This window comes from Eschrichtius robustus, chromosome 1 (genome assembly GCF_028021215.1).
Source record: "Eschrichtius robustus isolate mEscRob2 chromosome 1, mEscRob2.pri, whole genome shotgun sequence".
NCBI classification, from domain to species: Eukaryota; Metazoa; Chordata; class Mammalia; order Artiodactyla; family Eschrichtiidae; genus Eschrichtius; species Eschrichtius robustus.
In genome coordinates this window covers 119,331,740-119,620,097 of record NC_090824.1, presented here as the reverse complement: position 1 = coordinate 119,620,097, position 288,358 = coordinate 119,331,740, and the positions used below count along the sequence as shown (strand labels likewise).

At 42.4% G+C, this 288,358-nt stretch overlaps 2 protein-coding genes, 1 long non-coding RNA gene and 1 other non-coding gene across 10 annotated transcripts; 1 reads left to right on the top strand and 3 right to left on the bottom strand.

Moving 5' to 3' along the window:
• Positions 1-158,755: 158,755 nt before the first annotated feature.
• On the bottom strand, positions 158,756-166,900 carry POLR2M (RNA polymerase II subunit M). The gene is made up of 4 exons (XM_068552407.1): positions 166,706-166,900; positions 164,326-164,973; positions 161,706-161,910; positions 158,756-159,939 (listed from the first exon to the last, which is right to left on the bottom strand). Exons 1-4 carry the CDS (start codon positions 166,816-166,818, stop codon positions 159,793-159,795), a joined length of 1,113 nt encoding a protein of 370 aa, XP_068408508.1. The 5' UTR covers positions 166,819-166,900; the 3' UTR covers positions 158,756-159,792.
• A 21,410-nt stretch (positions 166,901-188,310) lies between these two features.
• On the bottom strand, positions 188,311-188,417 carry LOC137754476 (U6 spliceosomal RNA). Its single transcript, XR_011071859.1, has one exon. It is a non-coding gene; the product is annotated as a U6 spliceosomal RNA (small nuclear RNA).
• Positions 188,418-189,640: 1,223 nt separating this feature from the next.
• Positions 189,641-287,644, bottom strand: MYZAP (myocardial zonula adherens protein). 6 transcript variants are annotated; one of them, XR_011075116.1, is made up of 14 exons: positions 287,481-287,644; positions 276,659-276,745; positions 264,672-264,827; positions 261,311-261,403; positions 255,756-255,869; positions 252,026-252,178; positions 248,434-248,559; positions 246,968-247,096; positions 242,753-242,832; positions 241,197-241,302; positions 219,733-219,816; positions 207,036-207,136; positions 205,079-205,258; positions 203,927-204,104 (listed from the first exon to the last, which is right to left on the bottom strand). XR_011075116.1 is itself a non-coding variant. In XM_068552353.1 (13 exons), the coding sequence occupies exons 1-13, from the start codon at positions 287,553-287,555 to the stop codon at positions 189,784-189,786; spliced, it is 1,401 nt and encodes a 466-aa protein (XP_068408454.1). In that variant the 5' UTR covers positions 287,556-287,644; the 3' UTR covers positions 189,641-189,783. The 6 variants fall into 6 exon arrangements, 5 of the variants coding, with proteins under 5 accessions (XP_068408454.1, XP_068408486.1, XP_068408463.1 ...); XM_068552353.1 differs by lacking the exons at positions 203,927-204,104; positions 205,079-205,258 and adding an exon at positions 189,641-189,880; XM_068552385.1 differs by lacking the exons at positions 203,927-204,104; positions 205,079-205,258; positions 287,481-287,644 and adding exons at positions 189,641-189,880; positions 287,055-287,085.
• On the top strand, positions 235,976-240,163 carry LOC137770048 (uncharacterized). 2 transcript variants are annotated; one of them, XR_011075120.1, is made up of 5 exons: positions 235,976-236,070; positions 236,456-236,619; positions 237,358-237,411; positions 238,984-239,093; positions 239,673-240,163. It is a non-coding gene; the product is annotated as an uncharacterized lncRNA (long non-coding RNA). The 2 variants fall into 2 exon arrangements; XR_011075121.1 differs by lacking the exon at positions 238,984-239,093.
• Positions 287,645-288,358: the final 714 nt, after the last annotated feature.

Genomic DNA, 288,358 nt, shown 5'->3' with positions numbered 1-288,358 from the left:
AAAACATTTATTAAGAAAAAAAAATTTTTTTAAGTAAAAAAAACCAGAAAAACAAAAACAAAAAAATGGACGGACCGAACCCTAGGACAAATGGTGAAAGCAAAGCTATACAGACAAAATCTCACCCAGAAGCATACACATATACACTCACAAAAAAGGAAAAGGGGAAAAATTAATATATATCCTGCTCCCAAATTTGGGATGATTCATTGTCTATTCAGGTATTCAACAGGTGCAACAGATGCAGGCACATCAAGTTGTTTGTGGAGCTTTAATCCGCTGCTTCTGAGGCTGCTGGGAGAGATTTCCCTTTCTCTTCTTTGTTCGTACAGCTCCTGGGGTTCAGCTTTGTATTTAGACCCGCCTCTGCGTTTAGGTCACCTGAGGGCGTCTGTTCTTCGCTCACACAGGACGGGGTTAAAGGAGCAGCTGCTTCGGGGGCTCTGGCTCACTCAGGCAGGGGGGAGGGAAGGATACGGATGCGGGGCGAGCCTGCAGCGGCAGAGGCCGGCGTGACGTTGCAGCAGCCCGAGGCGCGCCGTGCGTTCTCCCGGGGAAGTTGTCCCCGGATCACGGGAGCCTGGCCATGGCAGGCTGCACCGGCTCCCGGGAGGGGCAGTGTGGAGAGTGACCTGTGCTCGCACACAGGCTTCTTGGTGGCGGCAGCAGCAGCCTTAGCGTCTCCTGCCCGTCTCTGGGGTCCGCGCCGATAACCGCGGCTCGCGCCTGTCTCTGGGGTCCGCGCTGTTAGCCGCGGCTCGTGCCCTTCTCTGGGGTCCGCGCTGATAGCCGCAGCTCGCGCCCGTCTCTGGAGTTCGTTTAGGCGGTGCTCTGAATCCCCTCTCCTTGCGCACCGCGAAACAAAGAGGCAAGATAAAGCCTCTTGCCTCTTCGGCAGCTCCAGACTTTTTCCCGGACTCCCTCCCGGCTAGCTGTGGTGCGCTAACCCCTTCAGGCTGTGTTCACGGCGTCAACCCCAAGTCCTCTCCCTGGTATCCGTCCAAAGCCCGAGCCTCAGCTCCCAGCCCCCGCCCATCCCGGCGTGTGAGCAGACAAGCCTCTCGGGCTGGTGAGTGCTGCTCGGCACCGATCCTCTGTGCGGGAATCTCTCTGCTTTGCCCTCCGCACCCCTGTGGCTGCACTCTCCTCCGTGGCTCCGAAGCTTACCCCCTCTGCCACCCGCAGTCTCCGCCCACGAAGGGGCTTCCTAGTGTGTGGAAACCTTTCCCCCTTCACAGCTCCCTCCCACTGGTGCAGGTCCCGTCCCTATTCTTTTGTCTCTGTTATTTCTTTTTTCTTTTGCCCTACCCAAGTACATGGGGAGTTTCTTGCCTTTTGGGAGGTCTGACATCTTCTGCCAGCGTTCAGTGGGTGTTCTGTAGGAGCAGTTCCACGTGTAGATGTATTTCTAATGTACCTGTGGGAAGGAAGGTGATCTCCGCGTCTTACTCTTCTGCCATCTTGCCCCCAAGTCCTCACTTCCATTTCTTAACATGGATTTCTCACTTCAGTGATTACGAACTAAAAAAAAAAAAAAAAAGACAAAACTTACATTCATTGATTTACTAATAAAAAAAAAAATCACCATATAATTTGTCACCCAAATGGGGACCGTTTTGATAGAAAGAGAACACCTTTAATAATTATACAAGGACAACAGAAGTTAAGTGGGTTTGTCCTGGGTAATCAGAACATATCCATGGGATATCAGAATCATTAGAACTTCCAAATTATATATAGCCAGCTTTCAGGAGGAAGAAGAGCTCCCCATAGAAAGAAATTGTATATTGAATTTAACTCAACTAAGTTTTAGTTGATTTAGGACCTCAAGATCATTTTAAAAAGTCATTTCAGAAATCGCTGAAAAGACCTTTTGCTAATATTCACAATTCTTCCTTTTCTGAGAATCCTGAACAAGTATTCAGACTTCAGGTGTTTTAGAGGCGTGGGCTAATGTTTACAGGACTGGTCCCCTGGGCCCAGGGCCCTCTGAACATGAACAGTATCCTCATTCTGGGCCTAAATTTGCTGCCACCCACAACCACATAGGTACTAACCCAAGGAGGTGAATTACTAGGACCCAGGCACTTTCCATCAATAGGAAGAATGTGGGTGCTTCCTCTTTCAAGACCATCTTGACCTCAGTGTGTTCACCACTGAGATTGATTTTCTCTCTCTCTGACTTTCAACCTCCTAGACCAACTGAGCAAAGCCTGACTCAAGATGGGAACCTTTGCAGGGATATACAACCTCATCCTGATCAAAGATGTCTTCCACCTGTTGTCATTATAATGTCATTCAACTAGTAAAATAGCTCTGCTTATGTACAGAGTCTAATTGGGAATGCCTACTCCATCATGATGCCATTGTGATTGGACCTGGCCACTTCTAAGCCTGGCCTAGGCTGTCTTGGACCTATAGTTATGGCATTTCCTTTTAGGCTAAAGCAGAGAAAGATGGTTTGAGAGCTCAGAGGCAGAGACATCCACATGAAATAAGGCAGAGTATTAATAATATTACATTGACAAGTTGCAAGACAATTAAGGTTATCCACTGATTCCTGGATTTCACTGGACACTATTAATTACTCATTCCCCACATCTTTGCTGTGACATTTCCACATAGTTGAGATCCTCTGAAAGGAAAGGAGACAGATTCACCTGGTATGGCTTCAACATTTCAACCATTGAAATTCTCTTCAAATCTTTGCATATTCCAGCCTACCTGGATCTCACCTATCCAGAAAATCATCTAAAGCAGTGCTCTTCAAAGTGTTGTGGTCCACCTACATCAAAATTTCTTGGGCTACTTGTTTTAAAAAAGAGCAATTTCCAGGATCCTACTGAATCAGAATCTTTGGCACTGGTGCTCAGCAGTACATTTCACACAAGCTCTTTAAATGATTCTTACATACATTAACGTTGAGCAACCACTAATCTAGAACTAGAGCCGTGGTCCTCAACCTTGGCTGCACGTTAGAGTCACTGGGAAAACTTCGAAACTCCCAAATGCCCGAGGCCACTCCCCAGCCCAATCAAATCAAAATGTCTGGGGGGGATGTCCACCTTTTGAAAGTTTCCCAGGTGATTCCAATGTACAACCAAGACTGAGAACCACTCCAGTAGATCCATCATTCTCAGAAGATGGCAAGGCTCCCCTGTCAAAGGGGATCATACCTAGGAATTTAACTGCATTTGAGACCAACCATCCTGTATGACTGTGGCAACTGAGGGTTGTCTAGGCCAGTGTTACTCAACACTGCAGACCGCTGTCAGTTCATGAACTGTTTCATTACTGGCCCTCAAGGAGCTTGTACAGTCATGTAAAACAATTATATTACTAAATTTTTTTGTAGCAAGAATTTCCTTATGGAGTAAACAGTGCATTGATAAGTATTGTAATGCAAGCTTCTTACCTCATCGTGGACAAGTAACCAATAGTTTGTGGACAGACACTTTGAACAGTGTTGGTCCAGCCCAGGTACCCAGGCATGAAGGTACCATCTCAAGGGTCCCATGACAATGCAGTCCAGCCGCTGACTCCTGGAGCAGCTGAGATGAACCTGGTAACTCAACCCCACCAGGGAAAGTGGGCTGCATTCTCAGAATGCTGATGCACTGTCCAGAAGGACAGTGTGCTGAGCACAAAGAAAGGCTCAGCTGAGATCTTTCAGGAAGCCCAAACACAAGGCGACAGCCTTGCTGAAAATGTTCTAACCCAAACTTGTGAACCAGGTACCTCCTCATCACCCAGAATAGACAGCAGAGAGTGGGCAAAATGCCTGACCAAGGGCCAGAAGACCCCATGGGTGGTTTCAAGGCCTCAGAGCACAGAAAGAAAGCCCGAGTCATGGCTCTTTCAGGTGCAAGGGACAGAATATCAACCTAATCCTACTTAATACAGAAAGAAAATTTATTAGCTTATGTCAGGCTCTTCCCACTTAGTGGCAAATCTGGTCACCAGCAGCATCAGGCTGACACTCTCCCAACCTAGCAATGGCAACAGGGTAACAGCCATGCCTCCTATAGTTCCAGCAAAAGTACTAGAACTAACCCTTATTGAGCCCAACTGGGTCATGTTTGCATCTCTAAATCAATCATTGTGACTTCTATTGGACATATCTAAGTCACGTGGCCATCACTGGATATGGGAGGTGTGGTAAGTCTCACCTGAACCACATGGATTGGGAGTGAATGAGAGGTGAATCCATCAAAGAAAAATTGATGAGCTCCTAGCAATAGAAGGGGGAATGGATGCTGGGCAGGTAAAGAAAACAGGTTTCCCCTATAAAAGCTCAGAATCACCAGCTGTGTATGCTACAAAGAGGCCTGAGCCCACGTTCTAGCACCAACATGCCTCCACCCCAGCCAGCCTCACCAGTTTGTAGAGATGTGGAGACACTCAGGTCAGTGACCTACCCAAGGAATTACGGCACACACTTCTGTCCCCCATTTGCTTTGGGGATGTCATCAAAATAGACTTTTTTAGGGATTTATGCTTCTTGTTGCTTCTCTTATTCCAAGCACGATAATCTATTTTCATTTATTCACTCATCCATTCATGAATTCATCAGACAAACATTAAACTGAGTGCTGATGGTGCTGATGGTTGAAGATGCACAGATAAATAAGGCATATACTACCCTCTTCCAATACTTGCTGCCGTAGTAATTCCCCATGGATGCAATTTCATTTTCTGAGTTCCTTTCTCCTCCAAGTCCTGGAGCAGAAACCCAGGGGGGGGAAACAGAAAGCTGCATAGGGTGTCTCCATAATAAGAATGTGAAAAATTCTGTCACTAGATTCTCTTCAGCCAAAAATAAGATAATCTGCCTCTATTTTTTTAAAGAAAATCCCTCCCCACAGGCTTTCCAGGGAAATCTAACCTGGATCTGGATAGGATGATTCCTTCTCAGGACTACTTAGCCAAGCATGACTTTATAACTGCTTCCTAAAAGAAATTTCAAAAATTGCATGAAAAAGGTCCACATTCTTAGACAAAACGTGGCATTTTAAATTGTAGACCCCTGCAAGATCTGAGAACAAAGATTCTATTTACAGCCTCCTCCAAATTTCTGTATTTGACTTGAGATGCCACAAATCTAGCAGTGGAATCACTTAAGGAGCAGAGATTGGAGACCGTAACGTGGGGGGTGGCCCCACCTCTACCTCTGCCATGGAGGGAAGCAGGAGCGGGGGGATGGAAAGTGAGGCTGTGCTGGCTGCTGCAGAAGCTGGGGGAGACACTGCTAGGACCAGAAACCCCCGCTCCTTTCTGTTTACGAATTTGTCTGCAGGTAGAGAACCGCACTGGAAAAGGGGTCCCTGGGAATCCTGGGGGAGTGAGTGCCTCCAGTCCCATGGTGATCTCGCTGAAATCACTTTGATCAAAGCCAGTGCCCCAAGTGCTTTTCACTTTCAGAGAGTCCCATTGTGTGTTAAGTCCTAAAATGCCCTTATTACCAGCCTCCAGCGTAAACTTCCTTAGTGCGAGCCATGTGGCAGGTACATGTCTGCATCCACCCTAGCATCTCACACCAAGTTTGCCCTAAGTTAGGTACCCAGGAATTGCGGGTGAGATAAATGAGTGAATGCATGAATTTAGTTTAGCATATGGTAGTTCACAAAGCAATGTGAGTTATACTTCACAGCTTGCCTGCTCACTTTGGCTGTATATTTGGGGGTTCTTCTTGTCACATCTGCCTACCCTACAAACTTCTCAAAAAGCAAGAATGTGATGCCAGAAGGCTAGGACGCAACCTGGGGTGAGATGTGCTGTAACTCACAGATGGCAGCACTGATTCAATCAGAATGTGCACAAGGCGAGAAGTGGAAACCCCAGCGTGGGGCACTTGGCACTACTAAGGAGGAGCCCCCTCAATTAGGTGGATACCAGTTACAGGCAGCTGAGGAAGAAACATTCCCTGGACTCTAGAGAGGGTGGTTTTGTAAAGGCTGTATATGGGGGGGTGGGAGGGCGGAGAAGGGTGTGCAGATGTGAGGGAAAACCAGAGAGAGAATTACTGTAAAAAAAAAAAAAAAATCTTTAAGTAACAAAATCAGCAGCTGGACCAGATTAGCTGTTCCCTTCTCTTTCCTATTTTTGGACTTGGGAAGAAAATGTGCAAAATAATTCCTGTTTTGGAGAAAAGTAGAGAAGGAGGCCAGTTTGGGGGTTGGGGAGGGAGCACAGGCTATGGGGCTGTGGACCAGGTCAGAGAAGCAGAGGGAACTGAGGGGCTGCACAGATTGGTGACTCTACTGCTTCTGGGGGCATGGGGACACCAACGCTGCTCTCTCTTCCTCCCCAGGGAACGTGGGAGACTAGGTCTCTGCTCAGTGATGGAGCAAAACCTTTGGGACAAATGCCAAATGTGTGGTTTTCACAGGATGACTGCTGAGGCCAGGCATAGACCTGATGGCCAGAAAGACACCTCAGGGCCACAGCAGAGGGGCAGGGACAGGAGGCAGACTCATGGGTCTTTCTGCTGTTCCTAGTCTCCTTTCCCTGCCGTTAAGTGCACAATGTTTTCCTGCATTGATCTTGACTCTTGTTAAAATCTCTCAGTTTCCTGAGTGAGAGACTCAGTATAAGTGACTTGTAAGAAGAGCATGGGCTCTCCCTGCCAGGGATACACCTCTAATGGCAACGTTTCAGATGTCTATGATGGGACAAATGGGGGAAGCATTTTGGGGGTGACAGAACCTTGAGATTCTCCTACACTTCTGGTGGGAGTTTGAATTGGTAAGAACACTTTGGAATCTGTTGATAGTATCGACTGAAACACATACCCTACAACCCAGCAAGTCCACTCCTGCCAAAGAGGAGTAAGTATGTATATGCTCACCAAAAGACACATACCAAAATATTCAGAGCAGCATTCTTTTTTTTTTTTTGTTAAAATTTATTTATTTATTTATTTGTGGCTGTGTTGGGTCTTCGTTTCTGTGCGAGGGCTTTCTCTAGTTGCGGCAAGTGGGGGCCACTCTTCATCGCGGTGCGCGGGCCTCTCACTATCGCGGCCTCTCTTGTTGCGGAGCACAGGCTCCAGACGCGCAGGCTCAGTGGTTGTGGCTCACGGGCCCAGCTGCTTCACGGCATGTGGGATCTTCCCTAGACCAGGGCTCGAACCCGTGTCCCCTGCATTGGCAGGCAGATTCTCAACCACTGCGCCACCAGGGAAGCCCCATGTCTGGCTTCTTTTATTTACCATAATGTTTTCAAGGTTCATCATGCCATAGCATTTATCACTACTTCATTCCCTTATATGGCCGCATAAGATTCCATCATATGAATACACCAGATTTTCTTTATCCATTCAGCATTTGATGGGTACTTGGTTTGTTTCCAGTTTTGGCTATTGTGACTAATAGTGCTATGAACATAACTGTTGGTAAACAGTTGGTGTCCTGAGATCCCTGAGTGCATCCTGCTGCCTGATCCATGTGCCCTGTTCCCTGAGATCCACCCCTATAATCACAGAACTGAAGGGTTAATGTCAGGCAAGGCAGGGGCCTCTCAGTTCTCCACTACAAGGCTGTGGTCGGTATGTGTTCTCAATGGAGGAGTCCACGCACTACTGGTTGGTAAGTATTTTAAATATCAGCCTTGGGTCTTTCCATGTAAGATTTCCTTTGAACAAAGGGTTCACCAGTGTCAAAAATTTAGCAAACCATCAATAATACAATTCTTTCATGTTAGATTTGAGGAAACTGAGATCCAGAAGGGTTAAATCATTTATTTAAAATCACATACATAATTTGTTCAAAATCACACATCTAGTGTGTGACAGACTCAAGGCTGGAAGTGATTTCTTCACCCTCAGGCTAACATTCTGCCCACTCCACTAAGAAAGACTGTCAGCAAAATCCAAGTTTCTTTTTTCTGATTTATGCCAAAAGTTGGGCACATTAGGTTCCAAGGGGATTTATTTCCCAGAAAGATAGAACATAAAAAAAGACTAGAAATATTAATAAGTTGTATTAGTGCCAGAAATAGGTAAAGTTTTAAAAAAATAAACCAAACATCTCAGCTCCTCTGTCACATAGTGCTGGCCATCCTTATCCTAAAGAAAGCCCCACAGCTGCATTCTGGGCTGGCCTGTCACATCCTGTGAGAGCCCAGAAAGTCCATCTGAAACAAATGATTTCTGCAGTGTCTTTTATGAGTTGGGCTATGGTCTCTCTCCACATCTGTGCACCTCGCTACCGCATCTGCTGAGTTGGAGCCACGGTCTGTGGTCTTGAATATAAGATCCTCTTTGGGCTGCTGCATCTGCTGAAGATTTTGTTTTTATTGTGCTTTTTCATGCGGATGGCCCAGCGCCAGCCATACCCAAGGAAGTGCTGAGGAGCAGAAAGTAGGCAGGGATGCTCTGGGAAAACTGGAGGTGAAAGCTGAGAGTCCTGACGGGACGTGGCCGGTGCAGAGCATTTCCTCTGCTCTCTCTGCCATTTGCCTTCCTCCCCCTTTCCGTGGACATTCTCTTTCCTGGGGTCTCTACCTTCTCCCAGCTGCTGTATTGCCCTGAAAAACGTGAATTAATTCAACCCAAGTGCCAAACTGCTCCCTCCCACAGCAGGTGGGGCCTCGGAGCTCTAAGCAGGCAGCTGGAGCCACAGCCCCAAAGCGCCAGGCAGGAGGGTTGCTTCTCTAGCATCACACCTCAATCGCAAGTTTCTGCGAAGGAAGGAGTTTGGGCAGGCGTGGGTAAAGCCTGAAATTGTGTTTGAGGCAAATAACACAAATCTGCAACAATTCCTTTCTGAACACAGAGAAGCAGCCTTGAAGGAACTAAGAATTTGGTTAAATAAAATACAGATCTTGCAAGAGGGAAGAGATATGGGGACATATGTATATGTATAACCGATTCACTTTGTTATAAAGCAGAAAGTAACACACCATTGTAAAGCAATTATACTCTAATAAAGATGTTAAAAAAAATAAAATACAGATCTTCCATTCAATGGAATATTATATAACCAATAGGGATTGCATATTTGAAGAATTTTAATGATGTAGGAAAATACGTACAATATAATATCAGGTGAAAAAAGCCAGAATTGTGTAGATACTATGAGCTCTAGTGTGTAAAAATAATATGTGTATAATGAAAATTATATATATGTGTATTATATATATATCACTCATTACATATGTAATATATATGACATGTATAAGATGAGTGTTTTATATATATACACTCATACATACATACATACATACATACATGCTTGGGGAAAAAAAACTAGAAGGAAAAATACCAAAATGTTAACGCTGAGGTTCTTACTGAGTTATAAGATTATGGCTAATTTTTTGTCCTTATGCCTTTATATTTCCAACTATTCTATAATGAACATTAATTTCTTTAATTAGAAAGTTATTTTAAAACAATGAAGTTAGAACCAACAGAATATTAGAGCAAAGTCACAGTAGAAACATGAATCTAATCTCTTCGTATTCCAAGAAGAGAAAACAGGAACCATGCTAAAGGACTTGGCCTGAGTTTGTTTTGTAACTTAAGCTGCGTCCTGGCTTTTGAGTCATTGTTTGTCCACCAAGTTGCTGCTTGAATGCCATTTTCTTATAATGTTCTTAATGATTTTTAAATTCTTAGGTTTACATAGGAATCTCTTGCAAGGGCTTTCTCATAGTTATTTCATCTGATTACCATAGCACATCTATGATGTTAAGTATTCCGGGTTGAATTGTGTCCCCCATCCTCAAAAATCAAATGCTGACGTCCTAGCCCCCAGTTATCTCAGAATATGACTTAATTTGGGGATAAGATCTTTACAGAGGTAGTCAAGTTGAAGCAAAGTCATCAAGGTGGGCCCTAATCCAATATGACTGGTGTCTTTATAAAAACAGGAAATGTAAACACAGAGACACATATAGAGGGGAGACAGTGTAAAGAGACACAGAGAGAAGACTACCATCTACAAGCCAAGGAGAGGGGACTGAAACAGATCCTTCCCAACACAGCCCTCAGAAATAAACCAACCCTGCCAACACACTGATTTTGGACTTCTGGCCTCCAGAACTATGAGACAATAAATTACTGTCACTTAAGCCACCTGCTTTGTGCTATTTTATTACAGCGGCCCTAGCAAACTACTACATTGAATAAGGCCAACTTCAGTCTCCTCATTTTTACTGTGGGGGACTTTGAGACTCACAGATGCTACATGACTCAAAGCCACAAAGTGAGTTTGCGACAGAGCTGGGACCAGACCCAGATTTCTACCTCCTCATCTGGGGCTTTTTCTACCTTGCCAAGATGCCCTTTTCTGGTTCTTAATTTTTTTTTAATTAAAATTTTTATTTTGAGATAATTATAGATGCATATACAGTTGTAAGAAATAATACAGACAGATCCCATCTACCCTTTACCTAATTTCCCCCAATGGTAATGCCTTACAAAACTATAGTACAGTATTTCAACAAGGATACAGTCAAGATACAGGCATTTCCATCATCACAAGGATCCTTCATGTGTCCTTTTATAGCTGTAGTCACTTTGCTTCCACCCCCACCTTCTCCTTAACTCCTGACAACCACTAATCTGTTCTCCATTTCTATAATTTGGTTATTTCAAGTATGTTATATGAACAGAATCATACAATATGTAACCTTTGAGGACTGGCTTTCTTCACTCATCATAATTCTTTGGTGATTCATCCAAGTCTTTATGTGTATCAATAGTTCATTCCTTTTTATTGCCAAGTAGTATTCTTGGTGTAGATATACCACTCTGTTTAACCATTCACCCATTGAAGGACATCTGTGTTGTTTCCATTTCCTGGCTATTAGAAATAAAGCTGTTATGAACATTTGTATACATGTTTTTGTGTGAACATATGTTTTCATTTCTATGGGGTAAATGCCAAACAGTGCAATAGTCAGATTGTATGATAGTTGCAAGGTTAGTTTGTTTTTCTTTAAGAAACTGCCAAACTCTTTTACAGAGTGGGTATACCATTCTACATTTCTACCATTAATATACGAGTGATCCAGTTTCTCCATATCCTCTCCAGCATTTTGGTGCTGTCACTATTTTTTTTAATATAAATTTTCTTTACTCTAGTACAGATTATTTCAGTACAGATACTTAGAGTCCTCTTTAACTTGCCTTTACAGAGCAAAATGCTGAATTGATGATCTTGTGATGTTTTAAATCTTTTTTTTAATTGAAGTATAGTTGATTCACAGTATTGTGTTAGTTTCAGGTGTACAGCACAGCGATTCATATATATATATATATATAAAATATTATATGTTATATATTTTATTTTTAAAATATTTTATTTATTTACTTATTTGGCTGCCCCGGGTCTTAGTTGCAGCACGTGGGATCTTCGTTGCGCATGTGGGATCTTTCAGTTGCAGCATGTGGGCTCTTAGTCACAGCATGCGGGATCTAGTTCCCTGACCAGGGATTGAACCCGGGCCCCCTGCATTGGGAGCACGGATCCTTAACCACTGGACCACCAGGGAAGTCCCCATATTATATATTTTATATATATTCTTTTTCAGATTCTTTTCCCATATAGGTTATTACAAAATATTGAGTATAGTTCTCTGTGCTATACAGTAGGTCCTTGTTGGCTGTCTATTTTATATATAGTAGTGTGTATATGTTAATCCCAAACTCCTAATTTAACCCTGTCCCCACCTCCCTTTCCCCTTTGGTAACCATACATTTGTTTCCTATGTCTGAGTTCCCTTTCTGTTTTGGAAATAAGTTCATTTGTATCTTTTTTTGTTTTTAGATTCCACATATAAGCAATATCATATGATATTGATTTTTGCTATTCTGATGGGTGTGTAGTGATATCTGATTATCGCGATTTGCACTTCCCAAGTGGTCAGTGATGTTGAAAATCTTTTTATGTGCTTATTTGCCATCGGTATATCCTCTGTGAAATGTCTTATAATATCTTTTGCCCATTTTCTAAATGGATTATTTGTTTTTTACTGTTGATTTTTGAGAGTTCCTTACGTATTCTAGATTCTGTTCTTTTATGAGACATGTGGTTTGCAAATATTTCTCTCACTCTGTAGATTGTCTGTTCATCCTCTTTTGGTCCTTCAGAGAGCAAAAGTTTTAAATTTTGATGAAGTTCAATTTATCAATTTTTCCTGTTATAGATGATGCTTTTTGTGTCAAGTCTAAGAATTCCTTGCCTAGCTCTAGATGCCAAAGATGGTCTGCTATGTTCTTTTCTAAAAGTTTTATAGTTTTACATTTTATATCTAAGTCCAAGTTCATGATCCATTTTGAGTTTGTATAAGTTATGAAGTTTAGGTTGAGGATTTTTCCCCTCATGGATGTCCAAATGCTCTAACACTTTTTGTTGAAAAGACTATCCTTATTCCATTGAATTGCCTTTGTACCATAGTTGGCATATTTGTTTGTGTCTCTTTCTGGGCCTTATGTTCTGTTTCATTGATCTTTGTGTCTATCCCTCTACCAATACCACATCTTAATTATTATAACTATATAAGTCTTAATATTGGGTAGGTTGATTCCACTTTATTTTTCTTTTTCAGAATTATTGTAGCAATTCTATATTCCTCGAAATTTCTTGTAAATTTTATTTTATTTTTTTATTGAAGTATAGTTGATTTACAATGTTGTGTTAGTTTCAGGTGTAAAGCAAAATGATTCAGCCATACATACATATATATCTATTATTTTCAAATTCTTTTCCCTTATAGGTCATTACAAAATATCGAGTATAGTTCCCTGTGCCGTACAGTAGGTCCTTGTTGGTTATCTATTTTATATGTAGTAGTGTGTATATGGTAATCCCAAACTCCTAATTTATCCTTCCCTCCCTTTCCCCTTTAGTAACCATAAGTTTGTTTTCTATGTCTTTGGGTCTATATCTGTTTTGTATATAAGTTCATTTGTACCTTTTTTTTTTAGATTCCACATATAAGCAATATCACATGATATTTGTCTTTCTTTGTCTGGCATACTTCACTTTGTATGATAATGTCTGGGTCCATCCATGTTGCTGCAAATGGCATTATTTCATTCTTTTTTATGGCTGAGTTAATATTCCATTGTATAAATATACCACATCTTCTTTATCCATTCATCTGTTGATGAACATTTAAATTTTAGAATAATATCATCGGGACTTCCCAAGTGGCACAGTGGTTAAGACTCTGCGCTCCCAATGCAGGGGGCCTGGGTTTGATCCCTGGCCAGGGAACTAGATCCCACATGCATGCCGCAACCAAGAGTTCGCATGCCACAACTAAGGAGCCTGCATGCCACAACTAAGGAGCCGGCTAGCCACAACTAAGGAGCTCGCCCACCACAACTAAGACCCAGCACAACCAAATGAATACATAAATAAATATTTTTTAAAAGAGAATAATATCATCTGTATCTACAAAAAAATCTTCCTGACATTTTGATAGGAACTACATTAAGCCTGAATATCAATTTAGGGAGAATTGACATCTTTACTACATTTAGCCTTCTAATCCAGGAACATGGTGTTGTCCCTCCATTTATTTAGATATTCTTTGATATATTTCATTTTTCACTTTTCCAGTGAGTTTTTACTTATTAGTTAAGTCATGATTCAGAATCCCAGGGTAGAGATCACAGTGTAGCCAGGTCTCACTTCACTACCCTGGGAGAAGGACAGAGAACAGGGGAGAGGGAAGTGGAGACAGTTCCAATCATTGCAGGAAATGTGCTCTGTGGTCATCTTCTGCCCTGTGGTCATCCCAGGCTGACACCCAGGATATGAGATAGAGGGACTTACATACATGGCAGTGCCATTTACATGTTGGAGGCTTCACCCGTTTTAGTGGTCACTACCTTCTCGTAGTGGTGGAAGTGCAGTGGTTCTGCCAGCAGTTCCTGGTCTGGTTCTGGTTGTTTGACAGTGTGAGATCTGACTCTCATTTTTCTCAACGTATTGACTTTCGTGCCCAGTGTAGCCAATCTCCCAACCATTGTAGCAGCCTCCTTTGCCTGCTGCCTCCGTGTACCCTGCTGCATCTTTAGCCACTGAGCATGACACTACCTTCATGCTGCACACCCTCCTCTTGCTTCTCAGATGCTGGTCTTGACAGTGTTTCTATGAAGGGAAGGACAGAGGATGGGGAAAGGAAGGAAAGGATGGAAAGGTCCTGTTATGCTCTTAGACATGAGAGATCTATTAACAGAAAAAAGCAAACAACAAAATTACAAAGTCAGCTTACTGACTTTCTTAGCAGCTTTCTCTGTAAACTTAGAGGAATGATTTGTCCAGAAGATGTAGCTTCCCTCCCAATTCACACCCTTCTTTTCCAAAATAAAAGTGCTGTCTCTGTGACAGCTAAGTAAGGACTGGTGGTTGAATTTTTGATGTGATTTTTGAGGGAGGAGCCCTTTCCAGGTGGAGTTGACAGCAGACTAAGGCAGGGTGTCGTGTCAGACATAGGAGCAGAAACACTGGGGCTGCAAAACTTAGCCCTGAGAAACACCCTGGAAATATCCAGCCTAGCCATTGCCAACTTCCTGCCCTTGGCAACACACAACAAGGAGGGATGACATTTACTTGCTTGACACATGGGGTGTTCCCAAATGTTTTACAGGCTGCTACATGGACAAGATAGGCTATGAGTTATACGCAAATCCCAGCATGCAATTCTGCCTTTTCTCTTCCAGAGGAAGACACTTGTAAGGGTATCATGTAATGAAGCTAATACTAGTGACCTGGACTAATCCTACATTGTATACATAAGAAACTGAGTCCTAGAGAGCTTAAACAATTTGCCTAAGAGCTCACAGACAGAACTCCAGATTGTTCTCTTTCGTTCCTCTTTCTAACATTGGTCCAGAAAGCTCCAAATCAGAAATTCTAAAGATGCCAGCTGGATCTTAAGTTCACAGCACAATTGGGCTTTCATATAGGTCTATACTGCTTCTGAAACTGTCAGGGAGAGCATCTGCATGTCTATCCTTCAGAGCTTTGTGTAGTCACTTTTATTCCAGGATTCAAATTTTTGGTTGTATATGGATTTAATCAGAAACACCTTATGAAAAGTTTGGTTTCCAAATTAGACCTTAACATGTTAAAGAGTCATGAAAAAAAATATGGCGCATTCTCTGAAAATGATTTTCTCTTTGGAATTTCCAGATTCCTCTTAGATGTTCCTTGGGACATCCATCAAATCCTGCGTTTATACATGCAAAGCACTTCAAAGAGGATCTTTTTTTTTCTTTCTGCCATACCACGTGGCATGTGGGATTTAGTTCCCTGACCAGGGATCAAACCCGCACCCCCTGTATTGGAAGCATGGAGTCTTAACCACTGGACCGCCAGGGAAGTCCCCAAAGAGGATCTTATACATAGCATACATGCACATATTAATTGCCCATGAAGTTAGCAGTTATTAGGCGGGCAGTATGGTATGCTGGTTATGAATATGAGTTCTTGAGCCAGACTTTTGGGTTTTTACTTCTTGCTTATTGGTCCCACTTAAATTCTGATCTCACTATTGAGTTGTGGGGACTTGGATAATTACTTAACCTCTCTGTGCCTTGGTTTCCTCCTTTGTAAAATGTCATACAGTAAGGGTATAATAAGTATTAGGTTTCACTATTATACTAGGTATTCATGTTTTCCCTCCCCACCCAGATTGAAGGCTCTCCGGGCAGGTGCCACAGATGAGGGAAGGCTCTTGTAGCCTACAGTGGGTACATTTCACACGGCACCTACTCAATCAATATTTCTGGAATGACAGCGTGTGCCATGGAAGCCAACCTGAACTGAGGGGCAGGGCTGCCTCCAAAAAAAAACTGGTCTGCAAACCCAACCTTCTACCCTGAGAACTATGATGCTCAAAGCCACATCTGAAATCTGGGGGTGGGGGGCTCTGTGAGCGTTTCCCAAACACTGTGAACTCATTTCAAAAAGAAGTAACCAAATACATCATTGTCTGAGGGAGGCCCCCATTCCATCCAGGGGAGAAAGGAGGATAAGTTCTCCTAGAATGGCTTGTAGTGGGGATTCATCTGCCACAGCCTAGTTTCTTACAGAGTCTGAGGAGGCTGCTGCCACCTGCAGCTCTGTCCCACCTCCCCTTACCTGTGGGCTAATGCATGAGGAGGCTGGAAACGGAAGAAGCCAGCAACATTTCCCCAACAGATCACTCGTTCACTCCTAGCACTTGGTATGCTCACCTTGGGATGCCTATTTGGTCCCACAAAAAGCAGGGGTAATGAAGAAGAGAGCCTCCCTCATTCTCCCTACATACCCTCCCCCACTATATGCTTTCTAGTCTCTCCCTCCCTCCCTCTGGAGGTGAATATAACAAGAGTACAGAGAGTAAATAGAGAAAGTCAGAGGATGTGCCTCTGGGGGAGGCTCTTGTTTTGGTGGCTTCCAAGCAAGTGGCCTTCGGACTTTTGGTCACAGGGCCCTCAGCTGCAAACCCCGCATTTTAGTAAAGGGCTATTTACACAACCAGTCCATGGGCTGGGCTGAGTCACGAGCTGCTTATTACCTATGCATGAGGAGGTAGGTTCAAAAATTGAGAGTATGTATTTAGAAACTTTAATAGCATTTCACATTGTAATTTTATTCTTGTTGAATCTAGTAATAAGAAATTAGGACTTATAGCTGACACATTGTGGAAATTGACTGGGAAGAGGCACAAGAGAAATTTCTGGGATGATGTACATGTTCTGTATCTTGATATTGTTTCGTGTTACACAGTTATATGCATGTCTTAAGACTCTTTGAATGGTACATTTAAGATAAGCACATTTTACTATATGTAAATTTTACCTCAAAAAAACCCCACAAACAAATATTAAAACCTAGTTCATGATATGCATACTGAACTATCTAGGGGTAAAGGTTACTAATGTCTGCAACTTACTTTGAACGTATCAAAACAGAGTTTGTATTAATGAATGGACAGAGGAATAAATAGATAAGTGAAAAAACAAATATAACAAAATGTCAGTGGTAGGATCTAGGTGGTGGGTACACGTGGGTTCACTGTGCAATTCTTTCGGCTTTTCTGTATGTTTTCAAATCTCCGCAATGTTGGGGAAATATTAAGCCTTGCATTTTGTATGCCTTTATTGGGTTTTTTCTTTTATAATCAATTTTTATTGCATCTTACAAAAGTACCAAAAGGGAAGAAATCAGAGGGGAAATTTTAAAAATCTTTAAACTAATGAAAATGGAAAAACAATGTTTAAAAACTTATGGGATGCCATAAAAGCAGTTCTAAGAGGGAAGTTTATTAGGAATAAACTCCTACATTAAGAAAAAAGAAAGATTGAAATTAACTAAATTTATACCTCAAGAAACTAGAAGAAAAAGGACAAACTAAGCCCAAAGTTAGTAGAGGAAAAGAAATAACAAAGAACAGAAATAAATGAAACAGAGACTAGAAAAACAATGGGAAACAACAAAACCAAGAGTTAGTTTTTTGAAAAGATAAACAAAATTGACAAAGCAATCCTAAGAAGAACAAGGCTGGAAGCATCACACTTCCTGATTTCAAACTATACTACAAAGCTATAGTAATCAAAACAGTATGGTACTGGCATAAAAACAGATACATAGGCCAATGGAATAAAATAGAAATAAACCCACGCATATACAGTCAACTAATTTTTGACAAGGGTGCCAAGAACATACGATGGGTAAAGGATAGTGTCTTCAATAAATGGTGTTGGGAAAACTGGATACCCATATGCAAAAAATGAAACTGGACCCCCTTTCATATACCACTCATAAAAATTAACTCAAAATGGATTAAAGTCTTAACTATATGTCATAGAAGAAAACATAGGAAAAAAAGCTCCTTGACACTGTCATGGAAATGATTCATGACACCAAAACAAAGGCAAAAAAAGCAAAACAAACAAGTGGGACTACATCAAACTAAAAAGTTTTGCACAGCAAAGGAAACAACAAAATGGAATGAGAGAAAATGTTTGCAAATCATATGTCTGACAAGGAGTTAATATCTAAAATATATAAGAATTCACAAAACTCAGTAGCAAACAAACAAACAAACAAAAACAACCCAATTTAAAAAATGGGCAGAAGACCTGAATAGACATTTTTCTAAATTAGACATACAGATGACCAACAGGTACATGGAAAGATGCTCAACATCACTAATAATTAGGGAAATGCAAATCAAAACCACAATGAGATATCACCTCACACTTGTTAGGGTGGCTATTATCAAGAAGACAAGAGATGAACGTTAGCAAGAATGTGAAGAGAACACTTATACACTGTTGGTGGGAATGTATATTGATACAGCCATTATGGAAAACAGTATGGAGGTTTTTTTCAAAAATTAAAAATAGAACAACCCTATGTTTCAGCAATGCCACTTCTGGGAATATATCCAAAGAAAGGAAAAATCAGTGTATTGAAGAGATATCTGCACTCCCATGTTCATTGCAGCATTAGTCACAATAACCAAGATATGGAAACAACCCAAGTGTCCATCAGTGGATGAATGGATAAAGAAAATGTATACACACACACATACACACACACACACACACACACACACAGGAATATTATTCAGAAAGAAGAAAATCCTGCCATTTGTGACAACTCGTATGAACCTGGAGGGCATTATGATAAGTAAAATAAGTCAGGCATAGAAAGACAAATACTGTATGGTATGACTTACATGTGGAATCTAAAATAAAATAAAATTTAAAAAGGACTCATAGAAACAGTGAGTAGAATGGTGGTTGCCAGGGGCTAGAGGGTGGAAGAAAGCGGGAGATATTGGTCAAATGGTACAAACTTTTAGTTATAAATTGAATAAGTTCTGAGGGGCTAATGTACAGCATGGTGACTATAGTTAATCATGCTGTATTGTATGCTTGCTAAGAGAGTAGATCTTAAGCATTCTTACAAAAAAAAAGGTAACTATGTGAGGTTATGAATGTGTTAACTTGTAATCATTTCACAATATATACATATATTAAATCATCACATTGTACACTTTAAATATATACAATTTTACTTATCAGTTATACCTCGATTTAAAAAAAAAAAAGCCAACCAATTAGAATGGTTCCGGTCCCAACAGAGGGGCTGGTTGCTCCCACCCAATATTGGTAATAGCAGTTAATGTTGACTGAGCACTCACCGTATGCCCATGCCTTTGCTCAGCCCTTGACATGAATTATCTCATTCCTCTCTATGGGGCTGTAAGCTGAGCACTGTTATGACCCCCACTTTATGTATAAGCTCACTGAGGCTCCGCGAGGTGAAGTGATTTGCTCAGTGTCACATAGCTAATAAACAGTGGCATCTGGGTCCACAGCCCCTGCTGTTAAACATGATCCTGAAACCGTGGATAAACATTAGTTAAATCCATTTCACCTGTAACCTGCCTTCACCAATCAAGCCCATTTCAACTGTTGCTACAAAAGACTTGCATGTCCTCCAAGGGCATGTAGCCTAAGCAATGTTTGCCCGAGTGGTTTTCCAGAAACATGGAGTCAGCTGTGTCTAGTTTGAGCTGAGCCTGGTAAGACAGGATAGGACCACCAGCCCTCCAACTGGGCAGGCGCCAGTGTCTGCTCAGTGACCTTTTGATGTCAGTGGGCCAAAAACTGTGCCCTCAGATCATGCTGTGTGCCTCCACATGTGAACGAGGCCTGTAGCTTAGTTACACCTGCACAAAACTACAGTTACCACCATCTTTTCCCAATCACCTTTACCCACACTGCCCATGCCTCAGATCGCCCTGCTTCTTAACCCCATAAATACCCCCCAGCCCCTAGCCTTCTGGGAGGTGGTTGTGAGATGTGTTCTCCCTGTCCCCTCGCTTAGGCTGTCTTGCGAAAAATCTCTTTCTTTGCTGCAAACCTTGGTGTCTCAGCATTTTGGCTTGCTGAGCGTCGGGCAAAACTAACCTGGTTAGATTAAATCCTATCTTGAAGGTCAGTTGAAGTCTGTAGGATATCATTTTCATCACCTTTTCTAACTGAAGGTCAGTACTTTGGTCTCACTGGGAAGAGAAAAAAAAGGCGGGAAGGTCCTACGTCTTTACTTTCTGTTCTGAGAAAACTTTGAAATGTTCTGACATCCTTTTGTCAAGTTCACAAAAGTTTTCCTAGTTTCTTCCAAAATGTTCACTCTTTCAGGCAGCAGTAGTCTCTTGATTAACACTAGCTGTAGGGATATGTAGGAGATTAGATGTGAAAACTCTGATAGTACTCGTACTTCTCGGCTTTCTTCTACCTAAACTAGTTGGGGTCGTTCAAAATTAACTCCAAGGCTCTACTTTTCAAGATTGGCAGCTCTTAAGTAACTTTAGAAAAGTAATTTCACCAAAAAAGTGAGAAACTCTGTGGGCTTTCCATTACAAAACTACATGCAAGGACCTCATTGGTTATAGTAATAGAAACTCGGGAAGCAGGCATTGAAGGAAGATAAATATTCTCTTTCTCACAGACACACAAAACAATTTTCTTTTCAAACGCTAAGTAATCTAGGTGACATGGGTACCAAATTTCTGCTCCTGAAGAAAGGGATAAATGGAACATTTTTGTCTGAGAAATGACCACAAGGATCAAATTCCCTAGATAACTCCTCCTCTTCTATCTCTTTTGCCCCGAATGCTTTGCCTTTTGAAATGGAAAGTGTGAGTTGAGAAAAGGTCCATTCGAACCAGCCACCCATTGTGATGAAAGACCTCTCTGGGGTCCTCGGGCTACCCCCAAGTGAGGCTCACAGGGGCCAGAACCTTGGCTCAGTTTCCCAGTATGTAAACTGCTTTCTCAGAGTTCTGGAGGTGGTGGGGCTCCAGCAGATGAACCCATTACTAACTAAACACAAGAGGCTTGGAGAGAAACCCAGAGGCCAGTTGATTGCTTTCTACAGGAGAATGGTCTAGTGAGTTACCTGTAACTGGTCCTCGGCTCAGGGTATTCCTTCCTAGTAGGTTAGCCCACTTAGGAGCACAAGTCGTGTATTAGAGGGTTGCTTGGTAAAGAGGGGAGAGTAGCAAAGTGCAGTGTCTTCAGACCTCTTTCCTTGGTTTTGGAACTGTTTGTTCTGATAACAACCTACCCTGGAACGGCCGTTATTAGACCCATGTGCCTCCACTTACCTCCCACATCTGTGTAGACTTTATTACCTGATCTCAACACTCCTTCCCAGTGAGCCCAGACCTGGTCTCAGAATCCTACTCTAAACAGCCAACAAAGTTGTCGTTTTATGGGGCTAACAATTAATGGGACTGCTGCATTAGACAACCCCAGGAGCCCTACACACGTTAGTTTCTGTGCTGTGCTACGTGGCACCATTGTAAAAACCCCTTCTTCCCCACCTAAGTTCTGAACCAATTAAGAAATAAGACACAGGAGACAGGTAAACCCCAATCAAAATGCTATCTTCTAATCAAGATTTTTTGGAAGGTGAGGCTTTTGATTTGTGGGCAAAGCCCTGCTCCCATTCCATCTCTGGATTGGATACTCACCTAATCACAAGCAGCACTGGAAAACCACAGGCCTTCCCCACAGAAAATTCTCGCCCACTGGGCTTACAGCCTGCCAATGGGACAGATCAGAATGCACCCTTGTTGCAGACAGCAGATTTGATGGCAGAAACTGAGAAAGGGCTGAGTCATTCTTTTCCTGATTGACCTGTCAGATAAACCTCTCTTCTCCCTGAACCAAGAACCAGGAGTACTTCTCCAGTGCAGTGGTCCTCACACTTCAGAGTGTGCATCAGAATCACCTGAAGGGCTTGTTGAAACAGATTGCTACACCCGTGCCCCCAGTATCTGAATAAGTAGGAAAGGGGTGGGGCTGAACTTTGCATTTCTAGAAAGTTCTCAGATGCTGCTGCCTCTGGTTTGGGGGCCACGCTTTGAGATCCACTACTGTAATGGAAGCTCCTGTTTGAAATTTTCTTGTACTCGACCATCAACAGTTGAGGGTTAGCTCATAAAACAGTACGTAATTATAAGACCCGGTTTACAAATTAGATTGCCTGACAGCAGATGAAACCAACTTTTAAAAAGTTTCTAAACTGTAGGTTTTCCAAAGGCCTTTATGAAGCTCATGCACACCCAATTCTTTAGGAGGATCGCACAGCGTGCAGCATTTCTCAAAGTTATGTGATCATAGAATACCCCTTTAAATTTCTCTCTTCCAGGGAGGGGAGGGGGAGCAGAGCACACCCAAGCGGCGTATGTTCCACTGACCACACTTTGGGAAGCATTGGACTGGACGAGAACTTCTTCAGTTGCATTTCAGACCACAAGACTTTCTCATGCTTCCGCAATTCTTGGATGCAATCAGCACAGGTTTAATTCTGAGTCCCAAATGCTGAGATTAGCACTGGGAAACAAAGATGAATGATCTGGACTTGAGGAGCTTACACTGTGAGGGGGGAGGGAGCCAGATGGTGTTGATGAGCACTGTACCCCCATAGCAGTTGCACGAGCTCTGGGAACAGAAGGAAAAGCACACTCGGCTGGGCAAGGAGTGGGTGAAGAAGAGCATGAGGAATTCAGATACTTCCTGTAGGAATAACACCTGAACAGTCTAAGTGCTTGGGTAGCAACCTGACCCACATATTCTAGGCTGAGGGAACAGCATGCCCAAAACTTAACAGGAAGAGAGAGCTTGTGAGGCTGGAGCACTGGTGCTGTGGGATGGTGAGCAAGGTGGCTGGAGGGGTGTAAGCAAGGTCCACATGGTAGTGGTCAGAACTGCTATGTGGCACCTCAGCATAGTCACTGGGTATTTTATAAGGTGGATCACTCCCATAGGGACTCCCCTCATCCCATTCGCGTTGGCTTTTAGATGGTTTAGCCCCAGAAGTTAAATTCTCTATGATGGGTCAGCAGGCTGCAAAGAGCTGTGTACCGAAGATACCTTTCCTCCTCCTCCTGCTTTTCCCCAGCCTCCAGGGGATGGGCAGGCAGGGATGATTGTCATGGTCTCTGTGGTCCCTGCTGCATAGAACTAGCTGGAAATGAAGATTCCTCTACATGAAGTAGTGGAATGGTGGGATGGTGCCCATGGGTGTGATAGACCAGAACACAGGGCATACCCACCCCCTTCCCAGCATGTCCTTTGGGCTGCGCTATGTTGTAGCCAGACATCACGTGACAGCACCTGTGTGTGAGAGGACAGCATTATGGCTCATGCCTAGACACTAGCCAGATGCTGACATGGGCCTGCTCTTTGTCTCCTCACTGGCTGGCTGAAGACAAGGGGAAAAGGACAGTGAGAAGAAGTTTACAGAACCTGTGGGTTCCCTTTATAGCCTTGACCTCAAAGAGTATCTGATGGGTATGTTTTCACACGTTTTTTTGTTTGTTTGTTTTCCCAACTAGACTTGGGAATTCTATTTCACAGCACATTTTGCTCATTTTTATTTTTCAAGCCAGATTTAGCAATTACATTTCACAGTACATCAGAGATGTAAGCAGCTCTATTGAACTGCACGCAATTAGCCAGCTCTCTCAGGTTCAAATAATGCAGCTCTCCTTGGAATTCTGTTAGTCCCAGTGGATAGGAAGGGGAGTCTTTTTCTTACTCCTGCATTGTTACTTGAATAAAAATGACACATCCCAAGGTTTGATTCTGGCATCAGTTTGAAAGCTGATCTAACAACAACTTTTGTGAAATACTTGATAGGTTTTACCTTTCTAGAATCAACTGACCAAATGGGGTTCCTGAAAGCTTGAAATCGGCATCTCTTTCTTTCATATTGTCCATTCAGCACTTTAGGAATAGAAAAAGGAGGGGAAGTACCAGGAGAGACAAGATGAAGTCCCTCACTTTAAATACCCGACACAGCTTTATTACTTCCCATGGTTGTCTCCATAATAACCCTCAGAGACCAGAAGCTTTTAGGGATTCACATTGTGTCATACATCATCCCAAAGGCCATTTTGGTCTCCCAGATGATTGCAGAAAAATGAGTGTATTGATCAGTCTCTTCCCTGTTTTCAAATCCGTGTAGATGAAAATGAGAAAATGCATTTTTCTAGTTAGGAGTAGATTTATGGTGATATCTCTCTTCCACCAAAGGAAGGGTAATAGTACAAAGACCAGGGATCACGTGGTTAGAGATGGTTATATGACTCCTCAATGGCTCTCAGAGGGTTTATGGTGGCCAGCTTCCCAGACTGTTGCATATCTCAGTCCACATCTGGTGGTAAGACGTTTATTGAGTGTCTGGATTTCGTATTTATAAAGCTTCCATTACCTGTTTTTAACTAGGTGTTAACTTGATAAAGAACTTCAGTGATAGTTAGGATTGTCTTTTTCTCACTTTTATGAACTGCTAAAAATGTTTGCAAGAGTCAAAACGTGGAAGATGTGTTCTTTCCTTCCTTTCTTTCCTCTTTAAATTATGGGGCCATATTTTTGGGATAGCGTCTTGTATTTTTTTTCAACTGTAATGAAATATTTTAACCTTTTAAAATCTGTTAGCAGAAAGAGCAAAGGGCTAGCAATGACAAAACAGACCAACACTTCCTTGCTGTACAAATTAAATCCAAGTTCCAGCTCTGTCTGAAACAATTTCTTTTTAAAACATACAATTTAAGCTCTTTGAGACTGGTTCTTTATTTGAAAAGTGAGGATAATAAGTCTGCTGTACCTGCCTCACACAATTGAGGATCCAGTGGGATGATTTATGTGAATGCCTCTTGTAAAATGTTGGTTATATCATGGTCTCAACAACCCAGGCGAGTATTAGCTATAAATTACTCCCTTTAGGTTCATTCCTGCAATAGGATAGTCACATCCTAATTCTATCTGATCACATATGTTCCCCTATTGGTCAATATGTCTAACAAATTGCTTGTCTCTCCACTATCTCCATTCATATATTCAACTCTTGTCTGGGCTATGAAATACCAGTTACTCAGTTTTACCGCTAGAGGGAGCAAAGCCTTTTCGTTTCCTTTTTCTCAAGTCGAGAGTTAATTCTGAGTCAGACAGCACTCTCATATTATGGTACCTACTGAACCAATAAGTAAGTAAGTAGAATCACAAGTAAATTGATGGTCTGTGGTCTGTGTCTCTTCACAAAATATCTAAGAAAATAATCTCTTAACTAATTACAACTAAAAGAAATTTTTATATCTGTATGTGGGTGTATATATACACATAGAACTATGTAGAAGTAATGACACCCCAATAGCAACAAGCACACCTAGCACCCAGATCTTGGTTTCTAAATACCATTCTCCAATAAAAGAAGGCAAGACTCCTTGCAGAATTGGTTGATTCTGGGGCTAGGGCAGAAAAATACAACATGAGCTTAAATTTTTCGATACCATACAGGGTGAACACAGTTCAGAAAATTATGACTGCATACCTAAACACTTGAGTCAACTTGAAGAAACTCCTAATAGGCAAAACTGGGCCCATCTGGACAAAATACCACAATGTAATCATGAATCCAAGTGATATAAACAATTGAATGGATAAGGGATAAGAAACATCTCTTATTACAGTATAATTCCAAATAATAAAAGAAGGAATAATGGAAATACAACATCACCATTAGGAGAACACCACAGTAGTTATTACTGGCAAGAACCATCAATAATTGCTCAAATCAGTGGGTGAAAGCTTGATAAGAAACAGGATATATGCACAGTCTCAAAGTAACACCCTATATAACACTAATCATAAAGGGAAAAGCTGTAGGTTTATAATGGAGAAACCTGGATACCACCTTTACCAAGTGATCAAAGTTAATCTTACCAGTTACAGGACATGTCTTTACCTCCTGGTATGATGCACTGAGAAGAACCCAATATCACTTCTGTGCTATCTTTGCCAATATACATAATCTCAGCCTAAATCCTGAGGAATCATAAGACTAATCCAGACTGAAGGACATTGTAAGAAATGACTGGCTAGTAGTCATCAAACTGATGTGAAAGACTGAAAAAAACTGTTAGACATCGGAGGAGATGAAGACATGACAACAAACTGCAATGTCAGATCCTGGATTAGACCAGAAAGGAAAAGACATCAGTGGGAAAACTGAAATACAAATGAGGTCTCAGGATTACTTAATAGTTTTGTATTAAACAGTAACTACTAACTGTTAGTAACTACTAGTAACTAGTAGTAATTTCCATGTTTTCATCATTGTATTGTGGTTATATAAGATGTCAATATTAGAGAAAGCTGAGTGAAGGGTGTAAGTGAACTCTTATTTCAAAACAAAAAGCTTAAAAACCAAATTGAAATTAAGAGCCAGGAGATACTTAAACAGTACTTTCCATATGCTCAGCACTAAGTGCTTTACATATATTATCTCAATATAACCCTTGTCATAACTATGTGAGAAAGGTGCTATATTATCTCTTTTTTTAGATGAGGAAATTGAGGCCAAAAAAAGTTTGTCAATTGCCCAAAGTCACATACCTCTATCATAAACAATAGCAACAACCATGTACTGAGCACCTATTATGCAATTTTGTGTATACAATATTCCATTTTTAATGGTAAAGATAAAATTGAGTCTCAGAGACTTAATGACATGTCAAGAACATACAGCTAGTAAGTAGCAGAGCCAAGATTTAAATGCAGGTCTGTGCTCATTAATGCAACAAATATTTACTAAGCACTGCTGTGTGCCAGGTAGTGTGTTGGGTGGTGGAAATGCAGAGACCAAGGCAGACGAAGGACCTGTCCTCAGGGAGCCCCCAAGCCTCTGTGCTTCCCACAATTTTAATAATGCAGCTATCGTCTTACAGCTCAGATCTGACCCACAGCGTCTTAGTACTTAGCCTCCACCCATCCATACACGCTTTGTCACTGGCCTGGCTTTCTAATATTAGGGTTACCCACACGAAACAGCAGCCCCACAGTTTATTCCATAAAATGCAGCTTGACGGCAGCCACGCAGCACTTCCAAGTGAGGACTCCTGCTTGCAGAACCACAAATGGAAGCTGTTCTAGCTGGATCAAAGCCCTTTATTCCTATTTCAAATAACTGACTTTGTCACCAGGTGCCTGGCTCCTCCCTCCAGCCCACTGCCTCCCATGGACTCTGTACACGTAAAGATTCAAGATGGCTTTCCTGAGCCTTGGGGCTTGCTTGGGATTGGCAAATCAGAAAGTGAGAGGAACAAAATCTGGCCATCTGGTGAGAGTCTATTTCTAACCATTCTTTCTGCCTTCTCCCCATCTATGATAAAAATTCCTTCCTGAACACTGAGTTCTGTGAGCAACAAAAGCCACCAGCCTATTTAGGCTTTTCTGAGATTGCTTATTCTAAAACCTCTGGACATGAGTGGATGCAACTCTTGGAACAGTCATTGATATATAATGTTACCCTACAACAGAGATCACACAATCTATAGGTGTTACTTAGCAATGAAGCATTAGGCACAGGAATATCCAGTCAGAAGTGGGGAAGCCCAGTCCATGAATTACAGATCCCTTTATCTTTCCCTTCTTTAGCCCCTCTAGATTCTGTAAGTTTCCACATGTTACCATCCAAGTGCAGCTCTGGATAGTAGAGTCACCTCTGAAGATCATGGGCTTTAGCAAGCCTTGTGTTGTGTGAGGGCCCATTCTTTGGCCCAGCCTCCAAAGGTACACTACACTGTAGCATTAATGTTTCTCCTTTAAACTTCTTTTCTTCAAGTTCTAATAGCCAGGTCATTCTCTTGGATCCCTGCGTCCGAGCCCTACACTGCACTCAGGGACCTGATTGCCTGACTTGAGCACCTACCTAGGACTTCCGGGGCTAAAAGTTTTATCTGCCTCTTCCTCCTTGGGTCTTGCTCATTGACCCTTGGCTCCTTGCTGCCTGACGGTATGTTCTGTCTGTCCTTTGCCCTGCTGCCTACTGTTAGACATAGTTGATACAGGTGCTCCATCTACCTGGCTCTACAACTTGCTGGGGACTACCCAAGTCAGTTATCCTGATACTGGCCATCCTGATATTGGCCATCTCCTATCTCCAATAGATACTTACTCATAGATTTCAAGCTTAAATGACTGAGAATAATGATGGTGTTATGAACAGTTAAAGTCAGGAGAAAAAAAGGTGAGGATATGTGTTGGAAATGGTACAACTGTTAAAAGCAAAACAGAGGGCAATCAGGAATGGAGTTTTAAGTGTGAAGCTTTTTATTGAAGCTGTGAGAGTAAATGAATCCAAGAGACCGCAGTTCAAACCAAGTATTCAGTCGTTCCACAGACAACATGTAAATCATGGCCTGTAGAGACCAATCTAGGCTTGATGATCAGGTTTGCCCGTCAGCTGGTTTGCATCAGTACAGATTACTGGGTACCCATTCTGAGGGGGTGGGCGTCTGTACTGGCTGGTCTATGCCCTTGCCACAGCGATTAAGTAGTTGAGATAATACCGCTGGGTTTATCAAATAGAATGTAGTGGTAGTATTATACCAAAGAGATACTGAATTAACACTAAAGCCATCTTTCAAAATCTGCTAATAGTGGATTGATGTTCTGTGGCCCACAAACACTTCCAGAAGTAAGAGTGAGAAGTAGAATTACCAGTTGTATAGAACAGCATGTCTCTAAGTTAAAAATAGAATGACTGGCTGGGCCCTGAAATTCCTACAAGTGAGATGGCCTTAAAATGTACTCTTAAATCATGTGTAAATCTTGAATGCTTCATCTGATGTTATTTTGACTGGGATACCAGAAATGGGTACTTTTTAAATAAAATTAGAAATTCCCATTTGATGAAAACTGTTTAGAAATATGACTCTTCAATTAACCTGACACTTCTGAAGGCCAAGATGGCTGTGAACATGTTGTTATTGGGCCAGAATATTACTTGAGTTCAGTCTCACAAAAACCTGTTGGGTTTTTTTTTCCTATTTTTTAAAGTTTGTAAGAAAGAACTTCTTAAAAACTTTAAAAAGGAAAAAAAAAAAACCAGCCTTTTTGATTTCCAGATATCCAGCTAGAAAGAAGATTGTAGTTTCCTCCTCTTATAAAACAAATGTTGGACTAGGTCCAAATTTCCTAGTCTAATTTCTTTTTTTAATTAGCAATGGTTGAATATCACCAAATGCCATTTCACCATGTATTGAGAGCATCAGTTGTTGCTGCTTTAAAACTATCAATGGAATGGTAATTTTGGATCAGCCTTGCTAATTTTGGAGAGTTCTTAACATTTCCAGGATAAAGCCTACTCGGTTATGATGTATTTTTCTTAACATTCAATTAGGTTGTATTTGCCAGAAACTTAATTTTTGAAAATGGTTTATATGTTACATTGTTTATGGGTCTATTTTGATACTACAATAGGGGCGCAATATGAGTTGGAAGTGCTGCCGAACACAAGCTTGTGTGCCTGACGCACAGTGAGGCCAAACAGACCTAAACGTTGTAGTTTGCAGCAGAGAAAGGCTTATTACAAGGCCAAGCAAGAACAGGTAGCTCATGCTCAAAAGACCTGAACTGCCAGATGGTTCTTGGAAGAGTTGTTTTTAAAAGGCAGAATCTGGGGTGAAGCCTGCAGGGTGTGGGACTCCTGACTGGATGGTGCTCCAGGAATCCTGCGCTCAGCCTGAAGTTACCATCCTCCACCTGCACAGGGGCCTTCGTTCCTGTAGAAGAACTCAGAGATACTGTGTATAATCCTCGAGGAGGAGCTAGAACTATGTTTCATCACTGTACTATTATTTCTTGACTGCTTTTCCTTTGTTTCTGCATTCCCTCACTTCCCGAATTGGTAAAATCTGCCCTTTGGAACTCAGGAAAGGTCTAAGAGGCAGAAGCCTTTCTCTACAAATAAGAAACAGGGGACACAGAAAGAAAAGGGGGACGCAGAAAGGCTCTTGGGACCCCAGGGGGGCCCCACAGAGTTCTGTTCAGTTTCAGAAGCTGTATTTGTGTGTGTGTGTGTGTGTGTGTGTGTGTGTTTTAATGCCATGGAACAGTTAAATGACCTGACAAGTAAACACTCTTTAAAGGCTTCACAGAAATCACTCTTAAGGCTAAGTCTGAACACTGAGGGTAATATACTTAACACTGCTTCGATACCTTCTCAAACCAGTTTCAGTAATTTTTCTCATGGACGATCACTTTTTCCAGACCTCAAATATTGGAATAGAAATTATACAGGATATCACGTCTTTTAAAACAATCCCCTTCACCTCCCCACTAGCACTTACGAGTCTTTGTTGCCATTTCTGCTCTTCAACACTTTGCAGGATGTATTTTCTGACTTACTCAAAAGACCCAGCCTTGTTTACATTTACTGCAATCTTCAATCTAATTTCAGTTTGGTATCTTATTTAACCCAATAGTTATCTAGAGTTTTAAAATTCAAGTGTTATTTTTTTCCCTTTATTTTTTAAATTTCTAGTTTTGCTGCACTGTCGTCAATATGACCATATATTGTGTGTGTTTGGGGGCGTGTACTCCTGATCTTGAGATTTTTAAATTTCTTTTTTCATAGTTTTACTCTTTCTTTCCTTATTTAACTTCTTGATTTTTCTTTAAAAACTTTATCTACTTAAAGTGTTGAAGGTTTTCTCTTGAATCCTTGGCATTCTGACATCATCTCAGAATTTTTGTACTCTGTTCCAGGAGACATTCTTGACCTTATCTTTCAAATTATTCTTTCTTCAGCCACATCCACATTAGGCTTTTAACTTAATTTACTTTTGGTAGCTTTTTTTTTTTTTTTTTTAGTTTCTGAGTAATTTTATGGTTCCTCTCTGTTATTTATGGCTATGATGCATTTGCACATATCCTGAAGATAATTAAGTTCTGTTCCCTTTGATCTATCCTGTTCTTGTCTTACTGCTACTTGAGGCTAACATCATCACCTCCCTCCTCCAGAAACACAAATTCCAGTTCAACAATATGGAGCATTTCCTTAAGTTTGGGGAAACAGAAGGGAGTTATGTTACAAACTGAATAGGGGAGTTTTCTAAAAATCCTTAAGAATATTTTACCCCTAGTGGATACCTATTCTGTGCTCCATACACACACAGAATACACAGACACACACTTTTCCAGTCATCCTGGGCTTGGCTTTACTGCTTGTCTTTATCCTCTGCTTATAGGGCCCACACTAAGAACCATACCTTCTCTCCAAGCTGAGCTCATACATGAATATACTTGCTTAAAGAACTGTTTTCTCTACTTAGCCCAGCCAACCCCTCTGAACAGTAGGGGAGGGGGTTTGTTAGAGTGAAGACAGGGCATGAAGACTTTGTTACTGGCAGCCCTCTATCTCCTTAATTATACCACCCCTGGTACTGATCTGTGGAACTGTTCTTTCTGTGTTTGTGTTTGTCCAGGCTTGGAAAAAGCCACCCTTACGTGTACAGGAGCTTTCTCCTGTAACTGTTTTAGGATACTGACTTTCTTTTCCCCACTGCCATTAACATTATTCCACCTTCACTATTGTCTAGAAATCTAGTGTCTGGTGATACTCATTTCCATCTTCCAGCACTATTTATACTTTCTTTCTTTCTTTCTTTCTTTTCTTTTCTTTTTTTTTGTTTTGTTTTGTTACTGAACCCAGATTTGGCTGCTTGCCGCTTGAAAGCCAATACTAGAGACAAGTGTTTGTTGGAAAGGAAAGGTTGCTTTGTACAGGAGGCTAGCAACCTGGGGAGAAGGTGAACTCATGTCCAAGAACCAACTCCAAAGATTGTGCTCAACCATGAAAGTTTTTAAAGGAAGAATCATTTGGGGAGGGGGGGTCAGAGTCTTTATCTTCCACTGTGTGCAGACTTTCTTCTGATTGGTTGGTGGTGAGGTAACAGGGTGGTGTTCCAGGAATCCTGGGCTCAGCCTGAAGTTACCATCTTCAACCTGGATGGGAGCTTTAGTTCCTTCGGAAGAACTCAAAGATTGTTATGTATATCGCTTGAGGAGGAACTAGGACTTGCCCCTTGCTGCACTATTGTTTCTTGACAGCCCCTCCTTTGTTTCTGCACTCCCTGCATTCCCTCCCTTCCCTGATATTCAACTGTTTGAATGTGCCCTTTGGAACTCCGGGAAGGTCAGGCCTGTTTCCTACAAATGAGAAACAGGACATGAAATGAAGCCTATTTCCTACAAATAAGAAATGGGACACAGAAAGGATTTGTACCTGGGAGGGCCCCACAGGGTCCTGCTCAGCTTCAATCCCCCTTTTCTTTGATACTCCTCAGTCCTGAGGGGACAGAGACAGGACAAGAAAGGGAATAAAGTTTTGGATATAGAGGTTAATCATAAGCTCAGCAGGGGGACTCAATTTTACCTAGAGGGTTCAAGTCTCTTGCACATTCAGAACTGATGTCAAGAAAAGAGATTTCCCTTCATCATTTAACGTTACTTGACTCATTTCCGTAGGGTTCTGCACCCAGCTCCAATGTGTGGAGAGAAGGTTTTCTCCCATCACCAACAATTTTGACACTGATGGATGTCCTACAATTTAACTCGATTCTGACACTATTTCCCTGGAAATAGCATCAGATTCCACAGGTTGTTTCAGTCCTAGAAGACTGTACACACCCCATGCCTCCACCCCCCACCCCCACCAACACGCACTTCAGACATGCTGCCTGCAAGCCCAGATTATCACCCAAAGCTTGTGGTTTGGATTGCCATGCCATCATTTGCCAAAACCTCAATTATTTTACATGAACCTTGACAAAGAAAGGCTAGGAAATGGAAAAGACTAGAGACATTTGGCCTGAAAATAGAATAGAAAAGGTGGACAGCTAAATTCATTGGTGTGACATCTTCCAAAATGAAGTCTATGCATTGTTTCAACCATATACTTTGTTGAAATCCAATCAAACTTGTAATTATTAAGGGAAATGCAATTCTAGGCACATAGGATGGGTCATGGCAACTTCAATAGGACCAAATTAAGCTCCCTACATGACATAAGAAAGAATGTTGTCATAATTGGAATAGAACAAATGTAGGCTCCATTTCATTTGTACACATGCAGAACTGGGCAACTGTTATTCCAGAAATAAGGGCACAAGATAATGACCCCAAATGAAATGGAAGATCCAGCACTAGAAGAAAATTCTACTCTGGAGGAAACAATGGGATGATGACAGCTGTACACATATGGAGAAGTCCAGGCATGATTCCTTTGTTTCCTTCCAGCTGGGGAAGGATTGAATATAGGAAGCCTTAATGCAGAAATTTAGTTTCTCTGCCCAAACATGAAGGCAACTTTTTCCCAATGTTTCCAACACAAGTTTTCAAAGAATGCAGGCATTTTAATATCATTATTTATCTTTAGTATTTTGAATTGCCCAAATGTGGGGAATAGGAGGGATAGAAACATGACACAGGGAGTAAGAATCCATAGCTACACCAATCCCACTTCACTTCAGAAAGCATCCAAGAGTGCATAGTGACTGGTATTCTAACAACCAGTGACTTAAAATCCATCTTGGCTTTTATGATGGCAGTTCATTCAATCACGATTTATTGAACACCTGCTGTGTACTAAGCACTGTGCTGACTTCGAGGGCTACACTGATCAAGACAGGCCAGGGATCTGCCCTTGGCTTCTATTAACAAATGCAACTTTTTAAAAAATCAGCATTCATTGCTTTAGAGTAGACACAGGCAAGAGAGACCCTAGGCCAGGCCCTGTTACTTTAGGTGGCCTGGCTCTGGCTCCACTCCAGTCTCGCCCCTGCACACAGGGCAAGGAGACGACAAGCCCCATCTAGGTATCATTCTAGGTACCTGGCACCCTGAATGGCCTGCTCAAATGATGAAATCCTAGGCTCAGAGTGGCCACAGGACAGCTATCTGCTGAGGTGTCTGGACAAAATCTGAATGTGTGGGTTGGAATATGTGCATCCATGTCTTTCTGTGGTAGAAGCAGCCCACCTCTCCCTGTACTACCTTGTTCTAGCAAAGAACCCCAGCAGCCTGAGAACTGTAAATTCCAGCCTGGCCTGCCACGTTGTTACAGAGTTAGATGTGTCCAGGTAGGAGGATAGAACATATTTTAACAGTTTGTTGGTTTGATTGATAACTTTTAAATATTTAGACACCTGGTGTGTGAGTCCTGCAAACGTGAGGGGTGGGTTAGACCTTCAAAGCAGTGATGGGTGAGGCTGAGAAGTGACACAGCCAACCATTCTTCTCACCCCTGGGGGTTCCCCATGCCCCATCAAAGGGCTGCATGGATTCGATGTACTTCAAAGAATGCTTGTTCTCCACACAGTCTACTCCCCACCCTGGTCACCATTTGCAGAGCATAGCTACAGCATTCAACCACAGACTTCCAGTGTCCCGTAGAGAACTGGCTACAGCTGTTGGGCATTTTCCTTGCATTAAGTGGTTAAGTGTGTTAGGTAGAGTTCAGAGGCAACCCCCAGCCAGGACAAGGCATTCCTTCCCCACCCATTGCTAAGTGTTGCATTAAATGTTGCTGTACCTTATTGAGCTGGTGTTCTCCTTTTCCATGAGACACAACATTGTACTTAGAACCTTAGTGGCCCTAGGAAGGGACAGTACAGTGGTGTTAGACCTGAGACTAAAATGAGCATACTTTATCCCAGTGGTAGGGGCTTGGGCCCCACGCCTGGAGATAAATTTTGGCCACTTACTAGCCATGTAACTTTGGACAAATTAGCCCCCTCTGAGTTTCCATTTTCCATTTGAAGATGGGAAACAGGTGACTGAATGGGAAGACATGTAAAGAAAAATCAGGAGACTGGCTCATGGTAGATGCTCAGAGGTTGGGTAGACTTGCCTTTACTCACTATCACCCCACCTCTGTGTGTCCTCATGCTTATCTCTGTTCCTACCTGGCTGCACCCAATGCAGTGGGCCCTCCTCCTCACCCCACTGCACCACACACCCCGCAAACACACGCACACATCTATGGGCCAGGCAATAGTCAGTCACGAGGGCTACTGGCAATATCAGAGGTTTCAGCTCACCTGTCAACCAGCATTCTGAACCCGTTTGCTCATCAGCCTTCAATATCTGAGTGAAACCCACTTGAGTAGAAAAGTGCTGCAGTGTTGAGGGCCTGCTATAGCTGGAACAACAAACATAAATGTAGATGAAACTGAACTTTCCCTGAAAGTTTCCACCCCAACAAAGAAGGTAACAGACGTGAATGCGCTGCATAGCCCAGGGGTGCAGACCACAGGCTCTGGACTCAAGACTGGCTGGGGCTTGACTCTGCCACTTGCTTGGTGTGTGCATTTGAGCAGCTTAATGTATCTGAACGTTAATTTCTTCCTCTGTAAAATGAGACAAAATCAGAGATTTAAATGACCTCTTATAAGCTGTTAGCTCAGTTTCTGGTGGCTAGTGAATACATGAAGCTGGCTGTTTTTTATCATAGTGGTAGTAATATTATTGATAATGATATTGATAAAATTGCACTATCCGTATGGTAAGAGCATGAACAAAATGCCACCTAATTGTGGAGGCTTAATCTGCCTACGGAGGAAAGTAAAGTTAGAAGACGGCCCTTGAGCTGGGCCTGGAAGGACAAGAATGACTTTGCCAGGTGGCCGGGAAGAAGGAAAGGGCATTGCAGACAGAGGAGGTCCAATGCTGTGATGTTGGAAGGGATTTTCTCTTTGGCCCAGTATTCTCTGAGTGTCGTAGATGAGGGCAGAGAGGCAGATTTGGAAGGACCCAAGTGTTGGCAGTGCCATGCTAAGTAGAATAAATTACCCTGTAATTCGATGCTTGCTACTATTTGCTCTAATAGAGGCCAGCAATGATACAGACTGAGGGAAGGCCAAAGTTTCTTATGTTGAACACAAACACTGAGGCAGATTGTGGAAAGCACTTTGTCATAATCAATATTAATGTTGCCTGGTGGCCCACAAGGGACTAACCCCTAAGAAAACAAGCTGTCTTTAGAGCTCAGTTAGGGCTACAGAGAAGCCAAGGAATTCAACGGTTAATCCTGACTTGGAGGACCTCCTCGTTTGCGAGACAATACATCTCTCAATTCTTTAAAAAAAAAAAAAGAATTCAAAAGGCCTCAGCGAATTATCAAGAGATTCAGTATATATAAGCACAAATGTGTAATGTGCAAGAACTTCTCAAAAAAAAATTGGAAGAATTTTCCCAAAAAGGTATTTGGCTAGGGAGGGGAGGGGGTTGGATTTTTCTTTTTGTATTTTGCAGCTGCAGCAGAACAACCTTTTTTTTTTAAAAAAAAAAAAACAAAAAACAAAAAACACTGTGGCCAGCCAACTTCCTTTCCAAACATTTGGTCCTGAGTAGCTCCTGCAAAGAATAGTCAAGTGTAATAGACATGTAGGAATGTAGTGATCCATTTGCTTTATTTCTCCAAAATTATTGCTGATTGCAGGTTTGGGGGAGGGGATGCATGGGAGAAATTGGCTGCTTCATTTCACTGGGTCTCGTTGGACCTAGGAATGTATTTCCACGACATTGTACCTGTATCTGCTGAGCAGTTCATCCAGGTCCTTCCTCTTGCCCTGAAGGTTTGATGGTTGAAGGAAATACTCGAAGGATATTTCTGCTCTTTCATAACAACAATAATGATACATCATGGGCAGCAGGCCAGGAGATCCTCACCTAGAATGAAAACACAGATTAGCCAGAGGTGGTCCTGGAATCACCATTATTTTTAATCAGGTTTTATGAGTGATTCAGAAATTAACCAGTCATATGCTGATAAAGTAATAAAGTAAGATTTATATGTATTGACATAGAAGGATGTTCAGGATATATGTGAAAAAAGTGTGGAAAACATGTATAGTGTGATCCTGATTTTATGATTCACAAGGGAAACAACAAACTGTATGTTTGCATAGGCAGGAGAAGATGTCTGGGATGATATATAGTCTATTATGTACCAGCCTCTTCACTGTGGTTATGCTTCCGGGGTATGAATGAGAAAGAGGAGCAAGGAAAGGGGGCATTTGTTTTTATACTTTTTACACTAAAATGTATTTCTTGTGTTTAAAAATAAAAGACAAATAGTACTATAGAGTAAAAAATTGTTTAAAGAGATTTCATGATATTTTCATTCACTTTTGGGAAATTCACTATGAAATATCTCTAAGTATCAAACATGCAACTCATGGTATTATCCTCCAGTACAGATAGTCATTTACCGTGTTTAGTTAAAATGATTGTTCAGGAAACAAGGAGGAAGAGACCTGAGGTATTTCAGACTGTACTTCTCAGTTCCTTTCATGCTTTGCAGGATTTGTTTTTCTGAGGCCATGATCTCCACATAGAGCGTTTTTTAGTGGATCTGCTTGCTCCCAGGGTCAGGTGCTTCAAGCCCACTGGTAACTTGCGTCAAGTGATTATTGCTCTTCCCCGGGTACTAAACAGCTCAGCATCACAGATGGCACTGGGCTGGAGAGTTTGCGGTTGGTCTCTATAAATCTAGAACTAGACACCTTTCATGAAGCAGCTCACAGGTCTGGTATGATTCAAATCATGACATCACCAGGCCCTCAGGACAGTCAACTAGAAACGTTTTGGTTCTTCGTTTGCATCCTACTCTTGCTAGTTGAAACAAACAAACAAATGAATTGGAAAGACACAGGAAAAAATTAAATTGAGCTACCGGACTTTGAAATGGAAGAAATTGGAGCTGCCCTGGGGACCCTGGGGATCTAGGGACTCTATAACAAGGACTGTGTCTTCAGGAATAAATTGGCTTAGTCATTTACCCTCCTTGTGTTGTTCCTTCTGAGATAAAGACTCTGAGAGGCCATGCTTAGGGCTCTAAGGGAAAGGTCACTCCTCGAGGAAAATCAAGGTGCTCCCCACAGATGGAAAAGAGAATGGACGTCAGATAGGCAAAAGTAACACATGTCTCCTATAGGGACACATAAGGTCAGTTAAGGATGCATTCCCCTGTATGGGAAAGAAGGCATTCTTGAAAGACTCGTCACCCTGCCAGATGTCAGTTTCCTTCTTACCACCTGGATCGTCAGTTTCTTCAGATAAGGCATCCTTCAGGATTTGATGCAATGGTTAGGGTATCCCCAGGAGTAACGACATTCTTCCCCTTCAATCAAGAGATATTTTACACCCGCCTTTCTCCACAGTGCACTATTAACATTTTGGACGGGATACCTCCTTTTTTGTGGGGGCTGTCCTATGAGTTGTGGGAGGTTTAGCAGAATCCCTAGCTTCCACTCTCTAGATGCCAGTAGCACGGCCCTCAGCACCAGTCTTGACAATCAAAAATACCTCTGGGCATTGTCAGATGTCCCCTAGGGGCAAAATTGACTCTTGTTGAGAATCCTTGCTTTACCAAGATAAATGCACTGTCACACAGTGCCAGCCCTGAGGACTTCCAGGTCCTGCAAGATGCTGCAGTGAGCCCTGACTGTGCTCCTTCTGGACACTTCTCATGCCCAGACATTGACATATGCCCTCTTTAAGCCTAGAGAGTATGTCAGCTGAAGCACTAAGCAATCCTACCACAAAAAGAAGCCCACCTCTGTAGAAAGGGCTGGTGGCCCAGCAACAGTTCGTAGCCATGCCGTTGTGCAACAAAGAAATCAGAACCACTGGGATCGTCCTTGAACACAAGAGAAAGGAAATGACATAGTGCAGTCAAGGGCTTCAGAGAAACAAAGGTATTGAGACAGTTACAGTGTCTTCAGACTCAGGATTTGTTGTGAGAAGCGTTTTACAACTTTGCATCAAGCACGTTGCCCTTGTTTGGAGTCGTGGATGAAATATTTAAAAACTTCTCTTCCTCAAAACCAAGGCAAAATTTCCTTCTGCCAAAATAATAAATCCTTTCTATTTTGAAAAGTCTCTGGTACTTGGGCCTCAGTAAACGTTTTGAGTTAATGGGGCAAAACCAAGCAAAGCATTTGATGGCCGCACACCACTTTTTGTTTATTTATACCCACCAGTTGTCAAGGAATATTCCCAACAAGGTGTGAAGTAGAAAGCCCTGCCCAACTCCTCCCTTGCATGTGCCTTTTTGACACCGTAAATAAATACACATGTGGCTCTACCCTCTCTGGGACTGGGAGTTAGATCAGGGCCAGGCCAAATTTCATTTAACTACCTTACACACAGCTCACCAGAACATAACTCTGCTCCTGTGGGCTGCCATGAGTCCCTTTTCACAGGCTCACCTCCAAAGGTCTGATAAGACTGGTTGAAGGTAGAGCTTAATCCTCTAATTCCAGAAAGGATGTTTTCAGTTAGATTTTTATTTTACCCTCACTGTATCATTTCCGTACAGTCCGAAATAGACAAAAGGAATTTATTTAAGGCGGAAAACTTTTAAATCCTATTGATACTTACATAAAGCGTGGTTTTCTAGCATCTCACCAGGCATGGGGACGTTCTTAGCACTGTTTACAGGGAGGGCAGCATTGAGAGTCACAATGACTCTGGGCATAGCTCGTAAATTGATTGACAGCCTTAAGCTTCCAAAGTAAATTTCTGAAACCGAAGTAATTTTTTCGCAGACATGTGAAACTTCAGAATTCCAAAGGGAGAAGTACGTCTTATTTTTAAAATAAACTTTTAAGTTTGAAAACAAAACCAGACAAGCAGTGCAGAAAGAACAGCTCTAAATTGAATTTCAAAGTGTGTCTTTGTCTGGAGCCCCTCTCCTGACTCCCAGCCACAGCCTTTATTCTGGTCCTCATCTGCACTGTTAGAATGACTTAAGGGCCGGTGCCTTCCCAACTTCACAGTGTTGCCTTCCCAACTTCACAATATTACCTTCTCTGTTCCACTTTAAAAGTTGCTGCCAGCATCCTTTCCCTAAAGCCCACTCTAGATAATGTCACTTTTCCACTCAAAACCTCCATCCTCATCACTGCATACAAAATAAAGTCCAAACTGCTGGCTATGGCCTTCAAGGCTCTCTAGAATCTGGTCCAGTTTATTTCTCTAGGTTTTTCTGCTTATGCCTTATGTTCAAGACAAACAAGATTCATCAACTTCCCCTAAACCAGAAATCTACTCTTCTACTTCCATGCGTCTGTCAGGGCTGGCTTCCTGGGTGTGTGACCTGTGCAGTCACACATTGACCCACACTCAGAAGGACCTTGAGCTTGGTTTAATGATCTGCTGTTGCCATGTTTAAACTCTTAAATATCTTCTTTTGAGTTGTATCTATTGGGTGAAGTCCAGTGGGTGGATGGAGCATGCAGACAAGCAGAGGAGATACCTTAATGTGCACATCTGCACCTGTTGATTTCTTAACTATTTGCATACAGAATGGTGCCCTCCCCTCCCAGTATGGAAATCTGGCCCCACAGTGAGTGCAGAGTGAGAGTTCCGTGCAGAGTGGTAAACGTGCTACCCTATGACTGATTAAGCAGTGTGCTGATAGCCCCAATAACCAAAACTTGCTTCAAACACAGAAGACAAACAGTGTTCTAAAAAACACAGATGATTGAGGAATCCTATCATATTCTTGTTCCCTAGATTAGCCAACTGCTTATGCTGAAAATGATGACACAGAGGAAAAGGAAAGATAGGGCAGCCCATAATTCCTTTTCCTTCCAAGCCTTCCTCACTCATCAGGAAGCTGAAGTGGAGAGAGTGTTAGTAGAAAGTGCGGTTGTCAATAAGTAAAATAAAACCAGCTACGTACGTTTTGTGCGGTGTTTTCATTGTTCGGGTAAGAGCGAAATACATACCCACGTGCAAGCCACAAAATTAGAGAATTCTTATTTTGATGCTTCCGCATATGAGTTAATGCTCTGATACCTATATTTTAAACTGGCACTGCACAATATAAAGACAAACCATAGAATTCATGCTAATTGAAAATTTTAATTTCCTTTACTTAGAACAACACTAAATAGCAAATAAAAGACACTGTGCCAAGTTGAAGCTGTGGAAGAAACGAAGAGGTTTTATATTTTGAGTATCTTAAATGGCACCTTCCTGCTTTTTCAATAAGAGACCCACATTTTCATTTTGCACTGGACCCTGCAAAAAATTATGTAGCCAACCGTAGCCTTTACTCAAGCTTTATTCTTCTCTAGAAACCCCTTCCCTTCTCCCTTTCTTCTCCGCAAAAGGGACTGCTCAGTCTCCACCTGTCAAAATCCAACCCTGATTCTTCAACATTCCACTCAATGCCTCATCTATGGAGCTGTCCCTGATCTTCCCAGAAATGATTGTTTCCACAGCATTGCACAACTGTGAGTTACTTAGCAGAGTAATTTGTGTGTGTGTGTATGTATGTATGAGATATATATATAATGTATATATTCCCCTAATAGGTGTCAGTTAAGCTTTCTCAAAGGCAAGGATAGTTATGTTCTTCTTTGCTTCCCTTATGGCTCTTTGCACATCTTGTCCTAAATCAGTCCTCAATAAGTGTTTGCGAGGGGAATGACATGGTCAAAGCTGCTTTTGCTGCCCACAGGTCATATGCATAGAGGCAGAGTGGTCCAAGAAGTTTTTGTCTCAATTTATTGTAGCCCCACAATTAGTGGGCATCTCTCTAACTACTCTCAGGTTGCTTCAGTAAGATCTAAATCTGGTTTTGTTTTTCAGTTCTAGGGGAAACTTCTGTCAGGTAACTCCATGATGTGAAGGTTCTATTTCCACAAAAATTCAAGGTGGTCTACTGCTATGAACTGAGCTGTGTCCCCCCTCCCCAAATTCATATTGAAACACTACCCCCGTCCTATGCATTTAGAGTAAGGAAGTAATTAAGGTAAATGATGACGTAAGGGTGGAGTCTTGACCCAGTAGGATTGGTGTCCTTGTAAGAGGAGACACCAGAGAGCCCTCTCTCTCTCTCTCCCCTCCCCCTTGTGAAAGACAGCAAGAGGGTGGCCATATGTGAGCCAGGAAGAGCTCTCACCAGGAACGAAATCGGCTGGCACCTTGATCTTGGACTTTCCAGCCTGCACAACTGTGAGAAAATAAATTTCTGTTTAAGCCACCCAGTCTATGGTATTTCGTTGTGGCAGCCCAAGCAGACTAATACTTCTTCCACTCTTCTCACTGCTGATTGGCATGGAAAAAGCTTTATCCCAGGTAAAAACAGCTATGGCAGGAAATTTTTTCAGGACGTATGGGAGGACAGGGAACTTCATTCTGTTATTGCATAGATAATTGCAGTACTAAATTAGAAATAGCCATAGCTAGAGTGATGTTGCCCAAAGTGTAAGTCATAGGCCACCTACAAAAACACACTAAAGCAGAGTTTCTGGAACTAAAGCCCTCACACGTGCACTTTGAACAAACACTGAAACGTGAAAAGCTGAGTCAAAGCCATACAAAGAAATGCAGCTGAAGACTCTGGGTAGAAAGGCTGAGGTCTTGACTGCCTTCTAATTAAGACACTTTAATACTAGGGGCAATTGAAATGAAAAACTTAGCAGGGTTTAGATGAGCAAATCATGAGGAAATTATCCCTAAAGAAAGAAGAATAGAACCAGAACGAGGAAAAACAGCCTCCCAGTCACTTCTTTTTTTTTTTTTTTTTTTTTTTGGCCATGCCTCGAGGCATGCGGGATCTTAGTTCCCTGACCAGGGATCGAACCCTCACCCCTGGAGTAGAAGCACAGATTCTTAACCACTGGACCACCAGGGAAGTCCCCCAGTCACTTCTTGATAAGGTCTCACTAATAATCTAACATGAAGGAGCCAAGATGATGTCAGAATCATACTGTAGTCAGGGCTGTGTATGCTGGTCAATATGAAGCTTAAGTGACCGAGTCAGTTGTACATAATGCAGGCAACAGTGTGACTTCATATATTCTCATTTTATCTTTTAACTTACTAAGTCCAGACATAAAAGTTCCACTAACAAAGTTTTAGGGTTTTTTGTTGTTTCTTGTGTTATGCACTGGGTAGCCTTAGCTTTCCACTGTGATCTTAACTCTGGACCCTGCGATGAACAGGTCAAATGCATCTTGCCTTATTCCTTCCAGTGTGTACTACAGGGAACTCTGCAATGCACCTCACTCCTGATCCAGGCCAGGCACCATGCTAGGACTGGGCAAACAAAGGCAAATTTAGATACCGTCCCTGCCCAGGGGGTAGGAGGAGAAGGAAAGAAAGGAAAGAAGGGGAACTGGCACACCTAGGGACAAGGATACCCACTTGATGCCCAGTGTAAGATATACAGGCTACAGTGACCCTCAAACATGGAGCACTCATATCCATCTGTCACTGTTCAGTTAAAACACACATGCGCTGAGAAGCAACCACATACAAGGCAAGGGCCTGGGGAAAGAGATGCATTTGGGTACTAACCCTCATCTCTGCAGTCTAGCTCAGAGAAAACCAACCAATTGAAAAACTTCTGGGAGAGCAACTCCTAAACTGGACATAATAGCAATCTCACCATATACAATTACCCAAATTTGAATATCCTTATAGATTTTGGGGGGAAGACAACAAAAATTTCACTGTTGGAAATTACAAAATCTTCATCTACTTTAAACTGAATTATGTTTATATGCCCTGTGATTTAATTAAACCTATTTGGAAAGTATGGACTTAAATGGAACAGGAATTTCCTAAACCACTGTTTTATCCAATAGATGGTTTGCCTGAAGGTGGAGTGTGAAAGGAGATAAACCTAATAGTTTTTAGTTTTTTGGTTGAATTGGGTGACCTGTATTGTGTTTAAGAGGTGTGTCTCTTCTTTTTTTACCTTCGGAAGCTTTTAAGATAACAGACACTTCTAACTTTTAATCTGAATCTAACTTCTGTCCCTAAGACTCCGCCTTCCTTTGTCAAGTTTATTTGAGCAAAGGGTTCAGCATTTAAGGTATACCTATAGTCAATTCTTTTTAAGTGGGCAGTAGTAACATTAAGTTTTCTAAGCTTGGGCTTTTATTTCTTTAGTAACTTTTTTAACCATAGCATTACATAAACAATATGTTTCAATTCTACATAGCTTTTATACATATCAGACATTGGGAAAGACTGCCAAATCTAAGGGAGGCAAATTAGCATGGTTAAGGGCATGAGGTGTGAAAAATGGCATGAATTCAAATTTTGACTTTGTCGCTATTCTCTGAATGTCCTTACTTTACCTCTTTGTGCCTCACTTTCTGCGTTGGTAAAATGTGTATATTAATAACTGCCTCTAGGAGTTCTGTAAATTAAGTCAGAAGATACAAGTAAACTATAGGGAAGTAATTTATATAAAGCACAGTAGCCTGTAATATGCCATCCATTATTTGATTAGTATTATCACCTGTGTTTCCACAATCCTTCCATATTCCTTATAACTCTGAAAGTCTGAGTCTACTGTATTTGCTCATCATCTTGTGCAGTCACTTTGGAAATATAAGTAATCCTCATGTAGTATCCACTTCCTATGGGAGGTGGGGTGGAGGGAGCAGACTGGGAAAAAATGAACAACCCCAAGTCTAAGATGTTGATCAGGTCCACGGACTGGAAGTGGAAGCATCATATTTCTTGGGACTGTAAGATACACAGCTGTCTGAAAACATGAGCCCTACGGAGAAAAGCGAAAGAATTCACATTGCAGCAAGGAAAGGAGTTCTTAAAATAAGAATCTAAATGAAGCTAGAATATTGCCAGATACAATCTCTGGAGGCATCTGTTGAACACTGCCTAATGGGAAATGGCTTAGTCATTTTTTTCCACAATTACTTATGCAATATTTCTATTGTGAATTGATAACTGCCACAAGGGCAACTCACACTAAACAACTGAGTAGCCTGATATTTTTACTTTCCAGGGATTCCTCACTACTTAGGCCATGAACCTCTTTGGAAGCATGGTGAAGCCCATGAACTCCATCTCAGAATAATGTTCTTAAATATATAAAATAAAATATGTAGCATGACAAAGGAAATCAACAATATTGGAGTAGAGTTACTAAAATATTTTTTCATTCTGGAAAGACAAATTTCTGAGAGTATTGCATGGGTAGCCTTCATGCAATGAAAAAAAAAAAAAATCTAGCGGCAGACCTAGAAACTGTAATCCTCAAGGATTAATGAGCATAAATGAAATTTAGAAATATTTGTAACAACCAGAACATGGTATGAAAATAGCTATGATTTCAATTAGTGATAAACTCAGAGGTACTGCTTCTGCTTCTGTGGCAGTTTACCCATATTAATAATGAAAGGAAATGGTAGCTTCCATGAAAAAGTTAAGGAAAATAAGGATTTTTTTTTTTTCTCTCATGTGAGGCCACAGACCCCAGGTCAAGAAGATTTGATTTGGACAAACTGAATCAGAGGGAAGTCAGAGCCTTTCCCCATGTGCTTTCCCATTATGATCTTCTGCATCCTCACTGAGGACAGAGCTTCTCATTAATATCCTTCATGATTTCCCCCAATTTCCTTTGAGCTTTGAGGAAAAAGCTCGTCTCAACAACATCTTTCTGAAGCCAGCCTGAAGGACAAGGAGGCCTCCTAGCAATGGCCACGATTGCTCTAAAGCCAGTATCTAATCTGTTTCTTCTGCTTTTTCTGATGTGGACAAATGGTGTAGGTCTGGTTCTACAGATCTCCTTGAAGCCCTGTTCTCTGCTCTTGCCACTGGTGTTTAGCATTTGAGAGCAGAGTTGTGAGGAACAAGGTGCTTATCTCTCTTGTTCCTGTGTGGGAATCTCAGCAGCCACACTTCCTGGGGACTCCTTGTGGAGGGGAGATGTTAGACCCATCTGCCGTCAACCCAGGAAGCTTGAGGATGCTCAGTGCTGGCTCTTCAGGGACCAGATCCTCTCTGTTTGATGCTCCAGACCCCCTCCCACTTCAGTAGACCATGGTGCTGGCTTTGGTGTTTGCTTAAATATCTTTATCTTTTTTTTTTTTTTTTTTTTTTTGTGGCCGCCCACGGCAAATATCTTTATCTTAAAGAGACAACTTTGAAGGGAGACTAAGCATGGTCATGGAGCATGATTGAGGTATCTGTAAAGACTTTACCTTTTGGTGGGTGACCTTCTCTAAGCACCATATTGCTTGCCCTGTCACCTTAGGACTCACCTTCTCCTAACCTTCACCAGGCGCTCAGGGTCCCACTGGCAGCAGCTAGTGAATCCTGACCAGAGGTTGCACATATGCCCAGAACTTTCCCTTACCTAACCAAAACCTACCCACTGCCTGCTGTCCAGTTTTTTCAGGGCTCTGCTTTCGACTTCCCAAGGTGAGCTACTTGCATGGTACAAGTTGAGGTGTCCGTTGATGGTAGATGGTCAGTCATTGGGGCACGAGTGTCCTGCTCACACTGTGTAGGTGGAGAAAATGATCCATTTTGGTTGCTTTATTTAAAGAAGGCACACTAGTGGTGACATTTAAGGGTAAACCAGTGAGATTGTGGAAAAGAGAACAAAGGAAAAAAGTCTGGCCTATAACTTAAAGATAACCATATAATTTATAGTCCCAATCAGAACAACTCTGAGAGTGAAAGGTGGCTCTATTAATAATTACTCCAGAACAATAGGCATAAACCATGGTGTTTGATGATCCTACACTTAGAAGGTGGTGAGTATGCAAATTATTGTGTGTCATGTGAGATTTTTCTGGGGAAGATGGTTCATAATTATCATCATGCTTAAAGAGGTCTGTGACACAAAGGTTAACAGCCAGTAGTGTGTACACATTTAGAGGCAGGTGGCATAGTGGAGTCTGAAGTGAGATGAAGTCTTCATTCCAGAATTTAAGACTGTAACATCAAACAAGTTCTTTGCCTCTTAAGGCTGCTGTTCTACTCATTTAAGAAAATGAGGATAATACCTTCTTGACAGGTGTATACAAAAGAAGGTCCCTGTCACCAATTGGTTAAGTGTACAGATAATTACGTATAAATATCACGTTCCCCTTGATCCCTGTAACACTTTTTCCCTCTGACTTCTGTGCATTGGTAAAGACAATGTTATATCAAGATTAAATTACAAAAAAAATTCACTCAATTTCACCACCCTAACACATTCTTACCCTCCTTCCTAGTTTCTATTTTATTTATTTATTTTTGGCTGTGTTGGGTCTTCATTTCTGTGCGAGGGCTTTCTCCAGTTGCGGCGAGTGGGGGCCACTCACTATCGCGGCCTCTCTTGTTGCGGAGCACAGGCTCCAGACGCGCAGGCTCAGTAGTTGTGGCTCACGGGCCCAGTCGCTCCGCGGCATGTGGGATCTTCCCAGACCGGGGCTCGAACCCGTGTCCCCTGCGTTGGCAGGCGGATTCTCAACCACTGCACCACCAGGGAAGCCCTCTATTTTCTAATGCCATAAGTCTACATACAAGTTTGCCTTCTGTATATATTTCCCACTCGAGATAGCTATCTACATTTTTCTTTTCATAGCATTACAAGAGTCTATCAGGTCATACCATGATGGATCTTGCTCTTGACTGTATATTCCAATTTAATATTTTACTATTTTAAGTAAAATTGCAGTAGATAACTTTACCTTTCTTTTCCCTATTGAATAATTTCTTTTCCCTGTTGATTAATTTCCTTAGAATCATTCCAGTATGAAATTCAATTTTTCAAAGAATGTGAGCATTATTACCACTCTTGTGTAGAACCAAACTGCTTTTGTATAGCTGTTTGGATTAATTTACACTAACCTGGCCCTTTGAGACTGTAATTACACTCTAACCTGTTCAACGTTGAAAATTATTTTGTTTTTAATTTAAATTTAGTCATGAAATTGGTGCCTTGACTTGGTGTAGTTTGAATTTGTTTTATTACTAGCAAAGTTGAATATGAACAACTTTTAATATGTACAATGTTAACTTCCTTTTATGTAAATTATTTTGTCCTTTTCCCATCAATCTGTTGATTCTGATGCCTTTATAAGTAGGGGTTTTTTCACAGCATTAGTGATTGGTCTTTTTTCTTTTTATTCTTGATTATAAAACTAACATTTGTTTATAAAATCAAATATTTGTGTTAAAAACCGTTAAAAATTAGAAAAACTACACAAAGCACCACTACTTGAGTTTTAACATGTTTTTGTCTCTTGTTTTTTTAAGTTATGTGTTAAATATTTTTGTCTGATTACAAAAGTAATGTGTATGCTGCACACCATTCCACCATGTGGATGTATCATGATTATTTCTCCAGGGCTGGACATTTAGGTTGGTCCCAGTTTATTACAAATAATGTCTTTCAGACTATTCTTGGTTGTAAATCCTCTCCTATATGCAGAGGATAGAGTATTGGATGTAGGATTATGTGTCAGAGAAAAGAAATATCTTAAGATTCTGGGTATATATTGCCAATTTGCCTTCCAGAAGGATAAGATCAACCCATCAGGATTTAGCTGGCTGTCTCACAAAACCCTCCCCTGCAATGAGTATAATTTTTTCTTAATCTTGCCAACTCCATAAGTAAATGGTACCTCATTGTTGGAATCTGTATTTCTTGGGTTGTTAGTGAAGCTAAAAATATTTTCATTATCTATATGCATTTTTAAGAGTGTTTCTCTTGATTTTCATTTTGAGACTTTAAGAGGTCTTTATGAATTAAGGATGTTAATTCTTTGTCATTTGCTGCAAATGTTTTCTTCCAGTTTGTCCTTTTAGTTTTATTTCTTCCTGCATACTGATTTTTGAATTTGTATGTAATAAATTATTTCTAAGCCTTTGGATTTTTTTTCCCCCATTACTTTTGGGCTTAAAAATCTTCCAATCATATCAATAATATTTACCTATATTTTCTTCTGATCTTCTGACTTTATTTTTATTATTTTTATTTTTTTAAATAAATTTATTTATTTATTTATTTTTGGCTGCATTGGGTCTCCGTTGCTGTGTGCGGGCTTTCTCTAGTTGCGGCAAGTGGGGGCTACTCTTTGTTGCGGTACACGGGCTTCTTATTGCGGTAGCTTCTCTTGTTGTGGAGCATGGGCTCTATGCATGTGGGCTTCAGTAGTTGTGGCTCTCAGGCTCAGTAGTTGTGGCTTGCGGGCTCTAGAGCACAGGCTCAGTAGTTGTGGCATACGGGCTTAGTTGCTCCGCGGCATGTGGGATCTTCCTGGACCAGGGCTCGAACCCGTGTCCCCTGCATTGGCAGGTGGATTCTTAACCACTGTGCCACCAGGGAAGTCCCCCTGACTTTATTTTTTAATATTAAATTCCTTAATTTATTGAGCATTTATTTTGGAGAGGAGTAGAAAAATTCAACAGTAAATTTTTCTTGAGTAGCTCATCAATTCTCATGACACCACTTATTTAATCATATTTCCTTCTCCACTGATTTGTCATACTGTATTCAGCATATATAAACTCCCAGATATTCTAGGGTCTCTTTCTGAACTGTGTTCTCTTCCATTAATCTTTTTATGCTTGGACCAGAATTAAACCATTTACAAATCCACTTTAACACCTAGTAGGCAGATATTCTCTTATTTTTCAAAATTTTTTAGCTTTTTAAAAACACATTTACTCGAATTTTAAAATTAAGATTCCATTTGTTAATTCCTCTCTCCCTAATCCTCCTGGAAACTTCATTATACCTATTAATTAATCTGGGAACACATTATGTCTCTCAATTTCTTCAAGACTGCTTTTATTGTCTCCCAGTGCAATGTTATAATTTATTCTGCACATTTTTCTTGCTAAAACAATTCTCAGGTATCTTCCATGTTTGCTGCTATTATAAGTGGGATCCTTTTTTCTATTTCTGGGATAGAAAAGCTATTTATTTTTGTATATTTCTCAATGCAGCCTATTTACTGGGCTTGCTTATAAAAAGCAGTTATTGCCAAACTTGTCTGCAAGTTAGAATCACCTGGGGGTCTTTAAAAATTCCAGAGCCCAGGCCACACCCCAGACCAATTAAACCCCATTCTGTATGGTGACGCTTGAGCTTTGGGAGCTTGTGACATTCCCCAGTTGATTCCAGTTTGTATATAAATCTTGGAACCCACCACTCTAAATGGTTTTCTGCTGATTCTCTTGTGTTTTGAAGGGTATCATCTTACTGGCGAATAACAATAGTTGTATCTTATTTACTATCACTACATCTCTTTTTATTTAATATTCTATTGTATTACCCACAACTTTTAAAACAAAGTTAAATAATAAAAAGCAAGCATCCACATGATTTCTTTAATGGGAATAACTAACATCTTACCACTAGACACAATGTTATGAATGTTGCATAGAGAAAATTTATTTTTGTCAAGAAGAATCCTCTATGTATTACACTCTTAAGACGGTTTTTAAGGCTCCACCTTTATGTTACTAGGCAGAAGCTCTTAGATTGTCTGTGGGGAGTTTTCAGTTGTTACCTTTCAAATTTATTTCTTGTCTTCAAAACTTAGAGCAATTGAATATTCTTTTATTTACAACTTTTTATTTTGAAGTTTAGCTCTTTAGCCAGTCAATGATAACAAGATGAATATTCAGATCATGAACCTAAGGACATGGTTTGATCACCCTATGACTTATGTTGCTGTAGTGATTAGATATGCTGTTAACCTACCACACTGCACAATCACCGATCTTGTAGGCAGCTGCCTGGGTGTCATGAAGGTGAAAAAGAAGTCCTCAGATGTGTGTAGTATCCTTAGATCCTCACCAGTCTCTACTGAGGTGCCCCTCTTCTGCCTGGTCTCTGCTGATCTTGCAGATATTGGCCGGTGAGGGCCGTGGCTGGTCTCGTTGGCTTGGTCAGAGTCTGGTGACCCCACAGCCATCAACCTCGGAGCCTATAGACCCTGAGTTGCATGTGCTTCCTTCAACTCTGCTGCGGTCATCAGGCTCCTCCCCACAGGGGTCCCTGGCAGGATCCCTGGCTCTCAATTCCACTCCCTTCCTTCCAGATTCTTCCCTAAGAGAGATTCTAGCATCTCTCAGAGGGTGCTGGGCCAGGGTACCCTCCCCTTTGTTGGTAAAGGAACCACCTGTAGGTGGCTGCCCCCAGAGGCCTAAACAAGAGTTCTCAGTGTCCCCTCACACCACCCAATCCCTGCTTTTCTTTTCCCAGCCTTCGAAGACCCAAAGAGGGGAGGTTGGAGCACGTGTCTCTAACCTTCCACACTATCAAACTGTCTCCCTTCTTTGCTCTTTCTTCTTCCTTCCACACCCTTGAGTTGGAAACGTAAGCTTTTACTTACCCTCTGTCATATCCTGTCAAAGAACATCAGCCCCACGGCCCAGCTGTCATTCTGTGGGAGAATTCTGAGAACAGTCATTCAGACTGTTCCTTCTGTGTTCCTTCTTATACCAAAAGGAAAGAAAAAAACTTTGAAGCATTTCTATGTCCAGGTATGTAAGTCATATATCCACCTTCCGGTTTGGGAGGTGGAACGCCCCCAGGGGAATAGGATCCAAAAGGGAAATTCCTTAGTAGTTCCAAAAATATTTTTCATATCTCTAATATAATACTCCTTAGTCCTTTTGGAATTGATACTCTTCATCATTTTAGGGAAATAGATTTCTAATCATGTTTAAACTGTCTTTGAATTTTGAATTTAAGCAACCGGGGAGCATGTTTTAAAATTAATATGCCAAATTAATACATTTTCTTATGTGGAATCTTCCTATGTTCTTGAGATAACTAGATTGTGGTATATTAATATCTTAATGTATTAGTAAATTCTATTTGCTATTTTGTTAATTCCAAAAAGGTTAGTCTTTTAGTTTATCTTTACATTTAACATCACTAGGGCCTTCTATTATTTTCCTTCTGGATGTTCGTTCCTTTCCTAAGTTGAGTGCTCTCTCCATGTCTTAAATATCATTTTCATTATTATAATTTTCTAAAATGAATAGTATGAAATAATACAGTCTTACCTGTTGCTAACCAGATTACAGTCCAAGGCTTGAATTCAAATTGAAAAGTAGTGGACAATGTGGGAGAGTATCCCCAGGGAATGGGAAGAATTGGCAAGTAGGTTGATGCATGTTTAGAGCTTACTAGTCCCAAGATGAGCAGAGGGAGTGAGGGGCAGCACGTAAAGTAATATTTATTGTTAATTCTTTAGCTTCTTCAGTTGGCACATCTTTTTCCTGATGACATATGATATGGAACATCTTTTCATATGCTTATTTGTCATCTGTACATCTTCTTTGAAGTGTCAAGGTCTCTGGCTGCTTCTCTGATCGAGTCATTTGTTTTCTTATTGTTGAGTTTTAAGAGTTCTTTGTATATTTTGGAAAACAGTCCCTTATCAGATAAGTCTTTTGCAATTATTAGTTGGTATATCTTTTCAGGTTTCTTTTAGGAAAACTTTGGAGCCCAAATTCAATGAAAATGTTTGGTTACTGTTCTGTTAATCAAGCATGAGTCTACTGTTCTATAGCCATAGAAAAATCCTTCATTAGTTAAAATCTGGTTTATCTTTACAAGTAACTTCAGTCCTATTGTAAGATACATATATGTTGAGAGAGAAGATGGAAAAGAGTGAGAGCAAGGTGGTCTAGTAAAAAGTACCCTGAACTTGGGTCCAAAGACCCAGCTCTATCACTGGCTAGCTGTGTGATCTTGAGCAGTTTCCTTCGTAGCCGTAGATTTGTTTCCTCCCTAGCAAATAAGGTCAGACTTCTATGATTCTTACTGAATCCTCCAGCTCAAAGGTTGTTTGACTCCAGGACCTCCCTTGCTCTCTTGATCTGGTGCAGTATCTACATTGGTCAGATCTGCAGGACCTTGCCTGGTACCCCTCTCACTGATGGATCACACTCTCCTTGTGTGTGAGACGTTTTCACTTGGTCTCCTAGTAAAGCTGCAAGGAGAACAACTGGCTGTTGGAGACTGTTGCTGGTCGTATCCGGCCTGAGAGGAGGAGGTTCTGAGGGAATCATTATCTGCCTGGGAATATTGCAGGCACTCTCATATAAAACAGTTTACACTCTTTTTAAGGGACACCAGGAAATAAAGTGAATGCCTACAAACTATAGGAAGTCTGATTTTGGCTAAATATAATATCGTGGCTATCAGACAAATGGGCTTGAATCCCAGTGTTGTTACTAACCGCTGTATGACCAAAAACGAGATACTTCACCTTTTCTGTATATCAGATTTCTGTAAAATAGAAGTAGTAATAGCTATCACATAGGGTTTTTTATTTGTAAAACACTGAGCATATTAGTTGGCTTGAAGAATTCAGTAATAGTTGCAGCTTCTCAAAGTTGCTGAAAGATGGAAGAGGATGTAGTGAGCCCCCTTTGTCTGGGCATGGTACACAGGAGCTGGGTAGAAAGATGTGTGTGTTGGGGAAGGGGCAGGGTGGGAGAAGAGCAGAGGAGATTCACATACTAGATGGAGTCTTGACTCTGTGCGTTAAGGTGCCTTCCAACACCGTGGCTTATCTTAAAGGCAATGATCGAGCCATACCTCGAAACCCACATCCTGGCTCTCACTCTAACTAGATGTGGGGCCATGGACAAGTTACCTGACCTCAGTAACTAGTATCCTTATCCCTTCGGGTGGGTAGTACAGTTTTACCATGCACAGCTCAGAACGTTGATTGTAAATCAAATAAAACATAGTACAAAAGCATTTTCTAAGCTCTCATCCCTATATAACTCTAAGGGATTATACTTATAATATCTATTCCGTAAACAACGAATTTACTTTTTCTCTTTCCCACCAGGAAGTTATATTGTGAGCCAATCCTGGACATAAGCCAGAAATCCAATTTAGATTATCATTTGGTATTCCCAAAGACCCTGAGTTTTTCAAATGCTGTTTTCCTTTTTGCTCTGGGTACAGGCAACTTCTAGCAGCTGTTCAGGACTGTGTGTTTGATCATGGGAACACATGCTGGGGGTGAGGGTGGGGTCAGAATAGGTAAAGATCCAGGAACTGATACTTGGGCTGAGTCTCGAAGGATGAAAAAGGTATTAGCCAGGGAGACAAAGGAACATGAAGACCTCCATGCAACACAATGTGGGTAAGGACACAAAGGGGAGAATGGGGGTGGTGGAGAGGTAGGGAACAGTTCCAGCTGACTAGAGGGTCGCGTGTATCTGAAGGTCAGTGGTGGACACACACTCAGTGGGAAGGCAGGAACTGTAAATGGAGGGTTGTGCCATCAGGGACAAATTCATACTTTATCCTAAGGGCAAAAAAACATATATAGGATTTCTTTAACAATACATTTAAAGTGTTCTAAAGGAATGCTTGTTTTCTATGGACAATATGAAAAAAATAGAGAAATGAAAAGAAGGGGGAAAAAAACCCATCCAGTATTCTACTACCAAAGAAAACTCCTGTTAACGTTCTGCCCCATTGAAGGGTTCTGATCAAGGTCATACAGAGAATGTCTGGTTTGCTTCTGGTAGCGGTGTGGAAAATAGACTGAAAAGGAATTGAACATAAAGCAATTTTTGGCAACACTTTTTTTGTTCTGAAAGTTTGAGGAACTGCTGATTATCAGCAGAATTCATGGTTTAACCCTCCTGTTTCTCTAAGACATCAGTCCCTTTAACTCCTACAAAACTGTTCCACCTCAATCTCACCAATTAATCACAACCATCAAGCCATGCCTCAGCAACAATCTGAGCCTCTGGGCCTGCATTCCCAAATATCATTCCCATCCCTCCCAAAGCAGCTGAACCAACATCTTTTGAGGCGACCAAATGGTGGACACATCACTGGCACACCCAGTGTCTGCACTTGGATTGCAGCAACCTTCTCCTGACAGATTTCCTAAGAGTATGCACATAGGGACCTTCATTCACACGAAGGGCTGCAGGGTGACCAGCCTACTGCCCATTTAGGAGAACTTCTGGAGGAATGGTACAAAGGGCATTCTTGACCCTCCTCTATGATCCAAACCACTGAGGGGCTGCAAAGTGGGGCCAGTTCAAGTCCTGGATAAAGAGATATTCAGTCTTCCAGAGTGACCTGGGAATACAGGTTACCTTCACATAGGAAGAAATGGTGTTTTATGCTCCCTACCTTACAAGGTTTTAATGAAGATTCAGTGAACTTAGTACTTTGGAAAGATGTAAAATGCCATGAATATGGAGAAAATTGACTCCTTTTGGCCCAGCACCAACATGGCTATTAAAATGTAATTTATACCCTATGAGTAACCCAGATATAGGAACACCGGACATGGATATATAATAGATTTGATGGACTTATATGTGGGTATATATATATATGTGTGTGTGTGTGTGTGTGTGTGTGTATATATGTACTTATGTATGTACTTATATACGTATTTATATGTAAAATCCTAACCTGGGGTAACCAAAATCACTCTTCTAGCTCCAAGCATGCCTGTTCTTTTACCTTGTTAAACTAATACAGCCTATCCCCACCCACCTTACACACTCTGTTGTTGATCTCAGCTCTCTGGGTGGTATTTCCTTGGGGGGAAAAAAGTGATAGAAGAAGCCCCTTGAATTAAGACTCGAGATAAACATCAACAGAGAGGCTGGAGTGACTTTATCCAAACATAGGACTCTTTGGGGCTCTGAGGCAGGCCATTTGGTGGCTGGCATATGCAACATCCATTCTAAATCCCATGAGTGACCTTATTAGAGAGGGGGTGGGGTTGGAGGAGGTATGTTACCTGCATCAACCTCAAAACAAAATATTTGATCAGTTTCTAGTTATCTGATAGTCCCAGTTTTTTTGACTCTACCAAACAACTCATTTTCTCTAGATGGAGAAATGCTTTTAGATTCAGTTTGTGATATGTACCATTTTTAGTGTACTCACAATTTAGACCAAATATCTGTGTGGATAAGGGTAGGGATGAGTGTGGAGAGAACATGCTGAATTTCCTGATGAATTGATTTCAACTAGTATTATATGCCTAGGCCAGTGCCAGATACCAGAGCTACCAAAATAGATGATACATCTGGTATACATAGTCTAGCTATGCTTGTTGCATTATTGAGATGGTTTTTGGAGTGTGAGTTTATTGAACTCTACTTGCTACCCAGTCCCTTTCACTGGCAAAATTCTGCCCAGGCTCAGCCCATCTCAGCAATGAAGTTTCTCTTGCATGCCAAGATAGCTAGCTACCTCTTAGAATTCAGCTTGTAAGTCCTACCTACTTCTGGGTGCTATACTCGAAGTCTCTTAGGAAATTTTAGTTGTTTTTTTTTTTTTCAACTTGTCTTAAATTTTTCAGGAATTAATATGAGGCAGGTCAAGAAGAAAAACTGAAGAGACTTGTCAGGGATGACACTGCTTAATAAGAGACACGGGAGTTGGGACTTAGATCCAGGTCTTCCAAGCCCAGTCTCCATCATCTTGGCAAATAGCAGTCAATTGCAGGACACCAGTTCTGACTGGATGACCACAGATTTAAGACACTTGAAATTAATTCAGTAACTGGTCTGAGACCCTGGTGCATTCTTTGTTGTCCTGGGTCTCACCTTATCCTGAAGGAATGTTGCTGTGATGGGGACAATTTGAGAAGAAAGGCTGGCCGGAGCTCATGCATTACAGTCAAAACCATTTGTTTTGTTAACCTCATGTGAACATTACAAATGTGTGATGAAGCAGAGGCCACATCCTTCTGTAGATTAGCAATTTCTTGAGTCAACATGGCCCCTTTACCTTGACCTTCAAAGAAAACACTTCAAAGGAAAAAGTCAAGGTCCTCTTCAGATGGTGGGAACTCTGAGGTGGCTCTTGCTTTGAACTCAAAGGGCTTGGGTGTCAATGCCAACTGGTTTGATTTGACTGTATGTGAGCATCTGTGTGGGTGGGTGGGGGGGTCTCTCTCTCTCTCTCTAAATATGTTATGTGTTGTTGGTGTTCTTCTTTCAAATTCTTTAAATGGAAAGGCCTGTGGAACAACACGATACGGGAATGTTTCCCACAGATGGGTTTAAGGAAATGAACTTGTGTTTTTTGTTTTTTTGGTTTTTTGTTTTTAACATCTTTACTGGAGTATAATTGCTTTACAATGGTGTGTTAGTTTCTGCTTTATAACAAAGTGAATCAGCTATACATACACATATATCCCCATATCTCCTCCCTCTTGCGTCTCCCTCCCACCCTCCCTATCCCACCCCTCTAGGTGGTCACAAAGCACTGAGCTGATCTCCCTGTGCTATGCAGTTGCTTCCCACTAGCTATCTATTTTACATTTGGTAGCGTATATATGTCCATGCCACTCTCTCACTTCGTCCCAGCTTACCCTTCCCCCTCCCCATGTCCTCAAGTCCATTCTCTATGTCTGTGTCTTTATTCCTGTCCTGCCCCTAGGTTTATTAGAACCCTTTTTTTTTTTTTTTTTTGAACTTATGTTTTTATAGAGAGTGACCACGTGTTCTCAGAGGACCATGTTTTAAACAAGAGCAGCCAGGGATAGAGTCTAATCCCTGGTATTTTAAAAATCTGGGTTTGGGGACACAAACAGCTCCGTTTTCCTATCTTCAAATCAGCAGGCTCTAATGCAGCCAACACCAGCCAGAGTACCCGAATCCCCCCTTCTACGATCACTAGAGTTCTCATGGTTTCACAGTCTCCATCTGGAGCTATAGTTGTGCATCCCAGTCCTGCCAGTGTACTAGAAAGTTCGTTAAAAAGTTAAACGTACAATGTAAACATAGCTGTTTTTATCGTATTAAATAAGCTATGAGATAGGAGAGAGGCAATTAGGCCCAATTATAGCATATCTAGTTACAGTTGAGGGCCCTTCCCCGTGGAAAGCAAGGCCTTGTGGAAAATAACAAACTTACACTTGGATTTCTCTCTGCTCTTATTTAATTAAAGTTAGGGAATGGAGTGGTCGCTACAACCTTGAGTTCAACACAGTTTTATCAGCTGGTGAGAAAACCTTTTCTCATCAGCGAAAGTGAGTGGAAGAAAAGCTTAGCACAGATGAGAAGGGAAAGTGCTTGGTTTTGCACAGCTATTGCTTTAACTATCGCTGCTTTCAACAAACGTGATGAGAGCCCCCTCTCCTTGTTCTCCTTTGACAACATCTGATATTTTCTCTTGCTCATTCTTCCAGATACCTTTTAGAATCATTTAGGCAAATTCTAAGACTTCCTTGTTGGCATTGCATTAAATTTGTAAATTATTTTGGGAAGAACCGACAGCTTCGTGGCATATATGCATCCTACTCAGGAGTGCGATGTATTTCCTTCCTAGAATATCTGCACTAATCAATACTTCTACCAGTAATGTAGGAGAGTGCCATTTCCTCCACATTCCCATCTACCAGTAGTTCAGTGGAATTATTGAATCGATTTGTTCAACAGTTAGTCAATTACTACTACTAATAAATGGATGTATTCAAAATAATCACAACTGTAGAGTTTTGCAGTTTCTTCATACACACCACACACATCTCATATGCATTCTGGGAAATATTCTAGGAAGGTAACTTAGCAGGTGAGTCAATTTTGAAACTCCTTTCTAGGAATTTGACACCTAAATTAAACTTCAAGGCTGTGAAAGAGGGTTTAGGGACAAGGATGTTAATTGCCTCCTATTAATAACAGCCAAAAAAAATGGAAACCTCCAAGGTGTCCAACAGCAGAGGCTGAACTATGACATATACTCTTGGTTGAATACTATGCAGCTATTCAAATTCATGTGTAACAGAGGAATGACAAAGGACATTGTTCATAGTAAATGTTGAAAGAAAACAAGTTTCAAAATAGTGTAATTGTGTGATCCTAATTCAGTAAGGAGAGAGTATATGTACACAAAAATGCTGGAGTTTGTCTCAGAACAGGGGTTTATGGGAAGTTTTCATTTTCATTGTAACTTTCTAGGCTTTTTTTCTTAAATTTTTCAAACAAAGAACAAATATTCTTTTTGTCAAAAGGAGAAAACTTTCATACGTCCTATAAAGTATTCCTAAGTGACTTGTATTTTTGGTTGCTAGTAGGTAGAAGTGAGGAATCCATACTTTGAATCTGATTTTTTAACAGAAATACGTTGATTTGAAATATATACTCAATAAATACCATTCTGCTCCTACTTTTGTAATAGTTTTATTAAGAGGCATCACTTATTCTTGAATGCCCTTTTTAGTCTGTCACGATGATCTTGTTTTCCTTGTTAAACCTGTTGTACTCTATTATATCAGATTTCCTTATAATGACCTATCCATGCATTGCTGGAACAAAAGCTCTGTGTGGTCTTAGTGTTACTAGTAGGGTAATCATGGACAAGTTACACTCTCTGTACCTGTTTCTTCATCTGTTTAAAAAAAAAAAAAAAAAGGCACCTCACAGGGTGTCAGGCTGATTCCTGAATCAGTGTATGTGAAGCACTCAGACCAGTTACTGGCGCATAGAAAGATCTCTATAAGGATGAGCTGTTGTTTTTATTTTTATTATTATTATCATATTAGTCTTTTCTTGTATTTCATTTAAGACCTATATTCCTAAAAGAACTTGGCCTGTAGTTTTTCTTTCTTTCTTGTCGTAACGCTATGTTGATCAGTTTTTGGTACCAAGGTTATGTTTGCTTTGTATAATGAACTGGGTAGCTGCCCATCTTTTGCAACATTCTGGAACAATTTACATCACTTGCATTTACTTCAAAAAAGGAAGTACAACCAGTCAATTACACAAAATGGTTAGCATGCCAAGTTATAGAACATGATACAGCTAATCATACTAGCATTCCCAGGTATATTACAACGTGAGCCCAATAAATGTGAGTCATTTAATTATACCATTTTCAATTTAATTCCATAGACATTTATGAGATATATTGTTCAGTAAGAAAAAGAACTTACAGAACAGCACGTGAAACATGACCCAGTTTTCTTTTACAATTATTTTATATGTACACACATACAAGCATGTGTGCACATTCACTTGGGTGAGTGTGTGTTTGTGTGTGTGCTCTCCAAAAGCTACATGGTAATTTCTAAGGAGGGCTAGTAATTAAGGTAACTTTTAAAATTGTTTTCTTCCTTTTTTTCTCACCTGTTTGTTAATAATGAATATGTTACCGATGTAATCAAAAACCAAAGACGTTTTAAAGCTCTATGCAAATTTATAGTTATCTACTCAGTACAGACCTTGTGAGGATGGAAAAGATCTATGTGACCCAGTCCCCTCTCTCAGGAAGTCTGTAATCCAGATCTAGATGAAGTGGAAACAGACAAGTATGACATGATTGTACAAAGAGACAAGCCAAGGGCTGGTGGAAGGGTGACCAACCTTCCCAGTTTGCCTGGGACTGAGGGTTTTCCTGGATGCAAGACTTGTCAGTGCTAAAACCCAGGTAGTGCCTGGCAAACTGGGTAGTCACCCTTGTTGGGGGAGCCTATAGCAGAGCAGTGCTGACCAAATGTCCACGTGCTTCCCTGTATTTCCCAGACTCCCCTGTAGGTCATTTGGAACCTAACGATTAAGCTCTCCCCAGGGGGAATGTGAGTGGAAGTGATGGGTTGCTTCCATCCTGAGACAGTTAAGTGTGGGTGTGTATTCTCCAGATCTTTCTCCTCCTCACCATTGGAAGCTGACAGTTCTGAGATGGAGAGTTGACAGATGGAATCAGCTGGAATCCCTGAGTCACTGTTGGAGAAGAGCTGCTTGACTTACGTCAGACTGTGACATGAGTGTGCGATAACTGGGTTGAGCCCCTGAGTTTCAGGGTTTATTGGTTAAGGCAGCAGAGCATGGTGATATACTGACTAAAACAGAGCACAAAGGTGAGAGATTAGAGAAGACCTGATAGGAGAAGATGTTTATACAAAGCATGGAAACTTGGTAAAATTTCCACATGAAGAAGTGAATGGTGGGCAAGGGGCAGTCCATGTGAAAGCAAGGGCAGCTAGGCAGGGGAGAACAGGGAGTAGTGCAAGTACAAGAAGTGGTCCTGTGTTGGGAGATGAGTCTGGGAAGGTTAGTTGTGCCATTTGAGAAAGGCCTTGAACTCTTCCTTTAAAGTTTATGCTTTATTCCAGAGACAACAGACAGTAACTGGACATTCTAAGCAATAATGTATCACAGTCAGAACAATGTAAGGAAAAGGTTAGATAGGAGATGCTGAAATGGGGTCAGACGTAGGACCACTTCAGAGGTGATGACAATCATCAGTAAGTCCAGGCAGTAATTCAAGCAGGAAGAGGTGAGAGCCTGAACTAGAGCAAAGGTCATAGGTACATAGCGATATTTGGGAAGCAGAAGTTACTAGACTTGGCTGCTCCAAATTGGAATATCTCATAAATTGAATTGTAAGTTGAAGGTGATGCTGAGGTTTCCACCTCTGTGCTCTAGAGGATGCTGCTGTTCATAGAAGCAGGGAAGCAAGGACGAGAAGCAAGGGTAGGAGAGAAAACAACAGAGGTGATTTGGGAAGGAAGAGAAGAGCGTGAAGGATTCTGAGAAAGAAGTCATAGAAGTGGAGGAGAACCAGGAGAGCACAATATTCCAGAAATAAAAGGGAGGGGACAGTTACAAGAAAGGAGAAACTGGACCAGTGTTACAGCCTGCAGACAGGGTGAGTAGACCAAGAACTGAGAAGGGACTATTGGCTGTTATATCAATATTTAGCAAGTTATTTAGAAGAACATCTCACAAGGTGGCTAACACAGAAAGCAAATAAAGGAGTTTGGGGTGTGGGTCACGGGAGTGTAATGAATGATAGGAGCTCAAGAGTTTAAGGTAGAAGCAGCTGGCTAGACTGCTTTTAATTCAACAACTTTTTTTCTTTAATTTTAAAAAAATTTTTGTTATTTATTTTTGGCTGTGTTGGGTCTTCGTTGCTGCCCGCGGGCTTTCTCTAGTTGCGGCGAGCGGGGACTACTCTTCACTGCTGTGCGCGGGCTTCTCATTGCGGTGAACCCGTGTCCCCTGCATTGGCAGGCGGATTCTTAACCACTGCGCCACCAGGGAAGTCCCTCAACAGCTATTTTTAAGCTCAGTATTTGTCAGGTCCAGTATCTGAGGAATATACTGATGACCAAGATGTACTCTGCTCCCTCAAAGAGCCTATAATCCAGTGAGGGATAACACAGAATAAGTAGGCAGTTTCAATACTGTGAGGTAAATGCTAAGACAGGGTTACAAGGTGCTCTGAGAGTACATGAATTGGCTCTATTTTGGTTTCTGGGAGTCAGGGAAGATTTCCTGGAGGAAGTTCTATAAAAGCTGAGGCGGCCAGGGTGTGAGACAGAAAGTAGGGAGTTGGTCAGGCAATGACGTAGGGTGGAGGGGTGCAGGGAGAGACAGTATTTCAGGCCTTGGACACAGCAGGTTCAGAGGCTCAGAAGAGACAGACTGACACTTGCAGGGAGCTACCAGTGGTTTGGCCTGGCAGGAGTTTAGAGGTAAGAAATGCAGAGGTGACGATGGATGAGTCTTAAGGGTCAAATCATTAAGGGTCCTTTAAAGAAAGGAGAAGGGTAGATGGCAGGGCCCACTGAGAGGGCACCAGTTTGGGGGAGGAGGTACTAAATTAGAGCATGGTGAGCTGAATAAGAAGAGGCAGGGCTTCCCTGGTGGCGCAGTGGTTGAGAATCTGCCTGCCAATGCAGGGGACACGGGTTCGAGCCCTGGTCTGGGAAGATCCCACATGCCGCGGAGCAACTGGGCCCGTGAGCCACAACTACTGAGCCTGCGCGTCTGGAGCCTGTGCTCCGCAACAAGAGAGGCCGCGATAGTGAGAGGCCCGCGCACCGCGATGAAGAGTGGTCCCCGCTTGCCACAACTAGAGAAAGCCCTCGCACAGAAACGAAGACCCAACACAGCCAAAAATAAATAAATAAATTTAAAAAAAAAAAGAAGAGGCAGTGGGAAGGAGTAGATGGAAGGAGATGAACATGGGGGTTGGTCAGAGGGGTACGGATTGGCCTTCATTCCTGGCACAGAAAGAAGGGAGAAGCAGGTAGGTACAGGAGGATGCCAAGGTGGTGGAAGCTGAGGACGCCTGGCTTTCATCCCCCAATAAGATAGGAAGCATACAGTTACCTGAGGTTAAGAGATCACTCTGCATATGGTTGACAGTGCATGAAAGCTGAAAAAACTTTGAAATAGCAACTGCAGGGTCTGTGATAGGGAGTCAACTGGGATGTGTTAAAGGGTTGCTGCAGTTTTAAACCTCAGCTTGGTAAAAGGCTAGAGATAAGTGGCACTAGAGGAAAACCTTAGACTAGGAGGGATGGACTGCTCTGTTTAGTGAGACTTTCCATCCCTTTGCTGACCTATGGCTTCTACAAAAGGATGCCTAACTGGATACATTGCCCGTGAACATGAGCCTTATTAAAGCTTTTCTATTCTTCCCTACATCAGTGGCTTTTTCCTCCTCTTTCACAAGATGTGTACTGATTTTTTTTTTTTTTTTTGCCTGAGAATGAAAAAATTAGATTGACCTAAATATTACTTGACTGTAGTTTATTTTATCCAGAAACACTGGCATGGTTTATAATTAACCCTTGTGCTCTGAATAAAAATTACAAATACAGGACTCTAACATTACCTTAGCTAATTTTGCCTGCTTTGCTCAATATGCACTTTTTTTTTTTTTTTACAATTATTTGTATATGCAAATAAACACTTTGTGAAATTAATGTGCATGTTCACTTCACCTCTTTTGTTTTATTTTGTTTTTTCTTTTTGTTCTCATTGTTACATTCTCAATCAGTAAGGAGACTGGGAATAAATGAATCCAAAGAAAAAAATTTTTTTAATAAAAAACAAATAAAGGGTTGCTGCGAAGTAACAAGGGCCCAAACATTTCCTTGGGCCTTTATCAGCTAGAGGAAATGATCTGTTCTTTTCTTTAAATATTTATTAATGTAAATACTCTTGCTCTCAAGATACCCCTCCCCACTGCTTGGGAAAGGAGAATCTGGTGTCCACTAGTGGTTTTCTCTGTGCTTCAGGAACTGACACTAAACCTGGGAAGTGTCTCATTTCTTGCTTGGAGCCCCCAGTGACCAGAGCTGGGAGCTCAAAGAATACCCAGGTTCTAGCTTCTGTCTGAGGAGACTTGCAAATCTGGGGCACAGACCAAGCCAGGCCTTTCTGCAAGGGGGAGTCAGGCAGCCTGCCAGGTGTGCTCTGCACTTTCAGATGACTCCTAACCTCCATAAGAGTCACTCCTGGGGTCAAGAGAGTGCCTAAAGGAAAACATTTTTTTAAAAATGTGCCACTCGTGGGTGAGCAGGGCCCCACATCAAAAGTGACAAGTCATGTTGATAGGATGGGATGAGAGGTCATGTTCGCTCTGTGGTCTTCCTCTCAAGAACATATAACCCCAGTCTGATCATGAAGAAGAACATGAGACAAATCCCAGTAGATGGGCATCTTGCAAAATACCTGACTGATCCTCTTCAAAACTGTCAAGGGCAACGAAGACAAGGAAACTGAGAAATTGTCACAGCCAAGAGGGGCTTGAAGAGATAGGACAAGTAATTATAATGTGGTATCTCGGATGGGATCCTGCAACAAAAAAAAAAAGGATGTTCAAAACTAAGATTTGAAGAAGCTGTGGACTTCGGTTCATAATGATGCATCAGTATTGGCTCTTTGATTGTAGCAAATGGACCATTCATACATATGATGTTAATACTAGGGGAAACTGAGTGTGAGGTGTATGGGAACTCTCTATTCTGTCTTTGCCATTTTCCTGCAAATATAAAACTTTTAAAATTTAAAATTTTATTCTTAAAAAGTACCATCAATAATAATACCTTTGTATGGTGACCGAAAAAAGTAGACCAGGAGGAAGGAGAGCCCATCAATGCCGCAGCATTTGTGGTCACATCAGTTCAGCATTCTCAGGGTTCGTTCATTCTCAGAAATATCTAAGACATGAGTTAATGTGGGACCTTGAGTATTCTTTTAAGAGAATAGCAGCTTTTAAGTAAACAGCAGCTCAGTGCAGCTTGTTTGGTTGCACTTAAATCCCCTTTTGTCTGGTGATAGCTCCATTTCTGTCCATATTCTTAAAATAAGCTAACTAGGTCAGGAATGGAGAACACTCCAGGCCTGACCACACCCTCCCCTCTCCTGTGGGCCACATGGTCTTTCTCTGGTCCCGTTCCCTCTGCTGTGCTCCTCCCTCTGTGCACTGGCTTACTCAGCTCTCTTCTGACCAGCTTGAATGTGGCCTCCATCTGGCCTGGCCTCTCCTCCCACCACAGGACAGTCTCCCAGCTGTCACGCCTGACACTGTCCGGCCTCTGTGCTTCCTAGCTCTGGAAGATTCCTGCAAGAGCAACACTCTTACTTGATTCTTTTGTTTTGGAAAAGGTTTATTTGCACTAAAAGTACAATGAATAATACAACATATGTATTTCCCCACACAGGGTTAACACGAATTGGCATGTTATCATATTTGCATCCTAACTTTTTCCCTACGTGTATGTCTTATCAAAATTACACAACATATGCTTAAACTCTCTTTTGAAAAGTAAAATATTACAGATAAAATTCTTTTGGGCCAGCCAAATCCTACTTCTTCTCTCCCTCTCCAGAACCAATCACTATCACTCACCATCAGTTCTGATGTAAAGTGTTTAGTTCTCTCTCTCTCACATACACCCATAAATAATACATGGTATTCTGTGCATGTGTGTTTTCATTTACATAAGTATTATCACATGGGATGACTTTCCTTTTTGATTCGACATCATGATTTTGATATATATCCATATTAAAACATACAAACCTAGTTCAACCCTTTTAACCACTGCATATATTCCAGCCAGTAAATAAATAGAATAAAAGTAAATAAAAACACATTTCATTTATCCATCTCCTATTGATAAAAGTGTAGGTAGTTTCCAATTTTTCAACTCTGCCATGAAATCGCTCATCCATGTCACCTTTTATACTTGAAGGAGAGTTTTCTGTTGGGTAACTAAAAGTACTTCCAAGTTCAGTCTCTGTGTGTTGGAGAGATGATTTGATGAGCCCAGCTGCTTTTTTTCACATCAGATCTGTTGGGGATCATGGAGAAGGCCTCCTAATAAAGAGCACTTCTCTTCCCAACTCAAGTTCTGAATAAGCTGAAAGTAAAATGCAAGACCAATAGACTACCTTTATTGCTGGTAACGTCCAGGTTGGAGGATGAAGCAGTGGCGAGCCATGTGGGTCTGCGAAGGAAACTCCATGCATGGGCAGACTACCATCCATCACAGAGAGCTAGGAACTGGGCCGGGCTCCGCTCACCTCTGTTCTTCCAGCCACCCAAGGGCCAACTTTGGAGGAACAGCAGAATGCATGGCCCTCTGGAGGCAGCCTACTCTCAAGAGCATCAGAGAAGTCACTCCCTGGGGCACCAGAAAGCCAGGAGAGCATTTCTAGAACAACATGAGTCTACAGCAAGTAGACATTTTTTCTTTTTTTTTTTAGTCATAGCACGCAGGATCTTTTAGTTGCAGCATGCGGGATCTAGTTCCCTGACCAGGGATCGAACCTGGGCCCCCTCCATTGGAAGCACGGAGTCCTAACCACTGGACCACCAGGGAAGTCCCACAAGTAGCCTTCTTAATGATATGCTACTAACTTGTTGTTTTTAGGGACAAACTATAATAATGTGCAATGAAAACTTGTTTCATTGAAGCTATAATAGAAATGACTTACTCAGGTGTGGGCAAAGGTGAGATTCACCCAAACTCCAGAGCCCCTTCTTCACTTCCCACTCCAGAAACAAGGTAGAAAAGGTGAATATATGATTCTATATGGTGACATTTTAAGAATGAGCACTATGTCCACTTGGAGAATAATAACAACGTCAATTTTATTGAGCATCTACTATGTGTCAGGCATTATACTAAGTGCTTTATATAAAACAATCCCATTAGGAAAGTATTATTCGCCCCATTTTGCAGATGAGGAGACTGAAACTCGGGTTAAGTAACTTTCCCAAGAAACAGGAGTAGTGGGCAAGGGGCACCCACAAAGGAAAACGAAGGATAAGGAAGGGAACTAAAGTAGCAGAACCTGGACACAGTGCCCAGGAGGAACACCGGGACTGAGCTGAGAGAGGTGCCCACACCAGTGGTCCTAGGGGCCCAGCCATACCCTTAGTTCTATCATTTTGCCCTATCTGAACTTCAGTCTGTTACAAGTCTGTTTTTTCCGAGTGCTTCGGTTAACATTCTGAATCCTTCCTGGGTACTGATTTCACACTTCATTTGGACAAGCAAGAAAGAGATTCTGTTGTTGTGAGGAAACTGAAGCAAAGTTTATTTGGTGATTTTTCCCTTGCACAGGGCTCTGGATAGTGGTTTTGAAAATGGATTCTGGTTTTAGAAACTAATCAGTTCCAGACAAATTCAAGAAACCATTTGGGGTCATTCAATAATTATTTAAAGATTAGCACTTAATTTTTTAAATTATAAAAGTAACAATACATGCTTATTGTGGGAATTTTAGAAAATGAAGAAATGTATGAGGAGAAAATAACACTTATTCCTAAGGCCACAGCCAAGAGAGACAATCCCTGCTAAAATCCTAGTGTTTCTTTCCTCTGTGTATGTGTGCGTATGTGTTTTAATGACATCATACTGAATATACATCTTGAATCTTTTTCACTTAAAAATACATCATGAACACTGAACAAATATGAGTCACTGCCTTTTCTTTAATTATTCTAAGTGTTTACTGCACGCTTTACATGCATTATCTCATTTAATTAAACACAAACCCCAAGAATAGTTTCTATCATTATTCTAATTTCATAGATGGAGAAACTGGGGCTCAGAGGCCTTGTAAGGTCATTTGACTTCTAAGCGATCCTTGTTACTGAGTTTTATTTTTTATATGTTTACTAGCCATCTACATCTCTTCTCCTATTTTTCAGTTAACTTCATCTTTTTCACATCGACATTAGGGACTTATTAAGGGTATTAATGTTTTGGCTTTCAAGTAGAAATATTTTCTTCCTTTTGCCACTTGGCCTTTATAATTTTTTCTAATCTCAACATAGAGAAGTTACTAATTTAAGTACTCAAACTATCAATTTTCCTTTATGGTTTCTTTCTTTTTATGCTTAAAAAGGTCTTTCCCACCAAAATATCAAACAAACTATATTTACTCTAGTTTTTTAAGGGTTTCATTATATATATATATATATATATATATATATATATATATATATATATATATATATATATATATACTTAAATGTAGTACATCTGGAATTTATTTTATTGTGTAGTGTGGGGTAGATATATAATCAATAATTGTCCTAGCTCTGTTAATTGACTATAATTTCCTCACTGATTTGAAATGCCATACTTAACACATTATAAATTCTGACGTATGCTGTGGTCTGTTTCTGGATTTCCCCATCTGGTACTATGGCAAACTTTGCAAAGTGCTCACCAAACTCTTTTTTTTAAAATTACTTCTGGGTAGACAACTAGACTACATTTCCCATGGTCCCTTGCAGTTAGTAGTTACCATATGACTGATAGAAGGTGAGGGAAGAGAGATGTGTGGCACCTCCAGAATGGCCTATAAAAATAAAACCTCATGAGAGCAATTCTCCAAGATCTTTTCCCTTCTCGGCTGCCTAGAATTGAAAGGGTCCCCAAGACAACCCTGGAAGCCCTGTGGTGAGAAGGAGGATCTACAAGGTAGAAGGAGCCTGGGCCTCTGAATCTCGCTCTTTGGAAGATAGCTGCTGGCCCATCTGAAATGCCCATTTTTGACTTTATGTGAATGAGAAATGAACTCCTATTATATATCTGGGATTATATATTTGAGGGTTCACTTATCTGGTAGCCATTTTTTTTTTTTTTTTTTTTTTTTTTTTTTGCAATTCTTGAACATTAAGAATCACTTTGGTTCCCCCCTCAAATTGCAGTTCTTATTGAAATTGCATTAAACTTATAATATGGGAAGAAAAATGATTTATATGCTATTCAATCTGCCAATTCAAGACCATACTGTGTTCTACAATTAGTTACATATTCTTTTATGATCTTCATTAAAACTGGGTGATTTTCTTCATATACAGCCTGCCTATTATATATGTTTAAACATGTTATTTTTGTGGGATTTTTTCTTTTATATTATACAACTTATTATTCTTGATATATTACATAACTATGTCTGGTATATTTTAATATCTGGCCACCATAATGATTTCTTAATTGATTTTGGAGGGTACTCAAGACTTTTTCTATTAAGGTCTAGATAAGCCATATTGTCTCTGTCAAAACTATTCAACTCTGCTGCTATAGTTCACAGGCAACCACTAGACAACATGTAAATGAGAGGGCATGGTTATATTCCAATAAAACTTTATTTACGAAAGCAGTCCAGGCTAGATTTGGCCTTTGGTCCATAATTCGCCCACTCCGGTCTAAATAAATCACATTATTTGCAAATAACAATACTTATTTTTTTTTTTCTGTTTTAAGACTTACAGTATTGAGACTTACCTGGTGGTCCAGTGGTTAAGACTCCACACTTCCCATTGCAGGGGACATGCGTTCGACCCCTGGTCGGGAAACTAAGATCCCACATGCCACGTGGTGCAGCCAAAAACAAAAAAATTAAATTAAAATAAAAAGACTTACAGTATTACCTAGAACTTTGATAATGTTATGGATATTAAAATGGTTGTGTTAGTATCATATCTATTTTAATGAGATTGTCTCTAGTGTTTCATCAATAGCATGGCTATTGATTTGGAAGAGAGGGGTGTGTGTGTATGTGTGTGTCTATAATTTTAAAGTTGTATTCCATATCATTCTATACCAAGTTTATCGCAAGTTTTAAACAGAAAGGATATTCAGTCTTACGCCTTTTGATCATATTGAGATAGTAATGTGACTTTAGTCATTGACCTATTACTGTATAATTTCCATTCCTAGATTTCCCTGTTGCAAATCATCCATGAATTCCTGGGTAACATAATAAACATTCTGTATATTATTCTTGTAATACTATTAGGTAGGATTTTTGCATATTTAATAATATGGGAAATTGGGCTATAAATTTTTTAATCTTTGTCAAATTTTTACTTTAGAATTATGATTTTTAAATGAATTTTCAAGTGTTTTCATATTCACATTTCTCAGCAAGAATTTGAGTTTGTTTTTTTTTTTTATCCTTAGAAATTTGACAAATTGTCAGTCTGGTATACTTTGGGGAGGTAATTACTTAGCAGCATTTTTCCATTTCTTCTACAATCTTTGATGTATCTAGGTTTCCTACGTATGAGCCGGGTGAATATTTTGAAGGAGTTGTCAGCATGTAAATATCAAGCTAAAAGAGTAAAATAACAAGTATTTTAGAAGATGCTAGAAGTATGGGAAGCTTTTTATAAAAGGAAGATATTAGAAGCTAGTATCTTCTTGAAAATAGTTATGTTTCTTTAATTTTAATTGTCTCAACTTGGGCTACCATAGTCCCACTTATGTTGAATGGCCCTAAATAATTCCTATCCATCAACGGCCAGTTTCCATAAATATACCTCAATAGCCATAGTGGTTGAGGTGAATTATTATAAAACCAAATCTGTTTGTTGGGCAACAGACCAACCAAAGAGAGGAAAAAATATGGAGTGTAAATAGAAAATAAAATTAATAAACTTAAATGATGATAATAAAGCATTGAAGGCTGCAAGTCCTTTGACCATCTGCTTAAGTTACTATATAACCATGGTACCCAGATTTTTCTCCTCCAAGTCTGTATTATGCTGTTTGTTTGACCAAACCTTTCTTCATTGACACCACAGTGCTAGCCTGATTTAGCCCAACCTCTTTGACTGATTAATCAAAATTCCAAAATTTTTTACTTCAAATTCTTAGGATTATAATTTGTTCTTGACTCTTTGACAGAGAACTTGCAGAGACTGGGAATGAAAGTAAGGGCAAAATTAATCATATATCCGGGTTTACTGGGGACAGTCTCAACTTATGCTGTGGTCCTGGTGTAATTAATAGTAGTACCTCATTGTACTCTCAAAGTGCCCTTTTATAAACAAATTGTCTTATTACATCTGACCATATAATGCAGTGAGAATAATAAACCTATTCTAAATTAGAGGCTGAGAATAAGTTAACAGGTCTGGTATGTAAGATGAAGAGGGGAGATGCCACAGGGATGGCAGAGTCTTTGAGATCCATGAGCTGATCAGGTACTAATGCTTCCATTCACCACAGAGATGCCAGAGAAGGAAGCACTGTGATAGAGTGAGTGAATGACTCCACCAAGCCTGTGCTTAAAGATGTGTGAGGAAAGGGAAATGGGTGTAAGGGGCTGGGGGTGCAGGTGAGAGGGCACAGGATGGGGAGGTGGAAGGATGGGAAGAAGTGACGGGATGAGGAGAGGAGACAGCAGAGCAGGGAAACAGAGAAATGGGAACTGAAAAGCATCAAATGGAAAATTCTTCCTAAAAGTTGAGTTCACATTTATTATTTTCATGAGGGAAAAACTAAAAAACATCACAATGGAGAGGCTAGACACTTCAGAAAACAGATGCTGACAAAGACTCTCTTTGACCAAACTTGAATCAAGCTCCTGAGTCCTCTTTCAGACTAGGCTCCGACCTTGGGCTCTGTCCTTGGCCTGCTTATTCCATAGCAAGAATCTTGCTAAAGTTAGTTTAGTATAAATCTCCCACTCTTGGTCTGATGATCTTCAATATCTGTCCAAATTCCTCATCCCCCACTTCAATATCTTTATCGCCCTCATCTGCCTTCAGCAAAAATCTTGTTAGGTCAGTTTAGCAAAGAACTAGCCTATATCTTAGCAATTTTTTATCCACTGACTCTTCAACCCTGCTCCTTGGCTCTAAATCCCCACTTTCCCTTGTTGTGTTCCGAGTTGAGCCCCATCTTTCTCCCTACTGCACAACCCCATTGTAGTAGCCCCCATTGAATAAAGTCTTCCTTACTGTCTTTAACAAGTGTCATGAATAATTTTTTCTTGAATAATGCCTACCCTAAAATGTAAGCTCTGTGGTAAGGAAAACTATACAAGAAAGATGAGGAAGTGAGAAAAGCACCATCAAATCTTTGGGCTCCAATCCCACTGCCGCTGGATAGGAAGGTAGCCTTCAGTGGTGAGCCGAGTCCAAGCTTCCTCCTCTAAGCACGAGTTTACATACTGTGTCCTGCCCTGAGCTTTCCTCGCTGTCCAAGCAGGGAATTTCTACATCCAAGTTCCTCTCCCACCAACCACTTAAGTGTTATGTGGTGCTCTATCTCTTCAGCTTCCTGAAAGAGTAGGATGAGAATAAGGCTTGTACTTCTCTGATTCTCCCGACTCATCTGGGAAGAAGCCACCTCACTACTTTGTATCCTGGGACTTTGACCAGTGGCTAAATGCAGAGAACCTAAACGGAATCTGAAACTGGTAGAAAGCCAAAATAAGACAGTAAAATCTGGGACTAAACTATAGAATTCAAGATACTTGATCAAATTGAAATTGTATTTTCTTTGCAATGAGCATAAAGATTTTTATAGATATATTCACCACCACATTGTTTAAGGTTTAGAAAAGATGGAAACAACCTAAATGTGTAACAAATGGATGGAAAAGTCATGTGATCAAATATTATGCAGTCATTAAAAATCAGGATTTAGCACAGATGTAGAGAACAAACATATGGACACCAAGGGGGGGAAGCGGGCGGAGGTGGTGGTGGTGGTGGTGGGATGAATTGGGAGATTGGGATTGACATATACACACTAATATGTATAAAATAGATAACTAATAAGAACCTGCTGTATAAAAATAAATAAAATTCAAAAATTCAAAAAAAATCAGGATTTAGAAAATGTATATGGACAAGGGAACTAAACACAATATATTAACTGCAAAAAATCAGATTACAAAATGGTGTGTACAGAATGATTCCAGTTTTGCAAAAATATTGATGCATATATATACATGCATGCATTTTTTTAAAAAAGAGAACTAGGATACATGCCAAAATGATCACAACAGAATACTGGCTGAGTTTATCTGTTTTCCTACATTTTGAATGTTTACCCAAAAAAGCAAGTGGATGATACTTGAGCATTAAGAAAAGTGTCTTCTTAATTCATTGGGACAAGGAATTTCTGAGAGATACCATTAAATTTAGTTCTCTGGTCTTTAAAAGACACACAGGTTCTTGACATTCGAGGAATTTTCTGTGTAAGCTGGTGCAGGTCCAGTAGAAGGCAATAAATAATGTGGCCCATCATCTCTAACCTTGATGCTAGATTCCTATAAATTTATGCCACTCACCAACCTGGGCACATTGCAACAGGAAGATGAGGAGAAAGGAATCACTCAAGGTACTAAATTGCTGGTAGAGATGTTGAAAGAGGGTTGCCACTAAAGCCACAACCAAGCCCCAGTGCTCTTTGGCCACAGCTCCCAAAGTATTTCTGAAGGCATCAACAGGACCCAATTTTATTAGGCATTTGCTCTGAGGGCAGTTTCATAAGCACTCAAACATATTAGTCTAAGCCAGTGTTTACTAACCTGGATACTTCAGAGATATGAAGTCATATGGAAACCATATCTTATACACTGACTGCATGAATATATCACACCAATTTGTACTGTTTTTCAAATGCATGTAAATACTGCTATGGTGAAAAATACAAACACATTTTTCAATGGTAATGAATTCATAGTTTTTTGTTAAGTATTTCTCAATGAATAGATTCTAAATGTAAATGTCCAGGGACTAGCATTTGGGGTTCTTTGTGCTAAAATATATTGAGAAACCACCTCAACCACTTGTATGTTTAACTCAAGCTCCAAGTTCTTCAGAAAGTTTTCTTTAACTACTCCAGGGGACAGTGGTCATCCCTTCTCTGAAATTCTTTTTATTGCACATTAGTCTATCCTGTTACTGTTTCAACTGGGGTCTTTTTCTCTCCTCAAGTAGACTGGAAGCTGGATGAGGGCAGGGCGCATGTTTTCTGCTTCTTTGTCCCCTCCAAGACATTCAGGCCAATGGGGACTCAATAAGTAGTGATCATAGCTGTTTCTCTAGGCTCCGTTCAGTCACACTATTTCAGAAGCTCCTCAGCTAACAGAAAGTTTCCATTCTAAAGGGCTAGTCCCAAGGCAATTTTTCTAAGTCCAGAATTAGTGCATTCTCTTTATTTGTACGGGAACTTTGTGCATTTACAAGCAACTTTAAATTCTATCTGATGTGTTGGGCAAAAGGGCCCTACTTTCGCTCTGGCTCAAGACTTTGCTCTTTTCCATGAAAGGAGATACGTTTGTAAGTAGAGAACTCTCTGTATACTGCAGGCCTTGGCCAGATTGTAGGCAAATGCCCTTATCTGCATGTTGCTTTATGTCTAATTCCAGATTGTGCTTTCATTATTTCTCTTAGAACTTTCTCTTGCCATCTGCTCTCTGGAAATTATTTTTCTCATTGTTCATAAATTCCAAGTTTGTTTACTCTAGAATACAGGAGAAGCAAAAATAGAATGTTAGGCTGTGAGGGGCAGCGTCTGCCTGAGCTGAGTTTTTTCTGGGGAGTGATAAATGATGCTGAGTTCCCCGTGGGTTAGAGGGCACACAACTTCAAATAACTACAACATCCGATAACAAAGTTTTTCTCCATCATTTGCAATCCAAACACGAAGAACACAGCCCTGCGGACCCCTCATCCTTCATGTTCAATTGTAAATCCTGATTAAATAGCTTGCAGGTGTCAGGATTAAAGTATATGCAGTGGGAGCCTAAACAGAGGACCAGCTGGGTTCCTCATTTGCCAGTTGCAGTTTCTTCTTTGTTTTGAAACTGTTGACAGTACAACTAAAAATGTTCCTTAGGGCCCAGGCTGAGTTAAATAACAAGCAGGATGAGTAAGAGAACAGCTGTAGATATTTTTCTGTGTTTAACATACCTGCCTTGTTGATTTATAGGAAGACCCCCATATAATGTACATTTTGTAATCCAAAACATTTAACCTTTGGAGCCAAGTCTGTGATAGAGACATCAGAAACAGGAAAGGTCTTGATGGGCCTTGTGTTCCCAACTTTTTCCCCCTCGAAGGAAAAGTGAAATGATGGAAAAACTTGATTTTATTATTCCAATGACCGCAGTGATACTGTCTCGGCCTCATTCGATACTCATAGCTAATCAGTGGGCAAGCGACGCCATGGAAAGCAGAAAGGCCTGCCCAGAGTAATGCAACTTGGGAATTCCTCTCTCTGCATGAGCTGGATCAAGAGAGCCAGCTCTACACTAATCATCCATCCTGACTTCAGGAAGGGATGTGAATGAGAGCCTCAGTGGACCTGCCAAACCGCAGAGCAGGGCTTTGGGCCACTCCTGAGTTCCTTCTTTTGTGCAATAGCATTGATAGGCATCATGAGTTTGCAGACAGTGTGGAGTCCTTAAAATGTGTCTGTGCTTGTGCTTAGCTAGACTATGGCATTAGGAAACCTCAATGCAGCAGCAGAATTAAACAAGTTTGAAGGGTAAAATCTAAATTTTTTATGCCATTACTGTCAATTGTGTGCTAAGAACCTATTGCATTCATGGTACTGGAGTGGGCACCAACCTGAAATTGCATGTTTAAAATAGTGCCTATGACTTCCTGACCCAACACCCATTCCACCCCTAAGTATTCGTTAGGGCCGATTATGGTCATTCCATTCCCCTTGCTAGGGATTTGTTTGGGAATGGGCATGACCCAATCCTGGCCAATAACACGTGAGGGGAAGTCTGCCAGCTGTTGAGGTATAAACATATGGACACAAGAAAAACAGTATCTTTCTTTTCCTTTGAATACTGCCTTCCTTTAAATATTCCGGTTGAGGGGAGCCAGCATAAGAGCAAAGCCAACACGTAGAGGTTGGTGATGCTAAGACGCCCAGAGAACTGGGCTCCTCACTGACATCACTGAGCTGCAGAATCAATCCTGGAATTCACCCTACTTCTGAATTCTAGTTCTGTGTGATAGCAAATTCCCTAATTGTTTAAGCCAGTATTACATTGTTTCTGTTAATCAAAAGCATTCTAAGTAATAACTTCTGTTTAGACATGCTACCCTCTAAAAATAATAAAGTGTACATGTCAATGGAGGGGGGACAAAAATATTAGAATAAGATTGAAAACCTGATTTTACCTAACTACAATAACAAAACCTACTTTATTTTTTCATATGTAGAACAACTGATTGGATATACTTGCATTCAAGACATGCTTTTAATTAATTGGCTCTCTAGTGGCATCCCAGTTGTCTCAGAACTGATGGGATGGATAGTGGTCCCTTGTTAGTCCACGCACAGCCCAAGCACAGCTTGGATGGGAAGAGCCACCGAGACCAGAACTGACTGGGGGAATTAGGAAAGTCAACATCTGCAAGGATCCTTTAGGAGTCAGGATGTTGGTTTCTGCTGGGTGAGAGTCTAGTGCAAAGAGAAAGAGTGGAGAACTCACTTCGCACTCAAGGGACAGCCCCCTTGGATACCCAGCCAGACCACCTTGTTGGCGGTATTATAAGGTGCTAAAGAACTGGGACTCCTAATAAACTGTGATACTGGGGAGGTGGGGCTTGTACTTCCAGTAAAGTGCTTTATTGGTACTATAAGCTCTTAACCATTCAATTACTAGTAGCACCTTCTGCTAGGCACTATGAGATACAAACTAAGAAAGCCTAAAGATGGCCTGCAAGGGTCCTAAAACTTCCAAAAGACACAGGCACAGGCCTGTCAATGTGGTGTATTGAACCCTTCAGAGTTCACCAATCTAATGTTTAAGTCCACTCTGCATTGAGCCTTTCCAATCGATCTCCTGGCATCACACTGTCTCTTTGGAAATGTCTGAAGAATGTGAAAAGAGAGCTAATAGTCACTGCCAGGACTTATGCTTAGTAAGCACTTTTAGACATGATCTGATTTAATACAGCAGTCCTATAAGGTAGGTTATTATTATTCCCACTTTTCAGATGAGGAATTCGCTCAAACTCACAAAGATAAAAAGGCATATTTGCAACTCACACCAGGACTGTTGAAGCCAAATATGCCATTAACCACTTCTCCCTACTGCCAAGACCCCATAGAACATTCACTTCATGTTTTTTTTTAATCATTTTACTGTTTATTACCATAGTCAACATTTGAATTGGCAGAACTGTTCCCATGACAGACAAGACAGAGACCTGTCATTCAAGGAAGAATAGGTGAAGGTTTTCATAAAGCTTGAGGAGAGAAGTCCCACAGTAACTAACACAAGGATGGCTGCAGCAATCTCAGACAATGGTGTGCAAGTAGGTAGGAACAAAGGGTGTTCCAGCAGTAGCTGGCCTACGTGTGTTGGCCTGAGACCACTGCTGTTTCCTAAGGGGAATTTCTTAATATGTTAGTAAGCAGATCACTTGCAACAGACATGTAAGTGGAGTAGGGTGACACTTTGCAGAATAAATTCTATAAGTTTCTGGGCAGGTTCTACAAGTCTCATTGGTGATAAATGGTTGATGAATTATGATTCTGCAAACGTAATACCATAAATGGACATCCAGGGAATTTTACAACTTGTGAAATTCTTAGGCCAAAAATTAAATAGCCACACAAACCAAACCTACACACCGTGAATTAAAATGGTGCCATGTTAGGCCTTCTGAAAGAATCAGCAGGAAAGATTATTCAGACAGAAGATCCTCATCCTTCTCTTCAGCCAGAAGATTAGCAGGCTCCAGCTGCTCTCTGTTGCTCCAAGTCCTTCTCAGACTTTTCCTTGAGAATCTTTTTCTTCTCCTGACGCTTGGAAGGTAGCACTGTTGGCTCATTTTGATAAAAGCCTAAGCATGGCTGCCAGACCCTGCCCCAGACTTGGACCCACCTCGAGTGCCTCACTCAGAACATTCTCACTCTAGTCCTCTGGAATTCCCAGAAGCTTTTAAGGGGTGGGTGAAAATTGTTTTTATTTACTTGGGCACATTATTCAAATGTAAGTGGTACAGTTGAAAGAGCAAGATTTGAATGCATGACAGACCTCTCGTAATCATTATAAGACCCTGTGCTAACTACCTAACTTTTCTGTCTCAATTACCCCTGCAGCAAAAAGGGCATATACTACCTGACCCTTAGGAGCATAGGGATGGGGGGAGGGGTGCTGGTGATGCCTCAAGTGATGTGCGTAAAACACTCATGTATGCACGAAACAGGAACTCAGTATTACTTTTTCTCGTCTTCTATACTGACTATGGCCCCATCGATTGGGCTAGCTATGAAATAGCTTAGAAACACAAAAGAATTTCCTTTCAATGATTATTGAAAAGCAGCAAAGCAATTCTTATGTGAGCAGTTATTACTATTGTAGCTGCCTATCATTTGTCTGTCTACCTCAGTAGGCTATAACCTTCTTGAGGGCAAGACCTGTGTCTTGTTCATGATGCAATTCCAGCCCCTAGCACATTATAACTACTGGGCTAAACATGGGAGTGCTGCAGCAAAAAGAAGTAAAGCAGTGCTGTTACGAACAGAAGATTTGCACATACCTCACTCAGAACAAAACCGCTAAACGTCTTGTCTTGGAACATAAGTTTTGTGAAAGAAGCTTGAATATTTCCTTTATGATTGAGGATGTTGCTAATGAGTGGGAATCTCAATATCTTTATTGTATAGAATGAGAGTCAAAGGGTGGAGTTACTATATTGTAGGTAAAACTCAGATAATAAATACTTGCTAAGTGATTTTATTATGATTTGCCTCTTTTTTCTAAAAATTGAGGGCAAGGAAATAAATCCAAAGAATTGATGCCCATGTTACGTTGAGATACAGTTGGGAGCCCTTTTCTGGCGGGTTGGTTGGTCATCATAAAAATGGCATTGCTTTCAAGGCAATGATTACGATATTTTCACCCTGCCTGACATCCACCTCAATTTCCATGTTCACGTTCTCTTATTTCCTACAACTGTCAGTTCTAATACCTAATGATACTGTTATTATCATTCATAGGTAGATAGCACTTTACAGATGAAAATGCATGTGTCACCTTGAATCCTCATAACAAACCTGTGTGGTAAATATTATTATCCACATTTTACCAGTGAGGAAACTGAGGCTCCAGGTCTCAGAGCAAGGAAACAAGCTTAGCCCCCCTCCCTTCCCTCGTCCGTTCATTAAGCATGCAATTTATTTAGTCCCAGCTGAATGACAGTTATGTTATTGAGGACCAGGGACACATTGTCATATTAAACAGAGTCCCAGCCCAATTGACTCCAAATTGGGGACTCATTCCATTGAACCAAAGGAGCCTCCTGTTCTGGATAAGCCTTTTTTAACCTCATTACTTTGCTTCTTACCACACCTTCTGGACAGGAGGCCCTCACCTGGATCACAGTGGAGCCTACTTCAGAAAACCCTGCCTTTAGGCCATGTGCCTTTCTTTCATCCAGTACTGACCACAGAGTTCCCACCAGGAAAATACAACACTCTGTCTGAAGAGAGCTATTCCCACTTCAGCAGTGGTCCCTGTAAGGCCCAGTCAGAATCAAGTAAGCTCACTCCTATGGGGTCCTTGGTGAGCTGCCCAGACTTGCCAACCCCAAAGGCAATGCTGCTCTGAGGAGGAGAATGTTATGCCTGAACCAGCATCCAAGGCCATTAGCTCATTTAATTCTCCAAACAACTGGAGAAGTAAGTGATACCATCCCATTTTGCAGATAAGGAAATTGAGGCTCAAAGAGGTAACCAACACACACCCAAGGTTATATCGTTATCTAAGACTAAGCTGGGACTGAATTTAGATCTAATGTGACTCCAAAGCTCAAACTCCCAACCCAGGTTAAATGATACTGTCATCTGAAGAAAGATGGAAATCAGGAAATCCATTGAATGTAAGGAATACATGAAGACATTTCCAAGGCTGCCCCTTGGACCCTACCACTCCTGAGAAGGTAATTTCATGTCCTTGAACTGCAAAGGAAACTAAGGCAGGGAGGACACTTAATTTGGCCAGTCCCCCAGCCAGATGGTGATAGATCCAGGGCTAACGCAAGGTCGCTTGCCTCTTGGCTAAGTTACCATACAACCTTGGCTCACCTGAGCCTGAGAGAATTGGACCATCAGCCAAAACACATTCACAGGAAAATTTTAATTTCCTTGGTGGAATATGTACTTCTTTGAATCAACTACCTAGACAGGGTTCCACCTATCTCATCAGACCTCCCCAGTCCTCAGTGTCATCTGGCCTGAGATTCTCCTCATTTCCAACAGGCCTCTGGAGCCTCCAGGAGCCGTGAGAGTCCCTATCTCAGTGCCCTGGGTGACAAAGACTGTATCCCAGGTGCCCAGACGGAGGTCACGGGAAGCCCCAGGTCCACAGAGCTCAGCTCTCCTGTCTGACCGGCATTCCCAGAATCACTTTACAGCAGGGGCCAAAGATCAAAAATTTTATGGGCACTTGGGGAATTATTCCTCTCCAGCCCATCTGCCCTTTCATCTGCACACCCACTGCCCCAGAATAGCAAACAGCTCCTAGCTCCTGAACTGTTTCTCGAAAGACTTCACAGCAGGAAAACAGAGGCTAGAAATATTTCAAAAGCTTGGCCACAGCTGTCTGCAGGAGCCCATTTGAAAGCATTCGAGCAGAAAATCTCCTTCCTTTAAAGCTCCAGTCGCTGGTTTTGCTTGGCTGGGAGAACAGCAGCATCACCTTCACCCTTAGGGCCCCCCGCCCACCTGGGTCTATCCAAGGGGATTTCGAAGCACCCTTACTTAATGGCAGAAATCACATTAAGGGACAGAAGCTTCTAGAACTTCATGACCAAGCACGCCTGTGGTCTGCAAGGGGTTCCCACCACCGCCCTGAGAGAGGATTGCTGCTGTGGAGCACCAGGCTTCACTCTCACCCGGACGTGTCCAGGTGCCCCACTGCTCTGGCTGTTTCTGGGCTGACAATGAATTTGCAAACTCCCAAGGAAAACCAGTGCAGAAGCATCCTCTATAGCGTAGGGGCTTGATTCCTTTATGGGGAGTCCTCCTAAGAAGAATAAAGTCAGAGCAATACTTTAGACCTAGGCTTGTGGGGTCCCTCCCCTGGTGCACCCTGGCCCTTGTCTGGCCATTCTTCTCCCCATAAAGTGAGGAGTATGCAAGCTGTAGGGACTTACCCAGCCAGAGTTCACACCTCCGTTTCTAGACTATGCCCTGGCGATCGAGACCCTAAAAGTCTCTGAGCCTGTTTCCAGGCCTTTGAGGGCCTCATCCCTGGGTCCGTCCTCTGAGGCCAGGCAATCCCAGCAACTTGTGCACCCGAGATGCAAGGGCCAGCCAAGGGCAGAAACTGATGGGCAATGTGGACGCCGCTGGGATGCGTGGGCCTTAAAGTGCGAAGCAGAGCCAGGATGGGGAAGGAAGCAAGCAGGCTGAGAACCAGCCTTTCCTGTGCCATCTCATCCCCGTGCAGAATGTGGAGAAGTCACAGAGGCATATTTGTTAAAGTAGAAGGATAACATATTTCATAAAAACAGCTTTTTAGCATACTTTGTAACTTTTGAATATTCAGACATTTGGTATATGGGATTTCTTTCTACTATTGCATCCAGAATCACAAATGTTGAGGATGAGTCTGAGTCAGAATTCATCTCAGAGTAAATAAGGATCAAGTGCGTTCATGTCTTCATTCATTCAGCCATAACTTACTCAGCTGCTGGCATGTGCTAAGCATCGTGCTGGGGACTGGGTATGCCATGGGAACTAGACAGTTACAGTCTAGCTAGAAGGAGAAAAAGCAGCTGTCCAATGAGGAAAGCCACAGAGCAGTGAAATGATAGCCGAGAGGCAAAGCTAGGAAGGAGACAGTAGTAGGGAGGATTGGTTTCTCTGTGCGTGGTTAGAACCTGACTCAATGTTCAGATCAATTTTTTTTAATGCAAAACATCTTTATTTGCTTTGGATTGCCCTTCTTCCATTAAGGTTAACTTTTTTAAAGTTAATTTTTACTGGAGTATGGTTGATTTACAATGTTGTGTTAGTTTCTGCCGTACAGCAAAGTGAATCAGTTATACATATACATACATCTACTCTTTTTTAGATTCTACTCCCATATAGATCATTACAGAGTATTGAGTAGAGTTCCCTGTGCTATACAGTTAGGTCCTTATTAGTTATCTATTTTATATGTAGTAGTGTGTATATGTCAATCCCAATCTCCCAGTTTATCCCTTCCTGCCCCTTCCCCTTTGGTAACCAGATTTCTTTTCTACATCTGTGATTCTATTTCTGTTTTGTAAATAGGTTCATTTGTAACATTTTTTTAGATTCCACATATAAGCAATATCATATGATATTTGTCTTTCTCTGACTTATTCAGTATGACAATTTCTTGGTCCATCCATGTCACTGCAAATGGCATTATTTCATTCTTTTTTATGGCTGAGTAATATTCCATTGTATATATATACCACATCTGCTGTATCCATTCCTCTGTCAATGGACATATAGTTTGCTTCCATGTCCTGGCTATTGTAAATAGTACTGCAGTAAACGTTGGGGTACATGTATCTTTTCGAATTATGGCTTTGTTCAGATCAATTTTAACTAATAACCCTTAGAGGCCTATGACTAATAATTAAATCTAATTAATTCTACAAACTTGTCTGTTTAGCCTGGCACAGTACTAAGCTTTGGGAGACCAGAGACACAGGCCCTCTTCAATGATCTCAAGTCTAGAGAGACACACAGATATGTATACAACTAACTCGGGGTCAAGACAGAGGGAAACGGTAGCAGTACAAGAAAGGGTTGTAGGAACACAGAGGGAGGCATGATTAATTTCTTCTAGGCATTCAGGAATGGCTTTATATCAGAAATAACATTTCAAGTGAGGTTTTTAGGATGAAATAGAATTTACAAAGAGCACAGAAACATGGAGAGACATTCCTGGTTGAGGGAAGAGCTTGAGCAAAGGCACTGAGGCCAGCCATTGCATGGAGTGCTAGGGAACTAGTTAGCCTGCACGGTGAATACGTTAAAATGTTGGCAGCAGGCTGCAAAGGCAAGCTGGGACCAGATTTTGGCAGGCCTTGCCTGGCAGGCTAAGGAGACTGATGGTTCTGGAGAAGTGGAGAAACGTGTTAGGATAATCATTCTGGAGAGGAAGCAAGGAGACCAGAAGAAGGCTATTTCAGTCATTTAGGCTAGAGGATCTTAGGTAGTAAAACAAGGTAATGCTGGTAATAAAGATTTAGACCTAGTAGTTCTGAGTTTTGATCGAAATTGCAAAGGCAGCCATCTGTCTCCATCTCCTTCCTCTTGTCCACTTTCTGATAATTGAGGATCATTGGTTGCAAGCAACAGATGCCAATGCTGGCTAACCTATGCAGAACTGGTATTTATCTGGTGGCTATGCAGCAGCTCACAGAATCTAGGGGAAGGCTGAAGAGGCAGGTGCCATGGCAGCTCTGAGGCCCCAGGTGGCAGCCACTGTAGGAGTTTCTCTGCAGAACGTGGACAAATCTACTCCAACTATGTTTCCCCCAGTATATTTTGTCACTCTTCTCATGATGGAAATTTCAGGGAGAGCACATATGATGAACTAGATTGGGTGGTTCTCCTGCCAGTCTGCCAGGGTAGGGGAGGTCACTCTGATTAACAATCTAAGGAAACTCCCCAGTCAGGAACCACTGTTCCCAAAGAAGTGGGTAGGCCCTACTTGAGGGTGGGAACTCAAGCTGTCTTTCTCACTATGTATCCCCAGTGCCTAAAAGGGTGCCTGGCACCTAGCATGTGTATGATTAATATCTCCTGATGACAGAAGGTCATGGAGCAAAAGTGACAGATGTCCACACCACCTTACCAGGCTCCTCCTGCCCACTACTGACTTCTCTGCCCTCCCTGGGTGTCAGGGGAGTGTCAGGACACTGAGCACACCCTCCTGTTTGGGGAACTGGCCAACCCACCCTTCAGTCCTCAATACAACTGATGTCCTTGTGCCAATTCTTCAGCTGTCCCCGGGTGTACTCCCTGGAATTTCTAAACACTGATGATGATTTCCTGTTGGATGGGATGTTTGGGATTTGGGCTTTGTTTTTCTTTTAAATACCATTCCTATTCAAAATGTGAGTTCCTTTTTTCTGGAAGTTATTTTTCATCATCTTTTCTCTCCCCAAGTTCTTGCACCATGGGCCTTCCTGCCTTCCTGTGGTTGGCCCTATAAAAATTATGTTCCTAAAGAGTTACTGGGGAGGTGGGGGGAGGGGGCGATGATTACTTGTTGGCTGGGGGTTTTTTTGCATTTTTTTTTCCCATCCAGGGCACTTTGCAAGGCATCTACAATGACTATGTTCCCTCCAACATGAAGTGCCTTCGTAGAGGCCAAGGCCAAGGCCACTGTTAAATTGGGGTCTGTCCCTGACTTCAGGACTTGACTCCAAAGGACATAGGGAAGCTGCTGGTTTCCAAGGGAGAGGCAGCTCCTTTGCTCCAGGCAGTAGATTTAAGCCCACTTGTAAAATAAAAAGAAGGGGAAGGAGGGGAAGGGAAAGGAGGGGAAGGGGAGAGAAGGGGAGAAGGGAAGAAAAGGTTGCCTGTTTGGCAAGAAGTTGCTACTTTTTTAATCAAACTGTCCCAGCTCTGTTTATGGCTTAACATCAATATTAAGTCATCATAAAACTGAAGGTTTATGGTCCCTAAAAGAAACATTGAAAAATGTATGCATCCTATAACTCCTAGAACATGTTGTCTAGATTTTTTCCATATGGGTAGTAGGAATTTTTGTGGAGGTGATAGGCCATGCTGTGTCGATGTGCGAAGCAGCTAAGGGGGAACTGTCCCCAGCTTCCTCTGACGTTTGGGATACTGGGGGCCTCCGTAGTGGCGCCACCTTCCCCCACGTGGTCCTAAAACTCTTTACAAGTTCCCGTGGCTTCCAGAATAAAATCCAATCCAATCCAGTATGAAATGGCCATCAAGGTTCCCCTTGAGCTGGCCACTGCTCCCCTCTCCACACGCCCCCTCACCCATACACCACCTTCCCTTGCCAAGCTCTGTGCGACAGGAGGCCACCTGCCTGGTGCCTTCTCCATTTGCTCTACACCTGTCACCTCTCTCTTTAGGTCACAACTAAAACATCAAAGATCTGCGCAGTTCCCCCAGTGACTGCCGAATATCACCCTGTTTGTTTCCCTCACTGGGCTTCACGCAACCTGCACCTCCACATCTATGCGCTTGTTTTCATGTTTATTCCCTGCCTCCCAGGTGGAACAGGAGCACTACCAGCCACCTGCCCCACCTGTTTCCCACTGCATCTCAGTGCTTTGCACAATGCCTGGCAATTACCAGCAGCTCAGGGGATGTTTGTCAACCAGGAGAGCTTACTGAGGCGAGCAGGTTGTCTTGCTCGCCTAGGCGAGAGAACCACTAGGCAAGAGAAACAAGGCGTCTGGGGAGAAAACTAAAGCTGCCAACAGGGCTCCCCTCCCAGGCATGCTGCTGAGTATGGTGTCAACAAGAGCTTCGAGAGCCCTCCCTTGAGGCTTCCAAGGAAGGTAATGGGGAGAGCTTGGCTCAGCCCTGCATATCCATGTGTTAACTCTATGCCCTGGACATGTCATTGAAACCCCTGAGCCTCGCTTTCTTCCTCTGTAACAGAGGCACAATAATAACACCCTGCCGATTTTGCAGCACTGTTGTAAGGTTTGAATGAGACCAAGTATGTGAAAATAAGTTGTCTTTGTGAAGAGCTGTAGGATGGAAGGGACTGTGGTTAGGAGTGGAGGGGCCAACCCCCTGCTTTACATCAGCAGCTGTATCCTCGAAGACTTCTTCCCATGTGCGCAGTGAAATACAGAACTTTAGAGCAGAAGACACAGTTGCAGTCATCTCAAGATGACTTTTTAGCTTTCTAAAAAAATTTTAATTGTGGTAAAATATAACATAAAATTTACCATCTTAACCATCTTTAAGTGTACAGTTCAGTGGTATTTACATTCACAGTGTTGTGCAAACATCATCATCATACATCTCCAAAACTCTTTTCAACTTGCAAAACTGAAACTCAATATCCATTAAATAATAACTCCCCATTCCCTCACCACCACCCCAGCCCCTGGAAACCACCATTCTACTTTTTGTCTCTATGAATCTGACTACTCTTGTGTCCTTCATACAAGTGGAATCATACAGTATTTGTCTTCTTGTGACTAGCTTATTTTACTTAGCACAGTGTCCTCAGGTTCATCAATGTTGTAGCATGTGTCAGAATTTCCTTTAACGTTGAATAATATTCCATTGTATGTATATACCACAATTTGTTTATCCACTCATCTATCAATGGATACTTGGGTTGTTTCTACCTTTGGGCTATCATGAATAATGTTGCTATGAACATGGGTGTACAGATATCTTTTCAAGAACCTGCTTCTAATTCTTTTGGGTATATACCCACAAGTGATTTGCTGGGTCATATGGTAATCTGTGTTTAGTTTTTTGAGGCCACCATCCTGTTTTCAAAAGTAGCAGCAACATTGTACATTCACACCAACATTACACAAGCATTCCAGTTTCTCCACATCCTCACCAACACTGGTTTTTTTTAATAGTAGCCATTCTATTTTTTTTTTTAACATCTTTATTGGAGTATAATTGCTTTACAATGGTGTGTTAGTTTCTGCTTTATAACAAAGTGAATCAGTTATACATATACATATGTTCCCATATCTCTTCCCTCTTGCATCTCCCTCTCTCCCACCCTCCCTATCCCACCCCTCTAGGTGGTCACAAAGCACAGAGCTGATCTCCCTGTGTTATGCGGTTGCTTCCCACTAGCTATCTATTTTACGTTTGGTAGTGTATATATGTCCATGCCACTCTCTCACTTTGTCACAGCTTACCCTTCCCCCTCCCCATATCCTCAAGTCCATTCTCTAGTAGGTCTGTGTCTTTATTCTCGTCTTGCCACTAGGTTCTTCATGACTTTTTTTTTTCCTTAGATTCCATATATATGTGTTAGCATACGGTATTTGTTTTTCTCTTTCTGACTTACTTCACTCTGTATGACAGACTCTAACTCCATCCACCTCAGTACAAATAACTCCATTTTGTTTCTTTTTATGGCTGAGTAATATTCCATTGTATATATGTGCCACATCTTCTTTACCCATTCATCTGATGATGGACACTTAGGTTGCTTCCATGTCCTGGCTATTGTAAATAGAGCTGCAATAAACATTTTGGTAGATGACTCTTTTTGAATTATGGTTTTCTCAGGGTATATGCCCAGTAGTGGGATTGCTGGGTCGTATGATAGTTCTATTTTTAGTTTTTTAAGGGACCTCCATACTGTTCTCCATAGTGGCTGTATCAATTTACATTCCCACCAACAGTGCAAGAGTGTTCCCTTTTCTCCACACCCTCTCCAGCATTTATTGTTTCTAGACTTTTTGGTGATGGCCATTCTGACCGGTGTGAGGTGATACCTCATTGTAGTTTTGATTTGCATTTCTCTAATGATTAATGATGTTGAGCATTCTTTCATGTGTTTGTTGGCAATCTGTATATCTTCTTTGGAGAAATGTCTATTTAGGTCATTCTAATGGGTGTGAGGTTGTAGGTATCTCATTACGGTCTTGATTTGCATTTCTCTAATGATCAGTGATGTTGAGCATCTTTTCATGTGCTTATGAGCCATTTGTATATCTTCTTTGGAGAAATGTCTGTTGAAGTCCTTTGCCCATTTTTAAATTAGATTTTGGAGGGTTTTGTTGTTGAGTTGTAGGAGTTCTTTATATATTCTGGATCTTAATTCCTTATCAGATACATGGTTTGCAAATATTTTTTTTCCTATTCCATGGGTTGCCTTTTCACTGTTAGCTGTCTTCTGACGCACAGAACTTTTTTTCAAGTTCAATTTATCTATTTTTTTCTTTTGTTGCTTATGTTTTTGGTGTTATATCCAAGAAATCATTGCCAAATCCAATTTTATGAAGTTTTTCCTGTTTATTCTAAGAGTTTTATAGTTTCATCTCTTATATTTTTGATCCATTCCACGTTAATTTTTGTATATGGTGTAAGGTAAGTGTCCAGCTTCATTCCTTCATGTGTGGTGAAGGTGATTTTTGACAGAACAGAAAACTGAGTTCAGAATGGGCAGGAGTCTGCCAGAGGGAAGGCAGCTGGATAGGGACAGAGCTGAAGTTAAAACCCAAGGCTCCTGTGTCTTAGTCCAACATCCTCTCTACTCTTCTAGGAAATAGACACCCTGGGAGTAAGTGACCCTGGGCTTTCCTGTGTGTCTAACTAGAAAAAAACTGGGGACACAAAATGTGATATTGGAGTTGGCGGGTTTTCCTTTAGGTGGGATCAGCTAACCCTCAGTCCAGACCACTGTGTCAAGAGTATGTGATGGGCTTGTTCCTTTACATAAGAGGGTCATTCTTCAGGACACCTTTGATCATCAGAGGTGAACAGCAGCCAAAGAAAAGATATCGCAAAAAAACTGGCTCCGTGATCAGTGACATGGTGATTTGGTGGAACATAAATTTTAGTCACTGATATGAGGGGAAAAAATGCTAGTGGCTTTCCATGTGCATACCCTTTGTGCCTAGTGGCCAGCAAACTGGAGAAAACTTGTGTTTTGAAGCATTATCTTGAAGAAGGAAATGAAGATGTGGGGGCTTTGGTAAACCTTTTGGGCTAAGGCAAGGATTGGCAAACCACAGCCCACAGGCTAAGTAAAGTATTATTAAAACACAGCCAGGCTCGTTTGATGTGTTGTCTATGGCTGCTTTCACACCTCATCAGAGTTGAGTAATCATGACAGAGACATATGGCCCACAGAGCCTATATTATTTACTATCTGGCCCTCTACCAAAATTTTAAAAAAAGGTTGCTGACCCCTAGACTAGGGTAACAAGGGAAAGTTGAACAGGCACAACAGCAGAAGCCCCTTGCCCACAGGGCAGCCCCACCCTCAGGGACCTCGTGGCCCTCATGGCTGGCTGGAGTGTGACCATTAGCCACATCAGGAGATGGACTAGTGGCAACGTGAGGAAAGTTCTAGCTGTTCTGTACTCTCATAGTGCCTCCCCAGGCCCAGCCCAGAGAGGATCTGGTAGTTGTGAGGTAGCTGAGCACAGAGAGAGTAAGAGCCCCACAGGAGCCAGGTCCCAGCCCTGCCACGTTCATTGGCCATACTCTTGAGACACCCACAAAGGCTTCTGGTCTAAAGGCAGAGTGGCAGCTTGGAAGTCAAGGTCCAATCGCATGAGATAGGGCTTGATGTGGTGCTCACACTGCTGTCATTTATGTTCAGCTTTCTTACGCATGCTGTTAATAACTCGTCACTCTCAAAGAGGATATTAATTAGTTTACACTTCAGTGCGGGTGTGGGCAATTCTCAAACTTCTTGGCCTGGTTGATAGAAAGTGCCAGAAAGACAAGGGTTGAAATAAATCTCAGCTCTGTCACCATGAGCTGTACTTGGAAAAGTGACCCAGTATCTCTCTCACTTCTATTTCCTCATCCATAAACAGGATAAACCAGAGCTGATACAATAATTCAGTAAGAGGATGGGCATGAAACTGCCAGAACATTCCACGAATGCCAGTTTCCTTTCCTTAGTCCATTCAGCACCACCCACCAACAGCAGCTTCTCCTCTAGAGCAGGGGACCCCAACCCCCGGGCCACGGACTGGTAGTGGTCCATGACTTGTTAGGAACTGGGCCACACAGCAGGAGGTGAGCAGCAGGCGAGCAATTGAAGCTTCATCTGTATTTACAGCCGCTCCCCATGGCTCGCATTATCGCCTGAGCTCCGCCTCCTGTCAGATCAGTGGTGGTGGTGAGTTGTATTATTATCTCATTGTATGTTACAGTGTAATAATAATAGAAATAAAGTGCACAATAAATGTAATGCACTTGAATCATCCCGAAACCATCCCCCCCCCACCCCCCACCCTCGGTCCGTGGAAAAATTGTCTTCCACGAAACCAGTCCCTGGTGCCAAAAAGGTTGGGGACTGCTGCTCTAGAGGCCAACCCTCTCAAGTCTCTGGGGTCTCCTGCGGTCCACACCCCTCACTCTCTATGGCTGCTCCAGGATGAACTAAAGGCTCCAACAGACTCCACACATGAATAAACAATTGTGCTACAGTGTAACGGATTTTCAAGATACAACTACAGTCATTTTGCTATTGGGGGAAACGTCTGTTCTTTAGAACAGTAGTCCCCAGCCTTTTTGGCACCAGGGACCGGTTTCGTGGAAGACAGTTTTTCCATGGGGGGCGTTGGTTCAGGCGGTAATGCGAGAGATGGGGAGCAGCAGATGAAACTTCTCTCGCTCACCCACCGCTCACCTCCTGCTGTGCGGCCCAGTTCCTAACAGGCCTCTGACCGTTACTTGTCCACGGCCTAGGGGTTGGGGACCCCTGCTTTAGAAGCTTCTGTGGATTTAGCCCGATGGAGAGACACAGTTCCAGGAAGTATGCCCTAGTTTTAGACCATCCCACTCCTCAGAATCGCTGGACATAAGAGCAGTTCAAACACTAATTAGGGCCTCTCCAGTGCTAACTCAAACTCATAGTCTGGTCTCAAAACTGACTGTTTCCTCAGGGCCTCACAGGGATGCTGCAGCTCCCAGCTTCTGTTTCCTGCCCCTTCCTTCATCAGCCACAGCCATTGCTATAAGCCCAGACTCTGAGGCCTCCAGATGACTTCGTGGGAATGTTTATCACAGTGTTGTTTGTTATAGCAAAATATTGTTGGACATTTAGACATAGAGGGGTTGGGTAAATCAGTTACACCACAATGCAGCCATTAAAATTTACAGTAGACCAGAATTTATTGAAAAGATATTTGCAATTACATTTAAGTGAAAATAGCACGTTTCAAAATCATATGAACAAAACATGGGGATTTATTCAGTTTTTATATTACAAATATTTATTCATATATGTGTATTTGCACAGGAAAAGTATAAAAACGTAAGAAGTCAATAGTAGATTCCTCTGCTTATAATGTACATGGATTTTACTGTTTTATGTATTAAGTATATGTTTCAGAATCTTTATAATAGGAAAAATTAAATAATGCTATGTATGAAGTAAAAATGTTTTATATGAAGTTAAAAAAAAAGACTAGGAGGTCCCCTTCTCCAACATGGACATCTAAATAAATACAGAGGGAAAAATGGACCCTGTTCACCAGGGCTCTGCCTTATTTGTCACACTAACAGGGTGACAACAAAAGAACTGGATGACGAACTCCAGATCTTGGCTCATTCTTTTCACTGTGTTCAAAGACTGAGTTTATAGCCTTTTACACTATGAGATGTACAAGCTAGAAGGCCCTGCAGAGACCTTATAACACTCGTGTTCTGAGGGCTGGAGTGGCGTGCTGAGTTCTCCCACCAGCCTGGGACCCTTCTTCTCACACTTGGCTACATCTCCTATCCTGGTGCTCCAACCTTTAGCTTTGGAGGACTCTGTCTTTGGCTCAACCCCTCCTCACCCTCAGCTCCTCCGTGGTCAGCACGTAGCCATACACACCCCGGGGTGACAAATACATGGGTGGATTCTGAAACAAAGGGGACCTTTTGTTACCAATGAGAAAGGAACCCTGATCGGGATGTAGGAGATTCAAGTTGTCATCTGTGGTCTGAGTTCTGCCTGGTGACCAGGTGCCTCCATGAACCCAGCTTGTTCATAACCAACTGATGAAAGCCATTCAACTGATAAGACCATGGTGGAGGATCCCACCAAATAAAATTGCTGTGCTTCAGAAAAGCCACATTATGATGGTTCGGTATGTTCACTGTGGTTATCTAATGGATTTCATGCTCAAAAAGACCCAACATACTGACTTTCACCACAAACAAGCCAGATGCTGAAGACTAACGCCATGAGAGTAGAGCTCAATGAACTTTAAGTGTAAAAAATATAACTTAAGGAAAGAAAAGCCCTCATCAATACAAATTTCATGGTATCATCAATCTGTAAACATCCTAAGAGCAATTTGTCCCTTGGTGAAGGCTGTATGATTATTTTTTTTATATGAACTGCCCTCCTCGGAGCAACTTGAGTAGTTTTCTGGTTCTGTGTTCCGACCCTCATCATTCTGTATGTTGTATTGTAGTGATATAGTGCAAAAATGTACACAAGACCTGGTGCCCCCCCCTCAAGTGAGGTAGTGGAAGTGAGAAGAACAATCATGATGTAGACATCTAAGAGTAAGAACAGGTTGCTGTGGAAGCTCGTAGTCACGAACTAAACCAGAATTGGGGGTCCAGGAAGGCTTCCTGGAGAGTGTGACATCTAAGTGGGGTTCTAAATATAGTTTAGACTGAGCCCCACAATGAAGAGAATTTAGAGTTTTCAAAATTCAGATAGTTCATTATTCAAAAGGAGGCTTCGTAAAAGCTGAAAGTTTGGGATAAATTCTAGAAGCAGAAAATAGCATAAATTATAGCCTGCAGAGCCCAGCTACACTGAGTGCTATATTTCATGGGCTTTTCACCACAACTGCTTTCATTTCAGATCCCTATTGACTTAAGCCCAGCCTCACCTTTGAGATCAGTGTGGACTAGAATAATGTGGGAACATTTTCTCTTACATAAACAAGAAAATTTGCAGCTCAGGTGGTGGTACCCAAACTCAGTTCCTGGCATACCCCCAAGAATGAGCTGTCTTGCCTGGATATGAGGAAAGGCCCCCGGGGGGCTCCACATGCCCCTTGATGAATGGTACATGAGGGGGTGCAACAGAGGCAGCCTGCCCTGCCACGTGAAAGTGCCGGGCAGAAGCTAACAGTCTGGTCTCCCCACCTGCCTGGAGCTGGCACCTCTGACCTGCCCTCCTCTGTCACTTCTGAGCCCCAGTGCGGAAAGTGTGTCAGCCAGAGCCCATCCATCACGGAGCATTTGTCCAAAATCAAAGCCCCACTGCCCTTCATTAACACTGCTTGGGACATTCCCAGATTATCAGGAATTTGTTAGCCAGTCAGAGCAAGGCAATGGGCAGACTCCTGGGGAGAGGATACGTCAATCCAGGACAGATGCCATTTTGATGAACCTGGGAAGATGAGACCCAACTGCCAGGTCTTCAGGAGAGCACTCCCCTCCCCTACCACTACTCAAGGACCCATTTCAGAAGAAAGCAAAGGGGCAAAAGAAGCCAAGAAGTGGAATTCTTCCTCACAACCTAAGATGCTCTTGACAGCTCTGAGTGACCACCTCTTCACCAATCCCTTCAACAGCTCAGAGGTGGCAAATGAATTTCCAGGGAGGGCAACCTGGGCTGGAGCCCAGCATTCTAGCAACCAAACTGACCTTCAGTTTCCTCCATTTCAAAATGAAAGCTATCATACCTTTTTTGTTACAAAGGTTGTCACAAAGACTAAGTCAGATAAGGTAGTTAAGGCCACCTGGCACAGCGTCTGGCACATACAGTAATTATTATTACTCTCATAAAATTATAAGTTACTGTGGAATTCTGCCAATAAATTATTGACTAGTAAGATTATAGATTTTCTAAGTCATAGTTTGACTTTTCTGTTCTTTAAATGTTCCTTTGATGGAAACAGGAATCTTGCTATTTAGAAGCTCAGGTACACAGTTGAATCAGGAACATATGCATTTGCCCAGATCCATGTTTTTGTTTTATTTTTCTTAAAGCCCCCCCCAAACAAACAAAATAACAACAATGATAACAAACCTCTCTTCTTGAGCTACTATTGAGTCCTGCCTCAAAAATAAAATGTTAAAAATTTGAAAAAGAGACGTTTATTTTCCTTTTAGGCCACAGAGCACCCTGCTAGCATCATTGCAAGAGCTCACATTTGTAGTAACTGAAATGACAGATGCTGTCAGTGAAACTGAAGAGGCCTCGGGAGTATCGTTGTGGTTTGGCTAAATGATGATCAGATGAAATATTGTTGGTTAAGTCTTACCGAGGATGTCTTCACATTAGAGCTGTTTGCAAAAAAAAGCGACGTGAAGTCAGCATGGGCTTGCTGTTTTTCTCGTGCATGTTTTTCATTTTGATATTATATCATGAACAGCTGTAAGGATAATGTTAATCGTCCCTTCTGGAAACATTCATCACAAGGGTTTATTTATTATTTGGTTTAAGTATTTAAAAGTTAAAGCATTTCCAAGCTGTCACTATTGAAATATTTCTAATATTGCAAAAGGGCAATTATTTCAGAGAGCCTGCTCTTAAGATTTCCACTTAGGAGAGAAAATAATAACCAGTGTTCTATGGGTTTAGTTAATGCGACTGAAAGGTGCATTGGGAATGTTCTTTTTTCACTGAGAACCAAAAATTTTGCCGTGTAAATGTGGAGCTGTAAATTCTAAGAAGGTATGGATGAGTGAGTTGGGGGGGTATTGATATGATAGAAGCCTGGAAGGCTCTGTACCACCAAAAGAATAATATAGTCATGTAGGACTTCACAAAGTGTTTTCTGTTTTTATCTCAGCCTCACAATTGTCCTTCAGACTAGGCATTTGTAACACTTCATGGATGAAGAAACTGAGACAGAGTTTTTATGGCTTACATAAGATCAGCCAGTGTGGCTTTTTGTTTTATAATTGAAGTGCCAGACACTGCTGTGCTAGGCAGAGCTTCCACCAAGCCAGAATGGATGAATTAGGATGGAGGAGGAAAGCCCAGGATTCTTGGTTCGGGAAGCCAAGAGCAGCTACACTGTAGCACTCTCACCACTCGGCCAAGAAGCTTTGTGTAGGGCGTAGTTTGTACAGCCACACAAGAAGACCCTGGTCCTAGGTCTTGGGGACACAAGGACCAAAAAGGGCACAGTCCTGACCTTCAGAAGCTGATAATCACTCAGCTAACATAGGTCATTAAAAAAAGAACCTCGCATCTTTGGATACCATGCATTCTCTCTTACTCTCGCCCTTCTTTCTGATTATGTTCTGAAATATGAGTTTCTCATTTACAGCTCAGTGAAACCCAACTAGACTGAATGCACAGCAAGGTCTTGTTGCTACTGCCCAGCCTCCTCTTGGTATTAAGTGCCAAGTGTTGCCTTTGTCAGTTGGAAATGCAATATAAAAACCCACTCCACTTTTCTTGGATCCAAAGGAAGCCTCATCAAATTTTCTTTAACTATGACATGTGGAAAACACCAAAAAACAATCTGCCCATCCCATATGGACTTGAAAAGAAATTCATTAATGCAATTCTTAAGAGAAACATATGGCAAAACAGCTAATTGTGAAATTTGTCAATACAGTGCAATACTTTTTAAAAATGAATTATTATTTTTTTAAAGAACCACTTGAATGGACTTTGCAGTTGTATCTTTCGAAATGAGATCCCTGGATGTTGAGAGCTTAGGATTTCCCTGGAAACAAAATTATAAGGAAATGTAAGAATGCTGAAGGAATTCAAAGCATGACTTTGTGGAAACTGGGTTGGGACCATCTCAAAGGAACAACAAAGGATGTTCTGTTCCCCCAGTGACTGCTTTTCCCAGTGGATTCCTTTGAGGTTCAAATGAGTTGTCCTTGGCAGGGCTCCACTGAATGTGCCATTTTCACCCCTCCTTGATCCCAGTGATGGTGTTATTTGCTCCCCTGCAGCCTGGAAAGGCTCCTCAAATGGTACCCCTGTTCTTTGACGTGGGGCAGGGTCAGAGGCTCAAGAGTGGAGCTCAAAATGGAAGGTTAACTTTCATGAGATAGGGTGGCCAGTGATGCTGGGTTACCAAATTCAAGAAACCCCAATTAGAAGGTTTTCCCATGCTCCTTCTGCCTGAAGCACCTCCTCCTCATCTGCCCTGGGAAGCCTGGTCTGCCTCGCATGTGGCCATAAAGTGCACTGAATTGATGGACGTGGGTGGCCTTAGTTTAAGTGATTATCAAGTCTGACACAAGCCTAGAGGTGTGTTCACATGTGTACTAATTGGTTGGTCATTGGCTCCAGTTGGCCCATGGACCAGATGGAAGACGGACAGGTGTGAATAAAAGACTTGGGGCTTTAGAGTCAACCTGGCTCCCTCCCAGAGTAGAGGCCTTGGACAAGATAGCCAGTTCTCTGGAGCCTCAGTTTCCCCTCTGCAGAAGAGAGCTGATAATACCTGCCTTTAAAACAAAAAAAGTAGCAGCAATAAAACCTGCCCTGAGGGGTTCTCACAAGGTTTGAAAGAGATGTTGACTGTCATGTCCCAGCCACTTAGAGTTCAACAATGAGTATTTAGGGTTGTCACCATCTTGCCTCTTGCTCTGAGATTTTTGGGGGCACTTTTTCTAGGATCTAGAGCTGGTTCCAATTCAGAAACAAAGGACTTCCTGTCTACCACTTCATTCTCACCACTGTGGGCTGCTTCTCAAGAGGAGGCTTCTGGAAGGCAGGGGTCTGAAGTGTGACAGCCATAGGGAAGGACACCATTCCGGGTACAGGAGAGTAGACAATCTTGGCCTTCCTCTTTTCTCCGAGGCTCCTCCTGGATCTGAACAGTGTTCCTCCCAGAGTCCCCCTCTCCCCCACTTTTTTTTGATCATCACAACTGGAAACAGATTTGTTTGTTGGTTTGGTTTGTTTTCCTGAAAAGAGAGTGTTTAGGGTTGCAGCAGCTGGAAAGTTCTGTGAGGGACTTGCCTGGACAGAGCTGGACAAGTTGCGGAACTGAGCACCCCTACAAGCCATGAGAGGACTCCATTCTCCCTTTGATCTGTTTTCACGCCACTTCTCATAGGTTTCCACCTGGGTCTGAACTCTCTTATATGATTCTCCGTTCTCTCTCTCTCTCCTTCACACTTCTTCACGCTTTACTGCCTTGATCCTTTGCCCACTTCTCTTCCTCACAGCTCTTTTCCCTTTTTGACTTTGCCTGAGTGTTTCCTAGGCTCGGTGTAGTCTAGGGCCTCAGCTTTGCCTCCAGCCATGCCTTTGCCCTGCCCACACCCCCTTATTCTAGGACACAATAAAAATTCCAGTCCCCTCAGGCTTAGGGCAGTGGGGGTCGTGCAGTCCTGAGATCCAGAGAAATTAGGGGGGCCCTTTGAGGTCCAAGAAAGTGCCAATGGCTTGGCTTAAAACAGGCCTGTCTCCTGGCTCCCCCTCCGTGGTCCCAGCACCATCAATTAGAAGCAATGCTGAGCTAAATACCACTGCTCACAGGGCAAACCTTCGTAACTGGAAATCATTACCTTTTTACTTTTTTTTTTTTTTTTTAATAAATCATGGTCTAAATAACCAAATAATGAATCTCTCACTAAGCAGCATAATCAATCTTCATAACCCACGGAAATACGCTCTGGAAAGATTGCATTTTACTGCTGTTGAAAACCTCGGTTTCATCAAATAAAGGAACAAATTGCCATTCAGGAAATTATTCTTGGGCTAAAATATGCAATCAACACTTAGTTTCCCACCTGCACAGTCCTAGAATGCACGTGGGGTAATGACATTTGACATGGGGCTTGTTACACTCCTGACCCAGGAGAAGGGTTTTCATATTTTCAATTTGCAATGTCTGGCAAGATTCCCAAAGTAATTTTCAATTAAAGTCCCTGGTACTTGTCAAACATGAAGACATTGCCCAAAAGATGGAATGATTTCATTAGGAGGAGACATACTCATTTCGCCAAGTGTTTCAGCTGAGTGTGCAAATACTAGGCTCTTTTCTTGTCCAAACACTAAAACTGAACAAAACAAAGTCATTTTCTGTCTTTTGTCCTCTACATGGACACAAATTTAAGGGGAGGGGATTGTCCAGCCATAACCTGTCAGTGTTATTCCTTCCATCTTTGGTGAGATCTTCTCCTCTCCCCAATTTTAGCCATGTTTGTTCATTCCCTTAGCTGACTTGACTTCCCCAGAAGGTTAGGGCAGGTATTTGACCCAAGCTCGGCCAATTAGAATTCAGAATGCTTCATACTGGACTTAAGAGAGAAGCTATTTTCTCTATCACGTTGCTGTTAATTCTGGTCCAGAGCTTCCCTGACAGAAAACCCATGGGCGAGAATAAAGCCCTTGTGCAGAGAAACCCAAAGACCAGAGTCTGGAGTAGAGCTCTGAACACACTTGAATCCATGTTTCCAGCTGCTTGGAAAACCAGCTCTTGCCTTGCACTGTCCACAGCAGATTGTGTGAACCAATACTTGATTATTATTTTACTTAAGTTTGTGCAAATAAAATTTCTGTACTTGCTACCACAAGAGTCCTGACTAACACATAAGTGATGCCGATATAAGGATGTGTTGGCAGAATAAGAATGTAATAACGTAAACATTTCCTAAGCATTGTCCTTAAATAAATAGTTTTTGATTGAATCAATAATAATATATTGTGCCTCTACCATGGGCCAGATCCTTGAGGTACAGAGATGACTAAAATATGGTTACAGACCTCAAGGGGCTCGAGGACTGGGAATGAATGCAGAACATGAACAAGCCCATTGTCATAACAGAGGGTTCATAAGATCATGTAAAATGCTGAGAGTGGTTAGCTGCAAGTAAGGCATGCAGGAGGGCTTCATGGTGGAGACAGCACTTTTCCAAGTCTTGAGGGGTGAATGCAATTGCAATAGGTAGAGGAAAGTGTAAAGGTGCTGCAGGCAGAGGGAACGTGGGCTAACTATGAGGCCCAGACACATATGGTATTTCTCAGGAGCACATAATAGTTCAGTGTGGATACAGCTCTGGCACCTGGAGGGGAGGAGAAAGGTGATAAGAAATGAACCTGAGGAGGTAAATTGGGAGCAAATGATAAAAGTCATAATTTCATCCCTTGGCAAGGAGACGCAGGACTGTAAGCAAAGCAGCAGGGTGCTTAAACAACCAGGTAAACCAGGTGTTTTCGAATTTAGAATTTTAAGAGCAGTCTAGCAAATGAATGGATTATAGAGGGGAATGACAAGAAACAAGGGGGCTCTTGAAATCCAGTGGAGCATTGACAAAGGTATGGAGCAGGGCTGTGGATGTGGGAATGAATGTGAGAAAATAAATTTGAAAAAGACTTCTGAGGCATAATCACCAGAATGTCATGACAAAGAGCAGGGAGGCAAGGAGGGACAAGCCAGGAGTACCTCAAAGTTCTAGCTTGAATGGCTGGGTAGACAGTGTTGCTGTGAACTGGAATGAGAAACAGGAGGCGGGGTGAAATCTGAGTGGACGATGAGGAGCTGAGAAATTGAGTCTCATCTCAGCTTTTCCATCAGCCACGTGTCCGATCTCGGATACAATGCTTAGGTCACTTCAGTTTTCTCAACTATAAACTGAAAAGCCTGGAAAACTTCACTGCAGGTTCCTTCCTACCTTGAATAGTGTGTGATTTAAAAGACATAATGTGAATAAGACAGGTCTGACAAAGCCTAAATGTCAAAAACATGAAATTAAGCAGGATGTGACTGAGAACCCTGAATGAGCTGCAAACCAGGGGTGAACATTCCCCTTGATCCTGCTGCACGGAGAGGAACTATCCTGGAGAAAAGGGCATGTGAGTTTAGAGAGAGTATGGTACAGTCTTCCTAGGAGCATACTTCTCAGAAGTCATTCTCTGCTTTCCTTATAGCTTGAAGGTCCGTACAGACCCACTCTTCTATGTGTACTTGGTCTATGACCAAGATGGTATTGCAGAGCACTAGGGAAAGAAGACAGTATTCAAAAAGGATGGTGAGACAATTGATGACCCATGTGGGGCTACATGGAATTAAATCCATACCTCATGCCAAACACAAAATTCCAGAAGAACTAAGGACCTAAATGTGAAAGGCAAAACTTGTGGAATCAGATATAGGAGAGCATCTTTATAACCTTCCAACAGTAATGGACTTGGGAAAAAAATTATTTTGAAATAATTTAGACTTACAGAAGAGTTTCAAAAATGTTACAGAGAGTCCCATTATATTCTTTTTTTTTTAAACATCTTTATTGGAGTATAATTGCTTTACAACGGTGTGTTAGTTTCTGCTTTATAACAAAGTGAATCAGTTATACATATACATATGTTCCCATATCTCTTCCCTCTTGCATCTCCCTCCCTCCCACCCTACCTATCCCACCCCTCTAGGTGGTCACAAAGCACAGAGCTGATCTCCCTGTGCTATGCGGTTGCTTCCCACTAGCTATCTATTTTACGTTTGGTAGTGTATATATGTCCATGCCACTCTCTCACCCTGTCACATTCTTACCCCTCCCCCTCCCCATATCCTCAAGTCCATTCTCTAGTAGGTCTGTGTCTTTATTCCCGTCTTGCCACTAGGTTCTTCATGACCTTTTTTTTTTTTCCTTAGATTCCATATATATGTGTTAGCATACTGTATTTGTTTCTCTCTTTCTGACTTACTTCACCCTGTATGACAGATTCTAACTCCATCCACCTCACTACAAATAACTCCATTTTGTTTCTTTTTATGGCTGAGTAATATTCCATTGTATATATGTGCCACATCTTCTTTATCCATTCATCCGATGATGGACACTTAGGTTGCTTCCATGTCCTGGCTATTGTAAATAGAGCTGCAATGAACATTTTGGAACATGACTCTTTTTGAATTATGGTTTTCTCAGGGTATATGCCCAATATTGGGATTGCTGGGTCGTATGATAGTTCTATTTTTAGTTTTTTAAGGAACCTCCATACTGTTCTCCATAGTGGCTGTATCAATTTACATTCCCACCAACAGTGCAAGAGTGTTCCCTTTTCTCCACACCCTCTCCAGCATTTATTGTTTCTAGACTTTTTGATGATGGCCATTCTGACCGGTGTGAGGTGATATCTCATTGTAGTTTTGATTTGCATTTCTCTAATGATTAATGATATTGAACATTCTTTCATGTGTTTGTTGGCAATCTGTATATCTTCTTTGGAGAAATGTCTATTTAGGTCTTCTGCCCATTTTTGGATTGGGTTGTTTGTTTTTTTGTTATTGAGCTGCATGAGCTGCTTGTAAATCTTGGAGATCAATCCTTTGTCAGTTGCTTCATTTGCAAATATTTTCTCCCATTCTGAGGGTTGTCTTTTGGTCTTGTTTATGGTTTCCTTTGCTCTGCAAAAGCTTTTAAGTTTCATTAGGTCCCATTTGTTTATTTTTGTTTTTATTTCCATTTCTCTAGGAGCTGGGTCAAAAAGGATCTTGCTGTGATTTATGTCATAGAGTGTTCTGCCTATGTTTTCCTCTAAGAGTTTGATAGTGTCTGGCCTTACATTTGGGTCTTTAATCCATTTTGAGTTTATTTTTGTGTATGGTGTTAGGGAGTGTTCTAATTTCATACTTTTACATGTACCTGTCCAGTTTTCCCAGCACCACTTATTGAAGAGGCTGTCTTTTCTCCATTGTATATGCTTGCCTCCTTTATCAAAGATAAGGTGACCATATGTGCGTGGGTTTATCTCTGGGCTTTCTATCCTGTTCCATTGATCTATGTTTCTGTTTTTGTGCCAGTACCAAACTGTCTTTATTACTGTAGCTTTGTAGTATAGTCTGAAGTCAGGGAGCCTGATTCCTCCCCCATTATATTCTTCACTCAGCTTCCTTTAAAGTTAATATCTTACTTGACCATAATACGTTACCAGAACTAACACTGGTATAGTACTACCTACTAAACTCTTTGAATTAAAGGCTTTTTTAAAAGACACAAACTACATATAAAAGATAAATTCAACCATATTAAAATTAAGAATTTCCATTGATCAAAGAATACAATAAAGGAAGGTAAAAGAAGAAACAAATTGAGAGTCAATATTTGCAACACATATAGCCAATGAAGGATTTGAATAAGAACATAAGAAGGGTTAGAACTCCTACAAATTAATAAGAAGGCAAACAATCTAAAGGAAGAATGGATAGAAGAAATGAATAGGCATTTCACAGAAGAAGAGATACATATGGATGGCCAATAAACATATAAAATATTTCTCAACCTAATTAGTAGTCAAGAAAATGCAAATTCAGACCTCAAGACCAAAAATAGCAAGTTCTGAAGAAGATATGTATCTAAATTCATGGCTGGTGGCTGGTGGGAATGTAAATGGTACCACCACTTTAGTAGTCTATGTGACATCCTCCAGTAAATTTGGCCAATTCCATTCCAGGGTCTTACCACTAAAAGTGTAGTCCGTGGACGCACAGCATTGGCATCACTGTGAGGCCCCCCCTCAGACTAACTAAACCAGAATTTGCATTTTAACAAGATCACCAGGTGAGCCATATGCCTATTAAAGTTTGAGAAGCCCAGATCTAGAGAAACTCTTGCTCATATATACATAGCAGATGTGTAAAAGAATGTTAGGAGCACTGTTCACTATACCAAAAAAGTCAAACCACACAAATGTCCATCAGCAGTTAAATGGATAAACAAATTGCATACAGTTAAACAATGAAATATTATCCAGCACTGAAAATGAGTGAACTCCTCTTACGTGCCATAAGGATGAACCTCAGCGAAAAAAAGCAAGTCCTAAAAGATTATATCCAGTATGCTACTACTTTAAACAGACCAAACACAAGCAAAACCGAATAATGTATTGTTCAGGAATTCATACATCCTTGAGGAATCTTTTTTTTTCCAAAAGGGAAGACAATTGTAAATAAAACTCAGGTTATTGCTGACTCTGGTGGCAAAGCATAGGGATGAACAGAAGTGGTGTGCACCAGGTATGGGCAATAATCTAGTTCTTGGGTTGGTGGTAGGCAAGCTTATAGGTATTCCTTTTATTATGCTTTTTAACATACGTATTATTTACATAATATTACTTAATTTGAAAATCAGTTTTTAAAAAAACCTCCCAATGCCCCAGCATTCACAGCAGCCAATTATTGATTTGGGCCTTAAAGAGTCTGAGTCCATTGTAAAGGGACAATGCAAAGAGGAACAAGCAGAGATGAAAGAAAGAGTCAAGTAGTGGTAATAGCAATTAAGGCAGTGACCTCACAGGCTTGGGAGCCCAGGGAACCCCCACAAGGCCAGGGGAAGAGGTCAGCTGATATAGCAAAAGCCAGTGTGATGCTCAAAATCATGACCTTCCATGGGATTTACCAGATGACTCAAAAGCCAGTTTCCAAAGGCTAACCCATAGTCTCTGAGGGCAAGCGACAACTTCCCAATCCTAATTGAGGAGGGAGTGATATTTAAACAGGGATATATAAAATATATCTACCTATATAGAAATGCATAAGTAATTAGTAATGTATATGTATTTACTGGAGTTAAGTAATAAATCCAGCCATTATTGAACAGCTAATATGTGAAATGGGTGACCCAAAGCAACCTTCCAAATATCAGCACGCTGGCACCTGGCTCGTGCCAGAGCTGATCCACCAGGCCCTGTTCTCCAATAGTAACAGGACGAAGGACTCACCTGATCACACACACCATAAGCTAAGGCTTATGTAGAGCAGTGGTTCTCAAACTTGGCTGCACGTTGGAATCGCTGTGGGAGTTTTAAAAAATGCAGCCGCCTGGGTTCCACCCACAGAGATTCTGATTTAATTGACGTGGGATGCAGCTGCTATACTGGGAGCTTTGAAAGCTCCCCAGATGATTCTCATGTGTGGCAATTGGAAAAAAAAAATTTTAATAGTGCAGCTTCCCTTTCAGAAGTGCCTGTGTGGGATCACCCAGTTAACAGGCTATAACACCTGGGGCAAAAATAAGAGCATGTAGGTCCCTAGGGATGTGGGCCACAACCCAAACATTTTGCATTAAGGTACACAAACGCGTAGTATAGAATGACATTAGGTGTGCTAGTTCATGATAGAGGACATGAGGATATAATGCAATTGTTAGGGTGTCCCCAGGAATAATGACATCTCTTCTCTTTTGATCAGTAGCTGTTTTAATACCAGGGTTTCTCAACAGTGGCACTACTGATATTCTGGACCACATAATTCTTGGTTGTGGGTACTGTTTCTGTGCATGGTAGGATGTTTAGCAGTGTCCCTGGCTTCTACCCACTAGATAACTGTAGCATCTTCCTGCTTCTGACAAACAAAAACGTCTCCAGACATTGACAAATGATCCCTAATGGACAAACCTGTTGCCTAAGCAGGCATCCACCCGGTAGCAGGATGCCTGTCTCCTCTTGCAGGCAGAGCTCATCTTTCGATGGGACTTTTTTTGCAGCCCCTCACATTTTGTTTCAGGGCCCAGGAGAGCAGGGGAAGGGGGTGCAAACACAGCATCCCACTAAGCTGGTGAGCACGGTTATGGTTCCAAAGAACCCTCTTCCTTCTCTAGCTCTGACTGATGGTGGGGAGAAGAGAGGCTACTTTATGGTGATAGGCTGGCCCTGAAGGGCAGTTTAAAACCAGTTCTTGGGACTTCCCTGCTGGCGCAGTGGTTAAGAATCCACCTGCCAATGCAGGGGACATAGGTTCAAGCCCTGGTCCGGCAAGATCGACATGCCGCGGAGCAACTAAGCCCGTGCGCTACAACTACTGAGCCCGTGCTCTAGAGCCCGCGAGCCACAACTACTGAAGCCCATGCACCTAGAGCCCATGTTCCACAGCAAGAGAAGCCACCGCAATGAGAAGCCTGCGCACCACAATGAAGAGTAGCCCCTGCTCACCGCAACTAGAGAAAACCCACGCGCAGCAACAAAGACCCAACGCAGCCAAAAATAAAAATAAATAAACAAATAAATAAATTTTTTAAAATAAAATAAAACCAGTTCTTAAGGTTCCTTCCAAATGGGAGTGGTCACATCTCTCCGCCCCACTTTGGGGCCCTGCTAACTGTTTCTAGAGAAACAGGGAAAGTGCCTCCCCACATCCTGTTACCAAGGTAATTTTTTAAGCTGTGCTCAAGGACCTCGCACCAGGCACATCTGAGCAGAGGCTCTGCACAAGTTGGCCTGATAGATTAACCTGTCTCGGAAGGAGCCCGTATGCCTCTAATTGTTGTAAAATAAACATGGGGCTCTGAGCTTGGGGGAGGCTGGGTTTTGTCAGGATCCAGGCTGATCTTGCCCATGTCGCCTTCACCTCTGAATAATGAGCAAGAGGCCCAGAATATGAAACTTTGCCTTTAACAATCATCATCATCATCATCACAGTAAAATTTGAATTTGAAAACCTTTTCCAAGTTCAATAGCACAACAATTTATTGAATGTGTTGGCCAGGGACAGCACAGAAGCCAGGACCCCTGGCCTCTAACAGCTTCCAGTGGCACACACGTGTTCAGATCAAGCAATACCCATCAGTTCTCAGGCATGCTTCTGGTTGAGGGGAGGTGTGAAGGGAGAGCTCAGTGGAACTCTCAGTGGAGGTGCAGCAGCCAAGGCGGAGGGAGAGCTGAGTGGGCCAGAGTATCTGGGGAAGGACTGTCAGTGGAAGATGAGTGAGGGCTGGAAGGGAGGGAGGAGGGCAAAGAAGGCACTTTGGGGAAGGCTGGGGGAGCTCCGGGTCTCAGACCTCAATTGTTCCCCAAAATGTCCATTGTAGGTTGTTGGCTTTGTTTTTTATTGATCCAAGATCCCATTAAGGAGCACACATTGTATTTGGTTCTCACATCCCTTAATTATTTCATGTAGAACAGCCTCTCCATCTGGTAAGCTTTTTAAAGAGGATTTAAATTCATCAGTAGGAAGCTTGACCCATTGGATAAATAAGGTGAAAAGATGACTAGTGACAAGATAGCTATTCAAATAAGCTGGAAAAACTGTTGAAATATTTAAAAGCCTCTAAATTGTAAATCAGCAACCACCTTGGAGAAGAGTCTTTAGAAACTGTAGAACAAAGAAAGAACTTAGAAATCATCTAGTCTAACTTTTTAATTTTTTTTATATAAATTTATTTATTTAGTTAGTTAGTTAGTTAGTTAGTTAGTTATGGCTGCATTGGGTCTTTGTTGCTGCGCACCAGCTTTCTCTAGTTGCGGTGAGCGGGGGCTACTCTTTGTTGCAGTGTGCAGGCTTCTCATTACGGTGGCTTCTCTTATTGTGGAGCACGGGCTCTAGGCACGCAGGCTTCAGTAGTTGTGGCACACAGGCTCAGTAGTTGTGGCTCACGAGCTCTAGAGCGCAGGCTCAGTTGCTGTGGCACACGGGCTTAGTTGCTCTGTGGCATGTGGGATCTTCCCAGACCAGGGCTCGAACCTGTGTCCCCTGCATTGGCAGGTGGATTCTTAACCACTGTGCCACCAGGGAAGTCCCTAGTCTAACTTTTTAATTTTACAGAAGTGTTGCCTTAAGGACTTTTGGGAACAAGATGGAAATCTATCAGTCATTTTACAAATGAAAAAACTAAGGCTCGTGAATACAACATGACTTGCATATTATAACTTGCCTTTAAAAAAAGACAACAGAGCCTAGGTTAAAACCTGGGTCTCCTTGGTCAGCCTTGGGTTTCTGGATTGCCAGGACTCCTCTCACCTTCTAGAGCCTCACCTTCTAGAGGCACCAGGTTGGGAATGAAGGTCCTAAGACCACGAAGCCTTCACTGCATGGTCAAGATGGCTGCACCAACTAAGAAGAAACTCCCTCCCTTCAGGGCAAGTGCTGGGGTGCACGACAGCTGAGGAGGCTGCTGCAGCTGCCTGAAGTTTCCCATGAGGACGGAGGGAAGAGCCAGAAAAGCTGTCTGCGGCATCCCACATACCAGGCCACATTCAAATGACCTGCAGTTTCCGTTGGCAGTCTTCACTATTTCACATCTCGGATAATTGCCTTTGGACAGAGATTTACATGGACTTTTTTCATTGCCCAGAAAGGCAATCATGTTCCAGGGAAAGAGGAGCTCCGGTCAGCTGCAGACCATACAATCCTCTTTTGGCCTCACAGAAAAGGACGTTTCTCAGAAAAAGCCATCAGTGTGGGAGAGGGGGGGCGGGTGGCGGGAACACAGCCACAGCAATATTACAAAGCAGCCTCCTATGCTGTCTTTAGTCCCTTCTTTCCTATATGGGCTTTACTTCCCAGGTGCCCCCCCACTCCTCCCCAGGATATCCAGAGCCCCTCTTCTTCCCACTGCTTCTCCAAGGTAGTGTCAAAGCTCCAAAACATTTGTTCTCTTCTCCCATCAAACTCCCATTTGCTCAATTTTCTCCTCTCTCTATTGTTTCAGAGAGGGGTGTTATGAACTAATTCAGGTGAAAATGACTGGTAGGGTGATTTGCATTCTTGAAGTAAACCCTTAGAGAAAGGTCTTTGCACCTAAAAGCATTTGAGAGTGGATCTAGTGCCAAGCCTTTGAGACTGCCTTCTGTGATGTCCTGGGTTCTGCAGAGGTACTCAGGACTGACACTAGGCTGAGTGCTCCCAAGAAGGCAGGAAATTCGCCTTGCTTCCATCAGAGTACCTCTGCTTCTATCTGTGTTACGTACTGAGGTTCCACCCACAATTTCTGTTCAGAGCATTTTGCTTCTCAAAAAAAAGTTTAAAAACCAGTGATCAGTGCTACAACCTGAATGAACCCTGAAAACATCATGCAAAGTGAAAGAAGCCAGACACAGTGGACCATATATCCTATAATTCCATTTATCTGAAATAAATAGAATAGGCAATTTCATAGACACAGAGGGTAAATCACTGCAAGGATGAAGAGACCTACTTAATACCTGCACACCTGAAAGGAGCAGAGCCCAAAGTCAAAAGTGGACCTTTAATCAAACCCTAGACTTCATGGTAGAATTGCAAGCAGGTCTGGAAGATTTCCTGTGTCCTTCAGATCACATGAGAGAACCAACAGCCTCTATTGCCTACGTAGAAGGCTGGCCTTAAACAAAAAGAACAACCACTTCTCCCCATGTCCCTCTCTCTTGTAATTTACCCATGTAGTGGAAAGACACTGCTATAATGAGAAAGAGCACAGAATCTAGACAGAAGGCCAGGAGGAGAGCAGAGGGTCGTGTGGGCTTTTGCCCGGAGGGAAGAACAAGTGAGGGCCTGTGCTCCACTCACCAAGCCTTGGCCAGACTGCAGAACTGTATCTACACTGACTCTCACCAGCCCTGGTTCTGGCATCTGTGTACTGCATAACCATGAGCTAACGACTTCATCTCAAAGCTGGGGTCCTTCCCTACAAAATGTGGTTGATAAAAATGCCTTCAGAGAACTGAATGAGTTAACAGATAGATTTCAACGCAGGCATTATTTTTCCTTGCATGTGAAGATGCTTTAACAGGGCCTCAGTGTCCAAGGGCTATGTTCTCTTTGTGTACCGACCACCTATCAGGTAGAGATTCGGGATTGCATGATAGAAATGGCCTAGATCCGCGGCTAAAGAGAGTGGACTGGGAGGGGAAAGTGGTCAGAAGAACATGATTTGCTACAAGATAGAAAAGTTATATTTTTCAACACAGAATCAAACAAAATCTCTTTTCCTCATCTTTCTGCCTTAACTTTTTAGGGCTGTAGCCAAAGGACTGAGGCAAAAGAAAAAGTCTGACAAGCCAAATTCCACAAGCGCGAGACTTCCCTGGTGGTCCAGTGGCTAAGACTCCGTGCTCCGGTGCAGGGGGCCCAGGTTCGATCCGTGGTCAGGGAACTAGATCCCACATGCTGCAACTAAAAAAATAAATAAATAAAAGATCCCGCATGCCACAACTAAAGAACCCGCATGCATGTGGCGACAAAGATCCCGCGTGCTGCAACTAAGACCTGGCGCAGCCAAATAAATAAATAAACATGAAAAAAAAAATCCACAAGTTCATCTGAGGGAGGCTCTGGAAAGACAGGAAGACATGTTGGACAAAGAAAATAGTAGAAGAAAGGCCCAGAGGTGGCAAACTCTGGGGGTGCTGCCTAGTTGGGCAGAGAAAAGAGGGGCCGGATCTTGAGTTGGCTGATAATAGTGGAAAGACATCTGCACAGAGATGAGTTTGACTTTCCTCAGGGCCGCTCCAGGACCTGTGCTCTGAATCATCCTCCCAGATAGAACAGGGACTCACAGAGAAGCCGGAGCTTCTACAAAATTCTGACCTGAAATCCTCAGAACTTTGCCCTGAGGGGAAGGACAGGAACCTCCCTCCAAACCCACATGGTTCTCATCTACAATTCTAGAGATCAGTTGATGGGAGCATTTCTCTTATAGTGAGGTATCTATTAAGAATCCACTAATTTTAAGGCATTTTCCCTAAGGAAATGACTTCACTCAAAGGGAACACCGAGAAATCAGTGCTCAGGAATGGCCCACATGTCCAAGACATCATATAAAAAAAGAATTTAGCATATCTTATTAGCAAATGCTTTATACTGATTATATGTTGAAATGATAAAGTTTTGAATATATTAGGATAATAAAAAATTTTTTATTTCACCTGATCTTTTGGGGACTTTTTAAATGTGGCTACTAGAAAATTTAACATTACAAATGTGATTCACGACAGCCAAAAGGTGGAAGCAACCCAAATGTCCACGGATAGATGAATGGATAAACAAAACCTGGTGTATAGGTACAATGGAATGTCATACAGCCTTTAAAAAGAAGGAAATATTGACACACTACAACATGGATGAATCTTGAAGACGTTATGCTAGGTTAAATAGGCCAGTCCCAAAAGAATAAATATTGTATGATTCCACTTACATGAAGCACCCAGGGTAGTCAAATTCATAAAGACAGCACAATGTTGGTTGCCAGGTACTGGGGGAGTGGGGAGGGGGAGTTATTTTGTAATGGGTATATAGTTTCAGTTTGGAAAGATAAAAGAAAGTTCTGGAGATGGATGGTGGTGATGGTTGCACAACAATGTGAATGTACTTAATGTCGCTGAACTATACACTTCAAAATGGTTGAAATGGCAAGTTTTATGTTACGTATATCTTACCACAAAGTAAAACAATAAGAGGAACATAAAAAGAATACAATTAACTGAAAGAACGTTTAGTGAGTTCCAAAAATAAAGAAAATCTTCATTTTATTAGATCTTTAGTTTCCAAGTCAATTAAAATGTTATTTCACTGCTTCTTAAAATTCAGCTCAAGAATCGCTCTACACTTAAGGGAATCTCTCACTGATATAAAGCAGAGTTTTCTAGATTGTCCAAGTGGGAATCCCAAGGTTTGCCCTCAGCGGCACTGGTGAGGTAGGGGATCCTGGCTGTGACTGAGTGAGTGGAGATTCCCCGTCTGAGGCTGGGGAAGGAGCAGGAGGGTTCTGCTGTTGATTGCAGGGGGTACCAAGAGAGGTGAGAACAAGGAAGGTTGTCACATGGGGCCCATTCCGTACCAGGGCTCTTGGGACTCCAGAGGGAAAAAGGAGTTGGGGATTCTAGAAGGAAGAAGAAGCTGTTGTCAAGAGGAACTGTGTGAGATTTAGCAAAAGCAGGGCCACTTTGAGGCCCAGGTGAAAATGCAGCATGGAGCAGGGGAAAGTTCTCTTCTCGCTCAGCTTGGGCGCGCAAACCCCTGTAGGGCGGCTGGGGAGCAGAACCTCTCTGGGTGCAGAAGCTGGCATTGCCAACAGCAGCAGAGACTGAGGGGCAGCAGAGGGAGGACCAGGGCAAGTGCCATTTGGTGACTACAGACAGCTGGCGAGTTTGTGGCCCATGGGGGCTTTCTCTTTGTTAAGTCACAGAAATATTTGGAGAAGCTTTGTACAAGGCTGGAGGCCTCCTGTGAGCATGTGGGGGAGCGGGAACAGGAACTCAGAGTTATTGACGTGAATGTGACAATTTTTACCCAGTCTGGTGAGGCCTGGGAGAGAGGTTGTATTACATGTAAGCTCCAAGGGTGCCCCAGTTTCACTCTAGGGGGAAAAAAATACCCCGTAAAGGCCAGAGAATAGTTTGGTAAAATAAAGTTCCCTGAACAAACAAAAATCCAAAGGCAGGATGATTTAATTCAGTTTGAAAGGACTATAATGAATAATAAGGAGGAAATCCACTGTCCAGAGGGGATTCTCCTAAGAAAAGCCTTCAAAGCAAGAAGCTGGGAGCACTTTTCCCCGGAAGAGACGAAGGTGGACTCGAACATTTTCTAAAGTAGTTAGAGTGCAGGTGACCTGCACCCCTGACCATAGGCAATAGGACCAAAGACACCCATCTCATCTAGCACTAGGGCAGCCGATCCCACCAAACCCATGAGCTGTGGCCCAACTTGAAAAATTATCAGGAGCAACCATATTGCAAATAATGGAAATACAGAACAGGCACTCAGCTGGGGAGTAAAAGCAAAAATACATACTGGGAGTTGTAAGATTATAAAACAGAAGGAACTCCCTCTATCCCTCTCCCCATATTCTCCTCACTCTTTTGTCCAGGAGGAGATACAAACCTGATTGAACCAGACCCCAAGACACTGATTGGATTGTGTTTCCCAGGGACCTCATCCCTCTGTGTCAGGAGGGCATTATACCTGACTCAGCCCTTCTTGTCTTCCTCCCAAGCGAAGTTAACCAGGGGCTTCTCCCAGCATGGGGAGAAGTCTTTTTTTTTTTTTTTTTAAAGAGATTTATTTATTTTATTGATTGATTGATTGCCATGTTGGGTCTTCGTTTCTGTGCTAGGGCTTTCTCTAGTTGCGGCAAGCGGGGGCCACTCTTCATCGCGGTGCACGGGCCTCTCACTATCGCGGCCTCTCTTGTTGCGGAGCACAGGCTCCAGACGTGCAGGCTCAGTAGTTGTGGCCCACGGGCCCAGTTGCTCCGCGGCATGTGGGATCTTCCCAGACCAGGGCTCGAACCCATGTCCCCTGCATTAGCAGGCAGACTCTCAACCACTGCGCCACCAGGGAAGCCCAGGGAGAAGTCTTATGTTTAATCTTTTCCTCCTCTTCTGCTTGGGGCATTACTGCTCTTTTGATCTCCAATCTATGGTCCTAATAATGTACAGAAAATTAGTGTATGCAAGTACTTAATTATAAAAAGCAATAAATCAAGATAAGGTTTGAGGCCACTACTGTTTTGGGGTATTAATATCCCCTTTGTGATTATCATTATGGTCCTTAACATACATAAACTCAAATTCCCGAAATGGAATGTTTACTTCATGAGATGTTTCCAAATGAAAGAGAACAGCAAGATGGTCAGAAGGAATTCAGACACTCTGTTCCTTCGAGAGAAGGATAAGAGTCAAGACTTCTGTGTATCATCGATACCCACTGATGCCTATTATTGATATGTTGACCCTGCAAACTCTCAAAGGCCTTCTGAATCATTAAAGAAAGCTTGGAATGTGACTAGCTTATTTGTTTAGTGTTAAGTATATTTCTTTGTATTTGAATTCTTTGTGAATTCGTAATCTGGCTGTGGTAACTGGGTTTTTTAATGATGGAATCTTCACTCCATGAGCCAACCAAGCCAGATAAACTTTGATTTTGACCCAGACCACCTGAGCTTTCATGTCCAGCAGCAAAGTCCTCCCTGTGCTTGAATTCCTCCGGCCCTATCACGCCATCCAAGGGTGGGTCCTCCTAACAGCCTTCATCAACATGTAGATTAAATGAGAGCAAACCAGTTCCATGGATAGTGTGGATGTAAACCAGAGCCCTTTGGGAAAATCAGGACAACAGCACATGGGGTTCTCCAAGTGGGGTTCAAGGCCCAGCTGCAGTGGACCTGTTACCTGTGCACAGCCAGTGCCCACCACATACGCGGGAGGAGAACAAGAGTCTACCCGCCCCTTGTAGGAGTCCGTTATTTTACTTTTTAAACGTTTCCATTTAAAATAATTTGACTTCCAAAAGTTTGCAAACATAGTACAAAGAATTTCCATATACCCTTCATCCACATTCCCCAAATGTTAATATCTTACCTAACCACAGTACAATGATCAAATCAGAAAAGTAACGTTGCCGCAAGACTTACTATCTACACTACAGACCTCATTCAAATTTCATCAGTTATCCCACTAATTGCCTTTTTCTGGTCCAGGATCTAATCCCGGGTCACACGTCGCATTCAGCTGTCACGTTTCCTTAGTCTGGTGGAGCCCATGTTTGTCTCCTCAGTTTCTTGCTCTGTGGCCTCAAGGAAAGTGGACATTCCATCTGCCCAGGGCATCAACAGCAGGAGGAGGTCTGTCTCAGTGCTGAGCAGGGCAAGTGCTGAAGCGAGAGAGACCTCATATCCAGTGGGTGGTCAGGATACCCTTCCCTGCAGACATCAAAGAGAGGGTCAATTTCCACTAACCACTCCCACCGCTACACCATACGGCAGTAAAATCCCAGTAAGGGACTCTGTATAGAGTGTGCCAAATCTGGGGAAAATCGTTAGGATTTTCATTCTCCTGCCTTTCAGAGTCCTTACAGAATATATTACATTTTTTGTCAAATAAATTGGATTTTCTACAGAGAAATTGCTCATCCTTTAGCAATTCTTTTTAACCAGTAAAGATTGCTTTTTCTCCATGCTTTCCTCAATCATAATCAGAATATGGTGGTGTCAAAAAGTTATACTTGCTCTCCCCACTCATACACACACACATAATCTTCTGAATGCATATTAATAAGTTTTAGTTTTTGTTAAAAGGCAACATGGCAGAGTATTTAAACACCACATTCTGGAACCAGCCTTTCTGAGTTGAAAACCCAGCTCTGCCCCTTACTAGCTCTGTGACTTTGTGCCTCAGTTCTCATCAAATGGGGACAGTAATAGTGTAGATCAAATAGTCAATTAGAAGGAATACATGTTTGCAAAGCATTTAAAACAGTTTCTGGGATATAGTTAACCCTATATGGGTGTTCGTTAAACACATGTTTTTTAAAACAGAGGCCAATGAGACTACTTCAACAAATTAGCACCCTTTGTAGTAACATGCTGTTGGATATAAATCTTCCTAAAATGTAAATGGATCACATCATTTACATCATTAAGGCTCTTTGGTTGTTGGCAGTGGTCTAAACTGGCAGTTCCCACATGGCATCCATTGTACAGATGTGTGTTATGTGCACGTGTGTTCTGCATGCACATTTTTTCATTTGTTTTGGGGCCAACATTAAAAATGAGAGATTTCACAGAAAGTGAATTTCTGACATTTCTCAAAAATTCAGTCTTACCCACATAGAGGTTCTGTTCCCCCAGAACAACAACCTCAAGTGGAGCTCAAGAGAGGCAGATCCCCTTTATGGAGGGACTGGATGGTGCAGTCAGCCACAGTCCCCACCACTCCCTATAGTCTCCCTGACACTGAAGTGACAGTGACTTGCCATATATGATCCCATGTACACTATTGTTTTTCATAGAGTGAAGAAATAGTTCTCTTTACCTCTGTCAAGAGTAGAACAGATAGAGAGTTTAAAGGGGCCACATGTAAAGAAAAACATGAGAATGCATAGTTCTTTTTAGTGACAAAATTTTTTCCTACATATATTATAAGCAAATTATGTCAGATTTGAAAGAGTATAATCAAAGATGCCATTTCTTATACTGGACAACTTCACTCTCTTGCTTCATTCATTGTGGCCTGGTCAGAGTAGGTATTCAAATTTGTGGCCCCTGATCCACAGAGTAAAATACCAATATTTGGCATAGGATTTCAGGCCTTTCATGACCTCATCCCTGTGGCCCCTTTCCAGTTTACCTCCCCCCACACACATATCCTATATTCAGCAATTTTGAACTGTTTTTGGTAATGTGACTCCATGCCTTTTATTTTTCACTGATGTGTTATAAAAGGAATATCTAGCTACAAAATAGAAATTTTTATCCTGGTGCTCAACCTTAAATCACCGGTATTCATCAGCGTTACACATTCCAAAATACCCATGAAAAAAAGAGACAATAACATTTGGTTTAATCACATAACCAAAGTCATTTTGATGATAAATCAAAGCTAGATCATCAAGAACAAAAAGTATCTACAAATCTTCAAGTATAATTCATCCTGACTACAATACAGTAAAAACACGCATAAGGAGTGCAAATACAATCCCATGTGCCACACAGCAATTTGATAAACTGACACAGACTATTATGAATTGGAAAATATATGTGACAGTATATATTTTGAATAGTATCAGTAACATGCTGACATTTCCTCCTGGAGGATCAGACTGTGTATATATTACCAGAATCATCTTAACCCAAACAAAATTGATCCTGGTTTAGCAAAGATCTTTCCTTGGTGGAGAGTTCAGATAAGTGGAGAGGGTGCTGAAAAGAATTTTTTATTTAATGATATCTGTGGGAACAAGAGATGATTACTAATGCTGTTATCCACATGTCGGGTCCTTCAGGCAATGGAAGAGGCCCCGGATGAAGGAGGGGAGGGACAGAGGAGCGGTTTTTCACCTAGCCCCTGGCAGCTTGGTGGTTTAACAAAATAGCAGAGGATGAAATGAACAAAGCTTTGATAGGTCCTTGAAAGACCTGAGACCTGGGAAAACTTCATTCAAATTCATGCAAGTATTGATGGACATATATCATTTTTAAGTTCTTCTTTTTTTTCGAATGAGAAAACTGAGTCCCTGAGAGTTTGACTTGCCTGAAAACCAACAGCTAATAAGAGCTCTGATATTTGAACCCCAGGGGCCCTGATAACTAACCCACAATTGCTTCCTCTATTACCCGGCAGTGAAAGGGGACATTCAAAACTTCAGTGTTTTACTAATTTTTTCTCATATCTTAAAACCTATTTCAATGCTTAAAGTCTCTGCTTCCTTCATCCTTGGATGACAAATGATACAGATGTAACGTACATCTCACATATGTAAACAATTGCCACCATTTATTGGGCAGCTCCTACTGTATATATGATATCTCGTTTAATTCTCACAATACTATGAGGTAAATAGTACTATCCTCACTTTACAAGTAAGAAAACAGGTTTAGGGTGGTAAAATAACCTGTCTATGGGACATCATAAGTGGTGAAGCCTTCATTTCTCAGGTTCTCTGGCTCCAAAACCTATGCTCCTCACATGACACTAAACTGCCTCTCCAGGTCAGAGCAAGATAATTATGACTCTTCACTGGCATGTACAGGCCAGGTGCTGGGCCAGATGCTTTACTCAGGTTCTCAGGCAATCATTACCACAGTGCTATGAGGCACACATTATTGCCTGTTCATGTATAGGGGACAGACCTCCTGAGAGAGGCTGACTTGTCAAACTCCAGAGTCTATATTTGAACAAGGGTCTGTGAGGGTCCAAAGCCAGGCTTCACCCTAGAAGGGCTCCCAGCCTTTGTGGGACATTCCAAATGTAGCAAGCAGGTCATCTAGACGAGTGGTTCTCTTTCAAACTTGACTACATTTAGAACCAGCTGCATTTAAAATTGCATTGCCGGGCTTCCCTGGTGGCGCAGTGGTTGAGAATCTGCCTGCCAATGCAGGGGACACGGGTTCGAGCCCTGGTCTGGGAAGATCCCACATGCCGCCGAGCGACTAAGCCCGTGAGCCACAATTGCTGAGCCTGCGCGCCTGGAGCCTGTGCTCCGCAACGGGAGAGGCCACGATAGTGAGAGGCCCGCGCACTGCGATGAAGAGTGGCCCCCACTTGCCGCAACTAGAGAAAGCCCCCGCACAGAAACGAAGACCCAACACAGCCATAAATAAATAAATAAATAAATAAAATTAAAAAAAAAAAAATTGCATTGCCCATATTGTTTACTGGGTACAGAATTTCTGTTTGGGATGATGAAAAAGTTGTGGAAATTGATAATGGTTACACAACAATGTAAATATACTTAGTGCCACTGAATTGTACAATTAAAAATGGTTAAAATGGTAAATTTACATACAGCTTACCACAATAAAAAAAGAAAATCTGTGTCCCAGGCCCTAATTCCTAGAATCACAGAGGTTGACTGCTAGATAACAGGATTTTTTGAAAGCTTTCCATTTGATTCCAGTGTCCAACCAACATCCAGCACTGTGACTTAGAACAGTATCCCTCAAACTTAAATGTGCCTGTGAGTCCCCTGGGGAATTTATAAAATGTAGCCTAGATTCAGTAGGTCAGAGGTGGGACTTATAATTCTGCATTTGTAACCAGCTCGCAGGTGATGCTGCTGCTGGTCCGTGGACCACACTTTGAGTAGCAAGGCTTCAACCTGGCTGCACAGTTCATCACCTGGAGACCATTTATTTCCCCAGGTGTGCTGTGGAACTCCACTTCCCTGGGAAGCTGATAGTTTCACGTGATTTTAAAAAAATTCTATGGATAAATAAATTGGGGGAGAAACTGGGTTAAACAGAGCCAAGTGAGCACCTTCTAGGATGCTTCAGTACTCCACGCATCTTGTGAATCTCCCAGAAGGAGATGGATGGTGCTCAGCATCTCCCAGTCACGTCTGACCCAGGAACACTGTGCAGAACAGAGCAGAGCCGAGGTGGGTGGTGGCCGCTCTGTGGTTCCGTGCGCTGGGAGGAGCTGTCAGCACTGCTGAGAGCTGCAGGAGGATGCCCTGAAATTAGCTTCTGAGGCAGATAGACACACCTTGGGACAGGGACCGGGAGGTTGGCCTCACGCTGACAGCCATGCAGGAGGCCGAGGGAAGCCAAGGCGTCCCCCTGCCCTGGTGAGTGAACGCCTCTGGGCCCAGCCCTCATTTTCACCCACCTTGAGGTCTGTGGCTTTAAACGTGCCTCTTGTACTGGAAGGGCCTCAGCTTCATCTGCACGAGGAGGAGGATGGACACTGCTCTGCGCTGTCCCTTTGCAGCGCTAACATCGAAGTGTGGGAGTGTCCAACAGCAGGGCCGTCAGATAGCAAAATCACAATGCGGGGGTCAGGTCATGTCGGTGCATTGGGAAGACTTAGTAGGTTTAGAACAGTGGGTTAATTTTAAACTGATCTAAAGTCTTCAAAGAAAATATTTTAGTGCAGAGGTGGACGATGAAACTGAGGTGTCAATCTCTTGCTTTTCCCTCTGCCTCACTCCCAACCCCAAACCAAGTCCCGTTGGTCCTGCCTGGAATCCAGCTCTAGCATTCCTGCCCCAGTTCTGACCACCATTGTCTCTGGCCTGGAAAACTCCACCTGCTCCAGCCACTTCCCCAAAGCCGAGCTATCCTCATCCTGTCCAGAGTCCCCTTTCCAAAAGGCAAGTCTGACCAAGTCTCTCCCAGGCTTAAACTCGCCAGCAGGCCCCGTGCCCTCAGGAAAAACTTGATCTTGGCCTGACTACAGGGCACAGCCTCAGTTCCTGGATGCTGGGCTCCATCTCCACTCAGTGTCGTGCAGGTCGCCACATGGCCTGCCCTCTCACCACCTGGATGACACTGCTGGTCCTTCCACTCAGCCTGCCCTTGCCTTCCCCACTACCTTACCTGGGTAACTCTGCTCAGCCTCTAGATCTCAGCCTAGTCATCCTTTTCTTCCAAGTCCTTCCTGACCTTCCCCCTCCATCTGCATCCCTGAGCTCTAGTTAGGGACCAGCCATGCTCCCACACAGTGGTGGCAGTCACTACCCTGTACTGCAGCCGCCAACACTCAACTCTTTCTCCCACTGGACTCGGAGATAGTAACTGAATCTCGTTCACAACTAAATCTCGAGCCCTGACCCCCCGTGCCTGGAACAGAAAGGGTACTCAACGAAAGCTTACCGAATTGTTCGAATTCTGAGTTCCAAGACCCTGAGGAGGCATGATAAAGGATCTTACCTGAGGCTGGTTGGCTGCCTTCACTGGCTACTCGTCCGTCAACATCCGCCAGTGAGTTCCATAAGGAAAAGGAAGGGAAACTATGGTATCCAGGGCTTGGACAAGGCATCAGAGGGCCTGTGTTCTACCCACAGCCAATTTCATCGTACATCCGATTGTACCACTTCCGTGCTCAAACACTGTCAGGGACAAAGCTCCCCAAATGATAAAGTCCATCCTCCTTCCCCTAGATCAGATCCCCACCCCCACCAATTTGGCACCTATACATTTTTGTAAACTTTGCCCACTCTTCCCTTCATATACCCCACAGTCCAGCTAAAGAAATACCTCTGTTTTCTCCGTACACATCCCAACAAATTCCTGGCCTCTGAGCCTTCCACTTCAATGCCTTCCCTTTCCCCCAGCTCACTCTGCAAAAGTCTAACCTTTTTTATTCCTCGTCCCTGTGTTACCTCCACACATGATCCTCTGGGATTCCCCCAGGCAGAAGGAGCGGCTCCTCCCTGCTTGCCTCTCTCCCATGTGTCCCTTTCCATCTGCCTTATCGTTTTCTGTATATTTGTCCTGTCTCCTACTAGACCCTTGGTGGGAAAATGGTTTATCTGCTTCACAGCATGGAGCCTTGCACATGGCAGGCTCTAAGATATATATTGAATTAACTAATTAATTAGGTGAGCAAGCTAAATGGTAAGAGTATAGACTGTGAGAAGGGAGTAAATTACATAACGACCACAACTACAATCATGCCTTCTATTTGTGGAGACTTCATACCTTACACAGCGCCTTGACCAATATTAAGCCAGGCAAGTCTCATGAGTATGTTTAGGGCCAGCAGGGTAAATTCTCTTCTCCCTAATTTACAGGCTTGGAATAATTCTCTAGGGGGCTCAGTGGCTTGCCCAAGGTCCCACAGCTGGCCAGGGTACGACTGGGATTGGAATCAGGTCTTCTAAATTCAAATCTCACCCTGTTCCATTAAACCATGTTGCATAAATAATGACATTTTGGTCCACTCCTACCTTTTTAGTAAAAAAAAAAAAAAAAAAAAAAAATCTGCAAGTATGCTTTTCGCAGTTCCTGATCCAAGCTAGCAGGAGGGCTCAAGGGAATGAGGAGGCCTTCACTGCAGGGTCTCTTGGTCCAAGGAAGCCCAAGCACCGTGGGCTGACTAAGCCTTTCTTTCCTGCCGTTGGCACTGCCAGCTCTGGCCCTGGGCCCAGAAGCATGCCAGCTGGGTAACTGTCCAACTCTGGACAGGATTATCCCTCTGTCTCCCACTTCCCTCAAAGCCTGCTTAAGACAGGTTTTTGCACTGTCTGTTTTCCATTCCACTTACAAAAAAAAAAAAAAAAAGTTCTGTTTTTGCTTAATTTTAATCCTGGACATGAAGAAACACAGTTTGTTTTTGGTTTCTAACCAAAAAAGCTGTAGGAGTTTAAATCAGCTGAAACTTACTAGTAACCTAGCATTTCCTTCAATCGGTAATCCACTCTGCCCTGGCTTGTGTGCTGAGGCCCACAGGTCCAGCTCTCCTTCCAAGGCCCTTGTGAATTCCATTCAGACCCACCCGTCCCCACTCTCCTTCTCCTAGGAAGCCTACTTCCTTCTGAAGCTGGTGGAGTGAGGCAACACTGCCCATCTGGGAACCCACTGGGCCTTTGAGAAGCCCCAGGGGCCCTCTTTGGTATAAATGAACCCAGAAGTGCGTCCATCCCCGGGCCAGGGCCAGGGTAAGGCAAGTGAGGCATCCTCCTCGGGCAGAATTTAAGGGGGCACCAAAACAAAGTCAGTCATCAAAACATATAATACTTAAATGCAACATCAAAAAATCAAAATTAATGAAAAAATCCATGATATTTGAATAAAATATCAAACTTTGAAACAAAACAGGAAAAGAAGTCCTGATTTTCCTCTTGCCTCAGGCTCCAATATGGCTCCGCACGGCACTGATACTGTTTTTGTCTTTATTTAAAGGTTTAATATTTTGTTCAGTGTGAATCATTTGCATTAACTTAGTTCTTGAAATATTAAAATATTATTTATGTTGATTACTGTGGTTTTGGGTGCCCCCCTAAATCTTGTGCACAAGGCTAATGCCCCACTTGCCTCACCCTAATCCCAGCCCTAGGCCTTCCTATACAAGAGTAAAGTGACTCATGTTAGAAACGAGGCCACATCCCAGGTCAAGGCTCTGACAGTTACAGAAAACCTGCAAAGCCACCTCTTCCCACAGCTTACCCAGGAGCCCCTTCTATAGCATTTCTGACCATGGTCATTTGGTCTCAAGGTCAATGGTTCTAAACCTTGGCTGCACATTAGAATCACCTGGGAAGTTTTTTTAAAATCCTAATGCTCACTTAAACCAGAATCTCTGGGAATGGAACCTAGCATTAGCCAGATGACCAAACATCTCAATTTGCCCAGAACAAAAGGGTTCCCTGGGGCTTCCCTGGTGGCGCAGTGGTTGAGAATCTGCCTGCTAATGCAGGGGACACGGGTTCGAGCCCTGGTCTGGGAAGATCCCACATGCCGCGGAGCAACTAGGCCCGTGAGCCACAACTACTGAGCCTGCGCGTCTGGAGCCTGTGCTCCGCAACAAGAGAGGCCACGATAGTGAGAGGCCCGTGCACCGCAATGAAGAGTGGCCCCCGCTTGCCGCAACTAGAGAAAGCCCTCGCACAGAAACGAAGACCCAACACAGCCAAAAATAAAAAAAAATAAATAAATTAATTAATTAAAGTTATAAAAAAAAAAAAAAAAAAGGGGTTCCCTGGGACCTGAGACTTAGAATGCTGGGACAGTCCCTGGAAAACTGGGACAGTTGGTCACCCTAGTTATTTCCTTCTCAGATGATCCCAATGTGCTGGATGATTGAGAACCACTGAACAAATACTCCTAATGACAAGTAGCTCACTACCTAAAGACAGTCACTGTGAGTTCTCAAACCTTGGGCATGATCTATTCCCACCAACCAAAACGTAGACTGTGATAGGAATGGCAGGAAACCACTGCAGACTGAAGCCTCAGGAGAAAGCTGTGAGGAGCAGAAGGAAGGGAAACATAAAATCCAAGAACCAACCTAGTGTGAAGTCAAGTTTGGCAGCAAAATTACATACTGTGAGGGAGAAAAGGGTATGTAAGTAATAGAGACATTCCCACATCTTTGCAGTACTGATCTAGCTCATGTCACACCTGGGGGTGGGTCAGGCAAGAATGCAGAAGGGAGAGGGAAGGAGAGTCAGTTTATAGATTAAATGTCACGAGCAAAACCCTGGGTCAATATCCACATCCAAATATTACTTGGCCACAAACTCCAATCATCCCCTTTTTTCTGAAAACTCTGTCTTATTCTTCGACCTCATTGTCGTTTTCTGTGGTCTCAATCAGAGGGTTAATTGAATACAATGAGAGATATATTCAAGGAGACAGCAGTAAATTAAGTCAGGGGAAAACATTCCCACGGTTTTGATTTACTTCACAGGCAGAAGCAAAATATTGGACATGTTCTATTATTTCACTCTTGCCTGGAGGGTAAATGCAAGATAAACTTGCAGAAAATTCTAGAAAGGTTGCTATAATCCCTACCCATCTCTGGGATGACGTTTGCATTAGAGGGAATAAAAGGTTGCCTTTAAAATGCAAATGTGCCCTTGGTAAACCTCTCAAGAATCTACTGTGAGGCCAGTAGATCTCACCTTTTTGATTCTGGGACTTCTGAAAGGAATTGCAAAGGTGAGCATTGGTTTCTATTTTTTAATCGGGCGAGCGTTGGTTTTTATTTCTTAATGTTTTGAAAACCAACCTGCTTCCACTGTGGCACAGGGATGTTTGCTGTACTGCTGACATCTACTGAGGGACCGTGAAATAGCATTGCTCCAAGTAAAGGAAATTCAAGCTCCTCTTGAGAAAGCTCTGTCTCCAACAGGTAATGTCATCTGTAGCACGTCAGGGGCCTTTGAGCAAGCACTCATCGATTTCCATGGAAGGTCAGAATCCTGGAACGCTTACCCAGGCAGCTTGTAAAAAGAGAACGGAGCTGCAGCCATTGTGGGGATAGTGGTTCTCAGGGGTCTCTGCAAAGGGAAAGGAACCAACCTGTCTAAGTGCTGAACACACACAGGTGCTGATACCAATTTTCACTGTTAGTCCTCATAACAGCCCTTCCAGGTTAGTATTCTTAACCCCATTGTTACGGATGTGAAAACTAAAATTCAAAAACAGTGCGTGGCTTATCTAAAACTACACAGCTACCCAGTGGCAGAACAGAAATGGACACTGGCTCCATCCCTTTGCCCTGGTCTGTTCTTCCTGTCCCTTAAGAGGTCCACTGTAGATCTAAACCAGACCCTAAAACTCCCAACCGTAGGAAATATTTTTGTTCCGCTTCATTCCCAGGAGATCTCTATGGATCTATGGAAGAAAGTGAGACAATAACCTAGCTACTTAAACTCTGTGGTGAAATCATTATAGGCCTCCCCTCCAAATTATTATTTTGTTAATGACAAAGATATGCCGCTAAAAAATGACCTATACACAATAACCTTTGAGACAGTCTGAGTCAGATGGCAATTATATTTGGAATATTAAGGGGTTGTAGGGGCCCATTTCCCCTTTACTCTCACTTCCTTCCCCCATGTGACATTTTTAGAGTCGCTTTTATTCGTTTTATCATTCACCATATACCTTACCCCACCTCTGAGTACACTCTTTGGAAATAAGCTTATCCCTCTGCAGGTGGATCCCAAACAATCAAGCACATCTTTCCACACTTAGAGGCATCTGTTTGTAAACATTAGAAGCTGTCAGTCTAAATGCAAAACCGTTCTTGATATCTCGCATCCTGTTCAATTTTCTGTGGCGTGATTGCTGAAATAAAAGGGGGAGGGGGTAAAGGGTTGGAAGATTTTACTACTTTATTAAAAATCATGGTATTGGGGGATTTTGTTGGTTGGCCTGCCAGTGGGACAGAGAGCAGCTGGGGTAAAAATACTTGTTTCTATAAATTGTGTTGGCAAGTTTTCTTCTGAAAAGTTGGGTTTCAAAAGACTATAGAGAGTAGATAGAGGGCTCAGTAAGGAGTTATTTTTTCATTTATTGGCATTAACTATTTTGGGAGTAACAGGTAATGCGTGTACATCATCTGTGTTTCAAAAGATCCAAAGGCTCCGCAGTGAAAAGCAAGTCCTGCTCTGGGCCTAACCATCCGTCTTCCTGAATGCGATCTTGCCAAGCTTTTGTATATCCTTCGAGATATATTCTATACTTACACAGATACAGATATTCTTAATTTTGTCACCATATATAGCATGCTATGCACACTGTTTTCCACCTCGCTCTTTTCTCTGAACAATACGTCTTGGAGATCCTTCCATCAATATGTAGAATTTAAACAAATGGGGCAGCCCACTGTGACTCTGAGAGCACCCGGTAACTTTATAAGTCTTTACAACTTGATTGCCAAAATGAATGTTCATCCTGGGGATTAAAAGATCTTTTTCTCTTTTGAGGCACCACTAACCTTTGGCTGGAATGCTCTGGGATTTTTCTCATCCAAAGTTTCTAATTCTATCTTAATTTATTAGACTGGACAATGCATTTCTATTTAATTTTCTTCTTCAGTGAACTTAAGAGAACACCTGTGAATCAACCACTCAGTAATGAAGTTTAGTTCAAAGTAGAATTGTATGAGGTTTTTTTCAATGTTATAAAAGCCTATGGCATTCTCTTGGGGTAAAGCAGGTGCTATGGAAAGAGGACTGAGAAGGGGTACGTGGGTGGCCATTCTGCAAATGTCCACACATCACTATATCCCTAAGGTTCTTAATGTCCAGGTTTTAGTTCCTCTCCACTAGTCTATGGGGTCCATGTTAGAAAGTTTTACTAACACTTTACAAATTTAAAAGAAAAAGAAAAATACATGAAATACATGTAAATGGAAATCAGCATTTCCAATCAGGGAAGCTGAGTCTCTATTCCATCCTCTGGTGATTCGTAAGTGGGGACGCTCAGCCCTGGACCCATGATCTAGTACTGCTCTTAACGCTAACTTGCTGTGACCTTAACCAGGTCCCAGAATGTCCAGGTCTGAGATGCTGATGGCTGCCAGGTCACCTTGCCTCAATCCACCACACGTCCTCAGCCCGAGTTCTTCCACGGAAATGGCACCACCACCCTACATCTTCATCAACCTAAATTTTACTTTCATGAGCACATTTTTTTTTCCTTAAAGCTGCTGACGGTGACAGTGGGCATCACTCTGCATATGACCAGGTCGTTTTTGCCCATTTGCAAACAGGCCTGGCCAAGTCTAGGGAGCAACTTGTCTTCCAAGCTCGGCATGAGCCGGCCTACTGGAAAATGGACTCTCGGGAAATAGACCTCAGCTTTTAAGTCCATTACAATCCAGAAAGGGTTGAAGGTCCCTTCAAAATACAATTCACCGCTCTATTCACAAAGTCCTTCAATTGCTTTGGTTCCAAGCACACTAATTGGGGGAGGCAAATCCTGACCTCTGACCTTAACCTGCCAATGTTCCTATGTAACAGCACCCAATGTGCTGGTTGTGGAGATTTGAAGTGAGCAGCAACCCTGCCCGGGGGGCCTCTGGGTTAAAAGCACACACAGTGTTTCTACCAAAGTCAGATGTCCTTGGAAGGATGTCAAAATATATTGCATAATCCCCAAAATACTCCCCCAAAGATGCACCCAAGGAAAGTTTCAGACAGGCCTGTGTTCCATGAAGATCAGGGCAGCTCAGATTAATATCAACATTTCATAGAGTCTAATAACAAAATGCTTTACACACACACACAAAAAAAATGTTGTCTATCAAAAGTACATGAAACAAAGACTTGCGAATATTGAGACCAGATGTCGGAAATACTGGAGAAGGCATTTACTTTCGGCATACCCAGTGAGATATAGAAAAACGTATGCAGTATCAAGCTTTCACTGAGTTTTTTCTCAAATAGTGACCAGTAACAAAGCAATCTGTGCTTAAAAATTTAATCCCCAACGGGAGGTTTTTTTTTTTTTTTCAGTCCTTGTCAGGAAGCCCTTTTAACATTAAGCTGTAATAGCTCAATAAATAAACAAAGCCAGCTTTCATTGTCCAGTGTTCCAAATGTCAGGTGCTAGGGGAGGGCAAATAGTTCACCTTCTCTCAAGTACCCATAGATTTAAATTATAATTAATCCCCTGGTGACAGCCCCAAGGGTGGTGGAAATGTAAGCAGGGCAGTCCCCGGAGAGGTGTTTCTGTCTCCCTTAAAGAAAGATTCCATTAAGAGAGGGTAACCAGGGTTTAGCGCTTGGGACTTAACTCTGGGGAGTCTATTGCCTTCCCCGCTAACCCTCTAGGAGGGCAGAGGGGAGAAGGGGTCTGGGGCAGAGGGATCCTCACAAATGCCAAAGCAATACTGGGCAAAGCGGCTCAGCCCACAGAGAAGCTCTGGGACCACTGACACCACCACGCCCTGAAGCCACCCCAGCCCAACCCAGAGAGATGACAGGCCAAAGCAAAGGCCTGTCAGTAGGGGAGCTTGGAGCCCTAAGTTTCCAATTTCCTGGCTGTTGTCAGTTTGTGTAGTGGACTCCATATTATCTACACTTAAGAGACTTTTAATTTCCTTTCTTAATAATAAAAATCTATGGTGGTTATAAAATGTGAACTTATCGACCCCTGGGACTAGGGCTGAGAGCAGCGTGAACGGACCGCAGGTTAGGGAGGAAGAAGGGGATGAGAAGAACCTCTGACTTCCTTTTGCCCAGATGTCTTCAGCCCCCCGGGCCCCTCCCTCCCTTGCTCTGGCTGATCTCAGGAACGGAGCTGTCAGGGGAGGAGCAGTGCTCCCCTTAGCACCCCAGGCCGCTTCAACACTCGCTGAGGCTGACTCGAGACCAGACAAGAAGGAAATAGTCTGTTCCTGGGAAGAAGATCCTGGGAGGCTTGCTGAGCAGTTTGTCCAGCGGACTGGCTCTCATCTGGAGCAGGGTTGCCAAACTGTAGCCCGCTGCCAAATCGGGCCCAGCCCCTGCTCTTATAAAGAAAGTTTTATCTGAGCACAGCCACCTATTGGCTCTGGCTGCTTTCTCAGGACAACAGCCAGCAGAGCTGAGGGTTTGAGGGTTAAGCTGTAGGCACATGGCCCGCAATGCCTAAAATAGGTGGTATTTGATGCTGTACCAGAAAGGGTTGTCAGCCCCTGATCCGAGAGGGTGCAAATGGCAGCTAGGAGGTTGTCCCCCAATCCATGCAGGGGGTGACTGTGTTTTCATGTTAAATGCTGCCCATTTTAACCGCTTGTTTGAGGGAAAGGTAGTATATTTAGGGGGAGTCTACAAAGAACTGTTTTTAAGGGCCTTTCCTATATCTGTGATCCAAGCCCAGGTGACAGAAGTCCCTAGAAGCTGGGGACATTACCTGCAGCTTCAGGGAACCGAGCTGGGTCTCGTAGATGGGCAGGAGCGGCATAACCAGAGAAGCCTGGTGTCTCAGGTAGGGGTGTCATCATGGGAAACAGAGACCAAGTCCCCAAGGTCCATGAGGAGGCCTCTGCAGAGCAAAGGGCCCTTATGACTTGGAAGCAGTAGAAAGGAATAATAATAGCAGCTACCACTCAGAGCTTGCTATAATTTTTGCCTGTATAAACTCATTCTCTCCTTATAACTCTATAAGGTAAGTATTATTATTATCCCTATTTTACAGATGAGGAAACTGAGACATGGGAAGCTTAAGCAGTTTGCCAGAGGTCCACAGCGATTAACTGGCAGAGCTGAAATTCCAGTCCAGTGAGCATGACTCTAGAGCCCACACACCAATCAGTGTGTCAAAATCAGGCTACAGGGAAAGGATGGGGCCCCAGGGTGGATTTCTTTTTCTTGAGAATTGGCATAAACTGGTCACATTCGTAGATTGGGGAAATTAGCTGGTGATGGAGAGAAATTCACAATTAAGGAGACAGAGAGAAGGCAGTTACAGTACTCTAGGTGTGAATGATGTGGGATTGAACCAAGAGGATGGCAGTAGGGATGGGGAGGAAAGTCAAGGCCAGCCAAGACTGAGAGGCTCCTCACCAAGAAACAGCAGTTGAATATTTCCGTGCAGAGCATCCTGCACACCTCTCTCTTCTAGTGATTGCCTGGAACGGTTGATGCATCTCTCCCTTCCGTAGACTGAGTGCCTTAAGATCTCTCGGTGACTTTTATTCATCCCTCTACCTCGAGCTTAAGCGTGCTGCCTGACACACAACAGGCATTTAACAGACTTTTGATAACTGACTCCAAAGTTTGTAGTCAGGAACTCTAGAAAGTCTGGCAGGAGCTCCGACTGAAATGGGCACATGGTGAGGCACCTGCACATCTTGAATGGGGTGAGCAGGTGGAAAGGCGCGCTTGGGACACACTGAGGCTGGGGGGCTTCAGGGTGTGAGTGGAGATGTCCTGTCAGCAATTGGAAATGCAGTCTGGGGCACAGGAAAGGGTCATGGCTGGAAAGGTTGACTTGCACGTCATCTGCAGAGAGGTGCTAATGAAAGCATGAGAATGGATGAGCCGGTAGAGAAGGGCATGGCGAAGAGAAGGGCAGGGACTGAAAGCAGCCATTGTTGGAGGGCGAGTGGAAGGAGAGGCACCCACGGAGGAGCAGCCCTGGAGGTAAGAGGAGAAGAGCAAGGTCAGGTTGTGGGGCGTCCCTTTCTTTGGGAGCTGACAGACATACTTGTCAGCTGGCACAGGAACTCCCCCAGCCAGCGGGGCCCCAAGCTTCCCACCCTGAGATCTTTCTGCAAAAAAAAAGTATCCCTTAGAGAATAACAAAAATGTCCACACGTGGACAAACTCTGGTAGCCTCGTTGTAATTTCACGGGGCTAAGCCATTTCCCCTTGCCTGGGGATGCCTGCAAGCCCTCCATCGATTCCTTACCTTAAGGCTTGGGTTCCAGTTCAAAAAGGTCACCTCCCAGGAAGAACACTTTCAGTTGGTCACTCCTGGGGGTGAATGAAAGCTATGCAAGTAGGTTTTGATACCATGCCCAGGGGCAAGTGACAGGTCACTGGGCTTGCGAAGGCACACCTCGAAGAAGAGGTAAAACAAGCAACAGAGCAGACAGATGTTGCACATCTCATCATTTTTCCAAAGCACCATCATGCCATGGTTTTCCAGCCCTTTCTTATTGTTTATTTATTGACTGGTCAACATGGTGGCAACAAACAAGCAACCTAGCAGTAATAATTCAAAATGCCAGATCAACAGCCTACATGTGGTTAAGCCTTTTTACCTCATCTGTGTCATGGGGAATGCGGCCTTGGGCAGAGGCAAGATTGTACACACACCCCCAGCGCCTTCAGTGTGCACTGCTCAGTGCTAGGAGTTATAGGAAGATAAACTGCTGGACAAGTGCTTGCAGAGCTGAGCCTTCAGATGGAGAGGCAAGACCTTTGAAGTGTTGCCAGAGAATCAGGGAGGTGAGGTCGTGGAGATCATGGCAGAGACAGCACTATTCAAGCCAGGCCCTGGAGGCTGCAGGGGTCTTTGGCAGGGGGACACGGACCTCTGGCTGGTGGTGCAAGGGTGGAGAGCAGTCTGGGGTGAGTGAGAGGGAGAGGACAGGTGACTGCAGGGGGCTGGCTGGTCCCCAACTGTGGAAGGAGTTGAATGTCAGACAAAGAGATAAAGCTTTGAATGGAACAGAGCTTGAGCACCAGAAATGGCAAGAAGTGCCTGGGCCCCCAGCAGAAGCCACGTGGAACAGAAAAGCAAGAATGTGAAACAGAATTCAGCCCCAGCTCTGCACCTGGCAAACTCTGGGATCTGGCCATGCTCCTTAGCCTTGGTAAGCCTCGGTTTCCTCATCTATAAAATCAGGATAATTATAGCACTGATTTCAAAAGTTGATAAGAAGAGTGAGATAATATATATCAAGTGCTTAGCATAGTACTTCTCACATACTGAAAGTTCTATCAATGTTATGTGAAGTTTTGAAACTACTGTTTGTTAGTAGGAATATTAGGGAGATGGAGCTTCCCTAGGAACTGAGCCCGTTGGGCCCTACCTGAAGGTTACAGACTGACAGACCATATTAAGAATCTGTCAGACAAAGACAATTCTTGCTATGCCCTTTGTACCGTGCAGCTGGGCTGATCCACTTGGTAAGTGGCTCTGTACAGTCAAGGACCATAGCCTGAGTGTAATGGGGACCCACAGCAGAGAGGCGTCATGTAGGAATAGGGAGAAATGGTCCAAACTTCCGGCAGGTGGGGGCGGCGTGGAGCTAGGCAGGGAGTGAGCATCATGGGAAGGGCAGTGCATGTAGCCGGTAGAATAGAAGGGAAACTTCTGGACACCTTCAAGGCTGTGATCTGTTAGCTACTCTGTATCCTGCCTAACTGGAAGCTCCTTGAGGACAGGAACCAGCTCTGCTCACTCCCTGCGGCATCCCCAGGCTACGCGCCCAGCCAGAGCTCCGGGAACCTTCAGGAGAGGGCTTTGGTGAATGTCACCACCATCTCCCCGCCTTTCCAGCTCTGGCTGCCAAGGATGGCTCAGGCCTCCTTCGTGGTCACATACTCTGGCCACAAGCAGCCTTATATGGTGTCATTAAGTCAAGATCCAGGGGTCTCCATACTCTGGCCTAAGGCATGTGGATGTGGAGATGCAGGGGAAAGTGTTGAGGCACTATCACACCTGGTCACTTCCACCCAAATGTTGTTAATCACACTAAGAAGAAGAGCCAATATTTCCTGTGCCCCTAATAGTGCTGATCACTGCACTCAGTGCTTTGTATGCATCATATTATTTCATCTTCACAAAACCCATCTTACAAGTTAGAAGACTGAGACACAGAAAGACTGAGTAACTTGCCCAAGGTCCTCCAGCCAGCCAGTACCCATCTGGGACTTCTGATCTAGGAGCCCATGCTCTCTGGGGGCAAGACCCTGGGCCCATGGGAAGCGGGTCAGCGAGGGGCACTGCTGGGACAGACAGGCAGGCCCTGGGTGGGTGACCTTTGCGGCATCTGTGCTTTACCCGAGAAGGCAGGGGACACGGGGACACAGTGAGTAGTAACCCCAGGGCCTCCCTGCTCGCATTGCTTCCTCACAGTTTTGCTCCAGTCCTGTTCTGGAAGTTGGCACCTCTCGGAGAGGTTTGGGGACTGTAGGGGGCAAACAAAGGGTCTTGCAGGTCCACCTCCTTTCACTGGAGTTTTTCTCAGTATTAGAAAAACTTAGGGCTACCATTTAAACGTTAAATGCCCAAGGGCAATTTTCAAGCTTTAAAATACTGTATTTGGCCTTTAGTGGCAGAGTTCTAAAAATGGAACTTAAAATGCATTCTGTCCACAGAGGAGCTGGGAGCACCCAGGCCAGGGATGACAAAAAAACAACCATTTGTAAAACTCTACCCCTATTATTCTAACCTGCATCTCCCCCTCTTTTCCCTTTGGCTGTCAGCAATGCATGTAAGAGAACTGGGGGACAAGTTTGACATTCTGTTGACTAGAGTTATCTGTTCTATCTCTACTCCCTGTGAATATGGGAATATCATGATTGAAGGGTTAATCTCAGAGGAAAAATAGCCACCCTGGTGACAGTTAATATGAAAATCTACAGTTAAGGCCATTTCCAAAATTTCCTATGATTCAGGATGGAAAAGAAAATGGTTCAAGTACACTTGATGTCCATCTATGTGACGCTTTCTTTTTCCCCCTTAAGACGAGAATATATTTCAGGCTTCAACTTTAACATCAAAAACACTACAGAGTCCTCTCCTGGACTACATTTGGCCTTTGCTTCTGCCTGTCAGATTCCCCCCCTCACACCCCACCTCCCTGCACTTCACATATAATTCCTGGTGTTATAGGAAATGACATCAATATGGAGGTAAACATACATATGCTTTCAATATGTCATCGATCCATGTTACATTTGGGGAGCATTTAGCAGGAAGAACAACAAAATTGGAACCTTGAATTCTGGAGAAATTTAAACTGTGGAAACATTGCAACTTGGGGCTCACTAAGCCACATACATGAACCATCCATAAACTGACCTTCAGAGTAGAGCTCGGGGGTCTGCAAGTCAAAATGAGGGGTTGAGGACACTGATCACAGCACTTCTACCCAGACACGAAGGAAACACGACAAGAAGTACAGGCGCGTGCATCTCTGCCACAAAGAACCCGAGGTTCCCTCTCGCTACTGCAATTCTTAGAGAAGTAGGCTCTTTTTTTCCTCATTAGACTTGATAGTAGGAAAATGAGGATCTGAGTGAAAAACGCATCAGTTTATATTTTACTTAGTGGTTCCTTCAAAGACAGTAGAAGGGAGAGACCCTGAGAGTATTTCAATTTTGCAAAATGCCCAAAGAAATTGTACAAACATTTTTTTTCCCTTTGTTTCTGGCTGGAATTCTATCAACTCTGTGAGTGAACGTGGATTATCACAGACTAACTAGGGAAGTTGGTGGTTAATATCTTTGGGCTGATAATTAAGCTAGTCCCCACCAAGGAGATAAAGTTTGTTTCTGATGAAATCTTTGAAATCGTGGGGTCTCTGAGGGAAAATAACAGAGCTATTTCTGATCAAAAGATTGGGAACCACTGGGTGAGCCAGCGTCAATCTGGCCAGGGTCCAGCCCCTAATGTGGAGTAAATAAGGATTTTTCACACCTTTCAGATGAACGTTTGTTTTAATGATTTTTCAAGTATATTCCATTTCCCTGAAACCTTGCTCAAAGGTTGTGCATAGCATGGCTTATTGTTTTGCAACCTGGATGCTGGAAAGAATCACAGAAGTAGATTTGGAAGTAAAAGATATTTAAGTGAATTGCCTTTTGTTTTGACAGATGTTTTATACAGTACTTTGTCTGTTAAGAACAAGATGTTCCAATAAATATTGGATAAGTGGGAGAGAAAATTTACTACAAGGCCATAAATCAGTTGGCAAGAGGTCATAAACTGCAAGATTGGTGCGCAAAGCATTTATTAGATTATCAGAATCTAAGATTGATCTGTAGCTTTATCTACTTTCCCCTATCCATCATTTTTATGGGACATGAAAAAGAGTTATAAAGGACAAATTGCATTTAAAAAATTATAATACAGGTTTTAGACAAAGCATTGCCAGATTATGGAACTAGATTAAAATAAGTGATAAATCAAGAAAGGTCTCCAAAATAGAAATATTTTTGTCACTTGGTAGGAGATAAGTGCCAGTTTAGTAGGGAATGAAATATTAAGATAAGATAAATCATGGAAGTTTTAACATACAGAGGGGTCTAGAGATTGTCTCATCTGATCCCCATCACCTTACAAACAAAGAAATAAGGATCCACGAGGTTAAGTGACTTCTGCGATAACACAGCTGGTTAGTAGCCTCAAAGACCTTATTTCTGCTAAAGATAATGCAGAAAGTTTTGTGATTGATTTTTTCTTTTTGGAAGAATGTCTTTTATTAACAGTATATAAATTTAAGTTAGGATACTTAACACACCATGAACTCCTTGAGGACAGGAACTGATTCTCATTTTTACTACATATTTCCTAAATATTTGCCTGTAGACCTCAAAGTTTGGGGGACTCTTCTGCATACCTAGACTGTGTGTTTTGCTCTCACAGTGTGCTGGTGGCCCCACAGACCCAACCATAGGCCTGGTCCCAGCCTCCACACGTAGTGGATGAGGCAAGGGAGACACACATCTAGCAGCTGGGGTTGGGAAACGCGCTCTGTTACTTGGGTGATCCGAGGCCTGCTTTCTTTTGGGGCCAGGCAGTAAGTGCTCCTTCCTTCCCCAAGAGGTAGGGCCAGACTAGGGGGGAGGCAAGTGAGGCTGAGGCACTGTGGTGTACGGTTTAAGGAGGCATTCACTCTCAGGGTCTTGCCAGTTCAGGGGCAGTACTTGCAAGACCCTGAGAGTGAGTGCCTCCTTACACTGTATGCCCTAGAGCCTGGCTCTCAGGGAAGAGGAGATTTGCCAAAGCAAAGACAGCTGGAAGCCTGAAGGAGGAGGGGGCAAGGAGGACTGCAACTGCCCAGCTTCCTAAGTGCCTCTGTGCCCGCTACCACACCCAGGAGACATAAGTGCTGAGGGGACTGGAATGTGAACAAGACAAGGGCTCCGGCCTGAAGATGGTTTCAAGGACAAATCGAGGAAACAGACGTGCAACGTCTCACAACACACAGAATGAACTCATAAATTCATCTGTTCGTTGGTCTCAAACAAAATGCTGTGGAGACACAGAGGAAAAAGTGAGGAAGATAAACTGGAAGAAGTCATTGAGAAATATGAGTGTGGTATTTATAAAAAGAGGACGAGATGAGATGGGCGCGTCAGACTCTATCCAGCCGCTGAGTTCTACTATGGCAGGTGAGGTGGGGAGGGGTGGGCTGGTAATGCCAAGGGGAGCCTGGGGGACACAGAAGGCTTGAAGGCTGCCTGCTTCCAGACAGAAGGTTCTACCAACACTGAGTGTCCTGTAAACTGGAGCTCTAAATATAGGGTTGCCAGACGAAACGCAGGATCTTCCATTGAATTTGAATTTCAAAGAATCAACAAATAACTTATTAGTATAGGTATGCCACAAACATGAAACATTAGGCTAAAAAATTTTGTTGTTTATCTGGAATTCAAATTTAACTGGGTGTCCTGGGTTTTTTTATTTGCTAAACCTGGCAACCCTATCTGAATGGAGCTGGTGACAAAGTGAACGGGGTGGAAGGGATGGAGGGTAATGAAGGAACGGACCTGAGGAGCTTTATAGGGAGGTCCAGACTGTCCCACTGCAGGGAAATCCTCTGCTCTAAAAGGAAAGTGGTAGAAAGAATCCTGGAGCTGGAGGAGAATTCAGAACAGTGGTTCTCAATCCAGGACGCACATTAGAATGTCCCGGGAGAGCTCTTAAAAACCATCAGTGCCTGAGTCCATCCTCAGAGACTCTGATTTAATTGGTTTCAGTGTGGCCTAGGTATTAACATTTTTTAAAGCTCCCTGGGTGGTTCTAATGTCAAACAGGGTTGAGAACCACTGCTTTGGAGACTACTATGTCCTGTCCTCTGAGGCAGAGGGTCAGACAGAGCTGGCTTTAAGATCCAACTCTATCACTTCCTGGCTGTGACCTAAACTACGCCTGTTTCACCCTGTGTAAGGCAGGGATAATAACTGTTTGTACATTGTAAGGTTATTGTATAGACTGCTGCAGACTTCCAGTTAAACATTGCAGATTGAGTGCATGCATTTAAATCCATTCTATTCTGAAGCCCGACTGAAATGGTAGCAGAACAGTAAAAACTATACCAACCCACACAGCCACTCACCTACTAGAGTAGGGAAAGCTGGTTTGTAACTCTCTGCAGATGGGGAGAAACCAATAAAAAGCAAGCCAAGGGGGGCTTCCCTGGTGGCACAGTGGTTGAGAATCTGCCTGCCAATGCAGGGGACACGGGTTCGAGCCCTGGTCTGGGAAGATCCCACATGCTGCGGAGCAACTGGGCCCGTGCGCCACAACTACTGAGCCTGCGCGTCTGGAGCCTGTGTTCCACAACAAGAGAGGCTGCGATAGTGAGAGGCCCGCGCACCGTGATGAAGAGTGGCCCCCGCTCGCCGCAACTAGAGAAACCCCTTGCACAGAAACGAAGACCCAACACAGCCAAAAATAAATAAGTAAATAAATAAATAAAGTAAAATTTAAAAACAGCAAGCCAAGGGACTTCCTTGGTGGCACAGTGGTTAAGAATCCGCCTGCCAATGTAGGGGACTCGGGTTTGAGCCCTGGTCCGGGAAGACCCCACATGCTGTGGAGCAACTAAGCCCGTGCACCACAACTACTGAGCCTGCACTCTAGAGCCACATGCCACAACTACTGAGCCCACGCATCTAGAGCCTGTGCTCCACAGCAAGAGAAGCCACCACAATGAGAAGCTCGCACACCACAACGAAGAGTAGCCCCCACTCGCCGCAACTAGAGAAAGCCCGCAGACAGCAAAGAAGACCCAACGTGGCCAAAAATAAATAATAAATAAATAAATAAATTTAAGGGGGAAAAAAAAAAAGGCAAGCCAATTTACACCACCAAACCCCAGAAAGTTTCAGAAATGGAGGTAGCAGGATTCTCTGCAAGTCAGTCTGAGAGCTGGGCTAAAAACCAGAGGACTCAATAATGGTATGCAGAGCGGGTAGACAGACCCCCAGACCCCTTCCTCCAACCCTTGCATGTGGTGGTCACCCCTCTAGAGAGAGAAGCCAGAGAGGGATAGACTCAAAGACACTCTGTGCACACTGAAGGACACTCGTGGATGCACAGTGAAAGTGGGGGGAGGCAATTAATTAAAAATAAGGGGATAGAGTGAAAGATGGCAGCTTGAGCAGTGAGAGTCCAGTACTCTCCCCTGAATACTGGCAGCCAGGGGCACACCCCAAAGGCAGGAGACTTTCTAAAGAACTTGGCCAGCACGAGAGAATGATAGACAAGTGCTGACATTTAGAGATCTCTCAAAGCAAGGCTGGGTGTCCCCATCACTCTAGACCCACACGCAGATCCTCCCCTCAGCTTTTTAGTAACTCACTAGAAAGCCAAGATAGAAGAGATCAGAAGAGAGTCTCTAACATGATAAATCAAAAGCCAAATAGGGGGGAAAATAGACACTTGAAAGAAACATAATTCAAAGAGCAGAATAAAACAAAAAAGAAAACTGTAATGAATATGAATAAGAACGTAACAATTCTCCAAGAGATCCAATATCTGACTAATAGTTCTACAATGCAGATTTCCTAGAAACCAAGACATACTTTTCTGTATTGAACAAATCCAACCAGTAGCAACCCTTCCCACACCTCCACAAAAAAAAAACAAAGGGGGGGGGGGGATGTCCAAGCTCATCATTATGGAATTTCAATATCCTAGGGATTTTAAGTAGCCTAAATGTTGAGAGAAGAAGAGAGAGAGAGCAAGAGCGAAAAGTCATATACAAAGGATTTGGGATCAGAATGAAACTAAAAAGCAGTAGAGTCATTAATGCCTTCAAAACCTAAGAGAAAATAATTTCCTGCTTAGAATTCTATACCCAGCCAAACTATGAGTCAAGAGTGTGCTTTGTGACCACCTAGAGGGATGGGATAGGGAGGGTGGGAGGGAGACGCAGGAGGGAGGGGATATGGGGATATATGTATATGTATAGCTGATTCATTTTGTTATACAGCAGCAACTAACACAACAATGTAAAGCAATTATACTCCAATAAAGATGCTAAAAAAAAAAAAAAAGAGTGAGAGTAGACTAAAACCATCACACTCGCAAGGTATCAAAGCCTGCCTTTCTGCTGCTTCCATATTGGATGGAATATGAGTTATCAAAGCTTGAGAAAAAAACAGGAAAGACAAAGACATGGGATCCAGAAAACAGATTACATACAAGAGTGAGTTAAAGGGAATTCCAGGACGAGAGAGAAGGGAAGGCTCAGGATGACAGGTTGTGGCAGACCAAGAGACAAGTCAGTCCACAGTGGAGCAGGACAGGGGGCTCTAGCAGGGAAGGCTCCAAGTGAAAGCGAACTGAAGTTTATTTGATTTGTTTGCCAATATAGAGAGGAGCTTATAATGCTTCTGTTGGAAAGTTTGAGACTTCCTTTTCTAGGCACAACTAGGAAGTCAAGCAAACAAAGTGAGTATGGATTCCAAAGCAAGTTCAAGTCATATAACAAAGGGCATGGAATCTTAGAATACTTTGGAAGTATTGTCAATAGAAAATACTGTTTACAGTCATTAAAATGTAAACACTGAATATTTAATCAAAAATTGGGAGGATGAGAGGAGCAAAATGTGAGAGCGTGGATGGGTATAGGAGCTAAACCACACCTTTAATCAGTAGATAGTGTGTATTTTAAAAATTAAACAATAACATCATAAGTATCCTATTTAGAAATCTGGAGAGAAATAACTGAGAAGCAACTAAAGTAGCAGCTTTAGGAATGAGACAGGGTTGGGAAGGGGATTGCTGTTTTTCATTATAGACCTTGTAGTTCTATTTGACTTTTTATATTATACACATGTATTTAATGTAGCTCCTCATACATTACTTTGTATTGAGTAAGAGCTCAATGAACGTGGGTTGCTATTATCACATCCTAGACTTAAAACTGGACAATGGAGATACCGTGGCCTGCCTAAAACTTTCTCCTCCCAAAATAACCAGAAGCAAAACTAGGACCTCTTTATTGAAAGCATTTTTTTAAATAGATCTTTATTGGAGTATAATTGCTTCACAATACTGTGTTAGTTTCTGTTGTACAACAAAGTGAATCAGCCATATGCATACATGTATCCCCATATCCCCTCCCTCTTGAGCCTCCCTCCCACCCTCCCTATCCCACCCCTTTAGGTCATCTCAAAGCACTGAGCTGATCTCCCTGTGCTATGCTGCTGCTTCCCACTAGCTAACTATTTTACATTTGGTAGTGTATATATGTCGCTGCTACTCTCACTTTGCCCCAGCTTCCCCCTCCCCCTCCCTGTGTCAAGTCCATGCTCTATGTCTACGTGGTTCATCAGTACCATTTTTTTTTTAGACTCCATATATATGCGTTAGCGTACAGTATTATTTTTTCTCTTTCTGACTTACTTCACTCTGTATGACAGACTCTAGGTCCATCCACCTCACTACAAATAACTCAGTTTCGTTTCTTTTTATGGCTGAGTAATATTCCATTGTATATGTGTGCCACATCTTCTTTATCCATTCATCTGTCAATGGACATTTAGATTGCTTAAAAGGCACCCTCTGTGCCAGACTCGGGGACGAGCTAGTCCCAGTCTATGAGTTTGCAGTCTGGTCGGGTTGGGAAGGAACAAGTATATACATAACAACTTCACAAATACACCCTGGTAAGTGCCATGTAACAAGCTTCCAATAGCCATGAAGCCAGGCTCTAACCAAGATGACCCTCTCCATGTCACACTCTTCATGCCAGAGTGGGTCGTAAGTATTGAGGGCTATCCACCGCAGATGCTAAATTTTAATACATGAGAGTTTAGGCTCTGGAGGTAATATATGCACTTCATCACATTTCTCTTTTTTATTTTCAACTTTTAGAGGAAAGCCTGTATTCATATTATAAAATGTACCACAGCAATCAATAGGACTATACCAGTAGCTTTGGTCATGGACTCCTTAGCTATTTTTACTTCAGTCAATTTTTTCATCAAGTTCGGTTCTCTTGAAGCATTCCAGCATGCTTCTGGTACCTTCGTGACTAACTCATGACCAAACAACTCCAAAGAATCAAGGAGCTTTGGTCAAGAGACCTAGGTCGTCCCTCTTCCCCTTTTGCTACCACTGGCGTCTTCTCTGGAGCTGGCCATGCTGCACAAGTCCACAGAACAGCAGTGTTGAGGGCCATAAAAGAGTCTTTCCTGAAAATAAAATAATAAAAAAATCGAGCTCAGCTGGATTCTGATTTAATAGTATCTGGCAAGCTAACTATATTATTTTTGAACACACAGACATAAATTTGATATGAATAATAAAACTGAAGTATAACATGGACAAAGGAAATATAAAATTCACCTAATCTTCAAAAGAAATTCTATACTTGAATAATTAACCATGCTCTATTTATAAAACTAGAATAATTGAAAACAGGATTTTCAGTTGATTCATATAGCCTCTGAAATATTTATTATTGCAAGTCAAAAAGATCTGTCTGGGGTTTGTCACTGAACATGTCTAAACTCAGTGTCCAGATGTTTATTTAAGTTGCTCCCACAGAGTTCTAATGTCAATAACAGGGGTTATCAGAGATCATCGCTGTGTATCTTCCTTGACTAATATTCTCATTTCTTCTGCATCTTTGATGTTTTCTTTCATTAAAATTCCTGGCCCATATCCACAAAAATCTGCTGGGCTTGCATTAAAAATTAGTCGGCTGTCTTGACATATGATGATACCCCATGTCTCCACAAAGATAATATTTATCAGCAGCTATCATTTTGGCATTACAATCAGCAGCACAGAGTCAATTTCAGAGAATAAAAAAGAATACAGAATCCAGATTTTAGAATGCCTAACTTGCAGATTCCAACTTCCTGCCTATTCTTTTTTTCCTAATGTTAGATAAGGCAAAATTAGAACAAGCAATGGGATTTCTCACCATGAACCATGTGCATTCCGTTCCTCTCCTTCGGTCTCTCATACCCTGTCTTTTGAAAACCTAAAGTAAGATGACTTTAAAATAAAGGAAAACAGACTCTCTGTCAAAACTCACTTCCTACAGTTTCTGCAGAAAAAGACACCTGGGAGAACATTTTAAAGACATATGATGGCCTTTCCCTTCATGTGAAAGTGGCAAAAGACAAAATGAGTGTATTTTTGAGCTGATCAGATGGGGATTTTGTTTTTCATCAGCTGTACAAAAGAAACAACTTCTAGAAGTTCCTCCTTCCCAAAACTAACCGAATTTTACCCAAATTGTTAAAGCACCTAGAACCCAAAGAAAGGAGGCATGAGTAAACGAAGTCTATGTGAGCATTCCAAAAATATCTTGTGCACCTGAAGCCTCGTTCAAGCCTCTGGTAGGATCCAATGGACAGCTAAGACCAGCATGAGGTTAACACTACTTACCCACGGCTGTTAACTGTATTAATTTAAAAGAATTAAATCTGATTTGAACTCCAATACAACATGGAGAAAATATTTGGCACTGGTGTGAAAAATCACTAATGATATTAAACAGTGCCCTCAGGAAGGTAGGAAATCACTCCTGAGAACTGCAGACAGATTAATTAGAAGGTCTTATCTGTGGAAAAATCGCCATTTACACTGTTTATTTGATTAAATCATGAGATTCATGAACTCATGTAATACAGCCAGAGAGGTAACTTCCTAGCACAAAGTAGGCGCTCAATAAATGTCTATTGGCTTTTCAATGAACAACTAGTCTAACATTTCTGTATTAATAGGTATTACATAAAATTGGATCTCCAGGTAAACACATTTGGGAAATGCTGAGTTAAATAAGGTGAAACAGGCTTTTTACTCTAGGACCTATCAAAAACTTTAATATGCTAAGGTGATTTTGAATTCCCATGGGATAGTGAGCGAGGAGGGAGAGATTATGCTGCATTTCCCAAACTCATTTGATCAGCAAATTGCCTTTTTCTGAGGATTTCTGTTTTAAGAGACACATTTTTAAAAGACTACCCAGGTGCAATGATTTCATTATAGAAACTGGACAATTCAAATCCCTAGCAGTTGTGACTTGACCAAGCACTCAATTTATTAATAGCAAAGCAGGAACTCTCTCCCCTCCCACTCTCACCTCCCCATCTCCGCTATCCCTGCCACCCAATATATCTTGATATGAGAGCCTAGGACTCTTCCTCAGAGCTCTTTTATTGCTCTCCTGCTAATACATTTATTTTTGCTTTAATTGGAGCCCAAAGAGAACACCCTTATAAACCCAACAGTTGAGATAAAGCAGCATTACCTGGTGATGTACTACAATAATTTAAGCAAGATGTGGTCTCTTTTGAGTGGACGAGCATAAAGGGAGCAGTTAACACTTTTTCTGGAGGGAGGGTGAGTAGACTTCATGCTTCCATAGCACCCTTCCATCACACTTCCCACATAGGAATTGTTAGTATTCCCCACTAGACTGTGAATTACAAGAGGGCAAAAAATTAGTCCTATAGTCTGTCAGTGCCTAGTAGGTAATAGGTGTTAGTAAACATCAGCTGAATAAATGAAGGAAGGAAGGAATGACCAATGGGACAAACCAACTAGCTATTGTCTTAAAGAACTTCTCAGCTCTTTGAAGGAAAGAATGGCAAAACATCCCTCTGCCCACCAGCACCAGAAGACACCAAGAGAAAACTGTCTATTTCCAAAGAAGATCAAGGCAAGAACAAAGGGGCTGCCAGAGGAGGCCAGGCAGGATGGTCTCCAAGGGGCCTCTTGGAGTGCAGTTTACCTCTGTGATTTCACAAAAAGAGTTACCAAAACAGTGTGGTCAGTAACCACTTAGATCAAAGTTAGCAAACTAGTTTTGTGTCTTGTGTTGCCCATGCTTTTAAAGTATAGCATTTAGTTGAGGAACGGGGGCACATAAAAGGGACGTGTATCTGATGTACCCAAAGTGAATAGTAACAATAATCTGTGGCAAGTTACCTTGTTGGGAAGCTAACTTGGCCTGAAAATCTGGAAATGGGTAAGGACTGTACTTGGAAGCTTTCTCAGTGCATAATTCAGGCCGAGCCCTCTAGCGGTAGAAGTCCACAGTATTGTTCTTAAAAAGGGCCCTCTGAGTGAGGAGGGTTGCTTATGGAAATTTCTGGATGGCCAGTGTCTCTTCCGAGTCCTAGATTGTGTCAATGTGAATTTTATCTCAGACTTTTAAATGAAGGAAAAAAGTCCTCTTAACACAAATAATTTGCACAATGCTTCTGTATGCAAATTCTTCTGGAAAGAAATGCATGGGTCCAATCTCAGGAGCTCTTCCATTTGGGCACGGGACATGCCAAGCCAAAATTCTTGAAAAATAGATGTGGTTAAGAGCATTTAAGCAATCTGCATATCATCTGTGCTATTCTCAATTAAGGGGCCAATATTAGGGTAGAAAGTTTTATCTTTCTTCTTAAAAATCAGTATAGTGCAAAGGGAGCAAGCAGTAACACACAGAGACACACACCCCTGAACTCAACCCAGGTATGTGTTTCTGGGATGCAGAGAGGGGGCAGTTCCATGGGAAGGAATGTGGCAGGACCCCCTGATGAAAAAGCCCATCTGGGACTTGAGAAATCTGGATTCAATTCTTGGCTCCATCTCTAGCTCACCACATAATTAAGAGGGCAAATCGGCTAATCTCTCTGTCCTTCACTTTGTCCTCTTTAAAACGATAGTGTCTGGCCTCTCCCCACATCTCAGGAATGCCTTGTCAGCAGATGCTGGGAGTGGGGCCTGTGGAGCCAATTAGCTGTAGGCAGCAGGGACCTGTACCCAGCCCCAGCTGCCCCTCCTGCCCCAGCCTGTCTAGCAAATTAATGTCTTTGGTCACACGGAGTCTGCCTGTGAGAGTGTGAATGAATTTCAGACCACTCAGAGCTCTTCCCTTCAGATGACAAGGCAAAATAACATTTCTTTTGTGAAGCACGGATTTTGTTTCACTGCATAAAAATACTATCTGTGTCATGAAAAGAAGACTGGATTAGGCACATGCAGAGAGGGGACCTATTCCAGACGGAGGGGTGTTCTAGGTTCTGATTTGACAGCTATACGACCTTGAACACACCCCCTATAATAATAGTTAACTTGTTTCCTGGGTGCTTACAATATGCTGGGCAACATACAAGTATAAACTCATGAATACGCGTGCTTGGCATATATACAGTAAATGCTCGGTAAATGTTAGCTGCTAGTACTGTCATCTAATTTTGTATCCCAGCAACCTTATGAGATAGGTCTTATTGTTATTCCTATTACATAGATGGGAAGACTGAAGGACAGAGGAGCAGCTGCTATAATGCATTGTCCAGATAGCTTTTCAGGAATGAAGAAAATATTCCCTGGGCTGCCGGGAGTGCTTTCAGACAAGGGCCTCTAAGGGGACTGCGCCTGCTGCAGCAGAGTGGCTCACCCAGGGCCAGGCTTGCTTCCAGCCCACACCCAGTGACTGATCGTACATGGTAAAAAGCTCTGGCCTCCCGTATTCGTTACCTAGGGCTGCCGTAACAAATTACTACAAACTAGGTGACTTAAAACAGTGGAAGTTTATTCTCTCACAGTTCTGGAGGCAGGAATCCTGAAATCAAGGTGGTGTCAGCAGGTTGGTTCCTGCTGCAGGCTCTGAGGGAGTCTGCTCCAGGTCTCTCTCCTAGCTTCTGCTGGCTGCAGGCAATCTGCGGCGTTCCTTGGCTTGTAGATGCATCACTCCAATTTCTGCCTCTGTTTTCACCTGGCCTTCTCCCCTGTATGTCTGAGTGCTGAATCTCCCCCTCTTTTCTCTTATGAGGATGCTGGCCATTGGATTTAGGGCTCACCCTAAATGCAGGATGACCTCATCTCAAGATTCTTAATTGCATTTGTAAATCAGGTCACAGGTCCCGAGGGATAGAACTTGGATATATCTTTTTGTGGCCACTACTCAACCCTCTAGATCCCGGATAGGGAAACTGCTCTGCAGGGCCAGCCAAGCTCCCAGCTCCCTGGGAGGTCACCTGAGGCCTTTGGTGAGATCTCAGCACCTGCCAGCTTCTCCCACGCCTGACCCTGCATCCTTCTCTTCCCTTCCACAGATACTTCTTTCAGGAGGCTCCCTAATCGATGTCCTGCACACTAACCTCCATCTCAGCATCTGCAGCAATAGTGTTCATTTCAAAGTCTCCCCAGACTTCAACCTGTGACTCATATTTTTTTTTAAATGCTTTTGAACTCAAATCCAGCTCTGCATTATCCCATGAATTCCTCTGGCCAGATATTAACCACCTTCGCACAGTTTCCCAGACGTTCTGAATTCTCTTGCCTCTTGGCCTTTGCTATTGCTGCATCTGACTGTCTCCCCAGCCCACCAGTCCACACCCCACCCATGGGTCAAAGCCTAGTTCAAATGCCCTCCTTCAGAGTCTTTCTGGCCCCCATGCCTGAAAGGTCCTTGGTCTTCCTTAGTCACTTAGCCCTGTATACTTTGGATAAGAATTATTTATGCATGTGTCAGCTCTACAAGATCCGTGAGGGCAGGATTTGTGTCCATTTTGAGGCTGCTACCTGTCAAGCCTGCCCCTGCCCACCCTCTATTGTTATTCCCACGGTTCTGTCACTGGTCCTTTCTCTTCCTGCTCTGTGCTCTCCCTGGGCATCGAATCTATGGTCTCCAACCACCTTCTCTATATGGAGGGGCCTCATCCTTGGTCTCCAGTCCCAACCTATCTCTCGAGGGTTAGGCCTGCTTTTCCAGCGGCCCACTAGGCATGTCTGTAAGGATCCCCACAGGTACAAGTCCAAAGTTGAATGCTTATGCTATCATCCCTGGTCTCTTCCTGGAAACCAATTCCTCCATCCTGGCTCCCACCCTTAGGAACCACGATGTACTAGAACAACCTCCATCACTGAAGGGAAGTCTAGTTCTTTCTCTTTGGATGCTGCTACCTCTGTGATGTGTGAAATTAGGATCACTTCTGGGGACAAAGAGCCAAGTCGTGCCCCATGGGTGGGCTCCAGGTGGGCAGCCTGGCTCTTCTGTTCTCTTCTACGAAGCAGTGACTCCACGGGCGGGGTGTGGAGCACAGCGCTCCTCAGAGGGACCGGCTGGATGCAGGGAGAACAACAGCTAACGCCGCAAACTTAGGACTATCTCATCTTCACCACAGGCCTGTGATGGTGGCACTATTTGTATTATTCCCCCTTTGCAGATGAAGAGGCTTAGAGCCGTTAAGTAATGTTACCCTGGGAGTACCTGGCAGGTCTGAGCGGCTGGCTCAGGCTGGTGTCTAGGTGCCGGGCAGCCCTCTGGGGAGGTGGTGGCTGTAGAATGTAGAATCCAAGACCTGGACGGGAATGAGCCAGAGAAGAGCTGTCGCCCAGACTGTGCTCATGCTTTTGGCCCTCTGTTTCCACCGTCATCTCTTCTCATTAAGGAAAATATCTGTGAAAGACACAGCCTGTCACAGCGCTGCTGTCAAGACCAAGGGAAGGGTCCACCCTAGCGATGGTAGGCTTGGTGACATCATCTTGCTTATTCCCCCGCCCCATCCTCGCCAGCCCCCCAGGAAAGCCAGGCACTGGCTGCCTGGAATTCAAGCAAACAGAGCAAATAGGCAAGGCAGCATGGGAAATCGAAAAGGGCACTTGACTTGGAGAAAAACAGATGCAGGTCTTAATAGTGCATGACCTTGAGAAAGCCACTCCCTCGCTGACCCTTCGTTTTCTTCCCTGGAAAACGCTGGAATGATAATACCTCCCTCCCAGGATGCGTAGGAGAAGCAAGAGAGACCACAGATGTGAAGCCCTGTCCTAAACAGCACGTGGCCCCAGGAGTGTTGGCATCATGATCACACACGGCAGTGAGGGGGCCCTCAGGCTCGTGCAGAGGGCGGCTCTCAAGCCCCCCTTCCTCCTCCATCTGCTCATTTTCTCTCACTTCATTCATTCACTGTCTCATTCGGTTATCAAGATATGACTGAGTGCCCATGATGTCTGGCATTGTTCTAGGCCCCTGGGGAGGTAGCAATAAGCAAAACATAAAAATCCCTAACCTCATACTCTAGTGGAAGAAGTCAGGCCATAAACAAACAGGAAAACATACAATTCTATGGAGAAAAATAAAGCAGCTAAGGGGGGTTATTTTATATTCATTGGCATCCGTGATCAGGAGACATTTGGGTAGATACTTGTAGGAAATGAGGAGCCAGGCCCACTGGTGTCTCAGGGAAGAACATTCAAGGCAGAGAGAACAGCTGTGCAAAGGCCCTTAGGTGGGAGCACTCTGCACACATTAGGGCAACAGCAAGGAGGCCCGGGTGCCTGCGTGCCCCTGTCGGATACCGAGGGCAGGGTCATGTGGGATCGTGTAGGTCATCCAAAGGAATTTTGCTTTTATTCTGAGTGAGCTGGGAGCCACCAGAGGGCCTGGGGCAGAAAAATGACCTGATCTGATAACGACTTTAAAAAGTCATGCTGGCTGCTGCGTTGTGACACCTCTGTGACGTGGACAAGGGCAGAAGCAGGGACAGGAGGTAGGAGCCCCCAGCAACCATCAGGCAACAGGGCACGGTAGCTCACTGGACACCCAGATCCCATTTGCCTCAGGATTTGTGTTATAAGACATACATTTTGGGAGTTGCTAACCTGTTCTAACTCCCTCATTTTAGAAACTGGAACACTCAAGTCCCAAAAAGTTAAGTGACTTGGCCAAGAATATTCATTGTGTTAATAGCAAAGCTGCCACCACCACCACCAGCATACTCTCATCCCTAGTCTGAGAGTCCAGGACTTGCCCAGAGCACTCTTGTTGCAGCTGATTATGAGCCTGCAATTCAGAGCTGGAGATAAGAGCTTGGGAGTCATGATGTATCAACAGGATGTAAAACCACAGGTGGGATGAGGTCACCAAAGGAGCGAGCAAAGGTGGAGAAGAGGTTCAAGGAGAGAATCCTGGACATTTCAATGTTGCGTGACTTGTGCTGAGTTGGCAACATGAAGGCCTTTGGTGGCCTTGACAAAAGCTTTTTTGGGAGAACTTTGGGAGCAAACACTTGATTGGAGTAGGTTCAAGAGAAAATGGGAGGAGAGGAGCTGAAGACAGTGAGACCACTCTTCCAAGTAATGCTTCCTCGCTGCCCCTTGACTGTTCAGGGTCCATCCAGGCCTCTTTCTCATCCTTGTCCTTCTCCTCCATTTTCCATTTCCTCTCTTCCCTCCCTCAAAACTTGTCTCCCATTCCCTTAAGCCCTATTCTTCTCCAAGAAAAAGTCATCTAATAAATGGACATCCACTGAGAGATTAATTAATGAGTTTATTGATGTTTTGCTATCTTCAAGATAATATATATTCTAACACAGAAATCTGACAGATAAATAGTGTTTTTTCCCCCCCAGAGGAAATCATGGCAACCATAGATTGCAGGAGGGAAAAGACCCTGAACCATGAACACCATATTGTACCCCTGTCCATCATTATCCAGTACCTACTAAATTTAGCTGGCCACCTGCTATAGTCACAGGCGTTTCATTATAGTTTCAGAAGGTGGTACAAAACAGATCTCACAGAGGGCTGGTGAGAGGTTTGATGAGCCAGTGAAAGTCAACCTTCTGACCACCAAAGGAAGAGGAGTATGAGAGTGGAGGCATTCAAAACAGACCAAGTCAGGCAGTGAAAAGGAAAAATAGGGTCACGCATATAAATAATGAGAAGTACATTATCTATTTTTAGTTTATTTTTTATACATTATCCACTTTTATTTCAAGAAAATTGTAGTCATTGACCCTAGTTGCCATAGTAAAAACTACCTAAGGAAATTTAACATTTCTATAGTTTTAGAAAATAGATTTCTGGCACTGTGCTTTTTCTATAATTTTATACAAATGTGCTAAGGAATTAATTATAAGTAGAATCCACAATAGGCCAAGAGCATGGATGGGGCAGAAAGAGTTGGCTCTGTCAGAAGCAGCTGCACAACCTTCTCCATGCTTCTCTGTGCCTCAGTTTCCCCATGTATAAGATTTGGAAAAATAATACCTAATCTTCCTTCCTTCCCTAAGAACTAAAGATGCTAATTTGAGGTAAGATTTGCCTTCTATTGCCAGTTACAGTTTCCTAATGTGCTTCATTTTGACTCTGCTAAATGTAGCTGAAGGGGAGAAGAAATCTTTATTAAAAATCTAAGTAATCAAGGGACTTCCCTGGCGGTCCAGTGGTTAAGACTCCACATTGCCACTTCAGGGGGTACGGGTTCGATCTCTGGTTGAGGAACTAAGATCCCACATGCTGCATGGCGTGGCCAAAAAAACAAAACAAAACAAACAAACCAATATATATATATATATAGAACAGCTATTTAACTCAATACAAATATATGTGGTACTGGTTAAGAGAACTGATGTATTTACTAGCAATATTTTCAGACAGAGTTTATAAGTACCAAGCTGAGTCTCCATCTTTCAAAGAGCTTTTCTGTATGCTCTAAGGAACTGATTTACAACTCTCATTCTTTTGCTTTAATAATGTGAAGTTTTTCCATACAAAGCTGGGTCTCTCCTTAGTTCAATGGCCTAATTTCCCCTTGTCAAAACAGCTTTTTTTAGGGAGTCTCTATTGTTTTTAGTTAATTTTAACACTAAATTAAAAGCTTCATATGGTGGTGATTTTAAAACATTTTACTTCAGATGCCAAAAGGTACCTCCTAAACTACTTCAATCATAATTGTTACCATCGTTACAATAAGGTTTTCATATAGAATCTCTTTTAGACCTCAAAGTGTTCTATAAAGACCACACTTTGAAATTTTGTTCTCTCAAAACATACCCCATACATTAGATAAGGGGTCACTGACCCCATCTTACAGACTAAAGAGTCAGGAGAGTACAGAACTTCCCACTGGATTCAAAGGAAATAGTGGCATTTAAATCCTAAATCTAATAATCTAATGCTATTCCAGTGGCTTACCCTCTTTTTTGCCTTTTTTTAATTCCAAGTTTTCTAAAATCATCTGGGACGTAATAGATCATATTTAATTGTTCAGGCTTTTATGCTGTGCTTTCAGAATCGCTTCTGATTTGTGGTCTGGCTCTAGTTCAGTATTATCCAACACGAGGTTTATTTCATCGGCCCTGTATCAAAGCTTCCTCACTTTAGCCAGAAATTAAAATAATAGCTTTAAGTTTCCCCTCCCTGTCAAAGAGCTAATCAATAACACAATTTGCCATATTTTGTAGATGACTCTATATGCTCCTCATAAAAGCGGGATGTGGAACCCTTTCATTTATTTAGCATAGGCACTCTCAACTTTTCCTACACAAAGACAGAATCTTTTTTTTTCTAACAATTTTACTTCCTTTTAGTGTTATAAATTGTCACAAAGCCTGCAAAGTGTCAACTGCAAGATTTACTGGGTCCTCTGAAGAAAGCCCATGATACCGGATGTCACTTTCACTGGCATCTCTTCTCCTAAAAATATTTATGCAGTCAACTACAGTACCAAGTGAGGAGGGAAGGGTCAAGATACCAGCAGTGGCCAAAATGGTCACACAGTTGTAAGATGCTGAAAAATAAAGCATTCCAGGTACAAAAATTATCAGAAGAAAAAAAGCTCTTTTGTAGTGTAAGTCATAGAGACAGGCCAAATACCGCCGGAGTAACCTGAGCTCTTGCTTAGCAGTAGCACTTTTTAAAGCCCACACGAGACCTTGATTTGTGGTATCCATGGGTCCAGCGCCCAGAAATCTCAAGTGCTGGGTTCTTTTCTTCGCTGCTCTTAGTGACCTTGAGCAAATGACTTCAATCCCTGTTACAGGAAACAGGGATAATCCCACAAGCTATCTACCTACACCTTGACTCACAGCTCCTGGCTCCCCAGAGAATGCGATGTGGATTAGAGCCAGGTCCTATGAAAATGAAAATTACCTTATAGATAACTATTATGTAATGAGATTAATCCTCATAACCTCTTCCACAGATCCGGTAAAGCCCCAAATTTTAGCACTTTACTTTCTTCTCTTAACATAATCCCTTGAAAATTGAAGGTAAGAGTTCATGACTGCAGATTCAGTCTATTTTTCCTGTTTAAACCCAACTTTAATATTTTTAAAAAAATTCTTTCTTGCTAACTCTTCTCAATCAAAACTACACAATACTTTAGGTATCTACACTAAAACAGCATTGAGAATTTTCTATTTAACTTGTATAGACTAATAATAGTCATCCTAGTTGAAAGAGTAAGTTAGTTCATAAATGGCAAGTGTCCTAATCTCCTAAGTCTCAAAATACAGAAATAAAAAGTTAATTAATATCAGAATATCAAGCAGTTTTTTGAAAATGGAGATTTGTACTACCAAGGATATATATAGAGAGAGAGACATATAGAGAGAGACATATATATGTTATATATATGTTGTTTTGTTTTGTGGAACATGGCAAGCTGATTCTAAAATTTATTTAAATTTAAAAATGCAAAGGGCCAAAAATAGCCAACCCACTCTTGAGTAGGATGGCAGGCTTTACTCCAGCATTATCATAAAGCTATCGTAAATAAAGTAGTATAATATTAGCCCAAATAGATTAATGGAATGGAGAAACAGAGAGCACCCAGAAAGGACCAGAGGCTTATACAGGTGCTTGATGAATGGCAGAAGGGCACACTGCATAGTGCCAGGACCAGCAGCTATACAAAGGACCCTTCCTCACACAGTCACAAATACATCCCAGGGGGAATCAAAACATAACATAGTAAGAATGGAAAATTGTAAAGCATTTTTTAAATGAAAAGATTTTAAAAGATAATATTTTCATGACTTAAGGATAAGAAAAGATTCCTTAAAAAAAGACACAAAAGACACTAAACATAAAAGATGAATAGATTTGCCATTAAAATGAAGAATTTTTATTCATCAAAAAACCATGACGAGAATGAAAAATAATCAGAGAAGGAGAGGATATTTACAACAGATGTAACTCAATAATGATTAGTACCAAGAATATATACAAATCAATGAGTAAAAGACAGCTGACATGAACACAACAGAGACAAGTTTTGAATGGGCACTTTTCAAAAGAAGAATTGCAGTGACCAATGAACGTAGGCAGATGCTCAAATTTGTTCCTAATTAGAGAAATGCAAAATAAAACCACAATGAATGTCTCAACATCACTCTGGCCAAAGTTAAAGTCTGGCAATATCAAGTGTTGGTGAACTGGAACTCATACACAGCAGGGGAAAAGGAGAGGGATATTAAATGTTAAAGATATGCCTACCTCATAATCCAGCAATTAAACTCCTAGGTAAATGCCCTACAGAAATGTGTTTATGTGCACAAAGATGCTCGTTGCAGCATTGCTTATAATAGCCAAAAACTGAAATCACTATAGAAGTGTCCGTCGCAGTAAAATAAAGTGGTACTAAGGAAATGGCACATCATACAGTAATGAAAATGAATAAATCACACCAACACGCGATGTGAGTTGTATAAGCAATGTTGAGTGAAAGATACCAGACGCAACATACAGTGTGATTCCATTTTTATACGTCAAAAGTAGGCAAAACAAACTAATCATACTGTTGCACACATAACCGGTAAAACTATTTTCTAAAAGGGGAGTATTGCCATAAAGTCAGAATAGTAGTTACCTCTGGGAGACAAAGGTGAGGCTGGAGGGGACACCCAGGGAGATTTTGGAGTGCTGGCAGTGGCTTTTCTGCATCTGGTTTGTGATTACATAGCTTTTGCTTCACCCATTAAACTGCATATCTGTTTTACGTACATATCTGTTTTATGTACTTTTCTGTATATTTCACAAAATTTAACAGAATGAGAGAGAACTTGTACTACAAAATATTAAGTGATTACAGCCATAATTATTAAAATAGTGTGGAAAACTAGAAGGCCCAGAAATAGGTCCAAGACACAAAAACACAGAGGAATTTAATATTCTATACCAGTACAGTGAAAATTTTTTAAAAATTAAATCTCACCTCATACAGTATTCCCAAATAAATTTGAGATGGATTAAAACTTTCCTTCTGAGTTAAAAATAAGTATAAAAGTGAAATTTTTTAAGTACTAAAAGAAAATAAGGATAAATCTGTAACCATCCTTGGGATAGGGAAGGCAGGCTCTAGCACACCTGCAAAGGTAGACTCCTAAAGAAAACAACTTCTACACAGAAACACCATCAACTGTATTAAAAGGCAAGTAACACATGAAAACAGTAACAACACATGAAAAAAAATGGACGTCTTAATTCATAAAAAAACATATAAACCAATAAAAATGGCAAACTCTCCAAGAGAATATAGGAAAGATATGACTAAGCAATGCTCAAAACAATGAATGTAAATGGTCAATAAACGTGAAAAAACTCTCAACCTTCGTTTGTTATCAAAGAAACACACATTTTAAAGGTAGTCCTTTTCTGTGATTATTGGCAAATATCTTAAAATAGCAATTTGCAGTTCTGGGAGTATGATATATTGCTGGTGGGAATGTTAAAGTAAACAGTCTTTGTGGGGAGTAATGGATATCAAGTCTCAAAAACTTACACTTTCACCTAGCAATTCACTTCTAGAAAGGTACCTTTTGGAAATAAATCACTTTTATGCAGATGTGATTATATTTTAAGATGTTGATCTCATCACTGTTTTCAGGTTACATTATAATTAACAAATTGTGAAACAAGTTGATTTTATTTTTATTTTTTAGTTATTTCTGAGATTTACATTTTAAAGTAATAACTAGAATTATGACTTATAACATTATACCAGAACATATAAGATTTTTAGAAATTTCATGTAATGTCTGAAACATTTATATTAACATATTTCCATACAAATAACCCAAAGAAAGTTTAGTATTAGTTGTTTTTTTTGTTTGTTTGTTTTTGTTTTTTTATACTACAGGCTCTTATTAGTCATCAATTTTATACACACCAGTGTATACATGTCAAACCCAATCGCCCAATTCAGCACACCACCATCCCCACCCCACCGCGGTTTTCCCCCCTTGGTGTCCATACGTTTGTTCTCTACATCGGTGTCTCAATTTCTGCCCTGCAAACCAGTTAATCTGTAGCATTTTTCTAGGTTCCACATACATGCGTTAATATACGATATTTGTTTTTCTCTTTCTGACTTACTTCACTCTGTATGACAGTCTCTGGATCCATCCACGTCTCAACAAATGACTCAATTTCGTTCTTTTTTATAGCTGAGTAATATTCCATTGTATATATGTACCACATCTTCCTAATCCATTCGTATGTCGATGGGCATTTAGGTTGCTTCCATGACCTGGCTATTGTAAATAGTGATGCAGTGAACATTGGGGTGCGTGTGTCTTTCTGAATTATGCTTTTCTCTGGGTATATGCCCAGTAGTGGGATTGCTGGATCATATGGTAACTCTATTTTTACTTTTTTAACGAACCTCCATAGTGGCTGTATCAATTTACATTCCCACCAACAGTGCAAGAGGGTTCCCTTTTCTCCACACCCTCTCCAGCATTTGTTGTTTGTAGATTTTCTGATGATGCCCATTCTAACTGGTGTGAGGTGATACCTCATTGTAGTTTTGATTTACATTTCTCTAATAATTAGTGATGTTGAGCAGCTTTTCATGTGCTTCTTGGCCACCTGTATGTCTTCTTTGGAGGAATGTCTATTTAGGTCTTCTGCCGATTTTTGGATTAGGTTGTTTGTTTCTTTAATATTGAGCTGCATGAGCTGTTTATATATTTTGGAGATTAATCCTTTGTCCGTTGATTCGTTTGCAAATATTTTCTCCCATTCTGAGGGTTGTCTTTTCGTCCTGTTTATGGTTTCCTTTGCTGTGCGAAAGCTTTTAAGTTTCATTAGGTCCCGTTTGTTTATTTTTCTTTTTATTTCCATTACTCTAGGAGGTGGATCAAAAAAGCTCTTGCTGTGATTTATGTCAAAGAATGTTCTTCCTGTGTTTTCCTCTAAGGGTTTTATAGTGTCCAGTCTTACATTTAGGTCTCTAATCCATTGTGAGTTTATTTTTGTGTATGGTGTTAGGGAGTGTTCTAATTTCATTCTTTTACATGTAGCTGTCCAGTTTTCCCAGCACCACTTATTGCAGAGACTGTCTTTTCTCCATTGTATATCTTTGCCTCCTTTGTCATAGATTAGTTGACCATAGGTGCGTGGGTTTATCTCTGGGCTTTCTATCTTGTTCCATTGATCTGTGTTTCTGTTTTTGTGCCAGTACCATATTGTCTTGATTACTGTAGCTTTGTAGTATAGTCTGAAGTCAGGGAGTCTGATTCCTCCAGCTCCGTTTTTTTCCTTCAAGACTTCTTTGGCTATTCGGGGTCTTTTGTGTCTCCATACAAATTTTAAGATGATTTGTTCTAGTTCTGTAAAAAATGCCATTGGTAATTTGATAGGGATTGCATTGAATCTGTAGATTGCTTTGGGTAGTATAGTCATTTTCACAATATTGATTCTTCCAATCCAGGAACATGGTATATCTCTCCATCTGTTGGTATCATCTTTAATTTCTTTCATCAGTGTCTTATAGTTGTCTGCATACAGGTCTTTTGTTTCCCTAGATAGGTTTATTCCTAGGTATTTTATTCTTTTTGTTGCAGTGGTAAATGGGAGTGTTTCCATAATTTCTCTTTCAGATTTTTCATCATTAGTGTATAGGAATGCAAGAGATTTCTGTGCATTAATTTTGTATCCTTCAACTTTACCAAATTCATTGATTAGCTCTAGTAGTTTTCTGGTGGCATTTTTTAGGATTCTCTATGTATAGTATCATGTCATCTGCAAACAGTGACAGTTATACTTCTTCTTTTCCAATTTGTATTCCTTTTGTTTCTTTTTCTTCTCTGATTGCCATGGCTGGGACTTCCAAAACTATGTTGAATAATAGTGGTGAGAGTGGACATCCTTGTCTCATTCCTGATCTTAGAGGAAATGCTTTCAGTTTTTCACCCTTGAGGACAATGTTGGCTGTGGGTTTGTCGTATATGGCCTTTATTATGTTGAGGTAGGTTCCCTCTATGCCCACTTTCTGGAGAGTTTTTTCATAAATGGGTGTTGAATTTTGTCAGAAGCTTCTTCTGCATCTATTGAGATCATCATTTGGTTTTTATTCTTCAATTTGTTAATACGGTGTATCACATTGATTGATTTGCGTATATTGAAGAATCCTTGCATCCCTGGGATAAATCCCATTTGATCATGGTGTATGATCCTTTTAATGTGGTGTTGGATTCTGTTTGCTAGTATTTTGTTGAGGATTTTCGCATCTATATTCATCAGTGATATTGGTCTGTAATTTTCTTTTTTTGTAGTATCTCTGTCTGGTTTTGGTATCAGGGTGATGGTGGCCTCACAGAATGAGTTTGGGAGTGTTCCTTCCTCTGCAATTTTTTGGAAGAGTTTGAGAAGGATGGGTGGTGTTAGCTCTTCTCTAAATGTTTGATAAAATTCACCTGTGAAGCCATCTGGTCCTGGACTTTTGTTTGTTGGAAGATTTTTAATCACAGTTTCAATTTCATTACTTGTGATTGGTCTGTTCATATTTTCTGTTTCTTCCTGGTTCAGTCTTGGAAGGTTATACCTTTCTAAGAATTTGTCCATTTCTTCCAGGTTGTCCATTTTATTGGCATAGAGTTGCTTGTAGTAGTCTCTTAGGATGCTTTGTATTTCTGTGGTGTCTGTTGTAACTTCTCCTTTTTCATTTCTAATTTTATTGATTTGAGTCCTCTCCCTCTTTTTCTTGATGAGTCTGGCTAATGGCTTATCAATTTTGTTTATCTTCTCAAAGAACCAGCTTTTCGTTTTATTGATCTTTGCTATTGTTTTCTTTGTTTCTATTTATTTCTGCTCTGGTCTTTATGATTTCTTTCCTTCTGCCAACTTTGGGTTTTGTTTGTTCTTCTTTCTCTAGTTCCTTTAGGTGTAAGGTTAGATTGTTTACTTGGGATATTTCTTGTTTCTTGAGGTAGGCTTGTATAGCTATAAACTTCCCTCTTAGAACTGCTTTTGCTGCATCCCATAGTTTTGGACCGTCGTGTTTTCATTGTCATTTGTCTCTAGGTATTTTTTTTATTTCCTCTTTGATTTCTTCAGTGATCTCTTGGTTATTTAGTAACGTATTGTTTAGCCTCCATGTGTTTGTGTTTTTTACGTTTTGTTCCCTGTATTTCATTTCTAATCGCATAGCGTTGTGGTCAGAAAAGATGCTTCATATGATTTCAGTTTTCTTAAATTTACTGAGGCTTGATTTGTGACCAAGATGTGATCTATCGTGGAGAATGTTCTGTGCGCAGTTGAGAAGAAAGTGTAATCTGCTGTTTTTGGATGGAATGTCCTATAAATATCAATTAAATCTATCTGGTCTATTGTGTCATTTAAAGCTTCTGTTTCCTTATTTATTTTCATTTTGGATGATCTGTCCATTGGTGTAAGTGAGGTGTTAAAGTCCCCCACTATTATTCTGTTACTGTCGATTTCCTATTTTATAGCTGTTAGCAGTTGCCTTATGTATTGAGGTGCTCCTATGTTGGGTGCATATATATTTATAATTGTTATATCTTCTTCTTGCTTTGATCCCTTGATCATTATGTAGTGTCCTTCCTTGTCTCTTGTAACATTCTTTATTTTAAAGTCTATTTTATCGCATATGAGTATAGCTACTCCAGCTTTCTTTTAATTTCCATTTGCATGGAATATCTTTCTCCATCCCCTCACTTTCAGTCTGTATGTGTCCCTAGGTCTGAAGTGGGTCTCTTGTAGACAGCGTATAGATGGGTCTTGGTTTTGTATCCATTCAGCAAGCCTGTGTCTTTTGGTTGGAGCATTTAATCCGTTCACGTTTAAGGTAATTAGCGATATGTATGTTCCTATGACCATTTTCTTAATTGTTTTGGGTTTGTTTTTGTAGATCCTTTTCTTCTCTTGTGTTTCCCACTTAGAGAAGTTCCTTTAGCATTTGTTGTAGAGCTGGTTTGGTGGTGCTGAATTCTTTTACCTTTTGCTTGTCTGTAAAGCTTTTGATTTCTCCATCGAATCTGAATGAGATCCTTGCCGGGTAGAGTGATCTTGGTTGTAGGTTCTTCCCTTTCATCACTTTAAGTATATCATGCCACTCCCTTCTGGCTTGCAGAGTTTCTGCTGAGAAATCAGCTGTTAACCTTATGGGAGTTCCCTTGTATGTTGTTTTTCGTTTTTCCCTTGCTGCTTTCAATAATTTTTCTTTGTCTTTAATTTTTGCCAATTTGATAACTATGCGTCTCGGCGTGTTTCTCCTTGGGTTTATCCTGCATGGGACTCTCTGCGCTTCCTGGACTTGGGTGGCTATTTCCTTTCCCATGTTAGGGAAGTTTTCGACTATAATCTCTTCAAATATTTTCTCTGGTCCTTTCTCTCTCTCTTCTCCTTCTGGGACCCCTATAATGCGAATGTTGTTGCATTTAATGTTGTTCCAGAGGTGTCTTAGGCTGTCTTCATTTCTTTTCATTCTTTTTTCTTTATTCTGTTCCACAGCAGTGAATTCCACCATTCTGTCTTCCAGGTCACTTATCTGTTCTTCTCCCTCAGTTATTCTGCTATTGATTCCTTCTAGTGTAGTTTCATTTCAGTTATTGTATTGTTCATCTCTGTTTGTTTGTTCTTTAATTCTTCTAGGCCTTTGTTAAACATTTCTTGAATCTTCTCGATCTTTGCCTCCATTCTTTTTCCAAGGTCCTGGATCATCTTCACTATCATTATTCTGAAATCTTTTTCTGAAAGGTTGCCTATCTCCACTTCATTTAGTTGTTTTTCTGGGGTTTTATCTTGTTCCTTCATCTGGTACATAGCCCTCTGCCTTTTCATCTTGTCTATGTTTCTGTGAATGTGGTTTTTGTTCCACAGGCTGCAAGATTGTAGTTCTTCTTGCTTCTGCTCTCTGCCCTCTGGTGGATGAGGCTATCTAAGAGGCTTGATGGGAGGGACTGGTGGTGGGTAGAGCTGAATGTTGCTCTGGTGGGCAGAGCTCAGTAAAACTTTAATCCACTTGACTGTTGATGGGTGGGGCTGGGTTCCCTCCCTGTTGGTTGTTTGGCCTGAGGCGACCCAACACTGGAGCCTACCTGGGCTCTTTGGTGGGGCTAATGGCAGACTCTGGGAGGGCTCCCGCCAAGGAGTACTTCCCAGAACTTCTGCTGCCAGTGTCCTTGTCCCCACAGTGAGCCACAGCCACCCCCTGCCTCTGCAGGAGACCCTCCAACACTAGCAGGTAGGTCTGGTTCAATCTCCCCTGGGGTCACTGCTCCTTCCCCTGGGTCCCCATGCGCACACTACTTTGTGTGTGCCCTCCAAGAGTGGAGTCTGTGTTTCCCCCAGTCCTGTCGAAGTCCTGCAATCAATTCCCACTAGGCTTCAAAGTCTGATTCTCTAGGAATTCCTCCTCCCATTGCCAGACCCCCAGGTAGGGAAGCCTGACGTGGGGCTCAGAACCGTCACTCCAGTGGGTGGACTTGTGTGGTATGTGTTCTCCAGTCTGTGAGTCACCCACCCAGCAGTTATGCGATTTGATTTTACTGTGATTGCGCCCCTCCTACTGTCTCATTGTGGCTTCTCCTTTGTCTTCGGATGTGGGGTATCTTTTTTGGTGAGTTCCAGTGTCTTCCTGTCAATGATTGTCCAGCAGCTAGTTGTGATTCTGGTGTTCTTGCAAGAGGGAGTGAGAGCACGTCCTTCTACTCTGCCATCTTGGTTCCTCTCCAGTCAGTTTGTTGATATCATTTTGTCTTCTGGGGGCCATTCTCAGGATAAACATTCATTGGTGAAGAGCATTGGCTTTGGGGTTGGATGACGGCTTGAGTTTGAGGCCCGATTCCTTCCCTGGCTAGATGTGGAAACCTACTGCTATGCCTCAGTTTTCCTCACTTATCAACAAGTTGATTTTAAAAGTTACGGTACACCCACAAAATGGAATATTCTGCAGCTATCTAAAATGCAAAATATTTAGTATGTGAAAATGTTTACAGTGTATAGAGCAGACTGTTAACCGGTGTATGGTTGTATTATTGAAAATAGAAATGTATAGCTATGCATAGAAAAGTATGCATATGTACATGTACCCAAATGTTAACAGAGGCCCCCTCTCGGTGGTAGGACTACAGGGGGACTGTGTGTATGTGCATGTGAGCCCTCCCATGATCCAGCTTTCCAGAAATAACATGTATTCGTTCTATAAAGGAGCATCAAATAACTTTAGGATGTGAAATCATTTACAATTAGTTTTAAAAATTAAAAATAATGGACTTGTTTGCTCAGCATATTTCTACATTTGCTTTTTGTTGGGAGGAGGGCAAAAGGGAGATGGAAAGCAGTAGCCGTTCCTGGAAGGACATGACATAGAACTGAGCCCTTCCTATCACACGTACATCTGCTTAAATGTGTTCTTGATCAAATTTCATAAACGAAAAGTCTCCTTTAAAGTTAAGTTACATTTAATTAAGCACCAGTAAAACATCACTATTAGCATCTTGAAGTTGCTCTAATTAATATTTTATTCTTTCAACACTGTTTAAAGGCGCCAACATATTAGACAAAGAAAACTTTGATAACATATGTGTTAACTTCTCTGGAGACAACCATAGTCCTTTAAAATTACATACATATGAGATTGAGGTTTCTGTAGCATACATAACCCTCTTTTGGGGGGGAAAAAAAGCAATATATTGATAACAAACCAATGGTAGCTTTAAAAAATTTTTTGGTTTTCTTATCAAACTGAACCTATCATCTGTTAGAACAATTAAGTCAAGTCAGGCCAGGCCTATGAACAGCTACTCCCTTCACGTACATCAATCATCTTAGACTTTTCCTGTTCCTCATGTTACTCCAGACAAATCTGGTCACCTAGAAAGACCATCCACCCTCCAGCATCAACTAAAAGTACCCCTTATTCCTAATCAGAAGAAAGAAGACATTTTTCCTAAGGGAAGACAGAAGGAAACAAACATTTTAAGCATTTTCTATGAGTGTCTTCCTTGGTATTTCACATCCAATACTGTTAACAGCCCCATGCAACATGCACAAAATTCTCTAGATTGCTCCCTTCATTACTCAAAAAAGGAGAGAACTATATTTTCGTAATTCATTTTAGGTGATGCCTGGGACAACTAAATAATTCACTGAAAGACATGTAATAAACGCTATTTGGTAGAGGTAAGTATAAAGAAAAAAGCAGTTAATCACCTGCTTTCATTTGGCTTAGAGAAAACAATGTGCTCTACTATATACTAAAATATCAGACCAACACACAACATACTGCAAAAGTTTAATATAATGTGATTAAACACAATATTCAAATATTAAACTTTTCAAGCACATGAAAGTTAACTTCTGAAAGTGGGCTATTTTTATAGCTTCCTTGTTGTAACTTGACAAAATTCTTTCTCTCAACAATGTCTGACACTGATCTTGATACTTGTTAGAAAGTCTGATGTAAGATAATGAGATCTCAACAGGCAGAGATTTAGGAGAAGATCCAAATGCCCATCTTCAGAATTCATCATCGGAGGACTGATCATCGCCTTCATCCTTTACTTCTCGGTATTTCCTCAAAGACTCCCCTTCTGGATTATAGCTCTGCATTTTAATATTCAGTCTTTCAGCTAATTTTTGTGCTGCGAGCTTGGCTTGCATCTCCTTTAAAACAAAAAATGAAGCAAAAATTACACACACCTTTTCCCTACAATTTTTCAATGGGAAGTCATTGGAACACAACCGGAAATAAAGGGGCATTCCAGCCCAGTCAGTGTTCTCTACCGCACTCTGACTGTGCCTACCACAGACACCACATGGCAGGGCTGGGGAGAACTACTACTAGCCTGCTATAGTGGTAGTGACAGACTTCCACTGATAAACAATGTGCACTGAAATATCCACCTCTACGTGAGAAACTGAGGAATCAGCTTAGCACTACGACAGTTATAAACATGAAAACATTTTCAAGTATGTGGGCACGTGCATGTGTATATACAACCCTGAAGAACAATCTGAGCTATCAAATGTCAAAAATCACTAATGCTGTACTGATCCTCCAACTGGAAGAATCTTCTTTCCTAGATTAAATCATGGCTTCCAGGCTTGAGCGTTACATTTCGATGCCACAATGAAAATCAAAGAATACTAAAAACTGATTATCCCTCTCCAAATTAACTCCCATGAAAAGTACTATGCAGTAAAAAGTCTAAGTAAATCTTAGACATTGGCAATGTGCTTCTATACATGCAAGGACACCATCACTGACTGATGGCAGGTGGCAACGCTCATTCCTACCCTGGCTCTTCACTTTTCTCAGGCTGCCCGCACAAACCACTGGAACTTGCTTATGTCCCTCCCCTAAGGCCACGGATAGCACAGGTAGGTGGGACTGAAGTGGAACTTCTACTACCAAGGAAACCAATTCCAAACTGAATGGTTTAATTCAACCTAAAAATAACTTCGGACAGGCATTTAGGATCAAATAGACAACTTAAAAAATAATTCCTCAATGCTTAGTTACAACTAGGCAATAACTTGAATGCACTGAGAGGAAGAAAACTGGCTTTTAAAAAGGACTGCCTTGAAAATCCCAATCCATGCCAACGGAGCTTTTAGGAAAAGCCAAGGCAGAATAACAAATTAATTTTGTAGTAACTGACATATAGTACCCGATTAAAATCTACCTAAGCAAAACTAGGTTTGGCTGCTGTTTTCCTGGAGGCTCAAATTATTACTATCTAAGTGTATCAGACCCTTTCTTTCCCCCCAATGGTCCTCACACTTAATTTTCTCCCATCCCATTATTTTATACCCAAACTGTCAACATACATATTTAAAGTTCCATGCAGAACACACAGATCTTTGAAGAAAGTGCTATCCAAAATTAAGTGACCAAAAGTAGAAGATGCTTCAGTCTTCCCAAGGGCCTGCAGGCCTGCGTGTCCAACCCCAACTGTCTGTTCCTAACACACCACTACCTCCCCATCCCTCTCCTGCTCTCCCTGTATTGAAGGAGCTTGGAAACCGCACGTCCCTGATTCTCTCAGCAGGGTTCCAGTTAGATTCCACCACTGACAAGCTCTCGCATAGGTTTTTTAAGGTGGAAGACCAAGAAGCGATACTACCGCTACCCACAGCCTGGGCTTTCAGAGATGTGAAATTTTGCAGTAGTCTCCCCACATTTCCTGGCAAATACCACCTTGATGTCACAGGTAGCTGTGATCATCTCCAGCTGTTCCCTGCAGTTCCAGCAAACTTGAGACTCTGCAAGCTAGAGGCACACATCTGAGACCTGATGGCGTCAGCTGACCATGTCTCTAGCACCTAATCCCTTCTACTAGATCCCGCTCTCCCTGAACCACCTGGAGTAAATTCTTACTCAAGCAGCGTCCAACATGCAGACAAGAAAGAAGTCATATCCTAAATACCTCATAACTCTGTTTCTGCTGTTTCTGAAGTGCCAGCGACTCCTCTGTGGAGAGCAGCTGTGTAGGCATGTGGTGGAGTGGCAGAAGCCGGGCTGCTGTGATGTCATCGAGATGCTTCCTGTCCCTGCGCCGTCTCTCTTCTGAGGAGACAGGAGACCCCCTCCTCTGACAAGGACTCACCAAATCACGTTGATGTGAAGGTAATCTGAAGGACGCAACACTTAATGTTACACGACCAGGCTACTTCCTTTTCATAGACACACGTTTGCAACATTCATACACACAAAAGTGGCCTTTAACCTTGGCAGTTAATTCTTCTACAAAAGTAATAGTAAGCCCTTTACCACTATTTACATGTGTAGATAAAACGTTATTTTTTTTTTTAACATATTTACCTCAAAAACAGAAATATTTAAATTGGCACCTTTTTGGCAAGTAATTTGACAACGTGTTGCTCTAACAGACAGTAGGTTTAGATAGACTCTTTGCCTTTCCCTTCTCTCTTCAAAGCTTATACTTGAGCGGAAGTCTGTTTTCATTTTCTTCATTCAAAAACATTTGCAAAGGGGCTTACTGTCCAGCAGAGGGAAATAAACTTGTAAACAGTTTCGGTGCAGTATAATATCACAGGTGCTATGACACAGGCCCACACATGGTACACTGGAACAAAAAGGTGGCAACAGCCAGTTGTAATGGGAGACAGGGTGGTTGTCAGAAGCGCTTCAAAAGAGTGCAATTTGAGGAGTCTCAGAATAATAAGAATTCGGCATGTAAATGATGGGATCCCTGATGGTGTCCCAGCAGGGAGTGAGGAGTGACAGGGCTGCAGCACACAGGAAGCACAGGAAGTGGAGAGAATGGAAAAGGCAGCAAGATACAGCTGGGGGAGTAGGCTGGGTCCAGTCCACAGTGAAGACTTCTGTTCTATGTAACGGGTTCAGGTTTACATTTTACAAACTGCACTCTGGCAGCAGTGGAGAGGACGGACTGGTAGAGTTAATACTAGGCCAGGACAGACCACAACCATAGCCCAAGAGAGCGATGAGAGTCTTCACTTTGGCAGGAGAAAGGATGAACATAAGAATGATTAGAGATGAAGGTCCAGGAAATATACTGTGAGGTTCCATGGCTAGCAGATATGGAAAGGAGGGAAAGAAAGAAGGTGGTGGCACTACTGACTTAGGGAATATGGGAGAAAGCAGTTTGGGAAGAAATGAGTTCTACTTTGTACATGATAAACCTAAGGTGCCACAGATCACCCCCACATGGTCGGGTTTCACAGCTACACAAATCTGAAGTTCTGGGAAGATTTGGACTAGAAGTAGATGACGGGCAGCCTCCAGCATCCAGAAGAGCCAGAAGAGCATGTAGGAGGCCAAAGGAAGAGTAGAAAAGAAGCCAAAGGACACCCTCATCCCACCTCCCAACCTCCATTTGTCTACAGCCTGACTCACCAAGGCCTGGCCTGTTCTGATAACTGCACCTCTGTCTCTGTCTCTCGTAAACTTCCCTTGGGAACCCTCATTAATACTCCCGTATTCTCCTCCCACTTCCAGCTAAACGACCATAATACAGAACCAGGATCAGTGTATTCTCTGTTGTATATATTGACTGGATGATGCTTCTGGTCTTCTGACTCCCTAGAAGTGAGGAAAGATACCTCACCAAGCACAAGATGACCAACTACTTAATCAACGATTACTTTTTATTCCTAACTAAAAATTAATGTAACAATTCTGGTTTTCTATGCAGAAGAAATAGTTTTGAGGTTATAAAAATGAATGGTAAGATAGGACTAAAGTCTCTATAATAAAATAATTGGTTTTAGGTATTTTTACCCATATAGGCTTTCAGTTTTTCAAAGAAAGGCAGTAGTGGTTAGACTTTGTATCTGATGTCACATTCTTATAAATCTACTCCCTGGTTTGAATGTTATATTTGCATATGAATAAATAATACTCTTTGCAAAGAGCTTTTGTTTTTCTGAAGATCTCAGACACAAAACTATGACAAGGACCTTAGAAGCAGGGTTCATTTGCTCCTCCTGCCCAAATCTGTTTTCAGTTTTTTTAACCCCTTCTCAGCTCCCTTCCTCCTGAAATTATTATACAGTTCAACGTTCTTCCAAGTGTGTAAGCCTCGAGTCCTCAACTAGGTCGTAAACTCCATAAGGAGCAGAATCTTTACTCTTGTATGGCCACAGCATCTCCTGCTTACATATAGTGAGCACACAAATATTTTTTACTGAGAAAGGCTATCAGCTCCTGCAATTGTTTTCCCCTTAGCTTACAGTCTAGTCAAAGGGGGAACTACATACCAGAAAATGGTTCTGGAAAAAACTGTAATAAATTCTCTAACTCCATGTTTAATATGAGACATTGCCAAAGTCTCCTGAAATTTAACACTCCATCTGCCATTGAAGACCTTTTCAATTATTTGGCTAAAAAAACTAAAGCATTTTTCAACAGGAATCCTCCACTCCAGCCAGGCTAGTTTCCCTGTTTCCACAACACCCTCATTCCCAAGTACAAGCAGTTCTCACACCAAGTCCACTGACCTTAAAGCATTCTCCCAGTTTTTTGAGTTTAACTGTGACAAGCCTGCTTCTGATGGTACTTACACATTGGTTTTAAATTTATGCTGTAGGGGCACGGGGTTTTTGGCTCGCATTTCTAGCACTTCCATGTAATGAGGCTTCTTCTGCAGCCCACTCCAAAGGCCAGCCAAGTTCTCAGGACTCTGGTTTTCTTCTGAGTGGTGTTCAACGGGGTCTGCAATGGTGATCCTTTGTAATCTATCAATAAACAGGTTGTCCAAGCTGCTAGGATGATCCTCCGCTTGACTTGAAGCAGGATGCTGAGTGAGGGGCTCACTAGCTGCAGATGAGGAAGGCGTGGCAGTTCTGATGCTGGAAGCTGGGCGTTCGCTCACTGTGTGTTCAGCCTCAGGGGCCTCAGCATCGCCTCTGAGAGTCGGATGTGCCAGTCCCTGTTGTAGTGAGGTTGTCTGAGACGACGTGATGTTTGCTACAGAGGAACAGCCAGGAACTGGTGATGAAGTATCAAGTATCTGGTCAGAATTCTGGGCCTTATCTGTGTCCCCATCAACAACTGTAATCGCTTTTTGCCTCTCCTTACAGTCTAAACTAACGGGATGAAAGAGTTCACTTCTTCCTCTAACTTCTTCACGTTCTGCAATGGCAGCTTTCAGTTTGGCGACGGAGTCTAAGATCTTTTTACCTTTGTCGGGCAATTTGCAAATGAATTTTCTGGCAAAAGGAAAAGAACAGGTATACATTAGAGACAGCCGTGTTTTTAAACTTGAGATATACAGACAAAAAAGCATTGTTCTCAAAGGGAGAAGAATCAGTCTTTTAAGTCAAAAATCCAATTTCCAACTGCCCCAAAACAGGAATGAAATAAGAGAATCACTATCCAAATACCCCCCAAAAAGAAGGGGCTGCAGGAAGAATAGGGAATATGCCTCATTTGTCTCATCTAATTAGAATTTCTGCAAAAGTATCTTAAGCATTATACTAATATAAGACATCCCCCAAATCATCAGTTTTTAAAAGTGTGATCTCCAAGACCTTCGTGGGGAGGGGAAGTGGATGGATCTGCAAGATCAAACCTATTTTAATAATAACACTAAGATACTATTTGGCATTTTCACTCTCATTTTCTTACCATGAGTACAGGGGAGTTTGCCAGAGGCCACATGATATGGATGATATCATTGCTCTGATGGCTAATAGAATGTGTGTGCTTGTGTATTCTTGTGTTTTAAAGATTCTCACTTGTAATTCCTAAGACAATGATAAATATGAGTAGATATGACACACAAGAGCTCTTCAGGGTGCTAAGTCTTAACAGTAAAAGGGGTCCTAAGACCAAAAAGTTAACTCACTACTATAGATTAAAATCCCATTCTCACGAAGTCAGAATAGTTGTAAGAAGCCCCCCAAGTGATCATTTGCCCCTTTTGCTAAGTGGCAGAACTTCCTTTTCTGATTTCCTTTTCTTCAGCCATACAATAAAATGGGAAGGGAAGGTTACATCTCAGGCCCCCTATTCTTTATGACACTACATTCATTCCCCCAATTCTAACTTAACATCCGTCTGCAGTTGCGATGCCTATGTTTTCCCAACCTTCTCTCTCTCTCTCTCGAGCCTCCTGACCACTTCTCCAGCTTTTAATCAGATATAATTAACTCTTCCATCAACTCAGCTCTGGTAAATCAATCTCAGACCTATTCCCCTCCCCCAACCTTCCTATTTTTATAAATGGTGCTCCATACAGGCTGGAAACTTCAGCCATCTCTGTCGACTACATATTCAAATTATCCTACACCTGATGCAGTTTTCCCAATCCCACAACTACCCTTCTAGTTCACTTTCTTACAACCCCCCTATTGGGAACCTCTCTGAAAATATCCTCCTACTCTCTTCTGCCTCTTATTCCTTCAAACTATCCTGCACTGACCTGCTAAAATCAGCTTCCTAAAAAGTCATTTTCATTATTACCGATCCTCCGCTAAAATCCATTAAGTCTACCAGCTGAATGGGAGTCAAACTTTCTTCGCCTAATAAAACAACTCTTTTATCCCACTCCTCCCATTTCCTACAGTTCCTGTAAAAATAGGGATCTACAGATGAAACTGACTAGATGTTTGGGGCACTACTGGGGAGGAGTGGGGGAGAAAGGATTTGGGATACAGATCCCCCCCCTTCGGAGAACCGACACAGGAGCTGAGTAAAACCAACGAGGAGCTGATGACGAGCTGAAACTCTAGGAAGCCATCCCCACAGGCGCCCCGCAGCTGGCTGGACGCGGTCGGCTCCGCGACTGTAGGCCGGCCACACGCCCGTGCGCCTGGAATGGACCTGACTGAGGCAAGGTCACCTTCCAGGGACGGGATCGGGGTGGGGGCGGGGAGGGACGCGTCCCAGGGGGCTTGAACCAGAGGAGCCCGGCGGTGACTCGGCGGGACCCAAGCTTACACGTTGCGCAAAAGTCTCTCCTGGCGCTTCAACATCTCCCGCAGCTCCGCCAAACTCCGCTGCCCCAAGTCCTCGGGAGCTTGGGGCTCGAAGCCGCGGGGCAGCGAGAACATTCTGCGGGGGCTGAGGCTGGCGAGGCGGCGGGCACTCGGCGTCCTCGGCAGCCCCTGCTGCTGGCGCCGGATCCGCGGCCGGCGGGGACTCCGGCGAACGAGCGGGAGTCGCCATTTTCCCGGAAGAACAGTCGTCTTCTAGCCGAATCGAGCTTTATTGAAACGCCGGAAACAAACACGGACAGGGAGGAGGGGTGGCCGGAGGGGCGGGAAGGAACGGAAGTTGCCGGGTGACGTCACGCGTCGGCGGGGCGCGCTTTCGAGTCGCTTGTTCTTCCTCTGTGCATCCGCTCTCCGACTGTTACATTCGGAAAGTATTAGGTGAGTGCTCTGGGCCCTGCCCTTAAGGAGTCGACCGAGTGGGGGAGGGGGGCAGACATTAATCAAGTAACAGTCAAAAAATAGAATTATAAGACGGCCACAGGCACCAGGGAAGGTATCTCCGAGAAGTGAAATACATGTGGAAGCCTGAGTGATGAGTTGTTCAGCAGTTGGTGAGGTTGGGGGCTGTGCCGGGCACGGGAGGCCCTGGCCTATGGCGTGGCCTTCCAAGTGCAAGGCTTAGTGAAGCCCTCAAATGTTAAAGTTGGAAGGACCCTTAGGGACCATGAGCGTTTCTCAATGGGGTTCTGTGGCAGTTGGAGCAGGACTTTTCTTCGTTTGCGGGACTGCCTCAGGCATTGCAAGATATTTGGTGTCTGGCTTCTGCCCACTAGTTGCTTTGGCACTCCTGAGTCCTCTCGTAACTATACAAAACGCACCCCTCCCCGACACGCGCGCGCGCACACACACACACACACGATTAAAACGCAACCCTCCCCGACACACACACACACACACACGATTAAAACGCAACCCTCCCCGACACACACACACACACACACACACGATTGCAAAGCCCCACAAGAGGTGATGGGGGTGGGAGGTGCTGTACAAGCCAGTGGAGAACCTCTCACAGTTCCCTATTTTGCCTATAGAAAAACAAAGGCACAAAACCTGAGGTTTTCCCAGGGCACAAAACTATTAAGTGAGAACATCAGATTTTAGACACAAATGCCCAGGTGCTCTTTCTACCATACCAATTTGAAAATCTCCTTCCAAATTTTGAGAAAGTTTTTTAGGCTGTTGAAGAAAGCAGTATAATAAGCATCACACCTAGCTCTTACCTTCTCTTTATAGTCCAGCAAGGAGAGCTGTGTCCCAAAGAAAATAGTGGGAAGTATGCTATAGTCATAACAGACATCCACTGGGAGGTTTGAAAGACCCTATAACCTCCAACACCAGTCTCCCCCTTCTTTGATATGGAAAATTTACATTTTCTCCGTCCTTTGTATGGTGCTATAATAAACACAAGCAATTCCCTCCCAATCAGGCAGAAGGCTAGATAAAATCTGAAGCTACTTGAGGGAGCACAGCTGAAGCCGTTTCTGTATCCTTGCAATCTAGTCCATTCTGATCAGTTTAATGTATCAAAATTCTCAACATAAACCCTGCTTTGAAGCCCAGAATTTCAGTAACCTGCTCCATCCCTAGCTAAATGAGAAGTACTTGAGTAAGGCCCTTGTCAGCAGTCCCCTGACAAGCTCCCCCCAAAGCCTTTCTCACCCTGTCCCTGGACTGCAGCTGAAGGCCTTTATTCCCCCTTCTGAGCCTGGGCCACAGGTGCCCTCAAAGCAAGGATGCTTTCTCTCAAGCCTCAGAATTTTGCCCGCAGCTGTTTTCCTTTTGTGGAAGGCTGTGCCTTTTCCCCTAGCTCATTATAAATCTTAGCTCAAGTCTCACTTTCTCCCTGAACCTTCTTAGATAATTCCAACCCAGATTGCTCTCTGAGCATAACTATAGTGCTTAGAACATATTATGCTTCTCCGGTTGTATTGTGCATGGTGATTTCTTTTCTAACAAACTTGTAAAGTCAGGGAATTCTGTCAAGGAGCTATATTTGTGCTTTTCTATCTCCCCTATTGCATATAGCAGGTACTAAATAATAGGATATCCCTCTCATAATTTTTCTCTCTGCGTTTCCCCCATATTCCCCTTCTTAGTGAAATACCCTTCTGTATATACAGATCTTAAGCTTTTAATATAAACATTAACCATAATTACTGTGAAAATATTTTCAGTGGTATGGGATAGAATCTTTTACACAACATAACTTAGGACTTCAAATTATCATAATACAAATCTGAATTCCTAACAACAGGTGCACCAACTGTCTAGTTCTCTAATCAATAACCAAGAGGCTTAGCAAGTGAAGAAATTTGGTCAAACTTTAGATGTTTCTGTGAAAGTGGGTTTTTTTGCTGAGATTAACATTCAAATCAGTTGACAGAGTAGTAAATCAGATCACCCCCTATAGTATGCATGGGACTCAGCCGATCAGTTGAAGCTCTTAAGAAAACAAAGATTGACCTTCCCCCCACCCCCCCCACCCCCCCACCCCACCCCCGCCAGCAAGAAGGATCTCTCTCTCTCTCCCTCTCTCTCTCTCTCTCTCTCTCTCTCTCTCTCTCTCTCTCTCTCTCTCTCTCTCTCTCCCTCCCTCTCCCCCTCCCCCTCCCTCCCTCTCTCTCTCTCTCTCTCTTCCTCTCTCTCTCTCTTCCTCTCTCTCTCTCTTCCTCTCTCTCTTTCTGTCTCATAATGGCTGATACAATTGTCAATACACAAACACACACACCTTATTGGGTCTTTCACTCCTAATACAGAGCCCAATCTCATCAATCTGTTAGGAAAATCAAGGCTTGATTGATGACTGGCCTTCAGGGTGAGAGAGCTGACTGAGGAGAGAGGAGGCTCGCTTTTGCTCTGCCCTGGTACGTGCTGAGCACATGGAGAAGAGATGAAAACCAAGGGTCATAAACAACTATGAAACAAATTCTATTTTCGTGTGTGTGTGTGAGAATGTGGTTTTTCTTAACCATCCATGTGGAAATGGAACATGCTGAACTTTGAGTCAAGTCCATAGCAACCATAGCTAATGAAAAATTAATCAAGAGTGGTAAACCCAAGACTTAATTGGACGATGGCTGACACCTGTGTACCATTTACCAACCCTCTTCCAGTCAGTCCCCCAAAGTGCTTTCTCGATGGACCAGTCTTGCAGCTGCCTCATCTGTCTGTCCTTCAGCGCAGAATTTCACAAATAACTGACAGGAGCCTGGCCAGTTCGGGAAGAGAAAGTAAGGGGAGGAACAGGCAATTGGAATTGGGTATGAGAAAAACAGAGTGAAAAAAGGAAAGAAAAAGGACATGGTAGAGAGGGAGAGAAAAAAGTGGCAGGAGCAATAAGGGGAATCCATTTCTGTGCACAGCTATCAGAAACAGAAAGCCTCATAGGAAGCTCTATGCTGAGGAATTCACAAATTTATTTCCCTTCCAGCTCTATACTTCTACAAAATGTCACATTTCCCCTCTTTGTATTTCTGTGTGATCCCACCGCAACAAAAGATTTTCCTCAGCTACCCAAGGGTTTAGGCTGTAAAGTGCATGTACTCCACACTAAAAGTAAATTCTTTTTTTTTTTTTTTTTTTTTTTTTACTTTCTGTACTTTTTATTTTTTTAACTGAAAGATTTTTAAATTTTATTAAAAAAATTTTTTTTATTTGAGTATAATTGCTTTACAATGTTGTGTTAGTTTCTGCTGTGCAACGAAGTGAATCAGCTCTATGTATACTATATCCCCTCCCTCTTAGATCTCCCTCCCACCCCCCACCCCCACCCCCACCCACCCACCCATCTCGGTCGTCACAGAACACTGAGCTGAGCTTCCTGTGCTTTATAGCATGTTCCCATTAGCTATCTATTGTATACATGGTAGTGTATATATGTCAATCCTAATCTCCCAGTTTGTCCCACCCTCCCCTTCCCCCCCCCACCGTGTCCACATGTCTGTTCTCTATGTCTGCATCTCTGTTCGTGCCCTGCAAATATGTTCATCTGTACCATTTTTCTAGATTCCACATATATGCGTTAATATACGATATTTGTTTTTCTCTTTCTGGCTTACTTCACTCTGTGACAGACTCTAGGTCCATCCACAATCTCTACAAATGACCCAGTTTCGTTCCTTTTTATGGCTAATATTCCATTGTATATATGTACCACATCTTCTTTATCCATTCATCTGTCGTTGGACATTTAGGTTGTTTTCATGTCCTGGCTATTGTAAATAGTGCTGCAGTGAACACTGGGGTACATGTGTCCTTTTGAATTATGGTTTTCTCAGGATATATGCCCAGTAGTGGGATTGCTGGGTCGTATGGTAGTTCTATTTTTAGTTTTTTAAGGAACCTCCATACTGATCTCCATAGTGGCTGTATCAATTTACATTCCCACCAACAGTGCAAGAGGGTTACCTTTTCTCCACACCCTTTCCAGCATTTACTGTTTGTAGATTTTTTGGTGATGGCCATTCTGACCAGTGTGAGGTGATACCTCAGTGTAGTTTTGATTTGCAATTCTCTAATAATTAGTGATGTTGAGCATCCTTTCATGTGCCCCTTGGCCATCTGTATGTCCTCCTTGGAGAGATGTCTATTTACGTCTTCATCCATTTTTTGATTGGGTTGTTTGTTTTTTTGATATTGAGCTCAATGAGCTGTTTGTATATTTTGGAGATTAATCCTTTGTTGCTTCCTTTGCAAATATTTTCTCCCATTCTCAGGGCTTTCTTTTCATCTTGTTTATGGTTTCCTTCACTGTGAAAAAGCTTTTAAGTTTAATTAGGTCCTATTTGTTTACTTTTGTTTTTATTTTCGTTACTCTAGGAGGTGGGTCAAAAAAGATCTTGCTGTGGTTTATGTCGAAGAGTGTTTTTCCTATGTTTTCCTCTGAGAGTTTTATAGTGTCCAGTCTTACATTTATGTCTTTAATCCACTTTGAGTTTATTTTTGTGTATGGTGTTAGGGAGTGTTTTAATTTCATTCTTTTACATGTAGCTGTCCAGTTTTCCCAGCACCACTTATTGAAGAGGCTGTCTTTTCTCCATTGTATGTTCTTGCCTCCTTTGTCATAAATTAGGTGACCACATGTGCGTGGGTTTATCTCTGGGCTTTCTATACTGTACCATTGATCTATATTTCTGTTTTTGTGCTGGTACCATACTGTCTTGATTACTGTAGCTTTGTAGTATAGTTTGAAGTTGGGGATCCTGATTCCTCCAGCTCCGTTTTCCTTTCTCAAGATTGCTTTTGCTCTTTGGGGTCTTTTCTGTTTCCATACAAACTGTAAAATTGTTTTTTCTAATTTTGTGGTGAATGCCATTAGTAATTTGATAGGGATTGCATTGAATCTGTAGATTGCTTTGGGTAGTATAGTCATCTTCACAATACTGATTCTTCCAATCCAAGAACATGGTATATTTCTCCATCTGTTTATGTCATCTTTGATTTCTTTCATGAGTGTCTTATAATTTTCTGCATACAGGTCTTTTGTCTCCTTAGGTAGGTTTATTCCTAGATATTTTATTCTTTTTGTTGCAGTGGTAAAGGGGAGTGTTTTCTTAATTTCACTTTCAGATTTTTTGTCATTAGTGTATAGAAATGCAAGAGATTTCTGTGGATTAATTTTGTATCCTGCTACTTTACCAAATTCATTGATCAGCTCTAGGAGTTTTCTGGTAGCATCTTTAGGATTCTCTATTTATAGTATCATGTCATCTGCAAACAGTGACAGCTTTACTTCTTCTTTTCCGATTGGATTCCTTTTATTTCTTTTTCTTCTCTGATTGCTGTGGCTAACACTTCCAAAACTATGTTGAATAATAGTGGTGAGAGTGGGCAACCTTGTCTTGTTCCTGATCTTAGCGGAAATGGTTTCAGTTTTTCACCATTGAGGACAAGGTTGGCTGTGGGTTTGTCATATATGGCCTTTATTATGTTGAGGAAAGTTCCCTCTGTGCCTACTTTCTGCAGGGCTTTTATCATAAATGGGTGTTGAATTTTGTCGAAAGCTTTCTCTGCATCTATTGAGATGATCATATGGTTTTTCTCCTTCAGTTTGTTAATATGGTGTATCACGTTGATTGATTTGCGTATATTGAAGAATCCTTGCATTCCTGGGATAAACCCCACTTGATCATGGTGTATGATCCTTTTAATGTGCTGTTGGATTCTGTTTGCTAGTATTTTGTTGAGGATTTTTGCATCTATGTTCATCAGTGATATTGGCCTGTAGTTTTCTTTCTTTGTGACATCTTTGTCTGGTTTTGGTGTCAGGGTGATGGTGGCCTCGTAGAATGAGTTTGGGAGTGTTCCTCCCTCTGCAATATTTTGGAAGAGTTTGAGAAGGATAGGTGTTAGCTCTTCTCTAAATGTTTGATAGAATTCACCTGTGAAGCCATCTGGTCCTGGGCTTTTGTTTGTTGGAAGATTTTTAATCACAGTCTCAATTTCAGTGCTTGTGATTGGTCTGTTCATATTTTCTGTTTCTTCCTGGTTCAGTCTCGGCAGGTTGTGCATTTCTAAGAATCTGTCCATTTCTTCCAGGTTGTCCATTTTATTGGCATAGAGTTGCTTGTAGTAATCTCTCATGATCGTTTGTATTTCTGCAGTGTCAGTGGTTACTTCTCCTTTTTCATTTCTAATTCTATTGATTTGAGTCTTCTCCCTTTTTCTCTTGATGAGTCTGGCTAATGGTTTATCAATTTTGTTTATCTTCTCAAAGAACCAGCTTTTAGTTTCATTGATTTTTGCTATTGTTTCCTTCATTTCTTTTTCATTTATTTCTGACCTGATCTTTATGATTTCTTTCCTTCTGCTAGCTTTGGGGTTTTTTTGTTCTTCTTTCTCTAATTGCTTCAGGTGCAAGGTTAGGTTGTTTATTCGAGATGTTTCCTGTTTCTTGAGGTAGGCTTGTATTGCTATAAACTTCCCTCTTAGCACTGCTTTTGCTGCGTCCCATAGGTTTTGGGTCATCGTGTCTCCATTGTCATTTGTTTCTAGGTATTTTTTGATTTCCCCTTTGATTTCTTCAGTGATCACTTCGTTATTAAGTAGTGTATTGTGTAGCCTCCATGTGTTTGTATTTTTTACAGATCTTTTCCTGTAATTGATATCTAGTCTCATAGCGTTGTGGTCGGAAAAGATACTTGATACGATTTCAATTTTCTTAAATTTACCAAGGCTTGATTTGTGACCCAAGATATGATCTATCCTGGAGAATGTTCCATGAGCACGTGAGAAAAATGTGTATTCTGTTGTTTTTGGATGGAATGTCCTATAAATATCAATTAAGTCCATCTTGTTTAATGTATCATTTAAAGCTTGTGTTTCCTTATTTATTTTCATTTTGGATGATCTGTCCATTGGTGAAAGTGGGGTGTTAAAGTCCCCTACTATGATTGTGTTGCTGTCGATTTCCCCTTTTATGGCTGTTAGTATTTGCCTTATGTATTGAGGTGCTCCTATGTTGGGTGCATAAATATTTACAATTGTTATACCTTCCTCTTGATCATTATATAGTGTCCTTCTTTGTCTCTTGTAATAGTCTTTATTTTAAAGTCTATTTTGTCTGATATGAGAATTGCTACTCCAGCTTTCTTTTGATTTCCATTTGCATGGAATATCTTTTTCCATCCCCTCACTTTCAGTCTGTATGTGTCTCTAGGTCTGAAGTGGGTCTATTGTAGACAGCATATATATGGGTCTTGTTTTTGTATCCATTCAGCTAGTCTGTGTCTTCTGGTGGGAGCATTTAATCCATTTACATTTAAGGTAATTATCGATATGTATGTTCCTATTCCCATTTTCTTAAATGTTTTGGGTTTGTTATTGTAGGTGTTTTCCTTCTCTTGTGTTTCTTGCCTAGAGAAGTTCCTTTAGCATTTGTTGTAAAGCTGGTTTGGTGGTGCTGAACTCTCTCAGCTTTTGCTTGTCTGTAAAGGTTTTACTTTCTCCATCAAATCTGAATGAGATCCTTGCTGGTTAGATTAATCTTGGTTGTAGGTTTTTCTCCTTCATCACTTTAAGTATATCCTGCCACTCCCTTCTGGCTTGCAGAGTTTCTGCTGAAAGATCAGCTGTTAACCTTATGGGGATTCCCTTATGTGTTATTTGTTGTTTTTCCCTTGCTGCTTTTAATATGTTTTCTTTATATTTAATTTTTGACAGTTTGATTAATATGTGTCTTGGTGTGTTTCTCCTTGGATTTATCCTGTATGGGACTCTCTGTGCTTCCAGGACTTGATTAACTATTTCCTTTCCCATATTAGGGAAGTTTTCAATGATAATCTCTTCAAATATTTTCTCAGTCCCTTTCTTTTTCTCTTCTTCTTCTGGGACCCCTATAATTCAAATGTTGGTGCGTTTAATGTTGTCCCAGAGGTCTCTGAGACTGTCCTCAGTTCTTTTCATTCTTTTTTCTTTATCCTGCTCTGCAGTAGTTATTTCCACCATTTTATCTTCCAGGTCACTTATCCGTTCTTCTGCCTGTTATTCTGCTATTGATCCCATCTAGAGTATTTTTAATTTCATTTATTGTGTTTTTCATCGTTGCTTGGTTCCTCTTTAGTTCTTCTACGTCCTTGTTAAATGTTTCTTGCATTTTGTCTATTCTATTTCCAAGATTTTGGATCACCCTTACTATCATTATTCTGAATTCTTTTTCAGGTAGACTACCTATTTCCTCTTCATTTGTTAGGTCTGGTGTGTTTTGACCCTGCTCCTTCATCTGCTGTGTGTTTTTCTGTCTTCTCATTTTGCTTATCTTACTGTGTTTGGGGTCTCCTTTTCACAGGCTGCAGGTTCGTAGTTCCCGTTGTTTTTGGTATCTGTCCCCAGTGGCTAAGGTTGGTTCAGTGGGTTGTGTAGGCTTCCTGGTGGAGGGAACTAGTGCCTGAGTTCTGGTGGATGAGGCTGGATCTTGTCTTTCTGGTGGGCACGTCCACATCTGGTGGTGTATTTTGGGGTGTCTGTGGCCTTATTATGATTTTAGGCAGCCTCTCTGCTAATGGATGGGGCTGTGTTCCTGTCTTGCTAGTTGTTTGGCATAGGGTGTCCAGCGCTGTAGCTTGCTGGTCATTGAGTGAAGCTGGGTCTTGATGTTGAGATGGAGATCTCTGAGAGATTTTCGCCGTTTGGTATTACGTGGAGCTGGGAGGTCTCTTGTGGACCAGTGTCCTGAAGTTGGCTCTCCCACCTCAGAGGCACAGCCCTGATGCCTGGCTGGAGCACCAAGAGCCTTTCATCCACACGGCTCAGAGTAAAAGGGAGAAAAAATAGAAAGAACGAAAGAGGATATAATATAGTGAAGTAAAATAAAGCTATTGTAAAGCAAAGCTATACAGACAAAATCTCAACCCAGAAGCATATACATATACACTCACAAAAAAAAGGAAAAGGGGAAAAATTAATATATCCTGCTCCCAAAGTCCACCTCCTGAATTTGGGATGATTCGTTGTCTATTCAGGTATTCAACAGATGCAGGCACATCAAGTTGTTTGTGGAGTTTTAATCCGCTGCTTCTGAGGCTGCTGGGAGAGATTTCCCTTTCTTTTCCTTGTTCGCACAGCTCCCGGGGTTCAGCTTTGGATTTGGACCCGCCTCTGCGTGTAGGTCGGCTGAGGGCGTCTGTTCCCTGCCCAAACAAAACGGGGTTAAAGGAGCAGCTGCTTCGGGGGCTCTGGCTCACTCAGGCCGGGGGGAGGGAGGGGTACGGAGGAGGCAGGGCGAGCCTGCAGCGGCAGAGGCCGGCGTGACATTGCACCAGCCTGAGGCACGCCGTGCGTTCTCCCGTGAAAGTTGTCCCCGGATCACGGGACCCTGGCAGTGGCGGGCTGCACTGGCTCCCGGGAGGGGCGGTGTGGAGAGTGACCTGTGCTCGCACACAGGCTTTTTGGTGGCGGTAGCAGCAGCCTTAGCGTCTCACGCCAGTCTCTGGGGCCCGCGCTGATCGCCGCGGCTCGCGCCCGTCTCTGGAGTTCGTTTAGGCGGTGCTCTGAATCCCCTCTCCTTGCGCGCCACGAAACAAAGAGGCAAGAAAAAGTCTCTTGCCTCTTCGGCAGCTGCAGATTTTTTCCCGGGCTCCCTCCCAGCCAGCTGTGGTGCGCTAACCCCTTCAGGCTGTGTTCACGCCACCAACCCCAGTCCTCTCCCTGGGATCCGACCAAAGCCCGAGCCTCAGCTCCCAGCCCCCGCCCATCCCGGCGGGTGAGCAGACAAGCCTCTCGGGCTGCTGAGTGCTGCTCGGCACCGAGCCTCTGTGTGGGAGTCTCTCCACTTTGCCCTCTGCACCCCTGTGGCTGCGCTCTCCTCCGTGGCTCCAAAGCTTCCCCCCTCTGCTACCCGCAGTCTCCGCCTGCGAAGGGGCTTCCTAGTGCATGGAAACCTTTCCTGCTTCACTCCCTCCCACTGGTGCAGGTCCCGTCCCTATTCTTTTGTCTCTGTTATTTCTTTTTTCTTTTGCCCTACTCAAGTACGTGGGGAGTTTCTTGCCTTTTGGGAGGTCTGACGTTTTCTGCCAGCGTTCAGTGGGTGTTCTGTAGGAGCAGTTCCACGTGTAGATGTATTTCTAATGTATCTGTGGGAAGGAAGGTGATCTCCGCGTCTTACTCTTCCACCATCTTCTCTCCTCTCTGGTGGCATCTTTTAAGATTTTCTATGTATAGTATCATGTCATCTGCAAACAGTGACAGTTTTACTACTTCTTTTCTAGTTTGTATTCCTTTTATTTCTTTTTCTTCTCTGATTGCCGTAGGTAGGACTCCAAAACTGTGTCGAATAAGAGTGGCGAGAGTGGACATCCTTATCTTGTTCCTGATCTTAGTGGAAATGCTTTCAGTTTTTCACCATTGAGAATGATGTTAGCTGTGGGTTTGTCGTATATGGCCTTTATTATGTTGAGGTAGGTTCCCTCTATGCCAATTTTCTGGATAGTTTTTATCATAAATGGGTGTTGAATTTTGTCAGAAGCTTTTTCTGCATCTATTGAGATGATCATATGGTTTTTATTCCTTAATTTGTTAATATGGTGTATCACATTGATTTGCGTATATTGAAGAATCCTTGCATTCCTGGGACAAATCCCACTTGATCATGGTGTATGATCCTTTTGATGGGTCGTTGGATTTTGTTTGCTAGTATTTTTTTTTTTTTTTTGGTTGTGTTGGGTCTTCACTTCTGTGCAAGGGCTTTCTCCAGTTGCGGCAAGCGGGGGCCACTCTTCATCGCGGTGCGCGGGCCTCTCACTATCGCGGCCTCTCTCGTTGCGGAGCACAGGCTCCAGACACGCAGGCTCAGTAGTTGTGGCTCACGGGCCTAGTTGCTCCGCGGCATGTGGGATCTTCCCAGACCAGGGCTCGAACCCATGTCCCCTGCATTAGCAGGCAGATTGTCAACCACTGCGCCACCAGGGAAGCCCTGTTTGCTAGTATTTTGTTGAGGATTTTTGCGTCTGTGTTCATCAGTGATATTGGTCTGTAATTTTCTTTTTTTGTGATATCTTTGTCTGATTTTGGTATCAGGGTGATGGTGCCCTCGTAGAACAAATTTGGGAGTGTTCCTCCCTCTGCTATATTTTGGAAGAGTTTGAGAAGGATAGGTGTTAGCTCTTCTCTAAATGTTTGATAGAATTCGCCTGTGAAGCCATCTGCGGAATTCACAGATTCATTTCCCTTCCAGCTCTAAAATTCTATACTTCTACAAAACGTCACATTTCTCCTCTTTGTATTTCACTGTGATCCCACTGCAACAAAAGATTTTCTTCAGCTACCCAGGGGTTTAGGCTGTAAAGTGCATGCACTCCACACTAAAAGTAAATTCTTGCATTAGTTATCCAAACTGTTTGAAATGAGGAACCAAATTTTCAGCTATATCTCCCTCTTTATCAGCAAATAGTAATTTAAAGCCAATTACCAGGGCTGTGATTCCCCAGTGACAGACTGTGGGCTATTAAAATTAATCCTGACAGAAGATCCTTGCTGCTTTCTCCAAGCACATTCAGGCCATTGGTTTATGAACAGGATGAACAGAGGGCCCATCCCAGAGGGCTTGAGGGAGGAAGTACATTAAAATGGCTGCCTGCATCTTTGTTTGCTCAGCTGCTTGGAAAAACTAAGACTGAGGGAAATGGGATTAATCAAGGGGGCAGTTGCCCACGGAAAAAAAATAGGAAGACTCTGGTGAGAAAATTCCAGCCAAATAAGGTTCAAGTCAAAGGGAAAGAATTCTTATCTATTCAGCCTTTCACACGGTTGAGTGTTGTTTGGTGACAAATTTCCCATTTCAGGCCACCACAGTGTTTTATGAAATTTTTGTTAGCATGTGAAGAGACAATTCAGGGAAAAAAATTAAGTGTTTGATTCTTTAAAGTTCCAGGTGATTTACTTTGTAATTAGCAACATTAATGAAGATTATTGGTTAGATATGTGACTAATGGTTATTGAATAACACCTTTCTATGATTTTTCATATGAATAAACTCACAAACCAGAAAAAAAAAAGTCCCTGAAAGATCGCATGTACTGCTATGTGGTACAGAATATACAGACATTGTAGCTGAGGCTCCTCCTCCTCCCTCTCACATTAGGAGACAATCTTTTTTTTTTTTTTTTTTTACATTTTATTGAAGGATAGTTGATCTACAATGTTGTGTTAATTTCTGTTGTACAGCAAAGTGATTCAGTTATATATACTTTTCCATTGTGGTTTATCACAGGATATTTAATATAGTTCCCTGTACTATACAGTAGAACCTTGTTGTTTATCCATCCTACATAAACTAGTTTGCATCTGCTAATCCCAAACTCCTAATCCTTCCCTCTCCCAAACCCCTCCCCCTTGGCAACCACAAGTCTATTCTCTCTGTCTGAGTGTGTTTCAGGAGACAGAATCTTGAATAAGATGTAAAATGTCTTCCCCTCTCCTGACTTATTCACTTCCCTTTGATGCATTGGCTAAAATTCCACCAATAAGAAAATTACTAGGTTAAAAAGGATCGTCCTTTGAGACAGTAGATATTTCTAGAAGGGTTGTGACCTATCAGTCATTTACAGTTGAGTGTGAATTGGTTCCAAATGGCTTTCTCACAAAAAGCTAGCTGAGGTGATGACTTGCACTAAAAGAGTGGGCTTTGTTAGGAGGGAAAGCGAGAAAATGGAGAGAGTTTTGAGCAATTGGAGAGGAAGAGTAGACCAGAGAAAGTATTACAACAGAGAGTTCAGGTGGCAGGAAGACCCCAGAAGGCCTCCTTTTCACAGTTTGGAGAATATGTAGGCCAGGCAAAAAGGGAGGATGTCAAAACCAAACTTTGCTTAGAATTGGTTCAGATTCCATGCTGGAAGGCAGACCCTCCTATACTTAAGTGGGCCTTGTCTAAGATTCTTCATAAAATATCCAGTACATTGTTTAAAGGGGGTAATTTGCAAAGTCACTAAAGGGTGAGATTTAATAATTTCCTTTCAAGTTTCATGGGAGAGGGATTTGAGAGTTGTGCTTTTAGTGGAGGGAAAGAAGAACCAGGTCTCTACCACAATGCTGGCACACTGTATGTCTCACTCTTTGGAATCTGATGTACATCAGAGGCCATAAAATAAAGAAACTGGTGATCGGCAGCAAAATGGACTTAGAGAAAACTGACCACCCTTCTCCTCTCATGAAACCTGGCCGGAATCAAGTATCTGGTCACCTTTAATTTTCTGTGTTGCATGAAAAAGAACACAGCTAGCTCTGAAAAGCTTCAGCTAGGGGAAATAGGAGAAAAGGAGCAAGGGATGCCCATATAATATAGAGTTGGGAGAATGACCAAGGAAAAAAAAGTCATCCTTGATTTTCTTCTCCAAAATTTGGAGGAGAGAATAGTCAAGCATAGTATATAGACAGTAAAGGTGATCCAGATCAGAGAAGTGAAGGGGTGGTGGTGAAATTTGTCAACCTCCAACTATGATTTTGGGAGAGGGCTTGTGTACCGCTAACTTTGTGGCCAGTTAATATCCCCAGGCCTCAGTTTTCTCCCATTTAAAATGAGGGTATTGAACCAGACAAACTCCAAGGTGCCTTTCAGTGCTTAAATTATAGTATTCTAGGATGACTGATGTTATTCTTTGGCAACATCTGCATCTATTTAAGTTCATAAATGTTGAAGAAATATTTGGTATGCAGTAAACCAGGAAGCAGGTAGCTCCCTTTAAATAAATAGTCATCCAACATTGATGAAGTTTAGGGTATTATCAACCTTTGCTGGACTCCTGTGGTTGCCCATATCTTATGGGACTGGATCATGTTTTCCATCACCTACAATTCTTGGGCTTAATTTAATTTTTATATCTAATGGATGACAGCTCTGAGTAATTTAAGATTGTTTATAAGGTTTAAAAAACCTGAAGTTGTCAAAATAGCAGAAGACAGACAAAGGGTAATGAATGATGTGGGAGGAACATCACTTCAAGCTGACTGGAGAAAAAGGTGGTTTGAAGGAATAAGTATTTTCTTTATAATGCACAGAAAGAAAAACATTAGATAATGTAAATAAAGGGTTGCAAATTCCGGGTCTTTGGCCACATCCAATCTACAGATGAATTTGCTCAGCAGCACAGAGTTTTTCAAAATAATGAATTTGAGTGACTTTAAGATGGACATGTACTTATAATCCTGGTGAGCACCCTTCTTGCCTCTCCCTGCCACCAGCCACTCACCCCCATTATCCTACCACAGACCCTTGCCACCTTTTTTTTTTGACCCTTGCCACCTTGATGCAAACTTCCTGGGCACCAGGACATTTGAGTTTGGGTGTGTGATGCAAGTATAAATGAAAAATGTAGGCCAACTCTTTTTCTTTTTTGAGAGGCTGCAATTACAGTCAGTCCTCCATATATGTGGGTTCCACGTCCACGGATTCAACAAACCTTGGAACCAAAATATTCAGAAAAAGAAAAAAACAATTCTGGAAAGTTCCAAAAAGCAAAACTTGAATTTGCCTGTGAACAGGCAACTATTTACAAAGTATTTACATTGTATTAGGTATTGTAAATAATCTAGAGATGATTTAAATTAGAGGAGGGAATGTGTGTAAGTTTATGCAAATACTACACCATTTTATATAACAGGCTTGAGCATGTGTGGATTTTGGTATTTGTGGGAATGTGGGGCCTGGAACCGATTCCTCCACCTTCTCTCGATACTGAGGGATGACTGTGACACCATGGAAACTTCTCGATCACTTCCTAGATCACTTGTTATAGGAAGGTGTTCTTTACCTCTAAATCTGTTTTCCTAAGGCCTTCTGTGTTTTAAGAATCCCTACGGGGACTTCCTTGGAGGTCCAGTGGTTAGGACTCCATGCTTCCATTGCAGGGGGCACGGGTTCGATCCCTGATCAGGGAACTAAGATCCTGCATGTTGTGCGGTGCGCCCCCCCCACCTCAAAAAAAAGGAATCCCTACAAATGGTTGTCAGGTGATTCATAGAGTTAATGTCCCCACAGATTGTAAACCTCATTGATATTGCAAGTTTGGTTTTGTGTTTTTTTTTTTGTTTGTTTTTTGCTAGAATCAAGTGTAAAAAGTGGATATTAATTCAAAAGAACTCAGCCTTTTCTGGGGAAAACCAGTTTGCATGATTTGTAGTCAGACTAATAAATGCTCTAGTCAAAGGATATAATCCTGTTATTTTGAACAATTGCTAAGAAATTGTTTGCAAGCATCTCTAACAATATATAGAGTTTGTTTACAAAGCTTGATTTAACATTTTTATCTATAGCAAAAGCCATTTTAAAAGGTCAAAGAAAATTATGAATCTTTATGATTACTGTAGAAACATTAGCATCTTTACAACTACATTTTCTGTTTTAAGTTCCGTATTGGGATTTTGTGATAAAAAAGGTCAACTTGAGACAGCCCTTATTTCCTTCCCCCAGCCCTCCAAAAATGTTTAAATAAATTTGTGGGTACCATAAAGATATTTTATTTAAGGGTTGGGCCACAAAGTGACCAGTTAAGATTTTTCAGGCTGAACATGCATTGTTTAGGAGGTGGCAAGTTAGAGAGGAAAGGGGAGAATTAAAATATTTGCAAGATGTCATTAATCTCCAGCAAAAGCCAAGAGTTGTTTTTTTCCCCCTTCATTTCAGAACTAATCCAGCTTTCTGTTATTTGGCTCGGAAAAGTCTTAAATCTGTAACAAGAGAGTAACTTCCTGTTCTCAAGAGTATGGCTGCCAAAGAAAACATTTACAAGAAAAGTCCCAGGGCCAAAAAATTGCCTACTAATTATTTCTCAGCCCCCCACACCCCTAATTCAGGAAGGTGAATGCTGTAAATGCTATATGTTAAAACTCAAAAGTATGTGTTGAAAAATTAAGAGAAAACCCCCAAGAACTGTTTGCCATTTATTTATATTTTATTGCATTCAAATTACGTCAGTTTTATGGCCTTTGGGCACAAATTAATGTTTCTTATATAATATTTTGTTCAGAATTCCACAAAGATTATACTATACCTTCATCTGAATACATTATGGAAGTTTTTACCTGGTACCTTCCCAACTGAAGAAGAGAGAAGCAGCCCCAGCATTCAGGAACTCACCTAGTCCCACCAGCTGCAAGCTGGCCTGATACTCAGCAGTGGGTCTTGGTTTTCTCCTTGGGGATCTATCTATTCAGTGCAGTGTCAGTCAAAATTCCAGCAGCCCATAGGTAGAAACTGACAGACTGTAAAATTCATATGGAAATTCAAAGGTCCTAGAATAGCCAAAACAACTTTGAAAAAGAACAGAGTTGAAAAGCCTATATACTACCTGACTTCAAGGGCTTAAGATAAAGCTACGGTAATCAAGACAGTGTGGGACTGGTGTTAAGATAGGCAACTAGATCAGTATAACAGAGTGTACAGAAATAGACCTATGCATGTATGGGCAGTTGATTTCCAACAATGGTACAAGGGCAATTCAGTGGAAAATGGGTAGGCTTTTCAACAAATGGTGCTAAAACAATTAATTGGACATTCATATGCAAAAACCTCTTTGATTTACACTTCATACCACGTATTAGTAATCTAATCCTGCCTAACAAATTACCTCCAAACTTTGCAGCCGTCTCCCTCTGGTATCTTTGCCTCTGGTCTCTCTTTCCAGAAACATATCTCCAGTCTTTCTTTGGGGCTTGTCCTCCTCTGACAAAGTCAAGTGAGTTATTCTCAAATTTCCATATAAGAAAAAGGAGTCTATGGTTTATTTAATCTTAGGTTTATCCAGACACAATTTTTTTTTTTTGCCCTACTTTCCTTCTGCACAATCCTACTCACAAGTAAGCATTATTCATTAAGTCTCTAATGTGTGCCCAATAAGAGGAAATCCTTGGGTTTAAAAATATTCATGTGCAACACCTCCTTCACAGTAATGACTAGTACTAATAGCAGGGGTCAATTGTTGGTATCGATTGTAGGCATGTCTCTGGCGCAGTGCTGGAAACTTTTCCCATGCTGCTTCACATGATCATCACAGCAGGCCTCTGCGGAGGTAAGGTGGAATTCCATTTCCTTCCTAGGCAGAGCTGCTCATGGGAGCCCTGCACCTGAGAGCAGAGGTGACCTGCCCAAGGGAGTATTGCAATTTAGTGGCAATACCGACTCCAGGCTTCCCACCCCTGTTCTGGAATCAGACGGGCCTGGGTGGTTTCAGGCAATTTTCATCTCTGAGTTTCCATTTCCTTAACCACAAAACAGTGGTAGTGACATTTTCTACACAGAACTGCTATGAAGATTGACTGGTTGCATGCTGTGCCGAGGTCCGTAACTCTTGGTCTCCTTTACTTCCCCCCAGCGAAGGCTCTTTCTGGATACTTTTCACTTGTAGATTTCTCCATGCTTATTGAGGTGTGGAATGAGTCCCCTCCTTTATAGGAAACTGCCCCTAAGGAGCTTACATGGATGGAGAGAAAGGAAATGGACACGATGGTCAGTAATTTGAAGTGAGAGTAGAAAAGAGGGGAGCAGGAAAAAAGTACCCCTGGGATTCAGAGACATCAAAGACCAGGAGGAGACAGACTCACTGGGAATAATTTTCGAAGAGGATGAGGGTATTGAGGGTACACATCTGTGTGTCCCCAGCACCTGGCATGCATTGCTTGAACTGAACTGGGCCTCTGAGTCTGGATGTCAGGGAGATCACTATGGTCTGATGTGGCCTGAAGTAGGACAGGAAGGAATCCTGCCCTTCCTTTCACACCCCTCACCCCACCCTCTGTCTTAGGGACCACCCTAGAGTTCCTGGAGTAGGCCAGTGGCATTTGCTGGGGAGAAAGAGGGTGCCCAGAGTAGACAGACACGTGGACCAGCTCAGGGTCAGTCTTGGTTGGTGCACCCTCTGTTGGGGAGACCATGTCACATCACCAAACTCCAGACACTTCCCAAATGTTCCTGTCTCCCCAGCTAGCCCTGAAAGGAACCCTCTGGGGCATGTGCCACCCAGACTCTAACCCCATGTCAGACACATGGCCTGAACTTTCTGTCTCAACGGCTGCCTCTTGCTTCTGACTCACTAAGCAGCAGGCCATCTGAGGCCAGGATCCTGTGGGACACCAGCTGCTTCTAAGTAAGCCCAGTCCTGTTTCCATTCAGCTGCTCAGTACTCTCTGGGCCCTGAGGACACTTACAGGCCTGCAGCTCACACCTGCACGGTCCCGAGCTCAGGTATCCAAAGGCAATATCCTGAAGGAACTTTATTCACCGCCTGTTTGGGGGGGCGTCCCTGCCTAAAGCAGGCAATTTTATACACACCTTCATTTCTCACTCCCAGTGTTGGCAACGGAGTCAGGAAAGAACATCCTCATACTGTTGGTGAGCTCTTTCAGTGGACTCCAATTTCCAGAGGCCAGATTGGACCACGTGCACGAAAAGACTTAAATGTGCCTAACTTGTGACCCAGCGATTCCTCTTCTAGGAATTTATCCTAGGCAAGTGTACAAAGACATGTGTACAAGATGGTTCCGTAGAGGATTGCTTTAAAAAGGGTAAAGACAGCCTCCAAAATTCCAACCTCAGGGGACAGGTCAAGTAAACCACAGTACCTCAATAAAGTGGAATCCAACTAGCTGTAAGAAACAGTGGTGTAGCTCTATACATCTGTATCTATATAGAATGATATATGTGATTATATATGTGGTTACAAAAGTATGTAGTGATAATAGGTAGCACTTACTAAGTGCCAAGCACTATTCTAAGAACTCCACAGATATTAACTCATTTAATCTGCACACAGTGACAGTTGGGAAAGAACTGTCACTGATCCCATTTTACAGGGGCTCAAAGAGGTTCTGTGCTCAAGCCACATACTAGTGACTAAGCTGAAACAGTCTCCAGAGCCCACGTTCCTGAATACCACGATTCTGCTTCTCAGTATAGGGTCCTGTGTGTGCTAAAACAAAATAAATGGGGGAGGGGGGTGTGTTTAAGAAAGTCTGGAAGGATTGGAATGAGAATATTAATTGAGGCATTATCATAGGAATACATTTTTATTTTTAAAAAACTTAACACACTGCTGTTTTTCATTTCAGTTAGATAAATTTGCTGTGTAATATTAGAGTTCATTCCCCCAGTTCTACACGATACCCGTGCTTATGAGGAGGTTGAAGAACAAACGTCACTCTTTCAGACGGTGGGTTGAGTGTCACTAATTTTGACAAAGGGTCGAGAAGGATCAGCTCTGGTTTTTTTCAGTTTCAAGTCTGTACCACTAGGAAGTCTCTTCAGTGGTCTTTCTAAATAGTTCAAATAATATTTAAAATTCTCCACATGTTGAAGGTATATATAAAAGTATAAAGGGCCCAGGGATACCTTTAATGCTATGGAATGATCGCTGGCATCCTTTGAATTTAAAATTACTAATTTTTTTCCTTTTTTTGACTGTTTTAAGAAAAGAAAAAAGTTGGGGGGCGGGGATGTGGAGTGCTTGCAGAACAGTCTTTGTTGTATTAAAACCGACATTCTTTATGCCGTGTTTCATTTAGAAGCTGTTTCCACACCAGCTTCTCCAGGGGCCCAGGGGTTGCCATACCTTCTGTCACTCTGAGTCCTGCTTCCCTACCTCCTGGTCCCAAGGCCTGCCTTTTCCTGAAATGCTCCTCCTTGGGGCTGCGCTAGGAAACGGCTTCTCATGCTAGAGCAGCTCAAAGAGTGAAGGTAGCCAGCACTCAACATGCTTTAAAACACACCTCAGAATGGCAGCACCCTCCTCTGCGTCCATCCCCAGGCCAGGCCTCTGCGTGACCTACCTCAGTTGGCACTCACATTGGCCTGTCAGGTGTGATTTTCTTTTTTTTAATTGAAGTGTAGTTGATTTACAGTGTTGTGTTAATTACTGCTGTACAGCAAAGTGATTCAGTTATAGATATATATATACATTCTTTTTACATTCTTTTCCATTATGGTTTATCATAGGATATTGAATATAGTTTTCTGTGCTATACAGTAGGACCTTGTTTATGCATTCTATGTATAAAAGCTTACATCTGCTCACCCCAACCTGCCACTCCATCCCTCCCCCAACACCCTCCCCCTTGGCAACCACCAGTTTCTTCTCTGTGTCTGAGATTCTGTTTCATAGGTTCATTTGTGTCATATTTTAGATTCCACATATAAGTGATATCATATGGTATTTATCTGTCTCTTTCTGACTTACTTCACTCAGTATGATAATCTCCAGTTGCATCCATGTTGCTGCAAATGGCATTATTTCATTCTCTTTTATGACTGAGTAGTAGTAATCCATTGTATATATGTACCATATCGTCTTTATCCATCTATTGATAGACACTTAGGTTGTTTCCATGTCTTGACTATCGTGAATAGTGCTGCTATGAACATAGAGGTGCATGTATCTTTTTGAATTATAGTTTTGTCCAGATATATGGCCGGGAATAGGATTGCTGGGTCATATGGTAATTCTATTTTTAGTTTTCTGAGGAATCTCCACACCATTTTCCATAGTGGCTGCAGCAACTTACGTTCCCACCAACAATGTAGGAGGGTTCCCCTTCTCCACACCCTCTCCAGCATTTGTTACTTGCAGAATTGTTAACGATGGCCATTCTGACTGGTGTGAGTTGGTACCTCATTGTAGTTTTGATTTGCATTTCTCTAATAATCGGTGATGTTGAGCATCTTTTCAAGTGCCTATTGGTTATCTGTGTGTCTTCTTTGGAGAAATGTCTATTTAGGTCTTCTGCCCATTTTTGGATTGGGTTGTTTGTTTTTTTGTTATTGAGCTGTATGAGCTGTTTGTGTATTTTGGAGATTAAGCCCTTGTTGGTCACATTGTTAGCAAATATTTTCTCCCATTCTGTAGGTTGTCTTTTCGGGTTTTTTAATGATTTCCTTTGCTGTGCAAAAGCTTGTAAGTTTGATTAGGTCCCATTTGTTTATTTTTATTTCTATTGCCTTGGGAGACTGATCTAAGAAAACACTGGTACGATTTATGTCAGAGAATGTTTTGCCTATGTCCACTTCTAGAAGTTTTATGGTGTCATGTCTTATGTTTAAGTCTTTAAGCCATTTTAAGTTTACTTTGTGGAAAAAATATGGAATGCTTCATGAATTTGCGTGTCATCCTTGCTCAGGGGCCATGCTAATCTTCTCTGTATCGGTCCAATTTTAGTATATGTGCTGCCGAAGCGAGCACCGGGTAGGTGTGATTATCCCAAGTTTTTAGAACATGAAGTTGATATTCAGAGAGCTTTGATGACATGCCCAAGGTCCCACAACCACAATTTAAATAAAAATTTGGTTTCAAAGTATGCATTTTCCTCTTGACGCTGTCCTGACTTGTGGTGATTTACTCAACTGAGTTGCTTTGCTTTCTTTCTTTGGTTTTTTTTTTTTAAGTGGGGGAGTAAGGGGTAGGGAGTTTGGGCACAAGGGAGCATGATTTTTTTTTTTAAGTAAAAATGATTTTTTTATTTTATAAACATGAATGCATCTTAGTGTTTCTAGAAGGTAGGTTAACTAGATAAATTTCAGGGTTTAAAGACACACACACACACAAACACACACACACACCTTCTCTTATGGTTTATAAATGATTCTAAGGACTGTGCTGATTGAAAGATTATGGTGCCCTGACTTGACAGTCCAAAACCCGATTCTGTTCTCTACCCCTTCTACACAGTCATGGATGACACACAATGACAGCATCACTAGAACAAAATATATGGCATTTATTAAACATGTGACATAGGTTATAATATCAAAGTAGAGCATGCATGAACAAATCACTCATTCCTTTAACAAAAACACCAATTGGTATCGAAAACATTAAGTGATTAAATTTCCACAACATACAAAATTCTCTTTCAGTTAAAGTGAGAAAGAAAGAAAACATAAATCACAGGTTGAATAAATACAGTGATTTCAGCTGGCCCCATAAAGGCATAAGGCACAAAGTAAACCAAGGGGTTAGCACGTCAGAATGAAGCATGTCTGCCCACACGAGGACCGGCTGCAGCCGAGGCTCCCACGCCCCTGCACAGGTCCTCGGCACCTGCCCCTTCCTTCCCAGGGTCACATTTCCCCATGTGCCTGCGCTCCTGCAGACAGGCTTCCCTGTAGCAGAGAAACACCGCCTCTAATACTTCTACGGGTAAATAAAACCTTCATGCTGTAACAAATGATCCTGGCAATAAGTAACATGAAATTTCAAGTTAATGCCTTGTTTCCTCCCAGCCGAAGTCTAGTAAAACAGAAAATAGTGAGGGAATTCTCCCGATAGGACTCAGTGTCTGCATGGAAAGCTAACGATGGCCCAGTACAGCAGGGTACATACACTGGTTGGGTGTTTGAAATATGACCTTGAAACCTCTCTCTCCTGCCCTCCCCCTCCCCCTCCCCCTCCACTTTCCTTCATGTTTTAGAAGTGGATCAGAACCTCAGCAATTTCCACTGCAGCTTAAACAGTGTATAGGAGGAAGCAACAGTCACCCTTTCCAGACTTCAAGCCGCAGGGTTCCAGGGCCTTTGTCCATCAGTGAAAAGTGCACGTCTCCAAGTGCTTAAGTCAGAGTTTTCTTCATGGTTAACTCCAGGACTCGTGTGTATGGGGTATAATTCCTGGAAGGCACTGCGATCTCACGAGTCCTACCTGTTTGGCTGAGAAAGGAGAAAACGCAGTCAGGAATATGAAACAAAACTTACCATATGCTTCACGTGGTAAGATAACTCTAGGAAATCCTTTTCAACACTTAAAAATAGACTGCAGTAATGTAGTTGAATATTTCATTTAAATATTATGAGGGAGAGAAAACCATAATTCAAAAAGAGTCATGTACCACAATGTTCACTGCAGCTCTGTTTACAATAGCCAGGACATGGAAGCAACCTAAGTGTCCACTGACAGATGAATGGATAAAGATGTGGCACATATATACAAGGGAATATTACTCAGCCATAAAAAAAAACCGAAATTGAGTTATTTGTAGTGAGGTGGATAGACCTAGAGTCTGTCATACAGAGTGAAGTAAGTCAGAAAAACAAATACCGTATGCTAACATATATATATAGAATCTAAAAAAAAAAAAAGATTCTGAAGATCCTAGAGGCAGGACGGGAATAAAGACGCAGATGTAGAGAATGGACTTGAGGACATGGGGAGGGGAAAGGGTAAGCTGGGACAAAGTGAGAGAGTGGCATGGACATATATACACTACCAAACGTAAAATAGATAGCTAGTGGGAAGCAGCCACATAGCACAGGGAGATCAGCTCAGTGCTTTGTGACCACCTAGAGGGGTGGGATAGGGCAGGTGGGAGGGAGACGCAAGAGGGAGGAGATATGGGGATATATGTATATGTATAGCTGATTCACTTTGTTATAAAGCAGAAACTAACACACCATTGTAAAGCAATTATACTCCAATTAAAAAAAAAAAAGTATATTAATGGTTGCCAGGGCCTAGGAGAAGGGGGGGGGGTGGATTTTGACTGATAAGGGGTACAGTGTTTCTTTTTGGGGTGAGGGAAATTTTCTAAAATTAGATAAGTGGTACTGGTTGCACAACTTTGTAAATATACTAAAAACTATTGAATTGCACATTTTAAAAGGATGAATTCTATGCTATGTGAATTACATCTCAATAAAACTTATTCTAAAAAGAAAAAGAATATTATGAGGGACCATTATTTTTAGCAATTTCTTTAAAAAGTTTTATTGGAGCGTAGTTGGTTTGCAATGTTGTGTTAGTTTCAGGTGTACAGCAGAGTGATTCAGTTATACATATATTCATTCTTTCTCAGATTCTTTTCTCATATAGGTTATCACAGAATATTTAGTAGAGTTCCCTGGGCTATACAGTAGGTCCTTGTTGGTTATCTATCTTATATATATAGTAGTGTATGTATGTTAATCCCAAGCTCCTGATTTATCCCTCCTGCCCACATTTCCCCTTTGATAACCATAAGTTTTCAATATCTGTAAGTCTGTTTCTGTTTTGTAAATAAGTTCATCTGTATCATTTTCAGAAACTAGATTCCACATATGAGTTATACCATATGATATCTGTCTTTCTCAGTCTGGCTTACTTCACTTAGTGTGATAATCTCTAGGTTCATCCATGTTGCTGCAAATGGCATTATTTCGTTCTTTTTTATGGCTGAGTAATATTCCACTGTATATATGTACCACATTTTCTTTATCCATTCCTCTGTCAATGGACATTTAGGTTGCTTCCATGTCTAGGCTGTTGTAAATAGTGCTGTAATGAACATCGGGGTGCACGAATCTTTTCTAATTGTGGCTTTCTCCAGATATATGCCAAGGAGTGGGATTGCTGGATCATATGGTAGTTCTGTTTTTAGTTTTTTAAGGAACTTCCATACTGTTCTCCATAGTGGTTGTACCAATTTACATTCCCACCAACAGTGTAGGAGGGTTCCCTTTTCTCCACACCCTCTCCCAGCGCCCTCTCCTCTTACTGTTTGTAGACTTTTTGATGATGGCCATTCTGACCGGTGGTAGGTGATACCTCACTGTAGTTTTGATTTGCATTTCTCTGATAATTAGTGATGTTGAGCATCTTTTCATGTGCTTTTTGGCCGTCTGTATGTCTCCTTTGGAGAAATGTCTATTTAGGTCTTCTGCCCATTTTTGGATTGGGTTGTTTGGTTGTTGTTGTTGTTTTTTGACATAGAGCTGCATGAGCTGTTTGTATATTTTGGAAATTAATCTCTTGTCAGTCACTTTGTGTGCAAATATTTTCTCCCATTTTGTGGGTTGTCTTTTCGTTTCGTTTATGGTTTCCTTTGCTGTGCAGAAGCTTTTAAGTTTAATTCGGTCTCATTTGTTTATTTTTGTTTTTATTTTCTTTTTTTAATTTTTTTTTATTGAAGTATAGTTGATTTACAATATGGTGCCAATCTTTGCTGTACAGCAAAAGTGACTCAGTTATACACGTACAGGCATTCTTTTTTTAATATTCTTTTCCATTATGGTTTATCATAGATTGCATATAGTTCCCTGTGTTATATACAGTAGGACCTTGTTTATCCATCCTATCTATAATAGTTTACATCTGCTAATCCCAAACTCCCAGTCCTTCCCTCCCCCAACACCCTCCCCCTTGGCAACCACAAATCTGTTCTCTATGTCTGTGAGTCTGTTTCTGTTTTGTAGATAGGTTCATTTGTGCCATATTTTAGATTCCACATATAAGTGATATCATATGGTATTTGTCTTTCTCTTTCTGACTTACTTCACTTAGTATGATAATCTCTAGTTGCATCCATATTGCTGCAAATGGCATTATTTCGTTCTTTTTTATGGCTGAGTAGTACTCCATTGTATATATGTACCACATCTTCTTTATCCATTCATCTGTTGGTGGACATTTAGGTTGTTTCCATGTTTTGTCTATTGTGAACAGTGCTGCTATGAACATAGGGGCACATGTATCTTTTTGAATTATAGTTTTGTCCGGGTATATTCCCAGGAGTGGGACTGCTAGATCATATGGTAATTCTATTTTTAGTTTTCTGAGGAACCTCCATACTGTTTTCCATAGTGGCTGTACCAACTTACATTCCCACCAGCAGTGTAGGAGGGTTCCCTTTTCTCCACATCCTCTCCAGCATTTGTAGACTTTTTAATGATGGCCATTCTGACCAGTGTGAGTTGGTACCTCATTGTAGTTTTGATTTGCATTTCTCTAATAATTAGTGATGTTGAGCATCTTTTCATGTGTCTACTGGCCATCCGTACGTCTTCTTTGGAGAAATGTCTATTAAGGTCTTTGGCCCATTTTTCGATTGGGTTGTTTGTTTTTTTGTTGTTGAGTTGTATAAGCTGTTTGTATATTTTGGAGACTAAGCCCTTGTCTATTGCATCATTTGCAAATATTTTCTCCCATTCTGTAGGTTGTCTTTTCATTTTTATATGGGTTCCTTTTCTGTGCAAAAGCTTCTAAGTTTGATACGGTCCTGTTTGTTTATTTTTATTTCTATTGCCTTGGGAGACTGACCTAAGAAAACACTGGTATGATTTATGTCAGAGAATAAATTCTGGAAGTTTTAGAAGTTTTATGGTGTCAAGTGCTAGAAGTTTTATGGTGTCATGTTTTATGTTTAAGTCTTTAAGCCATTTTGAGTTTATTTCTGTGCACGGTGTGAGGGTGTGTTCTAACTTCACGGACTTACATGCAGCTGTCCAACTTTCCCAGCACATGTTAAAGAGACTGTCTTTTTCCTATTTTATATTCTTGCCTCCTTTGTTGAAGATTAATAGACTGTAGGTGTCTAGGTTTATTTCTGGGCTCTCTATTCTGTTCCATTGATCCGTATGTCTGTTTTTGTACCAATACCACACCGTTTTGATTACTGTAGCTCTGTAGTATTGTTTGAAGTCTGGGAGAGGTATGCTTCCTTTTGTTTTTTTCCCTCAGGATTGCTTTGGCAATTCTGGGTCTTCTATGGTTCCATATAAATTTTTGATTATTTGTTCTAGTTCTGTGAAAAATGTCATGGGTATTTTGATAGGGATCGCATTAAATCTGTAGATTGCTTTGGGTAGTATTGCCATTTTAACAATATTAATTCTTCCAATCCAAGAGCATGGGGTATCTTTACATTTCTTTGAATCCTCTTTAATTTATTAATGTTTTATAGTTGACAGCATGTAAGTCTTTCACCTCCTTGGTCAGGTTTATTCCGAAGTATTTTTTTTTTTTTGGTGGTATTTTAAAAGGTATTGTTTTTTTTACATTCCCTTTCTGATATTTGTTAGTGTAAAGAAATGCAACTGATTTTTGGTTGTTAATCTTGTATTTTGCTACTTTGCGTAATTCATTTACTAGATCTAGTGATTTTTGTGTGGAGTCCTTAGGGTTTTCTATATATAGTATCATGTCATCTGCAAACAGTGACAATTTCATCTCTTCCAATTTGGATACCTTTTATTTTTTTTCTTGTCTGACTGCTGTGGCTAGGACTTCCAATACTATGTTGAATAGAAGTGGTGAGAGTGGGCATCCTTGTCTTGTTCCTGAATTTAGTAGGAAGGCTTTTAGCTTTTCACTGTTGAGTGATATATTGGCTGTGGGTTTGTCATAAATGGCTTTTATTATGTTGAGATATATGTTCCCTAGGAGGTGGATCCAAAAAGTTATTGCTGGGATTTATGTTCAGAGAGTGTTGCCTATGTTTTCCTCTAAAACATAGTGTCCAGCCTTACGTTTAGGTCTTTGATCCATTCTGAGTTTATTTTTGTGTATGGTGTTAAAGAATGATCTAATTTCATTCCTTCACATGTAGCTGTCCAGTTCTCCCAGCACCACTTATTGAATCCATTGTATATTCTTGTCTCCTTTGTCATAGATTAATTGACCATATGTGCATGGGTTTATTTCTGGGCTTTCTATCCTGTTCCATTGATCTATATTTCTGTTTTTGCACCAGTACCATACTGTCTTGATTACTATAGCTTTGTAGTATAGTCTGAAGTCAGGGAGCCTGATTCCTCCAGCTCCGTTTTTCTTTCTCAGGATTGCTTTGACTATTTGGAGTCTTTTGTATTTCCATACAAATTAAAAAATTTTTTTGATCTAGTTCTGTGAAAAACGCCATTGGTAATTTGATAGGGATTGCATTGAATCTGTAGGTTGCCTTGGGTAGTATAGTCATTTTGATAATATCGATTCTTCCAATCCAAGAACATGGTATATCTTTCTATGTGTTTGTGTCATCTTCGATTTCTTTCATCAGCATCGTACAGTTTTAAGAGTACAGGTCTTTTGTCTCCTTAGGCAGGTTTATTCCTGGTTTTTTTTTTTTTTTTTTTTTTTTTTTTTTTGATACGATGGTAAATGGGATTGTTTCCTTAACACATTTTTGACTGGAGGCATATTAGGCCACAGGTGTTAGTTCCTACAAAAATCCCCTGGTCAATAATGTGTTAATTTCTCTTTCCGATCTTTTGTTGTTAGTGTATAGGAATGCAAGAGATTTCTGTGTATTAATTTTGTATCCTGCAACTTTACCAAATTCATTGATGATCTCTAGTAGTTTTCTGGTGGCATCTTTAGGATTTTCTATATATAGTATTATGTCATCTGCAAACAGTGACAGTTTTTCTTCTTTTCCAATTTGGATTCCTTTTATTTCTTTTTCTTCTCTGACTGCCATGGCTAGGACTTCCAAAACCATACTGAATGAAAGTGGCGAGAGTGGACATCCTTGCTTTGTTCCTGATCTCAGAGGGAACTTTTCACCATTGAGAATGATGTTAGCCATGGGTTTGTCATATATGGCCTTTATTATGTTGAGGTAGGTTCCCTCTGTGCCCAGTTTCTGGAAAGTTTTTATCGTAAATGGGTGGTGAATTCTGTCAAAAGCTTTTTCTGCATCTATTGAAATGATCATATGGTTTTTATTCTTCATTTTGTTAATGTGGTGTATCACACTGATTGATTTGCGGATATTGAGGAATCCTTGCATCACTGGGATAAACCCCACTTGATCATGGTGTTTGACCCTTTTAATGTGTTGTTGGATTCGGCTTACTAGTATTTTGTTGAGGATTTTTGCATCTATGTTCATCAGTGATATTGGTCTATAATTAATTTTCTTTATTTGTCTGGTTTTGGTTTCAGGGTGATGGTGGCCTCATAGAATGAGCTTGGCAGTGTTCCTTCCTCTACAGTTTTTTGGAAGAGTTTCAGAAGGATAGGTGTTAGCTCTTCTCTAAATATTTGATAGAATTCACCTGTGAAGCCATAATTTCAGTACTTGTGACTGGTCTGTTTGTATTTTCTGTTTCTTCCTGGTTCAGTTTTGGAAGGTTGTATCTTTCTTCTAGGGTGTCCATTTTATTGGCATATAGCTGTTTGTAGTAGTCTCTTATGATCCTTTGTATGTCTCTTATGATCTCTTTGTATCCTTTCCATGGTGTCTGTTGTAACTTCTCCGTTTTCATTTCTAGTTTTATTGATTTGAGCCCTCTCCCTTTTTTACTAGATGATTCTGGCTAAAGGTTTATCAATTTTGTTTATCTTTTCAAAGAACCAGCTTTTAGTTTGATTGATCTTTTCTATTGTTTTCTTCATCTCTATTTATTTCTGCTCTGCTCTTTATGATTTCTTTCCTTCTACTAACTTTGGGTTTTCTTTGTTCTTCTTTCTGTAGTTGCTTTAGGTGTAAGGTTAGTTTGTTTGAGATTTTTCTTATTTCCTAAGTTAAGATTGTGTTGCTATAAACTTCCCTCTTAGAAGGGAAGGTTTATAGGTTTATGTGTTGCTATAAACTTCCCTCTTAGAAGGGAAGGTTCCATAGGTTTTGGATAGTTGTGTTTTCATTGTAATTTGTCTGTAGGTATTTTCGATTTCTTCAGTGATCCATTGGTGGTTTAGTAACATATTGTTTAGCCTTCATGTGTTTGTGCTTTTTATGTTTTTTCCCCTGTAATTTATTTCTAATCTCATAGAGTTGTGGTTGGAAAAGATGCTTGATAATGATTTCAATTTTCTGAAATTTACTGAGGCATGCTTTGTGGCCCAGCATGTGATCAATCCCGGAGAATGTTCCACGTGCACTTAAGAAAGTATATTCTGCTGCTTTTGGATGGATGTCCTATAAATATCAATTAAGCCTATCTGGTCTGTTGTATCATTTAAAGCTTGTGTTTCCTTATTGATTTTTCTGGATGATCTGTCCACTGATGAAAGTTGGGTGTTAAAGTCCCCCACTATTATTGTGGTACTGTCGATTTCTCCTTTTATGGCTCTATTTCCCTTATATATTGAGGTTCTTGCCTTATATATTGAGGTGCTCCTGTGTTGGGTGCATATATATTTACAATTATGTCTTCCTTTTGGATTGGTCCCTTGATCATTATGGCCTGCCCCCGGAGCTCCTGTAGGTGGTGTCCTGTTGCCTGGGAGTGCTGACAGGGAAAGAAGCTCTTATGGTGGTCCCACCCTCTCCCCATGTGTCCCCCAATAATGGCACTTTGCCTCTCTGGCAGGCCCAGGCTTCTTCCGAATACACCCTCAGTTGCCACAGTCCAGCCTCTTCAGGCTGTTTCTACGCAGCCAACCCTGGTCCTCTCCCTGGGTCTGACCTCCAGAGCCTGAGCTATAGCACCCAGTCCCTGCCCACACTGACAGACGAGTGTCTCAGGCTGGGGAGCACAGGGTGGCAGTGCCAACCTTCTGTGCAGGTTACTCTCTCTTTTGCCTCCCACAAACCGGTTACTGTGCTCTCCTCCTAGGCTCTGAAGCTCCCCCTCCATCCAGGCTGGTCTCCCTGCTGTGAGGAACAGGTGTGGGAAGGTGTGGGAACCTTTCCTTCTTCACAGCTGCCTCCCTGGACACAGGCCCCATCCCAATGCCTTCTTTTTCTTTTTCCTTTTGTCCTACCTGGTTATGTGGAGGTTTTCTTGCCCTTTCAGAAGTCTGAGGTCTTCTTTCATTATTTAGTAGATGTTTGTGACTCGTTCCACTTGTAGATGTATTTTTAATGTTTTTGTGGGAGAAGGTGAGTTCCACGTCCTACTCCTCTACCATCTTGATCCCCCTACCTGGAGCCAGCCATTATTTTTACCACCTTTTAAAGGTTATACTAGGTATCCATGATTCAGAAAAATAAAAAAATATGCATTCAAGGAACTCACAATTAGGTGGGAAAGATATGTACTTAAATAGTTGCAATGTGTTAGGTAATACATAAAGACATAAAAAGCTATACTGGATACTCTGCATTTGCCTCTTCAGATCCATCCCCCCTTCTCCACCCCACCCTATGCCCTGGGAAGCTTACCTGAAGGTCAGCATCAGTGGGCTCCCTCAGCCTTTACCTTCCAGTTGGTTTGGACCAAAAGGGAGATCAAGGGATGAGAGAATGGAGGACAGGGAGGCCAGGACATCTGTTCCCTCTGATCAGTCTGCAGCTTGGTAGTTGGCTACATTCCTCTAGCAAAGGCCATGCTCCAGCTCACCCCTTCATCTCTTCTACCAGCTTTCTCTCCCCACCTCTTCAGGCCCAGGCTGGAAATAGCTCCAGAGCAAGCCAGTGTCCATTTTTTTATTTCCCTAAAAGCTGCCCTCAAATTTTTACACAGTCCCTTCATTTAAGTCTCTTCTGTTTCCCTTTCTCCCAGGACCCTGAGCAATACAAGAGTGAACATATTATGGGCAAAGTGATGGCAGAACAAGTTAGCTTCACTGGGAGGAAATTGGCCCAGGGAAGGTGACTCCTGAAGGATGCCTAGGCGTTCCTCAAGTGGGTGAGGAGGAGATGGGAATTCAGGCAGATGGACAGTACGGGTAAAGGCAAAGAAGGGTGAACACAGAGGCCATGGTGTGGAAAGGAGACACGCTTGGCAGGACTGGAGCAAAGAGTTCATGATGAAGTGGCTGGCAGAAGATGAGGTCGGGGTGGGGAAGCAGGGCCCTGTGTGCCCTGCTAAGGGGTTCAGAAGGGGACAGCGAGCCACTAAAGGTTTTTAAGGAGGGGCAGGATATGCTCCTATTTTTATTCTAGCAAGATCCCTTGGCACTGCTGAGGGTTGATTGCAGAGGGGTTAGTCTGGAGGCAGGAGGTTAATTAGGAGAGTTTTGCTATTTAGGAGGTGAGCGAGACCATGAGAACTCAAACTCTAAAAGTAGCACTGTAGATGAAGTAGCACGGAAAGGTTAAGATGATATTTGGGAGGCAGAATTAATGGGATTTGGTGACTAAGATGGAGAAAATATCCCATTTCTTTTTCTGCCTAGACACATAACTACCTTTCCCAGCCTCCCTTGCAGTTTGGTAGGCCATGCGACTATAATGGGCGGAAATGATTTATATTACTAGCAGGTGTAGCCCATATCCATTTTGCAGTCACAGATATTTTCCTAAAAGGACAATTGGAGCATATTACTGTTCTTTTTTTTTAAAATAAATTTATTTTTTATTTTTGGCTGCGTTGGGTCTTCGTTGCTGCACGCAGGCCTTCTCTAGCTGTGGTGAGCAGGGGCTACTCTTCGTTGCGGTGCGCAGGCTTCTCATCGCGGTGGCTTCTCTTGTGGAGCACGGGCTCTAGGCGCACGGGCTTCAGTAGTTGTGGCTCGCGGGCTCTAGAGCGCAGGCGCAGTAGTTGTGGTGCTCAGGCTTAGTTGCTCCGCGGCATGTGGGATCTTCCCGGACCAGGGGTCGAACCCTTGTCCTCTGCATTGGCAGGCAGATTCTTAACCACTGTGCCACCAGGTGTGTCCATATTACTGTTCTTAAAACTCTTCAAAGTCTCCCCCTTGCTTCCTGGATGGAGTCTAAACTCCTCTGCAGGGTGTAAAGGCCTCCACCTTCTACTGTTAATATCTCCTGCCTGGCCTTGCTAAGAAACACAGCTCTTATTTACACACTGCTTCACAGCTCTGCCATCCTCAGCTGTCCCCTCTGCCTTGAATGCTTCCCTCATCAAGTCGATCTGATGAATTCCTGCCTATATTCCAAGATTCAAACCAAACATTGCCTCGTCTGTGACAGTCTCCCCAATTCCCTGCAGCAGTGATAGAAACTATCATTCCTTTCTCTGTGTCTCTCAGTTTCCTTGAGCAGCACTGCTCAATTTTCTGCTTACACAAGGTTCACTTTTGCTAAACTTTCCCATCAGTAATATCTCCCATTACCCTGCAGTGATTTCCAACTATGGTTGGGAGACAACTTCTTAAAAGGGTGTATTAGAAGCTTGGGGGGAATGTTAAACTTCACATGTCTCTCCCCAAGAGATTCAATACTTCTTCCATGCTCTCCTCCCCTTGAAAATGACTGTCACAGAGGCTTGTGACACACTACTGGAAGCATCTCATTGCACCCACTGGTCTATATACATCCTCTGCTAGTTATAATTTCATGAAGCATGAAAACCATATCTTGCTTATCTTCATGACCTCAGCAGCTCACTCAGGCCAGGCACAGAACTATCACTACACAGATGGATGACACAGGGAAGCAGAGGACGACGGATTTCAAGGAGTGAGTGGTCAGAATGTCACCTTCACCTGGCACAGAGAGGAACCTGCAAGATCTGGCAATTCAGGGGTCCCCAGTGACCTGACCAGGTAATTTAGTGGAGTGCCAGGGGCAGGAGCCAGATGGCAATTTGTGCCAACTCCTGTGAAAATTCCACAGAACAGAAATCGTCTCTGGTGACAATATCCTAAAAGCCCATAAAATTCAGAAATATTTATAAAGGTGAACCCTCTGGTTTCAAAAACAGGCTCTCATATCCCACTCTTTCAAAAAGAAGTGAGGTATTTTATTTAGTTGATCACTAGGAAACAACAGGTTTTCAAGAACACAAATAATTTCAACCCCAGAATGAAAATTCAGCCATTTTCTTTTAACACATTAAGGCTATTGTTTGTTAACCTTTTATTAATCCATAAAGGGGCAGTTCCCTTGGGGGAAACAATAGCAGAGGCAGCAAATAAAGCTTTGACAAAAAGCTACTTTGTGTTTTGGTTTCTACAACAGAAATATGAAAACATAGGCATTTTAAAGCACTTACTATGCACAGGGCACTTATGACAACAAGGAATATTTTTCATTAAATTGTACCTATTTATTAAGACATAATTTATGAGTTCACTGGAAACTGAGTTTCACTAAGGGGCAAGAGAAAGAAGTCTCTTTTTTTTATTGGTGTTCAATATTTTGTTTTCCACTTTTCTCTTTGAATGAAGGCTAGCTGACCTAAAATTGCTCTCAATGGCTTTAATATATATCGAACTTTTCAAATCAAACTCTTGAGTTTCTCTTTTAAATAGGTGTTTAAAAGCCCCTGAAATCATGGTGAGTGCCTTCGCACCTCTTCCCTCTCTCCTTGCTTTCCAGAAATCTGTGCAACACAAAGATGAGATGAAGGAGGGGGAGAATTTGAGAAGAAACTGGAGGCAGGGATGGGACTGAGTAGCTTAGAACACTGGTCTCCAGGAGGCTGGTGCAGTGGGAGTGGAGAGGTGTGAAGCAAGTCATGAAGGAAAAAGCCAGCCCCGTACGAGTGAGTGATTCCAGGACAAAGCAATTCACGGCTCAAAGGTGACTGCAGAATACTGAGCTTAGGCAACAGGAGCAGTGGTGGCGGCATCAACAGAAATATGCAAACGTGGTCACTACACTGGGCACTTTATGCCTGTATCTTAATCATCTCAGCAAGTTTCAGGAGGAATTACTATCAAAATCTATCTCTCATCTTCCCATTCTTGGTGAGGAAATAGATTCAAAGGGGTTAGAGAATTGTCCAAAGCTATAGATGATATAGCAAGAGGCAGATCCAGGACCCAGACCCAGGTCTAATTTCCAAGCCACCGCTCTTAACCACAACTAGAGGATCTGACTTTGATGGGAAAAAACGATGTATTCAGCTATGGATAGGGTGGGTATGAAGATCAAGTGGGGCCCAGCAGGCGACCGGGAATGAGGACTTGTATGCAAGAGAGAGGTCTGAACTACCTGACAGCACAGCCACAGGGAAGAAAGAGGTAACTCCATGAGACTGGATGCCATCTTTGCAGGAATGAGTGTTGCCAAGATAGAACCCTTAGGAGCACCCATGGTGGGGATCTGGGAGCAGAAAGAGGAGCCATCCAAGAAGATGGAGGACAGGCCAGGGAAGTAGGGAAAGAACCAGGACAGGAGAGTCCCACAGGAAGCAGATATTCTTCTGCTTAGGAAGAACCATCAAATGCTACAGAGAGATGGCTCCATTCAACAAATATTGATTGAGGGCCTGCCTGGTGTGAGGCCCTGCTCTAAGTCAGTCCCAGGAAGACTGCAGTTAGTGACATGGATGTAAATCCCTGCCTTCATGGAGCTTACATTCTAGTGAGGAGAGAGAGAATAAACACTTAAGAAGCAAAACGTAAGCAAGAATTGCCTCTTTCAAGTCCTTTCTCACTTGGTGTGGAACTTTCATTCATTCTGCCAGTGAAATGTTTATTGAGCATCAGGAAAATGCTGGAGTAGGGGATGGGAGCCTAGGGTTCTTGTCCACAGGAGTGCACAGTGCTGGCAGGGACAGGGGAAAGTGGTCAGGGGTGGGGACAGGGTAATACAAGGGGCTTAATGGCTCTATAAGAACAGGCTGATTTCAAATTTTTTCAGGAGCACATAAAAATAGAGCAGCTCTAATTGTAAGTCAAATGCTATTAGCAGTAGCATAGCATGTAAGACTTGCAGGTATATGGAGAAATGGGTCGTAGGTGCCATACTGCTTTACAGCAGTACTGGGCTTTGTGCCCAGTGCCTGGAACACACTGGGACGCCTCTGATGTCACAGCTGACAGAGACCTCGTCAATCACTGGGGCTTCCAGAGTTTTACACAGTGTCCAGAGGGTTCCAGACCACTAATAGTTTAATTGAAGAGCTCGATACATACTAAAGCACTATCCACTTGATTAAGCTATCAATCCATTTAATAAAATCACTTAACAGCCGCCAAAATAAATAAGTTAATGAAATGTCGTAGCACACTCAAATTTACTTATATTTGATACAGTGTCTGGAACAGGATGGAAAGCCCGGAAATAAACCCACACACCTATGGTCAACTAACCTATGAAAAGGAAGCAAGAATATATAGTGGAGTAAAAGACAGTCTCTCTTCAGTAAGTAAGTGGTGCTGGGAAAACTGGACAGCTACATGTAAAAGAATGAAATTAGAACATTCTCTAACACCATACACAAAAATAAACCCAAAATGGATCCAAGACCTAAATGTAAGGCTGGACACTATAAAACTCTTAGAGGAAAACACAGGCAGAACACTCTTTGACATAAATCATAAATCACAGCAGTATCTTTTTGGATCTACCTCCTAGAGTAATGAAAATTTAAAAAAATAAACAAATGAGACAAAATTAAACTTAAAAGCTTCTGCACAGCAAAGGAAACCATGAACAAAATGAAAAGACAACCCACAGAATGGGAGAAAATATTTGCAAACAAAGCAACCGACAAGGGATTAATCTCCAAAATATACAAACGGCTCATGCAACTCTATGTCAAAAAAAAACAACCCAATCAAAAAACGAGCAGAACACCTAAATAGACATTTCTCCAAAGAAGACATACAGATGGCCAAAAAGCACATGAAAAGATCACTCATGTGATCACTAATTGTCAGAGAAATGCAAATCAAAATTACAATGACATATTTCACTCCAGTCAGAATGGCCATCATCAAAGTGTACAAACAATAAATGCTGAAGAGTGTGTGGAGGAAAGGAAATCCTCCTACATTGTGTTGGTGGGAATGTAAATTGGTACAACCACTATGGAAAACAGTATGGACGTTCCTTAAAAAACTAAAAATGGGACTACCATATGACCCAGCAATCCCACTCCTGGGCATATATCTGGAGAAAACCATAATTCGAAAAGATACATGCACCCCAATGTTCATTGCAGCACTATTTACAACAGCTAAGACATGGAAGCAACCTAAATGTCCAGCAACAGAGGAATGGATAAAGAAGGTGTGGTACCTATATACAATGGAATATTACTCAGCCATAAAAAAGAATGAAACTATGCCATTTGCAGCAACATGGATGGACCTAGAGATTTTCATAGTAAGTGAAGTAAGACAAAGACAAATATATCACTCATGTGGAATCTTAATTTTTAAAAATGATACAGATGAACTTATTTACAAAACAGAAACAGACTTACAGATATTGAAAACTTATGGTTACCAAAAGGGAAATGTGGGCAGAAGGGATACATCAGGAGCTTGGGATTAACATACACACGCTACTATATGTAAGACAGATAACCAACAAGGACCTACTGTATAGCCCAGGGTACTCTACTCAATATTCTGTGATAACCTGTATGAGAAGAGAATCTGAAAAAGAATGAATATATGTATATATATATAACTGAATCACTTTGCTGTACACCTGAAATTAACACAACATTGTAAATCAACTATACTCCAATAAAATTTTTAAAAAGTACTTGATCCCAGTGTCTTACATGTAAAATCAGAGTTTTGATTTGGATAATAGGGATACTAGCTATTATTTATTAAGTTCCTAACTTCGGTGCAATTACCTTGCTAAATGCTTTATATACATGTTTTCATTTAATCCTCTTCACAACCCCATAAAATTTGATATTGTCATCTTCATTCCCATTTTAAGGATGAAATCACAGAGGTTTAAGAGAGATTGAGTAACTTGCCCAGCAGCTGACTGGGCAGGGAACCCACAGCCTGAGCCTTCCCAACTGGACTGCACTGCCAAGTTCTCTGCAGGAGAACAGGGAGTAAGAACAAAACTCATCTGCATAACTGAGGCTTAATTCATTACTTTTCTGGAGACTGTTTTTAAAATATTCTGGACAACACCATGGAATCTTTTTATTAGATGCAAGTTTGAAGTCCAAGTGAGAACCAGGAATTGTATTAGAACAGACGTGACACAATTTAGCAGCTCTATTGCGTATTTTAAAACTACAGATGTACCATACCAGGACTGCAAACGTATGGTTCAAATCCTGGCTGTGTGGCTTCTAGGGAATCCCTTTATCTCTCTGGGCCTTGATTTTGGTGTCTATAAAACAGGGAGATTAAACTAGATCGGGGGTTCCAATTTGATTTTGACCACAGAGCTCTTTTATTCAAGCAAAATCTTACTTGGAATCTAACATAAAAAACACACTAAAAGCTAAGTTTGTCAGGTTGTTTTTTTTGGAGGGGGGACGGTCCCCAGGCCAGCTCCTTGCTCACCTCCTCACCCCTGGAGGCCCCTCCCGGTGCCCTAGCACACAGCACGCAGTTCCAAAAAGCACAGGTGGAAAACCACTGCCCTGAATCACCTCTCAAGATGCTGTGCTCCTCGCCACCCAGACGTGCACGGCGTCTGTCACATAGTAGGCACTTCATAAATATTCGTGAGGAAACAAATGAAATATTACTCTGCCTTTTCGGAAATGTGGATACGTAGTTTTCATTTCCTCTGCTGATTGACCCAGGTAGTTAAAGTGCTAAGATGGATCCTGGGGGAAACCAAATGTTACATTTATGGAAAAGCTGCTTTTAGATACTAAAGTGGCTTCCAAGTTCAGCTTGGCCATAAGTTAAGGGTCTGTCAGCACTTCCATTATGAAAACCACTTTGTGGTTTCATAACTTAGCCGTAAAAGTTTGCTTCAGGCTATCCCTCGGCATACAAATTGAAAACCTTGCTTTAAGCCAAAATGTGGGAATTGGAAAACAAACAATTTATTGGTTTCAGACATAGTTTTGTACCGGTCTTAACCAAATAAGATTTATTATGTGGGCAATTAGAGGGAACTACACCACTTGGTTCTCGAAGAATAAAAAAGGAGGAAAATAGCCAAACTATTTATATTTTTAAAGTTGCGCCTGGACATGATCAATCATTCTTTTGGGTCCTGTTTTTATCAAGTACTTTGTCCCCTGCATTGATGAGACCTGGAGTCTATTTACACATTCTTTTTCCTTCTTTTTTTAAATAAACATTTTCTGTTAATGACATCAGAATGATAAAATTGCCTTGTTTTTACCAAAAAGCAAGCAACATAAATGAGAATAATGTCAAAGAAAAAAAAAAGCTTAATCCTGCTTTTGGTAAATACTTTGAGAATCGCAAGTGGCTCATTTTAATGAACAAAAAAGACATCAGTAATGAATAAAATAGGGAAGGAGATGAGACATTGTTCCTCAATGTTAGAGCTGGTTAGAGCTGAGAAGTCACCTAGTCAACTAACTTAACAGATTGGGAAACCGAGGCCTCAGCAAAGAGAGGCCAGCCTGAACACATCCTGCAACTACTAACCTCAAGGATGAGAACCAGGTCTATCTACAGCCCATTCTGGCGATCAGCTCATCCCTGTTTCCCACCCATGTAACCATTCAAGGCCTGGAGCCTACATTTTTCTGACCTACTAATGTCTAACATGACACACACAAATGCCCCTAGTCACATAAAAATACACCTTCCTACGCACAGTGTATGAGGCACTTTGTGACTTTGGTTACCTCAGTCACAAGCTATGTACCATCAGTGTCCTTGTTATAAACTTGTTTTCTGTCCTCTTTGGGCCAAGCACAGTTTTGAGCACCTAGAGACAGTGGGTTGGTTACTGGGTCTCGCTGATCTGACTATGGAGACAGCCAGGTACTGGGCTTGTGAGCAGCTTAATAACACATGGCTCAGTCCTCTAGCTCAGAAATGCAACTGAACAAACCAGGTTATAGTTACTGTTTATCTGCTCATGACTGAAGCGGATCATGTATTTCTGAATCTGGTCCAATGCTTGACAACACTCTGTTACAGTACTGGGGAACAGACAGATTTTGTTCAAGGTTTAGAGTCTCCCTCCTCTGTTACTAAAGCACACCATTGAAAATGTTTGACTGCATGTCTGACTTCCCTTGCAGACTGCACTCTGGGGCAGGAACCCAATCTCATTCCTCTCTCTATCATCACTGTCTGGCACAGGGAAGGTACTCAACAGATATTTGTTGAATGAACAAATGAATGAATAAATGAAGGACCAAATGCATGCATTCGCTGATAGGGCCCATCTCTCTCTGAAGTGGCTTCCCCAGGTCTCTCCTTCTCCACCCCGTGTGCCCTGCACAATCTCCCCACTCCGCAGAAGCCAGTCAGACCCCTCAGCAGCCACGACTTCTCTTTGCAGAAGTACTTTTGAAAGAAAGAATGCAATTCTGGGAATAACAGCCCAGGAAAGTATTTTCTTAAGTCAAAAGGGAATTTGAGTTGGAAAACCAGGAAATTCTTAAATACCTGGGTAGAAGATCACAGCCCACTCCAACCTCTCTGGTTTCCACTTCAGTCTTGCGCTGCGTTTCTATTAAATAGTCCAACCTGCTTTGTAGTTCATTATTCTAGAGATGAGGAAAAAAGTACTTTTAGTAAAGCAATTACGTTCCCCCACAAATACGTATGATGCAATTTATATGTATTATCCGGATTTCCCCCTAGACACAGACATCTATCACAGTGTATTTATTAAGTGCCTCTTACACGTAGGAATTGAAGAAATACATTGATTGAATCCTTACAGATAGAGTGCATAGACATAACATATGTATCCAATTTTACCTAAATGGAAACAAACAAGATATCCTACTCTATACCATTATTTGCTGCTTTTCCCCACTCAACAATTTGTTGTGACTCTTTCCATGTTTATTAGTTTTCTTTTTATGTCAACAAATTATTTTAATGGGTTCATAGCATTCCATTGTATGGATCTACATTATTTAACTAGTTTCTTATTGATGGCATTTAGATATTTATCACTTTTTTTGCAATTATAAATAAGGTACAGCTCATGTTTTAATACTCCCTCATTAAACTATAAAATGAGTAAGTCTATTAATTTAGTGGGAAATACCTCTGTAACTTAATAATTAGTATTTCATAGGTGTGGAAAATTCAGAATCTCAAACATATAAAGTAGAACAAGTTCCTTGGGATTAAAATTAGCATTCTAAATAGTTTCTTTTCAGGCCAGAGCCAAACATTACATAGGTTGATGATTACAATTGGAAATTTGCCCCGTGGGGAAATGAAGGACAAGGGAGCAAGAGTGTTGAGGGTTTTGAAATGAAAATAGATGAAGTGTTGGACTTCCCTCGTGGCACAGTGGTTAAGAATCTGCCTGCCAATGCAGATGACATGGGTTCGAGCCCTGGTCTGGGAAGGTCCCACATGCCACAGAGCAACAAAGCCCATGCACCACAACTACTGAGCCTGTGCTCTAGAGCCCGCATGCCACAACTACTGAAGCCCACACGCCTAGAGCCCATGCTCCACAACAAGAGAAGCCACCGCAACGAGAAGCCCGCACACCACAACAGAGAGTAGCCCCCGCTCGCCGCAACTAGAGAAAAGCCCTCATGCAGCAACAAAGACCCAATGCAACCAAAAATAAATTAATTAATTAAATTAAAAAAAAATAGATGAAGTGCTGGTGCTTAAAATCCAAAGGCCAAAAACACACATTTAAAAAAATTCAGAGATTTTTGGATTTTTTTTTTAAGAAGTCATTCTATATATTTTCTGTAATACTAGACTAAATTTTCATGAGGCAGTGACCGTTAACTATCTTTCTGGCTGTATTATCAGAGCATGCGTGGTATGTAGGAGACACAAGATAAATATTTATTGAATAAATGTATATATGCTTTTAAAATGAGCATTTTATTTGCATAACTAGAAACAAATTAAGCATTTGTCTTTTTAAGTTGGAGCTGCAGCTAAGGCACTGTATTCTGAGACACTAGACAACACATGAAAGTTGAAAAGTTCTTTGGAAACAGAAGCTCATTTGTTTTGAAAGAGCTCCTGCTCTGAATGTCTGATACCAAGGTGCAAAGCAGCAGCTCTGGTACAAACTCATGTTCTGCAGGATGTAAAGGTCTAGGAATCCCTTCCGATAAATGGGAAACAGCATAAAGGAAGAGAATGCATTCCAGGTTCCCTAGCAGCTGACAAGCCATGACAGATCTATGGGCTCTGCATCTATCACCTGGTGCTCAGTAGGGGAGAATGGTGCTGGCTAACTGCCAGGGGTTCATCACCGTTTACACACATACACACACACACACACAGACACACACACACAGCTTCACCGAAAATATTTGAACTCTTCCATTCATATGGAAAGAGAAAGGGAGAAGAGGCCTGCCCATTAACAAGCTTCAGCAATCCTACTGTTTTATCCTTTCTTAATGTAGACTTTAATCATGAGGATTTCTTAAAATGCTGGGCTGAGTTCCTATAGTTAAGGGGCATAAAAGACAAGGTTAGCAAGCATGCCCCAACTGGTACACAGTGAATAGTGGACTGGTAGCCCCAATTGCTTTGTTCTCTTCCAGAGGAACTCTGTGTACACATCAGCTATCCACTGAAGCACTTATACAAAAACTTATACTCTTAAAAATGTAATACTATCAGTTAAAAAAAAAACCCCAAAAAACCCTGAGTATGTATCAGGTAGTATGTAAAATCAGGTAGGGGGAGGATGTTGGCAGTTAAAGAAATAGGTCATGATTTGCAACCTTTGAGGAGCTCAGTCTTTTGCAGGTACAGACACCTAAGCAGAAAATCACAGAACAAAGTCACAAGTCCCATGCCAGAGGGACCTAGAGAATATTATGGGGTGATTCAGAGGGGATGCCTAACTCAAAATGGGGAAAAGGACTGAATTGTCTGTGAAGATTTCCTGGAATTATGCAAGGGGAAGAGAGTAAGGGAAACAAAAGGGATAAGTAATCCAGAATTATGGAAACATACCAGATTGAGAACAGGCACCTGACTGCAGTATACAGGAGGGCAGGAGTTGGTTATAAAGGACTGTGTATGCCATTACCAAGACTCTACACCCAATCCTATAAGACCAAGGTCAAGATTTTATTTCAAACACTTGGGCTCCAAGTGGAAATTATATTGGAAGGAAATAAAACTATAGGCAAGGAAGATCAATCAAGGAGGTCATTGCAATTTTCCAGGTAGAGTGAGAGCTGCACTTCTAGTATATAGGAGTAAGTGCTTAACGAATAGATCCTCCTTCAAAGAACAGCTATCAACCTTGGACAAAAGATAACTGCTGAGGTCTTTAAAGACTCAACAAGGATGGGCAAGCTTTAGAGGGGAGGTAAAATTTGGAGCAAATGACAAGCACTGAATGGGTTCTCTGTGCTTCATTTGTTTTTGTTTGCAGCTTTGCCCAAGAGCAGTACAGTCATGGTGCTGGCAGCACAGACACAGTAAAAATTCAATAGAAAAATCATCTTTCTGGTAGAAGAAAACCAGTAGGCGTCTACGGGATAGAAGAATAACCAGGGTTACCAAGAGTAAGGGGGAAGCCAAAAAGGAAGGGTGAGAGAAGACTGAAATTCTGAATTCTGTATATAAACTCAGTTCGAGTCTCTGGCAGACCCCTAAACCACATATCTGTGGGGCAAAGTAAAAGAAGTCTGCAGCCAAGGCTTAAAGAACTGAACTGAGATCTAAGCCATCACCCACTACATTATGGCAGGGTGCAATTGAGTCTAACCAGATTCTTTACCTTTTAAAACAATTACAAGCCTATTTTCCTTTACATCACTGATGAAGGAGTAAAAAAAAAAAAAAAAAACCAGAAAGAAATAGAAAATATAAATAGAAAACAAATGGTAACTTTAGAACAGAAAAATACAATGCCTGAAATTTAAAAATCACTAGATGGACTTAAGAAAAGAATGGATATGACAAAGGAAGGAGTCAGTAGTAAACTTGAGGACATAGAGACACATTAATAGAAATCAATCAAAATAAGATAAAGAAAATGTTGAAAATAATAAATGGAACTTCATGGAACTGTGGGACAATTTCTAAAAGCCTAACATAGAGATGCTGGAATCACAGAAGGAAAGGAGGGAGAAACTTGAGAAAAAATATTCAAAGAAATAATGGCTAGGAAAAAAAGAAAGAAAGAAAAGCACTTACATCTCCAGATTCTTGGGGGGGCAGGAGGAGAAAAGAAATAATGGCTGAAATTTTCCCATATTTGGTGAAAGACATAAGTATACAAATTCAAGAATCAGCAAACCCAGACAATAAATTCAAAGAGAAGCATACCTTGGCAAATCAGAGTCAAACTACTGAAAAACACAAAGAAAAACCTTGAAAGCCATCCTGTTACATATAGGGGAACGATAACTTGAATGACCAAAAGTTGCTCATCAAAAACTACGAAAGCCAGAAGGGAGTGAGTACTAAAAGAAAGAAACTGTCAACCTAGAACTCTATATATTTCAGTAATGAAGGTGAACTAGAGGCCTTACTTTCAAATAAGAAAAACTAAGTGAATTTGTCCCCAGCTGGCCTGCTCTATACAAAATGCTAAATAAAAGTTCTTCAGGCTGAAGAGAGATGATACTAGAAAGAAACTCAGATTTTCAGAAATGAGTAAAGAACGTCAGAAATAAATACGATATGAGTAAACATAAAAGATGATTATTTTCTCTTAATTTCTCTAAAATACCTATGACTGTTAAAAACTATAACAACGTACTGTGGGTTTATAGTATGTATAAGATACAATACATGAGATAACTCTAACAGCAGGGGAAGGGGTAGATGGACCTTATCATTCCAAGACTTCTACGTTTTTCATGAAATGGTACAATATTACCTCTAAGTGGACTGTGAACACTTAATGAAGTATATTGTAATACCTAGAGCAACCACTAAAATATTAAAGACACAGCAAATGCCAATAGATAAACTAAAATGGAATTCTAAAAAATACTGGAATAATCCAAAAGAATGCAAGAGAGGGGAACAAGACAAACAAAACAAACCAGAGGGACTAAATAGAAAACAAATAATAGGGACTTCCCTTGTGGCACAGTGGTTAAGAATCCGCCTGCCAATGCAGGGGACACGGGTTCGAGCCCTGGTCTGGGAAGATCCCACATGCCACAGAGCAACTAAGCCCGTGTGCCACAACTACTGAGCCTGCAAGCCACAACTACTGAAGCTCGTGCGCCTAGAGCCCGTGCTCCGCAACAAGAGAAGCCATCGCAATGAGAAGCCCGTGCACCGCAACGAAGAGTAGCCCCCCGCGCGCAGCAACAAAGACCCAACGCAGCCAAAAATAAAATAATAAAATGAAATAAAATAAAAAGTAATAAAATAATAAAATGGCAGACCTAAATAAATCCAGCCATATCGATAATAATTAAATGTCAATGAACAGTATACTTCAATATAAGACAGAATATCAGAATGTATAAAAAAACCAAGACCTAACTATATATTGTCTATAGGAGATGTATTGAATATTTACCTTAAATAGAGAGACACAGATCAGTTAAAAATAAGTGGATGGAAAAAGATATACCATACAAACAGTAAACATAAGAGGGCAGAAAGGGTAATATTAATACTAGATGAAATAGACTTCAAGACAAACAGTATGAACAAAGGTAGTGACCAACATTTCATAATAAAGAGATCAATTCATCTCCCAAACACAACAGTCAAAAATTATGTACCTAATAACAAAGCTTCAGAATATATGAAGTAAAAAAATAACAAAATTAAAGAAAGAGACAGTCTAAAGCCATAGCAAGGGATTTTAACACCCCTCTCTCAGCAATAGAGAGAACAATTATACAAAAACCAGTAAAATCATAAATAAACAAAATTATCAACGACCTAAATCTTATTGGTATTTATAGAACACAAAAAGAGCAGAAGACTTTTTTTTCTTTACAATATTCAACCAAGAGAAACCATATGCTGAGCCATAAAACAAGTCTCAATAAATTTAACAGAATGAAAACCATACAAAGTATGTTCTAGGACCATGACAAATTAGAAATCAAAAACAATAAGATACCTAAGAACACCTCAAATATTTGGAAGTTAAACAACACACTTCTAAATAATCCATAAGTCAAAGAAGAATCTCAAAGGAAATTAGAAAATATTTTGATATGCTGAATACAGCATATCAAAACTTGTAGGTTGCAGCTGAAGCAGAACTCAGAGGGGCAGTTAGAGCTTTAAAGGCTTATATTTAAAAAGAAAGGTCTAAAATCAATGACCTAAGGTCTACCTCAAGAAGCTAGAAAAAGAAGAGCAAAGTAATACCAAAATAATTAGAAGGCAGGGAATATAAATATCAGAGCAAAACTCAATAAAACAGAAAACAGATAATAGAGAATATCGACAAAGCCAAAAGCTATTTTAATTTTTTTTTAAAACAACAAAATTGATAACACTCTAGCTAGACTGATCAAAGAAGGGGGAAAGGGGACAAATGATCAATATCAGAAATTAAGGAGACATTAAAAGGAAACAGTTGGATAGCTATGGTGAAAAAAAGAATATCAATCCTTACTTCACACAAAACACAAAAATTAACTCCAAATGGATCTTAGATCTAAATTGAAAAGCAAAAATTATACAATTTTTAGAGGAAATCATAGGAGAAAATCTCTGTGACCAAAGATTTCTTAGGACACAAAAAGCAGAAACCATACAGAAAAAAACTGATAAATTGAACTTTATCAAAAACAAAAACCAAAAACAAAAACTTCTCCAAAAGATATCATTAAGAAAATGAAAAAGCAGGTCATGAAATGGGAGAAAATATTCACAGTACATATATCTGACAAAGAACTGGTATCCAGAATACATAAAGAACTCTTAGCAACTCAATAAATAAGAAAAGCAAAAACTCAGTAAAATAATGGGCCAAAGATTTGAACAGACACTTCAAAAAAGAATATATACAAATGGCCAATAAGCATTTAAAACATGCTTAGCATCGCTAGTGACCATGGAAATGCAAATAAAAACCACAATAAGATACCACCACACACCCTCTAGAATGGCTACATTACAAAGACTGACAGTACTAAGTGAGGATGAGGATGTGGAGAAACTGGAACATTCCAACTGCTGGTGGGAAGGTAAAACATACGACTCCTTTGATAAACTGACAGTTTCTTAAAAAGTTAAACCTATATCTACCATACATCCCAGCCATTCCATTACTAGGAATTTACCCAACAGGAATAAACCATATGTCCACATAATGACTTGTAATGTTTACAGCAGCTTTATTCACAGTAGCCCCAAACTGGAAATAACCCAAATGTATATCAGCAGGAGAATGGAGAAATAAACTGTGGAATCTTAATACAATAAAAAATATTCTGCCCCAAAAGAATGCATATAACATGGATATATCTCAAATCCTTATGCTGAGTGAAAGAAGCTAGCTAGACACAAAAGAACACACAACTATATGATTCCATTTATACAAAATGCAAACAAGTCCAAAAAAGATCCCTGGTTGCCTGGGGGGTGAATGGAGAGAAGGACTGCAAAAGGGAAACAGAGGTCTTTGGGGAATAATGGAAATGTTCTATATCTTGACTGCAGTGGTGGTTTCACAGGTATATACAACTGTCAAAATTCATTAAATTATATACTTTTTTAAAAATTTAGGTTTAATTGACATATAACATTATATTAGTTTCAGCTGTACAACATAACGACTTGGTATTTGTACACACTGCAAAATGATCCCCACAGTATGTCTAGTTAACATCTGTCACCGTACGCTTTAAAAAGATGCAGCTTTATTTACATGAATTAATACAAGGTTGACAAGACAGAAAAAAAGATGATGAGAGCCTGAATATGGGCAGTAGGAGGAAATTAGAGAGGGACGACAGAAATACTTAATAAAAGGACAGGTGTTGATACAGGAAAGCAAGGACACTCCACTCGGAGTCTTGCCGACTATGACTAAAGAGCAGCCTCAGCTGGCCGCCTGGCCCGTGCTGAGGAAGAGATTGCTTCCAGGACCGAGAATCAGGTTCCAGGGTTTTCCTTTCAAATACCACCACCTTGTGTTGAGCTGTGAAATACAGACCACCCAGGGGCTTGGGAGGCTGTGCGCCTTCCCGAAAAGAAGGACCTGGTATGGCACCTCTTGGCATTTGGGGGAAATTATGTCACAAATTAATGGCAGCCACCTCCTCCCCCAGCTCCCTCAAGCCCAGGGGAGGGAGCAGCCGGAGCTGTAACACGTGCACCAAACAAGAATCCTTGTCCAATAGAACTCGTACATGGTGCCTGGTGCTGCCGCCCCAGCGTTGCACAGGAAAATTCATAACTGACCCAGGAACGCACAGCAGACACATTGAGAGGTTTATGTGCCACACAACACACGTTAAATGCAGGATGGACAAAACCAAGACATTTGTCTCCTTTCCTTTCCTGACTTTTGAGTTGAGCTGTAAGTTGAGGATTTTCAGCAGAGAAAAATGAAATGGAATCTGTTCAGATTTAGAAAGCTGATCAACCTTATGAAGATAGACACTCATAATTTTATTTTAATAAAATTTTCTATATTGGAAATAGGGGGTGGGATAGTTCTTCAAGAGATGAGTGAATAAAAAGTTATTTGGAAAAAAAATAGAATGGGCATATTTTCACATCAGACAGATTTTTGAATCAGTTGATAAAAACGTAGTCTGATGGGGCCAGGCTAGCGCAAACTTCTAGGGATCTGATGGGGGTGGGAGTAGCAAAATAGAACGAGTTTTAGCATTGGTAAGTACAAATGATGAATTCAAGGACCAAAATCATCTACGTTCTCTATTTAAAAGAAGGAGGAGGAGGAAAAGGAGGACGAGAAGGACAAAGAGGAAATATATATCATTAACAATAAAAGGAGTTCCTGGGACCTAGCCATTGAAGAAACAGTAAAGGCATGGCATTTACTGTGAGCCATGTACTTTTCTATTCACTTAGTGTTAACTAATTTAGTCATAACAACTCTGTGGAGAGGACTCCCTTAGCAAACTGAGGCACAGAGCAGTTAAGTAACTTGCTCCAGACCACATAACTAGTAAGTGACAGAGCCGACACTGGAACTCAGGCAGTCTAGCTCCAGAGTCTGCAGTTAGGCCCTTAACAGAGGGTAGCTACTTTATTAATAGGATGGGATATAGGAGGTTACCAGCTCTGTCCACCAAAACTTTTCAAAGATACCTGAAACACCACCACTGGCATCATTATGGTTTAAGGCAGGGAATGGAATGTCAAGGTATAAAAAGTCCTGGTGTTAGAATAGGTCAACATAATAGAAATTCTTAGTGGCCAACAGAACCCTGTATTGTAAAACAAAACAGTTAGATAAATTTGGAAAATGTCAGTGCGACCTCATAATCATAAAAAGAAACATTTTCCCCAGTTCCGTCAGTACTAAAATGGGCCTTAAACAACAAGGTTGTACTGTATAGCACAGGAAACTATACTCAATATTCTGTGATAAACCATAATGGAAAAGAATATGAAAAAGAATGTATATGTATAACTGAGTCACTTTGCTGTACAGCAGTAATTAACACAAAATTGTAATTCAACTATACTTCAATAAAAAATAAATTAACAAAACAAATAAAATGGGCCTAACAGTAGGCACAGCACTTTAGCCTACTACCAACGCTCATGCCCAGATAGCCTGCCGTACAGCTCTCCACTAAAACAACCCAGGGCTCCTCGGAGACAAGCCAATATCATATCTTGGGACAGGACAAAAACGAGGACAATCTGAAACGCCTGTTGTTGCCATACAGCAAGAATGACTCCACAAGCATCGGGAACCCTGCTACACGGGCGAGGAAGGTAATGCAGAACTCTTCGCAGCTGAGCTGTGATAATCTGAGCATCAAAACTTGGAGGAGAAGGAAAAAATTATTGTGGGAGCAAGGTGAGTCTGAGAAATGCCTTGTGTTCATGATGTCACTCAAAAGGAAAGTTAATATAAAGTGTAGACAAAGATAGTTTTAATAGCGAAGAAAGATGACAATATGTTACAATTTGTCATCAACTTTTAAAACTAGGAAGTATTAATATATAAGATGATGTAGTTTCTTCTTTAGAGTGTTAATTACATGTTTGTTTATAAGATTTCTGTGTTGAGTAGTAAAGAATAACAAAAGGAACTTTAAGTCAGGTCGTCGCCAGGACTTGAGGGCCCTTGGAGGGGCTGCTTGGCATTGGTGGTCATACAACAAGCAGGTGGAAAGGGGGGCAGAGATTCACTGGCATCAGTGGTCACACACAATTAGCAAGGAGTCAGTCAGCGGTGTGTTTGTAACATCATAAACTACTCACACAGCCTGAAGAGGAAAACCAAGTACTCAAACTCAACCTCATCTCCTAGGAGGTGAAATCTCTACCTAGTCCGACAAAGAATGGTAAAATATTAATAAGGAATGCATACTTTTTAATAGTGCTAAAGATAGGTCAGTGATAAGGGGTCCTGAGTTTGAATCACCTTGAAGCTACCTAGTCCTATGTTGTAAAGCAAGAATTGTGTCCGTCCAAGAATTGGCATCCTCTAGCCTTAGCTATTCGGAGAAGGTATTCCATGTCCTTTGGATCTAAAAGATCACTGCACTTGTGTGGAAAGTGTCAAAATGATGTTAACTAAGGGAAGTTGGCCTTCGGAAGATACTAAAAACCAAGAACACAAACAATGAAGAAATAAATTAAACCCAAGATACTTAATATTTTAGAATAAGTTAAAGTGTAAATGTATTATCAATCTTGACATTTTGTCTATGTTTTATCTGCTGTTTAAGGTGGATGATCAAAAGGAATTAATCATTCTAAATTTGTAGTAGAATTTAAATAGTTTAATCAACCAAATTTGTAATCAGTGTTTAAATGCTCAAGGAATGATGGTTTTCAAACCATTTTTGAATGGCTTATGGGATATACGTAGCAGACACAGCCAGACGCACCCATATGCTCTGGACACTCACCATTTCCTGGCATGCCACTTGTGACTTTTTCCCTGGGGCTTCCTCTGTCCCCTGGAGCCCAGTTGGCTCTGCCCAGAGCAGGCCAGAATTGCCACACCCCCCAGGAGCTGCCCTCACCAGCTACTGATGGGAGTTAGTGGATAAATGCCCTAGCTTTCTGACCTTTTGGTAAGGGTAACTCAGAGGCCAGTGCACATCATCTTCCAGAGATGCCCAGGGCAAGTGAGCAGCAGCTGTCCACAGTGGTAACCTCCGTAAGGCACCCATTATTGGCCTTCGACCTTTCCCTGACTCATTTCTCCCCTCTCCCGCTGGGGCTTCCTGGGATCACCTCCCAAATAAACTAGTGGGCTCATATCCACATCTCAGAGTCTGGGCAACCCAAACTAAGAGAAGAAAGGAATTTAATAAATTAAGATTAAACAAAGCACACGTATGTGTAAGGAAGGCTCTTCTCAATGCAGAGTACCCCTTGGACATTTCCTAATCTCCCAGGAGGCTTGAGTAGCACAGCCAGGGGAAGGGGAGAGGGGTGGGCACCGTCTTGGGTAACCTTCTGCCTCTCCTGTTGGCGTCTCTTTCCTCCCTCCTGGAACCAGGCTCTCTCGGGACCCATGACTTTCACCAGGACACTCACTCTCTGACTCTCACTGGGAAAGTATGATTCCTCCCACAGGGAGCTGTGATTTCAGAGGGCAATCTTAGAAACAGAAATGTCCATTCATAAAGCTGGAGGTGGACTCAGTGACTGCAGAGGGGAAAACATTGTGACAAGACGAGTGTCCACTTACTCAGCTGTCAGGACACTGAGATTCCTGGGCTTTGAGTCTGCTACCAGGTCCCCATGGGCCACGAGGGACTTCTGCTTATGACTTTTATAGGCAGCCCCCCCACCACACAGAGTAAATAATGACACTGCTCCCCATCCCTACAAACATGGTGGTTAAGAGCTCAGGCTTACCCATTTCTAAGTCACCTTGGGCAGATTCCTTAACATCCCTGAACCTCAGTTTCTCTAGCTACAAAATGGAGGAAACATAATCTAACTCACAGGGCATCGCTCTTAATAAAGAGAGAAAATGATGGAGTGCTGAGGCATGTCAGGCACTTTGTGTGCACTCTCATTGCATGGACACACACGTAGGTACCGTTATCATCCTCAATTTCCAATTCTAAGAAACTTACCTAGGGTCAGCCAGCTAATAAGCAGATCTAGCATTCAAATTTGGGCAAGTCTGATTCCACTCTTAACCTCTAGGTTATACAAAAAATACGGAAAGTAAAAGTGCCCAACACACACTAGGAGCTTAATTACTGTCATTACTTTCCTGTCTTCTTTATTATTCTCTCCTGGGCTGTCTCTCACCGGGGAGGGACTACAAGCGGGGCACAGACAAGGAGAGATTCACAGAGGCTCAAAAGCAAGAGGCTCAACGCCAAGTTCTTAATAAATAGTCTGCAGAGAAAACAGAAGGCTTCCCCTTCTATTAACACCTAAGCTCTTAAGGTTCTTCCAACTCCATAATTTCCTTCCCTAGAACCTCCACAAAATCCTCAAAATGCCTTTCAAAAGACCACAAAGTCAGGAATACTAAATATCTTAAAAGTTCCAGGTGAAATTAAGTCACCTGGAATGAGAAGTCTGTCTCAGCCTGGCTCTGGCATTAAGCTGTGTGACCTTGAGAAAAGCCACCTGCCTTCTCTGTGCCTTTTTTCTTTTTCTTTTTTTTTGGTTAATATGGAGCTAATAATCCTTGTCTTGCCTTTCTTAAAGTTGTTGAGAGGATCATTGAGAAATGTATGTGAAAATACTTGGCAAATTATAACACACAACACAGATGTGGGGAGTTATCAGTATTCATCAACAGCTTATCAGACTTGCTAAGAAAATTCCTGAATAAGAAAAATGGGAGCCAAAAAGCAGAGGTGAGCAGCAAGGGGGAATGAGGAGAGTCAGATGGTAAAGAAAAACTAGCTGTCAGAACCTCATTTTCAGTGTTGGCAGTTAACCTTCAATCAATTTTATAAGGCCAGGAAATAGCCATATTTTTAATTAAGTGTCGGTGGTAGGCTCAGCAACATAAAATTTAATGATAGGGAAGACCCCAGCTTAAAGAAACACAGCTTCTTACCTCTCCTTCTAAGAAAGATATCTTTTCTAAAAGCTGCAATATTAAGAGCTGTTTCTGCTGCACCTTTTTCTTTAGTGATTCAATCTAGAAAGAAACAAATTGGAAATTGTTATCAAAAATGCAGAATTTGTACAAATTAATCAACTGGAAGAGAAGCCTTTGGTTTTCATTCAAATAGAAACTACACATTGGTTCTTTTGTGTTCCGTGGAACAGTATGAACATGAGGTGCTTCATGGAGGCGGTGGGGGGGGGGGGGCGGTTCTGTGCCCAGGTAAGCTTGGGACATCATACGTGGTTGTGGAGTTGTTTCATTAGGTCTGTTTAGCCTAACATTTCTGCACTGATTTTGCCGTGTAACCCTTAGTAACATCCCACCGATGCTTTGGGAAATGCAGACATAACTCTACATAAAAGAATTATTTCCCTTGAATTTATGCAGCAGCCTGCATTTCAGACATTCTGCTCTGTTGTTCCTGTTCGTATATTCATATTTTGTTCAACCAAGTGTCAAAAGTTTTGCTCTGGGAAAAAGGTCACTGTCACTGAAAGTAATAATCAAATTCAGAGGACTGAGGACTCACGTGGCCTGGGTTAAGCAGGGAAGGCTTCTGAAAGACAGAGACTTGAGCTGGGTTTTCACCTTTGTTTCTATACTATATCTATCTTGGACTACTCTAACTTTGTTTTTCATTCACATATCATGTCTCCACAGACATATTGTAGGTTCCCTAAAAGCAGGAACCAGGGTGCTCTCTACCAGGCCATGTTTTGGACAATAGTGGGAACAGTATGTAGGTTCGATAAATAACATGTGATTTTGAAGAATGCACTAATTTTCCAACAACCTTTTATATGATATTTGAGCATCTGCAAAATCTTTTTTAAAAAATCCCTCTCTGTGCAAAATGACACAATGCCTATAGAAGGGACTCTAGCGATAACTGAAAGAAGTACAAGTAGGGACTTCCCTGGTGGCACAGTGGTTAAGAATCTGCCTGCCAACGTAGGGGACACGGGTTTGAGCCCTGGTCCAGGAAGATCCCACATGCCGTGAAGCAACTAAGCCCGTGCGCCACAACTACTGAGCCTGCGCTCCAAAGCCCGTGCTCTGCAACCAGAGAAGCCACCGCAGTGAGAAGCCCACACACCACAACGAAGAGTAGCACCCGCTCGCTGCAACTAGAAAAAGCCCGCGTGCAGCAACGGAGACCTAATGGCAGCCAAAAATTAATTTATTTATTTAAAAAAAAAGAGAAGTGTACAATTACATTTAACCTTTGACCCAGCAATTCCATTTCTAGCAATAGATCCCAAAGAATCATTAGCCAAAATATGAAATGACTTGGACACAGGATTTTTGTTTTTTAGAAAACACACACACACAAAAACAGAACTCCGTCAATAAGTGCCTGATAAATAAACTATGGTTCATCTTAACAGTGGATGCCTATGTAACCTTCAAGAAAAAAACGAAGATCTCTAAAACCCTGATACGATATATTGTAAGGCGTATATGGTATGCTGGCTTTGGTGTAAAACTGGTGAAGACATATGAATGATTATATATTTGCAAAATGAAACACCGCAAAGATCAAACAAATCTTAATTATTAATATTTACCAACGGAGAGCGGGAGGAAATTCGATGGAGGAGACAGAACAGAACAAAGACTTTTGTGATAATACCTTGTTACATAAGTTCAATTTTGAAAGCACATTTTACACATTCAAAAAATAAAAACCAAAAAGGGGAAAAAAGTGAATCCTAAAATTTGAAAACAAACAGAACAAAAAGAACTTAACCGTATATCAAATTGGTTAAACGAATTAACTCAAGTGTTGTTAGGACAAGGTAATTTGACTGGATGTTTTTAGTGGAATGTGCTCTAACGATAAACAATTGCACTCACTGGGAAAATTTTAGTAGTAATATTGGTATTATATTTTTAAACTATTTGATAGACTGTAGTGTAATAACATTTGGAACCAAGATTTTTAGTGTAAGAAAAAGAAATACAAGTACGAAATCAAAAAAGTAAAAAAATAAAGTTTTGTTAGATTTGAAATGAAAGTATCAGTATGAATTCATAATCTTTTATTTTCTTTTAAAAAGTATACTAGATGAGCCTAAGACACCTTATGCTACCTGAAAACAAGGACATGAAGGGTCTCCCTTGGGGCAAAGATGGGACAATATGAGCATCAAAGAGAATAATGAGTAAGACACATGGAATATATATTTTTTAAAACCCTGAGTATTTTATTATTCTTAAAAAAGAAAAACAAAAACAAAGCAGCCACGAAAACTCCTCGGAAATGACAGTGGAACCGACTCCTTACTTAGAAGCTTGGCAATTTGGATAAAAGAATAAAGCATTTATCCTGCCTTACTTGTACAAACTGCACGTTGAGATTACTCAAAAGTCCCAGTTTATGAAGAAAGAAGTTTTACTCTGCAGAAGAATTCCAGTTAATAAGTGGGGAAGGAATGAGAGAATTCGAAAATCACCATTGTGCGATCCCCTAGGAAATAACTGACTCAAACAAGCTTCACGGACAGATGAGACAGTGAGGGGCAAAGCTGGCGAGGGATGTTACCACTTTGCTGTGGGCTGTCACCGCCTGATCCACGATCAGCCTTAGCATCACCCAAAGTGGGATCACCAGACATTGTGTGCCCCCGGAGCAATACAAAATGAATCACACAGCACCACCCTTGAAGTATTCTTGCCTCCCCGGACAAAACAAAGTTGAAACGGAATCTAATTGAGCTATTAAGGAAACAAAAAGTCAAATTCAGAATGTGGGAACGTTTATAGGACAACTGACTTAGTTCCTGCAATAAGTCACTGGCTGGGGGTAAATTTGAGTTAGGGGGGCCAGGGGGAGTAAACAGAGCATATGCTCTAGATTAAAGGATTTCAGAAACCTAACAACCAAATACAGTGGACCTCTGTGTATGCTGACTGGAACAAAATATCAGTTAAGATAAAGACATGTTGGAAAATGTTATTACAGACTAGTATTAAATGGGACCAAGGAATTATCATTAATTTTGTTAGGTGTGGCAATAAGCATTATGATTACAGAAGAAAAAGTCCACATGTTTTATTGATGCTTAATGAAGTATACAGGAAACATGCAGAATGTCTGGGATTTGCTTTAAAATAATTGCACAAAGGAAAAAAGAAAAGGAAAAGAAGGTGTAGATAAGGCAAATGCGGCCAAATCTTGCTGCTTGTTGAATCTAGGTAATGATTCATCATTACACTCTTTGTTCTGAGAGAATGTGACATTTTCATGATAAAATATTTTAAATTCCACCTGGTGTCAAAAAATATAATTCTCCAACATGAAAAGCAAACCATATGAAATAGAATACAATAAGAAACATACTTAAGAAAAAAATTGGTAATTATTTTTTAAATTAACAATTAAAACCAGTCACTGGTTATCCTTTCGTACCTATTAAATTTGCCCCAAACTACTGACTGAAGAAATCAGTGTTGGAAGGGCTGGGAGGGATAGCTACTCTCATGTGTTGCAGGTGGTGCTGTAAATTAGAATGACCCTTTGGGCAATGTAGCAATAAATATGAAGAGCCATAAAGCTGTTCATACTCTTTGACCTACTAATCGCACTCCTGGGAATTTATCCTAAGGATATAATTCAGATGTAGGAAGAAAGCTATATATACAAAGATGTTCTTGCTCCAATTATTTATAATAGAGAGAAAATGGAAATAACCTTAATGTCCAGCACTAAAGGAATGGGTAATAAATTATGGAATATCACTTGGATGGAATATATTACACAAACACTAAAAACAAGTATATTACAAAATGGAAAAGTGTTTACAAAAAGCCTCAAGGGATAGAAAAACAAGAGTTTACAATGATGAAAGTAAAAGCTGAAAGAAAAGTTAGATAAACGAAATCGTTCCGTGGTTGGGGTAGGATTATGAGCAAAACAAAAGTTTGTTTTGTTTAAATTTCCTTCATTTTTGTAGGAATAATTTGCAAAAATCATCCTTACAGTGTCCCTTTTTCATTCCTTCTTATAGTGTTAGAAATTTTTAAAGCTTTTAAAATCTTTAAATGATAGGCAAAATGTGTACTGAAATGAACTAAAATATTCCAGGAAGGTCAGGGGTAATATTTCATCAAATAACACAAAAAGTGACTTCACGCACACTAGTTTCACTATCTCTGAAGTAATCAGAGTGCTTTGTGAGTCAAGAGAAGCAAGAGGTGTAGGTTAAGGGCACCCTAGTGAACAGCTCATAGGAAGAGACCAAGATGATTCTGCTCACCTTTGTCCCTAGATTTTAGTTTTAAAAAGAAATAAATGCAAAGCAGAGATATCATCTGGAGAGACAGCTGAGGGGAGAACTCTGGGCTAATGCTAGCATGAGGAGGCATCTCATTCTGGAGAAAAAGAATAGGTCGAGGGAAGGATGCAGGGGATCTGAAGCTTCAGACGACAAGGCTCGCGTTTTTCAGCAACTGATGCTTCAAGAAGCGATTGTGCTCTTGCACTAAAAATGAATGCTGTGCACACTCATTTGCTTTCATCCTTGAGCATTTCTCATACAGTACATTCTGTGGCCAGAGTTGACTTACTCGGATTAGAGAAAAAGAATGCTTAGGTTGGCAGTCAGTTCATGGCTGGCCCCTCATGCCCTAGAAGGGGTGCCAACTTTGAACCCCAAGTTACTCCCCCCTGAGGTCTGCTCCTGGAGCACATCCCATGCCTTCTCCCAAGTGCGGCACCCAGTTTCTAAAATAAGCAGGCTCTCACGCGTCTGGGTTTGCTAATATTCTAGGTATCGTCTGACTCCCAAGCCTTTGGTTCTTTTTCACAGTATCTAAATCACACATTTGTGTGGAAAATGCTGTTATTTCTGACTGCCAACTTCAAAGAGCCTTGAAATATCGTCTCCTATAGCACCTAGCATGATAAACACTCAAAAATTAACCACTACTATGTTATTACTGGTATTTCTCCCTCCCTAGACTGTCAGCTTGAGACACTGAATGGATGAATCAAAGAATCCGTCCATCCATTATCTCTAAACAATCTGCCCCTTAGACTTCAGGGGCAAAGTTGTCTGGAACAGACTCTTGGAGGCCTAGATGAACCGAGACAGACTTGCTAAACACATAACCTCCAAAGCAACCCCCAAAATCGGGGGCACCCAAAATCCAGGGAACTGTGCAGCCGGTATGCAAGTAAAATCCATTTGGCATCTTTGCTCTCACTTCTTAACTCATGTAAGTTTGTAAATTTGACCTTCGAGAGGTTTATGTACACTTCAAGAATCTGCATTTAAATCTAGCTGTCACCAGGTGGTGGTAAATGACCCAAGTTACCAGGCTCAAGTCAAGGCATTAAGAAATGAGAAATTAGGGCTTCCCTGGTAGCGCAGTGGTTGAGAATCTGCCTGCCAATGCAGGGGACACGGGTTCGAGCCCTGGTCTGGGAAGATCCCACATGCCGCAGAGCAGCTGGGCCCGTGAGCCACAATTACTGAGCCTGCGCGTCTGGAGCCTGTGCTCTGCGACAGGAGAGGCTGCGACAGTGAGAGGACCGCGCACCGCGATGAAGAGTGGCCCCCGCTTGCCACAACTAGAGAAAGCCCTCGCACAGAAACGAAGACCCAACACAGCCATAAATAAAATAAATAAATAAAATTTAAAAAAAAAAAAAAAAAAGAAATGAGAAATTAGATGAGGTCTGGAAAATGAGTGCTTCTGTTTTAGTTAACCCAAGAATGTAATCTTGTTGCAACAGTTAAATTTAAATATCAAACAGTAAACCTCCTTATAGAACAAAGGGAAGAAACCCATCTTGGTAAAATCTAGAACCTTTTAACTGATGTTAACTCATTGAACTGATGTCTAATTTTGTCTTCATTAGCATGTTTTTTTTTTGTAATTCAAACTGTGTATATGTCTTGCAGCCTAACTGATAATGCAGGATGCTAGGTTTCTAAGACTACAGGCCAGATTGATATTTAAGGTGGGCGGTGGCGGGGGGGGGGGTCATCTGCTTTCTTAAAACTGGAACCGGCTTTTCTTCACATCAGCCACATTTGAGTTACCTGCACAGATGGTTCGAGCTAAGCAATCCCTCTTAACCAGACCCACACACTGGAGTCACCTGGATGGAGTCATCTACTTCTAGGCTCTACCCCAGAGATGCTGCATATATCACCCTCTTACTTAAAAACCCTCCCAAGCTTCTGGGGTGGGGGGGCGGATAAATTAGGAGTTCGGGAGTCATATATACACACTACTATATATAAAAGAGATAACCAACAAGGACCTACTGTATAGCACAGGGAACTCTACTCAATATCTTGTAATAACCTATAATGGAAAAGAATCGATTATATATAACCAAATCACTTTGCTGTACACCTGAACCTAACACAACATTGTAAATCAACTATACTTCAATAAAAGAAAAAAGTACAAACAAAACAAAACAAAACAACCCTCCCAAGCTTCTAATGTTCCAACTCCCTAGCGTGGACATGAGGCACTTCTGCTGTGGTCCCAATTTATCTCCCCAGTTTCATTTCATGCCTGCTCTGTCCCACAATGAACCCTACTTAGAAGCCACTCCATACTCTCAGCGTGCTGTGGACATACAATGGTCCTGCTGCCAGGCCTCTGCACAGGCTGGTCCCTTCACCAGGCATGCCCTCCCACCCTCCATTCCTTTTCCCACCAGGAAATCTGCTGTCAGGAAGTACTCAACAGTCGCCTCCCAGGCCAGCTCTTCCCAAGTCCTCCAGGCTGGCTTTGTGTCTCTCTCCTCTGTTCCATTTCAGCCCTTCGAGCAAACCCCTAGTAGAACTCATCATTGCCACTACCACCCTTTGTTTACATCTTTCCCTTGCATCAGACAGCAAACCCACATGGAACAGATGTTTAGTGCATCAGTTATCTTATATGAAAGAGCAGTCCTCTTAGGAGGTGAAATCACCCCTATCAATCCACACATTTTTATAAACTTCTTTGGAAACAGATTCCTATAGTGAAAGGATCCCTCCCAATTTCTTTCAAAAAGACCTTGTATGTCAACCAGACCAAAATGAAATTGTACAAAAATTTAGTAAGGTCCTGTTATGGAATCACAGCAACCCAGGAGGTTGCAAGGCTTTTCAGCTTCCTGGAATTTTTTTCCATTGGTGACAGACATGTAGGGTCATTTCATGTTAGATGTCAGAATGTGATACAGCCCTATAATTAGAAGGATGTGAATAGTACCCAATTGTGCAAGACTCATGAAACATAACTCAATATTGAGGTTGGGGATGTGGAGAGAAATAAATGAATATAAGAAATACAGCAGCAAATAAGTATTAAATACTAGATAGCACTTGATATGGTTTTTTTTTAAGAAATTGTGCTTTGGGGTGTTTTCTCTTACCAGCTGGCAAATGATGATACACATGTATCTGAAAATGCCTTATGTAAAACAGGAGACACAATGAAACGGCATGATATTAGAAGATATGTTAAAACTGATGATCACATTGAATTAAATTGTTTAAAATCTTGTAAGGAAAAGGGAATTCAATTTTTTAGATCCAAACTGTCTAAGTTTATGATATTATTGTTCGTTTTCTTTGAAATCTGTTTTATTTTGTTTTCATTCTAATTTTAAGAATACCAATTAAAGTGCACAGGTACTTTTATTCAAAATCAGGGTGTATGTATACGTGCCTGTCATGAAACTCAACACATTAATAAGGTTTCCAAACTTCTATCACCAACACCCCACTTTGTTACTCATTCTAATGGGCCCTCATTTAAAAACACTTTCTACTTTAAACTGCATTGATAAAGAAACAATTCATTTTCCCATTGAAAACATACCAAAGATGGCTAATTGCCAATCAAAGCTTCTAATCAAAATGAGATAACCAGGGTTCTGAATTCTAGGTCAAAGTAAAGCAATAGGATACTTGAATGTGAGCCCTTCTCAATTTTTCATGGGAAAAGTATGCTGTTCGATTATTTGAAAATTTGACAGGAAAATAGCTTGAAGATCCCCATTATTGTTATCAAAACCCCTAGAGATCCAGGGACTTGGCGAACAGACTGGGGCACGGTTGGCACAAGACAGGCAAGAACCTTCTAGAACTCACCTGGGGTTTTAGTCACCTCCCTTTGCTCCCTCTTGTCCTGACCCAGCCTTGTTTTCAATTCAACCTCTTGTGATCTGGCAAATAGCTTTCTCCATTTCCCTCAACAAAACAGGACTCGTGTTTAATCCCCAAATACCTCACCCTGAAAAATGAGAATAATTGATATCTAATACTCTTCCTCTGAAAAGGTTTTTTATTTTTGCTGCAGTTTCTCTTAATTCATTTTAGAAGTGTTGTTAACACTGTAATTTCATAGTTATGTATTTTTAAAGTGCATTCCCTTTGATAAAAACCACCATGGTAAGAATTTTAAAAATAAGGTTACCCTCTTTTCCTAAAAAATAATAAAGCACGGGGATATATGACAAGATCAGGATCTGCCCTGCACTAATGCAGCATGAAAGAACAGTTTAAAAAGGACAAGGAAAATGGTACATTATCTCATTTTGGGGGGGAGTGAAGGGAATGAATTAAGGCCACAACAAAACGAAACTGAAAAATTGCTAAATGAAGCTCTGAGTGGGGAAAATGAAAAATCAATGAAGGAACGGAGGGGAAAAGGTACATTTTTCATCTTCATGATGCTTGATTGGGTTTGTAGAAATTCATTTTCAATTAATGTGTCTTGTGGCATTCAGCCAGGCCAGATATGAACAGGGCACACATTTTAATCAATTTTTTTCTATTAAGTTTGAAGTAATATATAATAATAGAACTATACTATTCAAAAGGATCAGTTGAAACTGGCTTCTGAGGTAAAATAATCTAATGCAGTTTGACTTCTATCGTATATTAAAGATAACCCAACTTCTGTTTAAGAAGAAATGGCACCCTGGGTGCCTGAACATGACTGGGCTATATAAACATCAGGGCAGGATGGATAAACTGGCGTTCCAATCTATGTGCATTCACTGGGAAGGAAGAAAAACGGGTGTACCGAGTACCAGGGCTTTTGCTGGCTTAGCTCATTATTCTCAGAAACAACCCTAAGAGTCGTTATCCCCATAGACGAGGGAACTGGGGTTCCTAGAGTTTCATTGTCTGTTCATTCCTTAACAGTCAGCTGGGATCCCCTCTGCATCGGGCCCAGTGCTAGATTGCGGGAGCACCGCAGTGAGCCAGGAAGACCTGGTCTCCACTTTCAGGGAATCAACATCCCAGTGAGGCAGTAAATGGAGAAAGAAACACACACATTAGCGCAATAAGGGAGCAGGTAGAATGATGTTAGGTCCCCCCATCTACCCAGAAATAGGATGCACCTGCCGTCTGCCGACGGGGTGAGGGAAAGGTTCAGACCACAGGGCTAAAGAGGTAACCAGCTCGTTCCAGCTTGCCCGGAACTTTCTAGGTTCTAGTGTCATGAGTCAGGAACCTTCTCATTCGCAGGCAAACCAGGACAGGTGGTCACCCTAGAGCTCGATGCTGGCAGGGCTGAGATCTAAACCCACTTCTCTTTGATGACAAGGCCCGGGCTCTTCCGTTCACACCAGCCTGATGGCCAGAGGTTGGCCTCTATCTTCCCTATGACGACAACCTATCGCGGCAATGCTGCCTAGAAATTAGGCAAGGCTGGGAAGAATACTGGCAGGTGATACCTTCTTTAACAAAGGATTTGCTGGAGCCCTAAGTCTTCAGGCTATTCTGTCCTCCTCTGTGACCTTATTGGAAGGTGGGATGGAGAAGTGGGAAAGAGGGTCCTCTAAGCTTCTCTATCCCTGCGCTTCCCTGGATGGGTACAGTATCAGGGTCAGAAGACCATACACTGAACAGGAATATCCAGGGAGAGAACTGTTTCAGGCTAAACAATTAGAGGAGGTACAGGCATAACTCATTTTACTGCACTTTGCTTTATGGTGCTTTACACGTCGCATTTTTCACAAATTGAAGGTCTGTGGCAACCCTGCATTGAGCAAGTCTGTCGGCACCACTTTTCCAACAGCATTTGCTCGCTTTGTATCTCTGTGTCACACTCTGGTAATTCTTGCAATATTTTAAATCCTCCACCAGCAAAAAGATTACAACTCACTGAAGGTTCAGATGATGATTAGTGATCATTTTTCAGCAATAAAGTATTTTTAATTAGTTGTCACATTGTCTTTTTATACATAATGCTATTGCACACTTAACAGACTGCAGTATAACTTCTGTATGCACTGGGAAACCAAAAAGTTCATGTGATTCACTTTACTGCAATATTTGCTTTATTGTGGTGGCCTGGAACCCAACCCGCAGTATTTATGAGGTAGGCATGTATATATGGAAGCACCCAGCTCCACACCTGGCACAAAGCTAATGCTAAAAAAAAATGGTAGTTTAAATAAATGTTCCTATTGACATATACACATTACTATATATAAAGCAGATAACTAATAAGGACGTACTGTATAGCACAGGGAACTCTACTCAATACTCTGTAATGACCTATATGGGAAAAGAATCTAAAAAAGAGTGGATATATGTATATGTATAACTGATTCATTTTGCTGTACACCTGAAACTAACACAACTTTGTAAATCAACTATATGCCAATAAAAAAAAATTTTTTTAAGATGCTTATACTAGTCTTGTCAATTTTAAGACAAAACAAAACAAAAAAATAAAGGAGGCTTTAATTACACACACACACACACACACACACACACACACAATATGTTCCTAAAGTTCAGGTGCCCTGGAACATGGACCCTCACCTGTACTGACCAGGACTCTCCTGGGAGCCCCCTAGCTGCCCTCCCTGCCCCTCTCCTCTCCTGTTCGCCAAGCACGCCCTGCCAGAGACATGCCTCTGAGGCTCAGATCTGATCAGGCAATGGGAAGCCATAAAGGAATTAGGAGCTTAGTAATAAAGGACATTTTCTTGGCTTGTTGCTGGTAATCCACAGCAATTAGGCCCAACCTACATTTCCAGTCTCTTCATCATTACTCCCTCCTACAATCCAGTCAGACTAGAATAATGCTCCCTGAACTCACCCTATACTTTCTGGCTTCCATGCTTTTGTTTTTTATTTATTCTGTATCTTGTCTGGCACGTCCTTTTCCACCTACTCAATCCCTGCCTAGAAAAATCTAACCCATGCTGCAAGACCCAGTCAAATTACACCTCCTCCCTAAAGACTCCACGCACACTAGAATTACTGAACATTTACAGGCACTGAGCTACACCCATAGTGTACATTCTTTCAGTCAATCAACAACCCCTGAAGCAGGTACTATTATCATCATTCCTATTTTTTTGATAAGGAAACTAAATGTTGGAGAAGATCAATAAGTTGCTCAAGATACAAAGCCCAGTCAGGAGCAGATGCAGGATACAAAGTCAGATTTAATTTACTTGAAGCCTACAAACTTAACCACTATGTTCTCCAGCTTGTGTGTTCCCAGCACACAGCCAGTTGTCCTGCTTAACCCTTATATACTGTCTTGAGTTATAAAGAGTTTTAATGTCAACCAGAAAGTCCTTTGAGGGCTTTGAGGACTCAGGTCCATTTTTACATTTGGTTCATAAAAGTTGCTTCTTAAATGTTTACTGATTGACCCATCAGAGAAAAGCTCTCCGTAAGTGGAACCTAGCTCTTCATCACCCCCACTCCCACTTGTGTGTGCAAGGACTGGCTTTCCTGCAGACTTCAGCACAGAGGCAGGGGAACAGAAATATATAAAGACAGTGGCACAAGGGAAACAACTCCAGCTTGATAAAGGTTGAATGAAAAAAATCAGTGGGGGAAGGATGGACTATCCAATAAATGGTGTTAGAGAAACCAGCTTTCCATGAGGGGGAAAAAAAGGGTAACAGCTCTATTCATACTATATACACAAGAAAGAAATTCCATATGGATTATTCTTTATTTGTTCAACAAATATTTATTGAGCACCTGCTATATGCCCGTGCCTATTCCAAGTGTTAGGGATATAGCCATGAACAAAACAGACAAAAGTCACTGCCCTCAGGGAGCTTACATTCTAGTGGAGGGAAACAGACAACACACAAATAAACAAAACAGATAAGTGTAGGATATATTACAAGATGATAAGTGCTATGGAGAAAAACAGAGTAAGGAAGAGAACGGTGGGAAGAATGTGGGGGAGGGGTGTAATTACAGACCTAAAGATGAAAAACAAAACTCTAAAACTTATGACAAACAAACAAGACACACAACACAGCACAGAAAGATTGATAACTTTCTACCAAAATTTAAAACGTGTATATTATACAAAACACCATAAACAAACAAACGAAAATGACTGACGAGGAGAAGATAACGGCATTCAAATATTTTTTGACAAACGACTAATATTGGCAGTATACAGAGTTCCTAAAAATCAGCAGGGAAAAAAAGAAAAACAACCAAACAGAAAAATGAACAAAAGATATGACCAACCAGTTCATAAGAATGGGAGCCTGACTGGTGAGAAGTTTATGCTCAGTCTCCCCAGTTCTAATGAGCAGTCACCAGGCTGATGCAAGTTAAAACTAAGACAAAGAGATACTATTTCACAACTGGCTAAAATTATAGTCCAACAGCGCCAAGAGGTGATAAGGATGTGGAGAAATCTGCCCTCATACGTGACGTGTGGAAGTCTACGTACACTTTGGATAGCAATAGGGAAATACCTAGCAGAGGAGAAACTGTGCCAACCCCAGGCCCTGGCGATTCCTCCTCTGAGTATATTCCCTAGATAAGCACAGACACATGTGTGGCATTGTTTGCAAAAGAATAAAAACTTGGAAACAAGGTAAATGTCTATCAATAGGGTACATTACAATACATTCATCTAATGGAATATTAGACGGCCATCAAAATGAATAATTCCTATCTATCTGTAACAACTCCAAAAACAAAATTGGGGAAAAGAGTAAGTTGCAAAATAAATACAATAAAATTTATTTATATATTACAAATAAAAGTTTACATACTTTTTTGAACACAGAAACCAAGCTATATACCAACAATAAATACATGTATGTGTAGTAAAAGCATAGAAACATGGTCTGGAAAGAGGCCAAATTGCCTCCGAAGGAGGTGTTAGGGCAGGATGGGGTGGAGGGTAAGAAGAAAAAAGATCCAAACTGGGAGGAGTAAAATGAGAACTTCTTTGTAATGTTTTATTTAGAAAAAATGTGAAATACGCCAAAATGTTAACATCTGTCAATTCCAGAAGAGAATACATGGGTTTTATTTTTTATCATTCTCTATAAGTTTCTATATTTAAATTTTTTTTCCAATTATAAAAAATAAGAAGCAAAGAACAAGGCTGGCTTTGGAGTCAAAAATCTGGGTGTGGACCTAGCACCGTCATCACTTGTGGAGAGACCACTAGCTACTTATTTTTTAAGACTCCTAAGTCTCAGTTTCCAGTACTAAAAAATGGTGCTAATAATACCTCCCACAGAGGGTTAATGTGGGATGGGAGGTGTAGATGCACACCTACAATACATGATGCACACCTTGCAACATGAGAAACATCCACTAGCTGGGAGTTACTTGGATGAGGAGCACAGGCACACAAACTACTATGGGCAGAACGTGAGCACACAGGTCTGAGAAACATTTCAGAGCCAATTAGAAACAATTTCAACAAACAGAAAGTGGGTTCAATGACATTTGCAAAGAAAAGAACTTCTCCCTTGAAAGGACAATTTGAATCGTGAATACATTAATCAGTACATGTCACACAATGAACCTGCAATACTTCTATAATGCATACAAAAAGGAAGGTTTACACCCATGTGAGCTTTCTGATTACCTTCTAAAAACTTCATGCTTTAGATAAAGCAGCTGAGATTTTAAAATTAAAAAGTGGCTAATACAGTGTTAAACACCAGAATTGGAAACTGTAACATTTTCGATTACTATAAATAAATTTGGCCTCAACTTTTGAGTAGCATCTCCTTTGGGTGGGGGTGTGAGTGGCCCTGAGACAAAATCACAGCCTTACTAAGAGCCCAAGGCTTAGGATCCAGTTAGGGGTCGGGGATGGGGATGGGGTGGTGGTGCGGGGTGAGTGTGGGGCAGGGTTTGAGCACCTAACTCATGTTTGACGCAGTAAGTCAAGTTCATACCATATCACAGTTCTGGCAGGAAGGGGTGAATTTAGGGACACGGGCAAAGGCAGGGAGGAGCAGGTGGAGGGAGGTCCTCTCAGGCAGGGGACCCGGATCTAAGGAGATCCCCGATTAGCCCAGGACCCAGCATCAGGCCTAGGGGGAGTGCAGGGGTCGTCTAGGGCACAGCATTTGGGAGGCACTCTCACGGTCCTGCAGACAGCCTCGGCACCTCACTCACTCTCTGCCCCAGAACATAAGGCTACCGGGCCTCAGGGTACTATCTGTGCCCCAAAAGAGAGAAGGAACTCCAAGGGCAGGGGGGAGAGCACACAATCCTGGGAGAGAGGCCCAAGTGGGTGCCTCGCGTCCTCTAGAAATCATTACATCCCCTTGTCTGATATTACTTCAATTTTTGAAGCTGGGTAGTGAGTCTACTCACTAGAACAAATGCCAGTAACTTTTCCACCACAGACTGAAAAACATGATGGCAGTAAAGGTATCCCTAGAAACAGTGTAGCCCTACACTAGAGTGACATCTAGATTAGCGGTTCTCAGATCTGACTCAAAGCTCCCTAGGGGAAGTCTGGAAACCCAGCAAGAGTATCTGGGAATCTACATTCAAACAGAACCCGGTGGAGGTAAACTGCATCAACGGTTCATACGCATGTGGGAAGTTATTCCTCTGCTTCCTTTCCCATCACTGCCTACTTGCTTCAGCTGGGCAGAAGCATCTAAATTAAAGACCAAACACAACTACTGACAAGAAAGTATTTACCTGCCCACTTTGCCACGGAGAAGAGGATGGAGCGGAAAACTACCCAACGTCTAAGTGACACCCACCCCCTTAATGAACTCACTTCATTATTAGTAGGCTAATACCACCCACTGACTATTACTACCACTGCTGCTACTACAATTCTCAGCAACACCGTTCAGTTTTGATGAGATACCAGGGCCTGTGGCTGTCTCACGAAGACCTCTATGAAAATAAAGCATGCATGAAGTATATTTCACTTCAATGTATTTCAGCCAAATACATTTTTTAAAATTTATTTATTTATTTATTTTACTGCACGCAGGCTTTTCTCTAGTTGCGGCGAGCGGGGGCTACTCTTCATTGCGGTGCGTGGGCTTCTCATTGTGGTGGCTTCTCTTGTTGTGGAGCACGGGCTCTAGGCACGTGGGCTCAGTAGTTGTGGCACGTGGGCTCAGTAGTTGTGGCTCACGGGCTCTAGAGCGCAGGCTCAGTAGTTGTGGCACACGGGCTTAGCTGCTCCGCAGCATGTGGGCTCTTCCCAGACCAGGGCTCGAACCCGTGTCCCCTGCATTGGCAGGCGGTTTCTTAACCACTGCACCACCAGGGAAGTCTCCATTTTTCTTTTCATCAGATATACTTCTCCTTTTCATGAAGTGAGTTGAACTGTCTATGCATGGTGATAGAAGCAAACCAAATGTTTCTTAAACAAGAAGAGTGCTAAGTTGATTAGTGCTGTTGATCTTCATTCAGAAAGGACATCCTCAGGGCCACCTCCTACATACAAATATAATCAAACTACAGAGACACTTGGCTTATTCTGTATTTTCTGGGGTGTGATCAGGTGGGGAGCACTTCCTCCTGGGGCACTGGAGTTCTTCGAGCCCGCTTCCCATCTCCTTGGCAGGTGTCCTTGGCAGCTTTTCCATAAATAAGGCTTCATCATCCAAGACCAGCCTCCACCTGGCACTTTCTAAATTATTTTTTAGTACTGTTTTCATCACAGTGCCCTCCTTGATGTCTAGGAACCCACGTTTCTAGAAATACTCTATGGATCTTTGAGTTCTCTCGACTCTGCAGTGTCAGGCTGTAGAAGTTGAAGTTACAGAAGGTGGGTGTTTCCACAAATAGGAGCTCTACGTGGCCACATTTTCTCTTCAATGTCATGTCCTGCGTGTTTTGTTCATCAGCTCATCACACACACATGCCACCTCTTCCCAGCAGAGAGAGTACAAGTGTTCTTCGAACCACGAACGATAAAAGCAACTGCTTCCAACCTAGAGCAAGCTACCATTTTGTCATCTTCCAAAGAGCCAGAGACTAAATCTGGAGAAGAGCTCGTGGGACATGATCTGGAAACAGTTCAATTGAGCAGGTTAGCGTTGTGGGCTTGGTGCCACAGCTCCTTTCCCCTGCCCCCATGTGCCTAATTATCAGTGATGGAGATCACTCTGAATCCTCTAAACACAGGGTATTTGGCAAAAATGTACTTTTGCATTGTACATGTCAGCACACCACACAAGACTTTTAAAATAAATTGTGGGCTAACAAATGGCCGATCCATTTAAAAGGGAAGATTCTTGGCATGGAGAGAATTTAAATTTTTAAAATTGCTTTCCTCCAGATAATTTTCCCCTGGGCAGAAAGCTGCTTTGGTTGGCGGGGGACTGGGCGTTGAGGAGAGCACGTAAAGAGGTGTCAACGTCCTGTTGACTGAAGATGTTTGAAGATGTGTCAGGTGTTTACTGCTCTGGCTGCAGGTTCCTCCCAGCCTCGTGCTCCTCCCCCGATCTCCTGGTTCCTTTAACGGCAAGCTAAAGAACTCAGCCGGATTCGAGACAAAGGACCTAGTCCCAACACGGCTTGTCAACAGAAGAATGAAGCCCAAGGGCAAGGATGACTGGAACTCAGCTAACACCAGGTGGTAAGATCCGTGAGGGCAGGACCACACCTGCCCCGCTCCCCACTGGGTACCCAGCCCCAGCACAGAGAAAATGCCGGTGGGTAACTGGTAAATGGATGGATGAGTGAGTTTCCTCATGAATGCTATCTTTTTCAGGCCCTCTGTATTTTCTGGCAAACCCTTGAAAGTCTAACAGGGGCATATTTGGGCTTGTGTGTGTGTTTGTGTGTGTGTGTGTGTTTTGTGTCAGATCCAGAACCAGTCAGAAGAACTAGTGATGGGAGGGAGATGACCAATCCCTGTCTAACACCACAAAAGGAGACTTAATTTGGTACAAAGATCTAGCCAAGTGGGGGTATGTGCTCCCACACTTCACGCAAGACGCTTTGTATCTTTTCTCAATGAACTTGACCCCATAAGATATATAATCCTTCATTTCAAAAGCGCCCATCCTGCCCCCTTCTTACATGCACAAATCCCTACTGAAATATACTGTCCCACACAATGAAAAGTCATTATTGAGCTAAGGACTGCAACACCTACGCTGGTTAATTTTTATTCAATATATCGTCATTATTATTATATCATTAATATTATCATTATCATTATTATTATTATTATTAGAAATTACACTCCAGTGAGGTGGAAGTAAATATACTGCTTAACATTTAAGGATTCCAAGAACCTCAGTAATAATACCTGGATGTTTTGAGCTAAAAAAAGAAGCCCATCATTTTAATAAACTAACTTCATTCACAGACACTGTGATTCAGATGACAGCAACAATGGATGGGGACTGGATTCCTACCCCTGGTGAGTGTGAAGCCATCACAGGGACAAGCTTTCAGACTTCATGTGAGGGAAGGAAAACTGTCCCTAACATTGGTGACACGTAAAGGTTGCCTCTATTTCCGGGTCGAATTTGTCTCAATATCTGGGTGGCTGGAGTTCACAGATAGAAAGACACTTCTCAAGTCAGAGTTCAAGATGCCACACATGACTAATTCAGTTGTCTGGATTTTTCAAAATTTGGTCCAAATGACTTGAACCAATTTAATATGTCTTTGCTGCTTTCACTCATTATGCAAAGCAATGAAAAGGCTGAGATCCTAACAACAGGCACAGCCTAGTAAACAACAGAGAATTCTTTATACAAGGAGCTTCTATCCCGACTTCTCTCCTCATAAAATGCACCCGTGATTAAAGGCTAAATATACTTCCCAGGACAGCCAATACTAGAAATGTTTCCTTTATGTTGAACAGAAAGCTGAAATTTGCCACCCAGTGGCTCCAGCCTGGCTTTGCATTGCAACACAAACAAAAATATATTCCCTCTTCTCCATGACCGTTTTCTAAGATGTGAATTCACCTGTCACGTCTCCCCTTGCCCATCTCTTGCCCAAGTCCTTCAGTCATTCCCTGGATTACTACAGTTCTCAACTCCTTTCCAGCCTGATCCTGAACATCTCAATGTGCTCATTTGTCCCTTTTCCATGTTTCTAACTTTTAAAAAAAGTATTCACATAAATGGCTATAGCAATTGAAATTTTAAACCATCCTTTTGTTGTATGAGTTAATACAGTGTACTGGAAAAATACATTAATTCTTACCACCTGATTTAAGTAGTTTTTAGTTTAAATTTAGAATTAAAGCTCTCTTCCTCTGTCTCTAAGTGTTGAAACCCAGCTGGCCCCTAGGTGGTGCTCATTCTGACAGTGCCATCCTAAATTTCAGCCTGTGATTTCATTCCCATGGCTGGGTCTTTCAGACCACATCATCAGCACTTAGAGAAGCTCTCTTTGGGAGATATTAAATCACAGGTAGTAAAGCAAGGCTTGGACAGTGATCTTTATATGCTTCCCTATTTTCATATATAAATATTCCCCTACTCCTTTCAAATTGGTATGTCTATTAGAGTCCGGAAGTCACTTAGAAAACAGAATTCTAAACTACTTGAAAATGTCTTTTAAAAAAGACCCCCAATCCAAAAATGGGCAGAAGACCTAAATAGACATTTCTCCAAAGAAGATGTACAGATTGCCAACAGACACATGAAAGAATGCTCAACATCATTAATCATTAGAGAAATGCAAATCAAAACTACAACGAGGTATCATCTCACACCGGTCAGAATGGCCATCATCAAAAAATCTAGAAACAATAAATGCTGGAGAGGGTGTGGAGAAAAGGGAACACTCTTGCACTGTTGGTGGGAATGTAAATTGATACAGCCACTATGGAGAACAGTATGGAGGTTCCTTAAAAAACTAAAAATAGAACTGCCATACGACCCAGCAATCCCACTACTGGGCATATACCCTGAGAAAACCATAATTCAAAAAGAGTCATGTACCAAAATGTTCATTGCAGCTCTATTTACAATAGCCAGGACATGGAAGCAACCTAAGTGTCCATCATCGGATGAATGGATAAAGAAGATGTGGCACATATATACAACGGAATATTACTCAGCCATAAAAAGAAATGAAATGGAGGTATTTGTAATGAGGTGGATGGAGTTAAGAGTCTGTCATACAGAGTGAAGTAAGTCAGAAAGAGAAAAATACAGTATGCTAACACATATATATGGAATCTAAGGAAAAAAAAAAAAAAAAAGGCCATGAAGAACCTAGTGGCAAGACGGGAATAAAGACACAGACCTACTAGAGAATGGACTTGAGGATATAGGGAGGGGGAGGGGTGAGATGTGACAGGGTGAGAGAGTGTCATGGACATATATACACTACCAAATGTAAAATAGATAGCTAGTGGGAAGCAGCCGCATAGCACAGGGAGATCAGCTCGGTGCTTTGTGACCACCTAGAGGGGTGGGATGGGGAGGGTGGGAGGGAGGGAGATGCAAGAGGGAAGAGATATGGGAACATATGTATATGTATAACTGATCCACTTTGTTATAAAGCAGAAGCTAACACACCATTGTAAAGCAATTATACTCCAATAAAGATGTTTAAAAAAAAAAAAAAAAGACTAATCATTAAACCCTTACAGATGATAACTCAATCAGAAGCCAACGCATATGAGGTTTTGTTCACCGGTTCTCTAATATTCGACAGGGAAACAATGCAGACAGCACCCTGCGGTGAGGCGGGAGAAATGGAGTGTACCACAGCCAAGGAGCCCCACGGGGAAATGAGGGACAGCCTTGCCCCAGACTTCATGTGTGTGAAGTTCAGAAGCAGAAAAGCTATGATCTAACAGCCATGGTTCCGGAGATGCTAAATGTGACAAAGCAATGCTTTTCCTTGGGAAACATACTCCTGACATCTACTCAGTGCTGATATGCGGCAAGACCTACCCATCCCTGTTGCTGGCACTGCTCCTGCCTGGCAGTGCCAAGGAACTGTGAAAGTGCATGCTGGGTTTCCTCATCTGAGCCTTTGTTCCCCATTCTCTTATTCTACTGAGCCCTGAGACTGACACACAGGCCAATCACACTACGTGACTGGGTTTCTCGTTTGGGAGCAGATTTTATCTCATGTGTACGTTTATCCTACACACAATAAAAAACGGTGTCCCTCCCCATCCTCACGATTCCCTGACCTTAACCCCACTCATAGCTCCAACATTTTAGGGATTAATAAAAAAGATATACGTTTAACCTTCCATTTGTCTACCGTATGTGTAAATTATTTATTAGAGGTAGATATACTTTCAATTTTAATAACACATTAACAGATAAATTTTCAGAGTTGTGCTTAATGTAAAATTTTTTTTTCCAGTTTTTCCACTGCCAACCAAATGTTTAATTAAATGGAAACCTTTTCTTTGCAAGTGAGAGAATTAGTCCCTAGGGAATCCTTATCACCTTGTTGGTGCTAACTGTTCTTATTTCCATCTGATTGTTTAATCGAGCAAGAAAAATGCACTAATATGTGATTAGCTGTACACAGCATGGACTTTCTCCTGTGAAGCATCAGCACGAGAGAGACAGGTACAGTGACACAAGTTAAAAGAAACTTTCTTCCTCTTAGAGAAATATAAAAGTCCAACTTACCTGTTTTTTTGGTTTAGAAAAACAGGATAGCAAACTATGTCCAGCATACAGTAAGCCTAAAACTTGCTTTCATGTTACAGAGACAGTTAAGGAGAAAAAGGATAGTAGAAAAGAGAAAAAAACGAAGAAAAAGGGACAGACAGGGAAAGGGAATGACAGAGACACACCAGACGTGGAGAAAGGACAAAAGCAGGAGCAGGGGGCGAGAGGCAGGCAGGTCCCGGGGTGCAGAGACCTGAGCCGAAGTGAACTGTTCTTGTCACACCCTTTGGTCCCTGAGCTGCAGGCACCCATAAAGGGTACTGCTGTCCTGTGTAGGTGAGTGAGCTTATGAACTGCACCTTCCAGCTTTCTTAACTGTAACGTAACCCTTTCATCTGGGGACGGCCCTCTTTTAGAGGGATCATCACCAGTCCACAGGGGACATATGAGGACCTTCTCCTCTGGGCCAAGATGGCAGTGGCCTGAGCTAGTTCACCGTGAGCCACAGAAGAGGGAGCTGAGAGTCGTATCTGGCTCTAGGGCTGAAGTGTCCCCACCACAGGAAGCAATCCCGGGCCCAAGACCTTTCACAAGTGCTTACCTCCTCAACCATCTGCTTGACTTTCTTCTGCTGGCAATGCACCATGTCATCTAGGTGTCGGATCCGCTCCCGGAGGCTGGCTGACGCCTCCTCCAGCCGCTGATACCTAACACAAATAGAAGAAAGCGCAAGTGAATCCTCAAGCAAAGCAGCAAGAGCAGCGCCCAGAGTCACCGCTTGAAGGGAATATTGCCCAGAACAAGACGCACTCTTCCTACTTTGTGTGTATCCTAGTTTATTAACTACCAGTCGACCACCCCACCGTAGAAGGAAGATAGGACCATTTTTCAAGTTCCCACTTGCAAGTTTTACCCTGTATAAGGACAGTTACTATACTTTCCAGGGGCTGAGAGAGAATTTTTTTCCACCACTTACAGATATGAGAGGCTTTTTCTTTTTGGGTTAATACAGCATTGGAACATCCAGTAATTACCACGATCAGGAAAACAGAGAAGGAGGAGAATCTAGCAACACAACAAAATATCTGAAATCAAGTGGCAGAGTCCTGGAAAGTCAGGAATTACAATTGTTCCATATATCATTTATTTTGAGAAAATGGGAAATAGGCTGGAAGACCCTCTCTCCATCAAAACAGAGCAGACCACCTCATAATACATTTCATACTTTAAAAAAAAAAAAAAAGCACAAATTATCCTCAGACTTTACTTGGTTCAAATAAACCAAAGGAACCAGCAGATGGACTCTACAGTCCTTTGGGGCCACTGGACCGGAGCACGGACGAAGGGTCTGGTGGTCTGCTTACCACTTCCCATCTCTGCCAGGTCCCTCCTCAGCACTATGTTAAAGACTAGGAAAGATCCCTATAACTCTGCAAACTCTGAAGTTGCATAAGAGGAAGGAGAACAGGTATTTTTTCAGCACATACTATGTGGCAGGCAGTACACCCAGCAGTTCCCTCACAATAATACCCCAGTGAGATGGGCACTCTTCGCATCATTACAACTCTCCCCACTTGAAAAAAGAATTCCCATTTTACAGAGAAGCAAAGAATCTCAGGGTTGTTAAGTAACTTGCTCAAATGCTCAAAGCATCCCAACCTTGTTTTCCTTCACTAGAGGGCCGTGCGTGGCCTCGCTGCCTTCTGGTTTCCAGAAGAGGCCGTGGACTGCTCCTGCATTTCCCATGCAGGGCTTTATACACTCATAGCCAGAGGACAAGGCAAGGTTTCATTGAGGAATGTTTGGAAACAAAGACATTGTAAAATTAGTTTCCATGGCAATGGTATTAGTCACTCTTGAGTTTTCTCATCAACAAGGTGCATCCTGTGGAGCTCAAGGTTATGGAGAACATTTATAGACTGAACTCTGGCACTTGTGACAGGCTTTGACGTGTTCCACTGCACTAACAACCAGCCCTGGGTTGTAAGATGTGGCTGGAAGCTCCACGTTGGAAGCTCCCAGTCCAATGTTTTGCATGTATCAGTCTGCAATGGGTGACGACCAAACGAATGACAACGCAAGGACCAAGTGAGCCCAAAAAAACACAGCGCGTCCACCATCTAAATCCATTACAAGACAAAGGGCATTACATCTTACCTTTCTTTGTCAGAATTGGTAATTTCCGTTGACATTTCTGTTTCATGCTCCAGGAGCTGGAGTTGAAGTTGATGGCGTTCCTAAAACAGACAGACACTAATATTTAATCGATGGATCCCAAGTTGGCTGGAGAATGTACAGCAAGCAACTCCAGCACTAGTGAATTCAAGTCTATGTGACACCCATGGGTTTTATACACCCACTTGCCAGGGTCCAAACAAAGCTCAAAATGTCAAATTTACTGGTGCGTATTTATAGATGTATTTATGAGTCAGAGACAAATATGCTGGATAAAGCCATTCAAGATTTATTTTTTTAAAAGCATTTCATCAGCCCAGGCTCAGATGTCTTGTGAAAATTTATGGTTCTAAATAATGTTAATCAATACTCTAAATCAGTGGCCTGTGATACTACAAATTTCTTGGGATTATTTTCTGAATCATCAAGAGGGTCTGGACTTCTGTAATATCCTATAAATGAACTGGGATGGTGTGTACACGGGTGTGTTCACTTGTAAAACTACATTGTGAAAATCAGAATAAGAGTCCCCCAACGGTGTCCACGTCCTAATCTCTGAAATTTGTGAATATGTTGCCTTCCGTGGATAAAGGAACTTTGCAGCCGTGATTAAGTTATGGTCTTGAAAATGGGGAGATTATCCTGGATTATCTAGTTGGGCTCGTATTGGAAGGAAGAAGTAGGGTTAGAGTCAGAAACAGACAAAGGCTGGGAGATGCTACAATGCTGGCTTTGAAGCTGGAGGATGGGGCCATGAGCCAAGGAATATAGTCAGTCTCTAGAAGGGAACAAAGGCTAGGAGATGGATTCTCCTCTAGAGCTCCCAAGAGGAAGCCAGCCCTGCCAACACCTTGATTTTAGGACTTCTGACCTCCAGAACTAAAAATGATAAATCCATGATGCTTTAAGCCTCTAACTGTGGTAAACTGTTAGAGTTTCAATAGGAAACCAATTCATGTATCAAGCTATGCACTTAAGATTTGTACACTTTGCTGTGTGTGTGTGTATATATATATATAAATTTAGAAGTTTACCTAAAATAAGTAATACAAGGGACTTCCCTGGTGGTCCAGAGGTTAAGAATCCGCCTTCCAACGCAGGGGACGCAGGTTCGATCCCTGGTCGGCGAACTAAAATCCCACATGCCACGGGGCAACTAAGCCCGCGTGCTCTACTGCCCACGCGCCACAACTAGAGAGAAGCCGGTGCCCCGCAACGAAAGATCCCGCACACCGCAATGAATATCCCGCGTGCCGCAACTAAGACCCAACGCAGCCAAACAAACAAATAACTAAATTTTTTTTTAAAGTAATATAAAATCTGGACATATTTCTTTGAACAAAGTGGAAAATATTAATAAAAATGTAGTGCCCGTCACAACCAAAATTGCCCTAGAAATGTTACAGATGAGAGTATAATAAATTTCCTTACAATGAAGTTTATCAAATCCTGCTCATTAATTGGGAGGAGACTATTCTACTTTAGGTCCTTCTCTAAGTATGGCCGTGCCTCATCTTTAACCTCAGAAGTTCTCCCCAACAAGCTCTGGCTACTTATACACATTCCAAACGTCTTTTCCACCAAATATTTAAAGCAGATCCTTGAAACTTTAGCCCCCTCAACTTCTGAAGCTGTAAGCAGTGGCAGACCATAGATCAGAGTGGGGAGCAGTCCACCACGGGAGGAAGGGTGTGTTATCATCGATGTACTTAGAATAATGAAGGAAGACCGACTTTTCAGTGGGGTTTTATTACTGCTTTTAAATCTCTACAGCGAATGCACATTCTTACTGTCCCCACGGGTTCTGCCACTGGCTGGAAGTTTACATTAGCCCTGAAATAATAATGATGACTCTTTAACAAGCGAGCCTTCCCTCAGACTCCCCAAAAAGCTGTCTTAAGGTAGGGCAAGGCCTAACTTACAGCACACTTTAAAATTTGATTTTTTTCTAAACTGAGGTACAACAAATCTTAAGTGAGTATTGCACAATCAGTACATTTGTATACACATTAGCTGGTGAAACCACCACTGTGATCAAGGCATAGAATATTATCTATTCTGCAGAAGGGTCTCTGATAGAACACATTCCTTACAGGACTTCTACTGATCAGGAAAAAAAGGGGTTTGGCACACAATGCTGAGAACAGTAAACTAAGGGATATAGCACAGAAGCCATTCAAAAGCACATGGTTTGTCCTCGAGAAAAATCCAAAAATAGGTGAGAACAGGAATACAAACTCTGTGGGCATGCTGTTCACATCCTGTGTGACAGAGATTTGGCACGGTTCCTGCTGTCCCAGATTTATCCCTGAAGGGGGAAAAATAGTAAATGGGTAATCTAATCTTAGCTAAATAAAGCAAGCATTTCGCTAGCTTAAATGGGAAAGATTAAGAGGAAGGACAATAGATTTTCAATCACTAAAGAGAAAGCAAAGAGGACGTGGGGAACATTTTGTGTCACACAAATGCTGGCAGGGCCGGCCGGCCTTACCGACACCACCCTGGCCCCCCAGCCATATGGCCCTGACCCGGGCTCCACGTGGACATCAGTGGGAAAAAGCTGGGAACTTTCAGAATCGCAAGGGTACAAAGAAACTCAGCTACAGAACAGGTCCAGCTGGAAAAGAAGCTGACACCAGGGGCAGACATTTATGCAAGTAACAACATAAAAATCAGAGCCACACATTTGTGAGCCCCGACTTTATGTACGCCAGGCACCGCGCTGAGCATTTGGCACGGATTTTTCTCGTGTTCTCCTCACAGAAGGCCTACGAGTAAGAATGACTATCGTCAGCATTTTACAGAAGAGGAAACTGAATTTGGAAAAGTCAAGTAACCGCCCACAACGAGAAAGAGAAGCAAGACTCAAACCCTAGGTCTGTCTGATCCTAAAACCCATATTCTTAACCAGCACACGGACAGTCTCTCTGTACACCTCCCCGTGCTGCCCGCTCACCTGGCTTCTGTTTGCTGCAGGACAATCTGTCACCCAGCGCGAGTATATGCTTTAACCAGCGCCGTCTGCTGTTGTCGGAGAGCGGTGATGTGGGAGATAGATCACCCACGTTCTAGAAAATGCCCTCGTTGCCCAATCGTCACGACTGCCACCTCCAGCCAATGCTGACGTTACCCCTAACCATACCCGCTCTTCAATACCGCATGGGATTCTGCTTTCCCAGAGGGTGGAGGCGAAATTGTAACTGACCCTCTATTTGCTCAAGTCCCTCCCCAAAAAAGATGTTACCCAAAACAGGAGCCCCCCACCAGCCCCGAGGCTCCACAGTATTGCATTTAAGGCTGTTCCCAAGCTGGTTACGCCTCCCTTGTCAGGGGACGGTGGAGGGGATCATGCCGCAGACACCACGGGTCAGCCCTCTTCTCAGAATCACCCGGGAGCCCAGCTGTTGACCCTGCTCACACTGTCACTCCCCCTCCCTCCATCGTCAGCCTGGGGATTCTCAGCATCCAGCGTGAGTGAGTTACGGGGATGCTGATGGGTCAGGTCTTGGGCGGTCAGTGCTGTTCTGCAAACTCATGCCACTAGAGCCCCACTTTCCAGGAAGCAGCCACAGCTCTAGCCTTCAACTACCCCCCTCCCCCCCGCAGCGAGCCATCACCTGCTAAAGGTCACCGCCCTTTCTCTCTCTTCTTTTTTCTCTTTCCTCTCTCCCACCCCTCCTTCCCGTTTCTCCACTTCCTGCCTCATTTCCAGGCTCCCTCTTCCCTTTCTCTAGACTGGCTCATTATCCGGGCAGAGCTCCTGCCTTCTGCAGGCCTCCCCCCAAACGCACAGAGAAAGGCAGTGTCCCCCACTCCGACACGGAGTGTCAGAGAAAAGCCAACCCTTCAGACCCAGGCAGGGCTTGGGGTGTCGCTGTAACGTCGAAATAGGGCTTGCCTGCTCAACAAGTAATCTAAGTTCATGCTTGGGGCCCCAGCAAAGCAGGGCTGCTAAAATATTAGTTTCTGTGAATAATTTGATACGTAATGTTTTTTGAAGCATCAAAATTTTCACCATGGGAAAAATTAGAACTTTGTGGGACTTCCTTATACTTTCTTTTACAGTTTTCTCTTTGTTTTTTTCAAGTCACAAATTGCAGGGATGAGGGCTTCTCATACTTTGGGGCAGGCCTGCAGGGGACCTGCTGCACCGCAAGGGAGGCTGGGCGAGGGGCCCCGGGCCCCAAGCTGTGTTACCTTCTCCATGCGCTCAATCAGCCTGTCCAGCTCCCCGATCCTCTGGTCCTTCTCCTCTAGGCTGGTCTCTGCCACTTGCATCTTTTTATTGGCTTCTTCAATGGCTTTCAGAAAACTATTGGTTTCTTCCTGCAAAAGAAATGTACTCTCCTCAGCAGAGCATGGAGTAGCTACCAATCAGGGTCCAAACAGCTCAGGCCTGGCTAAATCATCATGTCTCTTTAAAAGCATGACCTGGGGGCCTAGAAGTGTCTCACAGATCATGAACTCAAGTTCCAGGATTCTGGTTCTCACCCATGAATAAAGACACATTGCATGGCTTTTTTTTAATTTTTAATTTTTTTTATTTTTGGCTGCATTGGATCTTCGTTGCTGTGTGCGGGCTTTCTCTGGTTGCGGCGAGCGGGGGCTACTCTTCGTTGCGGTGCGCAGGCTTCTCATTGCAGTGGCTTCTCTTGTTGCGGAGCACAGGCTCTAGGCGCGTGGGCTTCAGTAGTTGTGGCACGTGGGCTCAGTAGTTGTGGCTCGCGGGCTCTAGAGCACAGGCTCAGTAGTTGTGGCGCACGGGCTTATTTGCTCCGTGGCATGTGGGATCTTCCCGGACCAGGGATCGAACCCGTGTCCCCTGCATTAGCAGGCGGATTCTTAACCACTGCGCCACCAGGGAAGCCTGCATGGCTTTTTAATGGGCCTACTTATTTTTTCTCCTTTTTTTCCCCTTGAGTCTTTATGTCTAAAAAGAGCCTACAAGTGTTATTTATCCCCTGACTAGGTGCTCAGAGTGTCACACAACCTAAACGGAATTAGGGCTGGATCTGGAATTGAAGGCAGAATGCCCAGATCTTTCTCCCATATTGCAAAGCGCCGACTCAGGCAATCAATCAGCACATGTATTAAGCCGGTGAGGACACAAGATAAGGCAGAATGGAGTCCCTGCCTTCAAGGAATTTATGCTCTTCTAGAGAAGCCAAGATGTGAGACATACAGCCCAGCTCCAATAACACGGACAAGAGAATTCCATGGCAAAGAGCAGAGAAAGTGTGGGTTTCCCAAGGACAGAGGACACTTGCAGGTGTGTGAGTGGGAAAGACTTCATTCGTGGAGATGCTGGCATCTTCGGGGCTCTCAGGGAGCGTAGGTAGGATCAAGGACGGGCAAGGAAGAGCAAATGGAGTGAGAAAGGGCGTGGCTGCAGGTAAGCCCAGGATCTGCTCGGATGCTGGCAAACGGTCAGACCAGCTAGAGAAAGGGGGGATTGAGGACTATTCCAAGCAGGGAAGGTGGTGAGTAAAGGAAGGGAGGGAGAAGGGAGAGCAGTGAATCGGCAAATAATAAATTCCTTGACCCGTCACCCACGTTAGAGCCCACGAACTCCCCTCTGAGCACAAACCCTACCACGTAAAGCTCACCAACAATAACGCACCCCAAACTCTCTGCTACCCCATCAGCAGGTAGGACATACACACCAGGAGCGCCTCTTTCTCGGCACTGTGCCTCTGCTGCTCTTCGTGCAGGCTTTCTTCGTACTGGCTGTACAGCTTCCTGGTCATCTCTCTCATCACCTCCGCGTTGGCTTCTTGGGAGGATTCCACCTGCAGAGAGACTCACTTCAGAGCTACAACTCTGGTGGGCTCAGGGGGAATCCACACCTTTCACTCTGTAGGTATCAAGTGTGGACTCACGGGGGAGTGGACCCATGCCCCAGGGTTCTGCAGGAGACAGAGGCAGCAGGAACTAACGGGCAAAGAGGTACAAGGAAGAAGGAAAAGGGGTGAGCAGGTGCAGAGAAAATTAGAAGTGGCCCCTTACACTAATTTACTTGATATTATCTGGAAAAGGTGCTCCACAGGAGGGAATTTTTCAAAAGGCAGAAACGTACCTCTCTAAGTGCCCACCTTGCCCCCCAAATTTAGCCATTTTTAAACTGAATTCTCTAAAATGTATCATGCTCCACTGTCGTATTGACCTCGTTCTTCAATGACTCTCCCTGTCTAATGTTCTTTTGCTCCTGAAATTTTTATCATCTTTTATTCTATCAGTTTTAACAAACCTTTTTCTCTAGTTAATATATCCACACTCTAATTGGCCTCAGAAAGATACGCTTTTTAAATTCTTCAGTATTCTACTGTGGGCTGAAAATAAGACCACTACGTTATTAGAGTTGGGTCAGAGTCCTACAAAATTAAAAAGTAAAAACGTTTGCTATAGGAGGAAGGAGGGAGTTAAAAGAGGAAAAGAGGAGGTTACAGATATTGATGTTCTATTTCTTTGTTTTGTAGATTTAACTTTGAAACCAAGTAAATAATTTCTCTGTTATAAATATTAAATTTTAAACAATTATCTACCAAGATCATTCACTGGAACAAGAACAGACCTTTCAACAAATGGTGCTGGGATGATCGGATTTGTCACATACAAAAGAATGAAGTTGGATCCCTAATACACCATATACAAAAATTAACTCGAAATGGATTAAAGGCTTAAATGTGAAAGCCAAAACTATAAAACTCTTAGAAGAAAACCATAAGGCAAATCTTTGTGACCTTTGATTAAAATTAGATATGACACCAAAAGCATAACTGACGAAAAAGAGATCAATAAGACTTCATCAATATTAAAAACTTCTGTGCTTCAAAGGATAGCATCAAGAAATTGAAAAGATAACACCTAGAGTGGCGGGAAATATTTGCAAATTATTTATCTAATAACTTGTATCTGGAATATATGAAGAATTTTTACAACTCAATAATAAAATATAAATAACCCAATTTAAAAATAGGCAAAGGATCTGATAGACACTCCAGAGAAGATATCCAAATGACCAATAAGCACAAGAAATGATACTTAACATCATCAGTTTATCAGGGAAATGCAAAACTACAATGAGCTTCACACCTACGAGGATGACTATAATCAATAAAAGAGAGTAACCAGTGTTGGCAAGGATGGGGAGAAATTGCAATCCCCTTACATGGCTGGTAGGAATGTAAAATGGTGCAGGCATACCTCTATGCTACCTTTCATATTGTTTGACTTTTCCCCCCAGGTGCATACATTACTTTAAAATTTTTTTTAAGTCAGAAAAGCAGGAAGGCCTTTGACGAGAAGCTGCCCACATGGAGTTGAAGCCATCGCATTAGTTGCACTGGCCAGTCAGTCTCTAGGAAACACTTAAGCTCATATAAGAAATCTGGACTCATCCTTTCCATACCTTTGTGCTTTTCCAAATGTTGTGTTTGGAAACATTCCCATCTGGTTTGGGGGACCTTAGCTGGGGATTCCTGGGGGCTTGCACAGGCCTAGCTTAGGAGACGAGAAAAAGTAGAGCCGTGGGCAAGCAGGCTTATGTTGGGAGTGGCTGGTGTTTCCTTTCTTCCCCGGCCCTGCCCTCACCTGTGAACTTCAGGCCATTGATTTTATGACTCTGAAGGTTTGTTTGTGTCCCCTCCTTCCAGCTTACTGCTTGTTTAAGAGAGCTGAGTTAGCTGCGTAGGTAACCTCTGGATAAGTAAGGTGTACTACAACCCGGATAGGCTACATTATGTTTACTCCGAAGACGGGACAAAAGTCTCTCTTGATGCCCTCTCAATCTCCCCTCTCATCACTAGGCAAGTTTTGGTACCAAGAAACCACAAAATGGGAAATCCTGAACAGAGGTTATCATTAGCTGAAAGAGACCCAGCGTGTCCTGCACTCCATCTCCACTTCTAGAATGGGCTCTGTCCCTCACGTCCTGTTTATGCTGCATCCAGGTCACATGAAATACTCTGAGACCCGTCACTTTTGTAATTTGGGGGGTGTGGGGCTGGGTAAAGTAAAGCATTAGTCTCTAAAACAGGCAATTGAGGACTGGATTTAGAGGCTTGGTCTCCCTGACACCACAGCACCTCTGCAACAGACACGGATGCAGAGCACAGGTGCAGAGAGTAGATACTCAGGACATATTTGTGGAATGAATGACTGCATAGAGATCCTACCTTGAGGAAAAGACTCCAAACAGTCATTTCAGAATTTTTCAGCAACAAACGCCTTTTTTTCCAAAGTAACTCTTACGCAGAAATACAATATATGAAAAAGTAGAAGAGCATCCCTGTTTGAAGTGAAAGCAAAGAGGAGCTGATTGACTGTGTAGCTCTCTGGTCTCTCCCCTTTCCCAGGTGGTTGTGTTTGGCCAAGTGGGTGGTGATGCCACAGCCTGTGGGGCAGCCATCACAGAGGCTACACAGTGTGGCGTGGTGGCCCATGCTCCCTATCAGCTGTCCCATAGGTAGGGGACCACATGGCCCAGTTTGTTCCCCTAACTAAATTCTTAATAGCACCTCCCTTCACTCCTGAACATACTCTGGTTTGAGCAATAAATCACATGGTACACTACCCATAACACACTCTCCCCTAGAATAGCCTAAGGCTGTGTTGAACACAATCTGAAAAGCACAGGCTTAAACAAAAACAAATCCATTCAGGAAATAATTTGTTGAGTGACTTCTGTGAGCCATTCGTGGGTCGGTTCCTGGAAGTTTCAAAGCTGGAAGGAGCACTGACATCTCCAGGGCCTTAGAGGCTGAGCTGAGGAATAAGCACGACCTGGGGGCAGGAGGGACACTGCCCAGAGTCCTTGGTCATCCATCCATTTTCTTCCTGGGGGCCCTTCAGCTCTTCATTGTCAAACCAGACAATGAGGCCTTGGAACCTCAGAGAGAATCTAGACAGTGAAGCTTCTGAAGTCCCAGACCTGTGGGCAGCCCCAGTGTCCTCTAGGTACATAAGAGCAGTGCCACGATGAGGTCTCAGTAGCCGTTGAGGCCACTGGGACCAAGGCAGGAGAGCCCAACAGGGGTATATACAGGGTACCCCCGATCTACACTGACAGCTGTGAACACAGAAACTGCCTCAGTCCCTTCAAGTCAAATCCTGTGGCGTTGGCCACAAAAAGGGTGGCGAAGCCCAACAAAGAAGAGAAGAGAGAAAGGGAAATGGGAGAGTTGGCGATGGGAGAAGAGAGAAAAGAAGGAGAGAAGAGAGAAAGGTTAGCAGGAAATCTACATTGCTGCACTGTACCTTCATTTTCAGCAGCTGGTTTTCCACTTGTGCTACCTCTAACTGCCTCTGCTTTTCCCGCAGCTTGTCCATGGAGGCTTCATGTGTCTGCTGCAGATTTCTGATTTGTTCCTTAATGTTGCTATTCTCCAAAGTAACATCCACAAGGGTTTTCTGTCAGGATGAAAATAAAAACCAGATCTAGCGTTGTGAGAAAACATGGCGAGAGTCATACACCGGGACATCCCTTTGTCATTAACGGCTGAGGGAGACATCGGCCCACAAGCCTGGGACCCTGGTGTTAGAGCGCCTGAGGGCCCCCCTGGTGGCCGGTAGGTCTGCCGCCCTGTACTTGGGTGGGCCAGCCAGCTTTCCCCCGTAACATGCCATGGCTGCTGCTAACACCACTTGCCACTGCTTAGGATGGATGGAAATGGATTAAAACACTTTTCCAAGGAAACATGTTCGTAATATGTAATTTCACGTGGAAAAAAATTGGGTTTGAAAACAGTAAGTACAGAAGAATCCCATTTTGAAAAAAATAATGCATAAGCATCTGTCCAAATGTATTCATGCCTAGAAAAAACAAAAAAACAAAAAACTAAGAGTCATCAAAATCCAAATAATGGTTTTCACTATGGGATAGGATTATAGATGGTATTCATTTTCTTCTTTGTATCTTCTATATTTTCCATATTCCCAAACTGAAATCAGAAAACAAAATATGTGTTTTATAAAATGGAGATATTCCCCTTTTTTCTTAAGCAGGTTGTTTACTTCTGTACTTCTAGACGAGCTGCCAGGGCAGCGACAACAGGGCTGAGGTTACTGTAATGCCTGTAAATGCTTCACCTCCCTCGCTCAGGCAGAGAAGGGCGGTGATGAAGGGAGGGGCAGGGAGCCCAGTCTGTGACTCAGACAAGTGCCTGACAAGTGTCAGAAGCCTGTTGCTTATCGCTCCAGGCTGCCCACTGGAGCAGGAATGCTTAAATTAATATCGCTGCTATTTCATGCTTCAGGTTACTTGCTTAACTCTCCTTACAGAGAAATGGCTTCCACAACCCCAGAATTTCTACCACCGGACACAGGTTTATGGGCACCTTCTACCAACCTCCTGAAGTCACCTACAACTTTATATTAGAAGATCTGGAAACTCTGGTGTCGAACACACTTCCTAACACCTGAGTCCTCTTTGTAGATGACCAGTCTCTGAAGCTCCTCCACTCCTTAGTCTCCACTTTGGATAATAAGCCTCATTCCTAAACCTATTCGAATCAGTAGAAAGGATTTTCCATGGTGGTAAATAGATATTAAAGAAAATGCAGAAGCCATTTGAAAGTTGGAATCACAGAACATTGGAGATGCAAAGAGCCTTAGAAACCATCTGGCCAACCACCCTCTCTCCAAGTCCCACTGGCTTTACAGAGACCGGTCTTGTGCTCAGAACCTATATCTGGACCAAGAGACCAGGGCTGTAGCCCTGGACTAGCTATACACTTTGTTCAAGTCATTTCTGTTGGCCTCAGTTTGTTTATCCATAAAACGAGGGGGTTGGAGATCATCTCAATAGTGCTTTCCAGCTTTGACATTCTATAAAATCAAACCAAGGATCTGGTCTCGTCAGTAATAATGAAAATGGGGTAGACTAGACAATGGAAGAAATAAGAAGCCAACTATTTTCAGACTCAGTTGAGTTTCCTGGCCATGAGATGATGTGTTTCTTTCCTCTGCTCCTCCCTCTTCCCCAGCCTCCACCCCCTTCTTTTTTTGTTTTTTTAAACAACAGTTTTTAATCTCTTCATTATAAGGCTCCTCTGTCTACCCTGGAACAAGAGACTAGACTGTAACTAGAAATCAGTCAGGGTCCCTGGGTTAGGGTGGATCCTGTTCTAACAGTTGACCTCTGAAGTAAATGCCTGGCGTGTCAGGGGTGTGGACAAAAATGTTGCCTGCCATTCCAGTAAACAATGACTGCTGCCCACTATCAAGTCATCAGCCACCGCAGGCCACCCAACAGTGTGCCCTGAGGGGAATTCAAGATGGAAAAAAGCAGGATACCAGCCCTAGATAGTTAAGGTGCAAACCAAAGAAATAATTTCGATGAGCCCAGACTCTTACATCTTCTTATACATAGAAAAGCACTAAAAACATTAACTGATGTTAAAGATGTCTGTTTTTTTGTGATTAACAGTAATCTTCTGATGTTTGGCTACATTTTTTTTAAGTGAAACTCCTCTCTACCCTGGTTCCTCCCTCACCCCTTTGGAGCAGTTCCTCAGAGCTGTCTGAGAGGCTGATTCCCAGGCTATAGGACTCAGTAAGGTCCCCGAATAAAACAGAACTCTGAACTCAGGTGAGACAACAGCATTTCCTGGTTGGCCAGTAGTGAGATGTCTGAGAGGGAAGGAAAGGGAGCCTGGGTGAGCCCCCTTGATAGCAGGAGGAAGGGAAAATAAAGGCTCCTGAATAAACCAGACCCAAAGTAGGGCTTGGCCTGAGGCCAGGGGAAAGCTGCCAGGCACTATGGGAGAGCCAGGAAAAGGGTGGGACTCAGAGGCCCCACCAGAAATGCGCCTCCCAGACAAATCCAAACACGAGGCCCACCCAGGCCCACTGCGGGACCGTGGCCTAGCTTTGCTGTTGGCACTACTGCCCGAACAGCTGTTAGTAGAGAACACTAGATCCTAAGGGAAGTGGATAATCCCAACATGAAAATTTGTTTGCTTATCTAGCAAATTATTTATAGAGAACCAGAAAGGATGTGAAATAGCTTGTGTGAACTTTCAAGAGGAAGGTAAAGAGGTAAGAGCCAAATAAAGTTGGAAGGGGACAGAAACTATTATTTGCATGTTTGGAAATTAAAGCCAAGGGAAGCTGCTTCTGGTGAATATAATGCTTTACTCTGAACATTTTCAAGTTAATTTGCATGTTACGTGGTGGGGCTCAGTCGGAAGATTAACAATGGGCAGCATATGAGGGGTTAACTCCTAGCAAATCAAACTAATCAAGAGAAAAACCCCCTTGACGTGTGGTGACCACACACATTTGCACAAATGTGGGATCCTGACTCTTTTGGCTTCCCTGCCTGGTACTACAAGATATTCTTTGGAAGGCACATGATTTCTTTCAAAGCAAAATAATTTCTAGGGACTTCCCTGGCGGTCCAGTGGTTAAGACTCCGTGCTTCCAATGCAGGGGGTGCAGGTTTGATCCCTGACTGGGGAACTAAGATCCCACATGCCTCGCGGCCAAAAAATAGTAATAATAATAATTTCTAAATTAGGAAAAAGTACCTAACAGCCTCTGGGAGTTACTTGTCATGAATGAACACAGATTGCCTTTGCTTAAGTCTGGCTTTCCTGTGGTTGGTGGAACTTCTCGTAACACTGGGGCTTAAGGGAGCGGGCTGATGTGCTGTCTTAGGCACTGACACTTAGGACCACCTGGGTGTCTAGTGGAACAAGTGACATCTCTAGCACTGAACTCAGGATCTAAACCCCCATTTTAATAAGCGCAAAAACAACTGCAACTCCAAGGTTGAGAGTCTCAGCTTGGAAGCATTTCCATCGGCTTCCTTCCTTCACCGTCTCCCTGGCCTGGCCTTTACTGTGGCTGTGTGTAAAGGATTCCGAATAATGAGCTGAAGACATTCTGTGACTTACTTTTCTACAAAGACACAGGGCCCACCCTTGGCTAAGCTCTCTTGCCCTGGAACAGAGGAGACCCAGGCGAATCGGGAGCAGATGAATACCTGCAGGCCGATGGAGTCCGACACCAAAGCCGAGTTCATGGTATTAAAACTGTCCAGGGCTGACGACTGGGTTTGGATGTAGTTCTGCTGATACTCCTGCTGAGCCTGTGAAACCTGGACAGATTGAAGAGACAGTTACACACAACCAATGCACACACACTCATGACAACCTTCAGTTACACACAACCAATGCACACACACTCATGACAACCTTCAGTTACACACAACCAATGCACACACACTCATGACAACCTTCAGTTAGGCTGGAACATTCCCCTGATGGTAGCCACATCCGGGTCAGTGATATTTCAAGTACAGCTTTAAATTAAAAAGTGACTTTTTAGTTCTACTTTTAGAACTAGAATGCAGTTGGATACCTTCTTGTGCCATCTTGCCTTTTTTTTTAAACAAATTTATTTATTTATTTATTTATTTTTGGCTGCGTTGGGTCTTCGTTGCTGCGCACGGGCTTTCTCTAGTTGCGGCGAGAGGGGGCTACTCTTTGTTGCAGTGCGCAGGCTTCTCACTACGGTGGCTTCTCTTGTTGTGGAGCATGGGCTCTAGGCTCGCGGGCTTCAGTAGTTGTGGCTCATGGGCTCCAGAGCGCAGGCTCAGTTATTGTGGCACACAGGCTTAGTTGGTCCGCGGCACGTGGGATCTTCCCGGACCAGGGCTCAAACCCGTGTCGCCTGCAATGGCAGGCGGATTCTCAACCACTGCACCACCAGGGAAGTCCCATCTTGCTTATTTCTACTCACCATGGAAGGAATATACTTTGGGCTCAACCAGTTCTCAAGAGCTGTTTTGTGGCTGCTGCAGTTGTTGTGCTGTCTTTATTGGACGTGTATTTAACACATTTGAGAGAGATTCAACAGAGGCCAGTCTTAAACTAGACCTTAAAGAAGGGCTGGATATAGAAAGGCCGGGAGAGGACTTCCCTGGCAGTCCAGTGGTTGGGACTCCGCGCTCTCACTGCCGAGGGCCCGGGTTCAATCCCTGGTCGGGGAACTAAGATCCCGCAAGCCTCGCAGTGCGGCCAGAAAAAAGAAGGCTGGGAGGCAGTAGAACCAGGGGTAAGGTTTCTGGGAGGCTCAAGGGTAGACCCCGTGTGGCCTGTGGGAGCCACAGGAAGCAGCCAGGCATGAGAGAGCGAGAGGTGCACCCTTGGGAGTGGGAGACAGAGTTGAAACAGCAGCCCAGGTCCAGGAGCAGGAGGCATGTTCCCGCTCACGGTGTGTTCCTACAGCAGTAAGTTAGCATCTTAACCTGGCTACAGTCCGTGGTGTGGCCTGGAGGAGGAGGAGACTGAGGGTAGAGACTGAGCTCCTGCGACAGTCTAGCATGAGAAAACAGGGTGTGTAGGAGGTGGCAATGGAAAGCAAGGGGCAGAGATCTGTTTTTGCATCTATTGCAAATCCAATCCTTTGGCTTTAATTACAGTCATTAGTGTCAGTGGATGGCAGAGTGAATTTCCATAGGTAGGTGAGAATTTCACAAATCTCTTCCTACGTGTCAGTGAGCATGGGCTAGGTGGATATGTTTGTATAACCCCCTCCCCTGTAATCAAGGCAGTAGGTCTTACTTAAGCAGATAATTTCACAGACCAGACATAAACTAGACTCTAATACACAACTGTGGCAACTGTGCTTCTTTCCTGCAGATGTTAACTTTTTTTTTTGAATTTTATTTATTCTTTTTTATAAGCAGGTTCTTATTAGTTATCTATTTTATACATATTAGTGTATACATGTCAATCCCAATCTCCCAATTCATCCCACCACCACCCATCCCCCGCTTTCCCCCCTTGGTGTCCATACGTTTGCTCTCTACATGTGTCTCAATTTCTGCCTTGCAAACCAGTTCATCTGTACCATTTTTCTAGATTCCACATATATGTGCTAATATACAATATTTGTTTTTCTCTGACTTACTTCACTCTGTATGACAGACTCTAGGTCCATCCACGTCTCTATAAACAACCCAATTTCATTCCTTTTTATGGCTGAGTAATATTCCATTGTATATATGTACCACATCTTCTTTATCCATTCGTCTGTCAATAGGCATTTAGGTTGCTTCCATGTCCTGGCTATTGTAAATAGTGCTGCAATGAACATTGGGGTGCATGTGTCTTTTTGAATTATGGTTTCCTCTGGGTATATGCCCAGTAGTGGGATGACTGGGTCATATGGTGGTTCTATTTTTAGTTTATTTATTTTTTTTAAAATTTATTTATTATTTATTTATTATTTATTTCTGGTTGTGTTGGGTCTTCGTTTCTGTGTGAGGGCTTTCTCTAGTTGCGGCGAGCGGGGGCCACTCTTCATCACGGTGCGCGGGCCTCCCACTGTTGCGGCCTCTCTTGTTGTGGAGCACAGGCTCCAGACACACAGGCTCAGTAGTTGTGGCTCACGGGCCCAGTCGCTCCGCGGCACGCGGGATCCTCCCAGACCAGGGCTCGAACCCGCGTCCCCCGGTTCCCCCAGGGAAGCCCTATTTTTAGTTTTTTAAGGAACCTCCATACTGATCTCCATAGTGGCTGTATCAATTTACATTCCCACCAACAGTGCAAGAGGGTTCCATTTTCTCCACAACCTCTCCAGCATTTGTTGTTTGTAGATTTTCTGATGATGCCCATTCTAACTGGTGTGAGGTGATACCTCATTGTAGTTTTGATTTGCATTTCTCTAATAATTAGTGATGTTGAGCAGCTTTTCATGTGCCTCTTGGCCATCTGTATGTCTTCTTTGGAGAAATGTCTATTTAGGTCTTCTGCCCATTTTTTGATTGGGTTGCTTGTTTTTTTAATATTGGGCTGCATGAGCTGTTTATATATTTTGGAGATTAATCCTTTGTCCGTTGATTTGTTTGCAAATATTTCCTCCCATTCTGAGGGTTGTCTTTTCGTCTTGTTTATAGTTTCCTTTGCTGTGCAAAAGCTTTTAAGTTTCATTAGGTCCCATTTGTTTATTTTTCTTTTTATTTCCATTACTCTAGGAGGTGGATCAAAAAAGATCTTGCTGTGATTTATGTCAGAGTGTTCTTCCTATGTTTTCCTCTAAGAGTTTTATAGTGTCCAGTCTTACATTTAGGTCTTTAATCCATTTTGAGTTTATTTTTGTGTGTGGTGTTAGGGAGTGTTCTAATTTCATTCTTTTACATGTAGCTGTCCAGTTTTCCCAGCACCACTTATTGAAGAGGCTGTCTTTTCTCCATCGTATAGCCTTGCCTCCTTTGTCATAGATTAGTTGACCATAGGTGTGTGGGTTTATCTCTGGGCTTTCTATCCTGTTCCACTGATCTATATTTCTGTTTTCTGCAGATGTTAACTTTTATGGCAAGTATGTCATACAAAACAGATTTTTTTGCTTCAAGGTTATTAATCACAAATATTTTTTTAATGTTTTCTCCCATATGCGTTAGCTAGGTTAAACCAGAGGAAGCTTATTTTTTCTTTAATTTTTAGTAGGTAATACATTCATAGAGTTCAAACATTTTAAAAGTAGAAAAGGTATACACTAAAATAAATCTCCCTTTCACTCCTGTCCCATCTGCTCAGTTACCACCTTGCCCACTCTGCACCTCAAGTAGGAATCACTGTTAATTACTTTATTGATGATCCTTCTAGTAACTTTGTGTACACACACAAAACAGTCTAGATATATTTATTTTCCCCTCCTGGTTTACATAAATGGTAGCACACTACATATGATATTTTCCTATGTCTTGCTTTTTTTTACCACTTACTCTATATCTTTAAAATTTTTCTGTATCTCTTTTTGAAGAGCTTACTCATTCTTTTTTTTTTTTTTTTACAACTCTGTGTATTATAGAGATGTAATTTATTTTACTTTTTCCTTCTTAATGGACGTGTAGGCTTCCAATCTTTTTACTATTACAAACAATGCTTAACAACTAAGTTCATATATACGTCATCTCACATATGTGAGATTTTATCTACAGAATAAATTCTTAGAAAGAAGCTTGCTGAGTCAAAGGATGTAGGCATTTGTAATTTGGGTAGATACTGCAAATTGTTCTCCCTAAGAGTAATGCAAACGACATTCCAAGCAGCAATCTTCCTGTTCCTCCACAGCACGGCTAATACAGCATCTTGTCCCACTTTTGCAGTTTTGCCAGTCTGTTAGGTGAAAATAGCATCTCAGGACCATTTTAACCTGAATTTCTCTTATTGAGAATGAGGCCAAGCATCTCATCATACATTTAAGAGCTCTTCATCTTTCCTTTACTATAAGCTATCTGTCAAAAATATTTTGCCTATTTTTATGAGTTGTGGCCTTTTTCCTCTTGATTCATGGTCACTCTTTAAATACTCAGGATATTAGCCTATTATCTATAATATGAAGGCAAATAATTTTTCCCAGCTCGTCATTTGACTTTGGTGTTTTTGTCAGCACTAGTCTTCATTTTAATGTAGTCAAAGTTATCAACTTTTCCTTTTGTGATTTTGGGATTGCATGTCATAGTAAGAAACTGCCTTCCCCACCCCAAGAGTATAAAAGAATTCACACATATTTTCTTCTGGCACTTGCAAGTTTCATTTTTTAGCATCTTTGATCTATTCAGAATTTACCCAGGTATAAGTCTGTCCCAACAGCATATACTGACTGGTCCATTTTCCTCCCTTCATTTCAGATGCCACATTTATCATATATTAGGGTACATTTCTGGGCTTTTTTTCATTGATGTCTATTCATTTATGTGCCAATACTATATACTGTTTTAATCACTGAGGTTTTCTCAATTTCTTGTAATATTAAGAGGGATAGTCTCCTTCATTGCCTTTTTTTCCCCAGAATTTCAACTCCTCATATTTATTTTCTGTATACCATGGAACCACCTAGTCCAGTTGTAAAAAACAACATAAAAATCTGTTGGTATTTTTACTGGGTTATATTAAATTTGTATATTAACTTGAATGGTATTAACATCTTATGATGTTGAATCTTCCTTTCTAAGTACATGGCATATCTTTCTACTTGTTAAAGTCTACTTCCAGATACCTGGTAGTTTTTGTTGTTGTTATTTCCTCTAACTGGTTGTTTTTTTTGTATATTGAAACCTAACATGTGTCCATTAATCTTTTACCCTGCTATCTTACAGAATTCTTTTATTATTTATAGTAGGTTTTTTTTATTGGTTCACTTGAGCTTTCTGGGTATATCACCATATAGTTTGTAAACAGTGATAGTTTTACATCTACCTGTCCAGTTTTTATACCTCTAAAAACTATTTATTTCTCTTGTTTAATTTATTTCTCTTGTTTAATTCCATTGGCCAGGATCTCCAGTACAATGTTAAATAATAATAGTGGTAGCTGGCTTCCTCATCTTATTCCTGATTTTGGAGGGAATGCTTTGGATGTAAAGATTACTATCGCCACAAAAATTGTCCTGTAAAAAATAAACTTCATTCTGTGATAAAATTCCCTTGGTTCATTTACAATATGATTCCATCATAAGGAACATCATAAACTCAAATATCTTCAGGCAGTAGCAACTGAGAGGGAGTTCTAAGCTCCACATTTGACTTACTGACAGTTCCTGGGTGAGCTGTCGAATCTTCTGTCTCATTTCATCATAGTCTCCGTACATTCGCTTCCTTACATTTTCCAAAGTGGCTCTTACCTGCAGCCCACAAAGATGCTATTTAGAGATCAAGCTACAATATTTTCAAGTGAGAGTTCTGAAACATTTAAGAAACCCTAATGAGAGAAGGGCCCCACAAAAAAACAATCTTAAGAACAGGACAATTGGGATATTAAGAAAGAAGATCAATCTAATTAGAAGCTGATGGAATTATCCAAATAATATTGATGATAATAATAATAATAAATGCATATTGTGATTATATATAATTATTGATAACTATTAATTATACAAATAACGTGCTCTAAGGAAAAGATTTGTTTACTGAAATTCTCCTACCACCCTTAAAACCATATTCAGGCCAGATTTTCCCCTTTTCCTATCACATGTTTTTACAAGTAGGAAATGTTGAACAAGTTGACTTTCTAAACACATGGCTAGGAGGACCAAAACACCAAAAAGCAAAAGCCACCTCTAATTTTCCCTCTCTCTGCCCTGACTGCCAAAGAACAAATAATGGTTGGAATATGAGGCAGGAAAGTATGAGCTTAGAGAGCCCGTAAAAGTGAAATTCAGTTCCTCAGTAATCACCAACAATACACAAGGCACTAAATATAAGTCAGGTGATCCCCCAAACACCTGTTTATACAAAGTCTGTTTACATTTCTCTATAGTACCACTTCCAGAGGAGTAACGGGGCCTTAAATATATTTTCAATAAAAACAAAAAGCCTAACAAATAGTCTCTGTCTTCCCCCTTCTTCTGGTGCCCCTAGGAGGATGAAGAACTCAGGGATCCTCGAATAGAACAGGAAGCCTCAAGGGAGCCCTCTCCAGAATGCTCTGGAACTTCTATCACAGGAAAGGCTCAAAGGCAGCAGTTTGGTTTGATGGGTGTGTAGGGCACAGCATGAGGGGACCTAATTTTGAAGCTGTACTTGCACAACTAGCACGTTGTTTTAAACTGACTGCATGTTTATTAGGAGTGACTGGATATTGGTGGAGATTCCAGGGCAGGAAGGAGAGGGCAAGTCAAGACACCACGCCCTCCCCAGATGAATTCTAGTAATAAAGACTACTTTCTTGTCATTGACTACAAACATTTTGGCGAAATGAGCCAAAAGCACAACTTTTCATTCTGGGCAGGCAGAATGGCTCTCATCTGTGGTCCTGAGCTAGCTCTTGGGCTGCTCACCATTGGGAAGTGCGTGGAGCTGGGTGTTGCTCCAATTGGCAAATACTGCAGGAAGCCAACTAAGCCAGAGTCACCCACAAGCAAGGGAGGGCACACAAACCCATAAGTACACTCAGGAATGAGGAGCGAGTGATAGGTCTGAAACCAGCTATAGAAGGTGTTTACCCGGAAATTAATTTTAAGTTGCAGATCACAGTGGCGGTTTGGAAATTCAGGTCAGTTACTCCCCTGTGACCTGGGCACCTGACAGCCTGAACCTACTACCTTGTCTTGGGCAATCTGCAACTCTCCAATCTGCTTAGAAGGTTTACCTCTGAAGTGGTGCCATGTTATTTGGGGTATTTCAGTGAGGAAGGCCTAAGCATTTCCATGAGAAAAATACAGGAAATTAGGAAGGTGCAAGCTGTTCCTACATAGGAAAATTAGGAATGGGATACTGTGAATGGTTAAAACTGATCTTTGGGGGTTGGATGACTGGGGCTCCGAGGCTGGTGGCTGTCACACATCTTCTGCATGTTTGTGTAGGAATATGGCTCTTCTGGCTTTTCTTCATTTTCTCTGCTAAGCATTTATTATCTTTTTTATTCCCTAAAATTATACAAGTATCCAAATCTTTTGAGACACATTAAGAAATGCACATTTATTATTTTTGATATTTGATAAGAGATGTTTTTCTCAAAAACTCAAACAAAAGCTGACATGTGTTTATGTCTTATTCGCAAACACAACCAAATAAAACGGGGCACAAAGAACTAGTTTTGACCTTAAGGGTCCCTTCCCAGACCCCACAATCTATACATGAGAAAACTGAAGCCCAGACAGGGCAGAAGTTTGTCTGGGCCAAAGAGCTAGACCTTGACCCAAGATCTATGGGGACTCTATTGCCCATGCTGCCCCTGTTTCTGACTTTCTAGTCCACAGGCCAGTGTTTTGGTGCAGCTCATTGCCTCTCTATCTAATCACTCTGGTTTGGGTCACAAAGGCACTGGTCAATCTAGGGAGACACTGGGTGGACCAAAAAGGAATGGAGATGATGGATGGATGCATGGATGGATGGATGGATGGCGGGACAGGTAGGTTAGTAGACAGATATAGATAGATAGATAAAAAAGAAATGAAAAAATTACAAAGAAATGCTCCAAAATGTTAACAACTGTTCTGGTTGAATCGTAGAATTACGGGTGATTTTGTTTTCTTCTTCATACATGTTTACATTTTCCAAAATTTCTCAATAGAACATATAGTTTAAAAGAAACGTAATATTCAATCCCTGGTCAGGGAACTAAGATCCCGCAAGCCGCGCAGCATGGCAAAAAAAAAAAAAAAAAAGTAATATTAATTACAAAAAAATTGTATTAATTGGCCTGGGTTGGACAATGTCTATCGTGGTTAACTTCCCACCATCCATTTCAACCTAACCGATTGGTCTGAACCAGCAATAGTCATCCTATTCCCCTTGGCAGTGATGGATTTGGGAATGGGCACGTGACCTGGGTCCTGGCCAATGAGAAACAAGGGGAAGTCTAATGGAGGGTCTCTAAAGAGTAACCAGAGATGACTGTCCTCTTTTCCTCCTCCAGACACCATCATATTTTTAGATGTTGCCATGAGCATGAGGCTGAAGGAGAAAAGAACCAAGGGAAACTCAGAGAAGTAGAACTGGAGCTTGGAGAGGCCTGCTTGGAGCCCACCTACCCCTAGAGTTATCCCCACATGAGACAAATTTCCTTTTCAAGTTGGCTTTTCTGTTACTTGCAGTGAAAAGCATCCAAATTTATACAGTTGTCCAAACTCGTACATTAGGAGTGTTCAATGTAATAAGCAAAACTACTTAAGAGCCTACTTATCATACATGGAAGAAAGAAGCCATTTGGTCTCCTGAGTATCCCTACTTAGTAACATCTAGAAATTCACTCTATACCTCACTGCAGAATTACATCTGCGCTTTTCCTATTACCATGAAGATCTGTAGCCACATTTCCATCCACAATGATAACACTTAGAATTGTTTCAAAATGCCTTATTACATTCATATCAATGCTTCCAACTCCACCCTCTTACATGCTACAAGAAGTGTATAAACCAGAAAAAAAAAAATCCTTAAACAACTCACATCTTTGATGTAGTTCATCTCTTCTTTCAGCTGATTGGTGGTCCACCCATACACCACCATTTCTTTCTGCTGGTTTTGATCTGATCTTCGCACCACACCATAGACAACACCCTGAGGGAGTTTCATGGTGGGTTCATCATTGCTCAGGTCACGATACTAAAAGAGGGTAGAAAGAGAGAAAAGAATAATGACTCTTTAGGCCTCGCAGAGACAGCTGTCATCATGGGCCCACTGTATATGGTTATGCAGGTTGTACCCAGCACTAGGGTGCCTGGCAGTGGGGAGAGCGGCCAGTAGAAATCCAGCCTGGCCTCCGCTCGCCAAGTCACACCTGGCCTGGGCTGAGCCTGCCTTTACCCTGGAGGAAAAGCACCTTTCCCTAATCTCTACCGAAGCTCTGTTCCTTTACCTCGTAGTACATCTGCAGGGCCCTATCTTCCCAGAGAAGGTGCCTTTACTTAATTCTCACAAAGGTGCCAGGTGGACGTGCGCCATCCTTGATAACAAGAGTGAGTGTCTAAAATCTCGCATTCTTGGTAATACTGTTTTTCTCTTTATACCAGTTCCTCTGTATGACTTCATCCTCATCATTAACTGTGTGGCCTGAAATGCATGAGGTTGAGATACGCAAGGGAAGAATTTTGGCAGCCATCTGGCAGCCAGATTGTCCTCTGAGGTTAGGGCTGACCCTGGAGCCAGTTCCGAGGAAAGGGGGCGGGGTCACCTGTTGTGACCATTCATGAAATATTTCTGAAAAGCCAGGCAGAGGTGGCAATACCTTCACCCCAAAAGAATCTTCTGCTCCTTAACTCTCTCAGTTAAAGCTCTGATCAGTGCTGAAGTGCAAATACCTTTGGGAAGTGGGGAACATGTCCAAGTCCTAACACATCTTCATAGACTGAAGGCTCAAGAAGCAGGAGGAAGAGAAACTAAGATTTGTTGAGCACCTACTATAAGCTAGAAGTGTTCCTTACACGTTTAATCTTCACAATGACACCGTGACATGGTGACTGTCCTGTCCACTTCATAGCTGAGAAAACTGAAGTTCAGAGAGGTTAAGTCTCTCCCTTATGGTCACACATCTAGATTCAAGCCCAATTCTGTCTGACACTAAGGACACCTCCCCACAGCGCAGGCTTTGTTAAACGTAGAGGCACAGAGTAGGCCTTCACAATATGGAAGGGAAGGGACAGGAAAAACTCAAGATGAGACAGTGAGACTTCAAAGAAAAACCAGCCTACATCTAATCTTCCTTGGGACAATGCCACAGAAGGCTGAATTCCATTATGGCAACTCTGTTCTCACACTAATTTTAAAACCACCTTTGCATAAATTCTTTCTATGCACTTGCGAAACATCTTTGACATACAAAACTACAATTTGCATTTTAAAATCATTCATTTGCAGCAGAATAGTAAGTACTTTATGATCCCATTCAGTCAAAGTTTGTAAAAGTAAAGCAAAGTTACCGGACAAATTATTAATCATTAACGACGTCTAAGGAAGGGACAGTGGGGAGGGGCAGGGATGCTGGAGGTCATGATGACTTCAATTTTTTCTTTATACCCTTGTGTATGGTTTGTTTACAATGTGAGCTTTTTTAAAAAAAATTAAGAAAACGAAACATCCATTGCTTCCCACTCTTCTGTACAAACCTGTTAAGAGAGAAAACATGAGGAGTGGGACACTCTGCATTTGCTTCTGGAAAACGCTTCCACTTGAGCCCCTCATACCTGGGTCCCAAGGGCACCGAGGCAACTCTTGAAGTTGGTACCTAAGTTTGGGTGAGTGGGGGGTTAAATGGCTCTCAGTGGAGTGCGAAGCTGGGATTAGATATCCCTGCTTTATTTACTACACATTTAATTAGGAAGAGGAAAAGCTCTAATGAAACTCCCCACATACCAGGAAACCAAAGCATGCTCTTTCTGTCACCAACTCCACCCAGTTCCTGAAAAACAAACTGATGTCGGCCTAAGGCTTTGGGGAAATGCATTTCTGCAAAGCAAAGGTTTTCGCAGGTGGCCTGGCTTACAGGAAAATGCTCAGGTGGCCGGATACAGAGGACTCTGCCTCCCTGCCCACGCGGGGAGATGAGGACCATCACTGATGGAGACAAATACAAACGTGCCAAGGACAACACAGTCTGTGAAACACCACCCTAGAGGTCGTGGATCTGAAAATTATGCACGTGGAAAGATACCAAAGTTCTGTTAAGTAAAAAAATAGTAAATTTCATATTGCCATTTTCTGTTTTAGAAGTGTGTGTTTGAGTATGTAAAACACCTAGAAAGACGGACTCCACACTGTTAATGATAGTTTCCTCAGTGAAATGGGATTTCACTCTTCCCTTTATGCTCTTCTGTATTCTATTTTTTAATTAGTTTGAAATTACAGGCATTATCTTTGAATTGATCATTTTTATTTTAATTTTCAAAAAATGAAAACTAAAAAATTATTACAAGGTCAGGGTCTAAATGACAGACCCACAGGGAAGGGCCCAGCACAGGGCTCTGCTCAGAGGCAGGGCCACCAGCATGGGCCGTCCCACAAGGACAGGATTCCTGAGGCAGCGTGAGGACAGGGAAAGGGAATGGATGGTTATAAAGAAAGAGAAGGGGAAAATATTTGTTGCCTAGCCATTTTATTATACAATATTTAATCCTCACAGCAACCCTACTGTGTAAACATTACTCTTTCTTCCAAGGTGGTAGCATTCAAGTGCCTGTGTGTGTCTTTCCAAATCTAGGCCCCTTCCTTAACCAGAAAGCCTTCAGCATAGCTAAGAGGAGAGGAATTGGAACACACATGTCCCTGCGGCCCACAGACCTCAGGGTTAGGGGAGCCAAGAGCCGGGCCCTCAGGTCCAGGGCCATTGGGAGGAGACGGGCCCGGGATGGGAGGCTCTTCTCCAGACTCCTGGCATCCATCTCCCTGGCCCCCACCACCTCCTCTCTGTTCCTTTATCAGCCAACCTCCTTCTTGCCTCAGGCATTTACACAGGCTATTCCCTCTGCCTGCAGAGCCCACTGCTGAGCTGAAATGTCCTTCCCTCAAGGTCATCTTCACTGACCCTTCAGACCGTCAGGTCGCCACAACACTTACCACAATCACAATGGGGTGACTATCAGCATTGTTAATATACGTAAGGCCTGCTCCCCTATCAACTGGAAGTTCCAGAAAGTCTAGAGTCTTGTCTGTCTTCTTTTCCACCATAGTCCCTGGCCTCTAACAGTGATCACCACTTACGGAGTTTCTCAGTGAATATTTGCTGAATGAATAGGGAGCTTCAGAAGCTGGAAGCGGTTCTGGGGAATTACCCAGAATATGTAAATATGGTCCCCTGAAGAGAACTTCCTTTGTTCCTCTTAGATGGAGGGACAGGGAGATGATATTTGTCCCAATCGTAAAATCTATATCCAGAAAAAGTTGCAAAGGAGCTGAGACTGCTATCATTTTTATGAAAGGTCAGTATACTTTTGGTCAAAAACTGGAGAACCCAGAAGAAAATGAAAAGAGCTGACACGTTTGGCACTGTGTTTGTAGCTAAATTTTTCTCCTCTCGTGTCCTTTAAAATAATCTCCCCATAAGATAAACATTAATTTTTAGGCATGATAATAGCATTGTGATTATATTAAGAGATAATCTTTACCTTTTAGAGAAATATGCTTAAACTATTTATGATATCTGGGATACAGGGTGGAGGAAGTGGACAGGGGTGGAGACGGGGCAGGACTGACTATAGGCTGAGGGTTGTCAGCTGGGTGACAAACAAAATTCTCCTTTTGTTATGTTTGAAATTCTCCATAATTGAAAGTTTTTTAAACCTCTTTATAATGCTGCTCTGTATTAAAAAAAATCAAATTTTAAAAAATGTACACTAGGCCTATTAAAAGCCTCCTGGGCATGAAACAATAGTAGGTAAAATCGCCTTGCAAACAAAAGCCCTAATAAATGCACGGAATGAAAAAGTTATTGCCAAAGACGGGAAAAGGAAACAATCAACTGAAAGGGCATCCCAGAGCCCTCTGTGCAATGCAGCAGAATTAACAACAGGCATCATCAGTAAACTATATAGAGAATGTCTCAGTGAAACTGTTCCCTGGGATGTAGGCACAGCTTAACACTGACTTACAGGCTCATGCTATGGCTGTTTTCCCTAAAGATACACTTGGTGGCAAGTGCCTTAGAAAAGAAAAAGTATAGAAAAGTAACTCAGCCTGAACTCCTGCTGCAAGGGTTTTACTGCTGAGGGAGAGCTGGGGTATGAATCCAGTGACAGATGTCCATATTTTCCAAACCCTAGGTCAGAATATAAGATCTTACAATGAGATAAGCTCTATAGAGGCAGTGACTGTATCTGCCGTAGTCACCGCTATATCCCCGATACTTAGTATAAATAGATGCTCAATAAGTACATTTTGAAGGCAAGAAGAGAGAGAGAATATTTGAAATTGTGCCTAGGCCAGAATATTTGGAGTATGTGGTCATCCTAGACACTGATTTGTGCAAAGGAAGAAAATCCCGTGGTCAAGAAGGGTTCTTAGAGAATAATACCAGAAACACAGTTTTCCAAAAATCCAAATTGATGTTGGTAGACCGCCACAGCCAGCCCCTGACCCCAGAGGCTAGGACAGGCAGCTGGTCACACGTCCAGCTGCCAATATGACTTAGATGGACCGTAACATGGATTGACTGACTTGAAAACTGTAAGCCAAGTTATTTCCAAAACTTTTTGTTTTGCACCTCTTCTTGCAGCCAGAGGGTGGCAGCTGACCTGGGGACTCTAAGTGCTGCGCCTCCGGGCATCCTATCCGTCTTGTAGGCAGAGGAGGTGACTTTCAGGGATGTGCTCTGACCTGTCTGACCTGTGTGTCCATCGTAGCAAATTATGGTTCCTGGTCATTACTCATGCTTGACTTTGTTTTGCCCGATTGTGACAAAAACGAACGCTACAGCTGAGCCTAAGGGGCTCTTCCACAGGCTGGGAGGGAAATAGGGAGGGGATGGGTAGCCCTGTCCCCTCAGAGAAATGGAGACCTTTGGCTTATTGAGATACTTGTTATTTCTGACTATCTCACAGACGGAATAGAGACCACTGCCTAAATAAACTCAGGCTTGGAAAAAGACGGATCACTTTGAATGCTTAAAGATGAGAAGGGAAAGAAAAATTCTAGCCAAGCAGAAATCCCGCAAGAGAATGTAGTTCTAATGATAGTATCCTTTTAAGAGTAACCTCTTAAAGATATTACTCTATACTAATATCTTAAAGATATTACTCTTTATATTACTCTAAAGATATACTCTATCTATAAAGATATCTCCAAGTAGTATCTTAAAGATATTACTCCATTCTAAGCAGGCAATAGCTGCTTAGGCCTAAACACTCCAGGAAAAAGAGAAGGAGAAGAATATCTTGGGGGAGGTGGGAGGGTCAGTTCTTTTCTGGAACCCAGGGGTATAGTACACACCTTAGGTAAGTTACCTTGACTGATACAACAGACTTTCCTGATAGGAGGAAGTGTGCAAGTTGACATCACCATGACGACAGGGCCGGAGCACAGATCCGAGACAGAACTGCTACTACCACTAGCTGTGTGGCCCTGTGCAAGTGACCTACTTCACTGTTTCAGGGTCCTGAACAGTAAAATGGGGATAATACCACCAATTTCAGAAGCTTGTTTTAAGGAATACATGGAATAATATACATAAATCATCTAGTGCACTGCTGGGCATACTAGCGGATAACTGACAGATTCTATCGTTAGCGGTGGTGGCTTTACATTTCCGAGCATCTGATTTCCTACTAAATTCTCCACATCTGTCTGGATGCTTCCGCCTGTCTGTCCACCTCTCTCCTCTTGGATCCTTTTGCTATTCCCATCACAGTCACCAGATTTACTCTGACAGTGAAACGCTCACCCCTGAACTGGCCTTGGTTTCTCTGCTAGGAAAATGCAAGAGCTTGGTGCGCAATCTCCCGGCCCCTCCTCAGTGTCCAGTGAGGTTGTGGGGTGGGAGCACTTCCGGGGCAGCCGACGCAGCCCTGACCTTATGTTAAACCAGAGCCACTGCACTTTCACCGTTCTACAGATGGCGCTGTCATACATGTTCGTTTGAATAGAGTTCTAGAACTAAAGAAATGTGGGGAAATGCTGGCTCCGGGCTAACATTTCCATTTGCTAGAAGAGGAAATTGAGGCCCCTGGAGATGACTTGAGCGGCCCGACCACGACCTCGCGTGATCAGGCAGCCAGGACTAGAGCCCAGGCCTCTTTGCCCTCCAGGGGCTGCTATCTCTGAGAGGCACACAGAGTCCTACACGCTATCGCCAGGGCAGCTCCAGCCCCATCTGAATCACAGCAGCACACTCCCTCATCTGGCAACAGCCTGTGATGTTGTATAAACAGTCACGCCAAGGATGAGAACTCAGCAGGCTTATTCATCCGGGGCTTTTAAGGGAAAGAGGACTATAAAACCAAATGGCAAGGGTTTCCTTTTAACCATTTTACTGGGCTAGGAAAGCCCCCGACTTTTCATACATACACATATATCCGCTCTCCCTCACTCAGGCTTCTCCAAGGTCAAGAGAGAAACAACTTCTTTAAAAACGCAAGTCACTAAAGGACATCTATGACAGAAGGATGTTAATAGCTAATTAAAATATTATCCACTTCAAGCTACTTTGTCACTTTGGAAACACCTCACCATCACACAGCCTCAGAATGGGCAGAGCTCAGATCGTATTCTCTAAAATTCAACTATGCAGTGAGACCCTGATTCAACACGATAAAGGTTTAATAGCTGGTGTTGGTTCTATCTCTTACTTCTCTGTGTATGTGTGTATCTGTGTGTGCGTAAGAATAATTTGCACATAGATTTGGATAGGAACATGGATACATACATTCACAAAGTTCTTTGAAAATGATAGGGGTTTAATTTCAAAATTATCTACTACCGATTTTAATTTTAATGTTCAACAATTTAATAAACATGTCATCAATCCCTCAAAACGAAATTTGTGTCTACAAACTAATCAGCATTTCCTCTTCCATATAACTAATGACGTTTAATATACAAATAAAAGTCCATCGCTCATTTGCCCGAGTTGTTAATACAATTTAAGGCGATAATATTCCACAAAGAAACTTATCATGGGTTGGACTGTGTCCTGCAAATAGAGAGCATGTTGGAGCCCCCATCCCCAGTACCTCAGAATTTGGCCTTATTTGGAGACAGGGTCAAGTTAAGAAGAGGTCACTGGAGTTAAGACCTAATCCTATATGACTAGCGTCCTTACGAAAAGAGGACAAATTGGATTCAGAGACAAACACACACAGGGAGAACAGCGTGTAAAGCTGGAGTGATGCTGCCAAAGCCAGGGGTTGCCAAGAGCCGCCAGAAGCTGAAAGAGGCAAGGAAGGATTCTTCCCTGCAGCCCTCAGAGAGAGCAAGGCCCTGCTGATACCTTGAGCCCGGACTTTCAGCCTCCAAGACTGGGACACCATAAATTTCTGTTGTTTAAGCCCCCCAGTTTGTGCAACTTTTTTATGGCAGCCCAAGGAAACTGATATAAAACTGAATCATCATAATCCACAGTCACGCACTAAGCGCCAACTATGGGCAAAATTAAAAGACCGCACATTTTTATGCGTGTGTGTATATATGTACATGTTGTACACGGATGTTGCAGGAGTATGTATGTATACATATGTGGAGTGCTTAGCAGCAGATGGCTAGGTGCCAAGGGAGAGGGTAGCCTGGGTATCCTGTAGCTCAAGAGAGGGGATAATCACCCAAGCACAGGCAGTCCAGGAAGGTCTTGGGAAAGCGGGCCTTCAGTAGGGCCTTGAAGGATGAGGAGACTTGGATAAACTGAGAGTGGCTGGGCAGAGACTCATAAATGATCCAGATGTCATACTTTTAAATACTAAAATAACGGTAATACAGCAATAAAATATCTGTCCATAAAAGTAACACCATGCGGGGCTTCCCTGGTGGCGCAGTGGTTGAGAATCTGCCTGCCAATGCAGGGGACACGGGTTCGAGCCCTGGTCTGGGAGGATCCCACATGCCGCGGAGCAACTGGGCCCGTGAGCCACAACTACTGAGCCTGCGCATCTGGAGCCTGTGCTCCGCAACAAGAGAGGCCGCGATAGTGAGAGGCCCGCGCACCGCGATGAAGAGTGGCCCCTGCTTGCCGCATAGAGAAAGCCCTCGCACAGAAACAAAGACCCAACACAGCCAAAAATAAAAATAAATAAATAAATAAATAAATAAAATTAAAAAAAAAAAAAGTAACACCATGCAGAGAACACTGAACACCAACTCAGCCACCAGTAGGACGGGACTCGGGAGAGCAAAGCTGATGTACGGGGTGTGCATCCCCCCCCAAAGAGGCCAGCCTGTGTACGGAGGAGTTCTCTGAGGTAAGGTTTGTGCAGAGCGAGGAGGCGAGGCCCAGGTGTGTTGGCAGAGGGATGCTCAGAGGGGGACATAATAACATCAGAAAAGATGCAGCAGGCACAGCCCGAGAGGGAGGAGGAGATGCAGGACGGGCAGTTTCAGGAAGGAGAATGACTTCTCCAGGGGGGACGGGGGAGAAAAGCGAAGAACCAGGGCCACTGGGTTTGACAAACAAGGGGAAGCGATTTGGCATTAAGTCATCGCCTCTCTAATCAGTGTTCCAGGCCAGACACTGTGGTGGGACCTTTGCATATACTAGCTCAGTTACTCTTTGCAGCTAGGCTTTAATGTGCCTACTTGAAAGATGAGGAAACTAATAGCAGAGAAACAAAGTGTCTGGGAGCCATCCGGGGACTGGGGAAAGCAGTCTCGGGGCAGGTGGGATCTTCCTTAAGAGAAAGACGAAGAGGAGCAGGCACCTGGGCATCTGCCTTAGGAGCAGGAAGCCGTCCACATCCACCCGAGGAACCCATGACTCCAGAGGAAGACGCTGCCTCTGTTGTGATTACCTCCAGAAGCCTCCAAACACCCCATCCTGAAGCTGGGCAACCTGTACCACCTGCTACACCCTTCCCCCCATCCACTGCGAGTAATTCCTCTTCCTGATGACTTGGGGCCAGTAGACAGAATGGCCCAGCTGGCAGTGGTGTCTGTGTGTGGCTGGCTGCCCCGTGGCATCCTTAGGTCCTCAAAAGACACTAAGCATCCTCCTTGACTGTGAAAAAGAACAAGGCCCCGTCCTGCCCTCAGCCGGCTGAAGCTCTAACAGGGCCCTGGAAATCCTCTGAGAAGTTTCGCTTTATCAGCAACCCACTCTGGGCCACTTAACAGCTTCTACATCCGAGCGAGCTCCAAACCCCGCCTTTGCACGCCGCAGACCCCTCCAAAGGAACCAAAGTCACTTCACCAGTGTTCCCGGCATCTTGCAATTTTGTGGGCTATGTATGATGTCACAGAGAGGGGCAGGCACACTGAAGGCACATCAGAGGAGCTGGCACCCCCAGGGCCTCCTTGCTGGTGCCTGCCTCTGGCTCCCAATGACTCAAGACCAGGCACCTGGCTAGGACATGGTGACGAAATCACCCAGAACAGCCTCACAGTTACCACCAGGACCTTCAAGTGCGGCCACCGCCCAAGGACTTCGGTTCTGGGGTAACAGCCAGCTGCACCCTCCTCCTCTCTACCCCAGTTCTTCTGCAGTGAGTCACTGATGCATCAGAGATGGGCACTCAGGCTGCACACCTGGTCCACCCAGTCTAAGAAGCATCCTGGCGCATCCTCTCCCCCAGCATTTCTCCGCACGCCCCTTGAGTTCCCAGGCAGGAGGGTGTAGGGTGCAGGGAGACTGGAAGGACTTTGTCCCCCACCAGCGCCACTTTCACCTGGATTACGTTCTGGTTCAGGATGACGTTTTGATCAAAAAAAAAAAAAAAAAAAAGTAGGGTCTAATTGCTTTTAAAAGTTTGAAAAGCGCTCTTCAAGACCAATAGGCAAATCGGTACACAACGTGGTTACCAATGCACCCGTGACATAGAACACATTGCCTCTTCCTTCGGGAATACTTGACTATTCTAGTGCAGTGACATGCCCTCCGGTGCCTCACAGCGCCCACTGTCCCAGTGTCAGCACCCAGAAGCCCCTCACCAACACCTCCCCAGGCGTGCAGCTCGGGTCTAACTCCCAAAGACCAAATTTCCCACTGTCTCTACCATGCATACGGGGCCCTTGTCCTGTCACTCACTCACCCCAGCCTGGGCCCCTTTCTCCAGCAAGCACTCGTTCTGATTCCCCATGTGCTAAGCTGCCCATGAACCCCTGGACACAGCCCAGGGCCACTTCTCTGACCAATCTATCAGCTTTGAAAGGAAGGACAGGGAGGGGATTGGTGAGGGCAGAAGGGGACCCCTTCCCCCAGCAACACAGGCCCCTGGTCATCAGCCAGGGTCCAGCAGCCAAAGCCTGACCACTCCCGCTCTCTTTGGTTATGAGCTTTTACCCCCAAACTTTTTCTTTGGAGAATGTTCAAAGGTACAGAGAAGCTGGAAGAATAAACTACATAACCAATGTACCGTTATCACAAGTAAGAAAAGTACTATTTATTCAATAATATGTAATATATGGGTTCATATTCAAAACTGTACAGTTATCCCAATATATCTTTTATAGATTTTTTTTGGATCCAGGATTTAATTAAGGTTTAATTCGTGATAATGATATTAAGTCTCTCTAGTCCCTTTTATCTCCAATAGATTCTCATTTTTCTTAAATAACATTGAATTTATTAAGGGAGCCTGGCTAATTTTTTGTAGACAGTCCTACATTTTGGCTTTTTCTGTGTCCTTATTACTAGATTCAATTAAACAAGTTTGGCATGAATATTACTGGTAACATTGTTTACTTCTGAACTGTATCACATCAGAAGTCACATAATACCAGGCTGCCCACTATTGGTAATGCTGAATCAGATCACCTGGTAGAACTACTGGCTACCATATTGTGGCATATTGTACCTTTAGAGTCAGTAAGTGATCAGTGAGGTAATACTCTTGAGCTCACATGAATATCCTGCTCCACAGTAATCTTCCACCAATTAGTGTTTGCATTCATTGATGACCTGACCTGGGGGTTACAAAGCAGAGATTTTCTAAATTTATCAGCCGATGTCATATAAAGAAGAGCTTTCCCTTCTATAATCTCTCTCTGAATCTCTCTCTCTGATTATTACTATAAACCCGTGAGGTTTTTTTTATTATTCAATGTGCCAGGGCTCATCCCTGTCATTAATTCTTTTTAATGTTGAAATTTTTCCATTTTTACCAGTGAGAGCCCTTTCAAACAGGCTTCTGGGTCCTTTGATATGGCCCAATTCTCCATGTTCCCAGAGCCCTGCTTACACTTCTGGAGCCTAACACTCGAATGATCACGTCCTCTTGGTTTATTTATACGTCTGTCTCACCTGCAAAACAACGAGTTTCTCAAGGCAAGGCCAAGGTCAGAGTTATCTCTGTGGCCCAGCGTGTAGCACAGCGGCTGGCACCAAAATGTCTGCGCAACTCCTCCTCCCTGCAGCCGGGTGCCCTTGCCGCGCCAGAGCTGCCGCTGGGCTGCACCTCTCCAGGCAACCCCTCCACCATGTGAGCGGAGCCTCTGGCTCCAGCCACAGGGAGAGGCTCAGGCCCCGCCGGCAGCTCACAATGGGCCCTTGGACTCAACGGGATGAGGCTCTTTCAGGAAAAACACGTTCCCAGCCACAGCACCTGTCACTAAGGCCAGCACTCCTGGAGCCTCAAGGCCACACGGAGCCTGCATTCACCAAGAAGCAAGAGCAGGGACAGGAGGCAGCAAAGCAGCCTGACTTCTGGGAAGATGGCAGACGGGGAGCAAGTTCAAGAGGGCCTTTCATCACACAGCTGCTGACATGCAGGCTCTGTGAATAGCCTGGATGGAGGATGGCAGAAAAGGGGTTAAAATAAAAGAGTACAAAGACGGGAACTGGCCAGGGCTTCGCTTCAGAGATGGCTTACCTTCTCTCTTCTTTCAACCTTCTTTTCACTTGGCTCAGACACTGGACTTTCAGGAGGTACGGTCAGCCGTAGTCTGCAGACATTTGCCTAAGAGAGACGAGAGAAGAGGCCTGTTATGAACCTGCATTTGGAGCAGCCAGATGACCTGGGGCTTCTCAGAGCCTCTTTCCCCTACTTAGCAATGGTGATGATGGTACCAATCTCACAGGGGACGCTGGGGTAAGACCAGTCTTTGCCTGGCCCATCACAGGCACTCATCACCTCACTGCTTATGTTTTATGTTTTCCTTGTTTAGGAAATTACTGAATAGTTTCACAGAGTTCAAACATTTTTTGAAATGGCTCATGTTCCGTGACAGTACAGAACGATCTGATTTCACAACCATGGGCCAAAATACAGCTAGAAGGATAGAGGCCAAACTATACACAGTGGTGATGGGGTAGGAGGGTGCTTTCTACTTGACTCTGTGTTGGCTTTTCCTATAACAGACATGTACAAGTTTAATCACAACATTTTTTAAAAAGTCTATATACCCATGTTCACAGCAGCATTATTGACAACAGCCAAAAGGCAGAAACATCCCAAATGTCCATCAATGCATGAATGAATAAAATGTGGTACGTACATAGAACACAATATTCTACAGCCTTATAAAGGAAGAGAATTCTGACACATGCTACAACATGGAGGAAACTGGAGGACATTATGCTAAGTGAAATGAGGCAGGCACAAAAGGACAAATGCAATATGCTTCCACTTACGTGAGGTCCCTGGAGTAGTCAAATTCATAGAGACAGAGAGCAGAATGGCGGTTGCCAGGGGCTGAGTTATCCTTTAACGGGTATGGAGTTTCAGTTCGAAAAGATGAAAAAATTCTGGAGATGGATGGTGGTGATGGTTGCACAACAATGACAATGTACTTAACGCCACATGATGTTTATTTCACCCTATTGTCACAGCCTGGTCCTACTGTGACATTTTCCAGACAGAAGTGATCCTACCATTAAAACAACAACAACAACAAAACCCCAGAGGGCCAAAGCAGCACCCAGAGTGCCTGGCCCACAGCCAACTGCACTCATGAGAGCACTGCTTGTCCCTGTTATGGGTTGAATTGTGTCCCCCTAAAATGTATTATGTTGAAGTCCTAACCCCTAGCACCTCAGAACGTGACTTTATTTGAAAATAGGGTCTTTATAGAGGTTACAGAAGTTAAAATGAGGTCATTAGGGTGGGACCTAATCCCAAATAACTGGTGTCCTTATATAACGGGGAAATTGGGAGACAGACACACATACAGGAAGGACACCATGTGAGCATGCGAAGGAGAAGGGCCTGGAACAGACCCTTCCCTCACAGCCCCCCTAAGGAACCAATCCTGCTGACACCTTGATTTTGGACTTCCGGTCTCCTCAACCGTGAGACAATACATTGCTGCTGCTTAAGTCACCTGGCTTGTGGTACATTTTTGCAGCAACCCTAGCAAACTAATACACCCCGCAACCTGGTTTGCAGGGTCACAGATCTGCACTGGTCCACAGGGCAGCTTCTGAGCAAAAGTACCCTGCATCCAAGAAGCCCAGGGTTGGATATGATTGTAAAAGACCTTTGAATGCCAACCTGCCAGCCTACGAAGGAACCCCCTCACCCAACGGTGTACCTGGCAGGTGGACACCCAGACTGAGGGTAACATTTTCCATGTACAGGTGAGAGCACATTTGGGACACATCAGCACTTCCACACACACCACTGCCTCCCTCTGAGGTACCCCATTTTGCTACCTGACACCTCTAGCTTCCTGATAATGAACTTATAAGTTCTTCTTCAGAACTCCTACCTAATGGACCCAGGGTGCCCTCGGGGACTGCAACAGAATTCCCTTTACTCTTCACAGGCCTGAACCTCCTTTCTTCTGCACTAAACAACCCCAGTTCTTTCAGCCATGTGATTTGGTTTCAAGATCCTTCTTCATCCTCACTCTCCTCTGGGCAAGCTCTGACTCCAGGGACCCCAGGGTGAGACGTGGCCTGACACATGGCCAACTTTGCAATAAACCTTCAAAGCTCATCGCCAGTCATGCTGGCCAAAGAGAAACCAAGCCATCCCAGCACGTAGCTCTCTTAGCTGGCAATCCACAACACTGATGGGAATCTGAGGGCCTCCAGAGAAAGGTAACCCTTTGACTTCAGGCCACTTGGACTGGCTGAAAACAGCTGGCATTTGCACAGACATCAAAGTGTAACTCACACCCGGCAGGTAATCCTAGTCTGTGATGCTCAATAATCTTGTCTGGTAGGCTGGATCTGAGCCACAGCACAGTTTTGCAGAGAAAAGGAAGGGCTTTTCTCCTGCACCACATCACACACACACACACACACAGAGTGTGCACACACATGTATATACCTACACAGGTGCACACGCACATACACAGGTTCCAACACCTACTAGGCTGTGTTGATTATGAGCAAGCTATTTAATCTCTCTGAATCTCAAGGGTAAAAGGCAGGTAAAGGAAGATGTCTGGCACATAGTAAGCCTCTGTCAGTGTTAGATATTTTTATTATTATCTAGATATTATCATCATCCTACAAACTCCAATATGATATAGGCTTAATTGGCTTCCCGGCTCTGCTTTCCATAACACTAAACAATTTGGTCAACGGATCTAGTGGGTATTAGTACTGCAAGTGATACCTTTTTTTACGCTGATTGCCCTAGAGAGGTAATCCCTAATGGCAATAATTTTCAGAATAAACTAAAAAACTGAAGAAAAGACAAGGCCCAGAAGGGACCTCATGGGTCCAATCACTCAAAATGAGAAGTCCCCTCACCCTGATTGAGACAATTCTTTATTTGTCCACTCAGAACTCCGATATTCCTCAACACACTTCCTGAAAGTCTCCCCGAGCCATGTATACCCTATGGTATGCAAAGCCGCAGGATAAAGAGAATGCATTTCTCTAAACTATCAGTTTTACCTGGTGATAGGTAATGAATTAAAATAAAATGAACATGTAAAATAAACATTTGACTTCAAAGCTATCTGGCAGGTGCAGCAGGTGCTTGCGGCTACACCCAGGGCCCTGTGTAGAGTGTTTACTCTTGTCATTAAAAGTGCTTTTATGGAAACAGTAAGGCATGGATTACACGTGGTGCTTGCATTCTGTAATCAGTGCTGATCCACAGATGGACTGACTATACAGATGCAATTCAAACCCAGCTTGGAACAGGATCAGACCCTTCCTAATAAGATGGTCAAATGTACTGTCATGTGAAAAAAAGAAAGGTGCTGGGGGAAAAATGTTAACAATAACCCCATTTTTGTTTTTTAAATACAATCTGATAATTTGTGTAGATTTGTGGGGGAAAAAAATGTCTTTAAGGAAGCACAACCAGCTGCTGCTGGTGGTAGTGGTGGCGATCTTTGGAAAGTGGGATTTCTGCGATGTCTATACCTGTTCCAAGTATGTGTAAGTTTTTAAATTAAAAATCGTAGTAGTCATAGCAAAAATAAAGATTGAGAGCAATTATATCAGACAGAGAGAGAGAGAGAGAGAGAGAGATCAATCCTTCCTAGACCCACAGGACTGCTTCAGGAGCAGCAAAGAGAACATCCCAAAGGTCTAAAAAGTACTCTGAATTTCTTTACAGAAGCACTAAGTAACCCCTGAATGCATCCGATAGGTTGACCCAGTAGAGTTTACCTCCCTTTAGTCATTCACTTTCAGGAATCTCCCCATGGGAAAATGTCCCACTGAGTAAGATCAAGGCAGCGTTGCTTATCTCTCTGAGCATTTTACGATGCTGACCTTCATGGTTTCCTGACACTCAGGTACATAATACCCACAGCAGCCCAGGCTGGACAGTACCTGAGAGGCAGGTAAGGTAGTTTATTCCCAGGGGTTCCCACGGCAGCTGGCTCAGCCTTGTGTTCTGAACTTTGAGGAGAGCTGAGTCTAACTTACCCTGAACACTACTGCTGGACCAGCCATCCCTATAAGAAAGGGTCCCTTCCAGTGCATCAAAAGCAGGAAGATGGACTTAGTGTACTTCAAGTACTGAGCACCCACTACTTGTAAAATACTTTTAAGGGCTATGAGGGTACTAATATGGAAAAGAAACAGCCATGCCCATAGAGGCTCATAATCCAGAAACACACCCACAAAGGGCAATCAAGAGCACTTGGTATAACCAATATAATATTGGGAGAGACAGGGTAGTTTGTGGTTAAGGCACGATGGAACTGCACTTCTGGGCTCCAGTTTTGGTTCTGACACCTACTAGCTATGAAACCTTTGGAAAGCTACTTAATCTTTCTTGCTTCAGTTACTTTAGTTGTAAAACACAGCTAACAATACTGCAGAACCACTCTCTTGAAATTGTGGCAAGGATTAAATAAACTAATGAAAAAACTAATGAAAAGGGCTTAGAACAGTTTCTGGTACATATCAAGCACTCTGTAAGTCGTCTTTTTTACCCTGGGAATATAGGAAGGAGAACAATCATCTTAACTGGAGGTGGGAGTACGCCGGAAGGCTCCTAGAGATGACATTTGAGCTGGGTATAGAAAGCCAGAAAGGACTGCTTGGGTCAGTGAGGTTGGGAGAATCCATCATCAGAAAAACAACAGACAATTACCAGGCAAGGCAGTCGTTCCAGGCTGGCCAAAGGCATAGACATTGGCATGTTCCGAAAATGGTAAATGGGCCTGCAGCCTGAGCAACAGTGGGGGAGGAAAATGGACAAACATGTAGGGGCCAAACTCTGACAAGCTACAAGTGCCTGATGGAAGACATGGGGGAGCCATTTAAATTTCTGGAGGAAGGGACTAACACCCAAACCTGAGTTCAGTGATTCAATAGCAATTATTGAGTACCTCCTATTATGTTCCACACCCAACAACATGGACTGGACAGGGGGAAACAGGGCTCCCAAGTAGGCTTTGTACCTTAATTGCTTTTGTAGCCCTTACAGCGCTCAGCATAGTATCAACACATAATAGGCCCTGCTCAGTAAATATCAGTGTGGGTTTCTTTTTAGGTTGAACTAAAACACGGTAAGGAGAATGTACCTAAAACTCCCCAGAGAGCCTTCCACTTTCTTCAAACCAACCCCCACGGGAGGAATAGCAAGGCAGGGGCAGTGAGCATTCAAGCCTCTTCCACAAGCAGATACACAACCGAGCCCTTGTCTGCAATCAGGGCACCTAGGAGCAAAGCCGGGCCTCTGGGGACTTGTTTCTAACCCCCTTTGTGGAGGCAGAAAGCTGGTCCCCATGGAGGGGGGATTCTGGGATCCACGTACCATCATGCTCTCAGCTTCAGGTACCTGGGCTCACCCGAGGGAAAACTGTCCCTCTCAAATAAAAAGGGGTGAAGATGACCTAGGGAGGTGCCGGGTTTGCTCATCAGTTTACGAACATGGATTTCCCTAAGGAAATGAGCCAAGTGCATTTACACTTCCCTCAGGCCTGGTCCACTTTGTGACCGTGGGACCCTGCCCAGCTCCGCCTAACAACAGAAGGTGTGGCCACTAAGGTTGTGGCTGGGAGGACGGACACCACAATCCCTCTGCTCAGCACAAGCATAAAATCTCTGGAATACACAGGTGGAACAGGGCCTGCCCCGTCTGAAGTAGGCCTCTTACTTTGAAGTAGGCTTTGGCCCTGAACTTGCAGGCCTGATTATCTACATCAGGGTGGGGCAAATTTTTTCCGTAAAGGGCCAGATAGTAAACGCTGAGGGTCTGCAAGCCCTGTAACAACCATTCTTAGCTCAGAGTATACAAAACAGGTAGAGGGCTGGATCTGACTACGGGGTTGTAGCTTGCCAACCCTTAACCTACATACTTGGACACTTCTTCCAGGCGGTGTATGTAAAGTGTCCTGGAACCCCCTTTTCTGTGTCAGGGCTGACTCCAGACAAAATTCATAAGTAGGAGGATGGTGACTTCTCCTTCCTGCTCTAGCTGGCTCATCTGTACCAGGCTTACCATGTGCCCCGAATGCCAAGACCCAGAGAGAAAAACACAGGTACGAACACACACAGACACCAGTGTGACCTGGCGTGTTATGACTCCTCCACCCGGACCCCCACCACCACCTTGCCCTTCCACCAAGGCAAAGGGACCTTTCAGAACACAGGCCCAGGACTGTCTGCATTTCCAGGAAAGCTGTCTGGGAGAGCAACCCTGGAAGGAAGAGTTCCAATCCTCGGCCGCACATTAGAATCACCTGGGGAGCTGCCTAAACAATGCTGATGTTATTCTCTACTTTCCAATGTTCTCATTTAGATGGTCTGGGCTGGGGCCTGGGCAGAGGTATTTTAAGCTTCTCGGTATTCCGTGCGTAACCAGAGTAGAGAACCACTCACTTAACCAAAGGAATGAAACTCCGGCAATGCAACAGGATGAAGCACCTGGAATACTTGGAGGCCTTCCCAGAGCTGTCAAACTCCTCACCTGGGCCGACACTCCCATCCACAGGACACCTGCTTCCTGCCCAGGTGGGCCAGAGGTCACGGGCTGGCTTCATCCCAAGCTTCTCTTCCTGTTTTCCCGTTTGCCAACTCAGTGTTAAGTGTGGCTGTTTGAGGACCCTGGTGACACTCTTCCTTTTAAGCACCTATTACACCAGGCTTGGGGAGGCAGGGTCCTGAAACCTTCTCAAGTAGCTGATCATAGATAGGAGCAATGATGGGGTGCACAGGCCTCTAGGGGAACACGGAAGAGGGGGTTCAGAGCAGACTTCCTGGAGGAGCTGACCCTTCGTCAGAGGCGAGGAGGAACAGCATCAAAAGCTTGGGGAACAGCAAGTAATTTGGGACAACTGCAAAGAGTATGCATGAGGAGGGGGAAGGGGAAGGCAAAGGCCAGATCAGAAGGCCCTGGGTACTAAACTAAGGGGGTTTGTGCTTGTTCCTGAGGGTACAAGACTGAGGGGGGTCTTGAAGTAGAGGAGCTAGGTAACTGCATTTTAGAGGGATCACTCTGGCCTTAAAAGACAAAGAACAGTCAACAAGGTGACTGACATTTAGGAAATATCACTCTTCTAAGGAGGGAAAGAGGTAAATACCTCTGTGTTACTATTCTGTGTGCTGGGGAATATCTATCAGGACAGTTTTCGGCTGAGAGAGATGGCTGCAGTAAGCAAGAAGACCGTAACACACGTAATCACTGAAAGTATTATATTTTAGATCGAAACATTTCAACTTGGTCTCTAGTTAGTTGGCCCAGGATCCATAGCTTCCTGCACTCAATTCTACAATTTTTGAGGCTGACCTGAAAGGGTTTCCTAAGTGACCAGTAGCTCAGTGGTAACACCCAGCCTCCGGGTCTCAGGTTTCCTTAAGAATCCCCAGAACTCAGGTCCCTTCATCCTACATCTGACACAGCGAGATGGGTGAACCAAAGTAGAGAAGTCAGGACATTTTTTTTCTGAGCCTACAACTATCAATTCTTAGTGGCAGAGGCTTTTTGGCTAAAACCCCTCAACTGGGATCAGGAGGTCCCAGGGGAGCAGCCAACTGTTTTCTGAGTACAGCGGGCCCCCTGCCCATCTCCTCCCTCGGGGATGCTGCAGCCAGCTTCCTTCCACCAGACGCTGAGGTCCCACAATGCCCAGTGTCCCTTCCTCAGAGCCCCATAGGATGATACAGAAGTTATGCACATAGATGTTTCTGTGAAAGGAAAAGGAAGTGAGGTAAACACCTGTCTGACCCATTCACCAGCCAGCTAAGGAGAATTCTTTCCTTTGAGCCTATCAGACAGAAATGGGACCCAGGAGAGTGAGGAAGTAATGACTGAGCAGCCCATTCCAGCTGTGAACGGAGGAAGCCTTTGCCAAATACAAAGAAATATTGGCAAGAGCAGGCCACGAGACAGTCCTATCCCTGTGGCCTTGCTGGGTTTGGTTTTGTTTTTTATGTGCCACTGAGGGGCCACGATACCAGTAACAGTAGCCAACAGTCTCTTATTATCGACAGAGCATGGTGCTGGGGGAACCCTTGACAAGTCTATCATCTCACACCACCCTCGCTGAACAGCTCAACCAAATATATCTGGCTGCCCAAAGCAACACGTGCCTTCCCCCCAAAGCACACAACCTGGCCACACAACTGACCTTTCACTGCCAAGTCTCATTCAGTGGGATTAACTGCATTTACAAAATTCCTTTCCAAATCACAAAGCAACGTCAACCTTTTAAAAAACGTTTATTCTCCAAGGTCATCAACCTGTCTATGGTTATTCTCCAGCCAATTTATCTTCCTGCTGTTGCCATAGATAAAACTATTTTTAGTGCACAACTGGTTTGAAGGCAGATTTTTTTTTAAAATTTTATAATCCCTGCTGGTTGGCATCCATAAATGCCTCTCAGAGCTTTGTTTATCAGCTGACAGGAATTACTCTCCCACCTGTTTTTTTTTTTTTTTCTTCCCTTGAGAGATTTCAGATAAGAAGGAAGTACAAATTGTAGGTGGCAGCTATTGAACAAAGGATAACTAGTGACAGTCTGGTCTGGCCATACCACCCTGGTGGCTGACTCAGAGAACTCCCTGCTCAGTGTCAGCTGTCAGCGCCATTTCTGGTTGGCTTGAATGCCTGGATCAACACATCCTGGTTCCCCTGCAGTCCCTAATTTGGTAAGCTCTTTGGATGAAACAGAAATGTTATTTTAATGGCTAACTTGTTACTGTTCAAGACCATCACTTGTCCAATATCTCAGAGGAGAGACAGAACAATACACAGTTTATTGAAAAACTTTCAACTTAGGGAACACTTTTTTGCTTTTCACTTGTTTGGTCTACAATTTTATTTTCAAGGCATCCTGTTCTTGTTTTTCCAAAAACAAGAGTCCCGTTTAGAAGAATCATATTTCCTTTTTTCAGTATCTCAATGATGTCAGTTGCCTTACAAAGTCCCACTCATCCTGCAAGACTAAACACAAATGTCTCCTACAGAGGGAGGCCTTCCTCAGATGCTTCAAGAAGAACCTTTTCTTTTAGCTTCGACACAACCTTGTCAACACTCTACCCCACTATTACAACCATCACTTTGTATATGGTAGTCTGTGACAATGTCTGCACCCACAGTTAGAGTGGATCCCAATATCTAGCCCTGCATCACACAGATCTATAAACATTGTTTAATAAATCAATTAATCAAAGATCATAGTTTACACACACGCACACACACAGTACTTGTGCCACTTGCAAATCCTGAGCAGAGCTGGAAGTCATAATGGGGACCCTAGAAACTTTAGATATCTTCTTTGCAGAACCTACCCATGTGCTCAGAGCAGCCCTACACGGTCTGATTCAGGGCGCAGACCCCTTCAGTCCAAAGTATTTCAATTGTCTTATTCAAAGAGCAAAGCCTTCTCAGTAGTGTGTTCATTGTGCCAGACACCACAGCACTTACAACTAAAGAAATACTTGAAAGTAAATATTTGATAAAAAAAACTTCAGAAAAGTTACCTATTATACTAGTCACATTTCATCCACCCATTATCACTTTAGCCACCCAACTAGTACCCACTCTGGAGGGGGACCTAGAGAATTTAATGCAATCTGGTCCCATGTGTGACCCTGTCCAGGCTCAGGGCTAGCTTTTCAGTGACTTCATTCTTTCTCAGTCATAATTATGTTCCAACTGAGAAGGATTTCCCAAAAAAAAGGCAAATACCCATCTTGGTGTAAGGCTGGGATTGTGGTTGGAAACCCACTTGGACCTAATGGGGATCTTTCTTTATGAAGCTAATGATTGGACAACCAGAGTTCTGTCAGCCCTAAGTGGTGCACGTGCACATATCTGAACCCATCACTTGGCCCAGACCCAGGAGTAACACAGAGTCTTTCTTCCAGAGCTAAAGAAAAACAGCATTGAAGACGACTGCTAGTCACTTGGTTGAGGTATACAAAATCAAATAAGCACATCTACAAGACTAGAAAACAGATAGGAGTACCAAAGGGGGCCCTGGCTTGGACTTGCCTACTTGTTTAGCTAAACCTAGGGGAAATATGATTAGAGAAGTCTCAACCTCAGAAAAGTACTCACCCAAATGATGAGTAGTGAACATCATAATGAACAAATGAACCAAAAAGGCACAAACCAAAGCCCTGGCAGTATGCTCTGAGGTACCAATCTTGGAAGAGATATGAAATGGGAACGATGTGGCTAGCATTTCTTTCACAGAGCATCTGGAGAGATGAGAAAAGATGCAACAAAGATGGCAAAGAAACATCACTTCCAAAGGGCAACCTAAGTGAAGATGGTGCCCACTGTGCTAATACTTAAATCAGAAAGAAGAAAGCAGTTTGCATAAACCCAAGTCCCACAACTGGGCTCCTAGGTGGCCAGCAGCTAATTTCTACTCTGTATTGATAAAAATGAAGCCTACCTAGATTAAGCGCACTCCAAATCAGTGTTACTCTATCACGAGGGGGGACAAGTGGCCCTTTCTTTTCATCACTGGAAGGAGGAAAGTTTGGGTGTTAAAGACATTCATTACCTTTGAGTCTCAAGATAGGGACAATGCAGAAAGTTTCCCTTGCTTTTTAAACTGGTGCCACCAATACACTCGGCTGGATAGGCGAGGCAGGAAGAGGAGGAAATCTCTGGGAATTCCCTAAAGTCCCCTAAGCCCTTCGAGCCAGTACGGCGCCTCTGGGGCGTAGAAAAGAAAGGTCTCGTTCAGAGCTGAGACAGGACCTAAAATTGAGTCCAGGCGGGGTGTCAGGGCCAAGGGACCGGTTTCCGTGCCTCTCCATCCCCAGACCCCGACAGCCGGGCGGCCTGGACTGGAAGCGGGACAGCTGCTACTCACCCTCCTGTTGGGCGCCCCGGGAGCGCTGGAGCCGCCGCTCGAGAGCAGCGTGACTGTGGACGTGGAGCGCAGCATCCCTCAGCGTGGTTGGTGGCGGGCTCGGCGCCGTGCTTCTCGCGAGTGGAATAAGCCGGGGGCCGCCCCGCTGGAGGCCGGGAGGGTGGGGACCGCGCAGGCCAGTAGCGCCGGCAGGGGCAGCGCGGGGGCGGGGCTGAGGCCCGGCTGGGGGAGGAGCCGGGGCGGGGTCCCGCACTCGCTGGACTCGTCCAGCAGCATTTTCTCCCGAGAGCGCAGACCCAGCCAGTGTTGGTCACCTACCTTCCCCCACGGCTCTGCGCCCTCCCAGGGTCAGTCCCGGGGCGGGACTGAGTGCCTACCAGGTGTCCCTTCCAGCAGCCAACACAATCCACGGGCCCCTATCCTGTGGAGTTTGCAATCTGGTGGGGATACCGAAAGATCACTGGTGTCGGTGCTTTGGTAGAAGAGGTGATATCCGTGGGAGCTCACAACGTGGCCTTAGGAGTTAGCCTGGGTAGGAGAAGTCTTCCCAGAGGAGGTGATAACTAGCCTAAGACCTGAAATACAAGTAGAAGCAAGCCAGGCATTGAATATTCATCACAACTGTTCATATTTATGTAATGGTTCCTGTGACCCCGGCTGCAAGTACTTTTCCTGTATTACCTCATTTAACCCTCACAACCACCCTTTGAGGTAGGCACTATTATTGTCCTGTATCCCCATTTTGCAGATGAGGACACTGACTCACCAAGAGATTAAGTAACAAGGCAGGGGCCCCACTGGCTGGAAAGTGGCAAAGCTAAGATGGACCGCACAGTCTGACCCTAGTGCCTTGCTTATCCACTCTGCTGCCCCCCTAG

Bases quoted from the DNA above. Each gene is read 5' to 3' on its own strand.
- POLR2M (XM_068552407.1), bottom strand. From the start codon at position 166,818: ATGTTCTCGCTGCCCCGCGGCTTCGAGCCCCAAGCTCCCGAGGACTTG. The intron at 164,974-166,705 runs GTAAGCTTGGGT...TCCTTTTGCCAG, and splicing joins GAGAGACTTTTGCGCAACGT to AAAATTCATTTGCAAATTGC. The intron at 161,911-164,325 runs GTAAGTACCATC...TGCGTCCTTCAG, and splicing joins CATAAATTTAAAACCAATGT to ATTACCTTCACATCAACGTG.
- MYZAP (XM_068552353.1), bottom strand. From the start codon at position 287,555: ATGCTGCGCTCCACGTCCACAGTCACGCTGCTCTCGAGCGGCGGCTCC. The intron at 255,870-261,310 runs GTAAGTCAAATG...CAATCTGTCCAG, and splicing joins AGCTCACCCAGGAACTGTCA to GTTTCACAGGCTCAGCAGGA. The intron at 242,833-246,967 runs GTAACACAGCTT...TGTCTGTTTTAG, and splicing joins TGATTGAGCGCATGGAGAAG to GAACGCCATCAACTTCAACT.